At 40.1% G+C, this 288,358-nt stretch overlaps 3 protein-coding genes and 1 pseudogene across 7 annotated transcripts in view; 2 read left to right on the top strand and 2 right to left on the bottom strand.

Moving 5' to 3' along the window:
• Nucleotides 1-6,446: 6,446 nt before the first annotated feature.
• LOC110585100 lies at nucleotides 6,447-62,919 on the bottom strand (annotated as a pseudogene).
• An 8,625-nt stretch (nucleotides 62,920-71,544) lies between these two features.
• On the top strand, nucleotides 71,545-81,393 carry LOC110584894 (histone-lysine N-methyltransferase SETMAR). The gene is given in 3 exon segments (XM_021695079.2): nucleotides 71,545-71,579; nucleotides 71,581-71,707; nucleotides 80,470-81,393. Coding segments are annotated over 3 exon segments (951 nt in total). The 3' UTR covers nucleotides 81,259-81,393.
• A 24,715-nt stretch (nucleotides 81,394-106,108) lies between these two features.
• SUMF1 (sulfatase modifying factor 1) lies at nucleotides 106,109-217,180 on the bottom strand. Of its 4 annotated transcripts, XM_021694911.1 has the most exons (9): nucleotides 216,894-217,180; nucleotides 190,982-191,155; nucleotides 187,052-187,126; nucleotides 166,013-166,095; nucleotides 164,060-164,182; nucleotides 163,197-163,311; nucleotides 157,706-157,819; nucleotides 115,975-116,034; nucleotides 106,109-107,227 (listed from the first exon to the last, which is right to left on the bottom strand). In XM_021694911.1, the coding sequence occupies exons 1-9, from the start codon at nucleotides 217,167-217,169 to the stop codon at nucleotides 107,117-107,119; spliced, it is 1,131 nt and encodes a 376-aa protein (XP_021550586.1). In that variant the 5' UTR covers nucleotides 217,170-217,180; the 3' UTR covers nucleotides 106,109-107,116. The 4 variants fall into 4 exon arrangements, with proteins under 4 accessions (XP_021550586.1, XP_044772526.1, XP_021550587.1 ...); XM_044916591.1 differs by lacking the exon at nucleotides 115,975-116,034; XM_021694912.1 differs by lacking the exon at nucleotides 157,706-157,819.
• Nucleotides 217,181-265,182: 48,002 nt separating this feature from the next.
• Nucleotides 265,183-288,358, top strand: part of ITPR1 (inositol 1,4,5-trisphosphate receptor type 1) — a 307,485-nt gene continuing 284,309 nt past the window's right edge. For both annotated transcript variants that reach the window (XM_021695119.2, XM_021695118.2), the window contains exons 1-2: nucleotides 265,183-265,274; nucleotides 269,632-269,702. In XM_021695119.2, coding sequence (XP_021550794.1) covers nucleotides 265,183-265,274; nucleotides 269,632-269,702 — 163 coding nt within the window. The remainder of the gene's footprint in view (nucleotides 265,275-269,631; nucleotides 269,703-288,358) is intronic.

Raw genomic sequence — 288,358 nt, 5'->3', positions numbered from 1 at the left:
AAGAATAAATTAGGAAGAAATAGAAGATCTAATCAGACCAATTACTAGTAAGGCAACTGAATCATTAACCAAAAACCTACTAACAAACAAAAGTCCAGAACCAGATGGCTTCAAAGGGGAATTCTACCAACCATTCAAAGAATATTTAATATCCATCCTTCTCAGGGCGCCTGGGTGGCTCAGTCATTAAGTGTCTGCCTTCAGCTCAGGTCATGATCCCAGGGTCCTGGGATCGAGCCCCACATTGGGCTCCCTGCTCAGCGGGAAGCCTGCTTCTCCCTTTCCCACTCCCCCTGCTTGTGTTCCCTCTCTCACTGTCTCTCTCTCTCTCTCTCTGTCAAATAAATAAATAAATAAATAATATCTATCCTTCTCAAAGTCCTTTAAAAAACAGAAGAGGAGGGAATGCTTCTGAATTCATTTTATGATGCCAGCATTACTCTAGTACCAAAACCAGACAAGGACACAACAAAAAAAGAAAATTACAGGCCAATATCCCTGATGAACATGGATGCAAAAATCCTCAACAAATTACTAGCAAACTGAATTCAACAATACATTAAAAGTATCATACATCAAGATTAAGTGAGATATATTTCAGGGATGTAAGATGGTTCAACATCTGCAAATCTGTTAATGTGATACACCACACAAACGAAATGAAGGACGAAAATCATATGATCACCACAACAGATACAGAAAACCAACTGACAAAGTTCAACATTTATTTACAATAAAAACTCTCAACAAGATACGTATAGACAGAATGTACCTCAACATAATAAATGCCATATATGACAACTTTACAGCTAACATCATATCAATGGTAAAAAGCTGGAAGCTTTTCCTTTAAGACAAGGAATAAGACAAGGATGCCCACTCTCACCACTTTAATTCAACACAGTATTGAAAATCCTATCCAGAGCAAGGAAAAAGAAATAAAAGACATCCAAATTGGAAAGGAAGAAGTGAAACCATCACTATTTGTTTTTATTATTTTTTATATAGAAAGCCCTGAAAACTCTAAAAAAAAAAAAAAAAAAAAAAAACTGTTAGAACTAATAAACAAATTTGGCAAAGTTACAGAGTATAAAATCAATATACAAAAATCTGTTGTGTTTTTATATACAAACTCTTAGAGAAATTAAGAAAGCAATCCCACTTAGAATTGCATCCAAAAGAATAAAATACCTAGGAATAAAATTTAACCAAGGAGGTGAAACACATCTACGCTGAAAAGTGTAAGACACTAATGAAAGAAATTGCAGGAGAAACAAATAAATGAAAAGATATTCCATGCTCATGAACTGGAAGAATAAAATGTCCGTATTATCCAAAGCAATGTACAGATTCAATGCAATCTCTATCAAAATTCCAATGGCATTTTTCACGCAAATATAATATACAATTCTAAAATTCATATAGAACCACAAAAGACTGAACAGCCAAAGCAATCTTAAGAAAGAAGAACAAAGCAGGAAGCATCATGCTCCCAGATTCAAATTATATTACAAAACCATAGTAATCAAAACAGGATGATATTGGCATAAAAACAAACATGTAGATCAACAGAACAGAGACCCCAGAAATAAATCCATGAACATATAGCCAACTAATTTATGAGAAAGGAGGCAAGAATATACAATGAAGAAAGGACCATCTTTTCAACAGAAGATGATGGGAAAGCTGGACAGCCACATGAAAAAGGATGAACTGGAATACTACCTTTCACCATACACAAAAGTTAACTCCAAATAGATTAAAGACCTGAATGTAAGACCTGAAATCATAAAACTCCTAAGAAGAACTCCTTGACATTATTCTTGGTGATATTTTTTTGGATCTGATTCCAAAGGAAATGGCCACAAAGACAAAAATAAACAAATGGGACTACATCAAACTAAAAAGCTACTGTACAATGAGGGAAACCATCAACAAAATAAAAAGGCAGCCTGGTTAATGGGAGAAGATATTGGCAAATCACATATCCAATAAGGGGTTAATATCTAACTATATAAAGAACTTACACAACTTAATATCAAAAAACAAATAATCTGATTTTAAAATGGCCAGAAAATCTAAATAGACATTTTCCAAAGAAGACATACAGACAGCCAAACAACATATGAAAAGATGCTCAACATCACTAATCAGCAGGGAAATGAAAAATCATGATCAAAATCACAATAAGATATCTCACAACTGTCAGAATAACTATTATTAAAAAAACAGGAAATAACAAGTGTTGGCAAGGATGTAGAGAAAAGAGAACCCTCGTGCACTATTGGTGGGAATATAAATTGGTGCAGCCACTGTGGAAAACAGTATGAGCTTCCTCAAAAAATTAAAAATACTATCTCATGATTCAGCAATTATACTTCTGGGTATTTATCCCAAGAAAATGAAAATACTAATTTAAAAAGATACATGTATCCCTATGTTCACTGCAGCATTACTTACAATAGCCAAGATATGGAAACTATATATATATATCTCCACACATATACATATATACACACATACATAGACACACACATACATATACACAATGGAATACTACTCAATCATTAAAAAAGAATGAAATTTTGCCATTTGTGACAATATGGATAGACTTTGAGGGTATTATGCTAAATTAATCAGGCAGAGATAAACAAAGACCATATGATTTCACTTACATGTAAAATCTAAAAAACAAAGCAAATGAACACACAAAACAAAACTCATAGAACCAGATAGGTGGTTGCAAAAGGGGAGGGGAGATGGGGCGATGGGCAAAGGAGACCAAGAGGTGCAAAATTCCAGTTATAAATTAAGAAAGTCATGGGAATGTAACATACAGTATAATGGTTACAGTTAATAATATTGCATACTTGGAAGTTGCTAACAAAGAAGATCTTGAAAATTCTCATCACCAGAAAAAAACAATTTTTTGTAACTTCTCTGAGGACAAATGGTAACTAGACTTGTTCAGATGACCACTTCACAATGTATACAAATATTGAATCATTATTTTGTATACCTGAAACTAATATAATGTTATCTGTTAAATTTATTTCAATTTAAAAAAAAGGAAAAGAAAATATTTCAATCCTATTTCCACTAACCATTTTTCTCAAGAGAAAATATTTCAATCCTATTTGCACTACTCATTTTTCTCAACATTTTATGGATCTCTTCACTTCCTCCTGAAAACAGCCCAATTGCTAGGATGGCTCCAGGAATAAGGTAGGCACTAATAATAGTTACTGAATGAATGCAAAAAAAAATCATGGATCAGACTAAAAATGAATAATTTTTATGATTAAATATTTCTATTTTTATGAATTAACATTCATGGAAAGGAACCAATTTATCAAAGATCAAAGGGAATATGAATTATTCCATGTTTTTCTCACTTCAAGTAGAAGCAGTGATTGGAAAGTTTACCTTCTGGTATTAAATGTTTTCTTTCATGTTCTTGCTTTTATTTTTTTCCTTTTACAGACTTCTTTTTAACACCAAAATCTATGTAGATGCTGGATAGAATCTTTCCATTTCTCATGTTCACCCACATATTCATTCAATAAACATGCAAATAAATGCTTGTGTATATTTATATATGTACAGAACTCAGCCTGCTGGGATCAAATACGCAAACAAGGGCGCCTGGGTGGCTCAGTCGGTTAAGCGACTGCCTTCGGCTCAGGTCATGATCCTGGAGTCCCTGGATCAAGTCCCGCATCAGGCTCCCTGCTCGGCAGGGAGTCTGCTTCTCCCTCTGACCCTCACCCCTCTCATGTGCTCTCTCTCTCTCTCATTCTGTCTCAAATAAAAAAAAAAAATATGCAAACAAGAATTACTATACATCATGATAATATATCCTCATGGAAGAAGCAAAAACATTTCCCTGGGAGGACTTATGAATGATACCTATCCCAGATGTCAGCGATTAAGGAAGGATTCAAGGAGAAAAAGATATGTAAGCCAAGTCAAGACACAAAAGATGAGAATGAGTTACCAATTAAAGAGGAGTAGGAATAATAGTCCAGGCAAAAGAAATAAACTGTGTTACATTCCAGAAACACAAGAGAGCATGGCATAATCAAGGAAAAGAAATTCTGGGACACCTGGGTGGCTCAGGTGGTTAAGTGTCTACCTTCGGCTAAGGTCATGATCTCAGGGTCCTGGGATTGAGCCCCGCGTCAGGCTCCCTGCTAGGCAGGGAGTCTGCTTCTTCCTCTCCCTTTGCCTCTCCCCACCGCTCAGGCTCTTTCTCTCTCAAATAAATAAATGAAATCTTTAAAAAAATAAATAAAATTTTAAAAAGAAATAAATTCTTCTAGCAAGAAGAGGCTAATGAGATCTGTAGGCACATGTCTTCAAGGGTATGTTTGTGTGTATGTGTATGTGTGTATATGGATACATAGATGGGCAGACGGATGGTGTATAGATATAGATGATAAAGATTAGATATCTCCATATTGTGATCATTAATTTTACAAGTCAACTTGATTGGGCTAAGGAATGTCCAGTTGGCTGATGAAAATATTATTTCTGGGTGTGTCTCTGAGGGTGTTAATGAAAGAAATCAGCATTTGAATCATTAGACTGAGTAAGGCACATGGCCCTTACCAGTGCAGGGGGGCATAATTCAAATTGTTGAGGGCCTGAATAGAACAAAAACATGCAAACAGGACAAATTCATTCTTTCTCCTTGAGCTGAGACATTGATCTTCTCCTGTACTGATTCATCAGTGCTCCTGGTTCTTGGGCTTTTGGATTCAGAGACTTAGACTATCAGTCCTCTGATTCTCATGCCTTTACACATAGCCTGAATTATACCATTTCCTGGTTCTCCAGCTTACAGACAGCAGTTACTGGGACTTCTGGGCCTCCAAAACCACATCAGCCAATTCCTATAATAAATCTCTTCCTATGTATCTCTCTGCCTCATTCTCATTGGTTTTGCTTCTTTGGAGAACCATGACTAATACACACATTTTTATATTAGAGATTTAAGCAGGAAAGTAATACTGATTGAATTTGTATTTTAGAAAGATCATTCTGGTTGAGCACAATGAATAAATTTAAAGAGAGTAACACTGGAGGCAGAAAAATCAGACAGAAAGCTGCTACAGTAACCCACTTGAAAAACACAGTAACCTGGACCAGGACAATAGTGGTAAAGACAGAAAAAAGTAAATGGAACAGTAAAAAAAAAAAAAGTGTAGCAGGGAGAATCAACAAGACTTGACCAGCCAGATGTGGGAAGATAAAGGAGATGGAGGAGTCAAGGATGACACCCAATTTTTTTGCCTGAGCAACTGTTTGAAAGTGTTACCATTCATTGAAATGTGGAAGATTAAGAAGTTCTGGAGACTTCAAGGACAAGTGTCTGGAGACACAAGGACCAGTGTACTTGTGATTTTCGTAAGTCTGAGGCACCTGTTCAAGGAGAGTAATAATAGACTACACTAGAGATGCAGATTTGGGAGTCATCAGCATACTGCAGGTAAGATCAGTGAGGGAAAATGTACTAAGAAAGAAGAAAATAGGGCCCCCAAAAAAGCTCTCAGGGATAATCAATCAGTAAATGGCTAAATTAACTATTATACAACTCTGTAGAAAATATGCAAGTCCTAAAACTATAATTAGAAAAAATGCTTAATAATATTCTGTTGGATACCTCATGTCCTCAAGTTTCTTACGAAAGTGGAAGGTTGGAACAAGAAGCAAGGGAGGCTATCTGCTGATTTTTTTTTTCCAGTTTACTATATAGCATTTTATTTTCCTCACACAATGACACATTGCTGGGAGCCTAATGTTTGTTTTCAGATGACAGTAGAAAACCAAAATTTGTTGTCATCTCTTAAAGAATTGTGCATAAAAACTTTACATAAATTAAAAGGATGAATAAATTTATAGGTGTAAATGCAAACTGTTTTCCAACTCAAGGCAGTAACAACCCACAGTGTTCTGAAATGGGTCCTAAGGCTCAGACCTTCTTAAAGCTGTCAGATCAACAAGACATAAAAATGTCAACTGATTCAAAAATCTTGCCAGCCTCTAGAGAAATCCTGGAATAGGCAGCTCTTACACATTAATACCCTACGCAGATCAAGAATCTTATGGAGGATGCTCATCAAACCAATGGATTTCTCGTCCATAAACATGTTTTTACCTTAGCCATGAAGTGACTGAGCCTCATGTACAAGGGATTTAAATCAAAGGTATGTACAGGATATTAAACACATACCAAGGGAAAAGTTAGTTTGAATACAAGGTCAAAATCAGCAACAATTCTACCATCCAGTGCTGACACCAAATACAAGCTTCAAGGACAAATTTCTTTTCAGAGGCTTATTCCAGTTTATGAGGCCAGCATGAGGTATATACATTTGCCAGGGCAAATTTATACTTAGGAATTAACTCATGCAGCAAATGCTACATATCTGCTTGCAGGGCATTTAGAAACATCTGAGGTGGGCAATGGAGGGGCCCGACTCATCATACTCCTGTTTGCTGATCCACACCTGCTGAAAGGTAGACAGTGAGGCCAGGATGGAGCCCCTACAGGAGAAGCAATGACCTTGATCTTCATCATGCTGAGCTCCAGCATTGTGATCCCTTTCTGCATTCTATCCGAGATGGCTGAGTGCATGGTAGTCCCACCAGATGGCACTCTGTTAGAGTAGAGGTCCTTTCAGATGTCAATATCATACTTCATGATGGACTTCAAGATGGTCTCCTGGATAACACAGTATTCCATACCCAGAAAGGAGAGCTGGGAGAACACCTCGGGGCAGGATTACCACTCCTTGCCCATGGTGATCACCTGACTGTCAGGCAGCTCACAGCTCTTCTCCAGGGAAGACGACAACTCTGCAGTGGCCATCTCCTACTCTAAGTGCAGGGTGACCTAGCAGAGCTTCTCGGTGATGTCACACATGAGTTCCCACTCAACTGTGGTGGTGAAGCTATAATCACTCTCTGTATCTTCATGAGGTAGTCCATCAGGTCCCGGCCAGCCAGGTCCAGACACAGGATGGCATGGGGCAGGGAGTACCCCATATAGATGGGCACAGTGTGGGTGACCCTGTCCCCAGAGTCCATGACAATACCAGTGGTGCAGCCAGAGGCATATAGGGACAGCACAACCTGGATGGCCAGATACATAGCGGGAATGTTGAAGGTCTTGAACATGATGAGTCATCTTCTCCTGGTTGGCCTTAGGGAGCAGGGGGGCCTCAGTCAGCAGCATAGAGGACTCCTTGGGGCCATGCACAGTTCATTATAGAAGGTGTGATACCAGATCTTCTCCATGTCCTCCTTGTTGTTGATGATGCTGGGCTTGATACAGTACTTGAGGATCAGGATGTCCTGCTTGCTCTGGGCCTTGGTGCCCACATAGGAGTCTTTTGGCCTATGCCCACCATGATGCCCTGGGGTCCAGGGGGCATATGACAATGAATGGGAACATGGCCAGGAGAGGGGAGTCATCATCCCCAGCAAAGCCCACCTTGCACATACCAGAGCCATCATCAATGATGAGTGCAGAAATCTCCTCTTCCAGTGTGACAGGTGGAGGTGGCAGTAGTGGGCATGAAAAATGAGTGGCAGGAAGACACCGAGCATGGGCCAACTGCTGTGACTGAGACCCTTGATTGTTTTTAATGTGTGAGCATCTCAGATCTTTTCCAATTGATACTGCTAGAGATTAAGAGTGCCATTTCCCTCCCTTCTTTTAACTCAATGCCGCCCTGAATTACTGCATCCCTCCCCCACTACCACCATACTTATTAATCTTTGAGGTGGCTTCCATGACAATGGTGACATACTGAAAAGGAAAGCCAAACACACCACTATCCCAAGATGTATAATACATTAAAATTAAGATACCAAAATACAGTTTAAAAGCTACAAAGGAAACTACTAGTAAAACCATATAGCCAACAAAATTACTGGGGGGGGGAGGGGCGGTAATAAACATGAGCTGAATTCCTCATCTTTCTTAGCACAGCATCAACAGAAACTTCCAGAAGCTGAGAAATCAAGTGTTAGAGATGGAGATATAAGCATCTTACAACTACCAGAGTAACTAAAAAGAGAAATGAGAAATGGCCAAAGATGAATTTTTTCTAATGAATGGGCCTGTAGAAAGAGGGGACTGGGGGTGGAGAAGCTTTTGTTTATTATGTAGACTGTATCTTCTAGAGTAGTTTTAGGTTTGCAGCAAAGCTGAGTGAAAAGTAGGAGCAGTTCCATCTACACCCTGTTTCCACTTCATGCACATATAGCATCCGTACACCAGAGTGATACATCTGTAACAACAGATGAACCAACACTGACGTATCATTATCCCCTGAAGTCCATGGTTTACATGAGAGTTCACTCTTGGTGTTTTACATTCTATGGGTTTGAACAAATGTATAAAGACACATATCTACCATTATAATATCATACAGAATAGTTTCTTCACTGCCCTAAAAATTTTCTATGCTCTGCCTATTCACCTGTCCTCCCACTTCTATCTCTGGCAACCACTGATCTTTTTACTATCGCCACAGTTTTACCTTTTCTAGAATGTCATGTTGCTGGAATCATCAAGTATATAGCCTTTTCAGATTGGCTTCTTTCACTCAGTTAAGTGTTCAGGGTTCCTATGTTTCTTTTCATAGCTTGATAACTCATTTACTTTTAGTGTTGAATAACATTCCATTGTTTGTATATACCACAATTTGATTATCAGTCCACCTACTGACGGTGAATTCACCTACTGTTTGCTTCCAAGTTTAAGCTATTATAAATAAAGCTATGATAAATATCCATGTGCAGAGTTTTGTGTACATAAGTTTTCAACTCCTTTGGGTAATACCAAGGAGCACAAGTCCTGGATCAGACAGTAAGAGTCTGTCTAGTTTTGTAAGAATATGACAAACTGTCTTCCAAAGTGGCTGTACCATTCTGTATTTCCAACAGCAAAGAATAAGAGTCCCTGATACTCTACATCCTCACCAGGATTCGGTATTGTCAGTGTTTGGGATTTTTGCCATCCTAATAGTGGTATCACACTGTTTTAATTTACAATTCCCTAATGACATATTATGTCACACATCTTTTCATCTACTTATCTGTCAGCTATATATCTTCTTTGGTAAGGTGTCTATTCAGATTTTTTGCCCATTTTTCAACCAGATTCTTCATTCTCTTATTGCTGAATTTTAAAAGTTCTTTGAATATTTTGAATTTAACACTCCTTTATCATAGATGTCCTTTGCAAATATTTCCTCCTAGTCTGTGGCTTGTCTTCTCATTCTCTTGACAGTATCTTTTAAAAGAAAAAAGTTTTTAATTTAATGCGGTCCAAATTATCAGTTATTTCTTTAATGGACTGTACCTTTGGTGCTGCATTTAAAAAGTCATTGCCAAGCCTGAGGTCATCTAGATTTTCTCTTATGTCATCTCCCAGAAGTTTTATAGTTTTGCATTTATATGTAGGCCCATTTTGAGTTCATTTTTATGAAGGTAAAATAATGCTTTTAATTTTTATTTTGAACCCTTTGGTACTATTTTATTATTGTTCCCAATTTTATATTTTACTTTTAGAAAAATGTGGGGTTTTTTTTTCATTATTACCCATGAACCTGATGATTCAACTTCTAAGCAATTATCCTAAGAAGATAATCATAGGTTTGGAGAGAGCTGTTCACCCAACACAATTTATGGTAGTGAGATACTAGAAACAATGTAGGTATTAAAAAATTGCAAGGATGGTTAGATAATTATACTCAAATAATAGAATGCTTTTATAAAGCTATTTAAAATAGTATTTTTAAATAATTTTTACTTTCCTGAGAGGGATTATGCCAAATGCTATCATTAGAATATGGAATGTGGATTATTTATGTTTATTCTTTATACGGTTTTATATAATATGTATTAGTTTTATATCAAAAGAATTAAGATGTTTATAAAAGCCCTCAAAGTAAGATTTACAGTGACAAATGACATATTTTTCAGAACAATGGACCAAAATAAGGATAAATGTCCTTTCCCATTGTTATCATGCAATAGATTTAAGCATCCAAAACACACATAAAACTCCAAAGCAGAAATGAGTGGAAAATAATTAGTAGAGTTTGGTTTATTACAGAGAGAATTTCAATAATTAGAAGGGAGACTTGGGGGTTAGGAAAGATAAATGACAGAATTATAGTCAGGAACCAGAAAGGGTTCTTCAAGTTGTATAACATGATATCTCAACAGAGAGCAAAAGGTCTTCAACTTCTGAAACCTGTTATATAAACTACATCCAGCCTAAGCTGATACTGTCATTTATCCTTATGGTGGGGCAAGGGGCTACCAAATGAAATTCACTGATCCCTTGCTTCCAAATAATATGTCCACTTAGAGAGGAAAAACCTTGGTGGTAGTAGGCTAGGTCAGGAACTGAAGTCTAAGGCCCAAGTTTAAGTCCCAGCTCAACTGTGTATTTAGGGCATGATTTGGGTAAGTCACATAACCAACAGGAGACAGTTATCTCATTTGTTAATGATACCAGCTCTGTCTCTATAGTAGAGCTGTCATGATGACCAAATGAGGTCATATAAAAGAGAGCTAAGAAGAACTAAACAAACAGAATGTATTTTATAATAAAATAATTCTCACCCTGTCAACAATCGTTTGCCCTCCAATAGCAATTCAGAAGATAAAAAATTAAATCCCTGGTTGAAAGGGCAATTGACAGACTGATGATCTGGCTGCTGCCCCACGTGCAGTGCAACTGAATCTGGATCCAAAAGGCAGATGACCTTCTCAGGCGGACAAAGAACATTCTTTGGCTGAAGCTTATGTGTAGCTGTGCTTCCAAGGTAGACCATCAAACAAGTTTTAAAAGGTACCACCAGTCACTCATTATTTTACTTGATCTGTTCATTCATTTATTCACTGAGAGCAGATTATGTGCTAGGCACTGGAAACAAACAATAAGAACACAAATCAGACAAAGCCTTGCCTACTTAGAGCTCATACCACTCATACTTGGAGCTCATATTGATGGAAAAACAAGTATTAGTCACAGAATCATACATGAATGTATCATGAAAACTCTGATGACAATAAAAAGAAAGGATTAGAGGGGCTGATGTGGATTGAGGAGTTCAGAAACATCATTCCTGAGCTGAGATGCAAGATGACTCGGTGGGGAGAGAAGAGTCAAAGGATCAAGTAGAGGGATCAGCATTAATAAAGCTCCTGTGGCCCAAGACAGTGACATTCAAGAAACTGAAAAGAGGACAGTATGTCCAGAACACAGAGAATGAAAATGAATGAGGTGTAAGATGAGTGTAAACAGGTAGGTATGTTAGGGATTTCTGCCTTTATTCTGAGAGCAATGAGAGCCAATGAAAGCTACTGAGCAGAAAAGTGACAAAATCCATTTTGTATTTTGAAACACTGTTCTGACCATAATGTATCAGGATGCCAGGTCACTGTGTATGAGATTTACATACAGGTGTTTTACACACAGAGTTACACTCAGGGTCCTACAGTTGAAAATTTTCTATTAAAGTTCTAATTTCAGAAGACCTCTGTATTTCTTTGACAATATTAATGACCACACACAAGAGATTCTTGATGATTCCTAACTGGATCAATACTACCTAGGAAGAATTAATAAAATGTAATGACTTTTTAGCTTTACGTTTCTCATCCTTTTCCAGCACGGTATACCAACAGATTTTGGTTAACAAAAAGAAACAGACTTAAAAAGGTAAGGGCCGAAGTCTGAAAAAACTGGAAAATTCTAGGAGGCACTGTGAGTTTAAGATTTTTATTTTATTTATTATTTTAGAGAGAAAGAGAGCGAGAACAAGTGGGGGGAAGGGCAGAGGGAGAGAATCTCCAGCAGACTCCGAAGCAGAGCACAGAGACCCATGCGGGGCCCGATCTCATGCCCCCAAGATCATGACCTAAGCCAAAGCCAAGAGGTGGATGCTCAACCTACTGAGCCACCCAGGTGCTCCCACAAGCACTATGAGTTTAAACATCAACATCTAGAATGGAGTTCTTATCCACAGTATTAAGATGTACTAATGCATCAAACAGTGAGGTATCAAAAGTACCTGGATTCCAATAATAGCACAAGTACTAATACGCTAAAGTTAGTAGATGATCAACCTGTTTGTGGACATCCCTATAATAACTTCACTCTCACTCATGTCCATTCTGAAATGTTTTATCGAACTAAAGAGAAAGGAGCCACCACAGCCTGGGACATTACATACAACCCCTCATTTGTGCTAAAAATTCACTGTCCCCTTATTACTAATATATAACTGGAAATTGAAAGTATTTAAAAAAATTACTGTACAACATGATATCAATAACTTAATTTTTTCTCATAAATATTTAATAATGAAGCAAGCACAGATTAAGAAAGCATAAATGGTACATGCACACTTACCTAGGGCAAATGTGAAGAGGACTCCAAAAACATTGCTGCAATAATGGCACAACAATTACAATGTCTCAGTCAAAAATCACGTGAGAGTACACGTGACACAGATAATATATAGTTAAAATCCTGAAATTATAAGTCTTATAATCATCACAATAAAATAAAACATTTTATGTTTATTCTTTGATGATATATACTTGCTTGTTTCATTAACTAGTAGAGCATAACTCCTCTTCTAAAGTGAAGATAAAAATTAGATTAGTCATGTTAACTGATTTTCCTACATAAATTATAATTTTGAGATTATAAAATTGGTAAACTGTATTACTGACATACCAGAAAAAATACCTTAAGGAATGCAATGTGAAATGAATACAAATTGGTGGTACTATCTGCTTATGTACTTTGGATTTTATCCAACTCTGGGTATACTTGTGGAACAGTGTTATGCATGGGAATAACACTCATCCTGTACATCATATCAGGAAAAGTCTGATGTCTGGGGGCCTTGGCAAGAGAAAGTGAAGCAGGCAGCCCAGATGAGAGAGACAAGAGATCAGCACAGGTGGGAAGGAGAGATAGGCATCAAAGAGTCTCACAGGGTGTGGCTTTTAGCACAGTGTGGGTAGTATAAGCATGGAGTAAGGGTGCAGGGAACTAGGAGCAAGAACTTCAATTAGAATACAGGGAGCATAGGGGCGCCTGGGTGGCTCAGTCGGTTAAGTGTCTGCCTTCAGCTCAGGTCATGATCCCAGAGTCCTGGGATCGAGGCCCACATCAGGCTCCGGGCTCAGCAGAGAGTCTGCTTCTCCTTTTCTCTCTGACCCTCCTCCCCGCTTGTTCCCTCTCTCTCTCTCTCTGTCTCAAATAAAAAAACAAAAACAAAAAAACACAGGGAGCATGGAAGTGGCGACCCAGACACTGAGACTAACAAGAACCAAAATTCAGACTTGAATTTTGAGCAAGAGATCAAACCTTGAGAGTGCAGAGTGCAGGACTTCAACAGGAGCTGGAAGACAGACTGAAAAAACTGACAGGAGGACCAGAGGGGTGATGACCCTAACTGCAACCTTGATTGACTCAGGGCAGGATAAAGGTGTACACTGGTAGCCATGGAGGGGCATACACATCTTCTGACTGGAGAGCTGAACTTTCTAAGGAAATCTGACCTAGAGACTCAAGAAAAGTCAGGGGGAACCTGCAAAGAGCATCAACTGGGAAAGATTCATTGTGTGAGATGCTTCAGGTAGAGGGATGAGGAATCAGCCCTGGATTCAAATCCTGACTTTCTTAACGATAGCTCAAATTTAAGTCAGTTCTTCAATTCCTATGTGCTTCAGTTTTCTTTCATATAAACAAGATATATAGGGCTAATAATTCTCACTTTTCAAAGCTGTTAAGGAGATTAAATGAGAGAACACACATGAAAGAACATGGATCCTAGGAAATATATACTCATTTTTGTACCTTCTCCCTTCCATTTACCAATACCTATACCTTTCACCAACAGGGCAGTATTGCTGATTTCTGTTCCACATGAACATTACAAAGCCACAGTGGCCTTTTCTACATGCATTTGTTACTCCCCGCCCCCTTGATTTTATGTGATGTTTCTTTCCTTTCTATATATGTTGTCATGATTGAACAATAGTCTAGAAATGAGTGACTTTTGCTCGAAAAAATCTGGTCACTAGTTGAACAGTGTGTTATCTAGGGAATAACGAAAAAGATTCGCTGGTCTGCAATTCTTTTTGCCAAGCTGGCTTCAATGCTGAAAGTAGCTAATTGGCTCCAGGCATCTTTTCTACCAAAATCATACCTCTTATTCAAATGACAGGCAAAAGAAGTAGCTGGATTGTAACAATGCAAAATCCTTGCTGCTTCTAAACAAACTTAATTAAACTGCTCCATTTTTGTACAAAGAGCTTCAAATAAAGCATAACTCACTGAAAATGTCAGGTTAATGACAGCACTGTCTAAATTGGTCCTGTTGGGAGCAGAAGGTTTCAGAGAGATACATAGAAGATGAACGATTTAAAAAAAAAAAAAAAAGGAAAGGTTAACTGTAAATTTGTTTAGGTAGCTAACCACCTCTATGTTTTAATAGTAAATACATCCCTTTCTCCTATACTGTCATGCTGAAACATCAAATTCTAAAATCAGCTCTGTAAGCTTCATGATCTCAATTTTTGCCATAACCCTGACAAATCAACCAGAAATCATGGCAAATACAAAACTACAAGGCATAACAATAACATAAATCTTATATTTGCATTGTAATTATTGACTGATTTAGTCATTCATTCAATTTAACACACAGTTACTGAGTGTCTACCACATACAGAGTATTGTGGCATATAACAAATTATAATTTTGTACCTCAAATTAAAAGATAAAACATAAAAACAAAATGTTATTGCAAATTGAAGAAAAATGGAAAGCACAGCATTCCAAAAAATCAAAAAATTTTAAATTCTTTTAACTACTCCAAATGACAGTGTTTCTCTCTCATCATTCAGTCTATTTCACATCCCTAACCCCCAAAAGTTAAATAATTCTGATAACTAATTTACTAAAATCATGATCCTGTTCTTAGCAGAGTTGTTTCTATCTTTCTAAGGTAATTATTAGGACCTCTTCTATTCTGATCAGAGTGAGAACCAGTTCCTGATTTGCATTATTTCTGTTGAATACATCCACCTTTCTGTGATAGAAAACACTGTTAAAATACTTCCTCCAGGGGCACCTGGGTGGCTTAGTCGGTTGAGCATCCAACTCTTGATTTCAGCTCAGGTCATGATCTCAGGGTCATGGGATGGTAGTTAAGTTGTCCAGACCAGGGAGCGGGGGAGGGGGCTCCACGCTCAGTGGGGAGTCTGCTTAAGACTATTTCTCCCTCAGACGAACCATGAGAGACTATGGACAAACTGAGGGTTCTAGAGGGGAGGGGGTCGGGGGGATGGGTTAACCTGGTGATGGGTATTAAAGAGGGCACGTATTGAATGGAGCACTGGGTGTTATATGCAAACAATGAAACATGGAACACTACATCAAAAACTTATGATGTAATGTATGGTGATTAACATAACATAATAAAAAAACTAATGATGTAATATATGGTGACTAACATAACATAATAAAGTAAAATTAATAAAAAAAATTAAAAATTAAAAAATAAAGACTATTTCTCCCTCTCCCTGTGCCCCTCCCCTCAGCTGGCTCTCTCTCTCTCTCTCACTCTCTCTCAAATAAAAAAATAATAATAATACTTCCTTTAGACCCCACAACCTTTTGTTGCTTTGTTCACTGATGTAATTACATTTCCATATCTTTGGCCACAATTTGTATAAAAGCTGCTCTTGGTATACGACCTTCTGATAAGGAATTCATAAGAATCTCCCACAGTCACTCATCACTTCTTTTTAGTCACCACTGTCATCTGAGCTTTTGGTTTTTCTGTTTCCTGATGCCTTTTAATTGAAAATACTTCACAAGCCACCAAGAGAAGTAGTTAACTTGTCAGCTTTAGACAAGTGTCCCCCAAATCTTGACATTCCATGATTCTCTATGACATAAGAATAAGGACGAATATAACCATAATCAGAGGAAGTACAGCACTAATTCTGTAGGTCACAGATCTGCTGTTTTTTTAATTACATATTTTTTTAACACACAGTTCATTTTTGGTTAAGTTCAACCTATTTTTTTCAGGGTTAATGAGTCCCTAGCAGCATAATGAGCTTTAAGCCTACATGTGGTATGGAGGAAAAACAGATATACCCAAACAGATATACCATATATCATGTGCAATTGCTTTGGAGCCATATTTATGAACTGACTTCGTGTCTTAAGTATTAACTTCCATCCTGCTACTTAAATGAATTCTATGCAAATAGTAAAATAATACAAAAACACATGGCAAAAGAGGCATTATTCTGCACTGCCCCATTGCCCAGATGGTAAAAACAGTGAGTCAGTAGCAGAAATGGGACCAGAATCAAGGCCAACTAATTAACTCACTGTGCAACATTCATTGAATGAAAGATACAGTACTTAGGAACATGTGTTTTACAATTTCCACATTTTGCCCAGTCTACTCTGAGCTAATATGTCATTGATATTCCCAAGAATGGCAAAACCATTAATTCAACTCTTCAGTTCTATGTTAGACTAAAATCAACAGTCCCCAAAACACCAATGAAGATTTCTATATAAAGCTATATTAAATTCAATATTAGATTGCAAATCTAGAATTCAGGATTTTGGAAAGGGGGCAACGTTCACTACGTTCTACATTAATCATCTAGGAAATCTGATTATAATCTCCTACATTAAAGAGGCAGAGGAGGATTAGATGAGTGAGAAGCCCAGCTGGAGATCTGGAATGCTAGCTGGGGGCAGGGGCATGGTTTAGATTTATTGTAGCCTAAGCAAGACATGAGTTGGAGAGAGCAGCTGACAATCAGACTAAAATTAGAAGAGCAAGTTTAACATGGAGGGAGTCCATCCAGAACTGGAGAGCAGTGGTCCAATAGGCCTCAAAAAGTATCAAGCTGAATTTATGACCAAGACAAGTTGCCACAAGACCTATTGATCCAGAAACCAAGACTCTGATGAAGTGCAAAGAGTACTTAGAATCAGAATACCTCAGTTCCAGTCTGGAATTGAAAATTCATGAAACAGGTGACCTTGGAATAGCCTCTTGATCCCTCTGAGTCTTAATCCCCTTACACAAAAAAGGGAATTTTAAAAAGCTACCTTGCAAAGTTGTGGAAGGTATTAAGTATTTCATCAGAAAATGGCTTGTAAGATGTAAACTAACACACAAATGTAAAGTTGTGTGCTGGCATTATTATGGCTCTTGATATTAGCAGTATTGACTTGATGGAATAGCATTTCAAATATTGTCTGATACATTTTCATCCTAAATCTTGTTGACCTTATGACCTTCAAGTCACTGAGGATAAAGCATCCACTGCTGGAGGGCAGAAAATAAGGAAGTCATTGCTCAACCTTGATACTTTTAAGTCAAAAAAAAAAAAAAAAAGTGTAATAGTCATGAATGCAATAGGGCTCAACAGTAAGAGCCAAACAATTAGGAGGGGGAAAAGAGGTTTTCTAAGTCACAGAAGCTTCTCTTTATATTAAAAACCAGTGACTGACTAATTCAAGGCATCTGTTTTTTCCTATAAACAACAGAGTAAGAAACATATAGGACATAATGCTAGAGCAATTTCCCATTACAAAGAAAAGCCTTCAAAATCATTCCTAGGCTGGATTAAGAAAGTGAGAGAAACAAAAGAGAATTCAATTTAAGTGAAGGCCTCTTTCACATCCTCCCACACATCCCCACAGACCTGGGGTTTCATTCCTCGAATGGGAGAATGAGTAGTAGAAACATCCTTCTCCTCAACTACACCTTGAGGATGTAAGAACAGAAGGGACTTTTTTCCTGCTTCCATCTGGACTCCTGGGAGGATGCAATCTTTCAGAATATATTCCACCAACAGGAAGGCTGTAGTAGAGGAAGACGGTTATAGACAAAGGGAGAAAAGGTACAGGCAGAGAAAAGGTCTGTGAGAGCAACATGTTCCTGGAGCCTACATGTGGTATGGAGGAAAAACAGATATACCCAACTGCCCCACTGGGGCCTGCAGACTTGGGAAGGGGATATGGGGATTCAAAGAAGCTTGACATAAGATTGAGACACAGACAGCCTTTGCATGAGCTTTTGTCCCCTTCTACTTTTCTTACCGAGTGGAATCTGCTGATGTGCCTGGAACCACGTAGCCCACATGTCAGAGGGGGTCTCCTGCCCCTAACTCAGGAGGTATCGTGGATTGGCAAGCAAAATTAACAAAAAAAAATAAGCTGTGTTCTCTAGCAGAGTTGAATGCCATTTATCTTTGACATTTAGCAAACCAAATATCAAGGGAATTTTAGTTGGCTATGAACTATGCATTCTACTAAGCCCCCAAAACAAATATAATACATACAGAGGTAGTTTCTATCCTAATTTCCTTGTCCTTACAACACTGACCTACTTAAACAGAGAAATGGGTAATTTGGGCTGTTTTACCTGAAAAAATTATTCAGTTTCTGAGAAAGATCCTAATCGCCTACAAAAAAATACAGTTTCTGCAAAATGAAGATAGAATTAAATGTTTGAACTTGTTCTTTTCTTCTCCTGAAGCTACATAAGTGTCATCTCTAGGACAATCAAAACCCCTGAAAAAAAAGTAGAAAATAATAGTTCTGCAGGAGGTTTTGGACTCCCCATCAAATGCGCATGCACATGCCCATGTGTGTGCACACACACAAAAACTTACACACATACACACACACACACACCATGAGCTGTTTAAAAACATTTGTACGACCTGCCCACATTATCTTTATCCTAAAAATAAATAAATAAATAAATAACCCCTAAATAGATTCACCCTTATGGAACTGCTGAACTTTCAAATATTGAAAAATAAAACCTGAATGGCAAGAGTAGGGAATGAACACAGCCAAGCTCATTACAAGCCTACCTTTTTGGCTTTTTTTACAGGTACAATGAACTCAGAGGTCTCAGGGAGAGAATGAAAAGTAGGAAAATTGAAAGTTACAACCTCAAGCAGTTTCCATCAAACCACTTTCTTCCCAATTTGTTATATGCACCCAGCCAACCTCTTCAATGAAGGAGAAAATCTGTTTTTTCATCAGATACAGTGCGAAATCATAGCAAAGCAAGGAAGTCTACTTCCGAGAGGAAAAACTGCAAATTGCCTGACTTGGTGAATATTCAGGCAGTCAATAGACAATCTGAAATTGCACTTCTGTATCTTTATATTTAAATGCAAAAATGCACCCTAAAACAAAAGTGTTCATGGTGTAATCTTATCTAAAATGCCAACTTCTCTACTGGTTCATTGCACTTCTGAAACCAGAATTAGAGAACATTTGATTTAGATCATCTGACTTCCAATGCAATTCATCAACAATTACACTTTATTTGTGCTTTCCCATAAAGGTTTTCAATTTTTTTTAAAATCCAGCTAACTTTTATATGTTCAATGAGTTGTAGTGTAAAAAAAAAAAAAGGCACTGCTAAAAAGCTTTTAAGACATAAGCTCAAATTATGTAACTAATTTTTGGTTTGCTTTCCATCTTTTGCGTTCCCTTCAAAATGGGACCATCAGTTGAGGATGAATCTTGCCTATCTCCAGCAAAGCTTCTTTCTGTTGTTCCCATATTTTCATGGCTACTGCAATCTTAATTTAGGCTAATATCACCCTATTTGACCTATATAGTGCATAAGGCCAAAAGATAGCTTTCCAGGAGTCTGCAATTGTTTAAAATGGTATGATCATTCAACATAAGGTGAAAATCTCAGATGTGAATTATTTACATGTTTCTACCTTTTCAACAAAGTAACATTTGGATTTGATGTGGGATATAGCACTTTTTTGGACTATGGATTGGTTTTTGTTTTTGTTTTTGTCTATCAACAAATCTCAGCACCTTGCCCTTTGGTTATAAATGGCTCTGAATAATCTAGGAAGGGAATTGCAAGTCTCAAAATACCAAGGAGTGAACAATTTTCCGTTCAATTCTTTTGCCCAGAGCTCAGTAGTGGTAGCAAAACCCTAGTGGCAAAAGTATGTTCTTAAAATAAATAATTTCCATTACATTTTTTCAGATTATAAAAGTATCACTTGCACTTAGGATAGCTAGAAAACACATTTTCAAAAAGAAGGTTATCAAAACAATGCATAATTTACTACTTAGAAACAAAGAGCTATCACTTATTTTTTTATTTTTCTTTTTACAAACAGAAGGAAGTCAAAAATATTGAAAACCTCAATTAACTGTCATGCTCAAGGGAAGGGGTGTAGCTCTGGTGAGTTTGAAAGTTTTCTCAAATGCCGTAATATATGTATTATGTTTGAAACCATAAAAAAAATACAGTAATCTATTTGTCTAGCTCAATAATTAATGAATAAAGCATAATTAATGACTCAGGAGCTCTCAGTACTCCTGGGTCATCAGGGTAAATATCAATTTTATAGTAGGGGTGAAGTTATAGAAGGGATACAATAGCACTTGAAAATTCAAATGTCTACATAGGACCAAGCAGATAATATAAATAATCAGGTACAAAAATCCTGTCGATAGAAGACAATCAGTAGATATTCACTACTCAAGTCTGGCTAATCGCTGCCATCCAAAAGAAAAAAAGAAAAAAAAAACCCTAATGTTATCAAATTCTCCTACTTTTTGTTGTTTTTGTTGTTCCTTCACGAGAAGCCAGATATATTCGTGTCTTTACATGACATCTTCCAATTTAAAATTTTTCAATTAAACATTTTTAAAACATGTCAGCCAATCTGCATGACTACAAGCCTAATTTGGCCTATCAATTATCAGATTGCAGCCCTTCTTATCAAAGACTGAGTCAATCTGGGTCAAATCTAGACCATATTCTTGATTTATGGGACATTGCTGGAAAGAAAGCAAGCTTCTAAAACAAAATTTAATATTGAAAGGGACTTTGGGGTTCACTAACAAGTAGGCAGATGAATAACACATCACCCCTCAAAGATATCCATACCCTAATCCCCAGGACCTGTGAATATGTTACCTTACATGACAAAATGGACTGTGCAGTTGTGCTTAAGGATAAGGACGCTGAAATGGGAAGATTTTCTTGGATCATCCTGGTGGGTTCAATCTAATCATACCTGTCCTTAAAAATAGAAGAGGATGGCCCAAGAGTAGGTCAGAGAGATACAATATGAGGACTTGACCTGCCATTGCTGGCTCTGAAGATGGAAGAAAGGAGCCATAAGCCAGGGAACCTAGTGGCCTCTAGAAAGGCAAGGGGACAGATTCTCCCCTGGAGCCTGTAAGAAAAACAAAACAAAACAAACAAACAAAAAACACAGCCCTGCTGACAGCCTGATTTTAGCCCAGTGAGACTCATACTGGGCTTCTGACCTACAAAACTATAAGATAATGCATTTATATTGTTTAAGCCACTAAGTTTATGATCATTTGTTATGGCAGCAGTAGGACACTAATACAGTGATCCTAGTTTGAAGTTTTACAGATTAGGAAACTAAGGTCCAGAGTATAAAGACAAAGCTCATAGAAAAATAACGCTTCAAGATTCCCAGGGCAGTGATCTTCCCACTGTACCAGCCCATGTTGATTGATTTTGTTTGCCTTTATGTGATTTTCTCATAAAAGAAAAGTGATTAACTTGCAAAAGGGGGAAATGGTGGGGGAGAGAGGACAGAGAGAAAAAGAGAGAAGGGGAGGGGGAGAGGAACATGGAGAGAGAAATACTCTGTTTAACTAGGACTTACTATAGTAGTAACATTTGGTTTGGGACTCAGAGCTAGATAAGAGGACATGTAAGTGGAGGGAAGAAGGAAATGTATTAAGATTAAAAATGCAAAGCTGCTTCAATATATAATCAGTCTACCTTTTTATTGTTACTTAAATGCCTGCCTCTAATCCTGAGCTGTCTAACTAGTTTGGAATTTGCAGAAATTTAAACAGCCTGGGCATGGGTTGCACGTCCTGCTGTCTGTGAAGGATTTGTAAGGATCTGTTAGCCCAGGATTATGCACATTTTCTGTTGGCTTGGGTGTCAACCATCTGCAATATAACCGGAGCTGTGATATGCCTGCCGAGATCATGATTGCAATCACAGCTCAACAGCAAGAGCAATGCCAGAGTCAGCAGCGTGAAGGACATCAGAGCTCAAGCCTGCTTGGAAAATCTGTCCACTTTCACTTCTGTTCCCCCTTCCAGGGTGTAGTAGAACAGCCTTGGTGCCACATACAGACTTCTCCCAAAGGTCCCACAATTAGTGTCTGTGCTGCTGGGACCTGAGCACTCATATAGAGAGACAGGTAGGGACAGGAGATGCTTCTGCTCTTTGGTCCTAAAAGTACACAAAAAGTCTACAAATAAGGCTGTCCTTGTTTATTTTAGACAGATTCCACTAGGAAAAATATTCTGGGATAAGAACAAAGGGAAGAAAACCAAGCATGTGACATGGTCTGCCACTCTGTCTCAAAATGGCCAAAACTGACCACATCTCTGATCCTCTCTGCACACTCAGAGCTGCTATAAGCAAAAGTATGTCCATGCCATGTCTCATCCCAGGCATACAGTTGAAAGGCAGAGTAGCTGCCCCTTCTTTCCTAAAAACTGACCTTGAGAGTACCTGGAAGTGCCCTTTCTTTGCCCAGGTAGGGGGAAGCACACTGCTCAGCAGAACCCACAGTGCATGATGGAGCAAGCTGAGCCCAATTCTAGCCAATCCTTCAAAGTTCATTAAAAAATGCCATGTCCAACATTACCACTTCCCAAACCATTTCAGTTCCCTCTTTTTTTTTTTTTCCAGGCTTCTTCCTTTGAATTCAAATCCTAACACCCAGAGTATTTCTCTATGTGCACTCACCAGTAACAGAAACACAGTTAAAAGTAGCCAAAGCAAAAAAATATATATGTGTGTGTGTGTGTGTTTTATATATACATGGTTTATATATATATGTTTTGGGCAGACACAACTAAAAAAATTCATGACTATAATGCCAATTTCTAGCATGGCTGATGCTTAAGCAAGGTATTGGTAATCTCCCTCTCTGGCTCTTGGTTCTGCTTTTCTATTTATTTATTTATTTGAGAGAGAGAATGAGAGAGATGGAGCACAAGATGGGGGAGGGTCAGAGGGAAAAGCAGATTCCCTTTTGAGCAGGGAGCCCGATGCAGGATTTGATCTAGGGACTCCAGGATCATGACCTGAGCTGAAGGCAGTCACTTAACCAACTATGCCACCTAGGCACCCCTTGGTTCTGCTTTTCTGCCAGTTGGCTTCATTCTTACCTAAGTGATAGCAAGATGACTACCAGCAGTTTGGGGCTTATATTCTATTTTCTCAGCAACCCCAGCAGAAAAGCATGCTTTTCTAAAAGTTCCAGCAAAAGTCATAGAATTGAGTCTGTTGTTCTGAATGGCCTGGCTTAAACACATGCCCATCTCTAAACCAATCATCATAGGTAGAACAATGAAACTGTTCATTTGGCTATGACAGGATCTTCTAAATGTAGCAATAGGTCAGTTCAATACTGACTATATGGCCTAAGAGTAGTTTGTTTCTCCAGGGAAAATCAGAATGCTACATAAGGAAGAAAAAACAATGAATGCCAGGGTGGCAAAAACCACAAAAGTCCAAATTTGCCCTAACCCCTAGCCAGAGGGACAGCAGTAGCTCTATGAGAGGAGGAGACTCATGGATATGTTTTCCCCTCTGTTTCCGAACTTTCCGTAATGTTATTCTATTGTCTTTATTTTTTAAATGAAGGTGGAAGGCATGGAATAAAAGAAAAGTAATGAGAGGTTTTAAATAAATGTAGATATAATAATGTAAAGGTCAAGGATTTTCTTCAGAATAGGAGAATCTCCCATTTGTAACAGATATCACCCTTTTCAAACTCTCTCCTTGTATATTATCTCATTTGATCGGGTTTAAAAGTCACTCCTTCAAAGGGCACCTGGGTGGCTCGGTCGGTTAAGCAACCAACTCTTGATTTCATTTCAGGTCATGATCTCAGGGTCATGAGATGGAACCCTGTACTGAGCCTCACATCAAGCCCCACGTCTGGCCATGTGGAACCCAGAACTGGGCCTGCGTCGGGTTCCATGCCCAGCTCCATACTGGACGTGGAGCCTGCTTAAGATTCTCTCTGCTCCTCGCCTACCTGTTCTCTCTCTCTCTCAAATAAATAAATAATAAATAAATAAGTAAATGATTAAATAAGACAAATGGCATTGTGAACTTACCTTTCAAATGATTTCTGCTTCACTAAAATGTATTGCTTTTACACCAAGAGCATGACTCCAAAATAATTCAAGGAAAAGGCGTGACTTTTTTTAAAGCAAAAAAAAAAAAAAAATTCAACTGGTTCCAAACTCTATGGGAAGAGATCTAGAACTGTACAATTCCCTAGCCTACTAGATTCAAGACCCTCCTAGATCCTACTCCAACATGTCTCTATAGTTTAGTCTCCGAGTACACCCAACCATGTACCCGATATTCATCAATAGTTGTCTATTTCCACTCCAGCAATTCATCAAGCATTCTTAAGACTCCTGTCTCAGGAGTCACTGACTGGGAAATGCCCCAGCCTCCTCTTTGCCTATAAAGCCTTCTCATCTTTAAAGCCCTACATAAATACTGCATTTTCTAGGGAGCATTCCCTCATCCCCTTAAAGTTTTCTGAGCTCTCAAAGGACACTATGAATATTCCCCTCTGATCTTTCAGTCTGCCTTATATTATCATTATGTGCTCTAAGTGGGCAAGGTTGTGTCATTTTCTACATATTTGTAACCTTTACCACACTGAAGATTGCAAATGAACTGCTTATTTTATTTCACTTTATTTATTATATCACTGAGTGATAGAAGACCCAAAGAAAAGAAGAGAGAGATGTTCCTTCAAAATCTACAGACGAGAAAATACATAGCAAATCTTTAGTATTACACACATAACATTTTCCAGGGAAGTCTAACATTTTATTCCCTTCGCATAGTGGCAAAATACAAGAAGAAAAGAGTTATGAACTCTACTAAATAGGAAAAAAAAAGACCTAAGAATGAAAGGGAGCTCTCCTCACTATGATCAGACCTCAGCAATCATCTAAAAGAAGGAGGCGAGTTAAAAATAAAGCTCTCACCCAAGAGGCAGCCAAGATCCAACCCAGTTACTTATGCTGAGCCAGCATCTTTCCAGAGCCACTTCCCAGGTGGTTAAATACAGCCATGCAGTCCTCTGGGCCAGAGCCTGAGCTAATTAGGGAGTCTCTGAAAAGGAACACAGAGACTTTTAATAAAAGAGCCACCACAAGCCACTATATTGGTATTATTTCTCTTCAAAATGCCAGTCCCTTTCTCACCAACAAGATCACCACACCAACAAACACAGGAAAGGGGAGTTTGGGGTGACAGTAATTCTGTGAGCCATAAATGTTTCTGTGATCTGCAGCACCAGAATCCTTTTTTGTAAAGGAAAAACAGAAGGGAAAGGCACACATATTATTTTTCCATAGATATGACTTGTAAATGTCTAACTCAGCTGCCCTTTAACTCTTTCAAGTGCCTTTTTTCTTGAGAGAAATAACATCCCATTTAGGTTTTCCATAAAGCTTATTAATTTGAATGATAAAACAGATACTATTACAAAGTACATCACTGGAAAGTAGGCTCCTTGTAAATGGTAGGGAGATGTCAGGGAAAGACAGCCCTGACACTCTCAGACTATAAAAGTGATACTTAACCAATATCAGACATTACAGCAGTAATGTCTAACAAATCTGAATCCAATTCTCATCAGTTAATATTTTTTTTTAAGATTTTATTTATTTATTTGACAGAGAGAGACACAGCTAGAAAGGGAACACAAGCAGGGAGAGTGGAGAAGGGAGAAGCAAGCTTCCTTCTGAGCAGGAAGCCCGATGCGGGGCTCAATCCCAGGACCCTGGGATCATGACCTGAGCCGAAGGCAGACGCTTAACGACTGAACCACCCAGGCGCCCCTCTCATCAGTTAATATTTAGGAGAAAACTGTCCTCTGCATAGGGTAAGAGCAGGGACTGCAATGGTTGTGCTAATATTTTTGTTATTTTTGAATTATTGCTTGTATTTTCAGAGAATCTCAAGGTTGATTACCTACCTTAAAGATAATCTTGTAAAACCTTGAATCCAAAGACCATAAAACTTGTAGAACACATTACAGTTCCTTTAAAATTCCTGTAGTCATTTATAAGTGATTGCAAGTGTGGTTTATCAACTTTTTTTTGGCAATGATTATGATTCCTCATATATAAATAACACTTTATAGTTTACAAAACACTTTTTCACAAATGAAACTATCTAAATTCTCACAATGGTATCTCTGTTAATTGCCCCAAGTTTACCTAAACCCCCAAATTGTAGTATTTCATAAAAAAAATTCCAAATCTTCCCAATTTATTTTTACATAGTAAAATATGATTTTTTAAAGAAGTAAAGAATTATAAGATCACATTTCAGAAATGTGAGTGCTTTAGTTCATTTTTAGCAACACATACTTATCAAAGTACATAACATAATGCATTGGAACACTTAAATGCAGAAGTAAAACTTTACTCATAAATTATAATTAAAGGATTTTTAATAGATACCTGCAAATATAAGGCAATTTTAACAAAAGTGCTATACTTCAAATTATTTGGCATATGCAGAACATAGGGCAGAACTAACAGGAAAAAACGTTAATAAAGGCCAGAAGTAAGGGAAAGGAAGAATGAATGGGTAAAGGAGTCATCCTGATAATCAAAAATTCAAGTTTTCAAAAGCCCAACAGTCATGCCCAAACACAAAATGGGTAAATTCCTTACATGGAATAATTTTGGAAGCCATGAAGAAGCTAACCAGCACTCCATCAGATCCTTCTATTTGGCTAATTAATGCCTGAAATTCCACCAGAAATGCATCCCTTTTCTTTGAGGATTTGGCCCTATTAGATTTCCATTCCTTTTAGGATGTAGTGGGAAATGTAGGATGTATAATACAAGCTGCTCTTGGTTATCTATACTCCATGTAACTGGCGATCTAAAACAGGGAAACTTTTGAAGGTGAGGAGCTGATGAATAGGTAATGATCCCACACTGACTGTTATGTGCTAAGCATTTTATAGCTACCATCTCATTTAATCCTCACATCAATGCTATGAGTTAGGTATTCTTAACCACATTTTATATATAAGGAAACCAAGGCTCAGAAAATTTAGATGATTTACCCAAGGGGGAACAAATAAGAACCTGGGGTCAGAGCTGGACCAGTAGGAAAAATAAACTGACACTAAACTGATACTAAGCCAACGGCTTTGGGTTCCTTAAAAAGAAACCTCAGTACTGAAAGAATTAATCAGTGAAGCATGACTGACTCTTTAAGTGTTTAAGTGGCCCCAGGTCTGAATCTAGAAGAAAACAAGCAGGAAGACCAATAGAGAAAACATCTCTCTTCTCTTCTCTTTTCTCTCCCATTCCCCACCTCACTCCTTTCCTCCCTCCCCAACACCATTCTTTCTCTCACACACACCTCTTAAATTCAAAGCACATTGATAAAGAGATAGAAAACTTAAACTGCCCAATTAGCAATGCATTTATAATTACACTTCCTAATTCTTTAGGATTCTGCCGCAACAAGGGTACATGTTTACAGAGACAAAGGGAATTGATAATTCATGGCAAGAAGGTGATCAAAAAATAAACGGCACTGAACTTTGCCTCAGATTTCAACAAAGGACAACCAGCATGTGGAAAGCTCCCTAAATATAACTGGTATTAAAACTTAATCAGGTCTGATAGCAGGATATTTCCTGGTTTTGCCAAGCAAAGATGTTCAATAATTTGATATTGATAATAACAAAGATGAAGGGAGTGGTTATTTGAATTTCACTTTGTTAAGAATTTCCCTAGAAGGTTTTATATTCTCAAACTATAGCATTTCACCCAGGAGAAGAGTTTTGGACACCACAAAATAAAACCAGATCATGCAAGATAGAAATTGGTCAACTAGATTTGACTTCACTAATAACGCAAATTGTTAAGACAGTAAATAGAAAATAAAGTTAAATTGGAATAGTCACACACATCAAAAATGTAGTATTAAAAATGACTGGAAATGCAGAGGAAGAAAACAAATCCTGGCATATGCCAACTCAGTCCCTGAAAATATCATTGTTAGCCTGATTTGCCAATGCTAACACCTATTAGCAATCACATTCATGAAGATCTATAGTGTTTTTCTTAATGAATAAATGTTTTTAATTCCCTGGAAAACTGGAAATAGTCAAAGTCCTATAACAGAAAAAGGAGAGCAAGGTTTAGTTAAAAAAGATTTTTTTTTTTTACTAACTTTTAGGCCTTATTCTTCTTGGTATTCTTAAACCAAGCACTCCAAGTCTTACACATCATGTATTTCCACCTATAAGGAGGACAAACTAGATAAACTCGTGAGTCTAACATTCTCTGATTTTATGTCATCCTTGACTAAATTTTTAAAAACCCACTTTCTTCAAATGATTCTTTACTATCAACGGAAACACTAATTAAAAATTAAAAGCATTAAAAATGTCTTTTAGGGGCGCCTGGGTGGCTCAGTTGGTTGGGCGTCTGCCTTCGGCTCGGGTCATGATCCTGGGGTCCCTGGATCGAGTCCCGCATCGGGCTGCCTGCTCGGCGGGGAGTCTGCTTCTCCCTCCCCCGCTCCCCCCTCTTGTGCTCTTTCTGTCTCTCACTCTCTCTCTCAAATAAATAAATAAAATCTTTAAAAAAAAAAATTAAAAAAAAATGTCTTTTAAAAAAAGGAGTTCAAAAACTAATGATGTAATGTATGATGATTAACATAATAAAATTAAATTTAAAAAAATGTGGTGTATATATAAAAAAAAGGAGTTCCTTGGAATTCTGCTGTTATTGGAGTATACTAAATGAAGTTTATTCCTACATATTCTACAGATCTCTGGATGATATAGGAAGAGCCAAAAAAAATAATTATTTTAGAAAACAAAGTGCTGGAAATTTCAGAAATAATTAAATTCTCCTTTATTCTTACCACATGGCTGCTAGTTTAACTAGCATCTCACTGCCCTCTCTTGGTAGATTAAAATAACAAAAGCTGATTTTTTGCAGGGATTGGAATTGGCTTCAAGCTTCAAGAAAATAGTCTGATTCTTGCCAGTAGGGGGATCTATTTAATAAGACAAGTGTCAATGTAATCTGTAATATTTAAAAGGTAGCAATTTGTTAATTTCAAGGCTAGTTTCTTCCAGGAGCCAACTTAGTAACATGCAGAAAGTTTATTAGGGAGTGCTCTGGGGATCAACCTTCTTCTGGAGAAAGGGAAGAAAGAAGGCAGCCCCTGGGCTCTACTGCAGTTCCAAAAAGAGCCTTATTTGACCCCAAAGCTCTGAAGCTAGGTAGTTCTTTGGGAGCAGTCCTGAGTTGGGGCAAGAAGACCTAAGGACTTCATAAGCCTTGCTTCAACCAGTTATTGGATACTCACTGCCCTGAGAAGGGGCTCTGACCATGGGCAAGGTGACTCTTTAGTCAGGGGCAATTTCTGGAGAGGGCTAACACCTGAGGACTAGCACTTCTGGAAGCTGGAGCAATAGAAGACCCTTCAGTCTTGAAGGAGGATCGGAGGTGTCACATCACAGTATTTGCTATATACTGTTGTTAATAACCTTCTGTTTCTTAATAAACACCATATAACTAATCTTACAATAATTACAAAAATCAAAGGTAATAAATACAGGAAATGGTACAGCCACTTTGAAAAGCAGTTGGGTACTTCCTTTTAAAAGCAAATATAAATTTACCATGTGATCCAGTAATTCCAATCCTAGGTGGAAGAGAAATGAAAATATATATCCGCACAAAGACTTATACAGAAAAAGTTTGTAACAGCATTATTCCTAATAGACAGAAAATGAAAACAATTTAATGTTAAATGGGTAAACATAATGTGTTATATCCAAAAAGCAGATTAATACTCTGCAATAAGAAGGAACAAAGTGCTGATACATACATGTTACAACATGGATGAACCTCAAAAATACTATGCTAAGTGAAAGAAGACAAAAGCAAAAGACTACATATTTCTGATTCCCTTTACAGAAATGTCTAGAAAAGGCAAATCTATAGACAGAAAGTAGAACGAGGCTTGCCTGAAGCTAGAGGTGGAAACAGGAAGTGACTAAAAATGGACATGAGCAATATCTTGGAAGCGATGAAAATGTTCTAAAATTGGATTGTGGTGATGATAACACTGTAAATTTACTAAAAATCTTTGAACTGTATGCTTAAAGTGAGTAAATTTTATAGTAAGCAGATTATACTCAAGGAAATGGAAGGAAGAAAGGCAGGCAGGCAGGAAGGGAGGTATCATTCATCATGCACTAGGTGGCATGACCTGATAGGTGGGTTTTTTTCTCCAAACATAAGACCATAGGGTTAAAATAACAGCCTAGTCTGAATCTGTCAGACTATATCAGATCAGCAAGTCCTTGAACCTTGATGTTAATAAATGAATTCATTTTGAGTAAGGGTCAACATATACGAGGACTCATAAATATTATGACAGACACTTCCCTAAGGCAGCTGGTAGGAGACCAGCCTATAGATCATACTAAAACAAAGTAACAAACAATTCTAAGATACATATATTCAATGTACCTCTAAAATTTCCAACTTCACTCAGACTGACAAATAGGATGGCTCTTCCACACTTATATATGTGTGTGTGTATATATATAATTAAAAATTATAATTAAGTAAAATTGTTAATAACATTAAAATTATTACTTAATTAAAATTATTATTTTTTAAAGATTTTTTATTTATTCATTTGAGAGAGAGAGCAAGCAAGCGCATGAGTGGGGGGGGAGGGGCAGAGGGAGAAGCAGGCTCCCTGCTGAGCAGGGAGCCCTACGCAGGACTCGATCCCAGGACCCTGGAATCATGACCCAAGCCAAAGGCAGACACCTAACCGACTGAGCCACTCAGGCGCACCAATAGTAATTATTATTACTTAATAATTATTAATCTTAAATATTATTTAATAATATATACCTACACATAAGTATATATACTTAATAATACATATAATGTGTATTTATATATGTATACATATATACTTAATAATACCATGTTTGACTTATTTCTTCCTTCATGATTGCCCTTGATGTTTACTGTAATTTTATTTCAACAAGACACAGAATTCATATGGGGCTAAGACAGAAGTGAGAATGGTGAAAAAGAAGAAAAAGGAATCTAACCTCAACTAAGAACATACTACATTCAGCACTCCCCTAGGCATTCTTCATATACCATTTAGTTTAACTACAATTCTGTGAGGATAATTATTTTTATTTAATGAAAGAGAAAGCTGAGACTCAGAGGATTAAGCAATTCACCTGAGGTCACCCAGCATGGCAATAAAACAACTATGGATCAGACTATATAAACCAGACAACACAAATATCAGACTCCTTTGTGATTGTCTTTTTGGAGTTATAGAGTGAGACTCTGCCCCTATGAATAAGGATGGGGCTCCCTTGGAAAAGAAAAACTGAATACCCTATGGCAAAATATCCTGGGAAAAAGTTTTTCCTGTATTTGGAATTAATCTCTGAAAATTAAAAAAAAAAAAAAAAAAAGCTTCTGCATGGTCAATTTGCCCAGGACACAGAAGTTCACAGAGATCTGGAATGATCATGGGATATGAGCCGCTTCTGGACACAGAGAGACAGGACAAAAGTTAAACAGGAAGCTGGCTGGTGGATTCTCTAGAAGCAGATGCCAAGATGGTGTATGTAGTGCAAGGCGTTTATTAGGGAATGCCACCAGTGAAAGGAAAAATGAAGAGGCAGGACCGGGTAGAGGAAGAAGTTCAAATGTGATGCAGGCCTGCTAGACCCGTGACGAACCTGGAGCAGGTATTGCCCATCACACTTGTCCTGTGCTGCATCTGTGTTGACCACACTTAGGGAGAGACCCCAGGTGGGTTTGGCTTTGTGAGTCAATGAAAATCATTCTCCACACTGCATATCCATCTCATTAGAGTCTAGTCTCAGTCTGTGATGAGAGCAATTAGAAGAACCTGTGACCAGGCTAGAATCATAGACACAGGAGAAATACAAGCAAGAGAATGACTTCAGCTGCAAGTACAGACTGTTTCAGTGTGTTGAAATAATGGTGTGTATTGTCTCCTATACAAGTAAGTTCAGAAGTAGAGCAATTCCAGAGTTTGTATGATCAGGGCCCCAGCTTCACACCCCTGCAATGATCTTGCTTCTCTTCTCCTCTATGCTGGCTTTATCCTTAGGCTGGTGGTAAAAGAAAAGCTCCAAATAAAACGTAAAACAGGATAATGTCAAGAAGCAGAAGAAGGATGGTCTCTTCTGATATAGCCTTCATAAAAACAAAACAAAAACTTTTCCCGGTACCTGTCACTTCCTCCCAGCAGTCCTTCCCTCACGTCTTATTGGCCAGAACAAATCATATGTCATCCCTAAACCAATCACTAACAAGTGATTCATTTAAATCATTACCACTGGCTCACTCTAATCGGGGTCTACCTGCTATACTACAAATGAGGCCCACTTCCCCTAAAGCACATAGCTCTGAGAGGAGGGGTGGATATTTGGACAAAATCAGAATTCTCTTAGGAAGAAAGAAAAAAGCAAAATGTTGGTTGGGCATACACCCAACACTATTCCTTATATAAGAACTCTATTGCTGAAATCAGCAAATGTCACCCAGCCAAGCAACTCTGCTGCAAGGCTCAGAAGTAGCAGAAGCAGCAGCTTCAGAACAAGAACAGAAAAAATCGTATTGGCTTGTTTCTGCTGGTCTCATAGTGTCCTAAGAGAATGTGTATCCTAAAAACATCTCCCAGGAGCCTAATTTCTCAAATTAATTTCATTTTACTGTGGTTCTGGTTACTTTATACATGACAAATAAAATATATGAACTTTGATCTGTCTGGCTCCCAAGTTCATGGGTTCAAGCATGGGGTGAGAATTTTTCTCAGATCCCAACTCCCTTGGGGGAATTTAGTGACCAGACCCAACATCATTCTCTGACAAGAGATTTGAAAGGAACCTATACAAGAGACAACAGGGATGCCTAGACTTAACTGCTACAGGAATGGGCAGAAAATACTTCTTACTGCACTTCCTAAAACTGAAGCTATATGGAAGCACACTGTGAATATTTAAGTTGATTTAAATGAATAAATAGCCTAAAAAGGTATTATGTGACTCACCAAACAATAAATGTTTAACTGATCTCCCTAAATACTATTATTACATGAAAAAAATATAACTATGTCTTTTACTATGAAAAATGAGAACTTTTGAGCATAATTAAAAATCAGGAGCACATTTCATTAATACTTTATTGTAGAAATAGCCCTATTTGTTTTCATTATAAGAAAATAAAAGAAGAAATTCTATTCCTGTGAAAATAGTTTGTAACTCCAGTTCTGCCACTCATGAATGGAGGGCTTAAGCCGTTGAGGGTCTCCTCATTTTTTTCATTTGTAAAAAGCAGATGATATCTAGGTTCCTTCTAAGCCTATCAATCTAGGGCTGTAACATATACTTGATTCCAGGAACCAGTAATACTATGCTATATGATAAATTTTGTATGGTTCTTGGAAGCAACAAGCTATTTCTTTTTGTTTTCTTATTTACTAAATATGGTTTTGTAGGCTATTGGGTGACAATGTGTGTCTTTCATTAGTGGTTTTATATTTCCTAGGATTAACTGCAATACTGTACATTTTATTATTAGCCATTGAGTTAAACCAAATCATTGTATAAAACACAGTAGTGTTCAGAAACCTTAACAAAATAATTATATAAATCTAGATACAACAACAATCTCCCAGTGCCTTAAATAGGTTCACACTTGTAGCCTTCAAGACTTTCTGATAGGAAGTGGGGAAGATGGAAGGCAAAGAAAGATGAGGTAAAATATCAGACACATAATTTCAGAACTGTAAAACACCTTGGAGGTAATCTAATCCAGTGGTTGGCAACCTTACATATGCAATCTAGTGACATGCAGAACTGAACTAAAATAAAATTCTCCCCCACCGGCCATTCCCAGTCCCCCATTTCCAAAAGAGACTCACTAGTTTTGAATTAAAGCAAGTCTAGCCATCTCTATTTTTATCAAGTTCCCTGAATACTGGAGCACAGGCAGGTTTGGAAACCACTGATAGAATCCAGCTGCATTATTTAATAAATAGGACAACTAAAGTTCAAGTAGTTAAAGAACAAAAGCAAAACCAAATTACCCAGGCCTCCTTTACCAAAAGTCTAGGGTTCTTTCTATTACCTCATCAATATACATCTTAATTATATAAAAACAGTATGCTCAACATTAAATTAAGAATTAGTTGTAATTCTTCAGATCCAGGAAGAAAGACTACCCAAGAAAGAGCATGAAAATGAGGATTAATTAGAGGAAAATAACTGTATGGAATGAGGTAAAGCACATAGAGCAATCCAGACCTACTAAGAAAGAAAGAGCGAATTGGAGGGAAAGAAGTAGGAGACAGGAAAGATAGGGATGTGATCCAGGTTAGTAAAGAATAGAGTAGGATTCTGAATCAAACTAAAAATGAAAAACACTTAAATTCTTAATCTCCAGAAAAGCTGGACAGAACTAGTACATACAAGAATGACTTCGTATGTACTATTTTTGTGTTACACTTTCTCATTCAGCATAATAATCTGAGAAAGGATAGTCAGATTGCAAAAAGAGACCTAAAAGCTGTGTTAACATCTCCACAAATATTACATTGTTATGTTAGTATTGCACCCTTAATTATAGCTACACAACTAAAGTCAGTATAAAAGATGTGGGGATGTAGGAAGAGCTTCCCTGAGGTTCCATCATTTCCAGACAACTAACTTTAGGCCAGGCCCATCCAAAGATTTAAAGTACTGATGGGATGATTTAATCATCACTATCATCATCATCATCATCATCACCATCACCATCATCAAGTATGTACTAGATACCCACTATGCTAGGTGCTAGAGATAAAGGGACAAAAACCTTTCTTCCTGTTTGGTAGGCAAGGTTGAAAAGCACAGAATTAGCTGTAGGAAACCTGGAAGCAGTCATATGCTGGTAAATGTTGAAAAACCAGGGGAAAGTCCTGACTGAACAGTGTTTGTCAATTTCCATGGTGTAAATGCATCCATGACAGTTAGTTTCATGCTACCAGGATGACACCAACCAGCTAAAAAACATACCTATAAACTTAACAATTGTTTCTTATAAGCTGGAATGAACTGGCCTTAGCCCCCCACTGCTCAAAGACCACAGAACTATTTTCCCCAAAGCACATTCAGATAAAAAAACAGAGAGATAAAGTGACTTGTCAAAGGTCACATAACTAGGTTATGACAAAACTAAAAATAGAACCACTTCCTTGCTTTTTCCATTATAACTCACCCTGTAAGTTGAAAGATGGTACTTTATGGCATTTGAATTTAGAGACTGAGAGCTCAGGTTCTTTAGTCCACAGACCTGGGCTCAAATCCCAGCTCCATCTGTAAATGAAGATTATGACCTTGGAAATTTACTGAATTTGTCTGAGCCTTATTTTTCTTTTATCTGTAAATTGGGGATGATAACACCACCCATATCTTACTAGATGGTAGTAATTACATAAGATAAAATGTGTAAACTGCTTGCCAAAGAGCCTGGCATACAATACAAATTCAATATACATTGACTATTATTACTATGGCATATTAATACCTGCTAGGCCAGCACTGGTTCACAGAATGTTAAGGTCCTTGACAGGATAACTATAGAATATGACAGTAGTGTTTAGAGACTTCTTTACCAATTTGACATTGACACAACATCCAAACATGGGACCAGTGGATTCATTTTGATAAACAAGGTATAAACAAGTTTGGATGCTGTCAAACTCAAGCAGTGAGCAGCATGGAGCATAAAATGCATGCTAGTTAAGCACAATAAGATTGCTTAAATGTGTATTTCAGGTTAGTTTACATCTGTAACCCACAAATAAATAAAAATCTGATAAAATGTAGGTATTTGTTTTATCTTTAAAATGTATTGTTTTTACAATCATTATGATTTGAGGTCAAGCTTACTTTCTAAATTTAGTAAGCTAAATTAGGAAAATGAAATTATTTTATTTTAACTCTAATTTACATATGCCGAGATAAGCCTCACTGAACTTCTGTCAAAAATAGCCACTCATTTTTTCTGAATGCAGCAGTGGTAATAAATCAAATAATGATGGAAGTAATTCCAAATAAATGAGGACCAAAACAGTTTGTACTAATTCTCTTAGGAATATGCTATCTTTTATACTGACTTTAGTTGTGTAGCTATAATTAAGGGTGCAATACTAACATAACAATGTAATATTTGTGGAGATGTATTGACTAATCAAAACTTAAATGGATCTGGGCGCCTGGATGGCTCAGTTGGTTAAGCGACTGCCTTCAGCTCAGGTCATGATCCTGGGAGTCCCAGGATCGAGTCCCACATCGGGCTCCCCGCTCAGTGGGGAGTCTGCTTCTCCCTCTGACCCTCTCCCCTCTCATGCTCTCTCTCACTCTCTCTCTCTCAAATAAATAAATATATATATTAAAAAAAAAACTTAAATGGATCTTACATATAAATCATAAATAAGCTCAAAACCAAAGAATTCTTTTAAAGAAAGGGCACTGAGTTAAAAAGCTAACAGAAGTATACGCTCAATATCCCACATATATAGTACCAATTCTCAGCCCTTTTTTAGGTACCACTTTGGGCTGCTACCACTAAAAGACCACAGACAAAATTGTTTGGAAATACAGGTAAATCTAAGGCAAAGAAAGTAGCTCAAATACCACTTTTCAAGGTTACAATAGCTCAACATAGCTAGGCACTGGCTAATGATACATAAGACCAACTAATACAGCAAATAAAGCCAGTCAAGTATTTTTCATTGTTAATATAGCTGTTTTTAAACTATATTTATAATTTTCTTCCAGATTCACTGCTGATAAACACAAGTAATTCTGAACTGTATAATATCCTAAGTTGTCAACATATGTGATTTGGAATTTAAATTAAATTTTGTATATGAATGTGTTCAGATGGCATGGCTCCAATGACAGGAAATGTTTTTGGAATAGCAATTCAGATTAAGGAGTTTGAGCCAAAATGTAAATCATCACACCACCTCCTTCAATGACAAGGTCCTGTTATTAAAAAAAAAGTCAACAGAATTAAACAGTGTGCTTAGTGACATAGCAAAAATGGGGTCATAATAAAAACTAATTCACTTAAAACTTATATAATTCTGTTTTTTATAATAATACAAAAGTTGACAATAAAAATACTTGTATGTGTAAGTACAGTGCTAATCAACTGGAGAAAGTCTATAAAGAATGTCTGAACTCAAAAATTAACTTCTTGTGCTGCTATAACATAAAAAAAGCAGATTTCAAGGATATAAATTGAATGAACAGACTTGCTTATTTGTCTGATATTTTTGGCATTTTAAATTTTCCTAATATTTCTATTGAAAGAAGGGGCACAACATCTTTTTTTAAAGGCAGATAAGAGGGGCACCTGGGTGGCTCAGTCAGTTGAGCGTCTACCTTCAGCTCAGGTCATGATCCCAGGGCCCTGGGATTGAGCCCCACATTGGGTTCCTTGCTTGTCAGGGAGCCTGCTTCTCCCTCTTCCTCTGCGTGCCACTCCCCCTGCTTGTGCACTCTCTCTCTGTCAAATAAATAAATAAAATCTTTTAAAAAAATAAATAAAATAAAGGCAGGTAAGAGCAAAAGACAAAATGATTGTAAAAGCTTACAAGTACACATTATGATGTTCTATAATTTATCAATATTATCAAAGAAAAAGGTGGTCTTGATGTACTAAACACTGGTCTAATTTGATAAAATTTCTGAATTTTAGTTTCCATTAAAAGGAGATCTATTCATAAAAAATTCATGTATCTGGGATCTATTAATTTCATTGATTTAGTTATAATTTTAAATGACAAAATTGTTAGAATTTGTGAAACTGATGAAAAATTGAAGATGAATTTTGAAAATATGGAATCATTTGCTTAATTTTGAATAAAATTTTAAAAATTAGTATCTTGAGCTTGATGAGCTTGTTCTAAAATCTCTTCTTATACAGCCATCAAATACTTCTGAGACTGGTTTCTATACTAGAGTGTTATTAAAACAGACCATATCTCTCTCTCTCAAATAAATAAATAAAATCTTTAAAAAAAAAAAAAGGGGGGGGGCGCCTGGGTGGCTCAGTTGGTTAAGCGACTGCCTTCGGCTCAGGTCATGATCCTGGAGTCCCGGGATCGAGTCCCGCATCGGGCTCCCTGCTCGGCGGGGAGTCTGCTTCTCCCTCAGACCCTCCCCCCTCTCATGTACTCTCTTTCTCATTCTCTCTGTCTCAAATAAACAAATAAAATCTTTAAAAAATAAATAAATAAATAAATAAATAAAACAGACCATAGACGGAGGAGGGAAAGATGGCGGAGGAGTAGGGGACCCTATTTCAACTGGTCCCTGGAATTGTGCTGGATATCTACCAGACCACTCTGAGCACCCACGAAACCAGCCTGAGATGTAAGAAGATCTGGATCTCTACAAACAGAATATCGCAGGCGGTTGGTTTTGAGGTACTAAGCAGAGAGCCATGATTCTGCGGGCAGATATCAGAGGATAAACGGCAGCGGGAGGGTGCCTGGACGTGGGGATCCTACACCGCCGGTGAGTGACAGCCTCGCGCGCTGCGGACGGGCACAGACTCGCAGACCATTAGTGTCAGAAAAGGACTTTAGGGCACCCCCCAGGGTGGAGGACCAGACCCGCGGGTCCCGAGCACGTGAACCGCAGCCTCCCTGACAGAAACCCAGAGCGACGGTCGCGCGCACGCGAACTGCAGCCTCCGAGATGGAAACCCGGGGCGCTGGGGTCCCGCCGGTGAACTGCAACCTCCGGGGTGGAAACCCCGAGTGGCAGAGTCGCAAACACACGAACTGCAGTTCCCAGGACAGGACCCCAAGCGGCAGAGTCGCGTGCGCGCATACGCACGCGAACTGAGAGCGCTAGTGGTTTTAGAAGCACAAAGGGCAGAGATGGGCCCCGAACTGGAGGCAGGACTGGGAGCGCTGCGGAGGGGCGCACAACCCAGGACGCTGCAGTTTATAGCAGCACGGACAGAAACGGAGACAGTGTGGCCTGGAGAGCTCACTGAAGAACAGACTGAGGTCTCTCTGCTCTGAGGCAGAGGGTTGGAAACGGTCTCTTCTGCTCTGACTCGCGGAAGAGATGCGGAAAGCCACCAGGGAAAGGCACCAGAGAACAAAAGCCCCAAAGACTGATTCCCACTGAGCCCATGCCCCGCCACAGGGGGACAGGGCAACTCCGCCCAAACAGGGTTGCCTGAGTAACAGCGCCACAGGCCCCTCCCGCAGAAGACAGGCTGGGAAAACAAGAGGCCAGCAACCCTAAGGTCCCAAGAAAACAGGTGCATCTCGCTTGGGTTCTGGTCAATAATTTGGACTCTATACATTCCCTCAAACACCCATCAACAGAATGACTAGGAGGAGGAGCCCCCAAAACAGAAAAGACTCAGAGATTATGACTTATGCTGCAGATTTACAAATGGATGCAGATATAACCAAGATGTCGGAGCTGGAATTCAGACTAGCAATTGTGAAGACAATGGCTAGAATGGAGAAATCAATTAATGGCAACAGAGTCTCTAAGGGCAGAAATAAAAGGGGAATTGGCAGAACTTAAAAATGCTATCAATGAGATCCAATCCAATCTAGATAATCTAACAGCTAGGGTAACTGAGACAGAAGAGAGAATAAGCGATCTGGAAGACAGTATAATAGATAAAAAGGGAAAAGAGCAGGCCAGGGACAAACAACTCAGAATCCATGAAAATAGAATCAGAGAAATAAGTGACACCATGAGGCGTTCCAATGTCAGAATCATTGGAATCCTGGAGGGAGTGGAGAGAGAGAGAGGGCTAGAAGATGTATTTGAGCAAATCGTAGCTGAGAACTTCCCTAATCTGGGGAATGAAATAAAAATTCGAGTCCTAGAGACAGAGAGGACCCCTCCTAAGATCAAGGAAAACAGGCCAACACCCTGGCATGTAATGGTAAAACTTACAAATCTTAGAACCAAGGAAACCATCTTAAGGGCAGTTAGGGGGAAGAGATTCCTTACGTACAGAGGGAGGAACATCAGAATAACGTCAGACCTATCCACAGAGACCTGGCAAGCCAGAAAGGCCTAGCAAGACATATTCAGAGTACTAAATGAGAAGAACATGCAGCCAAGAATACTTTATCCGGCAAGGCTTTCATTTAGAATGGATGGAGAGATGCAGAAGTTGAAAGAATATGTGACCACTAAGCCGGTCCTGCAAGAAATATTAAGGGGGGTTCTATAAAAGGAGAAAGACCCCAAGAGTGATCTACAACAGAAATTTACAGGGACAATCTATAAAAACAATGTCTTCACAGGCAACATGATGACAATTAATTCATATCTCTCAATAATCACTCTCAACGTGAATGGCCTAAACGTTCCCATAAAACGGCACAGGGTTGCAGATTGGATAAAAAGACAAGACCCATCCATATGCTGTCTACAAGAGACTCATTTTGAACCTAAAGATACATCCAGACTGAAAGTGAAGGGATGGAGATCTATCTTCCATGCCAGCGGACCTCAAAAGAAAGCTGGGGTAGCAATTCTAATATCGGACAAATTAGATTTTAAACTAAAGTCTGTAATAAGAGACACAGAAGGACACTATATCATTCTTAAAGGGTCTATCCAACAAGAAGATCTAACAATTGTAAATATCTATGCCCCCAACATGGGAACAGCCATCTACATAAGCCAACTGTTAACCAAAATAAAGAGTCATATTGATAACAATACGTTAATTGTAGGAGACCTCAATACTCCAGTCTCAGCAATGGACAGATCATCTAAGCAGAAAATCAACAAGGAAACAAGAGCTTTGAATGATACATTGGACCAGATGGACCTCATAGATATTTACAGAACATTCCACCCTAAAACAACAGAATACTCATTCTTCTCAAGCGCACATGGAACTTTCTTCAGAATAGACCATATACTGGGTCACAAATCAGGTCTCAACCGATACCAAAAGATTGAGATTATTCCCTGCATATTCTCAGACCACAATGCTTTAAAACTGGAACTCAATCACAAGAAAAACTTTGGCAGAATTTCAAACACTTGGAAGCTAAAGACCACTCTGCTCAAGAATGTTTGGGTCAACCAAGAAATCAAAGAAGAACTTAAACAATTCATGGAAATCAATGAGAATGAAAACACATCGGTCCAAAACCTGTGGGATACTGCAAAGGCGGTCCTAAGGGGGAAATACATAGCCATCCAAGCCTCACTCAAAAAAATAGAAAAATCCCGAATTCACCAACTAACTCTACACCTTAAAGAACTAGAGAAAAAGCAACAAACGACGCCTAAGCCACGCATTAGAAGAGAAATAATTAAAATTAGAGCAGAAATCAATGAATTAGAAACCAGGAACACAGTAGATCAGATCAATGAAACTAGAAGTTGGTTCTTTGAAAGAATTAATAAGATTGATAAACCACTGGCCAGACTTATCCAAAAGAAGAGAGAAAGGACCCAAATTAATAAAATTATGAATGAAAGGGGAGAGATCATGACCAACACCAAGGAAATAGAAACAATTATTAGAAATTATTATCAACAACTATATGCCAATAAACTGAGCAATCTGGGTGAAATGGAGGCCTTCCTGGAAACCTATAAGCTGCCAAGACTGAAACAGGAAGAAATTGACAACCTGAATAGGCCAATAACCAGTAACGAGATTGAAGCAGTGATCAAAAACCTCCCAAAAAACAAGAGTCCAGGGACTGAAGGATTCCCTGGGGAATTTTACCAAACATTAAAAGAAGAAATAATACCTATTCTACTGAAGCTGTTTCAAAAAATAGAAACAGAAGGAAAACTTCCAAACTCATTCTATGAGGCCAGCATTACCTTAATCCCCAAACCAGGCAAAGACCCCATCAAAAAGGAGAATTTCAGACTGATATCCCTGATGAATATGGATTCCAAAATCCTCAACAAAATCCTAGCTAATACGATCCAACAATACATTAAAAGGATCATCCACCACGACCAAGTGGGATTTATCCCCGGGATGCAAGGGTGGTTCAACATTCGCAAATCAATCAATGTGATAGAACACATTAATAAGAGGAGGGAGAAGAACCATATGGTCCTCTCAATTGATGCAGAAAAAGCATTTGACAAAATACAACATCCTTTCCTGATTAAAACTCTCCAGAGTATAGGGATAGAGGGAACATTCCTCAAGCTCATAAAATCCATCTATGAAAACCCACAGCGAATATCATCCCCAATGGGGAAAAGCTGAGAGCCTTTCCCTTAAGATCAGGAACACGTCAAGGGTGCCCACTCTCGCCACTATTGTTCAACATAGCACTAGAAGTGCTAGCAACAGCAATCAGACAACAAAAAGAAATAAAACGTATTCAAATTAGCAAAGAAGAAGTCAAACTCTCTCTTTTCACAGACGACATGATACTTTATGTGGAAAACCCAAAAGACTCCACCCCCAAATTACTAGAACTCATCCAGCAATTCAGTAATGTGGCAGGATACAAAATCAATGCACAGAAATCAGTTGCTTTCTTATACACTAACAACGCAACTGTTGAAAGAGAAATTAAAGAAACGATTCCATTTACAATAGCACCAAAAACCATAAGATACCTCGGAATAAACCTAACCAAAGAGGTAAAGGATCTATACTCTAGGAACTACAGAACACTCATGAAAGAAATTGAAGAAGACACAAAAAGATGGAAAAACATCCCATGCTCATGGATCGGAAGAATAAACATTGTTAAAATGTCTATGCTACCTAGAGCAATCTATACCTTCAATGCCATCCCGATCAAAATTCCAATGACATTTTTCAAAGTGCTGGAACAAACAATCCTAAAATTTGTATGGAATCAGAAAAGACCCCGAATCGCCAAGGAGATGTTGAAAAAGAAAAACAAAGCTGGGGGCATCACATTGCCTGATTTCAAGCTATATTACAAAGCAGTGATCACCAAGACAGCATGGTACTGGCACAAAAACAGACATACAGACCAATGGAACAGAATAGAGAATCCAGATATGGACCCTCAACTCTATGGTCAAATAATCTTTGACAAAGCAGGAAAAAACATGCAATGGAAAAAAGACAGTCTCTTCAATAAATGGTGCTGGGAAAATTGGACAGCCACATGCAGAAGAATGAAACTCGACCATTCTCTAACACCATTCACAAAGATAAACTCAAAGTGGATGAAAGACCTCAATGTGAGACAGGAATCTATCCAAATCCTAGAGGAGAACATAGGCAGTAACCTCTTTGACATCGGTCACAGCAACTTCTTTCAAAATACATCTCCAAAGGCTAGTGAAACAAAAGCAAAAATGAACTTTTGGGACTTCATCAAGATAAAAAGCTTCTGCACAGCAAAGGAAACAGTCAACAAAACAAAGAGGCAACCCACAGAATGGGAGAAGATATTTGCAAATGACACTACAGATAAAGGGCTGGTATCCAAGATCTATAAAGAACTTCTCAAACTCAACACCCAAAAAACAAATAATCAAGTCAAAAAGTGGGCAGAAGACATGAACAGACACCTCTCTGAAGAAGACATACAAATGGCTAACAGACACATGAAAAAATGTTCATCATCATTAGCCATCAGGGAAATCCAAATCAAAACCACACTGAGATACCACCTTACACCAGTTAGAATGGCCAAAATGGACAGGGAAAGAAACAACCAATGTTGGAGAGGTTGTGGAGAAAGGGGAACCCTCTTACACTGTTGGTGGGAATGCAAGTTGGTACAGCCACTTTGGAAAACAGTGTGGAGGTTCCTCAAAAATTTAAAAATAGAGCTACCCTATGACCCAGCAATTGCACTCCTGGGTATTTACCCCAAAGACACAGATGTAATGAAAAGAAGGGTCATATGCACCCCAATGTTCATAGCAGCAATGTCTGCAATAGCCAAACTGTGGAAAGAGCCGAGATGCCCTTCAACAGATGAATGGATAAAGAAGATGTGGTCCATATATACAATGGAATATTACTCAGCCACCAGAAAAGATGAATACCCAACTTTTACATCAACATGGATGGGACTAGAGGAGATTATGCTAAGTGAAATGAGTCAAGCAGAGAAAGTCAATTATCATATGGTTTCACTTATTTGTGGAACATAAGGAATAACATGGAGGACATTAGGAGAAGGAAGGGAAAAATGGGGGGGGGGAATTGGAGGGAGAGATGAACCATGAGAGACTATGGACCTGAGAAACAAACAGGGTTTTAGAGGGGAGGGGGGAGGGGGATTGGTTAGCCCGGTGATGGGTATTAAGGAGGGCACGTACTGCATGGAGCACTGGGTGTTATACGAAAACAATGGATCGTGGATCACTACATCAAAAACTAATGATGTATTGTATGGTGACTAACATAACATAATAAAATTTTTTTAAAAACCCTCTAAAAAAAAAAAATAGACCATAGACACAGTTTAGATATACATGAATGTGGCAGGCCTATGAATAGCATTATCAGCAATCTAACCAAGATTAAATAAATTAACAAGAAAAACGCAAGTCACATTGAGTTTCAATATGATAGATTTTCACACTGAAATTTTTAAATTTTGACATATATAGTATTCTTTTAAAGTGGGATACAGGCATTTAATACAAAGGGACACTGCTTCACTTATAACATTCTATGTAGTTATAATGGGAGAGAAACAAAAACTTGTAATAGAAATTCTGTGTCAGTTGTTCTTAAACTTTTTGGTCTCTTTACCTCTGAAAAATTATTGGACCACACTTTAAGAACCACTGCTCTGTATTAATCATGTGGATGTTTTATTCTGTATGCTTTTTTAAATTTTTATTTTTCTGATTGTTTGTTTTTCCTGCATTTTACAAAGGTATCAGTCTGCAAAGGATTGGAAATTTTTTAAAAATCTGTGTCTTTCACCACAGATAGTTTCAGAAGAATTGCTCTAATTCAACTCTGTATGACTAAGTTAGACACTTCTATTTTAATACTGAATAATTCATCAGCCACTTCATTTGATAGATGAAGTTTATTAGTATTTCACTGAAGTACTACATGAAAGCCATGATGACTGAATAGCTCATTAAAAACCAGGTATGTGAAGAAAATCATTTAAATGCTCTTAACCTTTTATTCTGCTACAGAATGCCAAAGTTAAAAAGTCTAGTCCCTTTAAGAGGCCAAATATGTGTTTTGAATAGCTAAAAGAATGGCAACAACTTTCACATCCATCAACAATTAAGTAAATTATGACACATCCATATGACAGAATACTACAGAGTCATGAAGAATAAAGTACCTCTATGTGTGCTGATACACAACTATCTCCACGATATATTAAAAAATGCAGAAGCAAGTTACAGAAGAGTAAGTGCTATAATCCCATTTCTATAAGTAAAAAACTGGGGGATGTGTATATACAGCTCTACGCTTATAACAGAGATCTTTCTGGAAGGATTCACAAGAACCTGGAAAAAGCGGTTGACTTCTGAAAGATTGGGGGGTTAGAGTTTAGAATGGGAAGAAGACTTAATTCTACTGTATTTTCATTTGTTCTATATGTTTATCATGTGCATTTTAAAAAGCTAACTTTCTAGAGTAAATTGCCTAACCTTAAAAAAAATAGGAGTCAAATTACAAATTGAGAAAATGCTGCTAAATCAAGGGTCCCTTAATGAAAGTACAAACATCTACTCAGGGTCTTCCGTGTGTCAGACACTATTCTCAAGGTTGAATAACTACTAACTAAAGATAATGTATGATCCTTGATTCAATCCCGGATTTAAAAACTTGTCCTTAAGAACAGTGTTAGGACAACTGAAGAAATTTGCATATGAACAGTGTATTTGATAAAAGCACTGCATCAATGTTAAATTTCCTAAGTGTGGTAACTATACAGTGGTTATATGAAAAAGTGTACTTGTTCTTAGGAGATGAAGTATTTAGGTCAAGTGTTCAGTGGTAACGTGATGATATCTAAATTGTCTCAAATGATTCATTTAAAACCAAAAAAAATGATACGTAGGTATTAGACATACATATATGTAAACATGTATTTATATATAAGAGAAAAAGAGAAGTAAAACTAATGTGGCAAAAATGTTAACAACTATTTAATCTGGGTAAAGATATATGATTTTTCATTATAGTATCCTTGCAACTTTACAGTAAGTTTGAAATTTTTCAAAATAAAGACTTGGTAAAACAAGAGACCTTTCCTTCCATCCTTCACAACTCAGTATAAAAACCATTAGATGGAACCCGCTGAGCAATCAGATGTCTGCTTCATGGGGTGAAAAGGTGTTAGAGGGTAGAGAGGTAACATTGGCATTAAGGAGAGCACGTGATGTGATGAGCACTGGGTGTTATGAACTAATGAATCACTGAACACTACATCAAAAACTAATGATATGTTGGCTTTTGAATTTCAAGAAAAAAAAAAATGGTCCTGCAAAAGGTATGGAGCCCAAAAGAGGTAAGGGGAAAATCCACGAGTGGGAGAAGGCAGCATCAGCACTGGGAGATTGGCTACAAACAAGAGGGACTGTTCAAATAAATAAATACATGGAAGATAATGGGAGTCAGTTTTCTCATTGTTGGAGAATGGAGTTATAAATATGGAAAGACAGAAAAACAGTGAACTTCCTCCTATGGACTGGAATCATCAGTATAAACTCATGGTTTTCATTTTTTGTACTTATATGTTTACAGATACTAATTAGACAAATTCTGGTGATCATTTTGCATACATACACAAATATCGAGTCGTTATATGGTACACCTGCAGCTAATATGATGTTATATATCCATTATACCCCAGTAAAAAAATAAATCAAAAAATCCTAAAGCACCCATTCACACACACAAAAACTATTAGAACTAATAAAAGTAGTTCAGCAAGGTTGCAGGATACAAAGATCAACATACAAAAATCAGTTTATTTCTATACCTCGCAATGAACCGTTTGAAAATGAAATTAATAAAACAATTTTATTTGAAATAGCACCAAAAAGGATACAATATTTAGGGATATATTTGACAAAAGAAGCATAAGCCTAATACACTAACATCTCCAAAACAATGTTGAAAGAGATTAAAGACCTAAATAAACAGAAGGACATCCCATATTTACTGAATGAAAGATATACTACTACTTAGATGATAATCTTAGCAATTCCAAATTAGGCAACAATTTCTTAGGTATCTAAGAAACTAAAGCACATGAACACAAACGAAAAATAGATAAAATGTATAGCATTAAATTTATAACTTTATGTATTAAAAGACACTATCAAGAACATAAAATGACAAGCCACAGAAGAAAATATTTACAAATCATATAAATAAGAGTCTACCATCAAGAATAAAGAATTACTGGGCGCCTGGGTGGCTCAGTCATTAAGCGTCTGCCTTTGGCTGGGGTCATGATCCCAGGGTCCTGGGATCGAGCCCTGCATTGGGCTCCCTGCTCAGCGGGAAGCCTGCTTCTCCCTCTCCCACTCCCCCTGCTTGTGTTCCCTCTCTGGCTGTGTCTCTTTCTGTCAAATAAATAAATAAAATCTTTAAAAAAAAAGAATAAAGAATTATTGCAACTCAACAACAATAAAAAGACAAATAACCCAATTTTTAAATGGGCGAAGGATTTGAATAGACACTTTTCCAAAGAAGACATACAAACGGCCAATAAGCACATGAAGATGCTCAGCATCATTGGTTATTAAGAAAATGCAAATCAATGCCACAATGGGATACCACTGCATACTCACTCAGATGGCTATAATAAAAAAGACAGAAAATAACAACTATTGACATGAATATGAAAAAAAATAAATATACATGGCCAGTGGAAATATAAAACCGTGCAGCTGCTTTGGAAAAGAGTTTGACAATTCTTCAAAAAGTTAAACATAGTATTTCCATATGACCAAGCAATTCTACTCCTGGAATTGAAAACCTATGTTTACACAAAAACTTCACACAAATGTCTACAGTAGGATTATTCATAATAGTGCGGAAACAACCTAAATATCCATGAGCTGGTGAACAAAGAAGCAAAATGTGATATCCACACAGTCAACTATTATTTCATAAAAAAGGCATTAAGTACTGATACATGCTAAACATAAGTGAACCTTGAACTTTGTTAACGGAAAGATTTTAGATACAAAGGCCACATGATGTGTGATTCCATATATGAAATGTCCAGGATAAGTAAATCCACAGAGACAGAACACAGCTTAGTAGTTGCCTAGGGCTGGGGAGTGACAACTACTGGTGTGGAGTTTCCTTTTGGGGTATTGAAAATGTTCTGCAGTTAGATAGTGGTAATGGTTGTACAACCTGGAGAATATACCAAACCATTGAACTGTACCCGTAAAGGGGTGAATTTTATAGTACGTGAATTATAATTCAATAAAATACATAGGTATTGGTAAGCAGGTAATTAGGTAGGGAGGTAGGTGAATGATAGATAAGGAATAGGCCTTTGGTTGAGGTAATAATAATAATAGTAATAATAATAATGGCTGGCATTTTGTACCCTAGGTGGACATCAGCCTGGTCAATGAACTTGCTGACTTTACTCAATATTATTAGTTAAGGGGGAAAGAACATTAGACAGATATGGCCCAGAAACGGCCAATTCTGCTCCCAAGTTGAAGTAACCAGCTCCTGACAAGTATGAACAATGGGTCCCATTCATGCCTGCAAGTCCAAGAGTTGGCCAGACAAAGCAGATGAAACTGGGGTTTACATTCTTATGGAGGGTCATCACAGTATAGGACAAAAAAAAAATGTGACACGAAGCTGCCAACTCGGGTCACCCAGAGAATGTAGTCAAGTCCTGAAAGGGGTTATTATTGTCTAGGGGACATTAGACTTGAACATACTTGAGAGTAAGACATTTGTCAGCAGAACCTGTTGTCCACAGTGTTCACTAACCAGAAATGTTAAGGCCAAAGGCAGTAAATTAGATATGAGATTGAAGTTTTTAAATGAAAAGGACTAAGCTTTAAAGAAAGGGAATTAGGCTATTCTAACGACAGAGTACCTGAAAAGTTAGGCGATTGAGCTGACTGTATTCTCTGTGGGAGGTGGAGTTTCATCATAGCAAAGCTGGGGGCAGCAAATGCAAAGAAAACAACAACAAGAAGAAAAAAACATTTTGTTTATACACTGAGAGGATGCTAATAATATGAGCCAAATTACGTATGCCACTTCTACAGGCTGGAAGATAACTTTTTTAATGGGACCACTTTTTCCCAGCTCTCAGCTGTATTCAGGGAGCCTAATTCCTAAGATTCTCAACGTTTGTATGCATACAAACTAGCGTACCAGATGGTACATACCAAAAAACTGTATATACTATACTTAAGGGAATATTTTTTTAAGATTTTAAGGGGAATTTGGACAATATCTTAAAGATAACTTTAAAGAATCCTTAAAGCTATATTCTTTAAAGGATTTGACTCAACTGCAGTAAAAACATATATAATAGGTGACAATATCCATCTGTAGAAAAGAACAATTCCAAGAAGCATTTTATAAAAATGCACTGCTAATGGAACCAAGGTTCTGACAAGAACACCTTAGAGTTTTTAAAAAAGCTTTAACTTAGGTTTACTTAATCCATACTGTGTGTTACGGGCCACAGGGAATTCAAAGATGAAAACACATGATGCCTGTCTTCAAGTAGCTCAGGGTCTAGAAGTACTTAATGTAAACTACCTTAACTTATAATTTTTAATAAAACAAGATAATCTGATAGAGAAAACAAAAAAGAACACAGAGGCAGGAACGCTTTATATGGGAGGAAGGTCAGGAAAGTTTTACAGAGAAGGCGACATTTGAGATGAAAATTTTAAAGATTGTGTATTAGTTTCCTGAGGTTGTTGTACAACATACCACAAGCTGGTTGGCTTAAACGTCAGAAATTTATTCATGGTTCTAGGCTAAAAGGCCAAGATCAAGATGTTGGCAGGACCATAGTCCCACTGAAGGTGCTAAGGAAGAATCTGTTCCAGGCCCCTCTCCCAGCTTCTGGTAGTTTCTTGGTTTATGGCAGCATAATTCCAATCTTAAAATGGTATTCTTCCTGTGTGTATCTGTCTCTGTGTTCAAATTACCCCTTTTATAAAGACATCTTATTGAATTAAGACCCATCCTAATAACCGCATTTTAACTTGACCCTATTTCCAAATAAAATCACAGGTGCTGGAGGTTAGGATTTCAACATTCTTTTTTTTGGCGGGGCGGGGGCTGGCGGGAGTGCAGGCACAGTTCAACCTACAATAGCTTGTCAGGTGGATAAACAGGGACTGAGAACTCTGGGCAGAGAAAAATACATATACAGTAGAGAAGAAGAGGAAATGCATAAAACAAGGGTGAACCAGTAAGAAGAACCTAGATCATGAAGAGTATCACATGCTCTTTGAAGTATATCCTCTGTGCAGAGGATAGAAGACACAGCAAGACCACTCTACTTGCAGCGTGAAGGATGGATGGACAGGAGCTACACTCGAGACAGGGAAACTACTTGTGAGGTTACGGTAGCTTTAATTCAGGGAATAGATGATGGAAAAGGGTGACTGCACTTTGGGAGAAAGAAAAGGCCAGAGTAAAGGGACATATATTGATTGCCCAACAGAGGCTACTACTGGCTGTGTATTACCTCATTTAAATCTCACAGCAACCCTATGTCATAGGTACTGTTTCTTCCATTTTAATAAGTCACTGGAGGGCGCCTGGGTGGCTCAGTTGGTTAAGCGACTGCCTTCGGCTCAGGTCATGATCCTGGAGTCCCTGGATCGAGTCCCGCATCGGGCTCCCTGCCTGGCAGGGAGTCTGCTTCTCCCTCTGACCCTCCTCCATCTCATTCTCTCTCTCTCTCTCAAATAAATAAATAAAATCTTTAAAAAAAAAAAAACAACAACAAAAAAATAAGTCACTGGAAACTCACATTTAACCCAAGGTTGCACACTTAGTAAGTAGTAGAGCCAGGACTCAAATATAGGTTTGTCTAACTAAAAGGCCAAAAAGTCTAGTGAAAATGTTTACAGTTCAGGAGTGAGAGAAATAATTAAAAGAAATAACAGAGAGATTCAGAACAGTCTATATACTAAGTGAACTTTTAGGGGGAAAACTGGGCTGGAGAGAATAAATATACGTATTTACATAAAAAATAACAAAGATTTACAAGAAACTGGTAAAAGTTGTTATGTGGAAGGTAGAGTGTAGGGAACAGAAAAAGAAGAAAAGTAGGAAGAGGAGTAGGAAGAGAACTCTTACCACATACTTTTTATATTGTTTTGATTTTTTTACCCATGTGAACATACTTCCTTTTCAAAAGGCAGCATTAAATATTCCATAGAGAAAACACAATTCAATATTATAGCCAGAATACAGAAAATTAAACGGGTACTTAGAGACTGGCTTTGGCCTTTTGGAAAAATCCCACAATATTAATCTTGTTTATTTAACATGCCTGATTTGTCATTATCACTGTACATTTTATTTAATGTTGTTTAGAGCAAAGAGAAAACATCTTTAAAGACTCTCTTTTAGTTAAAAAGACAACTAAATCCAATAACAATGTAGAAAAAATTAGAATCAATAATCTCTTATTTTGTTAAACTACTAATCTCCGTGAAACATAAAATCGATGAACTTATTTAGCCATAGAAAGAAATCACATGCAAATCACGAGTGGAGTGGTTGGGGGAGAGTCTTATTGCAGTTATACCAGAAGTAATACCTGGCCATTAATAAAATAGAATACTAAGAATTTAAAACCTTGTTGTTTAAAATGAAGAAACATACAGGGGGAAAGGATCTAGAATTAATGCACTTCTATTTCCAATTTCCATAGTCATTAATTAAAATCAAAAATTGATTCACACAAATCTTCCACAATTTCTCTAGTCTATAATTCTTGTTTTATCAGAGCAAAGAAACATAACTAGTTGGTACTAAGAGTGGGAAGAAAATCCTTACAGCACCATGAATGGCTCTTAGACCACAGTTATTACAATTTCAACCCTTTTACACTAAATGGCACTTTTGGTGAAAATGATAGCCACACAAGAGTGGAGGATGACAGAACTGTTGCTTAGTCAATTCTTATTTAAAAAAAAATCTTTAAAGAAAATCTCATTTTAAAACTTAAAAGTCATAAAGCACTTCTCTTAAAATAAGGTGTCTGGTTTTTTGTCCTGCATCAATCATGTATTCTTTCTCCCGTAACTGCTATTGGAGATATAATATCTCCAAACATACTGCGCCAAACAAGAACTCCAAAAATGTCTTTATTGATTCAATACTCTGCCCAATGAAAAATTATTTTTTTATTGGAAATGGCTGTCAGAGCTATTTTTATTGCTCTCCTAAAGGCTCAATCTGTAATCATGCACATACTTCTCCACTCTGAGAAAAAAAAGAATTAGATGACTGCCTCTCTTTCTCAGATTGCGTATTATGCCATTTTAGGAGCTCAAACTGTGGATGTGAAAGTAATTGATACTCTGCATTTGGTGCCTTTTCCTTGAGGATCTTTAGAGTCTTAGAGATATAGAAATCACTACAGAAAGAAGGCTTGCAAATCGGCTACAAGTATGTTCCTTTTACTTCAAATCTCTTCAGGAAAATTGTCCCCACATTTAACTTCCAGAGACAACAATAAAGTCTATAAAACCTTGCAGAAAGGGAATTTCCACATGGCTATTTGCATTAAAAGACACAAATAGCACTTTCCTCTTCTATTCTCTTCAAAACAGAAGTATGTATTCAACTGGAACTGTCTGGTTGTCTATAGGATGAACTGAAGGATCTATAATGTTAGCCCTGTCTCCAAATACTTTCTCCAAGCCATCTGAAAATTTGGCATTAAACATTTTTCCATCTTAGTTTAAAGCTTTGCCTCTCTAGAAACCTTTGTCAAAATTCAAATAGGAGTAAAAGATTAACAAATTTAAATATCCTAAAATACTAACATCTTTGGGGAAATCAGCCCACTGGCTTATTTTCGACATGATAACCAAGAAAATGGCCAACAGTATGGGTTTCACTTTAATAAAGGGAGAAAGCGTAAGTCTAAGTATTGGCCATCATATAAACAGGACAGGAGAAGGTGCCACCCACCAGAAAGGGACCATAGGAAAAATAGCAAGAGGGAGCTAAGAATGGGGAATGCTAAGAGAAGATGGGAAAGGAACCCTTTTTCATTTTGCATACTGGTGGCCCTGCTATCAGCTTTCCATTACCTACATGTGAATACTTGAAATACTATCTTTCACCCATCTTTCACTCCAGTGTGATATTTTCTTGACACCAAAAATTTTTTAAGCTAGCTCCTCCAAGGAATTCACACTAGTATCAAAAATTATTTAAAAGGTAAACAGAGGGGTACCTGGGTGGCTCTGCTGGTTAAGCATCCGACTCTTGATATAAGCTCAGGTCGTGAGCTCAAGCCCCAGTTGGGCACCATGCTGGGCATGGAGCCAAATAAATAAATAAATAAATAAATAAATAAATAGTAAACAGGGAAGGGAGACAGATCTACTGGGGAAAAAAATAGGTTCCAAATATAAAGAAGCACAAATCACTTGATATTTTAGGTTATCTGTGACATGATGCTTTTAAATGAAAAAAAGTTAAGAAAAATGAATTGTTTAATATTTTCCTATGAATGGAAAAAGTATCTCAATAAGCAAACGCCAATTTAAATTACAAAGATTTAACTGATAACTTTTATATGGACCTACTTTTAATAGTAGATGTGCTAAGATTTCACCTCTCATGTATAATACTGTCTCTAAGAATCAGCTGACAGTCCTTCTCTTCTGTGAAGTAAGATAAGGTTTACTTTTGTTTCTGAGTAGAACTTATCACATTCTTAGAACTCCATGAATAAGATTCTCCTACCCCTAAGCCAGCAAGTGAGAGAGCTGCATTCTCTTTCAGATGTCTTGGGCACAACTGTAAAGTTAAAGCCATAATCATGGCCAAATCACTATTGTCCATAAAACTACTTATACTTAAAGTAACTTGACCTAGTAGTGTTTCCTCTTCCAAAACCATCAGTACTAAGGGCTGTATTTAATATCTGCATTATTCCTAGAACTGTAACTGGAATGAGTATCTTTACAAAGCACTTTTCAAAAGAATCTACTTAAAATAATGAAGTGGCTAAAACCAAATACCAAAATATTAATGATAGTAATTGTTAAGTGAAATTTAAAATTATGAGCGATTTTTCTTCTTTGTGACTGCCTAGAGTTTATGAATTTTTCACAATTAGAATATATTGTTGTAATAAGGAAAAATATATATGGTTTCAATCTTTGACAATGAAATTTCCCAGACAAAACTAGTATCTCTCCATGAATGCAAATTTTATATTATTAATACTTCTTTTCTAGTATTTAGCCTTTTCTTCCATATACTCTATTTTCTTGTGTTGATATATCATAGATTACAAACTTTCTGAGGACACATTCTGAGTCATACACATGTTTGTAACTCATATTTCGTAAGTGAAAGTGCCTCATTTTTGGTAAGTGATCAGCAGCTATTTGAGGAATGAATAATAATACTTCCATGAATGCAAAAAGGTTAGAATTGATATATTCATCTGATATTTGCCAGAACTGGTAAAATGTCAAAATACTTCTATACTGATTAATAAATCTTATAATACTAATGCAACAAGCAGAAAGATTTACTAAAAGTATCCATTATAATTTAAATTCATTAATTCAAGACAATTGTCAGGAAGCATCATGAAAATAAGCCCTAGGGGCCCCTGGGTGGCCCAGATGGTTACGCGTCTGCCTTCGGCTCAGGTCATGATCCCAGGGTCCTGGGAATCGAGCCCCACATTGGGCTCCTGGCTCAGCGAGGAGCCTGCTTCTCCCTCTCCCTCTGCCTCTCTCCCTGCTCATGCTCTCTCTCTTTCTGTGTGTCTCAGATGAATAAACAAAATCTTTAAAAAAAAAAAAAAGAAAAGAAACCCTAAGTGAGCCTGCCATACTAGTGAAAGATAAGAAATAAATGCAGTATCCACTGACTTGGCCCACATCACAGTATGCAGCAAGAATATATTGCACAATCTTTAAGAGACACCTTAAGACTATCAACAGTTTATTATATTCCCAAATTACATAGTTACTTCTACTTTTAAAGTGCTTAGCTTTCTCGGGCGCCTGGGTGGCTCAGTTGGTTAAGCGACTGCCTTCGGCTCGGGTCATGATCCTGGAGTCCTGGGATCGAGTCCCACGCCGGGCTCCCTGCTCAGCGGGGAGTCTGCTTCTCTCTCTGACCCTCCCCCCTCTCATGCTCTCTCTCTATCTCATTCTCTCTCTCAAATAAATAAATAAAATCTTAAAAAAAAAAGTGCTTAGCTTTCTCTTTGGTTTTATTGTCAGTACATTACATTTCTTAAATAATAAGTGTATAGTTTCTTGGTATTTTTAATGCAAGACTTTTTAATAAAGTATTAAAAACAAATACTCAGAATTAAAAGACTATAAAATTAGGATAGTTTCTCAGTGTTCCTTTTGAATATTATAAACATGAATTTTCTGAATCTATAGGAAAACAAGCAAAAACCGTATTAGTAAAGAACATCTTCTAATACTGTACAAAGTGGTAACAGCCTAGAATGCCTTTTGATGCTGAACAGAAATCAGTGCAAAGTGAAACAATTTTTATTTCTGGAATGAAAAATGACTTATTTGAAAAAAATATGATTGGCTTATTTTCTTAACAAAATGTTGAATAAAAATGATGCTTAAAAGTGTTATTGTTTATAATTCATTTTCATCAGAACAACAATCAAGTTCCAAAAGAGAAAATGCAATGAGGATATAAATTTTCATATAAATTTCACACAGTAAAACATTTAAAATAATTGTAAGTTCAAAAGATATTTAATCAGTATCAATAAAACAAATAAAAAATCTTAAGATCAATCATCATGTACCATAACACTCAACACACATTCTTTTATCAAACTATGTACAACAGATAAAAATCATCAAGCATTTTTACACATGAAATATTTACATGGAACTTAAAAAAAAAAAGAACATTGCTATTGTATATCACTGCAATCCAGATTTATTTTCACTTATTGTAGAAACATATCCATTGCAAATGTTCTCAAAGTGTGGCCCACAGGCCCCTAGGATCTCTGAGACCATTACCAGGGGTCTGGAAAGTTAAAATTATTTTCATAATAATACTGGATGTCACCTGCCTTTTGTAACTATCACGCTCTTATTTTCATAAAACAGTGACCCCTCCCAGGCTTACATGTTTAAATAAGTTAATATGTATATATATATCTTACAGAAGCATATCCTTGACAAATATAAAAAGATATATACTAGGTTGCTAATGAGCTGCCTGGTAGGGAAATGAGAAGGTAGAGGAGAAGGAAGAGGAAAGCTAAGAGAAACAGAATAAAATACTTTTAAAAATAGATACATGAGGGGCATCTGGGTGATTCAGTCAGTTAAGCATCCAACTCTTTTTTTTTTTTTTTGACAGAGAGAGACAGCTAAAGCAGGAACACAAGCAGGGGTAGTGGGAGAGGGAGAAGCAGGCCTCCCGCCAGCAGGGAGCCCGATGCGGGGCTCAGTCCCAGGACTCTGGGATCATGACCTGAGCCAAAGGCAGATGCTTAACGACTGAGCCACCCAGACGCCCCTAGCGTCCAACTCTTGATCTCAGCTCAGGTCTTCATCTCAGGCTTGTGAGTTTAAGCCCTGCACTGGGCTCCATGCTGGGCATGGAGACTACTTATTAAAAAAAAAAAAAAAAAAGGCAGATGATTACATTTGTACATTTAGATAAAATGATGGAAAAAAAATACAAGAGCTTTTTAGAAGAAAAAAAGGCTACCCAAACCAACTTTTAAAAACAATTTAAACTACTGGTTGCCAAACTTTTTGATTCATGGTAACCTTTACTGTCTGATTTACTCTTTCATGACATTCCTAGGCCAGAAGAAATACATTAAGAGTTCTGCTAGGTACAAACAACTTAATAACTATTTATGTCCCATCTACTTAATCGCCATCTGGAAGGTCAATTCACACAAATTGAAAAAAAAATTATTTTAATCTTGACCACATTTACTTACTAATGTGATAATGTGTGTCTACTGCACAACTTCTCAAGCCTTGGAATCAAGTTGAAAACTGTCACTCTCATTTCCTGTCACACAATTATTGTCAATGGTACCTGCTTGGTAAAACAGTAATCACCAAAAACCCAGCTTCCTGAAGATACTACCTAATCAAAAGGAATGTAGTATGATCTAATGTTGAAACTGTGAACAATCCCAGAGCAGTAACTGGTATATCACCGTGTTTCCCTTGAACATTTAAAATATCCTGCAGTATCCCTATGAGTTGTCTTCAGTGGCCCCAGGTGCCTCAGTGTATTTTGGGAACAATGGATTTCAAGCTTGGTGTCCTTTTTCCTTGTCACCATGGTTAGTTCTGCATCAACCAATTGTTTGTGGTTAGAAAATTCCATTATTATCAACTAAGCAACGCTTAAATTAGCAAATCTAGTACAGGGAAATAGGATGTTTTAGAAGACTTTTGATAGTTCATGGATTTGGATAATTCATGCAGCTATTCTAATATACATGCTTTCTTTTCTCCTCACCTTCTGAGGTCCCTATCCCAAGTCAACAGTGGTATGAAAAATTTAAAGATGATTCCATGTAAAAGCAAAATAATGATCCTTGAGAGTTCAGGCACCTACTACCTTCAATACAGGTCTAAGACCATTTAAAACTACCTCACCAAAAAACACCTAGGAAAGGTGAGGAATATACAATGATATAAACCAAATTCTTAATTGCTTCACTGTTGAGGCATAATGCCAGATCCCCAATCTCAGTGAATCTGTGTGAGCAGTATGCAAATAGTACTGACAAGTGGAAAAACTATGTGTGCATGGACAGAATTTCCCTCATGGCATAGCACAAAAATATCATGAGCTTTAAGCAAAGAATAAAGAAGCAGAAATTATTGTTTTGCACATTTTTCCACTTAAAAAATAAATATCCTAAAGCTTTTGAGTATGTGGAAGGATTCTGAAAGAATTACTATGATTGGCCTCCAACCCAAAACAGTTAGCTGTTCCTGTAGGGTTAACATGTAGTTAGTCCCTCTAACCTAGCTTAGTATTACCATATAATCACCTCAAAAACTACAAGTTATGCAGTCCTCTATTTTTTTTTAAAGATTTATTTATTTATTTGAGAGAGAGAGCGGGGGGCGGGACAGAGGAAGAAGGAGAGAGAATCTTAAGCAGACTCCATGCTGAGCACAGAGCCTGACACAGGGCTTGATCTCACAACCTCGAGATCATGACCTGAGCCAAAACCAAGAGTTGGATACCTTACTGACTGAGCCACCCAGGAGCCCCTTTGCAGCCCTCTATTTCTAAATAAAATTTAATTTCCACCTACCAAAGAAGGCTTTGAACCTACAAACTTCCCTTTATTTTGTTCTTTTCTTATTTATTGTTTATCTGTGAGAATCAAGAAGGATCCCAGGCCCACAGAGATTTATTGTTCTTTCTTCCAACTCTATCTCATTCTTCATTCATCCAGCTTTTTCTGCTACAATACGTAGCCTAATTTTGTCCCAGTGGGATATAATGACATTACAATCAGAATAAGGGCTATTTTCACCTTATCTCAGTCAAACCAGAACTGAACTAGATTAAAAACAACTAGGGGCTTGGGAGTAGAGATGGGGAGGAGGCTAATGACAGAAAGGAAGCCCGGGAAACTCCAAGCAAAGGTCACAGGATAGCTGAAGGCTGAGACAGGCTCACTTGGGGATGGGGGCAGTAATCTACACATCTTCGGCTCTTAGCACTTAAAAAACAGTTTCCAGTTCCCATGTCCCACATTTCGTTCCTAGTTACATCTTCAGGCCTGTCCTATGAGGCTGAGAAAACTTGCTCTGTGAGAGAAAGAACCATTTGCACCACTCTGATGTAGACTGGTCACTCACAGATGGTGTGCTGAGGTTACTCTTCCAACATTTAGAAACCTGAAATAAGACTGAAAAGAACCCAAGACAGGGCTAGGCCTTGCCTTGAAGCAAGTCTATGTTTTAATTACACCACTTCTGTTCTTGAAGATTTCCTCAGAAGAACCACCCGCCACATTAACCTACCTTCCATCACCCATTCCACTACTTTTTCTGGTGCAGTAGAATGGATCTACCATTTTTCTTAATTTAAACCCATTTTCTTTGGAGCTATCATCCATGTGGGGTAAAATACCTGGTTGTAAAGTTTCCAGCAGCAGCACTCTGCGAACTAAATGACCATTTAAAATAGCACATAGCACAATGGACAACACACAGCAGGTGCTCAACAAACGTGTGTTGAATAACTAAATAAACAAATGCTGTAAACGAGTATTCATTATAAATAACTCCGGCATCAAATAAGTTTTATTGATAAAAACAACAACACATTTTAAAACTTGTACTATAATTGGTTAAGTTGCATTTTTGTGACTATTGGCAGATCTAGATATAATGAGATCCAGATACAAAGTGTAACAGGTAAAAATCACATGGCATAGGGACTGGCACACTTTAGCCATTCAGATCTGGTGAATGAATTTACTTTGTATCTTCATCAAACTTATTCACTCTGAATTCCATACCTACCTAGGTTATATCTTGAATATGAAATTCTCTTAGATTGTATATAAATGTGAATCTAACACTACACAGCAAAAGAAAGCATTTCTCTGAAATTCCTCATCATGATTCCCACAATCATTTTTTAACTTTTCCTTATTTTCAACAGAGAAAAATTTCTTGTCCAGTTTATGTAAAATGGGTATTCCGTTATTTGCATTTAAAATGAGAAAAAGATAGAGTTATTCCTCCACCTTGTGGACTACTAGGGTATTGCTACTTCACAGCCAAAAGCACACTTTAAGAATGAGAAAAGCTTAGGAACATTGCACAGTGGTTGATCATGCTTTTTCCAACCCCTACAGCTGTGCTGTCCCTAATTCCACCTCATCAGATCGTACCCATTCCTCAAAATACAGTTGAAATGTCCCCATCATAGAACCTTCTCTAACTGCAAATTTAAATTACAAGAAAAACAGCTGAGTGAAAATGTATCTCTGCTATAAACTTCCATACCACCTTATCTGGTTCCTCTTATTTTCCAGTGGCATTACATAGTCTTATCTTCCCTACTGGATTTTAAGTATTTTGAGGACAGGCAGACAATCACCTTCAGTGGTGTACTGAAGCCAGCTCATACCTGCACTCACAAATAGTTTAATATTCAGAAATTTTGCAAGCCAACTATTAAACTGTTGATAGCTGGAAATCAGCCATGATAGGTATACTTATACAACAAAAATCAGAACACTTTAAAAAATTTTTTTTTATCAGCTCTAACTTCTCCACATCCCATTTTCTCTACATGTAATATACAGTGAGAAGAAGCAGTAACTCCTACCTCACAGGATTGTTGTAAAGATTAAACAAAACCTACAAAAAAGTCTTTGTCTAGCATCTGGCATATGGTATTTGCTCACCAAATATTATGATTCCCCATACCCCATCACATTGCCTTGCAACTAGTAAATCCTCAGTATATACTCAATTGTTGAATGAAAAATAAAATCAAGAATTTTAATGGAAAATTTTAAAGAGACGTTAGTTAACCCTGATAGTAGTCCCAGGTTAACAATGGGACAAACCATTACCAGGGACATAAGTTCATACTTATAAATAATCCATGGGGCGCCTGTGTGGCTTAGTCAGTTAAGCATCTGCCTTCAGCTCAGGTCATGATTTCAGGGTCCTGGGATGAAGCCCGGCATCTGAGTCCCTGCTCAGCGGGAAGCCTGCTTCTCCCTCTCCCTCTGCTCTTCCCCCTGCTCGTTCTCTCTCTCTCTCTCTCTCCTTCTCTCTCTCTTTCAAGTAAATAAATTTTAAAAAATAATCCAGACATTTTCTTTCTTTCCCTCTTCTTCCTCTAAATCAATCTCTCTTGATAAAGATATATATATATATATATGTATCTCCTTATCTCCTGCATCTCTCCCATTCTCATTTACTCTAAAGTGCCTTCCTTTCTCACATAACTTTTAACTTTATTTCATAATGCAAAATAAATAATTTATGCTGTACTTTGCTCCAGAAAAGGTTTGTGGTGAATAATAGATAACTTGGTTTCATATTTAGTGAATAAGCATTTTATATTTCTCCAAGGGAAGAAAATGAAGTAGGTTTTTAACCACCTCTTTCATTGATCGCACGCTCCTGTTTGATTGGCTCTTGGCAGAAAATGCGTTCTTTATATTGACCTTTGGGGAAAGACAAAACTAAGTTTCCAAATACAGAGTTGAAAACCAAATTACCATGAATTCCAGACACTTTCCAAAATGGGAAGCAAGAAATGACCTTGTCTTTTAAGGTTGATGTCAATCTCTTATCTCTACACCTACCTCACCCCAATCCTAATATGGTGTTTCTTTAAATATAAGGCAGCTTTCAATAATTAACTATGTTCAAGGATCTGCCATAGCTTCATTTGCTTACTAAAAAATAAAACCAAAAAATTGAAACAACTTAATTAGTTGTAAAAACCGACATAGAATATGATTTACTCCAGATGATTTGAAATAAAATTCCAGTTGTTCAAATGTAAATTTAATCATCTAAAATAAATTTTCCCAAGATACTCTTAACTATAGGAAACAAACTGAGGGTTGCTGGAGGGAAGGTGGGGGGGGGATGAAGTAAACTGGGTGATGGGCATTAAGGACGGCACTCGATGTAATGAGCACCTGGTGTTATAGGCAACTGATGAATCACTAAACTCTACCTCTGAAACTAATAATATACTATATGTTAATTTAATTTAAATCTTAAAATTAATTAACTAATTAATTAAATTCCCCCTTACTTAGATATTAATTAGTATGGAATTTTTTAATGGAGAAAAAAATTAAAGTATTGAAGTAATATCTCTAAGATAACCATTTGCCCTAAAATATACAAATTCTGTCTGTGATCATTTCTGGTTTAAAAATACACATAGGCTGGGCACCTGGGTGGCTCAGTCGTTAAGCTTCTGCCTTCGGCTCAGGTCATGATCCCAGGGTTCTGGGATCGAGTCCCGCATCAGGCTCCCCGCTCAGTGGGGAGTCTGCTTCTCTCTCTGCCTCTGACTGCCGCTCTGCCTACTTGTGCTCTCTCTGTCAAATAAATAAAATCTTTAAAAAAAATACATACACATAGGGTGAAACAAATAGCACATCCACAAGGCATTGGTTAAATGCAAGGCACTCTGTTTAGTGGAATATCTACTTTGATGTTGGTCTATATAGTTCCCTTGTCCAAGAACATGTGGATATGACAATGTGTGACAAAAAGGGGTTTCCTCCAAGAAGTGGAAATAAGGTGGGTGAGTCAGAAATTAAAGTTCCAACTAACCTGCAGGCATCCATATTTGAGATAATATAATGTATTTGGCTCACCTCCTGGTCTGTTACCAAAGGACACAGTCAAACACAATGATTCTTTTTTCCCACCAGCTGTCACCACCATGTTGGCTATACTTTGTGTTTTCCCTTTGTGTTTGAAAGTCAGACCTACAGCAGATGGCTGGACTCAGTGCCAGAGCAAAAGTAAAATTGGTTGTCTCACCTCAAGAGATGCTGCCAGACTTCATTAAGACAAAAGTCCCAGCAACAAATACCTACAAAATCTAGGGTCTGGAAAGCACAAAGTGAACTTTACCAAGTAAAAACAGCAACAACAAAAAACCCACTTTGGGGGAAAATTGTAAATAATTTGCTAAAAAGCGAGGAGAAAACTCACATATTTCATCTTCAGTGAGATGTGGTTCCTGTGTCATCAACCCTATAATTTCCCAGTTCTGTAAAAAAGCAAATGATATTCAACATTCTAAGCTGAGCTCACAGATAAATTCTAGAACATGAAATATAATCTTCCAGAGCTGAAACTTTACTAAAGCAAATAGATGTGAAACTATTTGACTAAAAAAACAATGCAAATTAAAATTATAAGGGAATTAAATGGAAGGTGAGACCATCCAACGGAGGGTATTAAAGCTAGAATCAGGATTAAAGAGGGGAATTCAGAACTGCAAGAAATGGCCATTCATTAACCACAGTGTAATTACTGAGAGTGGAAGAGTTAGGATTAGAATAACATTGAAAAAAACCCTCTTACTAAGGGGTTTTTAGCTTTCGCTAAGAAAGTTTGATTTCCCATAAAAATAATCTTCTGGCCTTCCATTCTGAAGTTGAACGGTTCTGGAGTTCAAAGAGCCACCTATTTTGCCTCTCCTGAGTGGCACAGGAATAGAGCAATTTGTTGCTTCCATTAACTTATTAAAAATGTCTACTGCCCATTTCTTGATTGGATCATTTGTTCTTTGGGTGTTGAGTTTGATAAGTTCTTTGTAGATTTTGGATACTAGCCCTTTATCTGATATGCCATTTGCAAATATCTTCTCCCATTCTGTCCGTTGTCTTTTGGTTTTGTTGACTGTTTTTTTTTTTTTTAAAGATTTTATTTATTTATTTTTTAGAGAGCGAGCAAGAGAGAAACAGCATGAGAGGGGAGAGGGTCAGAGGGAGAAGCAGGCTCCCCGCCGAGCCGGGAGCCCGACGTGGGACTCGATCCCAGAACCCCGGGATCATGACCCGAGCCGAAGGCAGACGCTCAACCATCTGAGCCACCCAGGCGCCCTTGTTGACTGTTTCTTTTGCTGTGCAAAAGCTTTTTATCTTGATGAAGTCCCAATAGTTCATTTTTGCCCTTGCTTCCCTTGCCTTTGGCGATGTTTCTAGGAAGAAGTTGCTGCAGCTGAGGTCTAAGAGGTTGCTGTGACCCAGCAATTGCACTACTGGGTATTTATCCCAAAGATACAAATGTAGGGATACAAAGGGGTACGTTTACCCTGATGTTTATAGCAGCAATGTCCACAATAGCCAAACTATGGAAAGAGCCAAGATGTCCATCGACAGATGAATGGATAAAGAAGATGTGGTATATATATACAATGGAATATTATGCAGCCATCAAAAGGAATGAAATCTTGCCATTTGCAATGACATGGATGGAACTGGAGGGTTTTATGCTGAGCGAAATAAGTCAATCAGAGAAAGACATGTATCATATGATCTCACTGATATGAGGAATTCTTAATCTCAGGAAACAAACTGAGGGTTGCTGGAGCGGGGGGTGGGGTGGGAGGGATGGGGTGACTGGGTGATAGACATTGGGGAGGGTATGTGCTATGGTGAGCACTGTGAATTGTGAAAGACTTGAATCACAGATCTGTACCTCTGAAACAAATAATACATTATATGTTTAAAAGAAGAAGAAGAAGAAGATAGTAGGAGGGGAAAAATGAAGGGGGGGAATCGGAGGGGGAGACAAACCATGAGAGACTATGGACTCTGAGAAACAAACTGAGGGTTCTAGAGGGGAGGGGGGTGGGAGGATGGGCTAGCCTGGTGATGGGTATTAAAGAGGGCACGTACTGCATGGAGCACTGGATGTTATACACAAACAATGAATCATGGAACACTACATCAAAAACTAATGATGTAATTGTATGGTGATTAACATAACATAATAAAATTTTTTTTTAATGTCTAAAAGATAAGAAAGTAGAACTAGAAATCACTTCTACAGCCATTCATAAGTTGGTGATGTTCTCTGCATTTTTATTACTACCGAGAGAGACGAAATCATATATGCAATAGATTTCTATTAATCAGTCCCCTCTCTCAGGCAACTCAAGGCTAGTAAATTTTCAGTAATAACAGTTGAGGCCTCACTGGCAGAATAGACTATTCTCAGTAGTCAGGCTCCAGGACTAGGATACCCAGCAGTAAGATCAAGATTTCTTTTGAGGCAGACTAGTTAATTTGATTGTTTTATTAAAGCCCAAGAGCAACAGCTCTTAAAATAAAACTTTTTTCAGCCTTTAAAAAAAGAATCTCTCAAGTTACATAGTGCCCTTCACTAGAGAAATTACTATACAATAGACCCTTGAACAATATAGGGGTTAGGGGCAGTGACCCCTCACACAACTGAAAATCCACATGTAACTTTGGACACCCCCAGAACTTAACTACTGTTGACTGGAAGCCTTACTGATAACATAAACATTCGATTAACACATATTTTATATGTTATATGTATTTTATCCTGTATTCTTACAATAAGCTAGAGAAAAGAAAACGTTATTAAGAAAATGTTAAGGAAGAGAAAATACATTTACAGTATTATACTTTAAAATACCCATGTATAAGCCGACCCTTGCAGTTCAGACTCATGTTGTACAAGGGTCAACTTTACTTTCAAATAAGATGAAATAACTGTATATATTTTTTAATTTCATGATCCTTTATTTCCTCCACAGCAGCTGGAAGAAAGGCAGTCTCTGAAGATGGCAGCTAAGACTTGGCAACACAAAGAGTGAGAAACTTTATTTTCAGAGAGGCAGTTTCAGACCTGGGCCCAAATCCCACTCTACCACTCATACATGTAGGATACACAAAAAAAATTACTTCATTTATCTGAACTTCAGTTCCCAGATTTTGTCCAAGAGAGCAAATATTGCCTATTTCATGGAGTTGTTGTGAAGATTAAATAAGAAATGTATAATGTTTAGCACAATGTCTAGAAATGTGATGTCCAATACAGTAGCCATTAACTATATGTGGCTATTTAAATCAATTTAAATTAATTAAAATTAGGGATGCCTGGGTGGCTCAGGCGGTTAAGCGTCTGCCTTCGGCTCAGGTCATGATCCCAGGGTCCTGGGATCGAGTCCCATATCGGGCTCCCTGCTCTGCGGGAAGCCTGCTTCTCCCGCTCCCACTCCCCCTGTTCGTGTTCCCTTTCTCGCTGTGTCTCTCTCTGTCAAATAAATAAATAAAATCTTTTAAAAAAAAATATTTAAATTAATTAAAATTAAATTTAAAATTCAGTTCTTCAGTCACACAAGCCATATTCCAAGTAATCAGTAGTCACATGTGGCTGGCATCTACTGTACTGAATAGCATAGATACACAACATGTTCATCATCATAGAAATTTTTGGACATTGCTAGAGAATGTAGTAAGCACTCAATAAATGTCCATTTAATATGTCTGGCATTTTATCCTTCTCCTCACCAATTCCTCCAAGTTCTCAGGATGCCCAAGATATCTCCATATCAGGAAGGAAATATATATGTGTTTATCACTTTTTTCACTCTCAGGAATACTGGAGTTCTAAAAGAGAACCACAGGGAGAAGGCAGTCCTTACCACAGATGACAGTTCTCATGATTGGGATTTCAGGCCTCGCAATCAGACACTGGGGAAGGTCGTTTTGGAGAAAAAGAGTATCCACAATACTCCTCAATTCATTACTAAAAATCCACCTACTCACAGCAATGACATTGATTTTAATGCATTAACATTTACTGAGATAATGAAAAAGAAAATAGCCTTTTCCACTGTAGAATTCATTTCACAATTTTTTCCTAGTTGGAATATCTAAAAATAAGTATAAATTATCAACATTTTTCCAAAGATACTTTAATCAAGTTAGTTTGGGCATTTGAGTAGAATTCTTTGCATTAGTCTTTTTGTTTCTTTGGTTTCATTTCCCTTCTCTTTCCAAGTAACCAGAATTGGAGCTGGGAAGCTACCAGAGCAAAAATGCTGCAAAGGTCTAGAAAGTTGCAGGAATGTAGAATTATAAGAAGCTGAAATTTAATACAATTCCTAAGAAAAATCCTGGTGTCAGATGATACTTGAGGGTATCTGGCGGAAATTATCTTGTAGACTCTTGCAGATGTGGGCTTAAATTTCTAGGTAGATTTCTCTGCAACAAGACATTCATGGCACTAAACTTCAAAAGATACACATCTTTGCTTTCAAAACTACGACCCCAGGACCCTGGGATTATGACCTGAGCAGAAGGCAGGCAGTTAACAACTGAGCCACCCAGGCGCCCCGATCTAGTACTTTTTAAAAATCATGATGTTTTGCTTATGAGTGCATCCTTCTAAGCAACAAGTAAAGTTAACCTTCCCAAGTCAAAATGAAAATGTATGAACCTAACTCCTTGAAAGGCTGTTGCAAACAAGTTGCAAACACAGCAAGTCTGTTCCCATAGACTTGGTAATAGTATTTGAACACACCTGGTAATAAATTTGATCACATGTCTTTGACAAGTGAAATTAATTCCCTGCTGGCAACTTTCAGGTTAAATAGATACATAATTCTCTTCTTTCACCTCTTTATCTATTATCAAACAATCCCCATTTCACTGCATACCATTATGAGTAATATATTATTCTATAATCATCAATCCTGGATATTTACAACTAAAGCACTTAGATGAACAATATTCTGATTGTAATTATATCTTGATGCTTTTTGTTGTCATGTCAATGAGGTAAATTATGGATTTCATTAAACTGCAATGCAATGATAAAAATATAGAACATGATGCAAGTTTTTTATTCTGCTAAACTATATATTTACTAGCAGTCTAAACATAAAAACATAAGCTACTATCTTTTAAAAAGCACAAATAACACAGGACCATAATTTTGTAAACTACCACTCTCAAGTTATTTTAATCAATAGCCATATTTTTTTCTTGCTGCAGAATGATCCACATGCCATCCATTTTGACATACAATTTCAACTACTAAAAAGACGCATTTGGGGCGCCTGGGTGGCTCAGTTGGTTAAGCGACTGCCTTCGGCTCAGGTCATGATCCTGGAGTCCCAGGATCGAGTCCCGCATCGGGCTCCCTGCTCGGCGGGAAGCCTGCTTCTCCCTCTGACCCTCCCCCCTCTCATGTGCTCTCTGTCTCTCTCATTCTCTCTGTCTCAAATAAATAAATAAAATCTTTAAAAAAAAAATAAAAAGACGCATTTTCTGAACAATTTCCTTTCTATTCTACTATCTTTTTACAATATTGGGCATATATTATGTACACTATAACTCATTATTATCCTTTCTACCAGATATAAATTTTATGGTTTTTTACTATTTTTTGATGTAAATTTCTATTCATATTATCTTGGGGAGGCATTCTTTAGTGTAAAACACATCAGAAAAGCAAAGTGTTAAAAATAAAAAACATAACTTACCAACTTATAAAATAAACAAAAATTCATAACTATCTGCTTACAGAGTAGTTGATTAGTAGTTGATTACCAGCCCATAGTAATAATACCATCATTTTCACTCGTCTAAATTCTTTGACTACAGTAACAGACACCACACTGACTTAACCTAAACCTAAAGGAAGAATTTGTTAGAGGAATACAAATATGTTGTGTGAATTAACAAGGAATCAGAACCAGAAACGGCCAGATGTCAGGAACTAAGAAGTCCTCTCTCCTCACTTACCTGCCTTGTTTTCCTCTTGGAAGACTGAATTTACTCTGCCTCTCCATCAATATACTGAATAAAACTACCCTCTTGCTCCCAAATTATATATATAGTTTTAGCTGGGTTTTGGTCTCAACTACTCATAAAGAGAATCTTAGTGGCCTAGCTTGAATCAAATATGCATCAGGAAGTCAAAAGCATGAGTCAAGGCTTAGGGGTTGTGTAATATAAACATGATTATCAGCAAGCCCACCCCATGGGATGGACTGGGGGGGGGTTGGCAAGAGAAAGAGTCAATGTATTGGGCAGAAACCCCCAGAAGTATCAACTGCTATGCTTTGTTCTCTTCAAAATGATTTCATTTACACAATCTTATTTGATATGAGATCCAGGTGCTACTTAATATATAGTAGTGATAGTTATAACTGGTGTTAAGATTACCAAACTATTCTATTCATGCTGTCATTAACACCAACAAATACATAACTTCTGCTTACTTTAGGCCTTTCATCACTGGCTATAAAGTATACCCCAGATTAAGCTCAGATAACGCTAGTAAGACTGATGAAAGAATGGCTTCTCAATACAAAATCATGCAGAACTTCAAGCACTGGCAAAAAAGAAATGACAAAACCATCTCAATTACAGTCCATTTGTGTTTAAAAATGGGAAGGCCATATAGTCATACCCCATAATTTAGCCAAAGATAAATTAACCCACATAATAGTAGAGTTTTACTATATTGCATTATTTTTTATTACTGATCAGATTCATTTTTCTTCTGCCAATGAAAAAGACACAAGAAATTTGAATAAGCAATGTGATATTCAGGTCCAAATCTTATTTATAGCAGTCAGTGTGTGGGCAACTCATTAATGTCCAGGAATACTTTTTTTTTTTTTTTCACCATCTAGCTAAAAAAGTTTTCAGGACAAATTTTGAAGATCCAGGTTTCTAGTAGTGAAGAGCAAGTGTCTAGAGAAAATAAGATAAGTTTTTAGACCTGGAAAAGATGAAAGGCTGACTGCTTGGCACTATGAAGATTGGATATATATATCAGCCTGCAAACATCCTCTCATTATTTTAATCTCACACTATATAAAATACTTTTGGATCCTTTGCTAGCAGGATAAAAACAAATTAAACTGAAGGGCTGACATGAACTGAATATCTTATTCAGGAAGCACCTTCACTGACAACTTCAGGAAAAAAATAAAATGGATCCTTCAAAATATTCCAAAGGGCAGAAAATACTACCAAGAAAGAGTAAAAAAATAGTAATAATAAAAACAGCATGATAATCTCAAATACAGAAGCGTTCTTTTCATTGACCTATAGTTATTTATTCATAATACTCATAGTTCTTATTAATTTCTGGGTGTATGTAATTATTTGTTTGCTGGAATGGAACTCTCCCGGGGCATCATGTCTTCTTCGTGGGTACATTCCCCCAATCGGTAAACATAGCACTGTGCATATAAACACAGGATTTTAAACAATGTAACAATGGGATGTGCAACCTCAAAGACTACAGAAGCAATATAAAGGTGATTTGGGAGAATGTTAGACTTGAAAAAAATAACTTCAAGAATCCAAGGAAGAAACCAGAGCCTGAGACTAAATAAAAAGAAATGAAAATGCGAAACATTACAAAAGTAGAATCAACAAGATTTGGCCAGGAAGCTCGTAGCTATGGAGGTCTAAGGTGAGGAAGAAATATAGCGAAATGCTTTGGTTTGTTGCTTTAATAACTCGGCGATCGTGGACAAGTTATTTGCCCAGTTTATTTTAAAGGAGAAAAGGAAGGATTAGTCCACTCAGGTCATTGTGAGTTCTTGGTGTCTGTAAGACAGAAAGTAGAGATGTCCAATCATCAGTTGGCTATCCACAACCGGAGCTAAGCGGTTATCCGTATCATCTGAGCTGGAAACAGAAGACCTAATACTTTTTAACAGTATCTGAAGCCACGTCGCGAGATGCTATTACTGAGGAAGCCCAGACAAGGCGAGAAAAGGGCCTGGGGCAGAAACCTGAGTGACACCCACCAACATTTCAGTCAGGAGGGAGAAGGACAGTCTGCCAGAAGGCAGCGCATCCAGGACCGGTGCCGCAGAAGCTGCAAGGACACAGGGTTTCAAGTAGATGTGGCAGGACAATCGGGCAGAGAGCTTTGGAAATATTCCACTGGACCCAGCAATTTCGAGGTTATCAGAATCCTTTGTCGGGGCCGGGTTTTTTCTTTCTAGGAAAGGGGAAGCTGATAGGCAACAGATTAACTCAATCCAGGAGTGGGCGTCCCCACACAGGCCTTCGGGCGCCCTATACCGCTATTCCGCCGACGGAGAACAAACCCTATCACACGCCACCCAACTGCTACGCGAGTTCCAGAACTTTAGAAACCGTGGTGTGCATTTCCCCCTTCAACTTAGAGCGCGCCCTTGCCCTCACTGCAGCAATCTTCCGGGCCCTCAGAAACCTGGACAAATGACCTCACCTCGCAAACCCTTCCTGAGGCTCACGGGAAAAATTAAAGCACTTCATTTTGTATTTCCAAAACTATGTCCGTACCTTCCAAATCTTTGTATATTTGTTGTGCATCTGGCTTAAAAGAGAGCGAGCCAATCCAAAAAGTCAAGGAAAGCTGAGGGTCGAGGGAGGAGACGCCCTCACAGGCCACTTGTGAAAGGAGAGAGAAAAACTACGACTCCCAGGAGGCGGCGGGGCCGCGCGTCCCACGATTCCCAGCTTCCTCTGCGAGGCTCAAAAGCGTCTAGGCGCCATGCGCATCGAGATGGCGCGAAACGTCCGCGAAAGCTGTAGAGAGGTGGCCATGCGGGATGGCAGGGACTGAGGAGGGGCCTAAGGCCCTTACTGAGCAGCTGGATATCGCGCGCGGCTTGGAGAACGTGCCCGTGAGCGCGTGGCCCCCGGGGGCGGAGCCAGAGCCCTTCCAGGTAGGGGGCGGGGCTGGGCCGCCGAGAGCGCGGCGCGCGGCGGGGCTTGGGGGGCGGGCGTCCTTCTCTCTGGGGCGAGCCTTGCCCGGCACGCGCACTGCGCGCGCGCAGCCACTGGGGTGGAGCTGGCGCCCGGCCAGGTAGGGGAGATGGATGGAGGCGAGGACCCAGTGCGCCGTTCCCCGACCTGGCAGTGATTCTGTGGATGACTCTCCTATCCCAAGTTGTCTCCGTATTCTCGACTTTTTTCTTACCCTGTCGCAGAGCTGTTTCGCGCAGGGATAGCTCTTTAAATGCACAGGTTTTAGTCTTGTTCTATTAACCCTCCGTAATGACCTTAGCAATAGCAGGAGTATCTTTTCTCTCCACAGACCGGCAGTTCCCTGAAGGACGAACCAGGTGTTTCGTGAGGTCCCTTGGAAAGAGCCCTGAGAACCTGTCTTTCTTTTCCTGGCTCTCTCCCCAGTACTCACTGAGGGATTGGGGGCAAGTCATTTACCTCTCTGGTCGCAGGTGTCTCCTCTGTAAGATAAGGCATGGGCCCTATCAGTGGATCTCAGCCTAGTGTTAGGGTTAAAAACTCAGTCCCTACAATGAGACTTTGCTGAGTCTCCCTCATGATATGAGGGCTTGGGCAAATATAAACTAGCTTCAGTTAAGCGTTAGAATCAATCCTCCCGTCTACGATTAAAATAATAGTGCCTCTCTCCCGGATTGCTTTGAGAATTACAAGTAAAACACACTTCCTGGTTGGCTGAAAGAACCGAATAAATGTTCCACTGCTCTTACCACATCAAAACCCCTTACGCTCTACATTCCCCACCCCTCTGACCTTGGCCTGCTCATTGTCTATGGAATAGGACCAAAAAAACAATGATGTTGGAGTGGAAGGTGCACTTGGACTTGGAGGTAGGAGAGTGAGGTTCAGGGCTGAGCCATCTTGGCTATTTCTTGGAGTCTGAGCTTCTTCATCTGCAAAATGAAAATAATAAATTTATAACCTTGGTCACATACACCATCAATACTAAGCCCTGTGTGTCTCTCCTTCTTAGGGTTGTTGTGAAGATCAAATAAAACAGTAAATTCACTAGCAGTTTTCAAAGAGTAAAGCAGGATATTAATGTCAGGAAAGGTTCTTTTTCCTCAAACTACCTGAGGGCAGTTTTATGGTTTTGTGGTTTTTGTTTGTTTGTTTTAGATTTTATTCATTTATTTGACAGAGAGAGACACAGAGAGAGGGAACACAAGCAGGGGGAGTGGGAGAGGGAGAAGCAGGCTTCCCACTGAGCAGGGAGCCCTATGTGCCCCAGTTTTATGGTTAATAATACAGTTGACTAGGGGTGCCTGGGTGACTCAGTCGGTTAAGTGTCTGCCTTCAGCTCAAGTCATGATCCCATGGCTCCCTGCTCAGCAGGGATCTGCTTCTCCCTCTACCTCTGCCCCTTACCCCCTGCTCGTGCTCTGTCTCTCGTTCTGCTCTCTCTCTCAAATAAATAAAATCTAAATAATAATACAGTTGGCTCGCACCATATTAAACACTAATCCCTAAAAGCTTATTCAAGACCAATCATTGCTAAATGGTCAAAAACACTGAAAAATGTTTTCTTTATTCAGCAAGTAATTGAGTGTGTATAATCTGCTAGGCATTAAGCTAGACATAGAAGATATAATGGTGACAACCTTGCCTTTGAGCTTACAAGACCATATAGAAAGCACTTAGTTTCTATGGGGGGGGCTGGAGAGGGGAGAGAGGAAGCCTTATGATTGATCCTTATATCTACAATTGATAGGCATAAATGAAAATCTCGAGACTAAGACTCATTCCCTCAGTATTCTAGCTGCCTGGCTATATGCGTAGCTCTGGGTGGAGTTAGAGTTACAGAAAGAAGATAAGCTCCTTCGTCAAGGAACTTATAGTCTTACCAAGAAGATAAAACATGCTTGAAACATATTTATGACAAGCCTAAAAGTGTCTTTAACTAGTTTGCTTTCCTATATTCGTGGAGCACAAAACCTGTCTTATAAAAGATCAAAACAGCTTGCTTACCCCAAGCCCTGCCTTCACAGGCATGTACACACATAAGAATTAAGGCATAAAAAACTCAAGGTAAAAATAACTCTGTGTCTAGTTTGCTTTTGAGTACTGTGTGAAAAGGCAAAAAGAACATTCACATGTTCACACTGGAAACAAACCTATCATAATGCCATCTGTGTTGAAAGCCAAGTAGAAAATAAACTAATTGATTTTCTTGAATGGAGAGTTGAATCTAGGCTTTTTTCAGGTTTCTGAAACCAGCCTTAAACATATTTTTTAAGATTTCAACTTGGCCTTGACAAGAATTATCTGGCTCACAGGCTCTTAATAGCTTGGAGCAAAAACAAACTCATGGGGTAGAGGCCAAGTACAAAGATTCATGTAGCTGGTGTTTCAAAACAACCAAAAAAGGAATGAAGATTTTCACAGCACTTCCTTTAAATTCAGAATCAAGGCCTAGGTTTTAAGCCCAAAATATTATGCGGTGTCATACTTAAGTTTCTGGGGCTTTGATACAGAATGTGACTTAAAAAAGTCAGACTTTCGGTAAGAAGTTATCAAGAGCTACAATCAAGCAGTCAAAAAATATTCCCTAAGTCTGCTGCTTTGTGCCCAGTACTATGAAAAGTAACTCAACTCCCATTACCATGTCATATCCCAAACCACATGACCATTTCCTTGAGACATGTATTTGTTAGAAAGACAAGACTTACACATGTAGTACAACCAGAGAGCCCTATAGCCTATGCCATTTAGATCCCAAAGTTTATGCTATTAATAAGTGCAGGTCTAGTTCAGAAAAGAGAGAAATTGTGTATGAGAATAGCCAAGGAGGTATATTTGCTTTTCAACATGCTGTCTCCTGGTTTCCATTTCGGCTTCTTGAGTGACCATGGTTTATAAAAAAAAAAATGTTTTAAGTTTTCTGTCAAGAAACTTGAAATCTCCGCCCAGTTCTTCAAGGATCTGGTTTCTGTTACATCGTTTTACACTGGTCATTTTGCATTTATTCCCAACTCTTGCATGATCAGTGTTTGCATTTTGATACATACCAGGAAAAAGTAGTTTATGTTATTACGATACAAAGAAATGATAAAAATCCCATTCTCCGTGTCTTCTCTGTATTCTTCTGACTGGTTCTTTCTAAATCCCAGCACATGCATCTAACAAGCAGTAAGGCAGTATTGTAGATGAATGAAAGAAGTCTGTGCTGGATCAGTTCTTAGTTTCCCCCCCTCAAGACAGATAAGTAATAGAAAATAGAAATATAATGACATCATCTCCTAGACAAAATTTTGGTTTAACTGTGTTTGAGCCTAGAAAGTTTAACTTCAGAATCTGCTGTTTTCACCACCCTCCCAGGTAGCCTACATAATTAATATTGAACACCTATGTGCCAGCCACTAGAGTAAGCTTTTTACATGGATTCTCTTTTTTTTTCCTTCACAGCCACTGTGAGACAGATAGAAAGGAAATATTTAGAGAGATTAAGTGATGTGCCAGAAATATATGATGTTTTAAATATAAAATCTAGAAATAATATCTAGAAGCCTTTAAGGAAGCTACTATTTTAAAAATATAAAGTGCCTGGCACAGAGTACAGTGTAATTTAAGTTTAATAATACCTGGGGCTGGGGCGCCTGGGTGGCTCAGATGGTTAAGCATCTGTCTTTGGCTCAGGTCATGATCCCAGAGTCCTGGGATCGAGCCCCGCATCGGGCCCCTTGCTCTGCGGGAAGCCTGCTTCTCCCTCCTTCTACTGCTCCCCCTGCTTGTGCTCTCTCGCTCTCTCTGTCAAATAAATAAATAAAATCTTTAAAAAATAATAATAATAATAATACCTGGGGCTGGGGGGCAGATACAGGTATTATTCCTGTTTTATAGGTGCAAACCCAAAACTTAGAAGGTAACTTGCCCTAAGTCACAATGCTAATAAGAGCCTAGCTCTGTGTGTGTCTCCTTTAGGACATTCCATGTTCTACATTAAGAAGTTCTCCATAGGGGCGCCTTGGTGGCTCAGTTGGTTAAGCGTCTGCCTTCAGCTCAAGTCATGATCCCGCGGTCCCAGAATCGAGCCCTGCATCGGGCTCCTTGCTCAGCGGGAAGCCTGCCTCTCCCTCTGCCTGCCGTTCCCCCTGCTTGTGCTCTCACTATCTCTCTCTGTCAAATAAATAAATAAAATCTTTTTAAGAATAAAATAATAAAAATTAAAGAAGAAGAAGAAGAAGTTGTCTATTGGTTGTCCAGTGTTCAGGCTTGTCATAGGCCTATCTGGCCTCCTGCACACTTTATCTTAGCCTCATCTCCCAGTTGGAGACCTGAATTCTCATTAGCCATTTATATCTTTGATTCAATTTTCCAGCCATTTCCTGGAACCATTGTCAGCCTTCCACTGTGGGCATATCAATCAAGAGTCATTTGTTTGCAAGAAATAGAAATACAATACAAACTAACTCAAGCCAAAAAGGGAAGGAATTGCCTCATAACAGCAAAGTCCAAGAGTGGTAACTATAGGCATGTCTGGATCCAAGAACTCTAATGGTGTCATCAAATATTTCTTTCTACCACCTCCGCCATTCGCACCCCTGCTCCCCTTTCATCTGGTTGGCTACACCCTCAGTAGATCTTATGTGTGCAGTAGAACTGGAGAATGCCAGGTAAACAGGTAGAGTGAGATTGTTTCTTCCTGATCATTTCAGCAGAAGTCTCAGAATTCTTTTTCATTGATCTGGCTTAAGTACTGTGCTGATCCATGAACCAAACACGGTTGAAAGGAGCAGTTGATGACCTGATTAGCTGGGTCCAGGTCCCCGCCCAACCTGGATCCCCATCCAAACCAATGAGACTGGACTGGGAAGGGTTCCCCCAGGAGGAGTCAGGGTGCTTTTATCAGAAGAAAAGGAACAGATGCTGGATGGGTAAAAAATATGTCCTCTCTGGTCTCATTCCCCAAGCTTTGATCTCTCCTGGGTTTAGAGTAAGCACAAAACCCTCAGGGTAACACCCTTTGGATCAGTTTGGCCCTGGGCTTTGTTCCAGGAAGTAGAGGACAAACTTTGGAAAGAGTTACAAATTGGGAGCATTTAAGCTCAAGTCAGTTGACTCCCAATTTGTAACGTACTTAACATTAGCTTTCAGATTCTCAAAAGTTAACAATTTGCATGGCATATAAATATTTGAATAGAATATCAGGTCAGTGACATCAGATTATTTCTGAAAATAATTTTCCAATATGTAGTTAGATACCTAAAAAGATGAATAATTACATAATCATATGTTAATTTAGACCACAGTTTTCAAAAGATAATTCTCTAGTATAGCCATTTTTCTAAATCAGGTGAAATATCTTTCTGGAGTGGTATTTTACTGACTGTTTATGGAGGAGAAAATGGAAAATATGGAGATAAAATGATTTGTGATAAGTATCGGTATCAGGGTTAAGGATTACATCCATCAAGGGAAAACAAATATTCTCTTTAAACAGGAAGTTTATACAGAGGTCTCTGTTATCCTTTGGAAGGTGTCTGCAACTCATTTGGAATTAGATACCCTTTATAATCTATGTCTCTAGAAGATCTTAGATTGTGCATCAAGTTTAAATTCCAGAATTTTTAAAAACGGTATCACTAGATTTTCCAGTGTCTTTTTTTAAATGTATAAATAAAAATAAGCAAATAACAGTATTTTTCCAAACCTATCCATATCCAAATAAGTTCAACAAAGAATAATATGCTCTTCTGGTTAGAAGACTACAGTAAGCCAGACTTGATTTCAAAAGGAGTTATCTGTGTCAAAAAAAAAAAAAATCACTTTATAGTTTAGTGATTTATATAGTACATCAAAAATATGTGCGCTTTTAAGAAGAAATCAATTTAAAATAATTCTTCATGAAAAGTTTAACAAAGAGATAGTAAAATTTTCATTTTACAAGTACTTTTTAAAATGTCTCAGTAACCATTTACATTTCAACCTTGACTCTTAAAAGCTGGAAGTAGATTCTGTCTCAGACCGCAGTCATTGAATTTGACTGATAGGGCATCTTTTTCTAAGCCATTCTTTATCCCTTTAGGACATCTCCACTAAGCTAAAGCTCATTTTGAAAGAAACGACACAAACACGAAGCTATTTCCGCTCTCCACCCCCAAATCACTTCTTAAGCAGAGTGTTGGCCTTCCCCCGCAGGTACTCCCACTCATCATCCTCCTCATCTTTCACAAGAGGATGTCAATCCTTTCCCCAGCTTAACGTTTTTTTAAAATATAGGATTTTGAGCCTAACTGCATAGCTCCACCGAGGCCTCCACAGGGAGTGTAACTACACGTTGTTTAATACTTTCCCCAAAACTTGGCCCAGAGACGCAGTATTAATGGATGATTGAGTGAAAAATAACGTGGTTCAGACATTCCTCTAGATACTCTAAAATCTATCCCTGAATTAAAGCCTGTGTACCTGGTCCCTTGCAGTACGGCTCTTACTGACTGCTGTGGCCCCATGCCAATAGCCTTTATTGAGAGTCAGAATGAAAAACAGCCCATGAAACTGCTTTCTGGAGAAGAATGGTTTAGACAGACACATTGGTGAAATTTCTCTCCAGTCTCCATAGTGGAAAAAGTCAATGCTCGTTCTCAATGGTGAGATTATTCCTTATGGATAGTGCTAGTATCCCTGCATCTGATCGTATTTCCCTCTTGAAAGTGGCTATGCTCAGGCAGAACCAAAAGTCCAGTTTACTTCTGCTACACACTGTGTGTGTCTAAGCTCACTCAACTAGCTCTTATTTTTCCCTTCGCTGTACATTTCTTATGTATTGTTCATTTATCTGAACTCTTTGTATGTCTCATTAAATCCTTTTTGGAACAAAGCAGGTGATGTTGTGATCTATAAAAAGAAATCTATATCTGGTCTTTGTCCCGATTTCTGGCACAGAGCTCCTAAAACCCTTGTTAGTTACTAAATGATAAGAGCAGCAAAAAGGTATCTTTTGTTATGTTAATGAGGCGAGTTTTGGAAACACACCAAAAGCTGAGAGCTGGTTGCCAGCCGAGCCAACCATCTGATTAGTGTTGGAACTTTCGGTACCCTCATCCCCGACCTCCAATTGGGAGAGGGGCCTAGAGGTTGAAACATTTGCAAATAATAGCCAGTGATTTAATCAATCCTGGCTAAGTGATGAAGCCTCCATAAAAACCCAAGAAAACAGAGTTCAAAGAGCTTCTGGGTTGGTGAACGTGGAGCTGCTGGGAGTGTGACATGCCCAGAGAGGGCATGGAAGCTCTTCTCTCTTTCCCCATACTTTGCTCTATGCATCTCTTCCATCTGGCTGTTCCTCAGTTGTATCCTTTTCTAGTATGTAAAATTTTTCTCTGAGTTCCCTGAGCAATTCTCCCAAGTTAATTGAACCCAAGGAGGGGATTTTGAGAACCTCTGACTTACAGCCTGTCGGCCACAAGTTCAGGTAACAACCTGGACTTGTGACCGGTGTCTAAAGTCCAAGGAGGAGGTCATGGGAACCTCCGATATGTAGCCCATCAGTCAGTAGTACAGATGACAACCTGAGCTTGTGCCTGGTGTCCGAAGTGGGGGGGGGGGGGCAGTCTTAGGACTGACCCATTAAACTGTGGGGTGTGATGCTACTGGATAGCATCAGAACTGAGCTGAGTTGTAGGATACCCACCTGGTGCTCGAAGCATTGCTTGTTAGAGGTGTGGGGAAACTCCACACCACGACGACCACTGCGTTGAAACTGGGTCCAAGAACACTAACAGCAGGTATAAATAAATGAGTTAGGTTCCATGTAAGCAAGAATTATTCTATACATAAAGAAATATGCTGGGCTCAAGAGAGATACTTTAATCTTCAAGGTTTGGAAAATATGCTTAATTATGCTAGTGAGGAAACAACCAGAGATCAGGTTTCGCATAGAGATTTTAGACTTGGGACTTTATTCTTTTTCTGTAACGTGAGAAACTTTTCGGTATTATCTCTTTATCATTTAATAAAAACAGGATTTCTTTACATATATAATACATCTACATTTATTAATATCTATATAACAAATATGATTTTTGGAATTCTGTCTGCAGTTTCTTGGCCAATGCCTATTTTTAACATTATGAAGACTCAAATAAAACTCTGAAGCAGTAGTGTCTTTTTTAAACATCAAAGAATATTTAGGAATTTAGGTAATCTTCAAATTAAGAATTCCTTAAAAATCAGTGGAAGACTCTATTCCAAAGGCCATTTTTTATTAATTTATTTATCATTTATGACTTTCTTCTCCCCAAAAAGCATCTGCAGTGACTCACAATAAAATACATGCATTTATATTGTCAGATAAATGTGAAAAGATCAAGAGCCAAAGATAAAATACTTAAATGCATTCAAAAACTAAATTCAGCACTGATTTTTCTGATAACCATAGCTAAGAGGAAAACAAAATTAGTTACAAATCTTTCAATTTCTGATAAGGGAAAAACATTTTTTTGTCCTTTTGTTACCGCATACCTAGAATAAAACCACAGAATTTTAATCCAAAAATTAATCTTATTTTTTAAATTGAAGAGGTATGTTTTCAAATGATATTTTAGTATATTGTGTTTTGTCAATTTTGTTTTAGTCTATTTTTATATATGTTGGAATTAAGAAGCGTCTCATCCAAAAGCTGCTTGAAATATATATGAAATACATAACATACCATGCTGACTGAGAGCATTTCTATTTTTTGCAGTATACTCCTGACCATGTAGCTGGACCTGGAACAGACATTGATCCCACACAAATAACCTTTCCTGGATGCATTTGCCTCAAAACCCCCTGCCTCCCTGGTACTTGCTCTTGTCTCCGTCATGGGGAGAACTATGATGATAATTCACGCCTTAGAGATATAGGATCGGAAGGAAAGTGTGCCAAGCCAGTATTTGAATGCAACGTCCTATGTCAGTGCAGTGACCACTGCAGGAACAGGGTGGTCCAGCAGGGTCTGCAGTTCCAACTCCAGGTGTTCAAGACGGACAAAAAAGGCTGGGGACTTCGTACCTTGGAATTGATACCAAAAGGACGGTTTGTCTGTGAATATGCTGGTGAAGTTTTGGGATATTCTGAAGTACAGAGAAGAATTCAGTTACAAACAATACACGATCCAAATTACATTATAGCCGTCAGAGAACATGTTTACAACGGGAAGGTCATAGAAACATTTGTTGATCCTGCCTATATAGGAAGTATTGGAAGATTTCTCAACCATTCTTGTGAGCCAAACCTGTTGATGATTCCTGTCCGAATTGACTCAATGGTACCAAAGTTGGCACTTTTTGCAGCCAAAGACATTTTGCCCGAAGAAGAACTCTCTTATGACTATTCAGGAAGATTTCTTAATCTAATGGACAGTGAAGACCAAGAAAGGCTAGATCCCGGGAAAATAAGAAAACCTTGTTATTGTGGTGCCAAATCATGTGCTGCTTTCCTGCCTTATGACAGTTCACTGTTCTGCCCCTTAGAAAAGCCAAACATGAGTTAGGAGCAAAAAGCATGGGAGGAACACATTAGGCCTCTCTCAGTGGGTGAGAGTGAGAAGGAACTGAATGTGTTTGGCTCAGCCCCTTCCCAGATCCTCTCTTTCAAGCACTTTAGCCTCCAGGTAAGTCTCTGCTCTGTGCTAAGCACTTGCATTTCACTATAGGGGAGGCTGGTGGTTGTCTGACTCTGCCTCTGTCTGGCTGCAGAAGTTTAACTCAGGAATACGGCAGAGACTATAAATTGTCTAGCAATACCCCTTCTCCCCTTCTATAGTAGAATTCTCATTTTTTAGCTGAGTACTTTTCCTAGTTAGATGTGGCTAAGTGACTGTGTTCTAGCTAATGAGACAGAAGCAAAAAATGGTGTCTTTAAATGGAGACATTTTTCCTTATCCCACTCTTTCTTCCTGTTGGCTAGAGTGTATGCATATAGCTGGAGCTGGGGCATCCATCCCAGACCCCAAAATGACCCTAGAAAAGGAGGCCATACATAGCTAATGAACAAACTTGACAGGAGTCTGGGTGCCAGATACTCTGGAACTCTATCAGTCCTGATCTAATACCTCTGGACTTTTAGGTGAGAGTCTCTCCCTCATTTATGCCACTGTTATTTTCAGTTTTCTAGCACTAGCACCAAACCTCATCATAATGATCCAAGGAAACCCTTGTGGCTACATACCTAAGCCTTGCTTTCCAATCAATTTTATCAGTAATGAAGCTGATATTTTCATTTCTGTCTGACTCGTGCATCTAATTTCTCATTTGCGTAGAAACACAAATCAAGGAAAAGGGCCTGATTGATTATCACCTGCTAAAACTCTAGTATTTACCACCAATAATGAAAAATAGAACTATGACACTGACTTCCATGTACCTAATCAAAAAAGTCATAAGAGGAAACAAATTATAAAATTTTCACTATATGCTGGCTATATTCCAAATCTTGTGAAGTTGTGCTTCAAAACTTTTAACAGTTTTCTTCATGTATTAATAATATGAAAATAACCCTATCAACACCACAAGAGGGGATGGGAGTTTTATAGCTCCATTTAAACTTCTGGAGAGGCAAACATCTTTAACTTCCTTCCTTAAAGCAAGGATGTTGGAAAAACATTTAACATAGAGATTTATCAGATATTTTGAAAGCTAAAATAATTATTTGGATCCTATGGTATTATTTAATAAATTCTCTAATTTCTTCTCTACCACATTTAAACCCTACCACCACGAGGCCCTACACTTTATAATACACTATATGTATTATACATACTTCTGTATGATATTGTAAGTAAGATAGTTGTTATATACTTTAAATGAGTGAAATGTATGGCATATGTATTATATCTCAATAAACTTAAATAATGAGTATGTTAAGTTTTGCATGTTTGAATTCTATAATTAAATTTTCAGAAATGGTTCCATGTGAATAGAGGATAATATAGAGTACTCATGAAATGTCCCACACTACAAATGTGTAATGTCTAAAACAGAACAAATTTTTCCTCCAATTTAATCATTTCTCCCTACCAACCTTCCTCCAAAACTTTGTTTTCTCTGAAGGGGTCCTGTTTTTGGTAAAGCAGCTTTTGTATCACTCATTTCAAGACGGCCTTTCTTCTCACAAGCACTAAGATACTTCAGAAGCAGTAAGGAAGTGGTCAGAAGGAAAGCATTGGGCTCACTGTTTAATTCTACAGATACCCTTTCCTACTTCCTTCAGCCCTTTCTCTATTGAATATCACCATCTGTGAATCACAGACACTCACAGAGGACAATCTTTAGTTCAGACATATGAGCAGCATCTTCCTCTTGGTGCCTCTGCCAGGGACATCTCATTGAACATAGACCCTTGGGATTTTCTGTACTCATGTGCAAGTTTATTCTTAAATAGCACATAGCCCTGGAAATCAGATTCCTCATGTAAGAGTCAAAATAGTTTATTCCAAGTCTTCTCTAAACACTGAGTTAACTGCATTTACTTTATTGCCATGTTTTTACGAATGGTGACACTTCTATTTTTGAGAACAAACATTAAAAGATATATTTCTGTTTAACTATTATCTTAATATAAAAATATATATAAATTTTATAATTATAAATTAGGGCAAATTAGAAGTTTAAAAGGTGGCATGTATCTTCATGGAATTAAAACATAAAAAATTGGCTTTGAAGTCAATTTCCACTGACTTCATTAAGAATGTGGAAATGTGGGGGCGCCTGGGTGGCTCAGTTGGTTAAGCGACTGCCTTCGGCTCAGGTCATGATCCTGGAGTCCTGGGATCGAGTCCCGCATTGGGCTCCCTGCTCGGCAGGGAGTCTGCTTCTCCCTCTGACCCTCCCCACTCTCATGTGCTCTCTCATTCTCTCTCTCTCTCTCTCTCTCAAATAAATAAATAAAATCTTTAAAAAAAAAAAAAAAGAATGTGGAAATGTGTATCTTGGAAACAATTTTGGACCAAGAATAATAAAGATCATACTTGGAAAATAAAGCTTCCAAATTTCTTTTCTTAATGATTTTTTTAATTCCTAATTAATATTTACAAATTATCAGAGGCTAAATGGAAAATTTTGCTTTAATTGAAAAGATTATTTCTTTCTCCCTTTGTTCTCAGTATTAGGTCCCAGTACCAGTTAGCTCTGAAGCATAAGGCAGGAGTGGATTCAGGACATCAACAGGAGACTAACTTGGATAGAACAGAAGGTTTTAAACTCAGTCTTGTTAAAAAGGGGAGGGAGGTGGAATTTGCCCAAATTGTTTTCATTCCCTTGAGTGTTCGAAGACTGTTTTACTTGTGTAGCATATTTCTAATTACAGCTTTGGCACTTTCCAGTTTATTAGTGTTGAGCAAGTTACTGAACCTCGCTAAGCCTAAATTCCCTTTTCTGGATATAGCAATATCGGGAAGATCAAATGAGTTAACACTTGTGAAGGGTTTAGCACAACAACACAGCACAAGGATAGCTATAATAAAAAAAGACAGAATTACAAGTGTTAACAAAGATGTAGAGAAATTGGCACCTTCATATGTTGCTGGTGGAATTGTAAAACTGCACAACTATTTTGTAAAGCCTTTGGGTTAATTCCTTAAAACATTAGATACAAAGTAACCACGTGTTCCAGTAACTCCATTCCTCGGTATAGACACAAGAGAAACGAAAACATGTCTACAGAAAAGCTTGTGCACAAATGTTCATAGTGGCATTATTCGTAATAGCCAAAAAGTTGGCACACCCCAAATGTCCATTGACTGATGAATAAATAAAATGTGGTATCCTTACTGTGGAATATAATTCAGCCATCAAAAGAATGAACTACTGACATTTGCCCCAACATGGATGAACCTTGAAAATATTATGCTAAGTGAAGGAAACCAGACACAAAAGGCTACCTTTATATGATTCTATTTAAATGAAATATCCAGGGGCACCTGGGTGGCTCAGTCGGTTAAGCATCTGCCTTTGGCTCAGGTCATAATCTGAGAGTCCTGGGATCAAGCCCTGGGATCGATCAGGGAGTCTGCTTCTCCCTCTCCGGTGCTGCCCCCCACCCCTCTCTCTCTGTCATATAAATAAATAAAATCTTAATAAATAAAAAATAAAATGAAAGGGCGCCTGGGTGGCTCAGTGGTTAAGCGACTGCCTTCGGCTCAGGTCATGATCCTGGAGTCCCTGGATCTAGTCCCGCATCGGGCTCCCTGCTCGGCAGGGAGTCTGCTTCTCCCTCTGACCCTCCTCCCTCTCATGCTCTCTGTCTCTCATTCTCTCTCTCTCAAATAAATAAAATCTTAAAAAAAAAAAAATGAAATATAAAAATAAAATGAAATATCCAGAATATGCAATTCCATAGCAATATAAAGTAGATTAGTATTTGCAGGTAGGCTGGTAGGGAGGGAGGTGTAGGAGGTGATTGCTAACAGGTACAGGGTTTCTTTTTAGGGTAAATGTACTAAAAACCACTCTCAGGGGTGAGTTTTATGCCATGTGAGTTATACCTCCATTAAGCCATTACAAGAAAAGGAGAGAAGACGTGGGTGCCTTTCCCTTGGAAACTGGTCACCGATAACGCTGAACACTGCTCTCAGGAAGAACTCTTGAGGGAGATTCTTCTCCACTCACCGTATGTCCTCAAAACAAAACACAAGTGTGCTTAATGCTGTGATCGTGGCCATTACCACTATCAGAGATGTGCACTGCTTCAGAGTGCGGTGAGATTTTGAAGAGCAGAAATATTTGGCTTAATAAGAACATGAATGAATCTATTAACTTGTCAGATCCTTTCTTTCAGGTGGCGTAAATGCAATTCTTGAATAACGAAGTGTGGCTCCCTTGTAGTGTTGAATGTCAATTTTCTTGCTTCTCTGTTCGTAGTTCCAGGGGTACTCACACATGAGCACTGTATGCATTACAGATGCACATGGAAACAGAAATATTTGCAACATTAAACAATTCATATTATTTTCAGACTTGCAGATGTGTGGGTCTAGAAGTGTGATATTGGTTCTGCACATTTCACACTAGTTGGTTCTCATTACATTAAGAAATAGTTAAAATGGCAATTTAAGTGATAGTTGTTTATTTATGAAATTAGAACAGGTTCTGCAATAATAGTTCATTAAATGAGATCTCGTTACAGTGTTTGAACAGGATAAGTAAATTTCATGGTTTATTTTCAACTCTGTCTTTGCAGAGTGAAGCTTTTTCAAATTGAAATTAATTAAAAAAAACTACCAAAGAGCTATGCTGACTCAAGAAAGACGGTCTCATTTGGTATCATTTTTTTTTTAAGATTTTATTTATTTATTTTACAGAGAGAGAAAGAGAACAAGCAGGGGGAGCAGCTGAGGGAGAGGGAGAAGCAGGCTCCCCGCGGAGCAGGGAGCCTGAGGCAGGGCTGGATCCCAGGAACCCGGGATCGTGACCTGAGCCAAAGGCAGACATCCAACAGACTGAGCCACCCAGGGCCCCTGGTATCATTGTTAAGAGAACACCAATTATGAAAATCTCGCTTATAACAGCACAATTTATGATTTTACTAAAAAGAAAATTAAAAAATCAGTTTTTTTAAATAAGTATGTAATAGTTTATGACTCAGGTCATCATTTTATTATCCATCTGAACATTGCCAGCTCAGGTGGATGCCCAGGCATGAACAAGGATAATTAAATTTAGTCATATGTGATATTTTGCCAATTTTCAGTCATATAAAAACACAACTTTATACATGTTTTCCATTCTTGTGGTTATGAAGAAATTTTTGTCAAAGTAGGACGATAACTTGGTTTATAACTTTTAACTGTCTCTGCAGGTTGCCTGTGGCTCTCCCGCAAGCTGTCCCGGCCTTCACACTTATAAGGAGGGAAGGAGGGAGCTTCCCCGGCAAGGCTCACATGAAATAATGGATGTAGATAGGCTATAAAGTACCATATAATTTTAGATACCATTTCAGACTTATTTCTGGGTTTACAGGGTGCTATACGGAAAGAAAAGACAGCATATTATTATAGACATCTTTGGTCACATCATCACTATAACAGTAGGTCTATCTTGATGGTATAGGTTATGGAAATATTAGAATAAACTCCCAAAGGAGGTCTGTTAATCATTTAAATGAAAGGATACCTGTCTTTGGTCATTTAAGTATAACTAAAATTATAAGCAAAATCTGAAGTCAGAGTTCCCTTTGGCTTTATAACTATTAGGGATTTCCCTGGGATACTAAAAATCCTCTCTACTCTTGTGTATATTGTTATTTAGCATTAGTTTTTGCCTCATTGCCCAAAGCTACAAGTCATCCTCCTCCTCCTCCGAACCAGTGATCAACCACTAAATCCTATAAATTCCCTGAACTACACATGTCTAAAATCTGTTTTACTCACCCTGTTATTGTTTTACACCGTGCATCCTTCATTTCTTCCCTGCAACAGCCTCTCTGCCTTCAGCCTCACCATCCTCTGTGCTTTCTCCCCAGGTCTAAACCCTTCCATGACTCCTCATCACCCTCAGGATGCAGCCCAACCTTCTCAACATGACGAGAAGGCCCCTGACTGCCTTTCCACCTCATTTCTCACTTTTCTTTATTTCTCTGAGGTCCTCTTTAAAAAGCCATGCCCTCTCATCCCTCACCTTGACAACTGCTATTCCCTTCTGGAAGAATCTTAAGGAAGCAGGTTGATTACCTTTGCCTGCAGAGGGCATTAGAAGGGTGTGTGTGTGTGTGTGTGTGTGATAATTTACATTATTCTTACCCTTGCCTTCTTTGCAGAGAACACTCTGGATTTTCTTCATTCTGAAACCTTTTTCAGACATTGCTAGGATTTCTTACCCTCCATTTCCTACACTGATTGTTTACATGCGTACTAGGTAGCTAAAATAACAAGAGAGCCAGCAATATAATTTTATTTCCCTTTCTCTTTGTCCTTCCTTCCCTCCTTCTCCTGTTTGTGTTTGCTGCTAGCTGGCTATTCACCACTTCCATCAGCCTGCTGTCTCCTTGTCATTCATCTTCCTCCACCACCTGCCCAGCCTGGTGCTCAATGCCACATGCCCATGGTTGAACTGGGAAAATACAAATTACTTGATTTATTGTATAACCATCTCTGCTGTGTATTGCTTTGCTAACTTTGTTAGTCCTCCAGTCCAGACATACTCCATGTTCCCTGCTTATAAGGCAGTCAGTTACACAGTGCTGGTGCTACTCATTACAACCCCGCATGTCCCGTGGCCTCTGCTCACCATGCCCCCCTCTCTGACCAGCCCACGTATCACCCTCCCTCCACCCCTTGTCCACTTCTGTCTTCTTTTCCTGAACGTCCACTACTTCAAAGCATTTGTGCATAGTAGATGGACAAAGAAAAATGCTTCGAAACGAATCTGAGACCTATTTCTCCTAGCCTGTATTTGAACATAATTGAATCTCCCCTATTAGAGCTTCCATTTGCCTTCATGGAGTTTTACAAAGTGCATTTGTTTATGTTGTTTATATTACAGGTGTTTGCTTGGTTTTCCCTCTGTTCCTCCTGTCTTTCCCAACTCATGAAAATAACCTCCTTCCCCTTTCCTCACCTCCTCCCACCCCACCCCCAATCGTAGACTCATTGGTATACATCCTCAGCTCTTTCAAGGGTGGGAATTAAGGACAGCTCAAAGACTAATCCTTGACCTTCAACAGCCACCAGAACCTCCCACTATCCTAACTGGCCCTGTAAAAATTGCTCCCAAAATTCTGACTAGTTTAAGACAATTTTAGCTACTGAATTTTTGACTTTATTGCATAGTAAGAGTATTTCACAATAAACTAATATTTATTATCACTGTCCTTCCAGAAAGAAAAGTCATTGGAACACAGGGAGAAGGCGCACACAATCACTTGAAATCTCCTAGCAGTTCTTCAAATGAAGTCAGTATAGCTTTAGAAACAACATGACAGGGGCGCCTGGGTGGCTCAGTCATTAAGCGCGTCTGCCTTCGGCTCAGGTCATGACCCCGGGGTCCTGGGATCGAACCCCGCGGTCCTGGGATCGAACCCCGCATCGGGCTCCCTGTTCAGCGGGAAGCCTGCTTCTCCCTCTCCCACTCCCCCTGCTTGTGTTCCCTCTCTCGCTGTGTCTCTCTCTGTCAAATAAATAAAGTCTTTAAAAAATAAATAAATAAATGCTTTAAAAAAAAAAAAGAAATAACATGACACCTTGTCCTTATTTTTCTTTGCCAAGACCAGCACTTGGGAAGTAGTTCTGGCTGAACTATCTAGTCCCCTAAACAATTCTATTTTTCATTCACTCATTCAATTCATTCATTCTTTCACTCAAAAACATTTGTCAAATACCTAATTTGTGCGATGTGGTGTGAAGTCAACTTCCTGAACTCATAATTCATTCAGCAAATGTTTCTGAACACTACTATGCTACCCTCTGAAAATTGGGATAAAAAGCAATTTTTATTCTCAAAGCATTCATAATCCAATTAGAAAAAAACAAAAACAAAAAATTAGAGTGAGAAGGTCTCAATTTAGGACCCATGTATTATGTCTACACTTCATAGGTCTTCGAAACACTTTAATTTTTTGTGTGTGCAAATTTGACATCGTGGATTGGTTTATGTCTAGCTCCCCATGAGACTGTGAGGTCCTTAAGGACTGGGACCAGGTCTGTTTTCACTCGCTACTATCTCTGCAGCACTTACTGGGCATTGTTGGGTGAACAAACTAATAAATGTTAGTGTGATGAATCTGACATTATCTTTATTATCAAGTCCAAATTCCTTACCAAGTCACCTTAACTCTTCCACAATCTACTCTTTGAGCAAAGCCCCACAACTCCCTTCTCATTTTATAATCTAGCCCATCTGGGTAGCTCTCTGTTTCCTAAACAGGCCTGAGGATAAATTTGGCTCACACTGTTTTCCTCCTTTGGGACATCTCCCATCTCAGATCCTTCCACCCTCCCTTCATTGTTTATTGACTTCTTTCCCATCCTTCTTTATTTTTTTTAAAAATTTTATTTATTTATTTGAGAGAGAGCGAGAGAGAAAGAGAGAGAGAGCATGAGCAAGGGGAGGGTCAGAGGGAGAAGCAGACTCCCTGCTGGGAGCCTGACATGGGGCTCAATCCCAGGACTTCGGGATCATGACCTGAGCTGAAGGCAGACGTTTAACCAACTGAGCCACCCAGGCACCCCTTCCATCCTTCCTTCTTCCTTTCTTTCTTTTTTTTTTTTGCATTTTATTTTTTTATTTAAATTCAATTAACATATAATGTATTATTGGTTTCAGAGGTAGAATGTAGTGATTCATCAGCTGCATATAACGCCCAGTGCTCATTACATCATGTGCCCTCCTTAATGCCCATCACCCAGCCACCCCATCCACCCACCCACCTCCCCTCCAACAACCCTCAGCTTCAACCCTCAGTTTCCCATCCTTCTTTAAAGTCTCAAATCCTAGATCTGTGAAGCATGTGTTTGAGTTCCTTGGGAAGGAAACTGAGAGGAAGGTGGGAGTGTGGGGAGATTCTGAGGGGTACTGTTGAGATTAGCACTTATGGGTTGGAAGGAAAGGAAGCAGACTAGGCAAAGAAGAAGTTGGGCTGCAATGAAATCCCAACAAAGACCGCAGCCAACCCAAGGAACTCTGAAGCTGAGGTGGCCTTTCAGGGTTGCCTCTCAATGTAGTGCATTGTACTGCAGGCTATTTTTTTTTTTTTAAGATGTATTTATTTATTTGAGAGAGAGAGCACAAGTGTGCACATGTGAGCAGGGGGCAGGGGCAGAGAGAGAAGGAGAATCTCAAGCAGACTCCCTGCTGAGTGTGCAGCCCCATGCAGGGCTCAATCCCAGGATGCTGAGATCATGACCTGAGCCAAAATCAAAAGTCGGTCACTTAACCGACTGAGCCACTGAGGCGCCCCAAAGTGGGGCCTTTAAATTCCTGCATCAGCAGGTCACCCGATGCAGACCGCCTTTGGAAAGGGGTGTGGTCTTGGGTGAGAAGACTAACAGCACTCTCAGCAGCTAGGGAAATAAATCCCGTCCTTCAGCGGGGAGTGGGCACAGCACATAGCATTCACTACCCCAATCGTCTCAAGTTTCAGCACCCATCAAAGTCACCCAAAGGGCCCCAAATCCTAGAGTTCTTGCTTGAGTAGATCTGGAATAGGACCTAAGAATTTACATTTTAGAAGTTTCCAGGTGATGCTGATGCCACTGAACTGCAGACCACACTTCGAGGACCACTATACAACACACTGTAACCACAGAAAGCCTCAGCCCATTCCTGACCATTCACATTGCTCTCACTCCTTGCTATCTTGTGCTGTGTAATTTGTGTGTGTCATCTTTTTCTGAGTCTTATCCTCTTGAGATTGCAAAGCTCTACAGGCCATGTTATGGTTTATGTTTGTTATGGACTGAATATTTGTATCCCCTCGAAATTCATATGTGAAAGCCTTAACCCCCAGTGTAATGGTATCGCCTCCTGTGGGGGGTAATTAGGTTTAGATAAGGTCTTGAGGGTGGGACCCTCATGATGGAATCAGTGCCCTTATAAGAAAAGGAAGAGATACTTATGTCTACCTGTGCTGTCTCTTTTCCTCCACAAGCACACACCCAGGAAAGGCAATGTGCACACAAAGACAGAAGACAGCTGTTTATAAGGCAGGGAGAGAGCCTCACCAGACATGGAACCAGCCAGCTACTTGATCTTGGACTACTCAGACTCCAGAACTTCAAGAAATAAATATCTGTTGCTTAAGCCATCCAGTCTATGGTATTTTGTCAGAGCAGCCCAAGCCCACTGAGATAATATTCTTCCTGTAAGTACATGGAAACCACCAGTGGAGTTGGAGCAGAATGGGGACGTGACCACATTTATATTTCTAAAAGAAATGGCTATAGTGGGAAGAACAGACTTGCTTTGGAGGATAGAGGGTTTGTCAGACAGGATCCAGGGACACCGATTAGGGGATTGTTTATAGTAGTCTGAGGGAGATCCACAGCTTGGACTATCAAAGGTAGAGAAAAACAGACTGAAGGTGTATTTAGGAGGCCATAGTGCCCAGCCCTGCAGATGGACTAGATGCGGGAGAGGAGAGAGAAGAGAGGTCAAGAATGATGCTGCAGGCAATGTCCACTATAGCCAAACTATGGAAAGAGACTAGATGTCCATTGACAGATGAATGGATAAAGAAGATGTGGTATATATATACAATGGAATATTATTCAGCCATCAAAAAAAATGAAATCTTCCCACTTGCAAGAATATGAATAGAACTAAAGGGTATTATGCTAAGCGAAATAAGTCAATCAGAGAAAGACAAGTTCATATGCTCTCACTGATATGAGGAATTTGAGAAACAAGACAGAGGATCATAGGGGAAGGGAGGGAAAAATGAAACAAGACGAAACCAGAGAGGGAGACAAACCATAAGAGACTCTTAATCTCAGGAAACAAACTGGGGGTTGCTGGAGTGGTGGGGGGTGGGAGGGATGGGGTGGCTGGGTGATGGACATTGGGGAGGGTATGTGCTATGGTGAGCACTGTGAATTGTGTAAGACTGATGAATCACAGACCTGTACCCCTGAAACAAATAATACATTATATGTTAAAAAAAAAAAAATGAACGACGTGGTTTCTGGCATATGTACTGGGAGGTGCTGGGGAGCATTTCCTGCACACGGGGAGAGAATCAGCTTGTAGGACACAGGGTCTCAGATACGGGGCTGTGACAAATTTGGGGGTTTGTTGATTCCCCAAAGTATAAAGTTAAACATGCTTTAAAAAAGTTAACTCATTAACTTGCTTCATTTTTCTTCTCCTTCCCCATAAACGGGAATTTTCCACATAATATTCCCAGTGTAAGGAGATGTATGTGATTTGGCTTTTGTCTTCAGGAATGCTTCTTTGAATATTTGACCACCAAAACCAGTTTAAAGCCTCATAAGAGAACATCTTGTTCTGAACTGGCTGTGCCCAAAAAAAGTGACAAAGAACATCACATGGGCTGGCATTATTGCCAGAAAGCATCAGCATCTTACCAAATTTGTTCTCCCATCTCAGATACAAGCTCTGGCCAGTCCAGTGACCAGAGTAAAAGGAGAACAATGGGAAGGAGGACATAAAGCAGAATATGATCAGTGTAGCTATCGGGATTCAGTTCAAGCAAACCTTCCACCATAAAGCAGAGGTGTTTAGAATAATGATACATTTGGGAGACTAAGGGCATTTTGGTTTTTCAAAAGGAATGTTTTTTCCCATTTAAATCACTTTTTATTATTTTTCCCATTTAAATCAGTCTATATTATTATTATATTTTGTAGCATGTATCTTTAAATGGTTTTAATATTCAATACTTTAATATTTAACATTTTGTAGAATATATATATTTTAAAGATTTTATTTATTTGACAGAGAGAGAGAGCAGAAGCAGGGGGAGCAGCAGGCTCCCCACTGAGCAAGGAGCCCGATGTGGGGCTGATCCCAGGACCCTGGGATCATGACCTGAGCCAAAGGCAGACACTTAACTGAGTCACCCAGGTGCCCCTTGTGGAATATATTTTAACATGACAAGTTGGGAGAAAATAAATTTGCCTTCACTATTCATTTCAAAAACATAGGTAACATTCTGTAGTACTTTTACAATCTAAGCTTTTATCCCTCTTTCTGGTTTTTTCCTTCATTGAGACACAATTAATGTATAACATTGTGTAAATTCAATGTGTACATCTGTGTTAATTTGAAATATGTTCATAACATGTTATATATTGCAATATGATCACCACCCTAGTGTTGCCTAACACCTCCATCAAGTCACATGACTACCACTTCTTTTTTGTGGTGAGAACATTTAAGATCTAGTCTCTTAGCAACTTTGAAGTATACAATATAGTATTGTTGACAATAACCACAATGCTGTGCATTAGATCCCCAGAACTTATTCATCTTTTCACCTAAGCTTTAACCTTTACGATTTAGGAGTCTCTTTCTCATCCTGCTATGAACAAATATAAAGCTTTTCTCTCTTTTTTTTTTATTATGATACCAGATAAAATTAGGTTTTAAATTTTCAAAAAATCAGCAGACTTGTAAGGCTACAAGCCAGGGAGATTTTTTTTGGAACCTATTATTTGAAATAGTTTAAGGTACAACAAGCATTCCTTAAGCATTCGTAACTAGGCAGAGCTCAAATGGGTTCACTAACGTTTTTTTTCCCTTTAAAAAGACTCTATTTCTTTACCAGCACACCTTTTTTTGTGTCTGGTTAAGCACGAAGTCCACCTCCCCCACCACTGCCACAAAACATCAAAGGTGACGACAAATGCTATTCACACTTTGTTTTTTCACTAAGAAGAAATTCAGTTGGAATTCTCCAATTGCAGTTCCAGTTTATTCGTTTATAAATAGTGCCTCTCTGAGGACACAAAAGGCAATAAATAATAGTTTATCCTCTATAACAAAGCCAACTTGGTTATGAGTGTTGCAGACATTCTGGGACACAAAAGTTCCAAGGTCCAAGTTTAAATTGCAAAACCCACAGGTCCCAACAAAGCACATGCCATGGGTAATCAAAAGGCCACACCTTTTGATGGAGAAGCTGCTAGCAGGTTAGCTTTAGGTCCTCACTTCCCACACATGTCCAAAGCTCAGGTCATTTAGCCAACTTTTCTGAGGTACCCAAGACATACCAGCTGTTGTTTGGGTGCTTCAATACTACAGTAAGCTTCTGTTGTTGTTTTTGTTTTGTTCTGTTTATTTATTTTTTTAAAGATTTTGTTTATTTATTTGACAGAGAGAGAGAGCGAGAGAGGGAACACAAGCAGGGGGAGTGGGAGAGGGAGAAGCAGGCTTCCCGCCGAGCAGGGAGCCCGATGTGGGACTCGATCCCAGGACCCCGAGATCATGACCTGAGCCGAAGGCAGACGCTTGACGACTGAGCCACCCAGACACCCCTGTTTTGTTCTGTTTAAAGATTTCATTAAGTCATCTCTACACCCAACAGGAGATCCAAACTAACAACCTGGAGATCAAGATCGCATGCTTCACTGACTGAGCCAGCCAGGCACCCCACTGTTTTTTTTTAAAGCTACCATAAAGCAAAAGCTACTCCTTAGTTTTATGCAGCTGGTTTTACCTTTGTTTTTACTTCACCCAGGAATCCCCATCACAGAATTCCCGAGGCAAAGGTTCCTTGAAGATTGTGAAATGAGGGGTGCCTGGGAGGCTGAGTCGGTTGAGTGCCTAGCTCTTGGTTTCAGCTCAGGTCATGATCTCAGGGTCGTGGGATCAAGCCCCAGGTCCCAGCTTCAGATTCTCTCTCTCCTTCTCCTTTTGCCAGCCCACCCCCACCCACACACACACACACACATGTGGGCTCTTTCTCTTTCTCAAATAAATAAATAAACCTTTAAAAAAATTCTAACTTTTAAAAAAATTCTCTTTCTCAAATAAATAAATAAAACTTTAAAAAAAAAAAAGATTGTGAAATGAGGGGTCTACAACAGGTCTATGTGAAGGGAGTCACATATATTTTTTCTGTCTCAACTTCCTCCCAAATGGTTTCATGTCATTCCAGAAGAGGAATGATACTTGGAAAAGTATCAAAACCCAGGCCTCATTTTAACCCTATTCACTCAGTCTTCTTGGGGAGGGCTTCGGAAAGCACATTTTTTACAATTTCCCCCAAGTACTTCTAATGCAACAAGCCAGGTACCCACTCTGAGGCCATCAGATGGAGGAGGGTAATGGGTGAGAGGAGGCTGGAGAGATTAGTTAACGTGTAAGGTTCCTGACCTACAGACTCTGATTTTTAATTTTTCAGGGGCACGTGAGGTCAGAAGCATCCCCAACCTCACCATGCTTAGGAAAAGTCAGAATTATTAACTCAGAGAGGGGCTCCGGATCACCAAACCACTAGGAGAAAAATAACATGGTAATTAGACGCAGTTGAGAGGTCACTGTTGATTATGGGCAGGGGTGGGGAGTGGAAGCAAGTTACTCCCGAAAACTGATTTCATTAACAGTCACTTTTTGCAGACCGGAGTCATTTGCCACCATGACTGGACCAATTAGTACATGCCAGGGTGTATTTCAGCAACGGACAACCAGGAATGCTCTAATGCTGGGGCCAATAAAGACCTTCTTGATTTCATTCATCTCCCCTGACAGCTATTCCTGAATCCTACAGATGAATTTTCCCTATGCTGAGCTAACTTGGTTGTTCTCAGATTCATTTTAGGATAAAAAAAAAAAAAAACACTGAAAAGCTGCAGATTCACTGTGCGTGGGAATATAAATTAGTACAGCTTTTTTTTTTGAAAGCTGTCAATCAATATCCACCAATTTAAAATAACCATGTGCTTTGATACAGGATTTAGACTCCCAGGAATTTATCCTACAGAAATATCTGCACAAATTGGCAAATGCACATAAGTACAAACAGGTTTATTGAAACATTTTTAAACAATGATAACTGAAAATAACCCAAATATTCATCAATAGTGGAATGCTTAAATTAATTTAATTCAGCTATTTTATTTTTTTAAGGATTTTATTTATTTGAGAGAGAGAGAGAGAGAGAGAGAGAGAGAATGCACGAGCAGGGGCGAGGGGCAGAGGTAGAGGGAGAAGCAGACTGAGATCATGACCTGAGCTGAAGGCTGACGCTTGCTTAACTGACTGAGCTACCCAGGCACCCCTAATTCAGCTATTTTAAAAAGAGCTAGACCTATATAGCACTTTCCTGAGGTGTACAAAATAGATGAAATGAATTGTGTTTATAATATGATTCCATTTTGTTTTATAAAAACCAAATACAGGGATGCCTGGGTGGCTCAGTCGGTTAAGCATCTGCCTTCGGCTCAGGTCATGATCCCAGGGTCCTGGGATCGAGCCCCACATCGGGCTCCCTGCTTAGCGGGAGTCCTACCGCTCCCTGTTTGTGCTTGTGCTGTTTCTCTCTGATGGATAAATAAAATCTTTAAAAAAAAAAAAATAGAAATAAAAACCAAATACAAGTTGTATATACTGTGCCCGATTTCTGTGTATATATGTATATATTTATAAATTGTCTATGTTCAATATTTATCAATATATACATGTGTAATATATGTTTGCAAATGCAAAGAAAAAAAAAAAACCTGCGAAGATACAATAACTGTTGATAGTAGTTACCTGTTGGCCCAGGTTCAGGAAACCAGAACTATAAAATGGAGGGCTTCTAAGAATACTTTGTGTATTTTTTAGAGTTTCTAGGTTTCCCCTATGCGTTTTACTGTTCTTATAATTTAAAAATATAGCACAAGTTTTGTAATGAAACTTGATGGATAGTTATTAATAACATAATTGTTAATAAAGGCAGTAGAAATTCAGAAAATAATTAGAGTAAAAAGATGAGAGATGATTCCAAAGCCTCTCCTCCCCTCTGCAGGTCACATTCATCATCTCCATCTCCTCTAAAAAGCTAGAGATTGGGGCACATGGCTGGCTCAATCAGTGGAGTGTGTGATTCTTAATCTCGGAGTCATAAATTTGAGCCCCATGTTGTGTGTAGAGATTACTTAAAAAAAAATTTTAATTAAAAAAATACAAAGAGATTGAGATGGACAAACACTTTCAAACAATTTTTTTCCTATGGAAAAGAGGTTTGCACCCCCCCCTTTTCTGTCCCCTCTCCCTAGCTTTCCCAAATCCAGAGTATCCCTAAATAAAAAGTTCTCCAACTCTAGAGATCATTTGTACAAAAACAGGAAAAACCCAACACAGCCTGGCCACTAGAGGGGGAACATTACACATAAAACCAGTGTAACTTGCCACCTCACATAAAAACATTCCCACAGAGGGAGGTATGAGGTCTGGCTCCAAAAGGGGTTGTCCAAAGCTAACAGGCCACAAGCAATAATCAATGTGATTCAGCCCTTGGCTTGCCTAATATGTCCTGAAGCAAAAGGTTTTGTTAATAAATAAAAAATTACAAATGTGAATGTGGTTCCCATATTAGTGAGGTTTTCTTCCCTACCCACCAGAACTGAATATTTACAAATGTTCTGGAACCGAGGCAAACGTCGAGTTGGAAGCTGCCCCGAAACTGCATCCAGTTTTTAGCTCGGCAGCAGAGTTAGGAGAGAAGGAGGAACTTGAGCCTAGTTTCACAAGGACCAGGGGATTTCATCTTACCAAGGAAGCCCTCTCCTGCTTTTTCACAGGGCTATTTAACAAGCCTGGTGCAGGACACTTTTCCTTTCATTCTTCACACATGATCTCAATGGTCTTTATCAGCTGTATTCTTTTCATGGATTTGAGCCTGGTACAAATGAGCTGATAATGCACCTTTTGATCATTATTTCCAGAGGATCTGTGTTTCCCATACACCCAGCCCCCTCCCACCTCACCCAACCCCCAAATCCACTTCTTTATGGATACATAAGCATTTTATAAAAAGAAGTGGCATATTCTGGGGGCGGGGGGGGGTAAGGATATAATGAAAACATGCCTTTTGAAAATGTGTAGCCTTAACCTTGGATAGCTCATCACCATATGGAGAACGATGACCACATCAACCTTCAAAGTTTGGAATGGGGGCGCCTGGGTGGCTCAGTCGTTAAGCGTCTGCCTTCGGCTCAGGTCGTGATCCCAGGGTCCTGGGATCGAGCCCCGCATCGGGCTCCCTGCTCCTCGGGAAGTCTGCTTCTCCCTCTCCCACTCCCCCTGCTTGTGTTCCCTCTCTCACTGTCTCTCTCTCTCTGTCAAAATAAATAAATAAAATCTTTAAAAAAAAAAAAAAAAAAAAAAAGTTTGGAACGGACGTAAAACAGGTCAAAGGTTTACATGCAGATAACCATATTCTGACTCTTCTAAACCTTCCTGCCTCGAACTCTACCTTTTTTAGAAGTACTTCCACTTAATTTTCAAAATCTGAAAGCAACCAGGTTTAGTAACTTGCCCAAAGTCACAATACTAGCAAGTGGTAGGACAAGAATTTAAACCTAGACAGTCTGGCTCCAGAGTCCATGTTCTTAACCACAAATCCATTCCACCTTCTTGCCCCTGGCCTTTTTTTCTCCCTGAGGCTATCGCCTGCCCCAGTATTCTCCCCTCTTCACTCCACCCCTCCCCACCCCACACTCACAGAAAACCTCAGGTTTAATGGTCCAGTGGTGAGAACGTCAGTCTCAAAACCGGTATGAGGGCTGGTTCTGTCTCATGCAGCTGTGTCTCCTGGGCACCTCACAAATACTGCAAGTCCTAATTACCCCAGGGCACACTGGAAATACCAACCAAAAATAACTGGTTCCTCCCAAGATTGCCTGCAGATTAAATTAGACCTTGTACAGAAAGCACCCAGCACAGTGCCTGACAAAGGGGTGCCTGAAATTGTTGGCTGGAAGGCAAACCGGCCAAGAAAAGAGGCAGAACAATCACAATTTACAGCAAAATGAAAAAATCCACCAGGAGAAAGGGAAGCTGTTTCGTGAAAGTAAAACTTTGATCTTTCTCACTGGCTTTACGATACAACAACCCTCTGAGGGGACGGACATGGTGACATGCAGTCTCCCACCAGCCTGTCACCTTGAGTAGAGGCTGCATTAGTGGGGGGGGTCTTACACTACAGGTACCTAAACTTGCGAGGCTCTTCTGGGGATTCCTAGATCAAAGTGATTCCGGGGACTGTTTGGGGTAGTCAACACATAGGACTGTCTTTCAAAGGACCTGAGTCCATATCACCTCTGCATTTCACAGATCTCCCAAATGAACACAAGTGCTCCAGAACAGTTAATTTTACTTCCTCTTGTGGTCATTTAAACTCAATTGTTCTTGACTGTTTTCAAAAGAGATAGAGAAGGGCTGGTCATTATTCCCAAACAAATTTGGACTCTATCAGACCTTGCTTTTCTCCTAGAGCAGTAGCTCCCACACTTTGGCTCTCAGGACCCTTCGACATGCCCACAAATTATTGAAGACCCCAAAGAGGAGTTTTCGTCATGTGGGTTATAGCTAGAGACATTTAGCATATTACAAATTAAGACTGGGACATTTTTAAAACATAAAAGTATACAAGCATATATTTTATGTAGTCTCTGGAAAATCCCACCATACACTTGTGAAATAAAGAAAATTAAAAAGGCAAATAACTTCTTAATATTATTGTGAGAATAGTTCTGACTCAACCCCCCACAAGGGAGTTGGAGATCTCCAGGGTTCCACAGATGATATTTGGAGAACTGCCTACCACTAATGCCTATGAGTGCTGTCTGCCAAACCCTCAACTAGTCTCCTTCGGACATCACATTGATTTTTAAATCTAATCATTTAAAAGTGAGTGTCTAGATCCTGGATCAATAATCTCAGAGAAGGATTAAATGAGAAAGAAGAATTTCAATGACTAAGCAGAATTTCCTAAACCATTGAAATGTAAATTGTTTTCTATAGCATCGAAAACACCACAAAAAATGTTAACAGGCTGATCAACATATTGTGGGCCAACACACTGCCCTCCCTTTTCTGTTTTCCTTCTTAATTATTTATTTGAGAGAGAGAGAGAGAGGCATGAAGCGCACGGGGGCGGGGGGCAGAGGGCAGGGGTTGCGCAGGGGGAGAGAATCCCAAGCAGACTCTATCCAGCACGGAGCCCAATGCCAGGCTCAATCCCATCACCCTGAGATCATGACTGGAGCTGAAATCAAGAGTCAGATGCTTAACCAACTGAGCCACACAGGCGCCCCTCCTTTTTTAAATATTGTCAAGAATAATTATGGAATTATAGAATACCTAAGAATATTTTCATTAGTATTAAACCTAGCAGAGGTTCTTTGTGAGGTGGATTCAAGAGAAAAAGCTTAGGGCGCCTGGGTGGCTCAGTCGTTAAGCGTCTGCCTTCGGCTCAGGTCACGATCCCAGGGTCCTGGGATCGAGCCCCACATCGGGCTCCCTGCTCGGCGGGAAGCCTGCTTCTCCCTCTCCCACTCCCCCTGCTTGTGTTCCCTCTCTCGCTGTGTCTCTCTGTCAAATAAATAAATAAAATCTTTATAAAAAAAAAAGAGAGAGAAAAAGCTTAAGAATTATACAATTTATATAGCAATAACCAGATCTCCTTTAATGAGAACTTTATGGAACAGATGAACCATGTAATTTCAGGGTCTTTTCAAATTCAAGTATTAACAGAGATTTGGGGATCAATCATGTCAGTTTTTTTTTTTCCCCAATGTTTGAGGTACAGGTCAATTTCATGCTTTTATATTCAGCCTCCTCGTTCTTTCTTACTACTGGCCCATTATGCTCTCTGTCCTATAGCAGTAACCCCTGGCTGACCAGAACCCTCTGGTAGTACCTCCTTGCTCCTCCACCTTTAATAATCATATTGATAATAGGAACAAGTACCTAGTAAACACCCAAGTACTTTGTGCTAAACGTTATTTTTGCATAATTCCATATCTTTCCACAACTCCAAGAGGTAGGTACTCTTACTATCTCCATTTTACCTGAGAGGACATTACTTGCCTTTAGGTCGCACAGTTAAGTATGTGGTGGGGTATGGATATGATCCCAGACAATCTTATTCCAATGTTCTCCTCACATGATGCTAAACTGCCTTTTAAAGACACTCATTGAGGGGCGACTGGGTGGCTCAGTCGTTAAAGCGTCTGCCTTCGGCTCAGGTCATGATCCCGGGGTCCTGGGATCGAGCCCCACATCGGGCTCCCTACTCCGCGGGAAGCCTGCTTCTCCCTCTCTCATTCCCCCTGCTTGTGTTCCCTCTCTCGCTGTGTCTCTCTCTGTCGAATGGATAAATAAAAAAAATCTTTAAAAAAAAAAAAATAAAGACACTCATTGAAGAGATTAAAGGGACATCCTTCCATGTCACTTAAAAGTAAATAAATACAATTTTATCTGGAGTGTCTGAAGCAGAGAAAAATTGTGGCCTTCAAAAAAGCAACCACAAAGGGCCCTTCCTCGTTAGCACCAAACTAAATGCAGGTGAACCTTTTATCAGTGCCACCTGACAAGGCACGGCTTCTCTCCTTTCCCGATAGTCTGCTAGCTGGCTTCACTTTGCCCTAAGCGTTGATTCAGAGCTTTTAACATTACCCAGTTGAGGTGCCAAACTGACATGTTGGAAAAGAGTTGCTTTCATCAGTCTTCCATTTCCTCAGCAAAGAAAACAGGAGTTTGTCACACACGGCCCAGACCGGGGAGCAGGAGAGCAATCCTATCTGACCTTCAGTTATTCTGAAATGGGATCGCCTTCTTGCCTGACAACTGTGACTAATTCCAAAGGCCCAACCAGGCTTCTCATCATGATTACTTGGGGGCCAACTACCATTTGGGGGCAGATTAGAATCTGAGCTGAAAAATTCCACCCCTTAATGCTAATCCCCTGAGCTTTCCAATCCTAAATAGGGCAAGTTTTGGAAAAGAGCATTTCTCACTTTATAGCCTACCTGAATATGACCTGTAATGATTTTGCTTAATCAAAACAATTAAACTCCTGCTCTCATGGTCTAACTAAACACAAGTGTCAGAGGAAGGAAGAAGTTCTGGCCAGCTGCCAAGGCTCCATCTGAGGCTCTTGGAGTTAATTTCCATGGTGTTTTAAACATTTGAAACAACAAAGGCCAGCTTTCACTAATAGCACAACTGATTCCAGCAAATCTATAAATATAAGGCCTGCTCTAGGGTAGTTTGTATTATAGAGAATTAAGTGTCAATAAATGAAACGAAAACCAAAGGCAAGAAAGAGACATTTCTGCTATTCTCAGATAGGAATCTGCAAACTCGGTAATAAGTGCTAAAGCTAATGGGAACGGACTGTCAGGGGCACATGATTTCAGGTGGGATGGGGTGGGGATGGAGGAGAGGAGCCTCATAAGGCATTCCTATGTAACATGTCCTTGGGCCCAAGCCACTGCCCTTTCTCACACTTGGACATTTGATCTGTATTTTTCAGATAGAAATACATGAGATTTTGTGTTCCACGAAATGAATCAAATTTTCATAATTTAGGTTGAAAAGTGGCACCCCCACAGGCCAAATCTGGCTACAGAAACAATTTATTAGGTCTTCGCTGTTTTTTTTTTTTTCCATCTGAACTGGTTGGCTACATAACTCAAAAAAAAAGACTTCACATGAAAACACAGGTATCCAGCTACACTCAGAAACTGCACAACTGAGCCACCCTCAGTATATTTCTGATACGGCAGCCCCTTTAGAAAGGGCATCACTCACAGTCAGCCTGCATCTTGCCTGTGGCCCTATTCCCATGACAGCCCTGCTCTGTACCTCCTGTTTTTCTCCAAATAGCCAGTCCCCTTATGAGAAATATTGCCAATGGTGCGGTTAGTATTTGTTGGAAGGAAGGGGAGACAAATAAATGCATGCAAAATACCATGTAAAAAAAAATAAATAAATCCCATACCAGTCTCTTTAATTAACTTCCTGAAGTCTCAGAAAACACCGTATTTCCATGTGTTTTTCAAAATACTCCTTTCACTGTCACCTACGGATTTTACCACACGCAACAATTCTATGTGTAGCTTGAAAACATGATCTTTTCTGAAAAGGTGATTAGCAAGAGGACTAGAACTCTGAGATTCTTATGGATCCCAGGCCCACTGCCTTATTTTATGTCAACAACAGATTTCTCAGTAAAGAAAATCTAGGGGAAATAGAATTTACCAACACACTAGTTTGGAGCCACTACTCCACCACACCCCAAATCAATACTAAAATAAATGGCACCTTCCATTTCTTCAGTGTCATAGTGACAACAGAGAGGCTTTGCCCCCCCCCAAAAAAAAGCGGGAGGGAGGAAAAAAATGTCTAAACTAATGGAGATCTGTATTCTATTTTAAGCTGCAGGCTGGACCACACAAAGTCTGAGGCATACACATAATTTGATATTTTCCACGAAGGAAATGTCACACTTGGTCACCACTACCATCACTATCCATACCCCTACCCCCTTCTAATCATGTTTACAAGGCTTAAAATTTTATTTATTCATTTATTTAGACAGAGTTTGAAGGGTGGGGGGAGGAGGGAGGTAAGAGGGATAAAGGGAGAGGGACAGAGAGGATCTCAAGCCGACTCCACGCTGAGCGCAGTGCCTGATGCAGGGCTCGATCTCATGACCTTGAGATCATGACCTGAGCTGAAATCAAGAGTCAGATACTTAACCAACTGAGCCACCCAGGCGCCCCCAATCATGTTTACAAGCCTTTAAAAAAGAAGATATGACTTGCTTCCCACTCAGCTCATCAGGTACAGTCCTGAAAACCAATTAAGATTGTCCAGGAAGGAGAACCAAAGCCAATTTAAGAGCAAACCTCAAATTCCCTTCATCCTTCAATGGGGCAAGAAATAAGAGAAGCCCACGTCTACTATAAGAGCTCCTTAAAAGCAGACAAACCAATCCCAAATTTTCAGTACTGCTACTAGCACATCATCCACGTCATCTGAACTGCTGCCGGAAGTATTTCTGTAGTGCAGAGTAAGTGGCCAGTAAGCAGACAATGGAATACAGTAGAATGTTGCAGTCATGTTGGGGCATATGTAATTCCAAGTGTGCTTTGTGATAACCAGGGATAAACTTCCTTGGAGTTTAAGAGAAAACTAAGAAACATATGATACCTTCAGAAAAAAGCAGTTAAAAATCTCATGAGGTGCAAGCAGGGGTTTATTTGGTGGCTTCAAGAATTGCCGCACCTTCCACCACATGAAGCTCTGTGAAAAGCTGAGGGTGCAGATAAAGCTGTTATGAAGACACTGCCCATACCCCTTAAAAAATAAGTGATGAGGAAGTGCACACCCCGGTCAGATTTTGACTTTAAGATTTACTTATTTAAGGAGGAGGATGAGAGTGAGTAAGGGGAAGGGCAGAGGGAGAGGGAGACAAGCAGACTCCCTGCTGAGCGGGGAGCCCGACCCCAGGACCCGAGATCATGACCTGAGCCAAAATCAAGAGTCAGATGCTCAACCGACTGAGCCACCCAGGCGCCCCCAGATTTTGACTTTTGAAGGGGTCTCTATTAAAAGCAAGTGTCTTCCAGGACTTGTGTCTTGGAGAATGAAGAAGGAACCCCAAGGGTGCAAGGCTGCAAAGGGCTGACTGGCTATGAGGCTGGCTACAGTGTCAATGGAGATTCAATGGAGCTACTGGTGTCATAGGATAGTTATTATTTTTGTTGATGCTCCAGTTACAAAGTTCCGTAAGTTTCGAGTGCTCTGCCGTTCGCCCTATTTTTCCCTTATGTCCCCTATGTTTTGCGTGCAGTTCTGCAGAAGGGGAGGTCTTTCCAGACTTCGTGGATGGCATTAAAGCTAAGGTTATTCCATTGCCATCTGGTTGGTCTGCTCACGTGTCAGGAGGCAACAGTATCAAGTGTAGAGGTCACGGCTGTCTGGAGTTCCGCGCACTTGTTGGTTGGTAACCTAGAAATGTGCTTCTTAAATGAATGGCTTGTTAGGATTTCATCTTAAATGCTTTCCAATATTATGCTGCTGCTAAAAATGCAATTCTGAAGACTAAACCAAAACACACCCCAAAATATTTATGCTATATCACAGTCATTAACAAGAGAAGAATCCAACCATCCACATTAAAAATATAACTATGTTAAAAAAAAAAATACAAGCAGGTGGGAGGTAACAAGTAAAAACAAAAACTGCACTTGAGCAGTGGTGACTTTAAGAATAAAATACCTTATTTTTCACATTAGCTTTTTCAATTAAGCAAATGAATTTTTTGTTTGTTTTGCCTGGAATTTATTATCAGTTGGTGAAAGTTTGTAGGGAAACATTTTGTATCCACAAAATGACAGATTAACAAACATAGCTGAACATCCCAGCAACACCACTGTTTCTCAAGATGAATGTTTTAATGTTAGCAGGCTATGCATCAAAGTAGCAATCAAGTGTTGGCTGAACACTTATGACTATTATCTGACTTAATTTTTGAAAACCAACATAAAGATGAGACATTTCTTTCAAATGACATGCTAGAAATGTCTGAGGGGTCTTCAAGGATCGGGGAATCATGCTGGGCTCCTGATGGCAGGGGCGTCTGGGTGAAAGCCTTCGCTCTAAAACAAGGTGCTTTGCTACACGTGAAGAGCTGTCGGGATTTATAGGACCCCGACCAAGATCACGCCCTTGCCTCTGCCTCATCTACCGAGGCACGAAGAAGCAAGGTTATACTAAGGTTCCTGGCCAAATAGCCTTGCTTTCTGGAATAAAAATTCCCACAAACTGCTCACACATCAAAGTTATCAAGTAGCTAACGGACATGAAAGCTTTATAGCAAATAAAACACATACATACCACAAAGACATTTCTAAAAGAAAACACAGTGGAGGGAAACAAAAGGATACCAGCTTTAGCAGATACCAGTTTATTCAACACAGTGCATGATTCAGAGCATCTGATATTCCACAACCAACAAGATTTCCTACTTCCCTATTATAAAATACTGGACATCCTGAATAGAGTTAATTCAAGGTTCTTGTTCCTCTTCTCTATCTAGAATTAAACAGGTTTCTTCGTGTAGTACACATTTCACATTCACCGAAGGCTTTGGGAAGAGGGGGGAAATAGGGCATATAACCACCCCCCCCGGACCAAAGGCACTTAATGTTAAAAGATAAAGCACAGTAGAGTCACCCCACAGACATTCCTGCGTGTTCAGAGTGCTGAACTTGAACGCACCACCAGGGGCCCACGTGGGATTCATCATAACAATGTAAAAGACACTGATTTCCTTGAAAACACAAAGTGCAGTATGAATATAAAGACTCATCACCGCCACCTTTTCCGCCACCCCATCCTTTTCTCAAAATAATACATAAGAGACCTCTTATTTTACATGATTAGTATCACCCAAGGTTCACACATGGAAAAAAATAGCTAAAAAATCATCTGTCATAAACTCTTACTATGAAATCACAATAGAATCTGATATACGCATAGAATTTGTGAGCTGGAGAAGGCCTCAGAGATCATGCTGTGCATCCCCTCACCAGACAGAGGTCACTGAGGCCCCGGAAGGTCAAGTGTGGGACCCTGAGGACTAGCCCTGGTGGGAGATCCTGGGAAGAACACATGTCTTCTGAAGTTTCACTCAGGGTCTCCTCCACCCCCTTCCTCTGTCAAAGACTCTCCGAAGTAAAGCACAGCAATATTCTCCAGAAATGCACCACACAATAAAGCACATATGCTGACGCAAGTCAGCGATTTGGTCTCGCAAGGCTGTTCCTTTGGCCACTGGGCAGGTATGCAACCCACCTCAGAGTGGGAATTCTTCACTCGAAGTCGTTCAACATTCTGAGGAAAGCCGAGGGCAGGTCAGACACGACTTCTGGGATTTGGGAAGGCTCATCTCGGCTCTTAGCCCGTGGTGGGCTGACGGTCAGCGGCACAGCGGAATCCCAGATTGGAAGCTGAGCTGTCGGGCGTGTTCTGGCTTCGAGCAGCACAGCGATACCTGTAGCAGTAGGACTGGCCCGAGACAGAGAGAAAGGTGAGTATTCTCAGACTCGGTAATAGGCTCTCATCTGTCAGATTCGTGCTGCACCCAAGTACCAGCCATAGGGAAGGCATGCCTACCGGGAGACAGGGCTTCCCCCACAAACACCCCCTCGGCATACTGAGCGTGTAGTTTTGGAAAGGGCCGCACATTCAGAGTTCACCATATAGAATCCAATGTTTACCTTATAAACAGACATAGATATGGTGCAAAGATGTTAGTGCCAGTATTACTTAGAACAGTAAAAAAAACCCAGGTAACAAGCAATGACTACAGATGTTATGCGCATCCACATATGAGATTACTAAGCAACCATTAAAAGTCATGTTTTTATGTAATACTTAATGACATAGGAAATTCTCATGGTACACTGTTAAATGAAAAGTCAGAATACAAAACTGTGTGTGGTATGATCTCAAGCTATATAATTACATATGTCAAAGAAAAAAAAGACTGCAGATTGAAAATGCACCACAATAAAAACAGTAGTTATATTTGAGCAATGGAGTTTCAAATTTCCTCTGATAAGTATGCATTACTTTCATAACTTGAAAAGTTATTTTTACATTTAGAGTATTTGACATTAAACCAAATAATAAAGCTAAATGGCAAATGAGAAAATATTAATTATGAACAACATTAAGATATTATTTAATATTCAACAGAGTGGCAAAAATTAGACAGCAAGCCTAGGAACATAAAGAGTGGGAAAGGCTGTGAAAAACATTTTTTGAAATACATTGCTTTTGGGGGTGCCTGGGTGGCTCAATCGGTTAAGCATCTGACTTTGGCTCAGGTCATGATCTCAGGGTCCTGGGATCGAACCCCACGTCGGGCTCCTGGCTCAGCGTGGAGTCTGCTTCTCCCTCTCTCTCTGCCCCTCCCCTTCTTCATGTGCTCTCTCTTTCTCTCTCAAATAAATAAAATCTTTAAAAAAAAAAAAGAAATACATTGCTTTTGGATTAGCTATAAAGCTATACATTACTGTGTAGGGGATATTTTCTATCTGTTTTATTTTCTAGGCGCAGAGAACACATACATACATGTGCACAAACACACAGACATTGAGCACCTAGCACACTCCAGGGGTGCGAGGAACTGCAAGTACTATTTCACTGGGTCAGAACAGCCCAGAGAAATTAAATGGGTTATCCAAGATGACACACTTATTGAGGGAAGTAGAATTCGAACCCAGCTCTGACAGTGCGCTTGCCTCTGTAGCAAAATTCTATACTCCTAGATGGAAAGACAGGACGTCTCATGCTTCTTTCCCACCCCCAATACACCTGTCCTGCAGGGACATACCTACTTGCATGCGTAAGAAGGCCTAACACTCATCACCGGCCACCTAGTAGGTATTCCTGAATAACCACAGATTACTGCATTTACATCAAAACTTTCCATATTCCAAAAACAACCATGCATGGAACTCTTATATACTAGGATTGTACATGGATCCAAAATAACAGAGAATGAAAATAAAGTAGTTATCCTGTGCGGCATGAGCATTAATGCTGAGATGACCCAGTGAAACTAAAGTCCCTGCCAGGTGGTTAAAGAAACTGCACAAAGAATCATGTAGAGTAACTTTGGGACTCATGAAGGAGAGATCATTTGTGGAGGGAAAAATAGGTCTGCATGGAAGAGCTCGTTTTTATTTTTTCTTAATTCTTATTCTCCTTTTTCTCATAGAAGTTGAGTGTTTCTAATCTTCATAAAAATTATCTCTAAAGCTGCCACAGAAATTGTCTGGAGTACATCCACCATAAAAAGAAAGACATAGTGGTTTGTCTTCTACAGATAGTGAAACAATAGCAACCAATTTTCTCATTTTCCCTGTGGCCATTGAGGAATAGAACATACTACCAATATTCAGGCAGGCAGAGGAAGATGAATAAAAAATAGGCCTGAAATAATAAAAAATAATAAAAAAATTGATGGCATCTGCTATACTACCTGTGCCTGCCCTGCAATGGAAGCTCTGAAGTGACTAGAGGTCACCATGCAGGAGGACGCAGCTGCAGCCTCATCCCAGGGGCCCCTGGGTGGCACAGTCAGTTAAGCGTCCGACTCTTGCTTTCAGGGCAGGTCACGATCTCGTGGGTCATGAGATCGAGCCCCACGTCAGCCTCCACGCTCGGCAGGGAGTCTGCTTGAGATTCTCTCCCTCTGCCCCTCACCCAACTCGTGCACTCGCGCAAGCGTGCTCTCTTTCTGTCTCTCAAATAAATAAATAAATCTTAAGAAAAAAAAAAAGAAGCCTCATCCCACATAGGCCCTACTCACCCAGCTGCTATGAAGCAATAGTGCTCTGGTATTTCTAGACTCAAACTCCAGTGGATAATCCAGGGTCCCATGCTACAAATGGAAATCGTGACAACCACTGTGCTAATTTACTCACCAGAAAGAGCAAAATCCAAGACTCCTTAGCTATTTAACCATAGGCAAAGCCTTTCTGAATCTGTTCCCTTGTCGATGATATAGGGCTATTAATGAAATAATGTCAAAATGCTTCATCTTGTCTTTACATAAAAAAAAGTAAAGCACTGGACACGTGGAAGTTATTATAACTGTCACTTTATTAATGAACACAACAGGGGCGACTGGGTGGCTCAGTTCGTTAAGCATCTGCCTTCAGCTCAGGTCATGATCTTAAGGTCCTGAGATAGAGCCCCATGTCCAGCCAGCTCAGCAGCGAGTCTGCTTCTCCCTCTCCCTCTGCCCTTCTCCTTGCCTGTGTGCGTGCTCTCTCTCAAATAAATAAATAAAATCTTTAAATGAACACAACACTCTTAATTATAGAAACTAACGTTGACTGTCTTACCTGACTTTTGGGGGGTTAATCTGCTTCCTCACTAAAACAAAAGCATTAGCCAGCTTCTCCACCAGTCTTAAATAGCTTCTGCTGGAAAGATAATACTGCCAGTATCTGAATGCGGATTTACAGTTGACCCTTGCACAACATGGGTCTGAACTGCACTAGGTCCGTTTACCTGCATTTTTTAAAAAAACATAGTATAGTACTGTAAACGTATTTCCTCTTCTCCTTATAATTTTCTTAACATCTTCTTTTCTATAGCTTACTTTATTACAAGAATACAGTATATAATACATGTAACATACAAAATAGTGTAATCAGCTGTTTATGTTATCGATAAGGCTTACAGTCATCAGGAGGTTATCAGAAAAGTTTTGGGGGAGTTAAAAGTTTTATGTGGATATCTGATTGCGTGGGGGATTGGCGCCCCTACCCGCTGCGCTGTTCAAGGGCCAACCGTACATTTGCTACCTACATGCAGAAGTTACTTGCTATATAAATGGGAAAGATGAAGAATATCTCTGGTAACTAAGGCATAGGACTAAGGTCTTTGTTGGATGGCATATTTCTATATGCAACTTGTCTCTCAAATTACATAAAAAACTATTTTAAAATAAGATACTGCTCATATGCCACAAAATTCAGACTGTAACAATTCTGACAAACGATGCCCAACTGAAAGACTGTATTCAGAAGGACTGTGAGGAGGCTGTGACGTAAGACAGTAGGAAAGAGATCCGAAATGTAGAAGAGATTTTTGCCATAGCCATATCTGAAGACCTTGGCACACAGAAAATAATTCCATTATGGGGGGGGAAAGAAATAAAAGTGCACTAATAAATGTGGGTAAAATACTACTGACAGCTTACTTAGGAAGCAGGATAAGTGCTTTTTATTGTCATTTTTATGTTTATTATTTATTTTCTAATTTTTATGCAATGAATTTTTTTTGGCAAAAGAATAAAAGCTTAAAATCAGTGACAACAAAAACAGCTAGTCCTTTATGACATCACAGCAGTCCCTATAACCTTCCATTAACCTAAATGACTGTGTAGAACTAAACCCTAAAAAAGCAAGTCTCATCATAAGTTAAAGGGTAGGAGGTCAGGACCACCATAAGAGAGTGAATTCACATCATCATTCCATTTCAAATGAACTCATTCACTCAGCAAACATTTATTAATAAGTAGTTCATTTTCAATTCCGATAATGGGCAACTAATAGAACACATAATTAAAGAGGAAAATGGCCTGATTTTAAATGTCCTCATTGCTTTTTCTTTTTTTCCAGCTCTACTTTTAGCACCAAAAATGGTTATTAATTATGTTAGGTCTTTGAGTGGCTGAAATATGGGTCATTTTACTAATTAAGGACAGAGGTAGTGGTAAGGACCCACTTTAGCCCTTTTTCATCAAAATGGATAATTACCGTGTGAAACTAATCTCAATACCTACACTAAGAAAGTGATCCTGGACTCAGGAACAATCCATTTAAGATAATGACTTACCAGCCTTGGGGCTCTGAAGTCAAGTGGAACAGCAATATGGTTTTTATGAGAAGAAGACTTTCAGGGATAAAGGGAAGGTTTAAAGAAAGTGTAGCTCATTATAAAAAAAATCATTATATGTAATCACACAGCAGAACCCTGGTCTCTCGATTTCACACCCATTGCTCTTGCCATCGACACGAGATCAACTCCTTTCTTAGTAATCTTGGTGTAAAATGGAAGGAGGGTGAGGATTTCCTCCATTTCATGGGTTGGGTTAAAGACCCCACAGAGATTAGTCTAACAACATTCAAGAACAACAGCTAGTATTTCTTGAGTACTTACTGTATGAAATGTTCTAAGAAATTCACATGTATTAAATGTATTAATTCACTTAATCCTCCCAATAATCATCCGAGGTAGGTATTAGCATCTGCATTGTATACACAGAAAAAAACTGAGGCACAGAGATGCTAATAGTGTGCCAAGGGTCACCTTCTATAAGCAGTGGATCCACGACTACAGCCTTTTCAATCCCATTTAAGAGTCTGGGCCTTTAACCCAACACCATGTTTTCTCACAGTTTTTCTTTCTGTGCTCTCATTATTGAAGCTGTACTTTGGATGGACTTTCAATAAGGTACGAATAATCATCAGAGCTTATGTTAGTCATGCAAGCTAGCCCTGGTACATGATCAAAAGTTAAGTCACCTTCTAAGCAAGGTGATTTTTTTCAAAATGAATTACATTTTTTTCTTTATATTGATTTCCTTTCTTTTGCTGATTTTCACCTATGCCATAAGAATCATTTCAAGGATTCTGCCTCTCTAGTTAGTTCATTAGTTGACTCTTTATTGAAAAGGGAAGGGGGAAAACAATCTAATTATAATAAATGCAATGGTTAATGATGATGGTACTAGTAGTATATACTTTATGCTTATATACTTTGGTCCATTCATTCCTCCTAAGAACCTTACAGGAGGTGCAATTATGGTGTGCATTTTACAAATGTAAAAACTGAGGCTTAGAAAGGTTAAGTAAGAAAGGTAACAGACTAGCAAGGAGAAGTTATAGAACTCCAACCCAGATCTAATTTCAGAGTCCACAACTCAGTAATTTAATTATAGCTGCCACTCTTAATCTAGTGAAAAGGGTAAGTGCTCTGAAAGTAATTCACAGCCAACACTGTATTGTTTTCTTGATATCACTGAAATACCAGCCTGATGTTAAATACCTACATCATCTACAATTAACTTAATGAAGATCCTGGAGCTAATTTTTTTTCTGGGAAATCCTATGGATCCCACTCTGTTTTATTACTCTGCTATTCTCTCTTCTGGAATACTCTCTTCATCATTCTGAACATGACTAAATTAAAACTTACCTTTCAAGTATATAGAAAAGCTCTATATGAATATAAGCTTAATATAAGCTCTAAATGAACCCCTAAAATTTTAAAACAAAGAGTTTTAGCTAATAAGCCAAAGGACAGAAAATGGAGTGATAAAATATGCTTAACTAAAGAAGTCAGAGAAAAGGACAAAGAACAGATGAGACAAAAAAAGACTACAAATATCAAGATGGCAAATTTAAACTCAGCAAGATCAATAACCACATTAAATGTAAATGGTACAAACAGCCAATGAAAAGGCAGAGATTATGCCAATAAATTCAACAACTCAGTTAAAATGGACAAATTACTTAAAAGGCACAAACTCCCAGAGCTTAATCAAGAAGAAAGAGATAATCTGCATAACCCTGCCACTGTTAACCAAATTAAATTTATGGTTACTACTCTACTCCTAAATGGTTTCCTTGGGGGAATTCTATCAAGCATTTAAGGAAGAAATACTGCATTCTACATGAACTGTTCCAGAAAATTCAAGATGAGGGAATATTTCCCAACTTCAATATCTAAACCCAGCAATACAATGATACCAAAACCAGACAAGAAAACAACAGACCAATAAGCACCAGGAGGGTACATGCAAAAATGCTCAATATTTTTTTTTTTTTTTTTAAAGATTTTATTTATTTATTTGACAGAGAAAGACACAGCGAGAGAGGGAACACAAACGGGGAGTGGGAGAGGGAGAAGCAGACTCCCCGCCGAGCAGGGAGCCCGACGCGGGACTCGATCCCGGGACTCCAGGATCATGACCCGAGCCGAAGGCAGTCGCTCAACCAACTGAGCCACCCAGGCGCCCCAAAAATGCTCAATATTTTAACAAACTGAATCCAAAACATATAAAAAGGATAATACATCATAATTAAGTAAGCACAGTCTAGGAATTTGACAATGGGTGGCAAACATGGTTTAACATTTGAAAACTAAAAATTTATGAGCATAATTTACCATATTGACAGACTGAAAAAGAAAAACCATACAAACATCTCAATAGCTGCAGAAAAGGCATCCAGAAAAATTTACATCCATTTCTGATAAAAACTCTCAAAAAGCTAGGAAGGAAACTTCCTTGAACTTATAAAGAACATCTCCAAAAACACTACAGCTAATACACCTAACTTTGAAAAGTTGAATGTTTAACCCCTTATGATCAAAAATGAGGTAAGAATGTCTGTTCATACCATGCATATTCAATACTATATTAGAGGTTCTAGCCAATGCAATAGAACAAGAAAAAGTAATGAAAAAGATTTTAAAAGAATTGTCTATATTCATAGATGATATACCCACCAATGTAGAAAAACTAAAAGAATCTACAAAAACATTATTAGTATAGCTGAGTTTAAGAAAGTTGCAGAACACAAAATAAACCAATTATACCATGTAAGTGTATTTATTAAAAACATATATTAGATTAAAAGATATTTTAAAAGAATAAGCTGGGAAGCTTATAAAAATACAGATTTAAAATAAGCAAAAAATATGAAATGTTAAAGTAAACACATTCATATGCACAGCAATGGAATACTTTTAGTGTTCATGCTTAAAAATGTTTTTTTACAAGCATCATTTTCTCTATTTTATTGAGGGAAAATCTTCTGGTCCTCAAATCTTGCAGAGTAAATGGATTCTCAATTTTTAAAAGTGTCATATGTCACAAACACAACTGGTGGTAATTAAGGTTGTGAGATACTATTCTGCAAAGAGAAATTTTGTTTTTCATGGAAGTCTATTTCCCTAGCAAAAGAATTCAGATACACTTGTAGTCACAGCTTGAATGAAAGAAAAAATCGGGAACTAAAGACTGATATGTATGTGAACATTTAAAAGTACCAGGATGACCTAGGGCAGTGCTTTTAATTTCAAATTAAAATTAGAATTGTAAAGATAAATTTGCCTACATCTTGTCATAAATGTAGGTTTAAAGCATAAAGTAAACTCAAATATGAACTTCCACTTAAATAACTGGATTAAAATTTTAAAGAAATACAGAAGATACACATACACACAATCTACAGAGATTCTCTTTAGACTAGTGGTTTCCAAGCTTTGCAGTATGTTTTCATCCCCCTGAGACCTTTAAAATCCTGATGCCCAGGCCACACTCCAGAGAAATCAAAATGAGCTGAGTGGGGGAATATGCATCAGTCTTTTTTACAGATCCCAGATGATTCTAATGTGCAATAAAGTTTGAGAACCACTGTGTTAAGGTAAAATTTGATAATACACCCATTGTCAAATTAGTCATTTAATTTGGAGCCCTTATAGGTTGTTTTAAGTCTCTAACTGCCTGGACTAACTGAATTACCATGGAAAACTTCTTGTAATAACCATCTGCAAAATGCCATCTTTGCATAGGGACAGAAAGAAGCTGAAGTGTTGGAGATACTAAAAATACATGATTTAAAGAAAAAAGGGAGAGGTGGTATTCAATTTCCAAACTCCTCAAAAATTTTACTCATGAAACACCAACTCACACTGATTACCCAAGAACAAACAGTTCTGACGCTGAAATCATAGCCCAAAGAGCAGAAACTCTCTCTGAGATTGATGCTTATTTCACAAAGCACATACATTATACCTAGAACATTTGTGATGTTTCCATTCCAGTACACTACAATCCACCCTCCATTTCCAACTCTCACCTTAATCTCAACAGAGGATCCCAAAATTTATAGAAGTTTCAAATAAATGAAGGGTATACTTCCAGGCAGACATGCTGGAAATAGTATATTGCCCACCCTCGTTCATGGGACAATAAAGTTCTCTCAATGGGTCAAGATTCAACAGATGGAAATTAGTTAACAATAGATTATTCACAACCTCTGCTTCTTTTCCCCATGCCTGTATCCAAATCTGAAATGAGTATTATTATTATTATTTTTTTACTTTGATGAGAATAGGTATGTATTAGCAGAAGTGGATGGGACATTTTAGGGCTAAGGTTTACAGTGGATCTATTAACCTATTGTTAGTACACCAATGCAGAGTTTAATGACTTGGCTTACCTTATGGCACATGTAGGATCCACCTTTCTTCACCCGGTCTTTTCCAGAAGGGGGGCCTTTCTGTGGATGAAGAGAACACATCAGTCCAGAAAGCACAGATGTTCCTCATCGACTGGCAGAGTTTGTTTTAGTCCAACCAGCTCTTCACAGCTGCCTCAACTCTTCACATGCTTTTCTGCCCCGGGCCCTGAATCTGCACCCACGCACCCTTCCAAATGCCCACCTCTCCAAATCCTACCCACCCTCTAAGGTCCGGCTTAGGTTCCCACTTTGGTGAAATCTTTGTGACTATAGCAAACAATTCCCCCTTCTAAGCCCCCGTAATAGCATTTCTCACCTAGGTGACTAATAAGCTGCTTGGCAGCATCTCCTAGAGCACCTTCTCATGCTGATATGCAAATTTATCCTGCCTAACAACTGGCTTGTTTAAGTGGACTAGCTAGCCTTCTGAATTATGTTTTTATAATCTTACTGTGCAACACCTAATAAACCCTTTGCTGACTGAAGGACTTTGCTTTTCATCTTTTAAAAAAAATTTTAGGTCAGGTTTATTGAGGTATAATTTACATACAGTAAACTTTAACCTTTTTAATCCTTTTTAAATGCACATATCTGGTGAGTTTTGACAAACGTATAGGTATGTAACCACTACCACAATCAAGATACAGAACACAGTTTATCTTTTTCAAAATGATTTATATAGTGCTACCATGAGCCAAGCATGGATGCAAATATTAACCCATGTAATCTCTATAACTTTTTTTTTTTTTTTAAGATTTTATTTTTAAGTAATCCCTACATCCAGCATGGGGCCGGAACTCACAACCCCGAGATCAAGAGTTCCATGCTCCACCCACTGAGCCAGCCAGGCGCCCCTCTCCATACCAACTTCTGAAGTAAGATAAGCAAGTGGCAGAATAAGGATGGATGCACACCCAGGCAGCCTGGCTCCAGTCCATTTGATGCTCTCCGTTTAGAGACCAGGAATGTAGGAAATTGGGCAATGCCTACAAGGGGGGCAAGAAGCAAGAGTTGCTACCACTGTAGGGAAAACTGAAGCCTGAATCAGCCAGCCACGAGGTAAGACTATTTTTTCTAGGAAGGGCTTTGGATAAAAGTGCACTGGAAATGAACATCCTAAAACTTTAGTTGCCAGCATAAGGGCCTCAACATCAGATGAGTCATGCAAAGAACATGTGAGAAGTACCAATAACCTCCTACAAACCAGAACCACATATGGGAAGTTTAGGGGCTTACATTTTTTTTGCTTTTCCTTTGTTAGGCAAAAAGTCAATTAATCATGTAGCTGCCTGCTTTTTGTCTACTGAAAACGAGACAAGGTCGAACAATGCCGCTTATCTTAGTTTTCCTTTTCTTGTCAACTACCTAGAGTCAAGGGCTCAGACATAAGTGGCAGAAGTTAAAAGAACCATGTTTTCTCCAAGCTTGGCTAACATACTGACCTGCAAATGTCAACTATGTGGGCAGAAGTTCACGTTCTCTAAGCACTTCCAGGTACTTAGAAAGGGTCACAGCCCACGCCCCTGGCTATTCTTCATTTCACAGCAGGGCCCCAGTATTTCCATGGCCTTAAATGCTTAATGCCATGCTAATAAACTTTTAGCAGTTAGAAATGGGCAAACTATAAATGAGAAAACTACCTGTGAAAATAAGGACTGCCAGCGCAGCCTTCTTCCCAGGAGTGTCTGGAACCTGACAGACATTGCATCAGAATCTGCTGGGTGTGTTTATTATCCTAGAGAAGTATGAAGCTGAAAGGAACACATTGCTATCTGTGGAGTTATCCCACATAATGGCCAATGTCTCCTACATGGAATTTCTTGCTGAGGAGTTTTTGCCGTACCACTGCTTCCCTCAGGTGGCTCTCCGCGTGCTGCGTCACGATGCACCAAATGACAGCTTACATTCTGACCGAAGTATCTGATATCATGCAAGATTAAATTCTTTTGTCAGGTTACATCAAAGGACAAGAAGGAGCTGATTTGCCAATAAGAACGAGCGAGAACAAAATCATTCCCTTTCATCACCGTCTCCGATGAACTAAGCCTGCAGTCAATAAATACGACACTTATCAAAGGGACACAAACACTACTGAAAGTCACCCTGTACTGACACAACCACAGCAATTAATACTGTCCTCGATTTAGGTGACTGCTCAGATGATTCTTTTTTTTTTTTTAAAGATTTTATTTATTTGACAGAGAGAGAGACACAGTGAGAGAGAGAACACAAATGGGGAGTGGGAGAGGGAGAAGCAGGCTTCCCGCTGAGCAGGGAGCCCGATGTGGGGCTCGATCCCAGGACCCTGGGACCATGACCTGAGCCGAAGGCAGACACTTAACGACTGAGCCACCCAGGCGCCCCTGCTCAGACGATTCTTACAAATAAAACTATTTTTGCCAGAAAACAACATGAGGTAGGATTAGCTGTAACTGTTTGAAATGCTCACCACTTTGCAAAACCAACCAACCAAAACAAACAAAAAAAACCCACAGAAAAATTACTAGGAGGGTTGTAGCAGTTTGAATAGTGTCCCCCCAAAACTCACATTCACTTAGAGCCTCAGAATGTGAACTTATTTAGAAATAGGGACTTTGCAGATTTGTAATTTTTGTAATTTGTTAAGATGATGTCATACAGTATAATGATGAACCCTAAAAGTGCAATGACTGGTGTCCTTGTCACAGGAGGACAGGACACAGAGAGACACGCAGAGGAGGCCATGTGAAGATGGAGGCGGAGACTGGCATGATACAGCTACAAGCTGAGGATTCCTAGGACCTGCTAGAAGCTAAGAAAAGGCAAGGAAGGGATCTCCCCTAGAGATGCCAGAGGGAGGACAGCCCTGCCAGAACCTTGATATCAGCCTTCTAGACCCCAGATTGTGAGAATAAATGTCTGTTGTTTCAACCACCAAGTTTGTGGTGACTTGTTACGGCAGCCCTAGGACACCAATACAAAGGGGAAATGTCCTCATTTCTATTTGTCAAAGAAAGGATCGATACATCAAGATTCAAATTGTCTCTCAAGTTTGTGAGTGCAGGTTAAAACCACTTAGGAAGCTACGAACACTAGTGTCTGAATGCGTCATCTTTCTGCCTATTACCCCTCACGAGAACAGAGGCTGCGGGGCTCCAGCACCTCTACCACCTATATTAAAAATCTAAGTAAAAAACCACACTGAACACAGGGACTCCACCCAGAAACAGACAAGGACCCATGTGAATGTTATCTCCAAAGGGACTACTACCCATAGCCACTCTACTCCCAGATACCAAAATACGAACGTCTCTAATGCTTGGATGACTGCAAAAAATAGAAAAAAAACAAACAAAAAAATGCGATTTTCTAAATGTCTGCCCCAGTGATCTCAAAAGGCCAAGATGCAGCTAAAGTTGTCAGGAAAAGAGATAAATAAGCAACGCTGAGTGTTAGTGCAGGGAAATATACCCTCATTTAAAACACCTGGGAAGACATAAAAGTCGTCAACAATGAAAAACCCACAGGACCCTCATCAGTAAGACAGGCTTGTTGAATGAAAAATAAGCCGGCAGGAAGGAGGGTGGCCAGCCTGCTCAAAGCTGCCAGGATGTATTTCAAAGGAGCAATAACAATGACATTTTGTGCAGTAAAGAGGGACACTACCCTTCCCCTCCTTTGCATACCCAACACGATGACAAGGAAAGCAACAAAAGGGACTGAGAATCTGACAAAATGTCATCAGTCAGCAAAGAGTCAAAAAGCACTACTGTTAAACATGCTGTCTGATACACTCACTCTGCAGTGTGGAATACTATGCAGCTGTTAAAAAGAATGAGGCACATTAAAGAAAACACAAGGCACTTCTGTCAGAGTATATTACACTATCATTTTTGCTTAGAAGATAACAAGGAATCAAGGATTTAGTCTGCTTTTCTTTTTTTCTTTATTTTTTATTTTTTTATTTATTTATATTTTTTTTATTTATTTGAGACAGAGAGAATGAGAGACAGAGAGCACGAGAGGGAGGAGGGTCAGAGGGAGAAGCAGACCCCCTGCTGAGCAGGGAGCCCGATGCGGGACTCGGTCCCGGGAATCCAGGATCATGACCTGAGCTGAAGACAGTCGCTTAACCAACTGAGCCACCCAGGCGCCCCTTACTCTGCTTTTCTTATACAGTGTGTCCCAGTGGGGAGTTGGTTACCTGGAGCGAGCGTCTGGCCCTGGGGCACAGGAGGGCGCCTTGTGGGCCACTCCTCATGTAACGCACTCAACCACGTTTTCATTCTCATTCAGTTTGATGCACTGTTTGATTTACCTCGGAGCTTGCCCTGTGACCCAGGGATTATTTAGAAATGTGTTGTTACTTTCCAAGTGTTCGGAGATTTTCCTAATTTATTTCTGTTATTGATTTCCAGTATGACTCCACTGTGATTGGAGAGCATACTCTATATGACTACAACATTTAAAAATGTACTGAGGGGCGCCTGGGTGGCTCAGTTGGTTAAGCGACTGCCTTCGGCTCAGGTCATGATCCTGGAGTCCCAGGATCGAGTCCCGCATCGGGCTCCTTGCTCAGCAGGGAGTCTGCTTCTCCCTCTGACCCTCCCCCCCTCATGCTCTCTCTCTCGCTATCTCATTCTCTCTCAAATAAATAAATAAAATCTAAAAAAATAAAAATAAAAAATAAAAATGTACTGAGGTTTATTTGATGATATAGGATTTGGTCTTTGGTATATGTTCCATGAGTTCTTGAAGGGATATTCTGCTCTTGTCGGTTAGATCCTCTTCATTGATGGTATCACTGAGTTCTCTTCTATCCTTGCTGATCGTCTATGTAATTATACTGTCAATTGTTGACAAAGGGGTGTGAAAGTTTCCAACTACAATTGTGGATTGGTCTATTTCTCCTTTGAATTCTTTGTTAAATTAGTTTTTGCATCATATGTCTCAGCTGTATTCATTGGTGCATGTATATTTAGTATTACTATGTCATTTTGTTGGATTAACCATTTTATCATTACAGAATGTCCTTCCCTGACTCTGTCAAATTGCTTTGCTTCAAAGTCTGCCTTATATGATATTAATATAGCCATGCCTACTTTCTTTTGAGTAATGTTTGTATAATATCTCTTTTCCCATCATTGTTTTCAATCCACTTACATCATTATATTTGAAAAGAGTTTTGGTAGACAGGATATAGTTAGGTTTTATTTTTAATCCACATGGCCAATCTATCTTTTAATTGATATACTTAGAGCATGTGCTTTTAAAGAAATTATTGATATGTTGGGGCTTAAGTCTGCCATTTTTTAAAAATTTTATTTTACTATGTTAGTCACCATACATTACATCATTAGTTTTTGATGTAGTGTTTCATGATTCATTGTTTGCATATAACACCCAGTGATCCATGCAATACGTGCCCTCCTTAATACCGATCAGCCGGCTAACCCATCCCCCCCACCCCTCTCCCCTCTAAAACCCTCAGTTTGTTTCTTAGAGTACATTGTCTCTCATGGTTCATCTCCCCCTCCGACTTCCCCCCTTCATTTTTCCCTTCCACCTTCCTCTTCCTCTTCTTCTTCTTCTTCTTTTTTTAACATATAATGTATTATTTGTTTCAGGGGAACAGGTCTGTGATTCATCAGTCTTACACAATTTACAGCGCTCACCATAGCACATACCTCTCCAATGTCCATCACCCAGCCACCCCATCCCTCCCACCCCCCAACACTCCAGCAACCATCACTTTGTTTCCTGAGATTAAGAGTCTCATAGTTTGTCTCTGTCTCTGGTTTCATCTTGTTTCATTTTTAACTCCCTTCCCCTGTGATCCTGTCTTGTTTCTCAAATTCCTCATATCAGTGAGATCAAATGATACTTATCTTTCTCTGATTGACTTATTTTGCTTAGCATAATAGCCTCTAGTTCCATCCAAGTCATTGCAAATGGCAAGATTTCATATTTTTTGATGGCTGCATAATATTCCCTTGTGTACATATATACCACATCTTCTTTATCCATTCATCTGTTGATGACATCTAGGTTCTTTCGATAGTTTGGCTATTGTGGACAATGCTGCTATAAACATTGGGGTGCACATACCCCTTCGGATCCTTACATTTGTATCCTGGGGGTAAATACCCAGTACTGCAATTGCTGGGTTGTAGGGTAGCTCTATTTCCAACTTTTTCAGGAAACTCCATACTATTTTTCGGACTGGCTGCACCAGCTTGCATTTCCACCAACAGTGTAGGAGAGTTCCCCTTTCTCCGCAACCTCGCCAACATCTGTCGTTTCCTGACTTGTTAATTTTAGCCATTCTGACTGATGTGAGGTGGTATCTCACTGAGGTTTTGATTTGTATTTCCCTGATGCCGAGTGATGTTGAACAGTTTTTCATTTCTCTGTTGGCCATTTGGATGTCTTCTTTGCAGAAATGTCTCTTCATGTCTTCTGCCCATTTCTTGATTGGATTCTTTGTTATTTGGGTGTTGAGTATGATGAGTTCTTTATAGATGTGGATACACCCCTTTATCTGATATGTCATTTGCAAATACCTTCTCCCATTCTGTCGGTTGTCTTTTGGTTTTGTTGACTGTTTCCTTTGCTGTGCAAAAGCTTTTTATCTTGATGAAGTCCCAATAGTTCATTTTTGCCCTTGCTTCCCTTGACTTTGGCAATGTGTCTAGGAAGAAGTTACTGCGGCTGAGGTCGAAGAGGTTGCTGCCTGTGTTCTCCTCTAGGATTTTGATGGATTCCTGTCTCACATTGAGGTCTTTCATCCATTTTGAGTCTATTTTTGTGCGTGGTGTAAGAAAATGATCCAGTTTCATTCTTCTGCATGTGGCTCTCCAGTTTTCCCAACACCATTTGTTGAAGAGACTGTCTTTTTTCCATTGGACATTCTTTCCTGCTTTGTTGAAGACTAGTTGACCACAGAGTTGAGGGTCCATTTCTGGGCTCTCTATTCTGTTCCATTGATCTATGTGTCTGTTTTTGTGCCAGTACCATACTGTCTTGATGATAACAGCTTTGTAATAGAGCTAGAAGTCTGGCATTGTGATGCCCCCAGCTTTGGTTTTCTTTTTCAACATTCCTCTGGCTATTCGGGGTCTTTTCTGGTTCCATACAAATTTTAGGATTACTTGTTCCATTTCTTTGAAAAAAGTGGATGGTATTTTGATAGGGATTGCCTTAAATGTGTAGATTGCTCTAGGTAGCATTGACATTTTCACAATATTTGTTCTTCCAATCCATGAGCATGGAATGTTTTTCCATTTCTTTGTGTCTTCCTCAATTTCTTTCATGAGTATTCTATAGTTTTCTGAGTACAGATTCTTTGCCACTTTGGTTAGATTTATTCCTAAGTAGCTTATGGTTTTGGGTGCAAGTGTAAACGGGATCGACTCCTTAATGTCTCTTTCTTCTGTCTTGTTGGTGGTGTATAGAAATGCCACTGATTTCCATGCATTCATTTTATATCATGCCATTTTACTGAATTCCTGTTGAGTTCTAGCAGTTTTGGGGTGGAGTTTTTTGGGTTTTCCACATGAAGTATCATATCTGCAAAGAGTGAGAATTTAACTTCTTCTTTGCTGACTTGGATGACTTTTATTTCTTTTTGTTGTTTGATTGCTATGGCTAGGACTTCTAGTAATATGTTGAATAGCAGTGGTGATAGTGGACATCCCTGCCACATTCCTGACCTTAGGGGAAAAGCTCTCAGTTTTTCCCCATTGACAATGATATTCGCTGTGGGTTTTTCATAGATGGCTTTTATGATATTGAGGTATGTACACTCTATCCCTACACCCTAAAGTGTTTTAATCAAGAAAGATGCTGTACTTTGTCAAATGCTTTTTCTGCATCTATTGAGAGGATCATATGGTTCTTATTCCTTCTTTTATTAATGTATCACGTTGATTGATTTGTAGATGTTGAACCAAACTTGCAGCCCAGGAATAAATCCCACTTGGTTGTGGTGAATAATCCTTGTAATGTACTGTTGGATCCTACTGGCTAGTATTTTGGTGAGAATTTTTGCATCCATGTTCATCAGGGATATTGGTCTGTAATTCTCCTTTTTGATGGGGTCTTTGTCTGGTTTTGGTATCAAGGTAATGATGGCCTCATAAAATGAGTTTTGAAGTTTTCCTTCCATTTCTATTTTTTGGAACAGATTCAGAAGAATAGGTATTAATTCTTCTTCAAATGTTTGGTAGAATTCCCCTGGGAAGCCATCTGGCCCTGGGCTCTAATTTGTTGGGAGATTTTTGATGACTGCTTCAATTTCCTTACTGGTTATGGGTCTGTTCAGGTTTTCTATTTCTTCCTGGTTCAGTTTTGATAGTTTAAAGGTCTATAGGAATGCATTCATTTCTTCCAGATTGTCTAATTTGCTGGCATATAGTTGCTTCTAATATGTTCTTATAACTGTGTGTATTTCTTTGGTGTTGGTTGTGATCTCTCCTCTTTCATTCATTTTATTTATTTGGGTCCTTTCTCTTTTCTTTTTGATAAGTCTGGCCAGGGGCTTATCAATCTTATTAATTCTTTCAGAGAACCAGCTCCTACTTTTGTTGATCTGTTCTACGGTTCTTTTGGTTTCTATTTCATTGATTTCTGCTCTGATCTTTATTATTTCTCTTCTCCTGCTGGGTTTAGGCTTTATTTGCTGTTCTTTCTCCAGCTCCTTTAGGTGTAGGGTTAGGTTGTGTATTTGAGACCTTTCTTGCTTCTTGAGAAAGGCTTGTATTGCTATATACTTTCCTCTTAGGACTGCCTTTGTGCATCCCAAAGATTTTGAACAGTTGTGTTTTCATTTTCATTTGTTCCCACGAATTTTTTTAATTCTTTAATTTCCTGGTTGACCCATTCATTCTTTAGTAAGATGCTCTTTAGCCTCCATGTATTTGAGTTCTTTCCGACTTTCCTCTTGTGATTGAGTTCTAGTTTCAAAGCACTGTGGTCCGAAAATATGCAGGGAATGATCCCAATCTTTTGGTACCAGTTGAAACCTGATTTGTGACCTAGGATGTGGTCTATTCTGGCGAATGTTCCATGGGCACTAGAGAAGAATGTGTATGCCGTTGCTTTGGGATAGAATGTTCTGAATATATCTGTGAAGTCCATTTGGTCCAATGTGTCATTTAAAGCCTTTTTTTCTTTGTTGATCTTTTGTTTAGATGATCTGTCCATTTCAATGAGGGGGGTGTTAAAGTCCCCTATTATTATTATATTTTTGTAGATGTGTTTCTTTCATTTTGTTATTAATTGGCTTATATAATTTGCTGCTCCCATGTTAGGGGCATAGATATTGACAATTGTTAAATCTTCTTGTTGGATAGACACTTTAAGTATAATATAGTGTCCTTCCTCATCTCTTATCATAGTCTTTCGTTTAAAATCTAATTTGTCTGATATAAGGATTGGCACACCAGCTTTCTTTTGGTGTCCATTAGCATGGTAAATGGTTTTCCACCCCCTCACTTTCAATCTGGGGCTGTCTTTGGGTCTAAAATGAGTCTCTTGCAGACAGCATATCGATGGGTCTTGTTATTTTATCCAGTCTGATACCATGTGTCTTTTGATTGGGGCATTTAGCCCATTTACATTCAGGGTAACTATTGAAAGATAGGAATTTAGTGCCATTGTATTGCCTGTAAGGTGACTGTTACTGTATATTGTCTCTATTCCTTTCTGGTCTATGTTACTTTTAGGCTCTCTCTCTGCTTAGAGGACCCCTTTCAATATTTCTTGTAGGGCTGGTTTTGTGTTTGCAAATTCCTTTAGTTTTTGTTTGTCCTGGAAGCTTTTTATCTCTCCTTCTATTTTCAATGACAGCCTAGCTGGATAGAGTATTCTTGGCTGCATATTTTTCTCATTTAGTGCTCTGAATATATCCTGCCAGTCCTTTCTGGCCTGTCAGGTCTCTGTGGATAGGTCTGCTGCCAATCTAATGTTTCTGCCGTTGTAGGTTACAGACCTCTTGTCCCGAGCTGCTTTCAGGATTTTCTCTTTGTCTCTGAGACTTGTAAGTTTTACTATTAGATGTTGGGGTGTTGACTTATTTTTATTGATTTTGAGGGGGGTTCTCTGTGCCTCCTGGATTTTGATGCCTGTTTCCATCCCCAAATTAGGGAAGTTCTCCATTACAATTTGCTCCAATATACCTTCTGCCCCTCTCTTTCTTCTTCTTCTGGGATCCCAATTATTCTAATATTATTTCGTCTTATGGTATCACTTAGCTCCCGAATTCTGCCCTCGTGATCCAGTAGTTGTTTATCTCTCTTTTTCTCAGCTTCTTTATTCTCCATCATTTGGTCTTCTATATCACTAATTCTCTCTTCTGCCTCATTTATCATAGCAGTTAGAGCCTCCATTTTTGATTGCATCTCATTAATAGCCTTTTTGATTTTGACTTGGTTAGATTTTAGTTCTTTTATTTCTCCAGAAAGGGTTTCTCTAGTACCTCCATGCTTTTTTCAAGCCCAGCTAGTATCATTATAATCATCATTCTGAACTCTAGTTCCGACATCTTACTAAGGTCCGTATTGATTAGGTCCCTGGCAGTCAGTACTGCCTCTTGTTCTTTTTTTGAGGTGAGTTTTTCCATCTTGTCATTTTGTCCAGAAGAGAATGTTGAATGACAGAACATAATACTAAAAGGGTAACAATGACCCCAGAAAAAAATACACTAAACAAATCAGAAGAGACCCAAAACCAGGGGGGAAAGAAAGGGAAAGGGAAAAAAAAAGAATATGATCAGGCTGGTGAATAGATCAGAGCCACACTCTAGATTTTGGTCGTATTTTGGTCTGGTAGAAGAAAGTGCCTCCCAAAATTTTAAAGAAAGAAAAACTTATATATGTACAAAAATAAGGGTAAATACAATGAAGGGATGGAATATGACTGTAAAGATGAAAATTATAAAAGATTTTATAAAAGGAATTGATAAGAAGTTGGTTGAAAAAAGAAAGAAGAGTAATTTAAAAAAAACAAAAAAAAAGTGGCGAGAGAATGTGATCAGGCAGGAGACTAGAACAAAGCCATACACTAGAGATTTGGGGTATATTTTGGTTTGTTAGAAGAAACTGTATCCCAAAATTTTAAAGAGAGAAAACGTTATATATATATATACAAAAAAATAAGGTTAACTATAATGAAGGGATAGAATATGACTCTCAAAATGAAAATTAAAAAAGATTTTAAAAAAAGGAATTGATAAGATGCTGGTTGAAAAAGGGAAAAAGAAAAATTCGAAAAAAATAGAAAAAGAAAAAATAAAGAAAATTTAAAAAAATAACTTTGAAGGACTAAAGAATCATGGGAAAAAAGCCATGAAGTCTATGTGCTGTATTCCCCTAGTGCTGGAGTTCTGCAGTTCTCATTGATCGGTAAACTTGGTCTTGGCTGGCTGTTCTTGCTGATCTTCTGGTGGAGGAGCCTGTTGCAGTGGTTCTCAAATTCTTTGCCCGAGGCAGAATTGCACTGCCCTTGTCAGGGGCCTACATTTTATATAGATATATAATATAGAAACATATATATAAAACTGTGATGATATAAAACATCAGAGTCTACTGGTGTTATTTTACCAGTTCCAGTGAAGTACAGAAAACTTATCTCCTTTTATATCCCTTTAGGCTCCCCTGTTTATAATGTAATTGTAGAAAATACTTCCTCTAAATACATTTAGAAATACATCAAACAATGTTATAATTTTACAAAATTGAGATATAACACTTAAAAAATATCATGCCATTTCCTCTGGCCTTTATTGGGGTCTCTGATGAGAAAGCTGCTGTCATTCATATTGGTTTTTTCGCTATAGCTAAGGTGTTCTTTTCTCTGCCTTCTTTTAAGGTTTTTGTCTTTTATTTTCAGAAGTTTAATTATGATGTCTTGGTATGGATTTCAATGGGACAGTCCTGTATGGGGTTCACTTACCCTCTCGAAGCTATAGGTTTAAGTCTTTTTCCAAATCTGGGAGGTGGTCAGCCATTACTCCTTTGAGTATCCCGTCAGCCCCACCCTATTTCTCTCCTCCTCCAGGGCTCCCAGAACACAAATGTTAGATCTTTTGTTATGGTCACATGGGTCCCTGAGGTTCTATTCATTCATTCATTTTCTATTTTTTCCTCTGTTGTTCAGATGGGATTGCTTCCTTTGTTCTAGTTTCCAGTTCACTGACTTGGTGTTGTTGTTCAGTCCCTTCCATTCTACTTTTGAGCCCATTCCCCAAGCTTTCATTTTGGTTATGCTATTTTTCAGTTCTAAAAGTTTCATTTGGTTCTCATTTATATCTCCTATTTCTTTTCTGAAACTTTCCATCTTTTTTTTTCATTTGTTTCAAACATGTTCATAATTGCTCACTGGAGAATCTTTATCATGGCTGCATTAAAAGTCAAGGGTGGATAATTCTAACATCTCTGTCATCTCAGTGTTAGTTAGCATCCATTGTTCCTTTCATTTTCTTTGGTAACTTCCTGGTTCTTGGTAGAATAAGTGATTATTCAATTGAAACCTGAATACATTTTTAGTACGTTACAAAAGACTCAGATCTCATTTAACCATCCTGTTTTAGCTGGCTTTCTGTGACCCTCGCTGGCAGGGGAAGGGAGGGAGCCATCTTCTTATTGCCAGGTGGAAGTAGAAATCCAGGTTCCCTGCTTGGCTTTCATGGACAACTCAGGAGGGACTCTTGTTACCTGCCACTGCATGGAGGTGAGGGCTCTGGCTCCCCAGATGGTCTCCACTACACCCCAGTGAAAGGCCAGGCTCAGTATTTTACATTCTCTGATACCACCCTGGCAGGGGTGTTATGGCATCTCAAACACAGCCTCATGAGGGTGCAAATCTAGGCTCCCCGCTTGGCCTTTGCTGGCTTGGATGAGGACACAGTTTTTTCTGTGGTGTTTGGATGAAGCACAGTGGTTATTGACTAAAAGTTTTCTGTATGACGAGACTATCCCTTTCCGATTTGCTCCATTAGCTGAAGAAAGCAGGCTTTTCTTGGGACTTTGTCTATATTGGTTGGCACTTGTAGGTTGGTAGCTTCTTCAGCTCCAAGTCTGGGATATATGGGTCAAAAAGAAAATCCATGTAACTCACCATCATTTCATTCCTAAGGTCCCATGGTCTGCAGCTACTCTTCCTTGTTTTCACCTCTCTTATATTCCTTTTATATGTAGTATCCAGAGTTTTAGTTGTATTCAGCAGGAGGAACAGGGAAATGTACGTCTACTCCACTTTCCCAGAACCAGAAGAAAAATCTTCATCTTCATTTTTAAAGGATAGTTTTGTTGGACACAGAATTCTTAGTTGATGGCTTTTTTCAGCACTTTGGATATATCAGTCCACCATCTTCTGGCTTCCATTGTTTCTGATGAGAAATCAGCCATTAATTGTATTATTGTTGCCCACGTGTGATAAGATGTTTTTCTCTGTCTCTCAATAGTGTGACTATGAATTGTCTAGGTGTATTCTTTTTGTTTATCCTATTTGAAGTTATTTGAACTTTTTGGATCTCTATAGATAATTTTCATCAAATTTGGTATTTAAATAATTTCTTCAAAAATGTTTTGTTCCTTGGGGCGCCTGGGTGACTCAACTGGTTAAGCGTCCGATTCTTGATCTCAGCTCAGGTTTTAATCTCAGGGTAGTGAGTTCAAGCCCCGCATTGGGCCCCACTCTGGGCTTGGACCCTACTTAAAAAAAAAAAAAAAAAGTTTTGTCCCTTTTTCTCCCTCCTCTCCATCTGAGACTCCTATTATACATGCGTTAGAACTATGTTGGAATAGAAAGCTCTATTGATTTGTCTCCAGTCTTTCTCCCTCCTCTGTTATTTGGCTTGGAAAACTTCTCTTGATTTACCTTCAAGTTCACTGATTCCTTCTTCTATTTCTAACCTATTGAGTTAATGTAGGGAAATCTTATTTCAGTTATTATAGTTTTCACTTCTAGAAATTTCACTTGACTCTTTATCATTTCCATTTGTCTACTGTGATTCTCTGTTGACACATATCATATTTCCTACTATTTCTTTGAATACGTTTTCCTTTAATTAAATATAATAGCTGCTTTGAAGTCTTTGTTAAATCCAACATGTGGACCTACTCAGAGTCAGTTTCTATTTAACTAATCTTTTTCCTTAATATGGGTCACACTTTATTGTTAATTTGCAATGTTTATTACTTTTTAGGTGTAAAGTAGACATTTAGATTATTTGCTCATGCATGCACACACGCTAGTTGCTCTACATCTGATTGAACCATGACAGGCAAGTGTTAATAGACGCTGAAGCTAAGTTATGGGCACATTCTCTCTGCTCTTACTTATTATCATTTCCTTAATAAAATCCTAAAAAAATAATGTATATTCATATATGCTAACAGATGCATAGACTCCGTTTATAAAGGGAGTCATTAAAGAACTATTAATGTTGCCTGAGGAGGAAGAAAGGGCTTGGGACACAAGGATGGAAGTTGTGTACTTTTTGAAATCCACATTCACAAACTACCTATTCATTTTTTTAATGAAAAAAAAAAAACATTTAGTACAATAAAAATTAAAATGATCTGGCATGTATTGGTTCTGTTTCACTGACACTCAGAGATAACACTGATTATTAAAGCCAAAAAGCACCTTTTATTTTGCATTCACCATCTCCTCATTATAATCAATTCTTACTACTAAATAGCACAATACATTTTTCAAAGCAGGAAATAAGAGTTAGCCTCTGAAAAAGGCTTAACCACCTTATCACAGACTCTCCTTTTTATAACCATCATCCTTTTAGGAATCAAATAAGTTAGGTAGCACTGCAATGGTATTCAGATGCTAGCCGACTGTTAGCCTTTCAACCATTGTCAGAGTGAGGACAGGTCTGGAAAGACTATTCAGTTTAAAACTAACAAGCCTATTTTTTTTTTTAAGATTTTATTTATTTATTTGACAGAGAGAGACACAGCGAGAGAGGGAACACAAGCAGGGGGAGTGGGAGAGGGAGAAGCAGGCTTCCCGCCGAGCAGGAGCCCGATGTGGGACTCGATCCCAGGACCCGGAGATCATGACCTGAGCCGAAGGCAGACGCTTAAAGACTGAGCCACCCAGGCGCCCACAAGCCTATTCTTTTAACAATAAAGGGAATCAGAGCTGAGCAGAAAAGTTGGGAGCAGTGGATTTACTCCTGGCTGGCAAAATCTAGGTTGTTTGAAATCAGAAAATGCTTCTGAGATCAGCTAGCTCAGAAGCTCCCCACCTGAGCTCTTTGGAACTGAGAAAATAGAAATGGGATCTCTTGCACTTAGTCAAGATTTTGAAAAGACTTTTTAAAGACCTCATTAAATTATCAATGAAAAAACTGGTCTTGGGCGCCTGGGTGGCTCAGTTGGTTAAGCGACTGCCTTTGGCTCAGGTCATGATCCCGGAGCCCCTGGATCGAGTCCCGCATCGGGCTCCCTGCTTGGCAGGGAGTCTGCTTCTCCCTCTGACCCTCCCCCCTCTCATGTGCTCTCTCTCTCTCATTCTCTCTCTCTCAAATAAATAAATAAATAATCTTTAAAAAAAAAAAAAAAACTGGTCTGGATAACCCAAACAGGTATTTTTTAAGGCCCTATCTCCTTCTGGTCTTACCAGCACTATCAACATTATTTCCCATCATCACCCCCCAGGACAATGAGGTTCCTATGTCCACTGAAATGACACAAGATTCTTTTTGCATAATATGCCAGTCCCCGCTATCCATTTAACTTCTATTTATCTTGTAAGATCCACCTCAAGTATTATCTGTTAATGAAGAGCATGAGCTCTGCAGTCAGACAATCTGCCTGGGTCCAAGTCACAGCTCTGACCTTGACTCTGAGAATAGCCTAGGTCTAGTAAAGTAACCCTTCTACATCCCAGGTTCTTCCCCAGCAAAATGGAGATGATAGAGATGATAACAGTATCTATTTCATTGGATTGATGTGGGGATTAAATAAGATAATGCATAAAAGGGACTTCGTAATAAATAATAAATGTGCAGTTTCTGTTGTTACTATTATATAGTATTAGTTCATGAAGTCTAACTCAGGTTTCCCAAAAGTACCCATAAACTTATTAATCCAGGTGGCATGTAATTTCTAAAATTCCAAAATCAAAGAGATCACTTGACCCAATTTTTCAAAGGCCAAACCCCCAAAGGGAGTCCAAGTTCTAATAAAATAGCTGACATGTTAATAACCCTGTAGAAGGAAGACAGATTATCCTATTTTACAATGAAATTCACATAGCTAGTCAGTGCGTGCAGAAGTTGTCACCACAGCATTAGACTTAGCAGAACATGAATATTTTCAATGGTAAAACCAACACAAAAACATTCTGGGAGCCACAGAAAGAGTGGAGTGAACCTCATCTTTAAAACTAGCTTTTGAAAACGTGATTTGCCTCTGTACTACTTTCTCTCCCCCTGCCTGGTCCAAATGATACAACAAACCCCTGAGGAGAAAACTGAAATTCATTATTTTCGATTTGACAATGGCAGCTAGCCTGTATTTAATAGCATTCCTGAGAAGACCCAGCAACCCTGTAAATATCTTAAAGTGCTTTAAATACTGTTTTTGTCTGAGGATTAAATCCTGACTTAAACCAACCAATGATAATGATAGCTATGAAAAAGCAGTGGACATTCAGTGAAGGAATGAATCAGAAAAGGCCATACATATCTGCTCCTCACTGAATCTCCTCCATTTCACCACACTCGTGCTCATGCTAGACTCCTCAGGAGTAATTCTGGATTCCGAGCTCTCCCTAACCCCCACCCCCAGTTGATCTGATTAGCTCTATCTCCAAAGCAGATCTCTAATTGATGGCAGCTATCATCTGAATGGTAACTACCCTGGTGCCAACCTCCATTTCTCACCTGGACCACTACAATGGCCTCCTAATGGGTCTTGCAGTTTCCTACATGGTATCTAATTAAAGCACAATAATATCGGTAGAGTAGGTAAAAGACTATGCCATGGTGCAAGAAACTAGACCAAAAAAAAAAAAAAGGAGTACATACTTTATGATCCCAATCATGTAAAACTCTAAAAAACACAAACTAATATACAGTGACAGAAAGCAGATAATCGCTTGGGTATGGGAGGCAGAAAGGGGCAGGCCGAAGGGATTACCAAGGCACCCAAGGAAACTTTTGGGTGATGGATATGTTTACTATCTAGACTGGTGATTTCATGGATATGTGTGTATATATACTTTTTGATCTGTGTGTGTGTACATACACAAATACACACTAATGTATAAACTTATCAACTAGTACACTTTAGTTTTGTGCAATTTATGGCAATTATACTACAGTAAAGCTGTTCTTTAAAAATAAAAACAGGAGCAAGATGGCAGAGGAGTAGGAGACCTGGATTTCGTCTGGTCTCAGGAATTCAGCTGGATAGGGATCAAACCATTCTGAACACCTACAAACTCAACAGGAGATCGAAGAAAAGAAGAGCAACAGCTCTCTCATCAGAAAAGCGACCACTTTCTGGAAGGTAGGACGTGCGGAGAAGTGAATCCGAGGCGATATTCGGGAGGATAGACGGCGGGGGAGGGGCCTCCGTCGGCCGCTTCTGGCAAGTGATAGAACCGCGGAGCACAAAACCGGAACTTTTAGAAGTCTGCTCCGCTGAGGGATGTCACTCTAGTGGCTAAGCGGGGGGTGGAACCCTCTGGGACAGTGTGGTCTCAGGACCCTCGGGGTCACAGAAAGACTGGGGGTGCCTGAGTGTGGCAGAGCTCCCAGGTAACGGAGCAGGGAAGCCGGCTGCAGAGGCAGAGCCCGGGCGCGGGCTCTCAGCTCGGGGTTGCCATAAACCGTGATCCGCGGGACAGTCGGGCCCCTGCTCCTCCAGCAGGGACCCAAGAAGCGGCAGATCCGGGGAGACTCACCTTCCTCCCCCGGGGGGGGGCCGAGCGGGAGTGCACCGCAGGGATCTGCTGGGTTTGGAGACTCCACACGGGGTCGTGTGCCAGAGATAGAAACACGCGGTCACAGGCCGGGTGAGCACAGAGTGCGGCCGGAGACCAGGGAGACGGGAGTGACTGACGGCTTTTCTCTGGGGGCTCACTGAGAAGCGGGGCCCCGAGTTCTCGGCTCCTCCGCCGCGGAGATTGGGAGGCCGCCATTTTCACTCTCGGCCTCCAAAGCTGTACGGAAAGCTCGCAGGGAACAAAAGCCCCGGAGAGCAAACCCGAGCAGATTACTTAGCCGGGAGGGGGCAAGGGCGGGGCAACTCTGCCTCCGGCAAAGACATTTGGAAACCACGGCAACAGGCCCCTCCCCAGAAGATCAGCGAGAACAGCCAGCCAAGACCAAGTTTACCGATCAATGAGAACGGCAGAACTCCAGCGCTAGGGGAATACTGCACTTAGAATTCATGGCTTTTTTTACCATGATTCTTTAGTCTTTCAAAGTTAATTTTTTTTTAACGGTCTTTTTTTTTTTTTGATTTTTTCTTTTTCCCTTTTTCAACCAACATCTTATCAATCCCTTTTTTTAAAAAAACATTTTTATTTTTCATTTTTAGAGTCATATTCTATCCCTTCATACTAGTTACCCATATTTTTGGCATATATATATATAAGTTGTTCTCTCTTTAAAATTTTGAGATAGTTTCTTCTAATAGATTAAAATATACCCTAAATCTCTAGTATATTTTTTTTTCTACTGCCCTGCCTGATCACATTCTCTCCTTTTTTTTTTCTTTTTTCTTTTTTTAAATCCTCTTCTTTTTTCAAACAACTTATCAATTCCTTTTATAAAATTTTTTATAATTTCCATCTTTACAGTCATATTCCATCCCTTCATCATATCAACCCTTATTTTTGTACATATATAAGTTTTTCTTTCTTTAAAATTTTGGGAGACACTTTCTTCTAAAAGACCAAAATACACCCCAAATCTAGTGTGTGGCACTGATCTATATACCAGCCTGATCATATTTGATCACATTCTGGTTTTTTTGTTGTTGTTGTTTTGTTTTGTTTGTTTTTGTTTTTATCTTTATCTTTTTCTTTTTTTTCTTTTTCTTTTTTCTCTCTTTCCCTTTCTTTTCCCACAGCTTCAGGTCTTTTCTGATTTGTTTAGAGTATATTTTCTGGGGACGTTGTTACTCTGCTAGCATTTTGTTCTCTCATTAATCTATTCTCCTCTGCACAAAATGACAAGATGGAAAAAATCACCTCAACAAAAAGAACAAGAGGTAGTACCGACTGCCAGGGACCTACTCAATACGGACATTAGTACGATGTCAGATCTAGAGTTCAGAATCATCACTTTAAAGATACTACCTGGGCTTGAAAAAAATATGGAAGTTATTAGAGAAACCCTTTCTGGAGAAGTAAAAGAACTAAAATCCAACCAAGTAGAAATCAAAAAGGCTATTAATGAGGTGCAATCAAAAATGGGGGTGCTAACTGCTAGAATAAATGAGGCAGAAGAGAGAATCAGTAATATAGAAGATGAAATGATGGAAAATAAAGAAGCTGAGAAAAAGAGAGATAAACAACTACTGGATCACGAGGGCAGAATTCGAGAGATAAGCGATACCATAAGACGAAACAACATTAGAATAATTGGGGTCCCAAAAGAAGAAGAAAGAGAGAGAGGGGCAGAAGGTATAATGGAACAAATTATAACAGAGAACTTCCCTAATTTGGGGAAGGAAACAGGCAGGAAAATCCAGGAAGCACAGAGAACCCCTCTCAAAATCAATAAAAATAGGTCAACACCCCGACATCTAATAGTAAAACTTACGAGTCTCATAGATAAAGAGAAAATCCTGAAAGTAGCTCGGGAGAAGAGATATGTAACCTACAAGGGTAGAAACATTAGATTGGCAACAGACCTATCCACAGAGACCTGGCAGGCCAGAAAGGACTGGCAGGATATATTCAGAGCACTAAATGAGAAAAATATGCAGCCAAGAATACTCTATCCAGCTAGGCTGTCATTGAAAATTGAAGGAGAGATAAAAAGCTTCCAGGACAAACAAAAACTAAAGGAATTTGCAAACACAAAACCAGCCCTACAGGAAATCTTGAAAGGGGTCCTCTAAGCAAAGAGAGAGCTTAAAGCAACATAGACCAGAAAGGACAACAGACAATATACGGTAACAGTCACCTGACAGGCAATACAATGGCACTAAATTCCTATCTTTCAATAGTTACCCTGAATGTAAATGGGCTAAATGCTCCAATCAAAAGACACAGGCTATCAGACTGGATTAAAAAACAAGACCCATCGATATGCTGTCTGCAAGAGACTCATTTTAGAACCAAAGACACCCCCAGATTGAAAGTGAGGGGGTGGAAAACCATTTACCATGCTAATGGACACCAAAAGAAAGCTGGGGTGGCAATCCTTATTTCAGACAAATTAGATTTTAAACCAAAGACTGTAATAAGAGATGAGGAAGGACACTATATCATACTTAAAGGATCTATCCAACAAGAAGATCTAACAATTGTAAATATCTATGCCCCTAACATGGGAGCAGCCAATTATATAAGCCAATTAATAACAAAAGCAAAGAAACACATCGACAACAATACAATAATAGTGGGGGACTTTAACACCCCCCTCACTGAAATGGACAGATCGTCTAAGCAAAAGATCAACAAGGAAATAAAGACTTTAAATGACACACTGGACCAAATGGACTTTACAGACATATTCAGAACATTCCACCCCAAAGCAACGGAATACACATTCTTCTCTAGTGCCCATGGAACATTCTCCAGAATAGATCACATCCTAGGTCATAAATCAGGTCTCAACCGGTACCAAAAGATTGGGATCATTCCCTGCCTATTTTCAGACCACAATGCTTTGAAACTAGAGCTCAATCACAAGACAAAAGTCAGAAAGAACTCAAATACATGGAGGCTAAAGAGCATCCTACTGAAGAACGAATGGGTCAACCAGGAAATTAAAGAAGAATTAAAAAAATACATGGAAACCAATGAAAATGAAAACACAACTATTCAAAATCTTTGGGATGCAGCAAAGGCAGTCCTAAGAGGCAAGTATATAGCAATACAAGCCTTTCTCAAGAAGCAAGAAAGGTCTCAAGTACACAACCTAACCGTACACCTAAAGGAACTGTAGAAAGAACAGCAAATAAAGCCTAAACCCAGCAGGAGAAGAGAAATAATAAAGATCAGAGCAGAAATCAATGAAATAGAAACTAAAAGAACAGTAGAACAGATCAACAAAACTAGGAGCTGGTTCTTTGAAAGAATTAACAAGATTGATAAACCCCTGGCCAGACTTATCAAAAAGAGAAGAGAAATGACCCAAATCAACAAAATCATGAATGAAAGAGGAGAGATCACAACCACCACCAAAGAAATACAAACAATTATAAGAACATATTATGAGCAACTCTATGCCAGCAAATTAGATAACCTGGAAGAAATGGATGCATTCCTAGAGATGTACCAACTACCAAAACTGAACCAGAATGAAATAGAAAACCTGAACAGACCTATAACCACTAAGGAAATTGAAGCAGTCATCAAAAATCTCCCAAAAAACAAAAGCCCAGGAACAGATGGCTTCCCAGGGGAATTCTACCAAACATTTCAAGAAGAATTAATACCTATTCTCCTGAAACTGTTCCAAAAAATAGAAATGGAAGGAAAACTTCCAAACTCATTTTATGAGGCCAGCATTACCTTGATCCCAAAACCAGACAAAGACCCCATCAAAAAGGAGAATTACAGACCAATATCCCTGATGAACATGGATGCAAAAATTCTCACCAAAATACTAGCCAATAGGATCCAACAGTACATTAAAAGGATTATTCACCATGACCAAGTGGGATTTATCCCTGGGCTGCAAGGTTGGTTCAACATCCGCAAATCAATCAATGTGATACAATACATTAACAAAAGAAAGAACAAGAATCATATGATCCTCTCAATAGATGCAGAAAAAGCATTTGACAAAGTACAGCATCCTTTCTTGATCAAAACTCTTCAGAGTATAGGGACAGAGGGTACATACCTCAATATCATAAAAGCCATCTATGAAAAACCTACAGCGAATATCATTCTCAATGGGGAAAAACTGAGAGCTTTCCCCCTAAGGTCAGGAACGCGGCAGGGATGTCCACTGTCACCACTGTTATTCAACATAGTATTGGAAGTCCTAGCCACAGCAATCAGACAACAAAAAGAAATCAAAGGCATCCAAATTGGCAAGGAAGAAGTTAAACTCTCACTCTTTGCAGATGAGATGATACTTTATGTGGAAAACCCAAAAGACTCCACCCCAAAACTGCTAGAACTCATACAGGAATTCAGTCAAGTGGCAGGATATAAAATCAATGCACAGAAGTCAGTGGCATTCCTATACACCAACAACAAGACAGACAAAGAGAAATTAAGGAGTCGATCCCATTTACAATTGCACCCAAAACCATAAGATACCTAGGAATAAATCTAACCAAAGAGACAAAGGATCTGTACTCAGAAAACTATAAAATACTCATGAAAGAAATTGAGGAAGACACAAAGAAATGGAAAAACGTTCCATGCTCATGGATTGGAAGAACAAATATTGTGAAGATGTCAATGCTACCTAGAGCAATCTACACATTCAATGCAATCCCCATCAAAATACCATCCACTTTTTTCAAAGAAATGGAACAAATAATCCTAAAATTTGTATGGAACCAGAAAAGACCCTGCATAACCAGAGGAATGTTGAAAAAGAAAAGCAAAGCTGGCGGCATCACAATTCTGGACTTCCAGCTTTATTACAAAGCTGTCATCATCAAGACAGCATGGTACTGGCACAAAAACAGACACATAGATCAATGGAACAGAATAGAGAGCCCAGAAATGGACCCTCAACTCTATGGTCAACTCATCTTTGACAAAGCAGGAAAGAATGTCCAATGGAACAAAGACAGTCTCTTCAACAAATGGTGTTGGGAAAATTGGATAGCCACATGCAGAAGAATGAAACTGGATCATTTCCTTACACCACACACAAAAATAGACTCCAAATGGTTGAAAGACCTCAATGTGAGACAGGAGTCCATCAAAATCCTAAAGGAGAACACAGGCAGCAACCTCTTTGACCTCAGCCGAAGCAACTTCTTCCTAGAAACATCGCCAAAGGCAAGGGAGGCAAGGGCAAAAATGAACTCTTGGGACTTCATCAAGATAAAAAGCTTTTGCAAAGCAAAGGAAACAGTCAACAAAACCAAAAGACAACCAACAGAATGGGAGAAGATATTTGCAAATGACATATCAGATAAAGGGCTAGTATCCAAAATCTATAAAGAACTCATCAAACTCAACACCCAAAGAACAAAGAATCCAATCAAGAAATGGGCAGAAGACATGAACAGACATTTTTCCAAAGAAGACATCCAAATGGCCAACAGACACATGAAAAAGTGCTCAATATCGCTCGGCATCAGGGAAATCCAAATCAAAACCTCAATGAGATACCACCTCACACCAGTCAGAATGGCTAAAATTAACAAGTCAGGAAAGGACAGATGTTGGCGGGGATGCGGAGAAAGGGGAACCCTCCTACACTGTTGGTGGGAATGCAAGCTGGTGCAGCCACTCTGGAAAACTGTATGGAGGTTCCTCAAAAAGTTGAAAATAGAGCTACGATATGATCCAGCAATTGCACTACTGGGTATTTACCCCAAAGATACAAAAGCAGGGATCCGAAGGGGTACGTGCACCCCGATGTTTATAGCAGCAATGTCCACAATAGCCAAACTGTGGAAAGAGCCAAGATGTCCATCAACAGATGAATGGATAAAGAAGATGTGGTATATATATACAATGGAATGTTATGCAGCCATCAAAAGAATGAGATCCTGCCATTTGCAACGACGTGGATGGAACTGGAGGGTATTATGTTGAGTGAAATAAGTCAAACAGAGAAAGACATGTATCATATGACCTCACTGGATATGAGGAATTCTTAATCGCAGGAAACAAACTGAGGGTTGCTGGAGTGGGGGGTGGGGTGGGAGGGATGGGGTGATTGGGTGATAGACATTGGGGAGGGTATGTGCTCTGGTAAGCGCTGTGAATTGTGCAAGACTGTTGAATCTCAGATCTGTACCTCTGAAACAAATAATGCAATATATGGTAAGAAAAAAAAAGAAGAAGAAGAAGAAGGTAGTGGGAGGGGAAGAATGAAGCGGGGGAAATCGGAGGGGTAGACGAACCATGAGAGACGATGGACTCTGAAAAGCAAACTGAGGGTTCTAGAGGGGAGGGGGGTGGGAGGATGGGTTAGCCTGGTGGTGGGTATTGAGGAGGGCACATTCTGCATGGAGCACTGGGTGTTATGCACAAACAATGAATCATGGAACACTTCATCTAAAACTAATGATGTAATGTATGGGGATTACCATAAGAATAAATAAATAAATAAATAAATAAATAAAAATAAAAACAAACAAAATTATATTCTTAATAAAATATAAGGTGTGGGATTTCTTCAAATAATCCAGAGGAGGAGGGGAGCAAGGATTAGTGGGTGGAAATACAGATGAAACAATATTAGACATGAATTGATAATTATTAAAACCAGGTACTAAGGACATGGGGGTATTATATACTATTCTCTTGACTTTTGCATATTTGAAATTTTCTATAATAGAAACAATTTTTAAGTTAAAGGAGAGAAAATCATAAACCAGGATCAACTAAAAGAAGAAAAATACTACGCCTTCCAGAGCCCTAAACTGCTAGGAGTCCAAGACTTCCTTAGAAGCTTAAGTGCAGGGGAATGTGGAGTTTAAAAGAACAGATTTTATTCTCCACTATATAAGCCTGAGAAGTGGGCACGTTCCTTTGAGAGCTAAATCCTCCTCTCCCTGGTTGTCTAAAAGCTAGGCTCTCTTGCACACTTGACTTCTAGTTGAGCCTTCAAGCTGTCAGTTCGCACAGGCTCCCACAGATATGGTTCCAGCAGCCTGAAGTTGAAGATAAAAGACAATCATCCAGCCACCCATCTGAAGGACTTCACGCATGCTGAAGCAGCACCCTGATAAATAAGCAAGTACCTGCCGCAACAGGCAGCTCAGAAACAAACACGAGCAGCATGTTTATCTTTTTTTTCCTGAAGCCTTCGCTCATGTATCTTCTAAAAGGAGTCTCAATCACCTCAACCAATTTTTAAAGAAAGGAACTCTCAGCCGACATTAGGTTAGAGCATGCTAACTCACCATCTCATTTGAGCCTCACAGGAGGCTTGGGAAGCAGCAAGTATCTTTATCCCCATTTTAAACATGAGAAATACTGAAACTCAGAAAGATGAAATACATGGAGCGCCCAAGGCCCCACAGCCAGCAAGTGACAGGGCCAGGAGTCGAGGTCCGACCCACCTCTGTGTCTGCCCAGCTTGACTGTCCTCCAAGCTCAGTAGCAACTCTGCCCAAAATGCATGTATGAAGAAAAGTCAAATCCCACTAACTCACTCTTTTTACCCAATGTCAAACATGTCAAAGGATTTTAAGCGTAGGTAGATGAAACCATTACTTCAAATAAAGCTTTTCCAGTTAGGTATAATTTCTTTATCCCCTAGCGCAACGACCTATGAAGAAGGGACTGCAATTAGCTTTATTTAGACATTGCATGAGGAGAGGAAAGTCATGATGTCCAAAGAAAGGTCAAAGAAAGAAAACTAGGGATCAGACTGGAAAGAACAGCACATTAAACACAAAAACCAAATTAACAACCCCCACAGCGTTTTGTCTGTCAAACCAGCATGCCCTGGGTGGTGATTGGCCTGTTAGTAAAATGAATGAAAACAGCCATTTCTTCCATGCTACTCATTTCACCCATGCTAGGTTAAAATGGAAGAGAATTTTCAAAACTGTACTAAATTTGCTCACTTTGTGGTGATTTCTCCATTTTCCAGTAAAAAAAAAAGTCACTTCATAGCCCAAGGTCTACAGTAACAATTCTTGCTTCTGGGGTAATGCATAAAATCAGATATTTAAAACACTGATTCTAGGTATAGCAGCTTATAATAGCAACTAGTACTTAACTGAGCACATATTATAAGCAGGTATTGCTTTTAATGTTTGTAATATTTAAAATGATCTTCTGATATAGGTTTGATTATTGATAAGGCAACCACATAATTTATTGTCCAAGTAAAGATAATTTGGGGAACAAAAGGAAAAAGCTATTAACAATTGTGCCAGGCACAGCCACAAACCACAAATGTTTAGACACGCAATCATTAGCCTCATTTTACAGATGGAGACGTAAGGAGCAGAAAGGTTAAACCAAGGTCACATATCTAGTAAGCCAGGGTTCAAGCCCAAGTCGTCTGGCTCTAGGCTCATACTCAACTGCTCTGCCGTGTGCCCCTGGTGAGCTGACACAGTATCAGATTTTTTAAAAATATATCATTCCATTGTTCAGTTTGAAGCACACAAACGTCTCGGTATTTCACAAGTTCACTGCACGAAAATGACTAAAACCCAAGGAGAACAATGAGTGTGGAGTTCATTTTTTTAAAAAATAAAGACGTTCATTTGTTGTTAGATATGCAGCTGAAACATGCCCCTTATTAGATGTGCTTCTCTTAATCACTTCTTTCAGCATGGAATATCTGCTTATTTCACCGAGGAATAAATCCATATTAACAATCTACAGCAACACCTACCACTTGGACATGCATACTCAGATTGATACCACAGATGCCTTTAGTGGTTTCACTGGCTCAAACCGCACTGGGTTTGGGGGTCTTAACCTTATACCATAGAAGCAACTGTTCCATTTCATAGACCTGCTGTGTAAAAATCTCACCTTCCCTTGTGTATTGTTGGAATGGTTTTCAAAAACTTCCAAGGACAAATCATGTCCCAGAAATATGGTGATAAGTAGGGAGTTCAATAGTTTCATTACTATAGGCACCATAAAACCTCAATGAGCCACAACATCAGGCAGATACGTAGAAAGTGTTTGTGTGAATATACAAGACCGCTTGCGGACATGTTTTTTAAGGGAACATGATACTGGTGTGTTTCACATCATCCCTTTTCTCAAATTCCTCAGTGACACCAATGTCTTCTTACACTTACAGTTCTTCCTGCATCTTCCCTCAGACAACTGCAAGGTTTGCTTCAATGCTCCAGTGAGTGTCTCTGTCAGATGGCACTTCACCAGATGGGCTGAAAGATCATGCCCTCCCTCCACCCACCATCACTATCTCTCCTCTTACCTTGTATATCCCTTTCTTCCTAGCTGTGGTATAATAAAAAATAAACATTTGGTCCTTGTCCCTGGTTCCTGGTAGAAGGCTCCTAAAGTCCTTGGGATGTCCCGAGTGATGACTGTCTTTCTTTTGTAAGATAATGAGATGTTTCATTAGGGACAGGGGTTAGGTGTGTAGCTACCTTGAGGATGGGGCCTGGCTGCCAGAAAGACCAAGCCATTACAGGGCTTGGAACTTTCAGGACCACCCTTGACCTCCAGGGAGGGGAGGGGGGCTGGACTTTGGTCACCAATGGCCAATGATTTGCTCAATCATGCTTACTTAATTAAACATCTGTAAAAACCCTCTAAACAACAGGGTTCAGAGAGCTACCAAGTTGAACAATCGGAGGTGCTGGGAAGTTGGAATTGTTGTAGTAAATTACCCAGCCTGAAGGGGAGATCAGGAGAACCCCCAAGTCTGTAATCTGCTGGGCAGAAGTGTGCCTAGTGTGGTGATCTCATTTGGAGCAGGCATCTGAAATGAGAACAGCCTTGTGGGACTGAGCCCTTGATCTGTAGTGTCTGACACTGACTCTGGAAAGAAAAAGTGCTGGGCTTACGACACATTACAAGCAGGAAGTATCAGTGAGAAAACTGCGGAGATCCCACAGGATGAGCCATGGCAGGAGGCATCACCAGGGAGCCAACACACAGGCGAGGAAGGCAGGGCAACCAGCGTCTAGTCCTGGTTCTGTCACTTTACTCTTGGCTTGAGTGTCCTCCCTTGTGAAATTCAGGTGCTGCACTAGAAACCCTACGAAGTCCTTTCTTTACCTCCATTCAGCACGAGCTGGTGGATACATCCCCAGATCCTTGCACCTTAAGGTTTCCCCATCCCAAATCACTTTGCTGGATTTGGACGGTGGTGATGGTTGCACAACAGTTTGATTGTACTCCAGGGATTCTTTCCAATTCTTGCCAAGATGAGAGGTAAGCAACACAACTGTCTTTCAGGTGCCTTATTCAAGGACCTGAACTTTTTTTTTTTTAATTGTTGTGAAATACACATAACATAAAAGTTACCATTTCATCCATTTTTTTTAACATTTTATTTATTTATTTTGATGGAGAGAGAGAGACAGAGACAGCAAGAGAGGGAACACAAGCAGGAGTAGGAGAGGGAGAAGCAGGCTTCCCGCTGAGCAAGGACCCCGATGTGGGGCTCGATCCCAGGACCCTGGGGCCATGACCTGAGCCGAAGGCAGACACTTAACAACTGAGCCACCCAGGAGCCCCCCATTTCATCCATTTTTAAGTACAAGTTGATCCTTCAACAACAAGTTTTGAACTGCACAAATCCACTCATAGACGGATTTTTTTTTTCAATAAATACACTGTAGTCCTGTAAATGTATTTTCTCTTACTTATTAACATTGTCTTTTCTCTAGCTTACTTTATTGTAAAAATACAGTATACAATATATATAATATACAAAATGTGTGTTAATCGACTGTTTATGTTATTGGTGAGGCTTTCAGTCAGTAGCAGGCTATCAATAGTTACCTTATGGAAGAGCCAAAAGTTGTACGTGGATATTTGATTATGCAGGGTGTCAGTGCCCCTAACCCTCTGTTGTTCAAGCGTCAACTACATACAGTTTGGTGGCATTAAGTACAATCAAACTGTTGTGCAACCATCACCACCGTCCAAATCTAGCACTCTTTTCAGCCTGCAAAACTGAAACTCAACCCATTAAACACTAAGTCCCCGCTCTCCCTTGGCAACCACAAGTGCTAAATGCACAACTGCCATTCTTTCTGTCTCTATGAATCTGACTGTTCTACGTACCTCATTTAAGCAGACTCGTACAATACTTATCTTTTTGTGACTGGCTTATTTCACTTAGCATAATGTCTTCAAGGTTCATCCATGTGATAGCCTGTGTCAGAATTTTCTTCCCTTTTATGGCCAAATAATATTTCATTGCATGTTTGTACCATATTTCCATTAACCATTCATCAGAGGGCACTTAGGTTGGTTCCACCTTTGGCTATGGTAAATAATGCTGCTGTGAAAATGGGTGTACAAATCTCTCTTCAAGACCCTGCTCTCAATTCTCTGGGGGAATATATCCCAAAGTGGGACTGCTGGATCATATAGTTCTATTTTCAATATTTTGAGGAAACCTATGTTGTTTTCCACAGCAAGTCCCAACAATAGTTGGAGCTGAGTTCCAATTTCTCCACATCCTTACCACCACTTATCATTTTCTGTTTTTTAAACAGTAGCCATCCTAGTGGGTATGAGGTGGCCAAGGGCCTCAATTCTTTGAGCCACTCTATCCAACTTCCTGGCAGGAAGCACAGAGAGAGAGAAAGAGAAAAGAGCAGCAAGGTGCTAAGAAAATGGTTACTACTCTCACCTATTAATGGTAGGTATTTATGAGCTGTTGAAAAGGCATGGACCATAGTAATTATGGAAATAAATGGTAATTTTTAACACCATTGTTAAAGACCATGAAATATCTAGGATGAAAACCAGTCAACATAAATATAGAAGAAGCAACTATTAAGAGAAAGTAAGTAGCCTACTGAAACTCTGCAACAAAGAATTAACTTTCTCATCATCTGCTCTATGGAATATGCAGATGGTTTTGTAATTTCAGAAGGCTTAATATGCTAATAGAACATTCATGGTCTATCCAATGGATTAGTTCTAAAGTACACGTCATCCTAAACAATGCAGGGTATATAGTGCTATCATCCTCAAGGAAAGTAACTTCTGGGCCAACTAGCCAAACCACCAACATCACAGGGTACAGACTACATTTGCTGAAAGGTTTGCTCCATACTCAACTACTTCCATCTCTCATAATAATGGTATAAAACTGTTCAGTCCTACTTACAAAGTCAGATACGGCCCTAAGCACTGCTTGAAGTGAGAAAAATAAAGTGTAGCCTTCTTAAGGATTTCATTTATCACATTCTCTTACTTTCACAATCTTCTGTGTTCTTCAGTGACAACTCATTAGCAAGTTACAAAGACAGTATAAGCAATTAGCTTGAGCCAAGTGGTATTTATAGATAAACATTATTTTCAAAGAATACTTAAAGACTTCCATGATTTTATTTTCAACATCTAGAAAGTAGACAAATGGTAAGGGCCCAATTCCATAAGTTCTGTTGCCTCATTAGAAGCAGTGTGTACTTCCTTTAGTGGCTATAAACTAGAGACTGTCCACAGAAAGCAGCATTATTTATAACTGCACGCTATCAGATGGCTTATCTCCTTATCACATTCCTAAAAAGGTCCAGAACAGGGTGCCTGGGTGGCTCACTTGGTTAAGCGACTGCCTTCGGCTCAGGTCATGATCCTGGAGTCCCGGGATCGAGTCCCGCATCGGGCTCCCTGCTCGGCAGGGAGCCTGCTTCTCCCTCTGACCCTCCCCCCTCTCATGTGCTCTCTGTCTCTCTCATTCTCTCTGTCTCAAATAAATAAATAAAATCTTTAAAAAGGTCCAGAACAAATGTCTTCCATGGATCTGATTTCAGAGTTAGGTATCAGTTCATAGCTTGCTAACTTACTGAAATTAAATTGTCATTACACATGAAACATAGTGGTCATAATTAGATTTGTCAAGGGCTTACTATATACCAGCCACTACATTAAAATTTTTCTTTGCGTTATCTTACTAAAACCTCTCAGTAACTCCACAGGGGTGCTACTATTTCCTTAACCAATGAGGAAGCTGAGTGAGAGTTTAAGTGACTTAATGTAGCCGGCTAAGCTAGGAAAACAGGTCCAACTCCAAAAATGCATGCTTTCAACCATCATGTTATACTTCTTCCATACATACACATGTGTGTGTAATTAGGTGAGTTTGCTTGATTCTTTAACATCTGCAAGTTCCATGAGGGCAAGGGAATTGTGTCTGCTGGATTCCCCAGAACCCAACATTTGAATCTGGCATTGAGTGGGCTGCCAATAAATTTTCCTGAATGAATAAAAGTATATACTTTTATAGAAATCACACATGTGGATATGTATATGCCTATATTATAAATATGTCTACATATCCACATGAAAAAAATTCCCAGAATAACCTGGCAGAAAAGATGACTTAACTGTTCTATTTTTCTCCTCTCAATAACATGGTTTTATTTCCAGATCCTTAGGGAAAGAACAAATGAGTCACACGATGGCATAGGGAGTCATGAAAGGTAAGGCTATAGAAATGGGAAACGACACTATATTACTTTTACAATTAATTAACAAGTCAAATTTAGGTACAAAAGCTGATTTGCCAAATCAGTAATTTTTAAAAATAATTTAGTGGAAATAACAGATTAGGAAGGTTAAGGACAGAAAGTTGATTTAAAATCTCAAGATGGAAGGAACGAGAGGCATAATTCCCTGCCTCTCCCTTGCTTTTGGATGAAGCCACTGCATGACACAGCAATTCACATCTCCTAAATTATCTTCCATATTTATAACACTTCCTGAAATTCCTGACTTAATGTAGGCAGTTTGTGATAAAATACTACAAGGAAGTAAGTAGCCTTTCGTGTTTTGTTTTTCAAATAACATCTGGAGTCCGGTAACACTGTACAAGTCTCAAGATCACAAGACCTGGGATTTAATCCTGACTCTGAAAATCAAATTCAAAATCAGGACAAAGTCAACACCTCTCTCCACTCTATGAATTATCATAAGAAATGAGTCTAAGACCACATGCCTCCTTTTGCACAAGCAGGAATATTTTGAGGATATGAGCAATAAAGGGAGAGAGACTAAGAGAGAGAAAGCACTTTGAGGTGGGGGGGACCTCTACACATGTAAAGAATAAGCACTTTAACTTGACTCTTCACAAAAGCACTAGGCAGCCTGGGGTAAAATCAGGGTGATCACACCTGGATGCCACGTCTGAGGTTTATCTCTTCTTTTGGAACCCAAACCACACTTTAATAATCTAGAAAGCTGGGCGCCTGGGTGGCTCAGTTGGTTGAGCGACTGCCTTCGGCTCAGGTCATGATCCTGGAGTCCCGGGATCGAGTCCCACATCGGGCTCCCTGCTCAGCAGGGAGTCTGCGTCTCCCTCTGACCCTCCCCCCTCTCATGTGCTCTCTCTCTCTCTCATTCTCTCTCTCAAATAAATAAATAAAATCTTTAAAAAAAAATAATAATCTAGAAAGCTAATGTGGGGAAGGGCTTGGGCAACTATCTTCAAGTTGACAGAGACCCCACTTTTTCTTTCCAAACAAGTGGTAATGATTCCACCTATGACTGAGAAGTACCGTGGGAAAATGGTTTATGAATATGGACTGCTGTGTGTCAAAAACTATAAAGACAAGAATTATTCTCTGTGTTGGGAAATACACATGTTAAATTAGCTTTTGGTGACTGCCAAGCATGATAAGATAGAGACCTTGACTGAAAATGTTAAGCGTAAATAAGGGGCTAAGATACTGGGGAGAGTATTGGGAGAGTCATTGTAAAACCAAGAATAAAACTGCCCAGGGGAGCCTGAGTATGCAGAAGATGGGACGAGAAGCCCACAGAGTGGCAGACAGAACACCATGTATGGTTGAGAAGGGCTGGTCCTGAGGAGGCAGCGTCTAAGCTTCTGGCTGTCAATTCATACCGCAGAGCACACTGAGACAGGAGATTAAAACCTCTGCAAATGACCCATTATGTAGGCCTACTTCCACCTAGAATTTTGCAAGTACCCCTCCTCTGGCCAGAAAAGCTGCTCAGACCTGGTCTTTCGGCTTTGGACCCAAATAAATAAGGGAGCATCTGCAAGCCCTACCACGCTCCTTTCTTCTTGGCCCTTTCCAGGTAAGTAGCCTTACACTAATAAGGACACAGAAGTACACAGAGGCACATGGAAAGAATAAACAACCTTTGAGAGGAAGCCGAAACCTGGGCTTTGGTTCTGACTTCCCAAAGGTCAATGGGGCAAAAACTTGCTATTACCATAGAAGTAAGGGACAATAATTAGGGATTTTGAAATTCAAACTCTCCGTAGGCAAGAACTATGATGTTTATGCCTGCCCCTAGCACACAGCACGTGTTCATTAAATGGGTACTAAATAAATGAAAGAAAAAGAACTCAATCTGGTCCAGTGAAAAACAGAAGGAAGTGCTGAAGGGGAAAGGATTTTCAAAAAGGAAATGTTCCAACTGAGAGGTACCTGGAAAATAATAAGTGGTTCTAGAGTAATCACTATGTGGCAGGCGCGGTGCTAACTGCTCTAATCTCTTTTTAATCCTCAGAACAACCCAGGTCCTTAAATGTGATTGTTACTCCCATTTTATATATGAGGAAACAGAATCGAAGGATGTCATCCTCTTCCCACAAGTGCCCCATGCCATCAAGTGGCAGAACTATGATGTGGACTTAGGTCTGGATCATTTTTATTTTATTTATTTATTTTTAAAGATTTTATTTATTTATTTGACAGAGAGAGACACAGCGAGAGAGAGAGAACACAAGCAGAGGGAGTGGGAGAGGGAGAAGCAGACCTCCGGCTGAGCAGGGAGCCCGACGCAGGGCTTGATCCCAGGACCCTGGGATCATGACCTGAGCCAAAGGCAGATGCTTAACAACTGAGCTACCCAGGCGCCCCAGGTCTGGATTATTTTTAAACCAGTCCTCTTAACCATGTTACTGCCCGCTGCTTCATCAGCCATTATCTACTCTCCAAGCCAGCACCGGACACCAGGGCAGTGGCCCAAATTTATTATGCCCTAGGAATCGCCTGCTACATCCTCAGCAAAATGTATAGATGAAGCAATAAGCCAGAAAGGGTGAGATGACTCACCTAAGGCCCCACGACATTTTCAAGTTCAATATCAGATGGAAACCCAGGCTACTGACCTCTGCTTTCATCATGTAACAATGGTTCTGCTACTCTGTGCTGCAGGAAGACCCTGACTGAGGATGGCAAATAATCACAGTAGCAAACTCTTCACTCTTTTCATTTAACACTTCTGTTATAACCCTAATCCATTATGCTGACCTTCTGCCATCCCAATCTTAGAACACATGGCTTTTCCTTCCCGGGAGTGCTACACACTGTGAAAAAGATGGCTCATCAAAGCCCTTTTACTGAGCATACCAAGCTAAGAAAGACAATTTACAAGTCATTCTCCAAAGCTCCTAGCTGGTTAGGTAAGAGAAATTCTTTAACCAGCTCTAATACTCCCATAAGGATGGGAAAAAATACACCTAGCAAAACTAAAAAAACAAGCACACACGGACACAGGCACACACACACACACGCACACACACACCTCACTATATTTACTTTCACTCTGAGCACGGAAAGGGCATGATGCTTCAGGACTGAAGGGTGAGCGTGGGGCAGCTGCGGCTCAGGGTCCCAGTAGTGGGGCACTTACTTCAAGAAAATGGAAGCAGCAGAGAAAGAAGAGACAAAACTCCTTCTCTGCTTACCATGAATTCCTCAAAGAGCTGCACCCTGTCTTTCCTGTGTTCGGATGTCGAGGTCCTAGCATAGTGACCTCACCGACTGCTGCCGTCTCTTCCAAGGGCACCTCCTCAGAAAAGCCCTCCCAGCTCCAACCAGCAGAGAACAGAGGCTCCCACTTCTACCACATCAGCAACAATTCTTACCACAGTGCCCCCTGATGAATCTGGTCACTACCCAACCTCTAGGCTTCTTAACAACCAGGCCTGTCTCATGCATCTTTGCATCCCCAAGACAGCCCTGGGACACAGTAAGTGCTCAGTAAATGCGGGCTGAGCGCCCCGTTCACAGTGTATCAACGACAAAAACAAAGCCACATCTGTCAATTCTAAGAAGCCGGAAGGGAAAGCTACTATCATAAATGACAGTGCTGGCAGTCACAGTGATTGCCATAGGCTGTCTCTCAAGGCCGAAACCCATAAAAAACTGAACTTGATGGAGAGAAGAGATAGGCTTTGCATGAAGTTTCAAAACACAGCTATAAACATAGAGAAAATTCAAAATGGTTTCCCTTCAAACTAAAGAAAGTTACGTAAAAAACAGCTGTATGGCAACAATATCTGGGGAGACAAAGCCTAACATCAGTATATATGGGGGAAAGGGGGAAGTTTTATTTGGCTACAAGCTTTCTAGGGCCCGTTGCTGCTGCACTGCTCACAGTAAGAGTAGGAGGGCCCTCGCCTCGATAATAGTGCGAGAGTAGTAATAATGATTAAAACTAAAGCTGCCATGTATCATAGGCTTACTATGAGCAAATATTGTGCTGGGCGATACAAACATTCTCTCCGTCCCTCACAATTCTCTGAAGTAAGACTCATCATCCTCACTTAAGAAAGAAGCAAACCGAGTCCCAGAGAAGTTAAGTGGCTTGCCCAGTGACATACATGGCTAAGCCAGAATTGTAGCAACAAAATTCAAACCCAGTTCTATTGGATTCCACCGACTCACCTCTTAACTGCTGACATAGTCTGAGATCTGATGAGAGAGAATGATGAAAAAGGACTGCCCCAGGATGATTAGCATGTATCGGGGAACATCTAGAATGCTGAGTATGGTTCTGGGTGCCCATTTAGAAAAAGGGACCTTCCCCCCCACCCCGACTCATATTATTCAGAGGAATGTAACCCAGGTTGCCTTGGATTGGAAACCAAGTTATTCAAGGTGCACCTGAAGGTTGGGGATGCTTATCTAGAAAGAGAAAGATGGAGAGGCACGGGCTGTGACTATCTTCAGGTATCTGGAAAGCTTTCATGTACAAGACAGAAAATGTGTTCTGTGTTCTCACCAAGTGCAGATGAACTGAAGCTGCAGGAGAGAATACCTCGGTTAGCCTGCAGAACCTCCCAACGACGAGAACATCTGAGAACACGACAAGCTGCCACAGGGGCTAGGGCGGCTGTCCACAGCCTGTGAGGGGTATCAAAGAAGGGATTCCTGCAGAGGTAGAGGCTAGAGGTGTTCACTTCCCACCTTTAAGAGCCACTGATGCTCCAAACAGAGAGAGGAGGCCGTAATACATTTGAGTGTCCTGCTCTATTTGCTCAGGAAGAGTCAATAGTAACATGAGGCTGTAAAGGTAATTTTACTGTAAAGTAGAAACAGTGTTTTTACGATCTTCCAAATAGCAACTAGATAAGCATTCACTCTTTTCAAGCAAAAAGCAAGTGTTTAGATAATGTGCTTGAAAATGTAGTTACAGGATCTAAATATCTCCGCCATATACATTCAAGCTTATGTCTATTTCTCAGCAGTTTTGTTGTTGTCGTTGGATGATCAACCTTGCTCCAGAACCACAAAGAAAAGTGACAGTGGATAAACATGAGCTTTTCCTCCAGAATGATTTCCATCTTCCACTTGGGAGAAAAAGATAAAATTCTTTTCCTAAACATAGTCCCAAGATGGTGATACTTTGATCACCTTGCTTTCCTCTTGGCACATATTAAATACAACGTAAACCATATTAATTTATCATCAAGTTTAACTCGACTTCATTAACACTTTAAGGCTTTTTTCATTTTTAACACTAGGTTACTTCTCCTTCAAATTGATTTCTGGAAGATACCCCTGAAACATCCTCATTAAGAATAAGTGAATGAAGTCCTTAGAGCAGGTAAAAATCCTCAGTCAGGTCCTCCTAGCAGGACCTGGGTCCCCGGTGACTGCTTGCTGCACTGATTCGGCTGTTATGGGGGCAGTCGCTGGGGGTGGCAGGCTCAACTAAGAACAATGATGTGCTACTGACCGGGTTTTTGCCAGGCTGAAACAAGGAGAGACACACACCATTGGCAGAGCAGGACTAGGAGGAGACAGGCTAAGCAGGAGTCTAACATTTTTGCTACGCAAAATTCATTCATTCATGCAGTGGCAGGAGGCCAGAGGAGGGGTTACAGGGAAAAGGAGCAATCAAGTGTGGAGTTTAAAGGATAGATAAAAGTAATGTAAGTCCAAGTCTCAAGGGCCATCATCCAATGGAAAAGGAGTATCTGAGCAGGACTGACCAGTTTGGCACCTGCCAGTACACTGTACGTGTGCATCTCAGGTCAGAGGGAAGGCATGTGCCATGTGTGATGGGCAAGGGCTCAGAGTGTCATTCAAAACCAGCCGAGTACAAACTCTGCAGACAAGGAGGGCTTACGGCCTCCCTGGGCAATTGTATACGGTGACAAAGCAGCCTTGCAAAACAGAACACAGTTCCAAAACTGTCTAGAGCTATACAATCTAATTGAACAATCAAATTCCACACTGACAAAAACAAAACAAAACTCAATCTCTGGCTAATAGAATTTGGTAAGCAGCCAGGATTCATTCAAAGAAGGAATACTTTTTGGAAAACTTTATTCCCACTGGACTTGAATGAACCACGAAGCAAGAGCAAGTTTTTCATTGTAAGGATGACTATGTGATATGCCAACCAAAGGTAATAATAGGAGGAATATCAAGCACTCATTATTTATAAATATCACTTTCTTCCCTTCTGCTTCCCAAAGCCAACATTCCTCATCAATTCTGCTTCACAGAACCATATAATAGCCCAATTAGGTAGCTAAAACATAGGTTACACAAAAATAGTAAACAACCATATTTTGAAGGTATAAAATATTTTCACATGCAACATCATCAAATTTAATTTCACAAATACAATTATTACCAATTTGTAGATAAGGAAAGTTAAGATATTCTAAGTTTAGAGAGATTCCTTTAATATCAAGTGGCAGAGCTATAATCCAAGTTACTCTGACTAATTCCAAGCCCAGAGTTCTTTCCCTTAGAAAAAAAGCTGCCCCAGTGAAACCATATACCTCAGAGTTAGAGTGGGAAAGATCACACCAACCTTTCCCATTATCAGTAAGCAAGTCAGCATGGTACGTGGGTAGTGAGAGTGAGTATGCAGGTGTTGGAAGTTAGGGTGCTACAGAAGCTCTACACATTCTTTTACTGAAAGCACTATATACTGCCACAGATTAATAGGGGATTTGGGGTAAGGTAACTGAAGAGGAAAAAAATACTGACCTTTTTTTTAAAAATTTGGTTAAAAGAAATGGTAGCAGCAATGGTCACACTCTGGATTGTGTCTGTGTGGAAAAGGGTGATGCCATCTTAAACAGCTACAGAAGACACACACACACACACACACACACACACACACACACACACATGTATCCTCCCCATAACCTCCTACCAGCTAAGACTAAACCAACCCCCACTTCATATGGTCAAATACCTCAGCTTCTCTCGGGACTGTGTGTACAAAGCACACAAGATGTTTCTACCACCTGCTTTTGCCATGAATGACTGCCCAATAAAATAAGCACTAATGATTAACTTTTGCTCCCTGGAAGTCACTGAAGAAGAAAAAGATATTCCCTGACTAGCCTTTGCATACAGAGCCCTGACTTTCCTTAATCTCCCCCAAAGAAGCTTTAAAATGATTTGCCATTATGAGTTAGTCTTGGAGCTAACATATATGCATGACATTGAAGAGGTCAGTTCCTGAGTCGAAATGTTTACTAATCACATGGATATTTTGGTTCAAAACTCTCCCTGAAAATCTCTGTTTCCAACTAGCCTTTGCTTTTGAAACACCTGAAATATGAATAGTGGTCAAACTCCCTCAAATCTAGGTATCTGGAACTGGCTTTGTTATAGGACCAACTATTATGCACCACATTCTTTGCCCAGCACTGGAGATACACAGACCATTAGGGAAAGAGGGCAAGTAAGTTAAGAACTCAGCAAGAAACAGGAGTTTTAACCAAACCAGGTGAGAACTACTGTAGCTGTGAGGAAGTGCAGGGCTCAAATTCCAGAGCAAAGGGAAGCCCAGGGGTGTGAGCCTTTCCCATCCTAACTTAGTTTCACCTAGGGGTCTGTTGATTCACAACGGCAGCAGCTGAGAAGCTGAGCAGAACTTTCAATAGACTCATGGCCTAAGGAAACCAAAAAACTGGACTTCAGGGCCCCTCAAGGAAGAAGAGCCAGAGTAAAACCCCTGACTTTTGGTTGGCATCCTGAAGAACTATAGCCCTCACAGGGACTGAAGCTCAGCTTCAAAACATCCCAATTCCTGACTGGAGTAAGCTCATCTGAAATAGAAGCTTCCAGAGGCAAAGATGAATCCTCTCTAGAGAAAGATCACACTATCCAGACCCCCGATAATATCTACAATCTTTCACATACACTGTGTGGTACTCATTCAAACATAGCCAGGCATGTGAGGAAACAAGATGTGACCCAAAACCAAGAACAACAGAAGCAGGTCAACGGGGTAGCCAGATACCAGAGTTATCAGATGCAGACTTCAACATACAATGACTAAAACGCGCAGTGAGATAGCGTTATCCATTGACTAGAATAGCTTAAATTAAAAATTTTAACAATACTCAGTGTGAACTTGAAGAATAGTTTCTGTCCTTTTTCTCTGGTTAAGAGAAATGGAGTAAATACAATAAACTGTTAATATATGTTAAATCTAAATGGTAGGTATCTATTATACTATTTTCTGTACTTTTCTGAATTTTTGTTAAATTTTATAATTCAACATTTAAAGAAGAAGTAGAAGGTATGGCTAGAAAGACATCAGCAAGGATTACATTATGTTAGCCTTCAGAAGTTGTGTTCAAGAGTCTGTACTTTCTTCTTGAGACACCAAGAAGCCACTGAAGGGTTTTAAATGGAGGAGTGACAGCATCAGACTTGTTCTCTGTAGAGGTCATTGTGGCTGCCCAGGGCAGAAAGAGGGAAGAAGGGCCCAGCTGGGAGGCTGGTGCCGTCCCATGGATGGGAGATGCCAGTGGCAATGGATATGTAGGTAGTTGTAAAGATTTGAATGATGGAGTCTGAGTTTTCTAGGAAGTTGGGATTTAGTTCTCCAAACAGACGAATTTTATCCCAGTCAAATCAGGAAGCCAACAAGGCCAGTGTGACACAGAGAGATCTAAAATGAGAACAATTCATAAAGCAAGGACAACATCTAAGATAGAGCCTGGGACTGGGGGAAAGAAGAAAAATGTGAATTTTTCTGTAAATCCTTAGAAGAAACACAAGCAGTTCTAAGAGGGAAAGCTAATAAGCACTCAGCTCGACAACAGATGGTCAGATAGATACATTCACAACTTGCCAGAATTCTGAAGCCTTGTGCACCCCCTTCCAAACATGCAGATGCTTTTATCTGACGGGGGGGAGAAGAAAATTCTATTTCTGATTCTGACAGTAAATGCCAAGTCACATTTAGCCAGTAGAGAATGGCGTCTCCCAACCACAAACCTACCGAGAACGTCACAACCTTATTCTCATTTTGGAAAGAAGAGTTGTCTCTGACCGCTACTTCTACCAGCCCTGCCAGAAAGTAGGAGGGAAATGAGGGGGGGATGACAGTTTCTGAAGAACTCAGCTTTTTCATCTGCACCCAAGAAAGTAGGTTTATGTCTCCAGATTATTCATGAACAGCCCACGTGTTACTCTGTGAAGAAAAATCAAGCATATCAAACAAATTTATCCTCATATTCTGAAAAATGGCCTGAGGCACAGAGTCTGACTTCTTCAATTACTCGAGCTGCTTAACCCTCCATTGAGAAGAGATCAAAGAATTAATTTTCTTTACCATGACTCTTTGTGCCTTTTCCAAAGGTTAAAAATTAAAATTGAGCATATTAAGTTCCCAGTCTAGCTAGTTTGGGTATAAATATATATTCTTGGGTCTGACTTATGAATGTCTAGCTTGTTACAGATAGGATTTTTAAATGGTTCTTTCCCCCCAGTCTGTTCACTCGACAAAAAATATTCAGACACGTTCTTTTTAAAGGAAGTACTTCCCACCTACATGCCCATGTAGTGTCTCAATTTTTGTATATTCTGATGGCACGGCTTGGTTTTAGGGGCAGAGTAGAATACTAGTTGTATTCAACATTCTTCCTATACCAGAGTAAGTAAAACTTAGATAAACATGGTTGTCTTAATTCCCAAGGTATAGGATGCATTGAACTGACATACTGCAGAGTTCGGAAAATAATCACTAAATGACTCAACTTCCTGACTCAACATTCACCAGAAAATACCCTTTCTCATTTTCTCTAAATGATGCCCCTGAATCAAAATTTCAGCCAATCAAAACTCAGGCAATTTGCTGCATGATAAATACCATCTAGCAGATCTCACTAGTTATTACTAAAAACATTAATGAATTTCGCATATTTAGGTATCTCACTCTGATCAAATTTGTGATACTGAATATAATTTCTAAAGTTATAGACAGATTCCCTCAAATAATTATCACCGTTGCAATCCAGCAGCACATAAAACGCTCATAGACATTTCTGCACAATGCTTTAAGCTTGAAATAAGAGACATGTGCTTAATATTAATATCCCTTTGGGGGAAATTCCAAGATGAATTTCAAGAGCATACAAATACTCCCCAGAAACACATGAAATTCTGGCCACAGGCTGCCACAGGGATGGATGTAACCTTCTCACGATACATAGTCTGAGAATGATACTTACTGGGTTAAGCGTTTTTTCAACAGAATGGTGAACGGTCCACCAGTCTGAAGTCCATTCCCACGCGTTCCCTACTATATTGTATAAGCCATAACCATTGGGAGGAAAGGCGTCAACCTAAAAATTAAGAAAAGGGAAAATGCTGTCAAACTACTCAAAGTTTAGAAAAGATCTTTGCTGCAGAAATGCACTAAAAGAGCTATAACTTCAAAGTATGAATATTGATTTTCATCCCGACAGTCAAAATGCAATTTGGCCAATGTGAAAACCAAGAAAGAGACCGTTTTCGGCTTTGAGTCCTCAAGGGGAGTTTAGAAACCTAAGGAGAGTTTGTATTACATGGTAGGAGAGCCAACAAAACTATTCCTAATAGAGAGACTAATAATGACCATAAGCTGAATCTGTATCTGATGGGGGGAGGGGGTTAGATGATATTTCAACCCTCAAAAGCATTACAGAAACATCATATTAGACCCAGTGTAAGTCTTGTCATCAGAACTAAGGTATGTGGCCACATAGTGTCTTTTAGCACTGAAAGCCGCTAAGCCACTTCTGTCCTCTCCACCAGCCCACTCCAACTCACTATCTTATCTTTAAGCCTCAGACTTTATCATCAAAACACTGAGGGGACTTGTTTTTCTGAAGAAAATGTGAATTCATTATCAAGCATATTTGTAAGAGAAGGTTTGCAGTCAGTCTCCAGAATCTGGAAGTATGAGCCCAACTGTACTGATTTGCCAGCAAGCAGTTATATCACATTTCAAAGGCAGGTCAGACAATCTGCCACATAATATTGTCACAGACACAGAGCCAAAGTATAAAGCTTTTTTAAGAAGGAGGGAGGGGAGAGGGACAAGAAAAAAAACTTTAATTGAGCAACAGTAAGTACAGACAATTATGCTACTGTGTGTATTCAACTTAAAATTTTTTCCCAACGTTTTTCCAATGGCAATTCTCAAACATAAACAAAAATTTCATTAAAAAAAATCAAGTTACCTAAAAATCTTTTTTTTAAGATTTTATTTATTTGAAAGAGAACACAAGCAGGGGGAGGGGCAAAGGGAGGGGGAGGAGCAGACACCCTGCTGAGCAAGGAGTCCGAAGGGGCTCAATCCCAGGACCAGAGGGAGATCAAGACCTGAGTCGAAGGCAGACGCTTAACCCGCTAAGCCATCGTGGCGCCTCTTAAAAATCTTTTTGTAAAAAATAAGATATAAAAATAAAAATATTTTTGTAAATTCATGTTTTTCCCATACTAATGAAGTAGGACTAAAGAAATGAATAAACTAAAATTCACTTTTATTTGGCTTCAGAAGGTTTCAGGTCGACATATGAATATGGAAGCATACTTAGACAATTCAAAGCACTTCCAAGTTATGAAGCTACTCCTTAAAAGAACTTCATCTGGATGAGTTGGAATGCTAAAAAATTTTACCACTCTGCTTCCATACTCAGCACTCATTATGGAAACAGCAGTACTTATTCACTGCTTCATTCAGTAATTCCATGCATGTCAACTGAAGGCAGGATGGGTTCAATGATGTAAGACATCAAAGAGCTTACTGAGGGAGAAAAAAGAATATACCCCAAACAGAAAATCCAATTCTGTAAGACTCTAGGTTGAGTAGGGAAGTGACTGGAAAAAAATGCCTCAGAAATTCTCAAGAAGGACAGGATTTCTGGCTGCAAAGATTTCTGGCTTCACCCCTCTCTACAAAGGTAGACGTGTCTCGTTGGAATCAAGGTCAGAGTTCAAAATTCAGAGAGACAGTAAAGGCGGAGAGGCCGAAGGCATGAACTGTTCTTTCAAGAATTTGGAGATGATCAGAAAGAGCAAGGTGGAATAATAGCTGGCAGGAACAGGAAGAAAAAGAAATTAATTTGTTCCAGGAAGAGAAGCGAAGGAGCCAGGGGCCCAAGAGCAATTAAAAGAGGAAACAAATATTCTGGAGGAAGGAATCATTTCTCGGGCTCAGAGAACACACAAGTTGAGGGGGCTCTCCAGTCCATCTGGTTGAGATCCTTTTTATGTGCCCACACTTAGCAGCTATTGAACAAGGAACTTAACCTAGCTGGTGGTTTTAAACCATGAAGATGAGGAAATAATAATATCTACTCAAAGGTTTGGGGTTTTCTTCCCCCTTTAAATAATCTGATGTTTAAGTGAAGTAAAATCTGGAGGTCACCAACCCCAAAATCATCATCTGTGAGTATGCTATTAAGGAGAGTAAACCTTGTTTAAATTAATTGCTCATTGTTAAATTAATTGCACCAACCGAAGTTTCCTTCCAGGAAATTCAAAAGAAAACAAATGTGTATGAGAAATATTTCAAACCCACTTATTTTCAAGTGAATGAACTGATATGCATTAAAACCAAAACACACTAATAGTTGTATAATAGCAGCTTAGCAAAATGAAAATCCAATTCTTTAGATTCACTGTGGTCAGAATAGTGTGCTCAGTCCAGACCGGAAGTAATAACATACATAAAATACAGGTGAGGATGCCGTTTCACTGCAATCCACCCCATCACTGAAAAGAAATTCCTTCCCTCAAATGACCAGAGCTTGTAGACACAAGAGCAGCTAAGGTGGACATGAGATAATTCTCTGGGAATTTTAGTCCCATTTTGTTGAGTCCCATTTCGAAGATACAGATCTTGTTATGTCTCAGTCAAACACAGGTGGAAGTTGCCTCTGTGGTCTGCTGTTTCTTTTGCTCCAGGTCATGTTTCTCAAATTAGTTCTGGGAGGGCCTCTGGTACCTGTTCTAATTTTGTCTTAGGAACTTCCATGGCAGCTTCTTCAGGTAAGTTCTGTTGAATATATTCCAATATACAGACATCTGCTGCACTCCCAGTTAAATGTTCCAACACTAAACATCTATAAAATGTCCTTATTTCACAGGAACTCTGTGTTTTCTGAAAAGGGGCCCTGACTTAAGGATAAACGACTATTTTCCTTGGAGGCTCAAGTGCTTAAATAGAATATTAAATTCTATAGGAGTAAGCACTGTAAAATATTCATACTGTCCAATCCAGCCTTCTCATGGCCCTTTACTAAAACTTACAGGTGCTTATATAATTTGGTATATCAGAAGCCCACACCTTAGGATTCAAGGCTTGCTGTAGTGGCCCTCCTTCCAACAGCCTAGCATCCAGGAAGGAAATCGAGGCTGCTGAGGCCCCTATCGTGCCAGTCTCTCTTGTGTGTTCACTGCAAAAGAAGGCCGGGTATGGGCCTGACACTCTGTGCCATCCACGTTCAGGTGAGTTGCTGCACACTCCTTACCAGTGTGGAACACTTCAATGGCCACAGTCCTGCTGCATCTACCAACAGCTTTACGGGGGTCTCATGAGCATCCTCACCGAGCACCATAACTGATATTCTGTTTCATCCTGCAGGGCCAGTTCTGCTGACCAAAAGTGGCTCATGAGGCACTGACTGGGCTTCTCACCCATGTAAAGTCTGAGAAAGGGTGAAGCTCCTTTAGTCCCTGAGACCTCGAATCACTCATTTTGCGGAATACAACTATGTGCTTGCAAAAGTACCAGCTATTGGGAAGGAAACTCTGGAGGAACCAACTTTGAGATCAAATGATTAGTCTTTGACTCCATTGGGTAGTGCATCATTTCCCATTGGTTTGTATTGGTTATTTTATCACATGCTTAACACATACATATAGAGTTTCATATGCACACATATGCACCCCTCTACCCATTGGAAGGATACCTATTCTCGTGCAATATATTATTTACATTAATTGCCAAAAAATGAAACTATAATGCTTTAACTACTATAGCTCAAAACATTTTTAGATTTCTGCTAGGTCAAGTGTCTCCTCATTCTTCATCTTTTCAAAAATGTCTTGGTCTTTCTCTCTCACTACTTTATTATTTCAGCCAAAGTTTTAGAGTCATTTGGCCATCTTCCAAATAATGTATCTGGGTTACTTTTTTTTTTTTTTTTTAAGATTTTATTTATTTATTCGACAGAGAGAGATACAGCGAGAGAGGGAACACAAGCAGGGGGAGTGGGAGAGGGAGAAGCAGGCTTCCCGCTGAGCAGGGAGCCCGATGCAGTGTTCAATCCCAGACCCTAGGATCATGACCTGAGCTGAAGGCAGATGCTCAACGACTGAGCCACCCAGACGCCCTTGTGTTACATTTATAAGTAAATTTTGGAAAAATTATTTTTGTGTGAAACAAAAATACAAATATGAAAAAATAATGACAGCTGTTTGAAAGAGTGTTGAAAAAAAAATTATTCTCTGCAAAAACAAACCCAGTAAGGTGCTATTTACCCACTGCAAGATTTCTTTTCTCACTATTAAGAGAAAACAACATGTTTTTAACACTGCTTCATTAGTGTATGATTTTGCCAGCAGAAGAGCAATGAAAGGAACTCTCATACACTTGTGGAAGGAAACAAGCCACATATGCACTCTGGAAAACAGTATATCTCTAAAACCTTTACCAAGAAAGTTTTCTAGTTTTTGACTCATTAATTTCATTGCTGGGAATCCATCTTAAGCAAATCATCAGAGATACAATTTAATATTAATGTACAAGATGCAATATTGTTTAGCAAAAAAACAAAAAAATAAAACAAACAAAAAAAACTGTAAAAACACCCCAACAGATAAAACCTAAATGCGTGACTTTTTAATAAGAGGCAAATAAATTAGGACTCATTCAAATGACAGGTTATCTATCTATTAAAAAACAATATATTTGTGAAAAACTGTTAATGACAGATATAATATTCCTGATATTAAGCAGGGAAAAACAGGATTTTAAGTATTGCATTCAGCGTGACTCTGAAGCAACATGTAAAAAATATGTAGCTGCAAAAAAAATGTACGTATATACATGTATATGTGTGTATATATACATATATATTTATACATTCCATATATATGTGTGTGTGTATATGCATATACATGTATATGTATTTATACATTTCACATATGGGAGTTAAGAGCATGGGCTCTGGAAACAAACTGACCCAGTTCAAATCCCAACTGTGCTGCTTTTCAGCCGTGTAACCTTGGGCAGGTTAGTGCTCACCTGGAAAACGAGGGTAAAGTAAATGGCACCTACCTTACAGAGCTAAATTCACATTAAGTGAGATGAGTCACACAAGCGGCTTACCACCAGGCCTGGCACACGCAAGCACCCACTAACGACTAGTTGTTATTAGCATTGTGAACACAGAAAAGAGTGGGAGGAAAGGTACCAAAATGCTAACAGGGGTCATCTCTGGGGGGGGGTGGCAAAATTCCAGGTCCTTTTAATTTTCCCTTTTGTACTCTTCCTGTTTTCCAAAGTTTCTATAAGTATGACGGAATCAGAAAGAAAACTGGGTTATAAAAAGAACATGTGACTAATCAGTAGGAGCTGCCACGTGCACGAGGGGATGAACGCACGAAGAGGGCAGCAGACTGGTCAGGGCGGGAGCCATGCCTTCCCCCTTCCCAAGTCTCGCTACTCACAGGGGCAGTTCCTCGGAAGCCGTCCTCCCCGGTGTTGGTCACAGGAAACTCGCCCTGCCAAATGTTGGCATAATGCTGGCCTTTCGGCTGCAGTTTGTTGCCCCAGGGGAAAAGTCTGTCAGAAGAGACACAGGCATCAACCTGTCAAACAGGCACAGGCTTCTGGATTAAAGTCAAGAGAAGGAATGCACAGAAAGAGAGAGCATTGCTCACTTGTTCTCAGTGAGCTGTGTTCACATTTCAAATATATAAACAAACAAAGCTTTTAACCAGGACTTCTTTTTTTTTAACTTCCGCACAACTAGCTCGTATCAAATTCACAACAAGCTTCGTGTTTCCCGAGTACTCAAGAGGCCTGAAATAAATCACGTAACTAAGAGAAGGACTTATTGAAGGCTGGGAAAGTAGGCATCATTCTGGACTTATATGGTAGCACAATCAGCCAGCATCACACCACACTTTTTTATAAAGCCTCTGCTATTTTAAGGAGCCTTTCCTAGAAGATGTGACCCAAACATGAATTTTCTGTCTCATGGCTCTAGAAGCAGAGAAATACCACTGCTTCAGGAGATGTCTAAAATAAGAAAATCCTAAAAGCAAGGCAGCCTGCCAAAAGGCTCTGAGGAGGACTATGTAAGAACAGAGGGGCTGAATGCGGGGAGCACTTTGGGGCTGCAGGGAGCCCGCTTCACCAGACACTGGGTGACCCACGCATCAGTGTCTCCTAAGTAAGTCCACAGGGATGAAGAAAGCCTAGGAAGAAAAAGCTGTTATTTTTGTTTAAAATCAACTTTCTAGCCAAAATAAGTTCCCCAGATTTAGAAAAAGGTCCACACACAGGCAAGATAAGACCCTCCGAGTACCTATTTTGCAGGCCTCCTCGACAGCTGTATTCCCACTCAGCTTCTGTGGGCAGACGCTTTCCTGCCCACGTGCAGTAGGCAACAGCATCATTCCAGGAGACGTGGAGGACCGGATGATCAGGCCTGGGAAAGAGCAAAGGCAGAGTGAGGAGGGGCATGGACTGTAACAGGAAAACAGGAACCGGCTCCAGCAAAGCACCCAGAATCCCCCTCAGTTCAGTCTGGGACGCTGAGGTGGTCCTGGTTCCCAACTCAAGCCCCAGCTGTGCCACATCTGTCACCTTCCACCGCAGGTTTCTGACATCCCAGGCTCAAGTGGGCCTTGGAACTAGACTCAACACATTTCTTCACTTGCGGGCAGGCCCGGACCCCCCACAGAATCTCACTTGGTCCGGTGGATGTGGAGATGCACCACGCACATCGCCCTTTCAGGAAGGAGTGCTGCTCCAGCTGCTGGGAGTGCTCCCTCAGAGTTTTCCACAGCTGTGGAGAGCCACCTCAGAACCACCAATGACCACCACAGCCGGCACACAAAGGCCCAGCCGTTTTGGCCCACCACAGCTCCAGCCTATTTACCCCAAAGCCCCCCAAGGGATCAGTGGGCACTTCTTGGACCTGCACTGTAGTCTTGGCTTCTCCCTCTGGCCAGTCCTGCTTCCTCCCCCTCCTCTGCACAGGTTGCTTGGCTTTAAACTTTGTGCCTTTCTACTGCAGATAAGCCAGCTATATTTGCCTCATGCTAGCAGATTCCAAATTACTATTTTCTCTAAGCACATAGAAAGACAAGGAGCGTTGGGGAAAAGTTTGAGAATAAGGGGAAACACACATTCGCATAGCACTAGAGAGCTTTAATTCGCTGTTCATGCTTTTTCAAGCGGACTACACGTTCCTAGTCCATTCCTGAAACATCTTCGAATTCCCTAGAGCAATTCCACCATGACTTTCATTTATTCTTTCAACAAATGTTTATTGAGTACCTGTTATGTGTCAGTAACTGTTTTCAGCAATGATCAGAGATGCACTTTTCTAAGAAAATGGACTCAGTCAGTGGATAAAATACATTCCCCTCTAGGTTTTCCTTCTGCCTCAGCTTTTTCTTCTATTAAATTCATGAAAGAAAATGTCACTTGGGAGCTAAGAGGCCTGGTCGACATGAGGTACCCAAGAATCCTAGGACTGCCTGTCTCACAGTCTGTTGCCACCACAAAGGCTGCCAGCTTGGGCTTTGCAAGGTTTCTGTCCTTTGTCAAGGGACCACAGCCCCAAAGCTGAACCTCACGTTCACTCGGCTCCCTGGCAGCGAGCGCAGTAACCAGCAATGTTGTCAAAAATAGAGGCTCAAAACTCCCATCTGAAAAAGTGGGTTAGGAGAACAGTTTTCTTGGGCTGTCGAGATGCTGAGTCCTGACCCAACCTTTCTCCATCTCTGGGGCTTAAAGTGCTTGCTACTCTATTTTTGTTTGAGATCATTATTTCCTTGCCACCCTGGAGACTTGCTGACCGACTTGCAGCTCTGTGGTTTTTCAGTCAGATGGTGGCTTCAAATTATGTCAGTCCAGGACTGGAGATAACAAGAATCCTATACCCAAGGCTGGAGCTTCCACAGTGACCACCTGGCCAGACACAACTACTTATCCATAAGACAGATCGTCTTCTTCCTCATAGTGACCCGCTCACGAGAGAGAGCAAATAGGTTGCAAAGATTAAATATGTCAAGAGATTTGTAATAGGCCTGTCAAAGGGAGAAAAAAATCTGCAACGGCAACTCTTTGACAGGCCAAATGAGGAAGGAAGAAGCCACTTAGTAAGAGCCTTCTGTGAGTTAGGGTCTTCACATACGTTATTTCCTGCTATTTTATTTTCCTACCAACCAATTAGAATTTGTCATTCTCACTCTTTGGAATCTATTTGGCAATTAAACATGTCCACTGGGAAAAGAACCACCAGCCTCACCTGCGTAGAACAGTAGAGTCAGGCCCTTCTGGGTGTCTCCAGTTAGCGCCTTTAACAGGTAACCACCAGGGAGCAGCTGCAACCTCAAAGCAACCCAAAAAAGCTGAGGTTAGCTATGATGACCCTAGAAAAACACTGACTCAGTATGTACAGGAAAAAAAAAAAATCTCATGATCTTCAACTTCCATTTCAGTTACCAAACACTTTTACCAGAATATCAAAAATAAAGATTTATATGTAAGTAAATCTTCAATGAAAGAGTATTCTTTCATATCATAAAGCACCACAATGACTAAATAGATATATGTTTAAATGTTATCTCCAAGAAGTTTTATTTTTTAAGGATTTATTTATTTATCTTAGAGCAGAGGAGGGGAGAGGGAAAGGGAGAGAAAGGATCTCCAGCAGACTCCCCTATGAGTGCAGAGCCCTACATGGGGCTCAATCTCGTGACCCTCACATCACGACCTGGGCCGAAATCAGGACTTGAGACAATCAACCCCAGCTGAGCCACCCAGGCACCCCTCCAAGAATTTTTAAAACATGCAGTGCTAGCTAATCCACTATAATCTCTAAGAAGTGAGAGACAGGTTGTACTGCTCCTATTTAAAAGATGGGGAAACAGAGTTAACCTTACAATTAAGTGCTGGGCTGAAGATCAACTAAGGTGGTCAGATACCAAGCTGAAGCACAGGGTAAAAAGCTGGAGTGTGTTTTCAAAAGACCCTCGTTCAATTTCTAGCCCAACATCAGCTGTGTAGCCCTGACCAAGTACACTGCTTGTCTGGCTCCTGAGAGTCCTCATCTGTGAAATGGGAGCAGGACTCCTGCCTCACCTACCTCAGACTACAGAAGAGGTTGAATTCAACAGGACTGGGAAGTGCTCAGCCAAATGTTCCCAGGACCTTAACTCCTACTTACAGTTCTAGTAACCCAAATAACACGAGCAAGTGGCCCTCATTTAGTGACTGGTTAAGAACTTGGCTTTGGAGCCAGTCAAAACAAGATTTACATCACTCACGGTGTGAACCTTGGCAACCTACTGAACCTCCCCAGGTCTGTTTTCTCATGTTTAGATGGAGATCATAACAATAGCCACCTCATGGGTTATGACAAGGAAGAAATATACATAAAGGGCTGACAAGTATACCTAGCACTAGCAAGCACACAGTAAAGAGAACTACTCTCAACCATGGCTTCATGACAGGAGAGCCATAAAAAAATCATCATCGCTGTAGCTAATACTAACTAAAGAAGAGAAATTTGCAAATGACTCTTCTAATATCTACTACAGTAGACTCAAGGTTATCCCCATGACAATGCTACTGTCAATCATTTGCATCCTGATGAGCTGGGTTGAATGGAAGAAAAGGGGGATGGTGTTCCTGCTAACAATTACAGCAATCACTGAAAACACCAAACTCTATTCTTGTTCTTCTCTTTACATCAGTACAATCAAAACATTCATGGTATTCCAATCACAATTTGATGGGAAAAAACAAATTCTCTTATAGTTCAACGAAAAGAGGCATAATGTCCTTAAGGACGCCACTGCAAGGTGTTCTATTTTTCAGAGTCCAAGAGAGGAAAAAGGCACAGCTTATTTCTATTTCATCCGGGGATTTTCTCACTGACTAGACTGCTGGATGTTTAGGGCCCAGTGACAGGTAATTCATTCCATGCCAAGGGAAAATGTGCATAGAAAGCCCAGGTTATCTCACTCTTGTGTTTCAGTATCTTCAGATCACTCACCCAACCCCAACCCTCCCCAACACTTATCAGATGGGCCACCAGAAGGTTCTAATGTCTTAAAATAATAAAAGAACTAAAGACAAATATGGCAAAATGTTAACCTTTGTTAAATCCGGGTGGTAGAAAGTAGAAAGCCTGTTTTTCTTATACACTTTGTGTTTTGAAACATTTCATCAGTAGCAATTTAAAAAAAAAAAAAACTGATTTATCAATCTCTTCTACTACTGATGGGCATTTGGGTGTGTTCCAGTTTGGGGCTATGACAAATAGTGCTTACTTCTATGAACATCCTTAGGAGCTCATGACTTTTAGCAAGTATAAACATGCATTTCTGTTGACTGTACGCCATGGAGTGGAAATGCTGAATCACAGGGTCTGCATGGAACAGTTGTAGTGAAGATGGCCAAACACGAGCTTTAATGGCCCATGTGTTCCAAGGTTTCCTACCCCTTCTTCAGGGGGGACCTTACATGGAGCTGGATGATGTAAAGCAGACCCCGGTGGGGCTGCTCCAGCGGCCTCCCTTTTCCTCTCCTCTTCCCCTCAATTCACTCTGGTTACAAATATTTGCTGAGTACTCACTATCTGCCAGCCACTGAGTCTGATTCCTAAAAGAGATCTTCAACTCCCGGGAATCCATAGAGTATGATTTAAAACAGTATATTGATAGTGTTTAAATTATTTATTTTACATATTTATCTTACATGGTTAATTGCACAAAGTTGGGAACAAAATACGGAGCTAGTCACTTCATTTTCCTTCAAAAATGTCTACAAAACTCCAATTGGTGGGTGTAGGTACCACCTTACACATGCTAGTGCTATAGTTCTGGCTCAGTTTCCTCCCCACTACACATACACACTTTCTCTCATTTTAGATATCTGCTTTCATTTCTCCCAGGATTCCTCTTTTCTGAAATCTTTCACATGATCTTAACAACCCATCCCAAACAGACCACCAGCTTACATGACTTGAAGTTATGGGGCTACACAATGATCAACAATCTCAGTGATGTGTGCAGTGAGACAGGACAAACAGACTGGCTCGAGATCGGGGGCGGGGGGGGGGACACACCGCAGTAACACTGTCCTTGTCCAAAGGCCACAACCTAGTTTCTCTCCAAGATATTAAGACCTGAAGTAAGTATGCAAAAGATATATCTACAGTATTATATTATTTCTAATTAAAAATTACAAAATAACCCATCCTTGGCATCCCTCCTTCCAAAGGAATACTATACAGTTATCAAAAGACACTCCAAAGTGGAAATAATGTATATAATATGTAATGAAGATAACCTATAGAATAGAATACGTATTTGATTCTGGTTCTGTAAAATATATGCACATGAATGTATGGTAGTATACTCAGAAGGAAAAAGCTTGGAAGAATATACTTGCACTTACAGGAGTCAAGACTAGGGGAGTAATATACTTTTTAAGATTGACCGTATATTAGTATAATAAGAGTTCTCATCTTCATAACTACTGACATATTAGGCCAAATAATTCCCTGTCTCAAGGGGCTGTCTTGTGCACTGTACAATGTTTAGTAGCATCCCTGACGTCTTCCCAGTAGACACCAGTAGCACCATCCCCCACCTAACTGCAGCAGCCAAAAGTGTCTCCAGACATTGCCAAATGCAGAATAACCACTGCACTATGATAATCAGGAAAAAAAAAAGACCGTCTTTCTTAAATGTTAATATATAGTTCATAGAGGCATAGTGGTAAGCACATCCAAGCCTAGAACCAGGCTACCTGAGCCTGAAAAACAGTACCACCTTTTACAAGCTGCATGATCTTGGGCTTCTTAGTTAACCTTTCTAGATCTGTTTCCTCATCTGTAAAAAATGGGACACTAACACTTCTCTCTACCTCCCTGAGTTGTTGTGAGGATTAAATAAGGAAATACACATAAAGAGCTTAGAACAGTACCTGACACAAAATAAGAATATTACTATTATTTATGTTATTGCATGTTGCAATATTCTCTTAGAACTTTCAAAGAACATACATTCTAATCAGTGAAAATCTGTCCCCTAATACTTCTTCAGCATGGGCCCCAGTCAACCCTTGGCTCACCCTTTTCAGAAGAAAGATAGGCTGAGAAAAGTATTAGAACGTCTGTCATTTCCAAAGAATTGTCAAGAAGAGTGTATAGTTGTCATCTTCCATCACAATCATGACGTGAGCACCATCTACACATAAACTAACCCACCACATAACTACACATAACTAACTACACATAAACTAAGCAGCACCACAGAGTGGGACAGGGGAAGGGTGTGAGGGGTGTAGCAGATGCCAGAGGAATCCACATTCACCAAACACTAAACCAGACAAAGCTTTGGGACCTGTATACCACATGCCTGTCTGTGAAGAAGACCATAAGTCCCCACTGTAATGATCAGACAACCAGTCAGGAACTATTTCCCCATCTGACACATGATGAAAAAAAAAAAAATAGGTAATCAAAGTCACCCCACAAGAGGACTGCTGCGATCAGAGGTAGGACATCATTCATCCTGGGAATCAGCCCTTAGGAAAGCCAGGATGTTTCCCAGCCCAATTTATGGCACATCCCATCCAATGTCACCAGGTGCCTGCCTTTTCCAAATGTCACTGTTAACGCTATGTTTTTAAAAACTTGTTCTTAAACTCCTGGTTAGTGTCTTGAAAATAAATGCTATCCTACTATGTTTAGGAACTTATGAAATAAAATAACTTTTGAGAGTCACATATGAGCCAGCGAATCAGGGTCATACTGCAAATCAGGATAGCTCTAGTTCCTTGGCTTTAACAGGACGAGTCTTCCAGTGTGCTGCCTGAGAGTGGACTGGCGTCTATGATAAGCCTCATCCTACAAAGAGAACATTTTTTTTTTTAATGTGGCTGCCCACCTACACATTTTCTATTCAACTGAGACAATTCCAGAGTTACAGCACTCTCATATTCAGGGGGAAAAGGACTTTAACTTGACCTATTTCTAGTCAACCATCTCCATAGCAACTGTCTTGGGTTTTAAGCTGAAACAGCTGTACCAGACAGCCAGTGGCCAATTACAATGTAAATAGGATCCATGTGAGTATTGATGTCCCCTTGAGAAATGGACTTCTCAGAGCAAAGACGGCTTTTCTCACCTCTCCCTTGGGGACATAACCAGACTTGTAGTAACAGTTTAACGAAGAGAAATGGAGAATATATCAAAGGTATCTTTATTCTTGCCAGAGGTGGTAAATTATGCTTCTTATACACACGCAGCCTAGAATAAAGTCGGCACAGGAGAAAGATAGAGCACTGTGTAATTATGCATATTCAAGCGTAAAGATGTCAAGTTCACAACTTCACAACTGTTCTCTTAAAAATTAAACGCATTTAGATAAGCAAATGAAAAAGATGGACGTTTCTTGAAACATAGTATAAACATGACAGTTACCCCTATAAAAACAGCCTGGGAGAATTTTCAATTGGCACCGGTGAACAATGAGAAAGTACAGATCTGTTCAAATTCATGAGGTGTAAATAAAACTGGAGGAGAATTCAGCAGCTGAAGGAATCAAATGGAGTAGAAAGCGCAAAGTGAGTAAAAACTCTCTTCCTTCAGCACCCAATACAAATGTGTAAAGTAAAGAACCAGGCTTGAATAAAGAGTGCAAAGAAATTCATCATTAAAATAGATAGGTAGTCAAGTCTGACAGCTTATTTTAAATTAAATCCTAAATTAGGTACCTTCACTACTTAATAGAATTTGTGTGAGAGAAAAATGCATGCTTTTTCAAATAGAGTACAAATATTTATGAAACTTAAAACATAACTGAAAATTTTCAGTAACTTTTTGCTTCAGTTCTTAGTGAAATTCCTCATGCTAGGATACACTGAATTCCCATATGGCATCAATCAGTATACTCCAAACATTCATTACACGTCCTTAAGAGAGGAGTGGATACTCTACGCATAGTCATTCATTATACATAATGAGCAAAAAATGGTCCAAGGAATCTTTGGGCTCAAAGAACCCTTAACAGTGATCTAGTTTACTCGTTGTCAATTGTATACGGAAAGTTGATTTGGGAGTTTCTTCAGTGAAATAAAGAATAGAAAAGGACTTTTTGTAAAAATACTTTTTTACTTCTTTAGGCAAAGAGGTGACCATGTAAATCGATATAACCTATCTTCAAAGCAATCTGACAATACTCATCAAGAGGCCACATCACATGCATACACAGCGAGGAGACTGACTGAGTCCCTTGTTTGTACATCCATATGAAGGACTAGAACAGTCATTAAAAATTATATGCGGGGGGGTGGGCACCTGGGTGGCTCAGTTGTTAAGTGTCTGCCTTTGGCTTAGGTCATGATCCCAGCCCCACATCGGGCTCCCCACTGAGCAGGGAGCCTGCTTCTCCCTCTCCCTCTGTCTGCTGCTCCCCCTGCTTGTGCTCTCTCTCTCTGTGTCAAATAAATAAATAAATAAAATCTTTAAAAAAAATTATATGCAGGAAAAATGTAATTGCGTGGATAAATGTTTGCCCGTCACAAAAAGTGAGAAAAGCCACTTACAGGCATGTGTGTACAAGTCTACTTAAAAATAAGTTTTCATGTAGACACACAAACACTCACACCCCAAGAAAAGATTAGTTAGTACACATACTGAAATGTCTGCAATGGTTATTTCTGGGCGGTGAGATTATGGGTGATATTTAATGTTCTTCTGTGGGTACCATTTTTAATATCTAAATTATCTACACTGAACATACTTTTTCAGATTTTCTAAGTTTTTTCTTTTAGTAGAGCTAAGAGACTTAAATTTACATTGAAAAAACAAAAATAAGCAATATTGAAAGTATTTGTTAATTAAAAATTACTTATATTCACTGTCCTACTGCAAACTTAATTTTTAAATTCATCTTCTAGTTTCATCAATAAGCATACACATTTTAACATATTTTTTCCAGGGGCGTGTGGGTGGCTCAGAGGTTTAAGCATCTGCCTTCAGCTCAGGTCATGATCCCAGGGTCCTGAGATTGAGCCCCACATCGGGCTCCCTGCTTAGTGAGGAGCCTGCTTCTCCCTCTGCCCCTACCCTCACTTGTGCTTTCTCTCTCACAAAAATAAATAAAATTTAAAAAAAAAAAAACATATTTTTTCCAAATATATATTGATCATTTTCATTATTTTTACTAAAGACTTCCCTATGTTTTATCTGACTTCAGAACAAACATTTTTAGTGGCTACACACAATATTTCATCATGTTGATATATCATATTTACCAAATAATCTCCTAACATTGAACCACTCAGGTTATATTAAACTTTGTTGTTTTGTGTGTGTGTGGCTATTATAGATAAAAATACAGTGAACATCTTCAAACACCTTCACTTACATTTTTTATTTTTTGCTTCTGCTAAATTTCCAGAAGTGGTACCTAAGAGTATGTCTCTATAAGCTCTTGCTAAAACTCATTTTCAAAAATCCACAGTATATTTTTAAAAATCTATAACATTAATAGATTTTGTGGCTAATTTCCCTCAGGAAAGAGGGCTAGGCATATGTAAAAGCTCATGGCACTCCAGAGCATGGTATTTATTATAATTCTTTACAAGGAGACTCCATTTAGGCCCCTTAAATTGCTAGTGGCTTACTTAGATCTTTTTCAATGTATAAAACAGGGAAATTTCATAAAGTCTGAATGCCATTTGATTGATTTTGTACTTTTTCCTTCATGCCTTACAAGCTGTGAAGCTTCTGAGAATAAAGGGCAAAAAGAAGACAGAATATAGTAAAAGCATCCTAAGAATGGGAAATTCTCTCACACAGGTTATTTCGGAGGGAAATCAGAATACGAATAATCCCACCTATTTTTGGTAAAAGAGAAGAAAAAGAGGAGAGTCATCACCCCAGAGAGCAGCATGACAAAGGGGACAAGGACTCTTGCTGCAAAGGCAGCCCAGGTGCACAGTCAGAGATGATCTACTTCCCAACTAGTCCAGCAACAGGCATCTGCAGAGGGTCACGTAGCATGATGGTTCAACTGCTGCCCCTTGAAACTAGAGGCTGACACTGAACTAGCCCATCTCAGCCTAGGGCTGCAGGAGACAGAACAAATTCTGAAGACTCCACAGGGCTGACTTCTTCAGGTCACCAGCCTGACATGAGCATTTCACCCGGCAGGTGGACACTGTGCCAGTGGCAGGATGGTGACTGATGATTCTCCATGCGGTGACAGCTCACAGAGTAGGAAACATTTGCATTTTTTTTTTTTTAACAATACTGTGTATCTTGCAAAGCTCTGCAGGAGCTGGTAAAACAAACATAGGCTTGGCAGGGAGTGGAAACCTGGCTCTAACACTCAAGTATGCCAGGCTTCCCCAGTATGGCTGCATGCTTAACGCAGGTCTGCTTACAATGTTGCATAGTTTTAAAGGTGGGATGGATCTGGGAGGCTATCTATTTAAACTTCCTCACTTTACAGATGAAAAAATGAGCCCCTGGGGCACCTGGATGGCTCAGTTGGTTAAGTGTCTGCCTTCAGGTCAGGTCATGATTCCAGGGTCCCAGGATCAAGCCCCGCATCAGGCTCCCTGCTCGGCAGGGAGTCCGCTTCTCCCTCCCCCTCTGCCCTTCCCCCTGCTCGTTCATGTTCTCTCTCTCTCTCTCTAATAAATAAAATAAAATCTTTAAAAAAAGAAAAGAAAAAATTAGCCCTGAAAAGTGGCAGGCAGAGCCAGAAAAAGAACCTACAACTGCAGATTTTCAATTCAAAACTCTTTTCCACTATCCAAGCATTTCCCAACAGCTGTTTCCTAACAGTTTACGACAAGATGTTGGTAGGTAAAGGGGGAGTCATTGGTGGAGAGTTTCCACAGTCACAGCAGTCTAAGTGGTCAGGAAGCCACTGGGTTAATCAAGTTAAACTAGTTTTTCTTTTTTTTTAATTGCAGAACTTTTCAAAATCTTTAAACTATAACATGTGGTTAAGTTTTGAATAGGATGTACAGTATGCACTGAGCCAAGCAGTTCGCCAAGTGCTTAGTGGGTTCCAGTCCTGCCTCTCTAATTACTAGCTCTGTGACATTGGGCAAGTTACTGAACCTCTCTGAGCCTTGGTTTCCTCAATCAGTAAAATGAACACACTAAGAAAACTCATCAAATAGGCTTGCTGTGTGGATTAAGCGTAATAAACGGTAAAGAGATACATATTCTTATGTGTATGTGGGTGTCAGTACATTACTAGAAATCTAAAAAAACCAATTCACAATGCCATTCATTCATTCATTCATTCATTCAACAAACATTTCATGAACATCTGCCCTATGCCAGCCCTGTGCTAGGCCCTGGGGGTGCAGGAGCAAAACATAAAATCTGGGGATGAAGACAAACAAATGAGTAGATGATTTTAAGACCGCATTAAGTACCGTGACCAGAAGGAGCTCAGTGAGCTATGGGAGCCCAAGGAGGGGCACCCAACGACAGTCAGGGGGTGCTAACTCTACAAATGCTTCCCATAGGAGGTGAGAAGGAAGAGCAAGTGAAGCAGGGCAGGAATGGGGAGGACATCCCACACAGGAGGCTGCCTGTATTATAAGTGCACTCCACTTAATCAGAAAAGTTGGGCATCAATACTTTTTGTTAAATGAAACACACCAAAGATCTTCCAAACCTTAGATCTGAAGGGATGCCAAGAGGTCCCTTGGTTTCAACTTACACCCAAACGCATCTTTTCTACAGTATCCCTAGGATGAACAGGTAAGGCAGGACTGCCCTCACGTGACCAGGGCAGTCCAGATTTACACCTGTTATCTAGCATAATTAACAGCATCCCATTTCACTCTCAAAAGATTTGGACAATAAATTACATGGTCACTCTACCAATAGATGGTCTCCCTGTCTCAGCTTGAACAATTTGGGTGACCCATATCACTTCCTTGCAGGCAGTCCCTCATGTCCAGATCATTCTAATAAATAGAAGGTTCCCAATCAAAGGCTAAAATGAAATGTTTCCCAGAGACCTTCTAACTGCTGGCACTCATTAGGCTCCCAAGGATCACATGGAATAAATCAAATTCCTTTCAGATCACCTTTCAGACGTTTGTAGAAAAATTATAATTCACTCAACTCTGTCTTCCCTAGGTTCATTTATTCAACCTTTTCCGGGCTCTACCATCTCAAAGGGAATCACCACCTCCCCAGCTGCTCAGGCCAAAACCTAGTAGTCATACTTGAGTCCTTCCTCTCCTTTTCCCCTTATGGGATCAGATGTACTTCCAAATATCAAACCACTTTTAGCATCTCTACTCCTACCATCCTACTCCATTGCCCAAACAAGTCTCACCAACTATGACAAAACCTATGCAGAAGCCAGAGCGAGCTCTTTAAAATGTTCCCTAGGTCCAACAGCTTCTCACTGAACTTAAGAAGTTCTCTGAAGCTACAAAGCCCTACGTAATCCAACTGCTGCCTACTTTTCCGACCTAACCGTCACCCCCGCCCTGCCCCCGTTACAATCCAGCTTTTCTTTCTTTTTTTTTTTTAATTTATTTGACAGAGAGAGACACAGGTAGAGAGGGAATACAAGCAGGGGGAGTGGGAGAGGGAGAAGCAGGCTTCCTGCCGAACAGGGAGCCCGATGTGGGGCTCGATCCCAGGACCCTGGGACCATGACCCGAGCTGAAGGCAGACACTTATAACTGAGCCCCCCAGGTACCCCCACAGTCCCGCTTTTCATCACTCCCTCATTACTGGTCATGCTGGCTCCTACTCCTCATCTAGGTTTCACCTCAAGTGTCATTGGAGCCACCCAGACCCCACATAAAAGAGCCAAAAGAACCCAACCACACTACACTGCAGTCACTTTCTATCCTGTTACTCTGCTTTATTTTATTCACAAGCCATTAGCATAGTCAGTTGAAAGTTCACTTGTTCAGAGTCTTATAGAGTTATAATCTCCAAGAGACTGAGGACTTATACCTGGTTCCCTGTTGTATCCATAGCACTTAGAACACTGCCTGGCCCATAGCACATGCAAGATAAGTATTTGTTTAATGAATAAATTCACCTGTTCCTGAGGTTTCCATGTCTTCCAAACCCTCCCCGCTTTGGGTGACCATCTTCTGGATAAATACTGATTTTAGATACAGTCTTTCAGTGGGATATCTATCTGTAAAGAGAGAGAGACTCAGCTCCTGGCTTATGAGTTTTACACAGTGGGAAAGGTCCTAGGCTGGTCCTCAGGTACTAAAAGGTCAGTGCCACCCTCAACATTATCTAGAACTGAGGCAAGCCATTTCCCCTCCTGGGCCATGTGCCTCATCTATAAGAGGAAGGTTTTTTTTTTTGCCAGATGTCTTTGAAAGTTCCATTGATTCTAAATTCTCATTTTTGCATAAGTTTTTCTTAAAGCTGGATATCTCCTGGGCATGACTCCCCTACTCAATAGTCAATCTTTGTCTCACTTCACAGGTTTACAATGCAAACACCAATATTTGGGAGGTATGGGACATCAAAATCATTATTACTTCTTCATCCATGTCAGATCTCAAAAGACCTATGACTTGACAAGAAACTTAAGGACCCCTTAAAGAGACATATCAAATCTGAGCCTCTGGAACGCCAGCATGCCTCAAATTCATGCTCATTCTGATCAGGTGCCTTACTTTGGAAGAAGTTGGGAAAAAACTGGGCCCTGTTATCCTGTTATGTTGGGTTCTCACCTTCCAGGATTATCAAGCTTTGCTTCCTGAGCCTACACCACACTGACTCCTAAATCAGACAGACAACTATTCTTTTCAAAAACAGACACAAAATACAGTTGTGTGACTATGTTTTCTTCTTATCTTATCCAATCAGCCAGGCCTGGGCTGCCCTTCCCAAATAACTCAGTTACAGTGAACCTACCTCAACCCTGATTGACTAAACCAGTGTTCTCTTGCCAAGGAAAAGCGACTTTCCAACATGAGACAGTTCATACCAGGTCTGAGCCCTGTAGCTTTCAAAAACTAAATGATCCAACAGATGATACCCAAATGGCATCTTTCTTTTTTTTTTTTTTTGACAGATACTTATCGCTTATTAAGTGACAGTTACTATGCTGGGAATATAGTGGTAGAGTGCATTCTCTCCCACCATCACAAAACATACCTGGGAAAGGGAAAGGCCTTCAACAAATACCTACACAAGTAATTATAAGTAAAATAAATGACATAAAGAGAAAGCACAAGAAGCCACAAGAGCAAATAAATAGAACAACCTAAATCTGGAATGTGTGACAAAAGACCACTCAGCATTTCAAATGGATTTCTCAGAGTAAACATAGCTAAAACCAGACCATACAAAGCAAAAAGTTGAGTGGCCAGTGCATAAGAATATAGTAGGTCCTTCACCCAATGCTTTGTTCTAGTTGATCCCAAAACAAGTTCTTCCACATCTGCAAGGTTTCCCTTAAATGTCTCTTCCACACACAGGCCTTCTCCCGTGATCAACCTAACAAACGCAGCTCTCCAGGCACCTCCCCTAACTCCTCCCCAGCACCCCTCACCAGAGCACCTGCCAATGCCCTTCCTAATTCATTTCTCAATGTTATTTCATGCTACCTCCAGGGCACTCCAGGATGGTATAGATCTCATATACTCTTATTTTTTTTGATAATTTTAAAAGATGATGTGTGTGTTTCCATTTTTATTTCTCTAAAACATTTGATATAAAAAACTCATAAATCAGAGAAAACATCAAATTTTGGTTTATCACATCCCTTAAACTCTGAGCACCTAAAGGGCAGGGGGAGGGCTATCTTTCATCTCTGTATTCTCAGGAATAACACAATATCTAGAAGACAGTAGGACATTTTTGATTGTTTGCTAAACAAACATTTTACACCAGAAAGTAAACTTTCAAACAGGGGGAGGGAGACTCATTTCCATCACTGGAAGAAGTCAAAGAACACACCCCAGGGCTAATGGCAGATAATCAAGGAGGCATGAATCCAAACAACTCAAACAATATGTGCCTGTATATACTCAGAAGAATTAAAAGCAGGGACTCAGACACTTGCACGCCAATGTGCATGGCAGCATTATTCACAAAAGCCAAAACAGCAATTAGATGTTAAATAGCTGGAAACGATACAAATGTCCATTAACAGATGAATGGATAAAGAAAATGTGGTCTATAGAAACAAAGGAATATTATTCAGCCTTAAAAAGAAACGAAATCTGATACATGCTGTAACATAAATGAACCTTGAAGACATTTTGCGAAGTAATGTTAGCCAGACACAAAAGGACACTTCCATGAGGCACCTAGAAGAAATTTATAGAGACACAAAGTACGATCAAGGTTACCAAGGGATGGAGGGAAGGGAGAATGGGAAGTTATTGTTTCCTGGGTAGAGAGTTTCTGTTTGGGATGGTGAACAAACTCTGGAAATGTATAGTGATGATGACTGCACAACATTGGGAATGGACTCAATGCCAATAAACTGTATGTGTTAAAATGTTAAATTTTATGTTTTTGTATATTTTACCCTCGCACAAAAAAAAGGGGGGGGGAATGTCACTGATATTCCTCCAGCCAAGGACTCTGAGATAATCCAAGAGGATTGTTTATTCCACAATAGCAAATCCTTTCAAAATATCATTGCAACTTGGCAGAATGCTATAAACAGTATTATCAAATCTTAAAAATGGGCAACAGTAAAGCAAAGGAAAGAAAATTTAACTCAATTTTCAATTAGAGATAGTGCACTGGAAGAAGCCAGCATAATGACATTTACTAAAAGACTTTTTTATGTGCTAAGTGCTGTATTAGATGGTTCTTCATACATTACTTAATTTGGTCTTTACAATACTCTACTAGGTAGGCATTATTACCCCCACAAGAAATTGATTAAAACAAGCAAAATGCTAGTTACAGTGAAGGAAAAAAAAAAAAAATAACCACAGCATTGTGCTGGCATAAAAGGAATGAACAAACAAAACTACAAAATCAACACTAGCAGTAGGCAAGACAAAACTTGTGATCTATACCTACCACATTACCAGATTGATTGCCTTAAAAAAAAAAAAAGTCAACATTCTCCTGAGAATTATAACAAGACCTGAAACTCAATAATGAAGGGAAAAGAAACTGAACCAGTACCAAAGCCAAGATAACCCAGATGTTGGAATTATCAACGATTTTAAAGCAGCTATTATAACCATCAGCTATGAAGTAAAGGTGATATTCTTAAAATGAATAGAAAGATAGGATTCTCAGCAGAGAAACGCAAACTATATTTTAAAAAGAAACTTTAGAATTGCAAAATACAGTATCTAAAATTAAAAAGCTCAGTGGATAGGCTCAAGAGCAGAATGAAAACAGAAAAAAGAGGGAACTTGAAGACACAGCAATAGAAAGTACAGAGCCTGAAGAACAGAGAGAAAAAACCATTTTAAAACAATGAACAAAGCCTCAGGAACCCGTAGGATAATATCTGACACTCATGCAATGGAGTCCTAAAAAGACAGGAGACGTGAATGCTGAAAAAAATATTTGGCATAATGGCTGAAAACTCCCCAAATGTGGTTAAAGACATAAATTCACAGACACAAGAACCTCAACAAATAGGATAATCTCTAATCTCTAAGAAAACAATGTCCTAATGTCCAAATCATAATCAAACTACAAAAGACAAGATTTTTTAAAGTCTTGAAAGAAGCCAGAAATAGTAACACCAATATGTAGAAGAGAACAGTGATTCAAAAGGCTGAAACCATGTGACCAGAAAAGAATGAAACTACATTTTCAAAGTGATGAAAGAAAAGAAGTGCCAGGGCGCCTGGGTGGCTCAGTCGGTTGAGCGACTGCCTTCGGCTCAGGTCATGATCCTGGAGTCCCGGGATCGAGTCCCGCATCGGGCTCCCTGCTCGGCAGGGAGTCTGCTTCTCCCTCTGACCCTCCCCCCTCTCATGTGCTCTCTCTCATCCTCTCTCTCTCAAATAAATAAATAAAATCTTTAAAAAAAAAAAAGAAAGGAATTGAGAGGACATCAGCACAGAGATAAATATTCAAAGGGATGTTACAGCTGAGATTACCTAGGAGTGACTGTAGACTGCAGAGACAGAAGAGGCGCTAGGGGGCGCCTGGGTGGCTCAGTCAGTTAAGCGACTGCCTTCCGCTCAGGTCATGATCCTGGAGTCCCGGGATCGAGTCCCAGGATCAAGTCCCACATCGGGCTCCCTGCTCGGCAGGGAGTCTGCTTCTCCCTCTCCCGCTACCCCCTCTTGTGCTCTTTCTCTCTCTCACTCTCTCTCTCAAGTAAATAAAATCTTAAAAAAAAAAAGAAAAGAAAAGAAGTGCCAGTGCACAGCTCTGTATTCAGGGAAAATAGCCTTCAGGAATGAAGGGGAAGTAAAAACATTCTCAGATGAGGAAAACTAAGAGAATTCATGGATATAAGACTTGTTCTCAAACAAATGCTAAAGGAAGTTATTTAGGCTGAAAGGAAATGATACCTGACGAAAACAGGAAACTTCTGGAATGAAGTGCAACAGAAATGGTTTGGGTACGTATAATATATTTCTTCTTTAAATTAAAAATATATGTCTGTGTGTGTGTGTGTGTGTGAATGTCACAAGCAAAAATTGTAACATCATCTCAAGTCTTTTCCAAGCATGTAGATGTACGACATATGACAACTATAGCATAGGGATAAAGGAACCTATATGGTTATAAGGCACTTATATTTACTTGAAGTATTAAAATATTAACTCTCGTGATAGACTACGAGAAGTTAGGTACACATATGGTAATCTTTATGGCAACTACTAATAATACCAAAGGTAGAGCCAAAAGCAACAAATTAAAATGAAATATATAAATGGAATACACATCTATATGTTCAAAAGTGGGTTTAAGAGACATGGATTAATAATATCTAAGCACTGGAGGAAGAGAAAAAATTAGAATGAAATAGTGGATATCAGTAATACATAAGTTGGATGGGGATGATTAGAGCAAGGTCCTAGTATTATACAGCAGAAACATTAAGGGACTAAAATTTAGACTTTAAATATGAGCATTAAAATAGATAGTTTAACTAGTAAATGAAGAGACATACAATATCTAACTTCTAAGGAGACAAGTGAAGTTGGGATAAGGAAGAAATAGAAAAATATGCAAGAAATTGAAGAAAAAACAGGATAGAGACAAAGCAAATAAAATGGTAGAAATAAAGCCAAATATATCAGTAATCATAATAAATTACATATAAACATAAATAAACTAAACTCTTGACTGAAAGACAAAAACTGTCGGAATGGACTTTCTAAAAACAGTTATATACTCTTTACAAGAGACATATTAAAAACATAAAGATACAGAAAGACTGAAAATGAAAAGATGAAAAAGTATATATTAGACAAAAGAAAGCTTGTGCACCCATGTAGGTAACAAAAACAGACTGAAGATAAAACTTATTGAGAAAAAGAGAATCCCTATATGTCAAAATTGAACAAGAAAGATACACTTCTACACTTATGCAGTTACACTTCCAAGCTTAACAGCAAAGCTTTGAAAGATATAAAGCAAAAACGGACAGAATCACTAAGAGAAATGATGTTGGACATTAGAAAATACTTAGACATAAACAATTACAAATAAATTACAAAACTTGTGGAACTAAAAGGATCATTTAGAAAGAAATCCGTAGATCATAATGCTTAAAAAAGATGGCCCAAAACTTTGAAAACGAAGCGTCAACTTGAGAGGTCCAAAAAAAAAAGAGTAGCAAAGAAGTTCAGTGACTTTTCTCAAAACCAGCTGGTTAGCGGCATAGCTGAGGTTTAAAACCAGGTCTCCTTCACTCAAAGGATGTGGCTGTGATCTTTTCCTTATGGCTTTTCTGAATAAACAAGCCCCAAAATCAGTTTGAGAGAGAAAAGTCTTGGTGGCCGTGTGAAAGAAGAAAATTCTTAAAGCTGAACTGAGATTGTCCAAGGAAATGGTGGTTAAGCTACCAGAAAAGTAAAACTTCTAACATCAAAAAAGAGGTTGAGCAATTCATCCACCAGGCACATGTTTTGAGTTATTTTAATTTACTTTTCCTACGTACTGGAACTTGCCTTTCTGAACAGTTTCTGGCTTGGCTTACACTATTTAACTTACTAAAGCTTTTCTAAAAATTATTTTTGGGGTATGACCTCAGAATCTTGCTGGGCCCCAAGGCATTTCTCATTACAACCCATGCACATTTAGGTAACTGAATCACATCCTTACTAATGGCTCTCTTTCTAGCTTAGAGTCTTTGCCCAGTTGTGATTATATAAGAGACAGGCTGCAACATTCCCTGCCTTTTGTCCTGGTTGAGCATCATTCGAATAACACAGCACCCAGCATTTACTTGGGCAAGATATGCTGTCCCAAAATTGTTTTTTACTTAAAAAAAAAAAGAAGAAGAAGAAGAAGAAGAAGATGTCTTGGTAATTCTGATTCCTCACTGAAACTTGTTTTCAGTTAAAAAGAACTTCTCAAAATAACCTACCCTCCTCCTTTATCAAGGACACCTATTCAAAAATTTGTTTCCTTAAAGTGTTAGCAAATTCAGAAAGTGCCAAACCACAAACCAAGAGATAATCATTGTTTCTCAGGCTCCCACTGAGAGCAACTGTTTTCTCCCCACCCCACGGCCATCCCTCATGTCAAAGATTTATGAGCTATTTTAATAACACAATTATTAAAATGAAGCATACTTTTTAAATATTAAGTATTTTAACCACTACCTTTATTTCAACAATAGAAGGTTATCTTGAATAAAATACCCCAAAACAAAAACAACACAGCAACCAAAACTAGCCTTAATCCTTTCAAGGATTTAGTAGCTATACCTTTTAAGACATTTGTTTCAAATTGAGCATTCAAATAATAATCACAACTAAGCAGATTTCGGCATGCACATATGCTCTGTTTTAAACTGTTAAATTCACACAGTTTCAGATATTTTTATGAGCAAACCCTAAAAGCCAGTTCAATGTCTTGCCTCAAACCTCTATATTTAAAAAAAAAAAAATCTACCTAAGATGAGAGCAGCAGCAGCATAGTTTTTGGATCGCCCCAAATCTACGCATAAAACCACACAGAACAACTGAATAACAACATCAAGAACCCAAGAACAATGTACACAGCCAATGCCATTATCTGAGGTCTTGCCATTGGGTTCAAACATGAGTCTGATCAGGCCTGTGGATCTAGCTACCAGTTTGCAGGAAATGAAGAGGCCAGGGAAAACAGGTGAGCAGCACCATGAGAGGGCAAACAACAAGATTCAGACCATGGGAAAGTCCACAGGTTAATCGCCCTGTATTCTTCCAGAGATAAATTGTTAGGGATAAAAAACGGGGCAGGGGGATGGAGCAACAGAAAGGAAACCTGTGATTAAAAGAGTCTTTTTTTTTTTTTTTAATATTTTATTTATTTATTTCACAGCGAGATAGAGCCAGAGAGCACAAGCAGGGGAAATGGCAGAGGGAGAGGGAGAAGCAGGCTTCCCGCTGAGCAGGAAGCCCAAAGTGGGGCTCGATCCCAGGGCCCTGGGATCACGACCTGAGCGGTAGGCAGACACTTAACTGACCAAGCCACCCAGGTGCCCCAAGAGAGTCTTGAAAAAGATACAAATTTACCCTTAAATGGATAGGATTAAACCCTAGTAGCCTTGGGATGTACACCTGGTGATAATACTATAAGGAAATACAGGGAAGCATTTACTTTAAAAAGCAGGATAATGGCAACTTTAGGAAAAGAAAAGGGGAATAAGGCTGTGGCTCATGGAGGGGTTTACTGAGGCAGGCAGAGAAATTCTATTTCCTGACTTAGGTGATGGTTATAAGCATGTTCACCTTAGGATAACTCAGTAAGCTAAACATTTGCTTTGTGTGGTTTTACGTATTTGTGTTGTTTTTTTTTTTTTTTAGGAAAATTTGTATCACTGGTATAACCTGTCACAAAAAGAACATTCATGACAACATTTAAAATAATTTACATTTATTTAAAAGTTATATGAAACATTTAAAATAATTCTATGAAAATAAACAATATTATAAAATAATTACATGGAAGTAAACAATATTACTAAATTCTAGTTAGCTACTGTAGCCTGGGAAGTTTCCAAGGCTGATTTTGTGTGTTTAAAAGGAAACTAACAAGAGTTGCTGAGTGTTAATGACATGCTACCCCCGAAATGAAATTTCTGTCTTGACTTACACAGGTCTTGAAAGAGATCTGAAAAGGGAATAACTTTCTCACTCCATGATTCAGGATTACCTTATGCTTTGCCACGTATTACCTTAACTCATCTCCTGTTTCACTTCAAGTCTTCTCCTGGGCCATCCCATGTCCTATGTTTCTGGAAACACTGGGTTAATAAAAGTTCTGGCAGGGGACCCTGAGTGGCTCAGTCGGTTAAGGGGTTAAGTAAGCATCTGCCTCAGGCTCAGGTTGTGATCCCAGGGTCCTGGGATCCCCTGGGATGGAGTCCCACATCAGGCTCCCTGCTCAGCGGGGAGCCTGTTTCTCCTTCTCCCTCTGCCCCTCCCCCTGCTCATGCTCTCTCTCTCTCTCTCTCCCTCAAATAAAGAAATAAAATCTTAAAAAAAAACAAAGGTCTGGTGCAAGAGGGTATGTCAGACCTAAGAGGGGGCTGAAAAAACAAAAACTTAGCACTCTCAAATCATCAACAGATTCATTTTATTCATTCCAGCCCTTTCTGAACACGCTTAAAAGGTTTACTTTTCCATTATGAGCATTTAAGCAACAGACCAACATGAGGCTCCTGTGAGAGCTGCTTGTTATCGTCCTAGTTATAAGCACACACACTTTGCTAGGTACTTAGAGGGCACCCTCAGAGCCTAGCAATAATCTGCCTTTGCCTTTATGCCTAATGTGTTCGGAGGTTCTCAAGTGACAAGAGGCCCTGTATCTGAAAGAGCAAATTTCAAAAATAAGTACAAAGGCCCTCCCTCATCTGAACTCCGTATCTTAAAACAAGGCACCACATCCTGAGCTGCTGGCTCATCAACACTAGGCCAATATGACCTCAAAGCCCTTTAAAAAAAGAAGAAAAAAAAAAGGTGTATCAGATTACATAATAGACTTATAATAAAAACTTGTAATGAGGGAAAAAAACCCTGAAATTCAAACAGAGCTCGGTCATGTTTTAAAAACATTTATGTAAAATACATACAAAAAGTGGCCCGATTCTCCTATAAATGAATCAAGAGCAAGTCTGCTTTTACCTCCTCTCCCCCACCACCTTTGCTACATTCATTTGAAGAGAAAGAAAACAAGAGCCAGGATGGTTTAATTTTTTTGGCACTGCTGCTCGCAAAAGAGAAGAACAGTGACGCCAACACATAAAGACCAAGTTCAGGCAATTGAAAGGGAACTTGTGTAACAAAGGAAGATTAGGGTTGAATTCCTGTCTTCAATCTCTGTATCTTAATCAGTCCCCCTTGCAACCCCATTTCCTCTCTTCTCTCACTACCTCCTGCCTATCCTGCATTCCCTTCCTTCTTTGTTTTATAAACCCTCAACCTCCTAGCTTACGTACAATCCTTCCCTTGTTTTTCTATTTTCTGGCTCCTTATGAGACATGTGTAAACAAATACTCGAACATACAGAAATCCCAAGTTCTGCTCACTACACAGGCGCTTATGGAAGCCCAGTCCACTGTTTCCATGATTTCTGAGAAAAACACACCTAATTTACATTCCCTGGATCCTCTCTGTGAAAGCAGGTACACCCTTGGGTGATAAGGCCAGTTCCCTGGCTCAATTTCCTATGAATACCCAGAGCCAAAGGTCCTTTCATGAATACTTCGCTGATCGTAGGAATTCATGAATGTTTAAATAGGAAGCTCTCTCTCCACACTAGCACCTGATGAGATCAAGACTTTACGTACAGAAGTTAAAATAATATTCACATTTAACCCTCCGTTCTAGAAATGACCATAAGCAAAGAAACCCAGAAATGTCCAGAGCCCAGCTAAGCCCTCCTCAGCAACACAATGTGTCACTCGGGTACACAAGACAGAAACTCAAGTCAGACCTGACACTTTTTCGGCTACCATCCTGAACTTGTGCCATTTTCCTCAAGACATGGGGCCCTGGCCCATGGACCTGCTCTCAAAGGCAAATCTAGAGCAGGAATGGTGAGGTGGTAGGGGGCTGAGGAGGGTGGCACTTGTAGTTTGGAGTTTTCACCCAAGTCCTTTCCAAAGAGCAGTAGAGAAATATGAGAGCCTGTTTAGACATTACTTACTGCCTGTTGGATATCAGTCTTCACTTGCTCACTCAACATGCCTTCAAAGACAAAGGAGTCACCAAACTTCTCAGCCTAAAAGGAAAGAAGGAAATAAAAATCCAGAAAGGTTGTAGCAACATATTTCACATGTACCGTTTTCTTTGTGCACCGTAAAACTGATTGTTCTTGTCCAAATGACCTTTAGTTTTTCTTATGACTTCCCAGAGGATTCAGAAATGACTTAAAAGCATCTGGCTTCCTATTAAAACAGGTTAATATCAATCACTTACAGAGATCACTGTCTTTTCAGGCTCATTTAGCTGATAAGAATGCAGACTGGAAGAGATTAGCTTTTGAGAATGTGATTGCTCCTGTTGATGGAAACACATCTCCCCAAGTGTTTCAAATGACTTGGAAAATAATATTCTTTACATGTCGGATTACATAATCAACGTTCGTTCTTTGTTCTGCTCCAGCAATCTAGTTAAAAGAATTAAATGACATTGTTTGCTGATATTCTGATAGACTCTAGCTCCCCTAAGGGGTCAACTGTGTTTATAAATCTCAAGTGGCCAATTGAAGCATCAGACTTGAACTCTGTATTTTGATTATTTCACTTAACATTACTGTCTTGAGTCCTCATCTATCTTGTTTTATTTGTTGCATGTGACCTTATACTGCAAACGCCCACTTAATTAACCCCTTGGTTTCCGTGATTCTACTCTTCTAGCTTCCTTCCTCTTTCTGACTCTTCTTACTCATCTCCTGAAATACATGGGCTCTTCCTCTAGCTGCTAGAACACTGTTGTTCCCTAGTGCCCTGCCCTGGCTCTTCTTTCTCTTCACCAGTGGCTCTCGAGCTTTGTGCAGTGGAGATCACCTGGCCAGCTTATCAACACTACACGTTACTGCTCCTCAACCGCAGAGATTCTGATTCTGGAGGTCCAGGGGGAGGCCAAGGAACCTTCAAGTGTGAACAGCTCGGCTGGTGACTGTAATACAGGCGGGCCAAGAAATCACATTTTGAGATACACGGACCTACAGCTAGACAACCTCCTTCAATCTCATTGCTTTAGTGACCAGCAGCATGCACTTCAAACGACCCTCACATCTGCACCTCCAGGCCAGTTCTGTCCTCACTAGATGGTGTTAACTCCCTACTGGATCCCTGTAGTTCAGGCCTTACAAATACCTCAAACTCCTTTCCCTGATCGGAGCTTGTCATCTTTTCTTCACTCCTGTTCTTCTTCATCTTTCCCTTGTGGGAAAGTGCCTAAGCACCTAAACCATCCCTTCATCCAATGAACAAGTTTCAAACATGCCCTGTTTGGGTACCCACCCTTGTTCTGTGCCTGAGTATGAACTAAATGACAGAGATATGAGGTCAATATTAAATAAGCACAGTCCCTGTCTTAATAGCACTTACATGTGGGGGCACAGACAAAACTCAAGTCAAAGAAAGGATGGAAGAAAATAATTACAACTTTACTTGACCTTGTAAGGTAAAGAGTACCAAGAAAAGCCTCTTTTTAATAGAGTAGGGGAAAGGAAGTCTCCTTGAGAAGGGGCCATTAAGCTGAGATGACTCAGAATGAGAAGGAACCAGCCATAGTAAAAGGGAGATGGGCAAGGGGAGAAGGAAATTCCAAGTGGGGAAAAAAATATGAGCCGAGACCTCAAGCTGGAAAAGAATGCTGAGTTTTCAAGGAATAGAAACAAGACCAGCTGGGCTCGAACATGGTAAGTGGAGTGTGATATAAAATGAAGTTGGAGGGACAGAAAAAAATGGTAAAGTATCATAAAAATATGAACATTTATCCAAAGTAGGGGTTCTTAACACTTTTTGTGTCCTGGACCCTCCTGGCAGTATGATGAAGCTCAGGGGACTCCTTCTCAGAATGAAATGTTTAAATACACAAAACAAAATCAATATGATTACGAAGAAAAATTGTTATCTCAAAATACTAATAAAGTAAATTTGTGGTATAATAATATATACATGCTCTTTATTAATATATTAAATAAGATCTAATGGAAGTTCTCATAATTCTCATCATTTCTTTTTTTTTAAAGATTTTATTTATTTATTTGAGACAGAGAGAATGAGATACAGAGAGCATGAGAGGGAGGAGGGTCAGAGGGAGAAGCAGACCCCCCGCCGAGCAGGGAGCCCGATGCGGGACTCGATCCCGGGACTCCAGGATCATGACCTGAGCCGAAGGCAGTCGCTTAACCAACTGAGCCACCCAGGCGCCCTCTTTTTTTTTTTTAAGATTTTATTTATTTATTTGACAGAGAGAGAGAGCAAGAGCAGGAACACAAGCAGGGGGAGTGGGAGAGGGAGAAGCAGGCTCCCACCCCACTGAGCAGGGAGCCCAATGCAGCTCGATTCCAGGACCCTGGGATCATGACCTGAGCCTTCCTGGGATCATGACCTAAAAGGAGCTGAAGACAGCCGCCTAACGACTGAGCCACCCAGGCACCCCCAATTATCATCATTTCTAAAGGAAGGATGAATGCAAACAATATTTCAAGATATTTACAACAACAATAACGTGACAAAAAAATGTTTGTGATTTCTACTGGTGACAAAGTTATAGGTACTGCTACTATTACTAGGGCTTGTCATCTGCCTCATAATTGAAGGAAATGCTAAACTTGAATGAAAGGGTAGTAAAAAGCCAGATGTCACTTTTCCTCATCCATGTTCCTGAATGCCCTAAATTCTGTTTATTCTATCTTCTTTATGGAGAACCCTAGTCTGAGGGGAGCTTGTTCCCTTACAAGTGTTCTAACTTACATGGACTATTAAGGAAACTGATCTGAGAGGATCCTTATGAAACAAAAAGAAGAGGGACTTCTGCTTATAATAAACAGGTACAAAAGAGAAAACACTTTGTATGTTTTAGGAAATTCCAAAGAAATGCGATGCTGCAAAACCAAATTTGAACACTTTTTTGCTTTCAGCATTTACTCTCAAATTACTTTTTTATTTAAAAGAAAAAAATGTTTTGAGCCTGGGTGGGAGGAAATAAAACAAGGATTCCACAAACTGAAGGCAAGGGTAAAGTCCTTTGGTGAAAGAAAATGGGAAGCCTAAAAAACAAGTATATTTTAGACACTTAGAGAAAATTTCATAAACTAAAAAGCCTCCTTATTCTTACTCACTTTTAGAAGAAACATCTACTTGCAGAACCTTGCTTTGGGATTCAGTGACCAGAGAATAACTTGGAATTGCTACAGGAGAGCTTATGAGTCATCGGGCATTGAAATAAAACCACAGGGGCGCCTGGATAGCTCAGTCAGTTGGGTATCTGACTCTTGATTTCAGCTCAGGTCATAATCTCAGGGTCGTGAGATTGAGTCCCACGTCGGGCTCTGCACTGGGCATGGAGCCTGCTTAAGATTCTCTCTCTCCCTCTCCCTCCAAGAACCCCCCCCCAACCACATGTTCTCTCTCTCTCTAACAAAAGAGAAAAGAAAAAAGAAAAAAAATCACAAAATTGAAAAGCTGTACTTCTCCATCTATTGCTTAATGAAATACGTAATGCTTCTTGAACAAACAAACTGCAATTTTTTGAGAGGGAAAAGTGGCCTGGTTTTAGATTCTATCTGCTATCTCAAAAAGCCTGAGAAGGCAGTGGCACTCTCTGGTATAGTAAAGCGTTGATACAATATAGCATAATGGTTAGAAAAGAGGCCCTGGCATCTCACTGGCCAGGCTTGAAACCCAGCTCCACCACTAACTAGCTGTGCAACCCAGGGCAAACCACTTTTCTAATCCTCACTTCACTACCTGAAAAATAACCGGCCTCATGGGGTTGCTATGAGAACTGGATTAGATGAAAAATATATAAGCTCCTGAGCATAGTAGGGGGCACATAATAAAAAATGGTTAATCAACATTAGAAAAGAACAAGTTCTTCCTTCCCATCCCAACCCTATTACCTCTGTCAAATAGCCAGTTGAGTTCACAAATTTTTCAAATTCAGCATTACTGACTTCATAGGCATCCATGTAAAATGCATCAATAGCAACTCTCCGGGCAGGCGCCTCCCCATCTTGCTTTATCTGAGGATCATCTGTGCCCATTGTAAACACTCCGGCGGGGATGAGGACCATCTGCAGTGAAAGGGGAGACAGAGAGTCATGCCATCACAGCCAAAGTGGACCTGTATAGAGGGCAGAGTGCCTAGCACACAGTAAGCACCCAACAGTTACTACATACCCACCACAGAAATCACTGCACAATCAGTAAAATCACTCCATGCCCCTATGAAAGTGAAGGACTGGTCTCAAAAAGAAGTGAAAATTCTTGGTATGCCTGGCTGGATCAGTTGGAAGAGCATGTGACTCTTGATCTACAGGTCACAAGTTCGAGCCCCACATTGTGCGGAGAGATAAATAAAAATGAAAAAAAAAAAAAAAGAAGAAGAAATGAGGGCACCTGGGTGGCTCAGTCTGTTAAGCGTCTGCCTTTGGCTCAGATCATGATCCCAGGGTCCTGGGATCGAGCCCATATTGGGCTCCCTGCTCAGTGGGGATCCTGCTTCTCCTTCTCCCTCTGCTGCTCCCCCTGCCTGTGCTCTCTCTCGCTCTCGCTCCTGCTCTCTGTCAAATAAATAAAATCTTAAAAAAAAAAAAAGAAAGAAAGAAATGAAAATTCTCTAGGCAAGTAGTTCTTTAGTCAAAAGTCTACTTGATACATGCCATGGAAACAGGTCAGGAGCAATAGTCACCACGCTGCTAACGGATGGAGTGCAAAGGCAGGGAGATACTCCACCTCTTTATACATTTGAGTTTTCCTTTAATATGATCTCATTTCTTTTGAATTATTTTTAAAATCAAATGCAAAAATGCCATATATAATATTCTTAAAAACCACTGAGTGAATGTAGGTCTCCAGTAAAATAGGAAAGACTTAAATCACTGAAATGGAATATCTAAGAAGTTTAATAAGGGACCATGTCTTGTCCTTATTATGTCCTTGTTCTTAATTGATTCCTTATTAAAACTCTAATTGCAATTACTTTGCTCCTATATATGTCTCACATAAACTCTAAACTCCAAGAGGCCATTGGACTGCCTTGTTCACATCTGTATTTCCAGCACTAAACATAGTGCCTAAGGACTGCACCAAAAATATTCAGTTAAGAAATGCAGGCCTATGCTCAACATCATGAATCATTAGGGAAATGTAACTAAAAACTAAAAAGAGAGTCTACTTCATGCCCACTAGCATGGCTATAACCCAAAAGATTGACAATAACAAGTACTGACAAGGATGTAGAAATTGGAACCTTCATACATTGCTGGTAGGAATGTAAAATGATGCAGCTGCTTTAGAAAACAGTCTCTTGGTTCTTCAAAAATCTAAATAAAGAGTCACCATATGACACAATTTCACTTCTATATGCCCAAGATAAATGAAAACAAATATCCATGTTCATAGCAACACAAATGTTCATAGCAACATTATTCAGAATAGTCAAAAAAGTGGAAACTCAAAAGTCCATCAAATGACAGATATACAAAATGTGGTATATCCATTAAATGGAATATTATTCAGCCATAAAAAGGAATGAAGTACCAATACATATTACAATATGGATGAACCTTGAAAACATTATGCTAAGTGAAATAATCTACTCACAAAAGGCAACATATTATATGATTCCATTCATATGAAATGCCCAGAACAGACAAATCCAAGGAGACATAAAGTAGATTAGCTGTTGCCATGGGTGGGAGGGAAAAAGAAATGGGGAATGACTGCTAATGGATATGGGGTTTCTTTTTGGGGGTGATGGAATGTTCTGGAATTACTGATGATGATTGTGAAACCTTGTGAATGAACTGGGAAACACTCAATTGTTCAATTTATAAGGGTGAATATTATGGTATGTCATTCTATCTTAATTAAAAAAAAAACAACACACAATCATATCATCTGTCAGAAATATATTCTGCAGACACAGTATCTTACTTTCTAATCAGACAAGTGAAAAATCAATTCATTGACCTCCCAGCAGCATAAGAATTGTGAAGACTCTAATTCATAAAATAAGGGTTCAAATTGAGGAAGGAAAAAAAGGAAGCCAAAGAGAGATAACTAGTTGGAATAAAAAGAAAGAATGTGATTTAGCAATAACAGCAGAAGACCTAGTAAAACAAGATTAAAAGAAACGGAAAGTAGCAATCAACAATCATTGATTCCTACGTTCTATTTCCATTGACTCTCTTTGCTGGTGGTTGTCTTTAATTCTGTGCATATATTTCCCAATGAAAATGGAGCTCTTTTCATCTATGACATATGGGTAATAAATGTCTTATTTGTCCAATGTATTACCATTACTCCAAGAAATCATGCTTGACTACTCCTGTCCCCTAATCCCAGCATTACAGAGGTCACTCCATCTTACTGGATCTCTCCCTTCTTTCTATTCCCAGGCAACTGCAGGAGTCTCACAACCAGTCATCCTGTCTCCAGTCTCATCCTGTCACATCCCTCCTTGCTCCTCTCTAAGCCATTTATCTTCTGTTCAGTCATTCATTCTGAAAATGTGTAAGCACCTACTGAACTTTCTGAAATGTCAGCCTGTGGTATCCAATGCAACTTATTACAGCTCTGTCTTTAACAGAAAAAGACTGGCAATAAACTAAATGTCTATCAGTAGTGGATGGGTTAAGTAAATTGTGGGCCATCCACACAACATAAAATTAAACAGCCACAAGAAAAGGAAATACATGATATTTATAAATATATAGTAAATATAGTAGATTAATCACTTATAAAGCTAACATGAAGGTTAAGAGACAAAAGTAGTGAAAATAACTCATTAAAAGAATTAGCTAAGGGATAAGTAAGATGAAAAGATATAAAACTAGATATCAAAAACATGAAACATGGCAGCAGGGAGTAAAAATGTTAAGCCTTAGAATGCAATCAAACTTAAATTGCCTACTTAAAAAAAGGCTGTTATAGATATAAGTTGTTACGTGTAAACCTCATGGTAATCACAAAGGGAAAACCTATAGTAAACACACAAAAGATAAAGGAAAAGGAATAGAAGCATACCATAAAGAAAGACATCAAACCACAAAGAAGGGGAGTAAGAGAATAAAAGAGGAACAGAGAGGAATAACCAAAAAAGCCAGAAAACAATGAACAAAATGGCAATAAGTACTTACCTATCAATAATTACTTTCAATGTGAATGGACTAAGTTCTCCAATCAAAAGACACAGAGTGGCTGAATAAATTAAAAAACAAGACCCATCTATATGCAATCTACAAGACACTCACTTGAAATGCACACAGAGACTGAAAGTGAGGGGAAGGAAAAAGATACTCCACGAAAATGGAAACCAACAGGAAGCTGGAGTAGCTATACTTATATCAGCAAAATCAACTTTAAAATAGAGACTACAATAAAACACAAGGAGCACTACATAATGATAAAGGGGCCAATCCAACAAGAGGATATAACATTTGTAAAAAATTTATGTAGTCAACATAGGAGCACCTAAATAAATAAACCAAATATTAACAGACCTAGAAGGAGAAACAGACAGCAACACAATAATAACTGGGGACTTCATATCCCACTTACATCAATGGATAGATCACCCAGACAGAAAATCAATATGGAAACAGCAACCTTAAACAAAGTATTAGACCAGATGAATTTAACAGACATATACAGAACATCCCATCCAAAAGCAAAAGAAATACACATTCTTTCCAAGTGCACATGGAACACACTCCCGGATAGATCACAGGTTAGGCCACAAAACAAGCTTAATAAATTTAAGAGGACTGAAATCGTATCAATCATCTTTTCCAAGCACAAATGATAGGAAACTAGAAATCAATTCCATAAAGAAAATGGGAAAATTCACAGATACCTGAAAATTAAAAAACATGTTACTAACCAATCAAGAGGCCAAAGAAGAAATCAAAAGTTACATAAAAAAATACCATGAGACAAATAAAAATGGAAATAAATCAAAATTTATGGGATGCAGCAAAAGAAATTCTAAGTTCAGAGCAATAAACACCTACCTTAAGAAACTGGTTCTTTGAAAAGATAAAAATGATAAATCTTTAGCTAGACTCACCAAGAAAAAGAGAGGATACTCAAAATCAGAAATGAAAGAGGAGATATTAGAAATGATGCCACTGAAATATAAAATATCATTAAGAAACCATGATGAATAATTATATGCCAAAAAATTGGACAACCTAAAAGAAATGGAAAAATCTCTAGCAACATACAACCTACCAGACTGAATCATTAAGAAATAGAAAATCTGAACAGACTGATTACTACTAAGGAAATTGAATCAGTAATCAAAACTTCCCAAAAAACAAAAATCCAGAACGAGATGGCTTCCCTGGTGAATTCTACCAAACACTCAAAGAAGAATTATAACCAATTCTTCTCAAACACTTCCAAAAAATTGAAGAGGAGGGAGTGCTTCCAAACTCATTTTATAAGGCCAGCATTATCCTAACGCAGAAAGCAGACAGGATGCTGCAGGAATAAGAAATTATAGGCCAATATCTCTGATGAACATAGGTGCAAAATTCCTCAACAAAATATTAGCAAACTGAATTCAAAAATACATTAAAGGAGGGCGGAGCAAGATGGCGGAGGAGTAGGAGACCTGGATTTCGTCTCCTCTCAGGAATTCAGCTGGATAGGGATCAAACCATTCTGAACACCTACAAACTCAACAGGAGATCGAAGAAAAAAAGAGCAAGAACTCTCTCATCAGAAAAGCGACCACTTTCTGGAAGGTAGGACGTGCGGAGAAGTGAATCCGAGGCGATATTCGGGAGGATAGGTGGCGGGGGAGGGGCCTCCGTCGGCCGCTTCTGGCAAGTGATACAGCCGCAGAGCACAAAATTGGAACTTTTAAAAGTCTGAGGGACATCACTCTGGTGGCTAAGCGGGGGGTGGAACCCTCCGGGACAGGGTGGTCTCAGGACCCTCGGGGTCACAGAAAGACCGGGGGTGCCTGAGTGTGGCAGAGCTCCCAGGCAACAGAGCAGGGAAGCCGGCTGCAGAGGCGGAGCCCAGGCGCGGGCTCTCAGCTTGGGGTTGCCATAAACCGTGATCCATGGCACAGTCGGGCCACTGCTCCTCCAGCAGGGACCCAACAAGCGGCAGATCCGGGGAGACTCACCTTCCTCCCCTGGGAGAAGCCGCGCAGGAGTGCACCGCAGGGATCTGCTGGGTTTGGAGACTCCACCCGGGGTCGGGGGCCAGAGATAGAAACGCGCGGTCACAGGCCGGGTGAGCACAGAGTGCGGCCGGAGACCGGGGAGACGGGAGTGACTGACGGCTTTTCTCTGGGGGCTCACTGAGAGGCGGGGCCCCGAGTTCTCGGCTCCTCCGGGGTGGAGATTGGGAGGCCGCCATTTTCACTCTCCGCCTCCAAAGCCGTACGGAAAGCTCGCAGGGAACAAAAGCCCCGGAGAGCAAACCCGAGCAGATTACTTAGCCGGGAGGGGGCAAGGGCGGGGCAATTCTGCCTCCGACAGAGACATTTGGGAACCACGGCAAGAGGCCCCTCCCCAGAAGATCAGCGAGAACAGCCAGCCAAGACCAAGTTTACCGATCAATGAGAACGGCAGAACTCCAGCGCTAGGGGACTACTGCACATAGAATTCATGGCTTTTTTACCATGATTCTTTAGTCTTTCAAAGTTAATTTTCTTTTTTAACTGTCTTTTTTTCTTTTTCTTTGAATTTTTCTTTTTCCCTTTTTCAACCAACATCTTATCAATCCCGTTTTTAAAAAAAATTTTTTATTTTTCATTTTTAGAGTCATATTCTATCCCTTCATAGTAGTTACCCGTATTTTTGGCGTATATATATAAGTTGTTCTCTCTTTAAAATTTTGACATAGTTTCTAACAGATTAAAATATACCCTAAATCTCTAGTATATGGTGTTTTCTATTCCCCTGCCTGATCACATCCTCTCCCTTTTTTTTTTCTTTTACTTTTTTCTTTTTTTAAATCCTCTTCTTTCTTTTTTCAAACAACTTCTTATCAATTCCTTTTATAAAATTTTTTATAATTTCCATCTTTACAGTCATATTCCATCCCTTCATCATATCAACCCTTATTTTTGTACATATATAAGTTTTTCTTTCTTCAAAATTTTGGGAGGGACTTTCTTCTAAAAGACAAAAATACACCCCAAATCTAGTGTATGGCACTAATCTATATACCAGCCTGATCATATTTGATCACATTCTGGTTTTTTTTGTTGTTGTTGTTGTTGTAGTTTTGTTTTGTTTGTTTTTGTTTTTATCTTTATCTTTTTCTTTTTTTTCTTTTTCTTTTTTCTCTCTTTCCCTTTCTTTTCCCACTGCTTCAGGTCTTTTCTGATTTGTTTAGAGTATATTTTCTGGGGACGTTGTTACTCTGCTAGCATTTTGTTCTCTCATTAATCTATTCTCCTCTGCACAAAATGACAAGACGGAAAAAATCACCTCAACAAAAAGAACAAGAGGTAGTACCGATGGCCAGGGACCTACTCAATACGGACATTAGTACGATGTCAGATCTAGAGTTCAGAATCATCACTTTAAAGATACTAGCTGGGCTTGAAAAAAATATGGATGTTATTAGAGAAACCCTTTCTGGAGAAGTAAAAGAACTAAAATCCAACCAAGTAGAAATCAAAAAGGCTATTAATGAGGTGCAATCAAAAATGGGGGCACTAACTGCTAGAATAAATGAGGCAGAAGAGAGAATCAGTAATATAGAAGATGAAATGAAGGAAAATAAAGAAGCTGAGAAAAAGAGAGATAAACAACTACTGGATCACGAGGGCAGAATTCGAGAGATAAGCGATACCATAAGACGAAACAACATTAGAATAATTGGGATCCCAGAAGAAGAAGAAAGAGAGAGGGGGCAGAAGGTATAATGGAGCAAATTATAGCAGAGAACTTCCCTAATTTGGGAAAGGAAACAGGCATCAAAATCCAGGAAGCACAGAGAACCCCTCTCAAAATCAATAAAAATAGGTCAACACCCCGACATCTAATAGTAAAACTTACGAGTCTCATAGACAAAGAGAAAATCCTGAGAGCAGCTCGGGAGAAGAGATATGTAACCTACAAGGGTAGAAACATTAGACTGGCAACAGACCTATCCACAGACACCTGGCAGGCCAGAAAGGACTGACAGGATATATTCAGAGCACTAAATGAGAAAAATATGCAGCCAAGAATACTATATCCAGCTAGGCTGAAAATTGTAGGAGAGATAAAAAGCTTCCAGGACAAACAAAAACTAAAGGAATTTGCAAACACAAAACCAGCCCTACAAGAAATCTTGAAAGGGGTCCTCTAAGCAAAGAGAGAGCTTAAAGCAACATAGACCAGAAAGGAACACAGACAATATACGGTAACAGTCACTTTACAGGCAATACAATGGCACTAAATTCCTATCTTTCAATAGTTATCCTGAATGTAAATGGGCTCAATGCCCCAATCAAAAGACACAGGCTATCAGACTGGATTAAAAAACAAGACCCATCGATATGCTGTCTGCAAGAGACTCATTTTAGAACCAAAGACACCCCCAGATTGAAAGTGAGGGGGTGGAAAACCATTTACCATGCTAATGGACACCAAAAGAAAGCTGGGGTGGCAATCCTTATATCAGACAAATTAGACTTTAAACCAAAGACTGTAATAAGAGATGAGGAAGGACACTATATCATACTTAAAGGATCTATCCAACAAGAAGATCTAACAATTGTAAATGTCTATGCCCCTAACATGGGAGCAGCCAATTATATAAGGCAATTAATAACAAAAGCAAAGAAACACATTGACAACAATACAATAATAGTGGGGGACTTTAACACCCCCCCTCACTGAAATGGACAGATCGTCTAAGCAAAAGATCAACAAGGAAATAAAGACTTTAAATGACACACTGGACCAAATGGACTTCACAGACCTATTCAGAACATTCCACCCCAAAGCAACGGAATACACATTCTTCTCTAGTGCCCATGGAACATTCTCCAGAATAGATCACATCCTAGGTCATAAATCAGGTCTCAACCGGTACCAAAAGATTGGGATCATTCCCTGCCTATTTTCAGACCACAATGCTTTGAAACTAGAACTCAATCACAAGAGGAAAGTCGGAAAGAACTCAAATACATGGAGGCTAAAGAGCATCCTACTGAAGAACGAATGGGTCAACCAGGAAATTAAAGAAGAATTAAAAAAATACATGGAAACCAATGAAAATGAAAACACAACTATTCAAAATCTTTGGGATGCAGCAAAGGCAGTCCTAAGAGGAAAGTATATAGCAATACAAGCCTTTCTCAAGAAACAAGAAAGGTCTCAAGTACACAACCTAACCGTACACCTAAAGGAGCTGTAGAAAGAACAGCAAATAAAGCCTAAACCCAGCAGGAGAAGAGAAATAATAAAGATCAGAGCAGAAATCAATGAAATAGAAACTAAAAGAACAGTAGAACAGATCAACAAAACTAGGAGCTGGTTCTTTGAAAGAATTAACAAGATTGATAAACCCCTGGCCAGACTTATCAAAAAGAGAAGAGAAATGACCCAAATCAACAAAATCATGAATGAAAGAGGAGAGATCACAACCAACACCAAAGAAATACAAACAATTATAAGAACATATTATGAGCAACTCTATGCCAGCAAATTAGATAACCTGGAAGACATGGATGCATTCCTAGAGATGTATCAACTACCAAAACTGAACCAGGATGACATAGAAAACCTGAACAGACCTATAACCACTAAGGAAATTGAAGCAGTCATCAAAAATCTCCCAAAAAACAAAAGCCCAGGGCCAGATGGCTTCCCAGGGGAATTCTACCAAACATTTCAAGAAGAATTAATACCTATTCTTCTGAAACTGTTCCAAAAAATAGAAATGGAAGGAAAACTTCCAAACTCATTTTATGAGGCCAGCATTACCTTGATCCCAAAACCAGACAAAGACCCCATCAAAAAGGAGAATTACAGACCAATATCCCTGATGAACATGGATGCAAAAATTCTCACCAAAATACTAGCCAATAGGATCCAACAGTACATTAAAAGGATTATTCACCATGACCAAGTGGGATTTATCCCTGCGCTGCAAGGTTGGTTCAACATCCGCAAATCAATCAATGTGATACAATACATTAACAAAAGAAAGAACAAGAATCATATGATCCTCTCAATAGATGCAGAAAAAGCATTTGACAAAGTACAGCATCCTTTCTTGATCAAAACTCTTCAGAGTATAGGGATAGAGGGGACATACCTCAATATCATAAAAGCCATCTATGAAAAACCTACAGCGAATATCATTCTCAATGGGGAAAAACTGAGAGCTTTCCCCCTAAGGTCAGGAACGCGGCAGGGATGTCCACTGTCACCACTGCTATTCAACATAGTATTGGAAGTCCTAGCCACAGCAATCAGACAACAAAAAGAAATAAACGGCATCCAAATTGGCAAAGAAGAAGTCAAACTCTCTTTGCAGATGATATGATACTTTATGTGGAAAACCCAAAAGACTCCACCCCAAAACTGCTAGAACTCATACAGGAATTCAGTCAAGTGGCAGGATATAAAATCAATGCACAGAAGTCAGTGGCATTCCTATACACCAACAACAAGACAGAAGACAGAGAAATTAAGGGAGTCGATCCCATTTACAATTGTGCCCAAAACCATAAGATACCTAGGAATAAATCTAACCAAAGAGACAAAGGATCTGTACTCAGAAAACTATAAAATACTCATGAAAGAAATTGAGGAAGACACAAAGAAATGGAAAAACATTCTATACTCATGGTTTGGAAGAACAAATATTGTGAAGATGTCAATGCTACCTAGAGCAATCTACACATTCAATGCAATCCCCATCAAAATACCTTCCACTTTTTTCAAAGAAATGGAACAAATCATCCTAAAATTTGTATGGAACCAGAAAAGACCCTGCATAGCCAGAGGAATGTTGAAAAAGAAAAGCAAAGCCGGCGGCATCACAATTCCGGACTTCCAGCTCTATTACAAAGCTGTCATCATCAAGACAGCATGGTACTGGCACAAAAACAGACACATAGATCAATGGAACAGAACAGAGAGCCCAGAAATGGACCCTCAACTCTATGGTCAACTCATCTTTGACAAAGCAGGAAAGAATGTCCAATGGAACAAAGACAGTCTCTTCAACAAATGGTGTTGGGAAAATTGGATAGCCACATGCAGAAGAATGAAAATGGACCATTTCCTTACACCACACACAAAAATAGACTCCAAATGGTTGAAAGACCTCAATGTGAGACAGGAGTCCATCAAAATCCTAAAGGAGAACACAGGCAGCAACCTCTTTGACCTCAGCCGAAGCAACTTCTTCCTAGAAACATCGCCAAAGGCAAGGGAGGCAAGGGCAAAAATGAACTCTTGGGACTTCATCAAGATAAAAAGCTTTTGCAAAGCAAAGGAAACAGTCAACAAAACCAAAAGACAACCGACAGAATGGGAGAAGATATTTGCAAATGACCTATCAGATAAAGGGCTAGTATCCAAAATCTATAAAGAATGTATCAAACTCAACACACAAAGAACAAAGAATCCAATCAAGAAATGGGCAGAAGACATGAACCGACATTTTTCCAAAGACATCCAAATGGCCAACAGACACATGAAAAAGTGCTCAATATCGATCGGCATCAGGGAAATCCAAATCAAAACATCAATGAGATACCACCTCACACCAGTCAGAATGGCTAAAATTAACAAGTCAGGAAACGACAGATGTTGGCGGGGATGTGGAGAAAGGGGAACCCTCCTACACTGTTGGTGGGAATGCAAGCTGGTGCAGCCACTCTGGAAAACTGTATGGAGGTTCCTCAAAAAGTTGAAAATAGAGCTACCATATGATCCAGCAATTGCACTACTGGGTATTTACCCCAAAGATACAAAAGTAGGGATCTGAAGGGGTACGTGCACCCCGATGTTTATAGCAGCAATGTCCACAATAGCCAAACTGTGGAAAGAGCCAAGATGTCCATCGACAGATGAATGGATAAAGAAGAAGTGGTATATATATACAATGGAATATTATGCAGCCATCAAAAGGAATGAGATCTTGCCATTTGCAACGACGTGGATGGAACTGGAGGGTATTATGTTGAGTGAAATAAGTCAAACAGAGAAAGACATGTATCATATGATCTCACTGATATGAGGAATTCTTAATTGCAGGAAACAAACTGAGGGTTGCTTGTGTGGGGGATGGGCTGGAAGGGATGGGGTGACTGGGTGATAGACACTGGGGAGGGTATGTGCTCTGGTAAGCGCTGTGAATTGTGCAAGACTGTTGAATCTCAGATCTGTACCTCTGAAACAAATAATGCAATATATGGTAAGAAAAAAAAAGAAGAAGAAGAAGGTAGTGGGAGGGGAAGAATGAAGCGGGGGAAATCAGAGGGGTAGACGAACCATGAGAGACGATGGACTCTGAAAAACAAACAGGGTTCTAGAGGGGAGGGGGGTGGGAGGATGGGTTAGCCTGGTGGTGGGTATTGAGGAGGGCACATTCTGCATGGAGCACTGGGTGTTATGCACAAACAATGAATCATGGAACACTTCATCTAAAACTAATGATGTAATGTATGGGGATTAACATAAGAATAAAAAAAAATACATTAAAGGATTATATACCATGATCAAGTGGGATTTATTCCTGGGATGAAAGGCTGGTTCAATATCCACAAATCAGTCAATGTGATACACCATATTAACAAAATGTATGATAAAAATCATATGATCACCTCAATACATGCAAAAAAGCATTTGACAAAATTCAACATCCATTTATGATAAAAATTCTCAATAAAGTGGGTATAGACAGAATGTACCTCAATATAATAAAGGCCATATATGACAAGCCTACAGCTAACATCATACTCAACAGTAAAAAGCTAAAAGCTTTTCCTTTAAGATCAGGAATAAGACAAGGATGCCCACTCTTGCCACTTTTATTTAATTTAATATTGGATGTTTTAGCCAGAGTAATTAGATGAGAAAAAGAAATTAAAGACATCCAAATTATAAAGGAAGAAGTAAAAATGACACCAGATGATATATATAGAAAACTCCAAAGACTCCACCAGAAAACTGTTAAACTAATAAGCAAATTCCAGTAACACTGCAGGATACAAAAATCAATGCCAAAGAAACCTGTGACATTTCTATACATTAATAACCAACTATCAGAAAGACAAATTAAGGGGCGCCTGGGTGGCTCAGTCGTTAAGCGTCTGCCTTCGGCTCAGGTCATGATCCCAGGGTCCTGGGATCGAGCCCCGCATCGGGCTCCCTGCTGAGCAGGGAGCCTGCTCTCCTTCTCCCTCTGTCTACCACTCTGCCTACTTGTGCTCTCTCTCTGTCAAATAAATAAATAAAATCTTAAAAAAAAAAAAGAAAGACAAATTAAAACAATCTCATTTATAATTGCATCAAAAATAATAAAATATCGGGGCCTGGGTGGCTCAGTTGGTTAAGCGACTGCCTTCGGCTCAGGTCATGATCCCAGAGTCCCTGGATCGAGTCCCGCATCGGGCTCCCTGCTCGGCAGGGAGTCTGCTTCTCCCTCTGACCCTCCCCCCTCTCATGTGCTATCTCTCTCATTCTCTCTCTCAAATAAATAAATAAATAATCTTTTAATTAATAAATAAAAAATAAATAAAATAAAATATCTAGCAATAAATTTAACCAAGGGAATGAAAGACCTGTACACTTAAAACAACATATTAAGGAAAGAAACTGAAGACAACACAAATCACTGGGAAGATATTTCATGCTCACGGATTGGAAGAATTAGTATTTTTAAAGCATCCTTATGATTCAGTGCAATTCCTATCAAAATTCCACTGGCATTTCTCACAGAAATAGAAGAAACAATCCTAAAATTTGTATGGAACCATAAGAGACCCTGAATAGCCAAAGCAATCTTGACAAAGAACAACAAGCCTATAAGGCATTATGCTCCCTAATTTCAAACAATATTACAAAGCCAGAGCAATTAAAACAGTATGGCACTGGCATAAAAACAAACAATAACATGGAACAGAGAGCCCAGAAATAAACCCATGCATACATGGTCAATAAGTTTACAACAGAAAGGCCAAGAATATCAAATGGAGAGAACAGTCTCTTCAATAAATAGTGTTGGAAAACTGGATAGCCACATTCAAAAGAATAAAACTAAACCACTATCTTACGCCATACACAAAAATTAACTCAAAATGGAATAAAAACCTGAACCTAAGACATGAAACCATAAAATCCCATTAGCAGTAAGTTCCTTAACACAGGTGCTGGTGATGATTTTTTGAACCCAACACCAAAAGTAACAAAAGCATAAATGAGCAAGTGGGGCTATACCAAACTAAAAAGCTTCTGTACAGCAAAGGAAACTGTCAACAAAATAACAAGGCAATCTAATGAATGGTAGAAATTTTTTGCAAATCATATATCTGATGAGGAGTTAATATTCACAATATATAAAGAACTCATAAACTCAACAGCAAAAAAGAAAAACTCTCATTAAAAATGGGCAGAAGATCTGAATAGACATTTTTCCAAAGAAAACATACAGTTAAAAGGTACATGAAAGGATGTACAACATCATTATCATCACAGAAATACAAATCAAAACCACAATGAGATAGCACCTCACACCTGTTAGAATGGCTATTATCAATATGCCCCACATCTGTTACAATGGCTACTATCAATAAGACAAGAAATAACAGGAGTTGGCAAGAATGTGGTTAAAAGAAACCCATGTGCACTGTTAGTGGAAATGTAAATTGGTGCAAGCACAGTGGAATACAGTATGGAGCCTCCTCAAAAAGTTAAAAAATATTACTTAAAGAACTACCACATAATTTAGCAATTTCACTACTGGGTACTTACTAAAACACTAATTCAAAAAGATGTATGCACCTCAATGTTCAATGTAGCACTATTTACAATAGCCTAGACATGGGAACAACCTAAGTGTCCATGACTGGATGAACACATGAAGCAATTGTGGTATGGGGGGCCTGGGTGGCTCAGTTGGTTAAGCGTCTGCCTTCAGCTCAGGTCATGATCCTGGGGTCCTGGGATCAAGGCCATCAGGCCCCTGCACAGTGGGGAGTCTGCTTCTCCCTCTCCCTCTGCCCCTGCCCCCTTGTGCTCTCTCCCTCTCTCTCTCAAATAATAAATAAAATCTTTAAAAAAAAAATTGTGGAACCTCCATACTGTTTTCCAGAGTGGCTGCACCAGCTTGCATTCCCACCAACAGTATAGGAGGGTTCCCCTTTCTCCACATCCCCGCCAACATCTGTCGTTTCCTGACTTGTTAATTTTAGCCATTCTGACTGGTGTGACGTGGTATCTCATTGATGTTTTGATTTGGATTTCCCTGATGCCGATCGATATTGAGCACTTTTTCATGTGTCTGTTGGCCATTTGGATGTCTTCTTTGGAAAAATGTCGGTTCATGTCTTCTGCCCATTTCTTGATTGGATTCTTTGGGTGTTGAGTTTGATGAGTTCTTTATAGATTTTGGATACTAGCCCTTTATCTGATATGTCATTTGCAAATATCTTCTCCCATTCTGTCGGTTGTCTTTTGGTTTTGTTGTATATAAGTATGTATGCATTTGTGTATATATGTTCTTTATTATCATATGCATCATACATATATCATTCAGTCATAAAAAAGAGTGAAATCTTGCCATTTGCAACATGGATGGATCTTGAGGGCACTATGCTAAGCAAAGTGAGTCAGAGAAAGACAAACAACATATGATCTCTGTTCTATGTGGAATCTAAACAAGCAAAAACCAAGCTCATAGATACAAAGAACAGATTGGTGGTTGCCACAGGCAGGGGTGGGGGGGGTAAAAAAAAAAGTGATCAATTACACCTCAATAAAAAGAAATATTTTTAATAAAAAAATTTTTTAAAAAGATTGGTCAGTTCCACAAAGGCATGGCTTTTTATTTCTCTAAAAAATATTGTGTACTTTTTGCCAGTTCTACAAGGAATCAGGTGGAGACCAAAGTTAACCAGTACAGTATTTCAAATCTATTCTAGTGATGCTTTTAGTGCATCTTACAGATAACTGCTTAGAAAATTCAGAGCATGTGGCTGTTTCTGTTACTGTTCTTGTTTCAGGAGGAGAATGGAAACACCTTTACTACACCACCTAAAACCTAAAATCTTTTTCAGTTACAACAAATATTTTAAAAAGCGTTAAATATATTGCTCAATAAATTGTAAGTCAAAGATCCTTATAAGCCACCCTCCATGAAATACCTTGCCAATCACTCCAAAAGCCCTTCCTATGCCCATCTTGAACACAAATCCTCCCCCTCACCACAGAGAAAAACCACTGTCCCAACTTTTAACTTATTTTTAAGATATAATTGATATATGACATTATTTAGTTCCAGGTATACAACATAATGATTCAATATTTGTATATATTATGAAACGATCAACACAAGTCAACATTCACTACCACAGTTAAATTGTTTTCTTGTGATAACTTTTTTAAATTATTTTTTTATTATTAACTTATAATGTATTATTTGTTTGAGGGGTACAGGTCTGTGATTCATCAGTCTTGCACAATTCACAGCACTCACCATAGCACATACCCTCCCCAATGTTGTGATAAGAACTTCTAAGATCTCTTTTAGCAACTTTCAAATGCATAATATAGTATTAACTATAGTCACCATACTGTACTATCCTGACTTTTATATACATTGTTACCTTATTTTATTTGCACTTTAATTATTTAACTATGCATCCCTAAACATTACAGTTTTTATGGCTTTTCTTTTTTTTGTAAAATATGGCATTTAGGAATCTAAATCTATAGGTTCCCCCTTTACCTCTTTTTCCCCCTTGCAACTTATTTGTTGAAGAAACTGGGTCATTTGTCTAAGAGAGATTCCCGGAGTCAAGATTTTTGTTGACTGCAACCTTATAATGTAGTTTATTTATCATTATCCCCTGTTCTCTGTACCTCCTGAAAATTGATAGCTGAATCTAGAGGCTTTATCAGATTCAGGTTTGATTTGGGGGGAGTAAGACTCCTCTGTAGGTGGTGTTGTCTTCCTCATTAAGAAGCACAGAGTGGGGACACCTGGGTGGCTCAGTCGGTTGGGTGTCTGCCTTCAGCTCAGGTCATGATCCCAGGGTCCTGGGATCGAGTCCCGCATCGCTTCTCCCTCTGCCTCTGCCTCTCTCTCTCTGTCTCTCATGAATAAATAAAATCTTTAAAAAAAAAAAAAAAAAGCACAGAGTGTATGGGTTACTCTCTTTTCTGTTGCTACCAGCCATCAAGGTTCAGTTCATCAGGGGTTGCAAAATGATATTCCAATTCTATCATATCTTTTTCATTTATTGTTGAAATGTTTCTATAAAGAGAAACTTCCCCTACTCAGTTATTTAGCTACTCTGTGTTATATTCATGGGAAAGGCAAGATAAATTCTTGACTTTTTCCCCTTATTTACCAGCTTTCAAAATAAAGAGCTGGTTCCCAAGAATAATCCCAAGATGACGAAAACAAAACAAAACAAAAAATAAAACTGGGAAAGGGGTCAGGCTGTGTGCTATCTCCATATCTGGCAAAACACTGGATCTGCAAAAAGTGTTACCAAAACCAAAGGAAAGGTATTAATACAGGGCGGGGTCTGATGAGACTTCTTACTAGAACAATGCTGTCCTTCATTACCCCAAATCACTGTGGTTGCTAACCACTATCAGGACTCCCAGAATTCCATAAGCCTTCAAGATCTTTCCAATAAGTCATAATATGCTTGAGTTAGCAAGAAGGAATTCATGGTCGTTGCCTTCAGTACACTTCATTTGATGCAGCATCCAAAATACACAGTAGGGAGAACTCTCACCAGAAGCAGATAAATTAGGGGAGGGAGGCTGTGTACATTTCCAGAAATGCCAGTGACTAGAAAATCTCTGCTTTTATGATATAACCAATTCCATGTCCTGATTTATCTAAATTTTAAAAATTTCTTTCCAGTATTATGCTAAATCTTCTTCCCCATCACACATTAATCAGTAAGAGATTATAAAACTAAAATAGGTCACTTGTGACTAGTGAAATAGATTTCACTGAACTTCTGAGACAGGAACCAAACTGCAAAGAGTTGGAGTGAGAAGGCAGAAGTATAAGTAGTTGGTGAAATAGGAGAGAAATGACCTGCTAATTTGAGAGAGTGACCAATCTCAGAGAATGATTTATTTTATTTTATTTTATTTATTTATTTATTATTTTTGTTTTAGAGAGAGATCGTGAGTGGGGATGGGCAGAGGGAGAGAGAGAATCTTAAGCAGGCTCCACCCCCAGCACGGAAAAAAGACACTTTTAATAAATTAATATGGAGAGATCTTGCTAAGACAAAGAACTAAAGTGAACAAAGCAAAGTGTACCACAGTAAGCATGGCGTGCTACCATTTGTGTGAAAAGGAGGTGGGAGAAGAATAGAGATTCACATATTTTTGTATTTGCTTATATTTGCAGAACAGAGCTCTGGGAAGACATGTCAGAAACTCGTGTGGTGGTTATTTGAGAGGAAGGATATCAGGTAAGTATAAAATTTTTCACTACACACCCTTCTATAATTTTTTCTAAACCATGTAAATATACTGTCTGTTCAAAAGATAAACAATAAAATAAAGTGTCAATCTGATCATACCACTTTCCTACTTAAATTCCTTAGGCATCCCCATCACCTTTCAGGGTAAAATATCTAACCATCAAAGCCTAATCTCTCACCGTCTCCCTCGTGATGTGTCCCACCTACACTTTGTCTGTAAATAGTCAATATTCAAGATCACCTCCTCTAGGCCTTTACTGCCTGCATTTCCCTCCTCTGGCTGGGTCATATGCCCCTCATTTGGGTTCCTCTGATAAATACCTCTACCTATCCTAACAACTGACAAACACGTATTTTAATGACAGGTTTTCACCTCCCCTAGATCCTAGGCTCTTTGGGATTCACAAATATTTTTCATTTCTATATCCCCAGCGCCTAGCATGGTGCATAGTTCAGGATAGACACTCAAAAAAAAAAATTTTTATTGACTGAATGAGTGAGATCATGAATATGATGAGGAATTTGCCGCTTGAGTTATTCGTAATTGTAGAAATTCTTGTTCTAACACAGTCCCAGACACGGAGAGCATGTTTGCATTGTAGTGAAACCTGTTTTAAGACTGTGCAAGGACTGAACCAGGTACACATTATTCTGATTATCCTCCAAATGTCTGAGACACAAGGTTCCTCAGTCCTTAGAAGTCAGAATTTTAAGCAGCTCTGCAGAGAAGCAGAAACATAGAAGACTTCAGACAAAAGCTCCAAGTGTAGTTTTAAAATGATTATTAAAATGATCTAATATGAGGTTTCATAAAGGATTTAAAGTTAAAAGCTTTCCAGCAGCAGACAAGTAGGTCCTACTCTGAGAACAGGTGTTCAGCCCTCGGCGTAAAGAGAAGACACACAGGAAGCTGTGCCCATTATGCCTAATAAAGTTTTACAATCACCTCATTTTGTTTATCCTCTTCTCCCTCGAGGTGAGTACCAACAATGCTAACACAATCACAACTTCCACTGTGGACTCCTGGCCTGGTTTTTTTCCTTCTTCTTTCACTACCCATCAGAGATAACCAACACTGAATAAGCCAAGTTTCCGTTCTGGAGGCTATAGATAAAAATACCCTGCATTGTTCCAAGTGGATCATAATTTCCAATTTACACGAATGAAATGAAGTTTTCTGTCCTACAAATGTAAAATGTTGTTCTAGTGAAATCCAGAGCATTAAGTGTTTCACTCTACAGGACCCTAAACCACATAAAAAGAACCATTTTAATCAAGTCTTCACTGAAGTTCCAGATTCAAACAATGCATTCCTCGTTGAAAGTAAGTTAAAACCCCCTTTGCTACACCACGGTTTGTGCCATTGCCACGCCAGTCAAAAGTACGTAAGTCAAGGTGACTCTATTGCCATTAGAACCATATTTGGGGGGCGCCTGGGTGGCTCCATGGGTTAAGTGTCCAACTTGTGACTTCAGCTCAGGCCGTGATCTTACGGGTTGTGGGATCAGCAGAGTCTGCTTGGGATTTTCTCTCCCTCTGCACCTCCCCCATGCAGTGCACTCCCTCTCTCTTTCAAATAAATAAATCTTTAAAAAAGAGAGAGAGAGAGAACCATATTTGGGCTACACACTCCAGGCAGGTGTAGTGGGCATGTATTACTTGTGCCCACCCAGCCCTCATCCCTTCCTGTTCTTGTCAGAACTGACATCCCTTTGAAAACCATTTGTTCAACCCTCTATATGGCTCAGGTAGAGCTGATGACTCTACTCCACCTACTGTGACTCAGGCATGGCCAACTGTGGCATTCTTTTGACCACAGAGATGTTTAAATTAGAGCTAGGCCCATGATCCAGTCAAAGTTAATCTTAAAACCGGCTGGAGCTATGAGAAAAGGGATACTCTCTCTTCCAGCTACTTCCTCAGTAGAAACAGAGACACTGCCTGAAAATGGAGCAAATACAGAAAAAAGAAGAGCCAGGAGATAGTCAAAAAGGAAGATCTGCCTGAGGCCTTGGAACCAGTTGTGTCTGGGGCCATATCTACTCTTGAACTTACCCACTATGAGAGCCCATGAATGTCCCCTCTCCCACTTTTTTTCTGCTTAAGTCAGTTTTGTGTTTTCTTTCACTTGCTACTATGATATTTTTGTCTTATATACAAAAATGAGATAAGCTTATATGAATACTTTTGTGCAGCTCTTCTCCCTTTTCCTTCTTTTCTCTCCTTAAATCTAATGTAATACATTAAAGGCTCAGGACAAAGTGGGGTGAACAAGAGAATCATGATCTCTGGATCTACCCACAAACTGCTGCTTTAGCCGTCTGTACAAGGCTTATCTATCTATACCATTCTCTTACTCTACTGCCCTCAAAGACAGACACTAATTGTAGATGGAATAGCATTAAAGTTCCTTCAAGCCCTGGGATTTATGATTCTATTAAGCCTCGGTTGCCTTACTGTAAATGGGGAATAATACCTGTTACTGGATTCTTAGGAGGATGAGATAGAGCAAAAGAATATTTTACAAAGGTTTCTTTAGAAAGTATGGGATACCCTTTATTCCCACAGCAGTTTCTCAAGATTGTATCCACCAAAAAAAAGTAACAGATCATTCAAGAAACTCTTACAGAATGGCTAAAATGTGTAAGACACTGGGCGAGTGGGGGTGGGGGGGGGGGGTGGATACAGAGATTTAAAAAGGTCTAAAACTGCTTCCCCTGTAGAATATCAGACAACTATACATACAACACCAAAGAGAATATACAAGTTGCCTTCAGACAACAGTAAAATGTTGTGGAAATTTAGAGGAAATAAAAACCACTTCTTCTTGGACGAAAGGTTTCATGGAAGAAATGGCATTCAATTCAATCGTGCCTTGACACTTGGGTAAGCATTACCTGATCAGAAACATTCTCAGATAGGAAATCAGGACTGAAATTACCCATACATACAGAAACAGTGCATACAATTTAATCACCCCATGATTCTAAAAGCCCTTCAAGCAACTGTTTTCAAAGACACATGGAGATTAAAACATTTTGCTACCTTGTACAAAATAACCTGTGCAGAAATTGTTAGGATAATTTTCTCATTGAGAATTATACATATTTTTAACTAGAAGGAACTTGAGTAAAATTTTAAAATATCTAAATTGTTTCCCATATAATTTTTACTGCTGTAACTTTCCAGTGAAACTGTAAATTCCCTGAGGGTAAAGCCCAGTGCTATTTATTTTTGTGTGTGTGTGTCTCTCATCTTGCCAAGTGCTCATTAAATGAATTAAAATACAAAAAAAGACTCACAGTCATAAAGTGTTACATTAAAAAGTGTGAAAAATGTCACCCCCAGAAACCTTAAATTACTAACATTACCCAGAACACATCACGCACTTGTACAATGCTTTGTGCCCATGCTATTCCCCTTTTTGGAATCTCCTTCAATCTCTCCTTCTATCCCTAGCTTCTGAAAATGTCCCCTTCAAGCCCCAGCTCTAATGTGACCTTTTCTTTGAAGCACTTCCTAATTTGTACAGGAAGAATGAATCATTTTTTTCCTCTCCAAGTGCTTTGTACATACTCCTCCTATAGTATTGTCACTATGGAAAAATGATGCTTACAGGTCATTGTGCTTGGAGGGGAAAGGAGACGGGGGAGAGAGAGACAGAGAGAGAGGAAGGCAGGAGGGAGAGAGAGAGAGGGAGGGAGGAGGAGGAAGGAAGGGAGGGAGGGACACATACCCAGAGAGAGTATACCCCTACCAGAGGGAAATGGTAAATGCCTTGAGGATAGGGCATACGTCTTTTTCTTTTCCTTATGCCCAAGACATAGGAAACTGTTATAAAATTTGTATACCAAATAAACATCTGTTGAACTAAATAAACAGAAAACAAACTAAAAATTAGATTTAATACAACCCCAATCCAAATCTCAGAAAGTTATTTTATGGATATCAACAAACTGATTCTAAACATATATGAACAGGCAAAAGACCCAGAATGGCCAAAGACAATACTCAAGGGGAAAAACAAAGTTAGAGAACTGATGCTACCCAACTTGAAGAGTTAATGTAAACTTAACAGTAATTAAGACAGTGGGTACTGGTGAAAGTACAAAGAGATCAATGAAACAGCACAGAAAGCCCAGAAAAAGACCTCTCTATATATAATCAACTGATCTTTGACAAAGGTGCTAAGGCAATACAGTAGAGCAAAGACCCTCTTCAACAAATGGTGCCGGAACAAGTGGATATCCACATACATACATACATACATACATACATGCATAATAGACACAGACCTTCCACCCTTCACAAAAATTAACTCAAAATGGATCACAGACCCAAATGTAAAATGCAAAACTGTAAAACTCTTAGAAGACAACATAGGAGAAGCCCTAGATGACAATGGGTATGGTGATGACTTTTTACATACAATATCAAAGGCACCATCCACAAAAGAAATTGTCAAACGAGGCTTCATTAAAATTAAAAATTTCTGCTCTTCAAAAGATAATGAGGAGGTAAGTCACAGACTGAGAGAAATTTGCAGATGACACATCTGTTATCCAAAACAGGGGAAATCAGAGGGGGAGACGAACCATGAGACTATGGACTCTGAGAAACAAACTGAGGGTTCTAGAGGGGAGGGGGGGGGGGGGGTGGGTTAGCCTGGTGATGGGTATTAAAGAGGGCACGTATTGAATGGAACACTGGGTGTTATATGCAAACAATGAATCATGGCACACTACATCAAAAACTAATGATGCAATGTATGGTGATTAACATAACATAAAAAAATAAAAGAACTCTTAAAACTCAACAGTAAGAAACCAAAACAATCGGATTTAAAAATGGGCCAAAGACCTTAACAGATACCTCACCAAAGATACACAGATGGCAAAAATGCTCCTCGTATGTCAAGCAAAAAATGCAAACTAAAACAACAGTGAGAAGCCACTACACACCTTAGAAGGGCCAAAATCTGGAACAGTGACAACACCAAATGCTGGTAAGGGTGTGGAGCAACAGGAACTCTCATACATTGCTAGTAGGAATGCAAAATGGTACAACTACTTTGGAAGAGTTTTGCAGTTTCTTAGAAAACTAAGCATACCCTTGCCATGTTACAGCAATTGTGCTCCTTGGTATTTATGAAAATATTTGGCACTTATCCAAATATCCATACACAAATCTGCACACAGGTGATTATAGCAGCTTTATTCCTAACTGCCAAAACTTAGAAGCAAGCAAGATGCCCTTCAGTAGGTGAACAGATAAATAAACTGTGGCATATCCAGACAATGGATATTATTCAGAGCTAAAAAGAAATTAGCTATTAAGCTATGAAAAGACATGGAAGAATCTTAAATGCACATTACCAAGGAAAGAAGCCAATTTGAAAAGGCTACATAGTGTATGATTCCAACTCTGACATTCCAGAAAAGGCAAAACTATGGACACAATAAAAAGCTCAGACAGGGGTGCCTGGGTGGTTCAGTCAGTTAAGGGTCTGACTTTTGATTTCGGCTCAGGTCACGATCTCAGGGTTGTGAGAGCAGCCGTGCTTCAGGCTCCACGCTCAATGGGGAGTCTGCCCCTCCTCCAGCAATCCAGCATGCTCATGCTCTCTCTCTCCAAAATATATTAAAAAAAAAAAAAAAAAAAGATCAGACATTGCCAGTGGGGACGAGGAGGAGGAATGAATTGAGGGACACAAAGGATTTTTAGGGGAATGAAAATACTACACTATACAATACTATATGATAATGATGGATATACATCATTATACATTTGTCCAAATTACAGAATGTATAACACCGAGAGTGAACCCTAAGGAAAACTATGGACTTTGGTAATTATGATGCATTAACGTAGACTCAGCAATTGTAACAAATGTACCATTCAGGTGGAAGATATTGATAATGGTGGAGGCTGTGCATTGTGTAGGGGCTGGGGTATTATGGGAAATCTCTGTACCTTCCTCTCAATTTTGTTGTGAACCTAAAAATCCTCTAAAAAATTAAGTCTTAAGAAAAAAGAAAAAAATTTTTTAAAGATTAAGGGAAAAAAGCACTATCACTACAACCATGCACCTCTCCTGTAAACTGAACTTCTTGAATTCAGAATAAATGGCTAAGTGTCAGAATTAGACCAAAGTCATCTACACATGAACCAAAATACTTGAAACCAAGGAAATCAGAGAGATAAAGAACTGCCTCCTCTGAAGTCTTTTGTCTCAACAACAAGACTACTTCAGGTTCAGTCATTAAGTTGAGTCCTTGAAGGCTTGTGAACTGTGTTCTCAGCAACTGCTAGTTTCCTAATAGCATAGGATGCCTCCAAACATTATAGAAAGTGAATTCAAGTGAAAATGAGCATAAAATAAAAATATGTATGGAAGGAAGGAAGGGAGGGAGGGAGGAAATGCAAGAACTGGTCAAAAATGACCTATACAATACCTAGTCCTGACACAAAACCACTCTGAAGAAATGGAAAAAATGTATATCTTATAAATGTAATTTATTTTTTTTAAAGATTTTATTTATTTATTTGTGAGAGAGAGAGAGAGAGAGCACATGAGAGGGGGGAGGGTCAGAGGGAGAAGCAGACTCCCTGCCCAGCAGGGAGCCCGATGCGGGACTCGATCCAGGGACTCCGGGATCATGACCTGAGCCGAAGGCAGTCGCTTAACCAACTGAGCCACCCAGGCGCCCTATAAATGTAATTTAAAAGATACTGGCAAAATAAATAAATAAGTAGATAAAAATTAAAAAAGATACTGGCACCCATATCTCATTCTGAAATCAAAAGGAAGTTACAGCATTTAAAATGCAGAATGTTCTGTACTAGCCAGAAGGTTCTAGGGAAAAATTTGATACAGATCAATGTGTAAATGCAGTAAGACAGCTACCCTGTTAGTTACAAAGCAGATAAAAAAGACACAGAGCTTTCTCTTTTGAAGGAAGGAGGAACTGATTATCAAATACCAGGAAAGGCAGAAAGGAATTAAAATCATGTATGGCCAATACACACTACAACAATAACCAGGGCTCCCACCACACAAAAGATAAACACTAATATGCAGCGCATCCTCTAAGGAACAGGAAAATTTAAAAGGCCAAAAATTACACAAAATGGAGAATCAAGGAGAAGCCCAGCCACCAGCTCCCTAACAGTATACCAGAGACAAAAAGTTATGGTCTTAACCCCTACCACCCTGACTCCCTACTTAGGGAAAGACACCTGAGACAAGCATCTTTGGTAATTGTAATGTCAGAGTAAAGAGCTACTCTGGTGGCAGCATATGGAAATACTTCAGGGGAAGAAAACAAAAGAAGTTAGGTAAGGCCTGCTGGAGGACATTACCTCTCACCTAAGTCCTGAATATTGAGAATTAAACCATGGGAAAGAAAACTGGGATTAAAAAAATAAGGAAAGAATGTACTCGGTACACAAGAAGGAGCACTAGTTTAGGAGTCAAACATCTGAGTTCTAGTCCCCCTAAGTTATTTCCACAACCATACCAATATGCAAAGTACCTGGAAAGAATGAAGTAATCGTTAGTACTGATGTTATTATTTATGTATGCTAACAGCACTTCCATGCACTATGTGAGGCACAGATAAATAGCACTAAAAAAGCAACTACAGTTGACTTAGTCCTTCCTGTGTGCTATAGTACTAAGGAGAGCAAGATAAATGGGACAAGTTCTTGCCCTCAAGAAACAGAGTCTACTAGAAGAGCCCATCGATAAAATACAACAATCTTGACACAGAGATCCACTGTCCTGATTTCTTCACAGTTAAAACAGGAACCCAAGACTAACGAATCTGTCGGCCTTAAAATTAAAAGCCCGAGAACCTCATGAGGAAGACAGTGTGGAGTGAGGAGGAAATAGGAGTACGAGGTAAGAAAAGGAGGGTCAACTGTCCTCAAACCAAACTCCCTAATTCGCAGGATTAAGTTGAGCCACAAGATCCCGCCGACTTGGGGGGCAAAGAGGGGAGAGGAACTCTTCGTCAAGTCGGATCAGCACGTGCCCAATCTGGGGTGTGGTTATAATCTTTACTTGCCTTCCTGCAAACCCCTTGCCTTGCCCATCCCAACCCTGTCCAAAAACCCCGCGGACCCCACCCGCCTTCACGGAATCAGGAGAGCACCTTGGTGGGCGCGAGCGGCCGCTCTCCCGGAACCTGGCCGGGGGCGTTCGCTTCCCGCGAGTATCGGTGCGCGGCCGCCGAGCTGCCATGGTCCCCGCGTCGCTGGGGAGTGCCACAACCGCAGGAGCCCGCGAGGGAAGCCGCGCCTCCGCCCACGCCCGTACTGGCCTCTTCGTCCCCAGCCGCTTCGCCGGGCAGCAAGAGCAGCGGCAGCAAAAGGACGAGACCGAGCCGGGCGCAGCACCCACCAACCGGCCCTACTGAGGGCGCAGCCATGTTGTTCTGCGAGCCATGTGACCCCCTAGGTCACGTGGCCCCGCCCTCCTTAAAGGGGCCAACCTTGGGTTGATTTTTGAGGTGTCCTCAGAGTAGCTCTCTTCAATTTTTTCTGGGTACCTCTCCTTTGGAGCACCCCTCCTTGGCTCCGCTGACTTTAAAACACAAAACCCTACAAAATTCAAGGATTTCCAGCCGACTATGAGTCCCATTTTTATTTCTTGGTTGAAAAATGATAATCAAATTTGTTAAACATTTGCTAACTGCTAGGCAGTGTGCTAACTAAGCACTTAACTTTTTGAAATCTCATTAAACCTCACAAGAACCCTGTAATATTGGGTTCACCAAGCAATTCAATGACTTGCCCAAGGTTACCTAGCAAATAAGTGTCAAAAACGAGATTTAAAGCCAGGGAATCTAACTGAAAACCTGAGTTTGGCCATTATGCTGTACTGTAGGCAATTAAATAAGTTTGCCTTAACAAGAAATAAGGCGCAGATGAACGTGTTGAAAGACTTCACCAAAGGATACAATTAGGGAAATCCTAGGTACAACTGGGATAGGTACAACAGTGGCTCTCAAAGAGTCCCAGACGAGCCAGCATCAGCATCACCTTGGAACATGTTAGAAATGCAGTACTCGGGGCGCCTGGGTGGCTCAGCTGGTTAAGCAGCTGCCTTTGGCTCAGGTCATGATCCCAGATTCTTGGGATGGAGCCCCACCTTGGGCTCCCTGCTCAGTGGGGAGTCTGCTTCTCCCTCTCCCCTCCCCCTGCTAATTCCCTCTCTCTCTCTCAGATAAATAAATAATCTTTAAAAAAAAAAGAAATGCAGTACTCAATCAGAATCTGTGAGGACAGGATACAGCAATCTATGTTGTTTTTGTTTTTGTTTTTAAGATTTTATTTATTTGACAGAGACACAGCGAGAGAGGGAACACAGCAGGGGGAGCTGGAGAGGGAGAAGCAGGCTTCCCGCTGAGCAGGGAGCCCGACATGGGGCTCGATCCCAGGACTCTGGGATCGTGACCTGAGCCGAAGGCAGACGCTTAACGACTGAGCCACCCAGGCGCCCCGCAATCTATGTTTTTAACAAGTTTTCCAGATGACACTAATGCTTATTGATGCACACTAATACACACTAAAGTTCGAGAACCACTGTTCTACAGGAACAAGTTTCTTCAGGAAAAAAAAATCAAAAGAAAAAGAGGATAGAAGGAGGGACTTGAAGTTTTAAAATGACATCTCAGCCAACTGTAATATGTGCACCTTATTAAATACTGATTCAAACCTACTGATCTCAACATTTTTGAGAAAATCAGAGAAATAATGACCCCTAATCAAATTATGATATTTGATAAAATTAAGCAATTAATATCAATTTTGTTTTTAGGTTTTTAGGATTGGTAATAGTATTTGTGGTTATGTTTTTTTAAAAGAATCCCTTCCTGGGGTGCCTGGGTGGCTCCATCGGTTAAGTGGCTGTTTTCAGCTCAAGTCATCCTCTCAGGGTCCTGGGATCAAGCTCCACATGGGGCTCCCTGCTCAGCAGGGAGTCTGCTTCTCTCTTTCCCTCAACCCCTCTGCCTGCTCATGCTCTCTCTCTCTCAAATAAATACAATCTTTTTAAAAAAATAAAAGAATCCCTTCCTTTGAAATATATGTGTTGGAATATATATATACAGATAAAAAGATATCAAGGCTTTGCTTCCAAAAAATGGGTGATGGGAGGGAGAGGGTGGCTAGAGATGAAACAGGATTGGCCTTCAGTTGACAATGGTTGAAACTTTTTTATGGGTATCTGGGTGTTTGTTATAATACTCTCTCTAGTTTATGTTTGGATTTTTTTTTAAGATTTTTTATTTATTTATTTGATAGAGGGACAGCAAGAGCAGGAACACAAGCAGGGGGAGTGGGAGAGGGAGAAGCAGGCTTCCCGCCAAGCAGGGAGCCCGATGCGGGGCTCAATCCCAGGACCCTGAGATCATGACCTGAGCCAAAGGCAGACACTTAACGACTGAGCCACCCAGGCGCCCCTATGTTTGGATTTTTAAATAAAGAATATAGCAAAGTCCTTTCCTCCTTGTTGACTATTTCACAGTTTTCCAAAGTTTTCACACATTTTCTTGTTTGAGATTGCAATCACTTGGCAAGCTACCTTCTATTATCGTACCCATTTCACAGTTGGTGAAGCTAAAAAGTCATTGTTTTAACTATGGTTATATATTTACTATGGACAATTTAGACTCCAAGGTCTAGGTCAAAGATAGTTGTTGTCAGTCTCTCTGCAAAAGTTCAGCCTTGGCACATGCTGTGTCAGCTGCCCTTCTGAGAACTGACACACCTTAGATTCATGATCCTGCTAAACCATTAGGGTATGACCTCTGTGAAGGCAAGGATCCTGCCATTTTTCACCACTGAATCAGCAAAATTAGGCCAACGCCTAACACATAATAAACACTCAGTGAACATTTATTGAATTAATGGACAAATGGACGAATGGGAGTAATCATGATCTCTTTCTCTTTAAGGGAAGCAAATTGTTGAGAAAATAACATAGATTTAGACTTAAAAATGCTGTGTTTAACGCTGTCCACTTGCAAGAGGTATGATGGAGGCCAATCACTTCCCCTTTCTGAGCCTCTCTTTCTTTATATATGAAATAAGGATAACAATATCTCCTTCCTAGAGATTTTATAAAGATTAAATGAGTTTAAGTACATAAAAGTCTTAGCCCAGGGCTTGGAATTTCCTAATGCCCCCCCAAAAAAGTTTGCTATTATTAACAATCATTATCCAAGATGGAAACTTTGTAGGTTCTCCAGGAAGTATCAGTGTTCTCTCTCAAGCTGTTGAATAATTTCTTACAGGTCACCAATCAAAGAGTAAGTGGAAAATATTGATGAGAAATCCCTAGTTGAGGGTACTTGTGCTAGAAATTAGAGGTAAACATACAATTCACCAATCAACTCTGTACAAAAAAGGGCATTTATTTAGAATCTCTCCCACCCTCCAGCTCCCACTTGAGTTACTTCTGCTGGTCTTCTTGCCCCTTCTATCTAATGAAGCTGGATGAAAGAACCCTAGTCCGGAAAGTGTATGTTTACTAAGCAGCAAGGAGATTACTGTGGCTACAACAGAGTGAGCAAAGGGAAGATAAAAAGGAAAGGAGATCAGAAAGGTAGCAGAGGGCCAGAGTGATAATAAGTGGGACCACTTTTACTACCACCCTTTGATTCCTAAAACCAGGTATTCCTACTACATGGGGACACAGTGCCATATAGACATCGATTGAGTATATATGTGTCCTTATAGATGACCTCATCCTGCAGAGGATGGCCTCCAAGCTGGTGTTTCAGCTGTGCCTTCAGTAACTCATTCCCACTCTCCACGAGGACAGCTTGCTTCAGGTTGGTGTGGTATGGGATAACACCATTGGATCCCAGGACCAGGAGCTACCCCTGTATCTCCTTCCTTATGAAATGGGTTCCCTGCTCAAATGCTATGTTGGTGGGAATACATACCTGTGGATAAGGCATTCTACAAGCCCCCAGACAGTGGTGCTGGCAGAGGCTCTTGGAGCCGGAAAGCATAGCTCAGACTTTGTTTATTGCATAGATTTCCCATTGTCACCATTTTTCAAGGCCACTCCTGAGTATAGCTATGATAGTCACCATCCATTTTCAAGTTGCATCCTTATCCTGAGCCCACTCATCCAAAAACCCAGGTTGGGCTTTTTTTCCTCCTACTTCTGTAGGAGGAAAAAATGTAGGGTCATAAGAGACCCCTACATGACCCTAGATATGAGTGGAGGGAGGGGCACTGGTGCAATGGTGGTTATGTGCAGCCTTACTCATGTCATCAGGTCTTGCTTGGACTTGATCTTGGATGTACCATTTCCACCTCATAAGGGATTGCTGTTGAGCTTGTTCGACGTTAGAACTTGATAGGTCTGGCAGAACCAGTTAATGCAGTTCCAGATCCATGATTACTTGGTAGCCAAACATTTTATCTCTACCAGGGCTTAGGAGCATGTCAAGAGCTGCTTTTTTAAAGATGCAAAGTTGTATGAGACAGGATTCCTCCAGAGAAACATAACTCACAGGATGTATATATATTTATACATAGAAAGAGATTTATTATGAGGAATTGACTCACATGACTATGGAGGCAGGCAAGTCCCAAGATCTGCAGGGTGAGTGGGAAAGCTGGAGACCCAAGAGAACTGACAGTATACATCCTCGTCCAAGTCCAGAGGCCTGAGAACCAGGAGAGATAATGGTGTAGTTTTAGTTCAAAGGCTGGCAGGCTCGAGACCCAGTAAAAACCAATGTCTCCATTTAAGCCTGAAGGCAGGAAAAAAGCTGATGTCCCAGTTCAAAGGCAATCAGGGAGGACAAACTGTCTCTTACTCAGGGGAGGATCAGCTTTTTCATGCTAGCCAGGCCGTCAACTGATTAGACAGGGCCAGTCTGTTTTAACCTTTCGAGGGAACTGCCAAACTGTTTTCCAAAGTGGCTGTACCTACATGCAAAAGAATGAAACTGGACCACTTTCTTACACCATATACAAAAATAAGCTCAAAATGGATTAAGGACCTAAATGTGAGACCTGAAACCATAAAATCCTAGAAGAGACCACAGGTAGTAATTTCTCTACCTCAGCTGTGGCAACATTTTTCTAGATATGTCTCCTGAGGCAAGGAAACAAAAACAAAAATAAACTATTGGGACTACATCAAAATTAAAAGCCTCTTCACAGTGAAGGAAACAATCAACAAAACTCAATCTATGGATTGGGATAAGATATTTGCAAATGGCATACCTGATAAAGGGTCAGTATCCAAAATATATATAAAGAATTTACACAACTCAAAACCCAAAAAGCAAATAATCTGATTTAACTGGGCAGAAGACACGAACAAATATTTCTCCAAAGAAGGCAACCAGATGGCCAACAGACACGTGAAAAGATGCTCAACATCATTCATTAGGGAAACACAAATCAAAACTATAATGAGAGATCACCTCATATCTGGTAGAATGGCTAAAATCAAAGTGGTTGTACCATTTTACATTCCTGCCAACAATGGATAAGGTGTTCCAATGTCTCTGCCATGATAGTTAACCCTTGCATCTCTTCTTTTTTTTTTTTAAGATTTTTTTTATTATTTATTTGACAGAGAGAGACAGAGAGAGCAGGAACACAAGCAGGGGGAGTGGGAGAGGGAGAAGCAGGCTTCCTGCTGAGCAGGGAGCCCGATGTGGGACTCGATCCCAGGACCCTGGGATCATGACCTGAGCCGAAGGCAGACGCTTAACGACTGAGCCACCCAGGCGCCCCCCTTGCATCTCTTCTAACATAAAATCTTTTTTCTCCTTTATCAGGCCCAGCATTTCCTCAGTTTGGCTATACCGGGATTTAACCCTGTTTCTAGCCTGGTAGCCACAGAGGAGGTGGGGCAGCACCTGGTGTCAGGGGAACCTGTTACATTGTAAGGAAGAAGGCTTTGCAGTGTCTTCCCACGTGGAGGAACTTCTAGTTCTCAATGGGAAGAGATAGGCCACCTCCATAGGCTATGAGCGTTCAGGGAAGTCCACAGAGCCACATTTCCCAAGGGCACTCACCTCGATGTCCATGCACCATGTTTCAGGTCCAAGGTTTTCCAACCTGACCCCTGACTTTAGCCTAGGAGACCTGCCTTAGCTGAGCGTCCAGACATCTCTGGAGGGTTCTAACAAAATCATCCTGCCACTCAGCTAGGTCTCGCCTTGCTCAATAAATAACCTTTACAAGCTATCCAGGAGGTCCTCACACTCAGTTTTTGTTTTGGTTTTGGTTTTTTTTTCTCACACTCAATTTTCTAACTGTTAACTGTCCTCAGTTTTTCATTATCCTTTGCAGGGGGTCAATGCAACTTGGTAATAACCAGACAATCCCATATCCTTGGATATATTGTACCTGTTGACCTTTCAAATTCCTGACTCAGCACTCTGGCATAGACATTCCTTTCCACGTGGACATTTTCCCAGGTCACGACCAGTAAAATTTTTGGCAGCTGGGCTGCCACCTTGTGCCGGGAACATATCCCACCCACCACTCAAAATGGGAGTCCTCACTGCCACCCAGGCAGTGGGTGACCCCGTCCCCAAACCCATCTTATCACCTGTCAGATGGTTCCTCTCAAAAACAGGTGCCAGGATTTCATTAGAAATGCAGGAGAGGGGCGACTTGGTGGCTCAGTCGTTAAGCGTCTGCCTTCGGCTCAGGTCATAGTCCCAGGGTCCTGGGATCGAGCCCCACATCAGGCTCCCTGCTCGGTGGGGAGTCTGCCTCTTCCCCTGCTGCTCTCCCTGCTTGTGCTCTTTCTCTCTCTCTGTCAAATAAATAAATAAAATATTTTTAAAGATCTCATTATCTCTGTCTGTATCTATTCTATGTCTATATTTCTATCTATCTTCTGTTGGTTCTGTTTCTCTGGAGAACCAATACAGTGCTGCACTGAGAAGGTCTAAGCGAGCACAGCGGGAACCCCGAGAGCAAAGATTGCTCATTAGAGGAGTCTCGCACAAAGCCAACATGGCCAGGCCCTGGTCTTCCCCCTGCGGCCAGTCATTGGCCAGAGCTGCCCAGGAAAATGGTGTCCTCAGTTTACTGGCTGGTCCCACAGGGGCTGCTGCTAGAGGCTGTCAGTTGACTGTACTCCTCTCGGCAGGTCCGTTTTTGAAGGGTGATCAGAGCACACACCTGCTGGCCACCAGCATGGCGGAGAAGGTCCTCGGTAATCAGGCTGCTCCTCTCAGTTCATCTTCCACCAGGTGTCCTTCGCTCACCATGTTCCAGCCACGGCATCCTTCTTACTGCTCCTGGGACACAGCAAGCACAATCCACCCGGAGATCTTTGCACCTGCTGTTCCTTCCACCTCCTATGCTCTACCCTTTTCATGACTGGCTCTTTCTTGTCATTCAGGTCTCAACACAGTATTACCTCTTCAGTGAAGCCTTTCCTGATCTCCACATATAAAGCGATCCTTCCCTGTTATGCCATATCACATCACCTCTTTTATTGTCTTCATGTACTGGTCACTACCTGAAATTAATTTTTTTTTTTTTTACCTCTCTCCCCATGGGGGCAAGTATAGCATCTTTAGTGTTCAACGCTATAGCCTCCATGCCTATAACAACACATGGTACGTATATGTGCTAAGTAAATATCTGTTGAATAAATGAATGAATCTTTAAAAGAATAAAAACCGGGGCGCCTGGGTGGCTCAGTCATTGAGCGTCTGCCTTCGGCTCAGGTCACGATCCCAGGGTCCTGGGATCGAGCCCCGCATCGGGCTCCCTGCTCCGCGAGAAGTCTGCTTCTCTCTCTCCCACTTCCCCTGCTTGCGTTCCCTCTCTCGCTGTGTCTCTCTCTGTCAAATAAATAAATTTTAAAAAAAAGAAGAATAAAAACCTTCAGACTCTGAAAGGTTTTTATTGTGGAATATCAACATTCCTCAAATAACAATGCTTCAAAACATTTGTGAGATGAACCCTGGAGGTGAGTTTCTTTGTCTCAGAAGCTTGCTGCGTGATGGTGTTATGCTCACAAAGATTTTCAGGATGTGACTTTCCATTCTGACAGCCAGGAGGGTCTGTGAGATGGAGATAATAGCATCTCCATCTTGGGTTTTGTGATGATCCACTTTCATTCATTCAGTAAGTATTTGTTGCATATTGATCAGGTACCAAGCATGATTCCAGGCTTGAGAACAAAACAGATAAAAATTATTTCCTTTGTGGAACTGGCATTAAATAACTCAAAACATGTGATATACTTAGAACATTTCTTACTACATAGCAATAGCTCAAAAATTATTAATTATGATTATTACAATTATCAACCTATTTATTATCTAAAATGAGCATTCCAAAGGTTTTTCTTTTTCTTTTTTATTGTCTTTAAGATTTATTTATTTATTTGAGAGAGAGCTTACGCATGAGCATGCGTGAGCGGGGGGCAGGGCGTGGGGGGGGGCAGAGGCAGAGGGAGAGAATCTCCAGCAGACTCTCTCCAAGGGCAGAGCCTGACACGGGGCTCGACCTCATGATTCTGAGATCATGACCTGAGCCGAAATCAAGAGTCAGATGCTTATCTGCCTGAGCCACCAAGCACTCCAAGGTTTTTGTTTTTTTAATTACTTAATTAATTTATTTATTTATTTTAAAGATTTTATTTATTTATTTGACAGAGAGAGGCACAGCGAGAGAGGGAACACAAGCAGGGGGAGTGGGAGAGGGAGAAGCAGGGGGAGCCTGATGCGGGTCTCGATCCCAGGACCCTGGGATCATGACCTGAGCCGAAGGCAAACGCTTAACAACTGAGCTACCCAGGTGTCCCTGGTTTTTATTTTTAATATAACATTTTCCTCTGTATATTTAGAGAGTAAAAATGTGAAGTCCAGATAATCAGCGGCAGGAAAATGTTGCTATGCAGTTCTTCATTAGGCATTCTTCAGAGCCATTGTGTGGTGAAATCACCTGATTGAAAAGACTATTAACTTAGGCTTTCTAGTTTTGCTAATTTATGCTGGAATCAATGAGGAAAACGTACATATAGAGAACTTCTCATTTTTTGCCTGTTGTTTGTTTTTTTCTTTTCTTGTAATAGTTTGGTCTTACTTCTCTCCCTCTTTGAAAGCACCAAAAAAAAACAAAAACAAAAAAAAAGGCTTCCTTTAAGAAAATGCAAAGAAGAGATACATTTTAAGGATTCACAAACAGAAGAGGAGCTGCAGAAAAGTTAACTCTTCCATTTCAGAAGGGACTGGAACACTGTTGAGAACAGAACCAGAACCTGAAGATTCTGTAGCAGGTGTTCTTGATCTTCATTTGGGTGCCCTCCTGGTTCACTGCCCACCTCTCCAAGAGGTCTACTGTTCCCTGCACACTTATTTCTTCTGCAATTGGCTTGCCTTGCTCAGTGTTTCTCTTTGTCTTTTTTTTTCTTCCACAGCTTCTGCTTCGTCACGGTTCAGTTCCTGTTTCCAGTAGGCCCAGGACCCTTCATGTCCTCAACGCTGCCGCACAGCCTCACTCAGCGTTGACTGTGCTGCTAACACTCGGTGTCACTGTTTCCCCGCTCAGCTGTCACAAAGAGGAAGCTGGCTTGTCCAGCTCCTCGGTCTCACACCACAGCCTAGTAGAGGCCACGGGAGCCTGTGGCTTAGCTGTGCTTGGTTCACACAGTTACCTTGGTCCAACCAGCTACCATTAGAAGTTGAGGCAAAACTATAGTGCGCATCAGAATTACTTAAGATAGTGATCGGGTGGTCTATTCCCAAATTCAGTAAGTCTTGGGGTGGGGATGGAGAATTTATATTTCTAACAAGTTCCCAGATGCTGCTGATGCTGCTGATCTGGACAGTTTGTAAACCACTACTTTCATAAAATACAGGCATAGTTTTTTAATTGCATTTTGCTTTATTGCACTTCACAGATATTGCAGATTTTGTTTTTGTTTTTTGTTCGTGTGTCTTGTTTTGTTTTTACAAATTAAAGGTCCGTACAACTCTGCAGGGAGCAAGTCTTTCAGTGCCATTTTTCCACAGCATTTGCTCAGTTCATGTCTCCGTGTCCATTTTGGTAATTCTCACAATATTTCAATTGTTTTCACTATTATTACACTTGTTACGGTGATCTGTGATCAGTGATCTTTGATGTTACTATTATAATTGTCTTGGCATGCCATGAACCATGCCCATATGATAGTGAACTTCATCAATAAATGTGTGTCTGATTGCTCCACTGTTCCCCCATCTCCCTCTTCCTCAGGTCTCCCCGTTCCCTCAGACACGAAAATATTGAAATTAGGCCAATTAATAACCCTGCAATGGGTTCTAAGTATTCAAGTAAAAGGATGAGTTGCGGGCACCTGGGTGGCTCAGTTGGTTGGGCGACTGCCTTCGGCTCAGGTCATGATCCTGGAGTCCCGGGATCGAGTCCCGCATCGGGCTCCCTGCTCAGCAGGGAGTCTGCTTCTCCCTCTGACCCTCCTCCCTCTCATGCTCTCTGTCTCTCATTCTCTCTCTCTAAAATAAATAAATAAAATCTTTAAAAAAAAAAAAAAAAAAAGGATGAGTTGCACATATGTCACTTTAAATCCAAAGCTAGAAACGATTCAGCTCAGTGAAGAAGGCATGTTGAAAGCCAATAGGCCAAACACTAGGTCTCTTGTGCCAACAGTTAGCCAGGTTGTAGATGTAAAGGAAAAGTTTTTTGGGTTTTTTTTTTTTTTTTGAGATTTATTTTTAAGTAATCTCTACACCCAACATGGGCTCAAACTCACAACCCTGACATCAAGGATCACATACTTTACTGACTGAGCCCGCCAGGCACCCCAAGTCTTGAAGAAGGTTAAGGGCACTACTCCAGTGAACTAATGAAGGATAAGAAAGCCCTATTGCTGATTTGGAGAACGTTTTAATGGTCTGGATAGAAAATCAAACCAGCTACAACATTCCCTTAAACCAAAGCCTCATCCGAAGAAAGGCTCTAACTCTCTTCAGTTCGTGAAGGCTGAGAGAGGTGAGGGAGCTGCAGAAGAAAAGTCTGAAGCTAGCAGAGGTTGACTCCATCTCCATATCATAAAAATGTAAAATGAAGTAGCAAGTGCTTATGTAGAAGCTGCAGCAAGTTACCCAGAAGATCTAGCTGATGAATGAATGATAACTAATGAAAGTGGCTACACTAAACAACAGATTTCCAATGTAGACAAAATAACTTTCCATTGGAAGAAGATGCCAGCTAAGACTTTCATAGCTGGAGAGGAGAAGTCCATGCCTGGCTTCAAAACTTCAAAGGACAGGCTGACTCTCTTGTTAGGGGCTAATGCAGCTGGTGACTTGAAGTTGAAGCCAGTGCTCATTTACCATTCCCAAAATCCTAAGGCCTTGAAGAATTATGCTAAATCTACTCTACCTGTGCTCTATACATGGAGCAACAAAGCCTGGATGACAGTATGTCTGTTTACCACATGGTTTACTAAATATTTTAAGCCCACTGTTGAGATATTTTAAGCCCACTATTGCTCAGAAAAAGAAATCATCTCAAAATATTATCATTCACTGGCAATGCACCTGGTCACCCAAGAGCTCTGATGGAGATGTACAATGGAATTAATGCTATTTTCATGCCTGCTAACACAATACCCATTCTGCAGTCCATGGATCAAGGGATCTCTTTGACTTTTGAGTCTTATGGCATGAAAAATACATATCACAAGGTTGTAGCTGTCATAGATGGTGACTCCTCTGATAGATCTGAGCAACATCAGTTGAAAACCTTCTGGAAAGGATTCACCATGCTAGATGCCATTAAAAACATTCATGATTCATGGAAAGAGGTAAAAATGTCAACATGAACAGGAATTTGTTAGAAGTTGATCACAAGCTTCATGGATGAGTTTGAAGGGTTCAAAACTTGAGTGGAGGAAGTAACTACCCATGTGGTGGAAATAGCAAGAGAACCAGAATCACAAGTGGAGCCTGAAGACATCACTGAATTGCAGCAATCTCATGATCAAACTGGAATGGATGAGGAGTTCTTTCTTATGTATGAGCAAAGAAAGTGGTTTCTTGAGATGGAATTTACTCCTGGTGAAGATGCTGTGAAGATTGTTGAAATGACAACAAAGTAAATTTAGGATACTACATAAACTTAGTTGATAAAATAGCATCAGGGGTTGAGAGGATTGACCCCAATTTTGAAAGAAGTTCTACTGTGGGTAAAATGCTATCAAACAGTATCACAAGCTACTGAAAGGAAGGGTCAATCGATATGGCCAACTTCACTGTTGTCTTTTTTTTTTTTTTAAGATTTTATTTATTTATTTGACAGCAACACAGTGAGAGCAGGAACATAAGCAGGGGGAGTGGGAGAGGGAGAAGCAGGCTTCCCGCCGAGCAGGGAGCCCGATGCGGGGCTCGATCCCAAGACCCTGGGATCATGACCTGAGCCGAAGGCAAACGCTTAATGACTGAGCCACCCAGGCGCCCCTCAGTGTTATCTTCTTTTAAGAAATTGCCACGGTCACCGAATCTTTGTCAACCATCACCCTGATCAATTAGCACCATCAACATTGAGGCAAGAACGTCCACCAGCAAAAAGATTATGACTCACTGAAAGCTCACATGATGGTTAGCATTTTTTTTTGCAATAAAGTATTTTTAAATTAAGGTATGTATTTTTTAAGACAAAATGCTATTGTACACTTAATAGACTACAGTATAATATGGACAGAACTTTTATACTGCACTGGGAAACCAAATAATTCATTTGGCTTGCTTTATTGTGCATAGTTGCTTTATTGGGGTGGTCTGGAACCAAACCTGCAATGTCTCTGTGGTCTGCCAGTAAGCCAATAGTGCTACCCCTTTAGTACCTCTGCTGGGTGGGGCATTTTCCCCTTAGCAATGCTAAGGGCACAGCAAGCACTGTGATTGACAGCTCCGTACAACCTATAATTTTCCTTCTCCAAACTTACCATCCATTTAATCTTCCTGATGTTCCCGAACAGCAGTGATTGAAGAGAAAGATGAGAAGATAGAATCATACCAGAAGAAGTTTAAATCAAGCAAAAGATGTTTTATGTGCTTTTGGAAAGAAGGAGGAAGGAATAAGATAAGAAATCACAGTCATGGTTCTCTTGTAGATCTCTTGTAGATCCTGACTTTCTCAATGTCTGAAATCAAAGAAAATGAGGGAGAAGAATGATTCCCATCTTTTTTAAGAATGATATCTCATTTGTGAAGAGGGCTTATCCAATAGCAGTTTTACTTTCCACCTCCATTTATTTAGAAAATGAAATGCCAAGATACCACTGTGAAGGCAGTACATTAAGAAAGGAAACTGCATATGAAATTACAATAGCACCTGTATGTATGTGTATATTGTGTATACATGTGTATATATATACACACACATATATATACACGTATTTAGCACCTGTATATATTTGAAAGGTACAAATATACATTACTCTTTTACTCTTTCAGGCTTCAGCCAATGCTTAGCATATGAATTAAGTCCCCATTCTTGTAATTACTGTTTCCCCAGAGGTCTGTGACCTAAAGCCTGGCTACCACTGAGAAGTAACTTCTTTCTGGGAAAACTTACCTAACATAATAGAAGCTATGGATATGAGCTATGGACACCTGTAATGTGGCCGTACTTCCTTTTACCTCAAAAAAATGTTTTTGAAGCAGGGGTATATATCCAGTAAATGGTCTTGGAATCAAGGAAATATGGTTTTACATATTTCTTTAATTGACAAATAATATATGAATTCACTTTCTCTTCTTGTTTTTATTTCTTGAAATTTGCAACGGTCTCCAAAAGAAAATGTTGCCCAATTCCGCAGAAGAACACTCTGGTAGGCAGAATAATGACCCTCCAACAATGCCCATGTCCTAATCTCAGAACCTGTAAAAATGTTAACTTACATGGCAAAGGGACTTTGCAGATGTGATTACATTAAGGTTCTTGAGATGGGGAGATTTTTGTGGACTTCAGGATGGGCCCAGTCTATTCACAGAGGTTCTTAAAAGCAGAAGACCCTCCCCCTCTCAGCTGTTGTCCAAGGGAGAAGTGACTATGGAAGAATGCTCAGAGAGATACAACACTGTTGATTTGGAAGATGGAGAAAGGGGTCACAGGCCAAAGAATGCAGGATGCCTTTAGAAGATGCAAGAGGCAAGGACATGGCTTCTCCCCTTGAGCCCCTGCAAAGGAATGCAGCCTTTGATAGCACCTTGATTTCAGTCCAGTGAAGCCCATATTGGACTTCGGACCCGTGGAACTATAAGATAATAAATTTTCATTGTTTAAGCCACAAGTTCTGTGATCATTTGTTATGGCAGCAATAGGAAACTAACACAAGTGTGTATTAGGTTTGAACTTTTTCATGAGGTGCAGGCTGCAACTCTCAGGCAGAAGGTCAGCAGGTGCAAGGGGCACCCTTCGGAGAGTCAGACAATGTGCTTTGGTTGGGCCACAGCTGCACCAGGGTGTGTGTGTACACCAAAGGGAAGCTACCCTTCACCTTCTCCCTCTCACTGCTCTCCCTTGTCACTAGGAAAGTGTGAGTGATTTGCTGGGGGTAGGCGCATGAGGGGGATGATAACTATTTGGGGCTTAGGTGCAGACCATCTGTACTGAGATGCCGGCTGTTTGGGGGATTCAGAGAAATGCCAGCTGCAGCCCCTGGTGATCTTGGGGTCCTCTAGAACCCTGAGCAATCTCGGCCCTCCCTCTGAGAACCAGGAAGTCACAGTCAGTTCCTGGCCAGGCAGCCCAAAGTTCCTGGAATCATTTCCCAAACAGACTTCCCAGCTCCCTAATTACAGGTGTGATGCCTTTGTGCCTATAAAGTATAGCATGATGCTGCTCATTCTATAAGTTCAGCATTCATCAGAATCACCCAGAGGGCTTGTTAAAACAAAGATTGATGACCCTCACTCCAAGAATTTCTGATTCAGTAGATCTGGGATGCAGCCCAAGAATTCACCTTTCTAACAATTTCCCAGGTAATGCTTGTGCTGCGGGTCTGAGGACCACAGTATGAGAACAATGGACATAACAAATAAGAGCTTAGGACTCAGGCAGTGCTTGCTGCTTACAAGCTGAATGATCTTGGGCAACTTAACTTTTGGAATTCTTAACCTTCTTCCACCTATCAAACAGAGTTAATAAAACCTACCTCTTAGCATTAAATAGAACGATCTATATAAAGACTTAACACATAGTAAGTCCACAATAAATGGTTTCTATTATAATGTGTTTACCATTATTATGATGATTAATGCCAAGTTAATAAGTATACCACACAAGGCGCCAGAAACACATCCACAGACAAGCTAATGGCAGACAATAAATGTCACCTCACAAACTGCCCTCTGACAACTGTCAGAACTTTCTCAAAGTCTCCCACCCACGGACCATTTAACTTTGTAACTCAAGAGGACTCTGGAGGAAAAGAGTCTAAAAATGCTTCACCTACAAAACAGAATGAACAAGAAGCAGAAAGTCTTAAAACATTTTGAGAAAATTTGTCTAACAATAGAAAACGGAAAGGCCTCTGGGTGTGATGCAATGGCTATAGAAATGAATAAAAGTAAACCGGGCCAGGAGCAAATTAATTTGATAATAATTGCAGAAAAGAAAAAGGAACTGTGCCACACTAACACCTCTGGGAAATCTGACAAAAAAAGTAAGGGTTTTATTTTTTTTTCCCCTCCCTGTTCTAGGATAGTTGGTATTAACATCATGTAAAAAAAAAAAAAAAAAAAAGCACCACCCCCAGAATGACCTCATTGTCCTTCCACTATGAGGAATTCTTTCTCCAGGACACAGCGACAGAATAACAGGTTAGGCCACCGGGAACCCACGACATTCTTGTGATTTCCGCATGGAAAGTGTCTCTTTCCTGGTTGAACTTGGCCATATAGATGGACAAGCCAATAGTTTGGTGAAATAAAATCCAACTATAATAAATAGTGGATTGAGTTTATTATAATTTATATAATATAATTGGTATAATAAAAAAGTAAGTAGCGTTAAGATTTTAATTGTACCTTCTGTTTAAAAAACTAATAAAAAAGAGCTGGTCAAGACAATAGGAAAGTTCACTAAGTTAATTTAATAGTTTCAGTCTCAGGGCACCTGGGTGGCTTGGTCAGTTAAGCATCTGCCTTGGCACAGGTTATGATCTCTGGGTCCTGGGATCGAGCCCGCACTGGGCTCCCTGCTCAGCAGGGAGTCTGCTTCTCCCTCTCCCTCTGCCTCTCCACTTGTTCTCTCTCTCTCTCTGAAATGAATAAATAAAAATCTTTAAAAAAAAATAGTTTCAAGGTCAGTGGACAGAGAGCAAGGCTTCTCATCTGTACATAACTTCTGTTTAGCTGTGTGAGCTGGAAGGACTATTGAATCTTTAGATGTCCCTTCTTCCTTCGCCAGCCAGAGGGCTTGAGTAGATCACTCTTTCTAAAATTTTCACTGTCAAGTGGTCTTTCATGCAATTTACATTTCAACTAAAGGACTTCACATTGTAAATGACTTTGTATAACTAGCTACATAATTTTAAATGCGTTTGCTTGTAAGGAGGAAATTTACATTAATTAAAAAAAAGAGACTGTAGTATTAACTAATAATCTCTCATTTACTGAATATTTACTACATGCTGAGCATTTCGGTGCATTATCTCATTTCATTCCTTCCACAATGCAGTTCTAACCTGATACCAATTGGACAGGTAAGGTGACTGAGCCTTAGAAAGCTGAGGTAAATTTCTTATTTGGAAAGGAGCCAAGACAGTGTCCTTTTTTTTTTTTTTTTTTAAGATTTTATTTATTCATTTGAGACACAGAGATACAGAGAGAGAGAGAGAGAGAGAGAGAGAGAGAGAAAGCGTGAGTAGGGAGAGAGGCAGAGGGAGAGGGAGAAACAGGCTCCCCGCGGAGCACGGAGCCCGATGCGGGACTCGATTCCAGGACCCCGGGATCACAACCTGAGCCGAAGGCAGACGCTTAACCATCTGAGCCACCCAGGAGCCCCTTCCAAGACAGTGTCTTGCCCAAAGTCACAGAACTAGCAAGTGTTAAGCCGGGATTTGAAAGGGGGGTCTCGGACCTCTGCAATTGATCGCAGCACCCCTACTATACAGCACTTGGTTACACTGACTCCCACAGAGGTGCCGGCATACGGCGTGGTTACGAACGGTTTGAGATCAGACAAAGAAATTATCAGGAATTCAGGGAGCTCTAGATAACGGTCACCCTCAACCCCACTGGCGGCATCTCGCCTTCTCCTGAGCATGTCTTCTGTGCTCCCCTCTGCCCCCTCAGAGTTATTTCCGCTCCCTCATCACTTCGATTTGCACAGGGCTCACCCAAACCCTGTGACCTGGAAAACTGAAACAGTCATTTACCCTAAACTCTCTGTTTCTTCATTTAAATCTAAAAAGCAGCAATTTGACTGGTGCTGCTCACCTTTTCACATGCTGCTATGGGGCCTGAGATGCACCCTAAATGAAACATGGCAGCAGGAGCTGGGGATGGGCCAATGTCCTTTAATAATTAGTTAATAACTACCGCTTACGTGCTTGTTATAGTTGAGGCTTTTTACCAGGAATATCTTATTTAAACATTATAGCAACAACCCGGTGAGGTAGACCCTATATTGGCCCCTTCTCAGAAAAGTAACTTATCTAATTAGTGAGTGACAGGTCATAGGATCTAAGCCCATATATTCTATTTATTTTAGGGGGGGGGAGAGAAAGGGAGAGGGAGAGAGAGAATCCTCAAGTAGACAGCAGACTCCCTGTTGAGTGTGGACAGAGCCTGACACAAGGCTTGATCGCAAGACCTTGAGATCATGACCTGAACCAAAATCAAGAGTCAGCTGCTTAACCGACTGAGCCACCCAGGTGCCCCCAAATCCATTTCTGAATTTTCTCTTATGACAGCTTTATTGAGAACTAGTTCATTTAACATACAATTCACCCATTTAAAAGTGTACAATTCCTTGGGGTTGGTTTTTTTTTTTTTTTTCATAATCACAATCGTCATCACAGTTGATTTTGGAACATTTCACCATCTCAACAAGAAATCTCATACCCCTTAGCAGTCACCCCCATCTCTCCCAAGCACCCTTATTTCCTGCCAGCCCTAGGCCAACACTGATTTACTTTCTGTCCCTGTAGCTTTGTCTATTCTGGACATTTCACATGAATGGAATCATATATATAGCCTTTTGTGACTTAGGGTGATTGTTTTCAAGGGTCATCCATGTTATAGCATATGTCAGTGGTTCATTTGTTTTTCTGGCTGAATAATATTCTATTGTATAAATATTCTACATTGGGTATAGATATACCTACAATAGATATTAGTTATCAATATAGATATATATTGTAAGATATAACTACATATAGATATTCTTTTTTATTTTTAGAGAGAGAGAGAAGAGAGAGCATGAGTAGGGAGGGAGGGAGAGAGAGAGAAAGGGAGAGAAAGAGTGAGAGAGAACACAAGACTGGGGAGGGGGGAAGGGCAGAGGAAGAAGCAGACTGCCCGCTGAGCAGGGAGCCCCACACAGGACTCCATCCCAGGATCCTGGGATCATGACCTGAGCAGAAGGCAGACACTTAACCAACTGAGCCACCAAGGCACCCCTAACTTGATTTAATAAAAATTTGTATATGGATGTACTTTTCTTAGAATATATAGATGAATATTAAATAACCAGGGCAACCTAGTTTGTGTATAATACTTTAGGGATCTCCATTATCACTTTAAATGACTCTTGGAGACCCAACATCCTATTCATATCTAGGATATATGTCTAAGAAATACATTGACTACACTTGGCTTATATAATAAATACCTATTAAGTATCCACCATGTGCCAGGCACTGTGGGAGGAACTGGGGAAATCAAAGAACAGAGCACTGGAAATTATCCTGAAAGCCATGCATACATTCTACATTCTACCCAAATCTGCCAACTCTCTTTACTATTGTGTGCTTTACAGATGCTAAATTTGCCAAATACCTGTCTCTAGCATGGTGTCCCATCCTATGAGCAAAACGTTTCCTATACTTCCTGAATAGCCTTCTTCTCTATGGGGCAAGGATATAAATCCATTATTTCTTTTCCCCTAAAATAGACTTTAAAGGCATACTCTACTGTTTCTTCATTTCCTCAAGACTTTTCGCTTCTACTGCATTTCAAATGAGATGGTGACACAAAATAGGATTCATAATGGCTGTGATTAATCAAAATTTAATTACTTGCTGATTAAAAATTATGCCGTATAATTCATGAAAGTGTTTTTTTTCTTCCTTTGCTTTCAGTATGGATTGACTTGCCACCAAGTGCCACTCAATTGCTTCAAAACATTGTTCCAAAATAGGTTGACATTATAAGATGTCTTTTTTTCCCCTTTTCTTTTTTATATTGATGCCTCTTCCCTTGTGATAATGTTCTGAAAATAAGTTAAGTGCAAGAGATATAAAGGCTAATTTAATCTCAGAACTTAATTTCCAATACTGATTTGGGGTCAGAATGTACACGATCTTTTTTTTTTTTAAAGCAAGGGCAACAGACATAATAGAAAGGCTTTTTTAATAGCAGCATTTCACCCACTTCCTAAACCAAGTGAACTTTTCCAAAACCAGACAAACTTAAAGACTTTGCTTTTTATGAAGGTCAAATGATCATTCAACATGCACAAGTTAAAAATAATTAGTAAATTCTTACCTGAATCATTTCTTAAAAGACTAGATCTATACACTTGTTACTATGTAGAAACATTTTACTTGAACTTTATTACAGTGTTGTTTTTTTTTTTTTCATTCAGGTACAAAAGAGTATATTCAGAAACTTAGAAATAAAGGCCTTGTTTTTCCAAAGAGTGGGATTCTTTTGGAAATAATAATCTCTTTTAAATATCCTTATTTATTTTTGATGATAAGAATGCTGTATGTTTGATTTTTGTTCTGATGGATACTAATCTTTACAGAATGGTTCATTTGCTTCAAAAGATTGCTGATTTCATCTGTTTCTCCAGGTATTTCAGATGCTGAGTGATGTACTTTCTGCTTCCTCCTCCTTCTCCTCCTAAGAGGTAGCACAGTTAATAAATGTAAATAAAATGACTTGTTTGAGAGAGAGCTGAATAGAGGAACTACTCAGGAGACCTTATTTCCTTCCACTTGCTACACTATGTTCAATTTTTAAGTGTTTCAGTGACCAAGGATCATCTTGACCATGTGTACCTCTAATGCAGAAATACTGCAGTGTGAGCGAACAGGTGCCCTGGGTGGTGGGGAAGTAGTTAAGGAAGGCCAGAGGCCCTGGACAGCATCTAGGTGATTTCCTAGTTACAGCTGCTAGGTCTGCAAAATATTACTGGAAAGAAGAAATGACAAGGGAAATGGAATTAACAACCAGCTGAGGACAAAAACTCACGATTAAAAAGCAGACAATTTTCCTGTTTGTGACCCTCTAAACATCACGTTTGAAATTCCTTTGGAAGGAAGGTCATGATTAAGGAACAGGCAGACAGCAAAAGCATGCTGTATTCTACTCTGTCTTTTCCACTCTCCCCATGCCTAGCATAGCACCTAGGGGACCCCACAGGTACCCATCAAATACCAGCTGAGTACTGACAGCTAGGCACTCCAGCAACTGATAACATGTTTCTGTATGGATCCCTCCACTCTGGATACCTCCAGTCCCACCTTCCTGGGCTGACCCTGCCTAACTGATCTGTTTCATGAAGGATTGACCTCATATACACCATCTGGGTTGAACTCATGAGACAGGTTATCCATATCCTAAAACTATAATTAAAGGGAAATACAACGTCAAATCTGGGAACAAAATTAAGGGGGAACAGTTAACTTGCTTGGGTCTGGATACACTGAGATAGCACAGGAAGTGAAAAAGCTATGACTTCTACCTGATGAGCAACTGGATGCAGTGTGCCTGATTCAGTGACTGGGTCTACCGATCATCAAATAATTTTATAGGCAAAATTGAAGCCTGTAAAAATTCAAGTTTTCCACTTCCCCTTTTTTCATGCTTAATTCCCTTTGCTTTTTCTGGTTGACCTAGAAAGACCCTAAGAGGGATATATTGCCACGAATGGAATTACTCATAACTTGGAGTTAGTACTCATAACTACTAGCTTGTTTTGCATTTTATCTAAAAAATTATATGTAGATTTTAAAATAATTTATATTAACTACCACCTTTAAAGATACAAAATAATTTTCCAGTGTAACTATTAAATGGTCACAAAAATGGTAATATAAATATCTATAAATGTGGCAAGATTTTAGTTTTTTGAATAATGTAGACAAGTATAAATACATAAACATAAATTGTTTTCAGAGTAAAGAGATACATATTTTTTGAGAATGAGTTTCAGACACCATGAGATTCCACTTCTAAATACTTTAAGGTACATCTCCTAGGGACAAGAACATTGTCCTATATAACCACAATACCATTATCACACCCCCAAAATTAAGAATTCCATAATTTTTCTTTAATATATAGTCTAATATTTAGTTGCTGAGAATGTCTTCTATAGATTTTTTTTAAAGATTTATTTATGTATTTGAGAGAGAGAGAAAGAGAACAAGTGGGACGGGCAGGGAGAGGGAAAGAGAATTTTAAGCAGACTTCCATGCTGAGCACTGAGCCCAACTCAGGGCTCGATCTCACGACCCCAAGATCATGACCTGAGCTGGAAACTAAGAGTTGGATGCTTAACCGATTGCACCATTCAGGTGCCCCTATTTTTTATTTCTTTCAATCCAGGATCCAATCATGGGTCATGTTGCATTAAGTTATAATGTTTATTTTTGTCTTTTAAATCTAGATAGCCTCCTGCCTTTTTTTTTTTTTCCCATGACATTGATTTATTTGAAGAGTTCAGGTCTCTGGTCTTCTGGACCTGATTTTATCCTCAGGCATTGTTGGCAAAAATATTGCTATGTGATGTTGTATAGTTCATATCCAATCATATCAGGATCTAAATGGTGTCTGGTTGTCCCAGCGTTGTTAATGGTAAATTTGATCACTTGGTTAATGTGGGTGATGGCCATATTTCTTCATTGTAAAGTTCCATTTTCCACCTCATTATTAGTCCGTAGGATGTAAAGTAATTTTTTAGGGCTGTATAAATATCTTTTTCCCCATTACCTTTTGCTCAAGAGTTTGGCATCTACTGATATCTAAGTAAATTATTACACTGGAATTGCAAAGTGGTGATTTTTCTAATTTTATATTTTCTTTCTACATGCATTAGCTGAATTCCTCTGTGGAGAAGAGCTTTCTGTTTTTCTTTTGATAAACAGATTTCCTTTCAGTTCAAACACTAGGATAAGATAATAAGGCCTTTCTCCAGATTTTTTCAAGTCCCCAGATCTAGCCTGGCTACCAGAGTAATTCAGGATGATAGTCTTGCAGATGCGAAGCAGGAGATGTGGGAAAATATCCGAGTTGATAATAAACTCCTGGTTCTGCATATGTCACAGGGAGATAACGTATAAGACAGTAATAGTCCTTTTTGTTTGCTTACATGGTTGTAGACAGTGTTGGCAGTGATGCTCAGAGATGGTATAGCTGTCACTTCCATGTGGTATAAAGTGGTAATAACTGTAACTTTTGCATTCTTCTGTAGCTATTCTCCTGCTGCCTCCCAGGACTTCAATCATCCACATTTTGCCAATGCTCCCCCCCCCCCCCGCCATGTGCAAGTTTACTGACTGGCCGTCTCTTCTAAACTCCAGACATAGGACAACAAATACAGGACTTGTCCCCTCTCATGCCCTCTTTTAGCTTCACAGGATGTCCAGAACCAAGGCTCAGGAAAAATATCTCATTTTTCTAGTTCCACGCCAAATTGGTCTCGCTCCTGTTCATGTCCAAACACCAGCTGCACTTTTCCATCTCATCTAGGGTTTCTATTTGTCTGTGGGTGATTTCTTCTGGCTACTCTTGTGGTTCCAATAATGAATTAAGCCAGTAAATGCTGTGCACCTATTCTGTATCCAGAGCTGAACTGGATGCTACAAAGGGTACACAAATATAGGACTTGATCCCTATCTTCAAAAAGTTTATCTGGTTGGAGAGACAATATCACACAAAGATGGGGCTGAATAATAGTCTAGTTTGCCAGGGGATCTGTGAATGAGTTTGTGGGGGTCGGTATAAGAAATTCCAAGAACTGGCGCTAAAATTGTAAGAATCTGTGTTGTCCTGGGGAAAATGTCCCTGAGTTTTATACAATTCTCAAAGAACCTGTGACTCCATGCCTTCATGACAAAAAGTTAACAGTGACCAAGATAGACTAGTTGGAGGACTGACTCTATAGTAGTAGCTTTTTCTCTTTACTGATAGTTCTCAGGTTCGATGGCAAATGGAGGTAATGCATCAATGCCAATAGATCAAGCCCAGAGTCGGCCCCCATGCTAGGTGTGGAGTCTGTTTCTCCTTCTACCTCTCCCCCTCCCCCTGCTCATGCTCTCTCTCTCTCTCATATAAATAAATAAAATCTTAAAAAAAAGTAGATTGAATTCTCTGACTTCAGTGTCAATCATTCTGTCTTGCCATTTAAGAGTGATTTGGAGAAGCTATTAAGTATCCAAGCCTCATTGGGGCACTTATAGGCAAATAAAATCTTTTGCCTGGGAGAAAATTGGGTCTAGCACTGCCCTAATAATCTGACGTTTGGTGTGGAGCTGAGTACTATATTGTGACACGTTAACATTTTCTCCAAGCTTGTCGATAACATTCTCTCACTTTGGTATAGCTTTACTTGCAAAGCCTTCTCATGTCCAACAACACCTTTGATCCAGTGAGGCTGGCAGGCAAAGATTACAGCCTTCAGTCTACCAAAAAAAACACCTGATTCTCTGCAAGGTTAGGTGACCGGCCACAGTTACATGGAATTTAAGGGAGCAGCTGAATGTCAAACTCATTTTTTCTGATCCTTGCTTTCTCCGGTATATTTTGCTGTGTTAATCAGGGTGGCATTTGATGGTGGGCTTCTGGGAAGATTCATTCAGTTGCAGTGTTTAGCTGTACACTGCTGATGAAAACCTGTTTCTATTTGTAGGGTTTCCCTGGGGGTAGGCTGGTGTGCTAGTTTTGGACGTTCTTCAGACTTCCACTCAGTCTGTGATACTATCCTGACTCTGCAAAGCCCTCCTACTTCCCTGCATGGGCATTTCAAGGGCAAAGTCATAAATGGCAATTTTCAGGGCCGGTCGTCATCTTGAATTGGATCTTGAGAATTAGATTCTTGGTTTTCTGGACCAGCACTGCCCAATAGCATATAATATAAAAATTTTAATATCATAGTAGTACATTAAAAAAGTAAAAAGCAGGCAAAATTAACTTTAATTATCTATTTTATTTAACACAATACAACCAAAATGTTAACATTTCAGTATGTGATCAATATAAAAATTGAGATATTCTGATTTTTTTTTGGTACTAAGTCCTTGAAATTTGACCTGTATTTTCTACCTACTTCACATTTCTGTTAGAACTAGCCACATCTTAAGTGCCTAAATGGCTAGTGGCTATTGTATTTGGCAGCACAGTTCTGGAAAAATCTTCCAGGAAAAAAATACAGTTAAGACAAAGAAGTGCCCTTCTTTCTATTCATAATAGAGAATGAATTGAGCCTTTATTATGACATACTTCATCATCAATCATCAATCATATAGCATTGTAGAGAGCCTCTTAGCATCATAGCAAATTTAGCAAAACTACTTTCTAGTGACCCAGTGGCTCCCAGAACCTAATGACAGTTGCAAACTGTTGGATAGTCTGCCATAGGCCTGACATACATTCTATTACAATGCTTTTGTTTACAAATTTTGGGGGGGGGGTACATATCCATTAAAATGTGCGGAGAGCTAAGGCCTGCTGGGTAGGGGAGGAGGCAATACAAGCATGAAAAAAATATGACTCCTGCCCTCAGTGAAACTTGTGGTCTGGGAGGGAAGACTGGATAAAGCAGTTAAGGGTCAAGTGTCCATTGTATGGTAAGCATGAAAATCATTGAATTCTAGCTCTCAAACAAGATCAAGTTTTCCCAGAAAACCTATATTAAAATTCCATTGTTTCTGCACATAAAATAATTACCCTTTAGTATTTTACCAATTATAATAGTAATGACTGATTTGTTGAATTTGTTTGAGAAAATAGAGCCAAAAACCCTTTAGAAACAGAACAAATTTTTTTCATAGGGGAAAAGAAGAAAGGGGACAAACAGATGGGAAAAGTGTGGACCCTTTTTTTTTAATTAAAAAAAGTCTTAAAAAGATTTTTATTTATTTATTTGTCAGAGAGAGGGAGAGGGAGAGAACATAAGCAGGGGAGCGGCAGGCAGAGCAGGCAGAGGGAGAAGCAGGCTCCCCGCTGAGCAGGGAGCCCTGATGTGGGATGATCCCAGGACCCTGGGAACATGATCTGAGCCAAAGGCAGACACTTAACCCACTGAGCCACCCAGGCATCCCAGTGCGGGCCTTTTTGTTGTGACAAGATGGGGTTATTTCTTTTTTTTTTTTAAATTTTATTTTATAAGATGGGGGTATTTCTTGATGATGGGGAGTGCTAGCTTGAAGCATTAATCATGAAGCTTTAGCGCCCAGGAACAAGGGGCTACTGCTGACAGAGAGGAGGGGTAAGAGTGAATATAATGAACACACTTTGTCTACTTCAGAGCGCTGCCCATTCCTGGACTAGTATTAAATACTTATATGAGCAGATAAATACAATGCATATGTTTTCATTGGGGAGGCTGTGGGAGATATTAGTTAATGTCCAGGGTTCAGGAGTCAGTCAGCCCATCACCTGTGTGAATTTGGGGATGTTACTTAAATTCTCTGTGCCTCAGTTTTCTCATAAATAAAAAAAATGTTAATAGGATTTGATGAGAAAATGTAAATAAAGAGCTTAGAATAATGCCTGGCACATGCCATGTACTCAGTAATTATTATTAATTTTGGCATTATTATATCAATAATAATTATCTGTGGGGCTCCCTTAATTTGTTCCTGAAGTTTCACAAGATGGTTGACCCTATCAGCAATCCTGATACAAAGTAGGCAAATTCTCATGACTTCTTCCCTCTAAGATGGCAAAACTGGGGCAAAGAGATGAACATGACTTGCCCAAAGGCTCAGAGGATGCTCCTAAAATGGGGAAGGAGGTCAGTTAAGGCAGAGGTGATGGATTTCCCCAAAGACAAGGACTTAGTACATTTATAGGCTGGAATTGGAATCCAGGCTGCACTATTTAATTCATAGTGTCATCTTGGGAAATTACCTGATTTCTCTGAGCCCTTAGGCCTTCATCTATCAAATAGAGATAATAAATATGCCCAGGTTGTTAAAACTCAATAGCATGATGCATAAAAAGTGCATGTGGTCTGGGTTCAATAAAATCAGTCTCTCAAATTATTACGATTCCTATTGTTGTACTACTATGTGGCGCAGCAGGCAGTGCCTGTCTGGGATGCTGCGATGTGTTTTGGCTCACCACTATGCCCCAGCGCCTGGCACAGTGCCTGGCACCCAGTAGACACTCAGGAAACATTTGTGGAACGAATGCCTATCATCTGAGGAAGGGAGAGCAGCCTACCGACTTTGCTTCCTAGCTTAGCCCTTGCCCTTCTTCCAAAAACCAAACAGCTTGTAGCCCAAGAGCCCAGGCACTTTTTGGCCGTGGGCAGCAAGCCATCTCGTCCCTGACGCCGCTGTCCGGGCTGCTGGAGGGCGCCCCGCCTGGACGTGTATCATTGTGTGAGCGGCTCTCTCCGAAGCCCTAATTTTTCTGGCTTGCGGTTTATTTACTTAAGCATTTACAGCTCCGGGGAGCAGAGGGGCTGCTTGAAGCGGGGTCAGGACCTAGGTCGCGGTTTGTATTTACTTTGTGCCTCCCAATCTCCGCGCCCGCAAGTCACAACACGGCTCCTTTATTTGTGCATCGGAGAGGCTTGCGTTTCTCTACCTCCTGCGGGGCGAGGAAAGACACACGCAGCTCGGGGTCTCTCAAGCCACTTGCCTGTGTTCCCGCCGGCGTGGACCGTCGCTCCGAGTTAGTTTTCTGTGCAAACCCGAGCAGGGCGGAGCAGATTAAATAAAGACAACCTCGCGCTTTTAATCCATGACCGCAAACACTGGCGTTTTTGTGCCCTGGATTTCTGAAATTCTTGGCTCAGGGACTCAAGGCGTGGGGGGAGGGTGGGTAACAGCTTGTAAAAACTTCCCAAAGCAGAAATCCGAGCTGCTCCCCGCCCCCCTCTCCCAGAGACACCTGGATTCACGGGAAGGGGGGCAGCCGGAGGAGGAGCGTCCCCAAGGGTTGGGGGCGCCCCCCAGGGGTGGCTTTGGGTCGCCGGCTCCAAGCCCTGCCAGCTCTCTGCAAGAAGCCGGATTCGAAGCCCGGACGCCCCGCAGGACGCCCCTCCCCGTCCCGGCGCGCTTCTATTTAGAGCCCAGCCCGGAGCCCAGGGGATTCTGGGACTCGTAGTCCTTCCCCGCAGCCCCAGGCGCTGCCGCGACCTCGGACTCGGACTACATTGCCCAGGGAGCTTCCCGGCCTATATAAGCCGCCAGGAGCCGCTTCAAAGTGCAGTAACCATGTGGATGTGCTGCTGAAGCGTTTCCTCAAGCTCGCTGGGGTGGGAGGAGAGGAGGAGGTGGTGGTGGAGGAGGAGGAGGAGGCAGAGGGTGGAGAGAGAGAAAGCGCACGCAGAGAGGAGGTGTGGGTGTTCCGTTTCCATCCTAACGGAACGAGCTCCCTCTTCGCGGACATGGGATTACCCAGCGGCTGCTAACCCCTCTCCTCGCCCTGCTCCCCCAAACCGGCGTGGCTCCCGGGCACCAAGGTAGCGGCTGGGGCCGGGCAGAGGGCGCGGGGAGTTGGTACTGTCCTCCCCGGGCGCCGAAGTTTTTGCCCCGCTCTCTGGGAGTTCTTGGTGGATTTGCATGCACTTGCATACGTTTGGGGGTTCTTTTAACTGAGGGCATTTTGGGGTGTTCATTTGAGGCTAAAAAAAATTACCGATTCCAGTGACTGGCCTTGAGGGCTACCCATTCTGGACTGGAATGGCATTCCCCCAACTTGGAAACTGTTGCAGCAGCTGCAGGAAATGGGTTTTTTTTTGGGGGGGGGATGTGGGGGTGTCATATGTGAGTCCGCTCAAGGAAACAATCTTTTAAAAGTAGCCCTCCCTCGAGCTGCCTGGTTGAGAGAAAAATGCATGTGGGGAGGCCCCAGTGGGGAGGGTTTTGAAAAACGGAAGAAGACCCGGGGAGCGGTGAGGGATGAGGTATGGACGAAGCTCACGCCCAATGAGGATGCGGGCTTCGGACACTTGGCCTAGGCTCCGGGAAACAAGTGCTTTGGGAACTGCCAAACACTTCCCTTAGTTCCAGCTCCCCCGGCACGTTCCAAGTTTTTGCGTGCCTAGTCTCACTTGTCAGTTACATACTGGAAATAAGTAAGCAAAGTTACCTGTAGTCGTTGTCCAACTGATCCCTCCAGCCTTCCTGTCTTGTTTGGGGAGGGTGGAGGAGGGGGTCTGTCCAGGAAGGAGGCTAAAGAAGGTGGAAGTTTGCAATTTGAAGCATTTCTGTTAGGGGCCCGCCTTTGTAGTCTTATACTCAGTTTTCTTTCTTTCTGAATACTTAGGAGCGGACTACAGAGGAGCAGGATTCGCACAGCTGGCGGGTTTTGGCAACAGAGTGCCTGACCTCGGTCAGGTGAGTGTGAAGCCTGAGAGCTGTAGTCAATAATGAGTTTTTGTTTTAAGTGTATTTTATGTCCTCTCTAAAGAGCCATGGAGATTAGGAGTAGAAAAGAAAAGCAAACTCCGGGGCTTAGTGTCCAAAATTTGTCACTGCCTTCTGTGAGAGCTTTAGGGAGCATTTGAGATCCAGGGGGCAGTCCTGCCTATCACTTTTGGCGAAGGCTCAGACTTAAAGCAGCCTGAAGGTTTATGAGAGGAGGGGAAAAAGCCATTACATGGAGCAATAAAAGGAATGCCCATTGGTGCCTGGCAGCGTGCTGATGATTTAAATTCTGAAGGATGCAGTACATTTCATCTGCCAAGATATGTAAGCAAAAATTAACTGCCTCTGTCTTTCAAAAATAGTCACTTTTCTTCTTGCTGTAACATGTGTTTAATCAGAGTAGGTTGGATTGCAAGAAATGAAAGTGGTTGCTGGCAATTTGAAAGAATTAGTACTATAAAAAGGGAAGTTCTTGAAGCATGAGAGAGTAGCATCCAGTCCTTGACTTGAAGCCGCCTGAATGTCAAGGAATCTGAGTCCCTCTTGTTTAGGTGCTTATTGTGGGGGCAGCATTTATCTGTAAAGACAAGCAGCTCCTGTCCACCCGCACCAAATGGTCAGACTTCACTTTAAGAAAGAGAGGTTTTAACAGCTGTATATACATCCTCATTGCTGAGGATTTGGCCATCACAAGTTTTTTCTTCCGAAATGGCCAGGAACAGGGTAGACAACAGGGTAACGGGTGGAGGACCGAGTCTTAGTAACTTCTTTAACATTCTAAATATTTAGCTGTTCCCTGGGCTACAATCTTTGGGCTTTTCAAATTAGAAAATAAAAGGCAGACACTTCATTATAGTAGTATAGTGCTTTTGTTTCCTGTTGATAAGATCCTTAGGAGTGCTGGTGGAGTGGGAAGCCTTTGGATGTGTGGGATGTAGTTCGTTCTTGGAGTTCTCTTGACTTTCATGGCTACTTGGGCACTCAAAAGGCCAAGGAAAGGGTTAAGTTCCCCTCTTTTGAGTAAGCTGCAGACCAGGAGAAACTGATCCATAGACTCTTCTCCAACTTGTTACTAAAAATAATACTGACACATGAAGTACTTGTAAGCCAGGTCCAGAGCCATATATCACAGAAAGTGAGTCAGGTACAGGTGAAGAAGCTGAGGTGTAGAGAGTAAGAACACTTGCCCAGTAGCTGGTGCACAGTGGAAGCAAGGTGTAACTCCAGGTTGTGGGACTGTATTGTGTTCCACAAATGCATTTAAGCTAGGGGGAAGAGGTGAAGGGAGAAGCTAGGAAAAATGGTAAACTTATTTCTGTTAATGAAATAACTCTTGCTTATGTCCCACCAGTGATGAATGAATAATAATATTTACCTTGATTTAAGAAGGAAATGATGTAGCTGTAGATGTAGGGATAAGACTGTGGCTCTTTGAGAAGGTATTAGAGGTTATACTGACTTTTAGAAAGCTGTATGCTGAAAGCCTGAATGAGGAGAGTAAGCGAAACCAAACCATACCACGAGGAACATTGTCTAAGTCCAGCATTAGGTTCATCTCATAACTGAAATCCATCTTGATGATCTACATCAAGGCATCTGAGGAGGTTAAAAGAATCAGATATTTCTCAGTCTGAATAATTTGATAGTTTAAATTGCAGTGAGTCTAAACTGTGAAGTATCGGTATATTTTCATATACTCTTCAGTTTGGTTTATGGCCGGTTGTGCAGAACACTTTTTCATTTCTTTTTTTTTCTTGTGTGTGCATGCATGCATGCATGTGTGTGTGTGTTGAAAGTACAGTCTGTTCTTTAAATAATTCAAATCAGAACAGAATATACTATCAAGATTTCCTTCTTACCAGGCAGGGAAACTTCTTCATGCTCTAAATGAAAGACTCCTGGCCTCTACTTTGAGACCCATGAAATTGTTGGGGGTTGACAATAGTATTACCCATTTTTAAACAAAGTGGTTACCTTTTGGAGGGAATTGGCATCTTTTCTTTAGGAATGAGAGATGGAAAGGTTGCTTAGAAGAAAGGGAAGATGTACCCAACAAGATAAATCTCTTGCCTTTGTCCTCAAAATATTTTCAAGTAGGGAAGACCAGGGTATTAGAGATAGAAATGAAACTTCTAATCCAATGGTATACAACTAGCTGACTTCTAGACAAAAAAGTTGCATGGCTCTTTAGCTCATTTATAATGAACTCATGGAAGTTCTGAGTTCTTGACAAGCAGCTGTTAAATAACAAACCAAAATGAAACAACAAACGCCAAATATGAATAACAGAAAACAACAACAACAACAAAAATAGGGCTGAAGTTAGGTTTCTAGGTCAAGCTGTCCTTGGATACATCTAATTAAGGAGTTTACACAAGGCCAATGTCGCATCTTGTTTACTGTTGGGTTTGATCTTTTGAAATAAAACACATTGCATTTGCAGGCTCTTTATTAACTGGAAATGCATGCAATTTTTTAGTTTACTTTTGCTGTTTTAAGCTTTTGCACGCTCTTTGGATGAAATCAGTTAAAGCTTGAAGTCAGTGACATGAATGACATAATTTTTATGATTCCAACCAATTTTTATAGTGTCTCTGGTTCTGAGTTTATTGCTAACGAGCATAAGCTGAAAACACCACTAAAACCATCACTTGTGGAGCTGTTCCTCCTATTGAACTATGGCTAGGGTCTTCCCTCAGCTGCACACAGTTTAAGGCATTTAGTGTGATAAATCTCTTTATGAATGTCTAATACCTGCTAAAGTTGTTATTATCCAAGTGTTTATTCCTTCAACAATTACTTGAGCACCTACTATGTGCTGGGATATGTTCTAAGTGCTGGGCATACAACAGTGAAATTCCTGTTCCCAAGAGGCTTAAATCCTAGTTGGGGGGAAGTAGGCATTACAAATAAGCAAATATTATTGTATAACAGGTAGCAAGTGCTACAGATAAAAAAAAAATCCAAGTAAAGGGGAACAGGCAATAACAAATGTTGGTGAGGATCTGGAGAAAGTGGAACTCTTGTGTCCTGTTGGTGGGAATGTAAAATGGTGCAGTCACTGCAGAAGACAATATGGCAGTTCCTCAAAAAACTAAACAGAATTACCAAATGATCCAGCAATTCCACTTCTGGGTATATAACCAAAAGAATTGAAAGCAGGGACTTAACTGATATTTTTACATTCATGTTCATAAGCAGCATTATTTACAGTAGCCAAAAGGTGGAAACAACCCAAGTGTCCACTGACAGATGAATGGATAAACAAAAAGTGGTATGTCCATATAAAAGAATATTATTCAGCCTTAAAAAGGAATGGAATTGTTATCCACGTTACAAGACGGGTGAAGGTTGGAAACATTATGCTAAGTGAAATAAGCCATACATAAAGAGGACAAGTAGAATGGTGCTTGCCAGGGGCTGGGGAAATGCGGAGTTTGTTTAATGGGTACAGAGTTTCATCTGGGGAAGATGAAAGAATTCTGGAAAGGGATGGTAGTGTTGGTAGCTCAACTCTGTGAATGAAGTTAATGCCAATGAATTTTACACTTAAAAATGATTAAAATGGCACATTTTATCTTGTGTTTGTATATTTTACCACAGTAAAGAAATGACAACAAAACAATGTAAAGGGGATAGAGGAGTACTCGGGAGGGGATCTGGAATCAGGGAAGGGCTCTCTAATAGGGTGCGTCTGAGCAGAGAGCTGAAGGAAGTGAGAGGTTAGCCTGTGTAATTATCTGGCGGAGGAGGACATTCCAAAGGGCTAGAGCAGAAAGTGCTAAGGCCCTGAGATGGGAGCAGGTACAACAGGTTAGGGAAAGGTCAGGAGGCCAAGTTGGTTGCAGCTGAGGGAGAGTGCTAGGCGTTCAGGTGGCAGAGGGAGTCAGGATCAGATCCTGCAGGAGCCCGGTGTTTTCAGGTAAGCCATAATTTATTTCCCTGAGGATTTCTTAACTGTCTCAGAACTCTTAGTGTGGTTCTCCGCATCCTTGAGCTACATTGTCCTTTCTAAAGAGACTCGCGAGGCTGGCAAGATCACCTACCAGATTGGAACTTGTTTGGGGGTCAAACCCAGATTTCTAGACTGTCTCATTAATCACATGGCTTATCTGGGATTGTAACCCACTTTAGTAGGAAGGGAATATTCTTTTGGTTTGGATAACGAATTTTAAGAACCTAATGATATTCCCGGTGGTTTTTCAACACAGACTTTGTGTACTTTGCTACCACCCTTGTCTGTCAGGTCTCATTTTACAGAATTACACAAGGAGAACTCATGCTCAGCTCTCTAGCATTGTCCTTGGGGGATACAAAGTTCCACATAAGCGATTCTCTCTGATGAGTGAAGTGGACCCCTTCGTGTGTACAAATTTATAATGTACGTTGTTACTTAATTGCATAAGATAAGCGTATTCAATTAAAGTAAAACAATAGGAAATAAAGATAAGCAGCAAAACCGAACCAGTCACCCCCAATCCCACCATCCGAGGTGAGGGTTCCAGACTCCTCCACGTATATTTAAATTTCATAAAAAAGGACTCATACAGTACTTCAAGTTTGGTACCTTGCTGTTTGCACTCGATCCTGAACCTCTATTCTTGTTAATAGACATCTGTGTCTTCATTTTTCTGAAGGTGTCTGTACGTTTGATGGGATTGCATTTGAGTGGTGACATGTATGGAATCACTAGGGTAAAAAAAAACTTATTCAGATTTCATCACCATCATAGAATTCAGGTTTTCTCATTCAGTTTATACTGTTTTTTAAAGAAAAGTGAATGGAAGGTAAAGCACTCTTCAAAAGTTAGCTGTCTTATTACAGGGATGAAGCCTAGTAATCATTCATTTCAATACAGGATTTCTTATTTCTTCTTCAGGGTAACCTAATTCTGTGAGGTAGTTAGGGCCAGGTACTCTTTTCTGTTTGTTTGACCTTAAAAGGAAAACTTCACTATAGAAAATTTGAAGTACGTCTAATAGTGAGATCTTAGTATAACGAACCCCTCTTTGCTCATTCACCCACCCTGCACAGTTATCAATCCATGACTATTCTGCGTTCACCTGTATTCTGATACACTCTCTCCTCTTGGGTGATGAGTTGGAAACAAATACCAGGCATACCAGTTCATCTGTCTTTTAGTATGTATCTCTAGTATTGGGATTAAAAAAAAAAATAGTATTCTTACCCATCTCAAGGGAAAAAAGACAAATTTTTTAATTGAGCCTGTGTTCTCAGTTCCTTCCAACATATGTAAGTGCATGTATACACACACATGCATATGATATATATATCTAGGTACATGCAATAATAATATATATGGATATTTAACAGTTTGTTTGAATTAGGATCCAAATAAGGTCAATACATTACAAATGGTTGATGTGTCTTTTAATCTGTATGTTTCCTCTACACCTCTTTTCCCCCCATGCATTTTATGGTCGTTACTGAAGAAACTGGGTGATCTATTTTCACATAGTTAAGATTTTGCTCACTGTGTCAGTGTGGTATAGTTGAACATGTTCCTCTGTTCCCTGTATATATCATATCTGGTTGTTAAATGTAGAGGCTTGATCAGAATCAGGGTTTTTTTGGGAGGGGCACTTCTATTTTTTTGAACTTTATTCAGGGGAGTGTGTGATATGTGTGGGTATGTCTTCTTGTGATATTAGCAAACATTGATGCTCATTTCCTTAATCCATTAGTTCATTTGGACTTATGAAACTCCTATTTTTCTTTCTTCATTCATTAGCTGAACTGTTTTGTAAAAAGAAATTTCCCTCCACTAAGTTTTTTGTTTCCTGGGGTATGTAGTTCATGTAAAGAAAGACAAGATCTGTACTTAAATTTCTTTTTGTATTTTACCAGTTTTCAAAAATAACAAGTTGATACCCTACCATGATACATGGCAGTGGTTGTCAGTGTGGTGACACTGGGCATATCTGGGGACATTTTTGGTGGTCGCAACTAGGAAGAGGGTGCTCCTGGCATCCAATGGCTAGAGGCTGGAGATGCTGATAAATAGCCTACAATACATCGATTAGCCCTTCCACAACACAGAATTATCCATTTCACAGTACTAGCTGTGCTACTGGTTAGAAACCCTTGTACTAAGATGACCAATTGGTATGTTTTTTTTTGGTTAGTATCTTTATGAAGTGGTGCATTTAAACATATTTTATATGTTTCTCTTTGTGTTGCTTACCTTCTTGATGATCAAAGTGCCCATTTTTGCTCAGCAAGAGAAAGGCTATTCAAATTGGCTCCAAAAACACAACCCTAGTAGTCTTTAATAGCTTTCTTGATTTTGATATGAGTGTTCCAGGCTCATCTTCTATATTTCTTGTCCCAGACCTGGAATCAGCCTTTTCTCCAAGGAGCCATAGTTCTTTTGAGTGGGAAATGGTGTTTAGAGACCTCTTCTCAGGGTCAGATAGGTATTCTTGTTCTCCTCATACAGGTCAGAAAACCAATCAAAATGAAGGAAACTTAAAACCTGAATGCTTTCAATGAAAGTATTTCCAAAACGTAGTCAACACATCTTTTCCTTTTAAAAAAGGATTCTGAATGTACTCAAAACTTTTCACTTTGGTATCAGTTATAACCTTAGTATACTGGTGTCTTAATACAGTAGTACTCCCCAGATGAGCAGGCATGTTATTCTTGTTATTCTTGTTCTGCATCCATGTTTTTCATACTGTATGACAACCCATTATGAGGTCCTGAAATCAGTGTAGTGGGCCTCCATCAGCGGTTTTTTAATGAAGTAGAGGGGACTAGAGAATGTCAAAGCATATTGTATGGATACTTGGAAGGAACTGTGTACATTGCCACAAACTCTCCCATCCCCCAATTCTTTGTCTCTCTCACACACACAGTGAACACTGGGTTGTAAGTGTAGTGTATTTCTTACTGTGGGTTGCAGTCCAAAGTTTGAGAAACATTGTTTTACATCTTTATTCCTCCATTTGTGGTCATCAGACTAGCATCACGGGCTTCAACAGTGAGCTTGTTAGAAATGTAGACTCTGAGCCACCCCAGACCCGCTGAATCAGAACCTGCCTTTTAGCACAATCCCCATGGGATTCATGTACACTCGAAAGTATGAGAACCTCTACAGTGAACCCCCTGTGCCTTTTCAGTACTTGCCTTGTTTTTATGGTTATTTTTTCCTGGCTGGCTCTCACCTGTCAAAACTGACCTTTGTACTTGCCCCTAGCAGGCTTTTCATTTTCAGTGAAGTGGAAAGATAGGCGAAGTCACCCACTGGAGGTGAGCATGTAGGCCTGGCAGGACTCTTTCTGACAAGAATGGGAACTTTCATGCTTTCATTTGGGGACTCTCTTATTGGCAGTTTCAGATAGAGGTAGAAACCAAACGGTACATGTAGAACCTACTTAAGGTTGGGAAGTCCCAGATATGGACAAGGCTGCATTTTAACATGATGTTGTCAGACACTTTCAGCAACGTAGGTTTTATAATGTTTCATGACCCTTCCAATTAGCAGAACTTGTGGACTGCTTGATAGAATGTTGCTCATCAGAAAAAGATGGACATAAGAAAAAACATCACTAACCTCCAAGCTCCTTGTTTGTTTGCATTTCAGGAGGAGCTTTGTCTGGGAAGTGATTTTTGTTTTGCAGAAAAAGTTTCAAAACGTTACCGTGTGCATATTTCTGAATAGAAAAAGCTGACACAACACCTAGACTTAGGGACGTTCATGGATTTGCCCTGGTGCATTTGTGTGTGTGACCATGTCTGCTTCTGTGTCTTTGCCCACATGCTTTCTGCCCTGCCGTCCCCATACTCATTCCATCTGTACCCACCTTGCCAAATACTTCTTTTCCCAACCTGAATGCCTCCTTCCTCTTCTGGAAAGCCTTTCCTGATCATTTGAAAATATTTGTGATTTGAAACTCCCCAGCACTTTATATGTCTTTTCCTCCCGGGCCTTTTTGATTTTTAACCTACAAATGCACCTGACAAATAGTTAAGTGTCCACCAAACATTTGTCGAATGAAGTTACTTATCTCCATGTTTTGTTTCCCTTTGAAGTATGTAGGCTGCTTGTCAGAAGAATCTAATATTTAATTAAATATTTCTTGAATTGGTGGTTTGCTTTGAAAAGCCCCTTTTGCTGTGGAAAGCGGAGTGAGGGTCGTGCGGACATGTGTCATGCAGCTCCTTTTGATAGCTTGGGAGATGTTGCTCAGAACAGTTCTTTGGAGGGCCTGAGGTGTGGGAAATTGTTGAGTGTTAATAAAAGGGAGTGGAGGTAATGAACAGGTAGTGAAACGAAGCTGCTCTCAGGTTGTAATGGTACTGCCCTGCCGAACCGCAGGATGGGGACTCCAGACGTCAGTGTTGACTGCCTCTTGGGTGTGGGCAAAACATGTCACATCTGTGCTTCTGTTTCCTCCTCTGTAGAATAGGTATAAAAATACCTGCATTGGGTCGTTGTTGCCAAGTTGTAGAATAATACATGCTTGCAAGAAGTCTTAGAAGTTAAAACAAAACAAAGCCTCTGTCCTAGAGGAGTGGTTCTCAAGTGGTGGGGTGATTTTGCCCTGCAGGGACTTTTGGCAATGTCTGGAGACTTTTTTGTCACAACCGAGGGAGAGTGGGTACTCCTGGCATCTAGTCGGTAGAGGTCAGGGATGCTGCTAAACATCCTGCGATACATAGGATGTGTCCTCCACAACAGGAAATTATCTGCCTCCAAATGTCAAACAGCCCTGAGGTTGAGAAACCCCGTCCTACAGTGATTTTCCCAGACTGAGTGAGACTTTTCTTGCTCTCTGAGGATGTTAACCTAATTTGATTTGCTGGGGTTTTTTTTTGTTTTTTGGTTTTTTTTGTGGTTCAGGTTGTGAACAGAGAGGTGTCTCTTCAGACTGGGTCTGACTTTAATGTTTTAATAAAATAAATACCACTCCCCCTCCCCCTCATGCCCCAAGTACTGGCTTTGGTTTCTAGAGCCCTGTATGTAGTCTGTTAGCTTTGGCCAGTACATGGCTGTGTGGCCTACAAGAAGTCATTCAGGTTTTTTTGTTGTTGTTTGCTCTTTCCACCTATAAAATGAGGAATTTTAGCTAGATGATCTCTACCCACCAAATATAAAATTTTCTGACTGGCAACTTTGAGCTTTTGATTGGCTTCTCTTATGTTGGCCTTGGAGAATAGGAAACACGAGAGCACACGTCAGAATTGACATCTTTTTTCTAAAATAACCATGTAGATGATGTACCTGTTTGGAGAATAGGTTATTTAGTGGACATGTTTGTGAAAAGGCAAGTAGGTTTATCTTTGTGTGTGTATGTGTGTGTATCTCTTGTGTGTCTAATGAGCAACATTTAAACTAGAGAATTGCCTTGAACTACAGGTTTACAACTGCTGTTTCTGAGATGGTCATAGAGGGCCCTGCTTAAAGTTGAAACTTCTGAGTTGGTGACTTCCTTTGGGACTGTCTGAAAACGAAAGCAGAATGCAATATTTCTATCCTCCGCGAGAAGCGCTTTTTGCAGTAGAATAAATTATCCCTTGATGGGGACACACTGCATTTCTGAGGACAATCTGATCAACTGCTAACTGAACAAGAAGACAAGGAGGGGGCTGCACATAAATGTGTATGAGGGTGGGGAGAGGGAAGCTGCCGGCCCCGGGTGGCCAACTCAAAAATACTGTGTTGCTCATCTTCGTTTCACAATAAAGATGATATTGTCAAGAGTCTTTGCTCAAAGGAAGTTCCAAAATTAACCGTGAGAGTACCTAGTCACAGAAGCAGAGATGGTTGTAAAGAGAGAACCTCTTTCATTGTCTTGGAAGAGTCATCTGCAAATGTAGTAGGCTTTCTCTTCCCTGTATTTACAGCCATATTACCATATATGTACCTGGGCGAGGGCATCTTAAGGAGGCTTGTGCTCCTCTAGAAGGAGTGTCCTTGGCCTCCAGCCAGGAGATCCATCAAATGCGGGCAACTCTTCCTTTTTCCATGCATATTCTTGTTTTCCCTCTGAAAGGCCTTGTGGTTTGCCTGGCTTTGCCCTTGGGGGGCTGCTTGCCCTGAAAGTGAAGTGCGGCTTTTTTTGTGTTTGGTGGCAGCTGTGGCCTCCAGGTCTCATCCATGTTTTGGGGGGACCAGCTGCCGATGGCCTCCTGAATCTCCAGGTGCTTTTAAGTCTTCGTGCACGAGCCCTCCCCTCTCTTCGCTGCCTAGCTTTAAAGGAAGCCTTTTGGTTTTATTCTTTTTCAACAATCATTTTTAAAGCAAGCAGCAATAAAACCAGCACTAAGTCTTTGGCAAAGGCCCTCTGTTTTTTAGGAGGTGGAGGTGATGTGGCTACGCCAAGAAAGAACAGAGAAGACTGATGGATTTCCACTGGCTACATTTTTTAGCGGAAGAATAACTTTCCAAGTGCACTGTACTTTGAGGCCAAGTGGCAAAACTTACTGACTGAAGGGTAGACCCAGAGGGGGCTATGAAGGTGGGATTCAGTCATTCATTCTTCACCTGGCTGTACTTTGGGGGCCTGGGTCTTATTGGGAATAGTGGGGAGAACAGTCTGCTGGAGTTGGCACTGATAAATTCAGATAAATACATCTCACAATGTGTCCCTTGTCTATATCCATTCATCGTGTGAACTTACTGGTTGATAGGGTTAATCCTCAACTAATGGTAAGCCCTCAAAAGTTTAGTAAGTTTAGTATTCACGAGAGTTGAAAATAAAACAAATTAGCCAATAAGAATAATCACAGCAAACAAAAGTGTTTGCAGTGTTTTATTCCTATGTGCTAAGTAAGCCCATTATTTTCTTTTACACATTTAATCCTCAACACAACTTTATGAGGCAAGCTCTCATGATCCCCATTCTGCAGATGAGGAAACTGAGTTCCAGAAAGAGTAAGAAACTTGGTCAAGGTTATAAACTTCCTGTCACACTTAGAATAAAAGGCAGACTCTTTACCCTCACTTGGGAAGTCCCACTGGCCCTGGTTTCTCTCTTCTCTGACCTTACCCTGCACTTTCTTCGTTTCCCATTAATGCTCCAGACGTTGTGGCTGGCTGTCTGTTTCTCGAACTTGCCAAGTTCTTTTCTGCCGTAGGGTCTTTGTACTAGCTGTTGGCTCTGCCTAAAATGCTCTTCCACCTGATTTTTTTTTGCATGACTGCCTCTGTCTTGACTTTCAGGTCTTAGCTTAAATATCTCAACTTGCACTCTCTGACTAGACAAAAGTAAGTTGTCACATGGTCATATCATCCAGTTTCAATTCTCTGCCTAGTACTTAACACTACCCGATTTGTCTTGCCTGTAAACAAACTCTCTCTCTGCCTCATGAGAATATAGGCATCATGGGAACAGGGACCTTGACTGTCTTCTTTTTATTTATATCCTGCACACCTGGTCCAGGGATAGCACGTAGTAGGTATTCAATGAATGTGTTGAATAAAAAGGCGGTTTCAAATCAGGGGGTCCTCTCTAAAGTCCTGCATGTTGTATGTTTTGTATTTTAATCTCGTCCAATTTTTCATATTAATGCAGTATGAGTCCTAAGTACACAGCCAGTGCTGACCCAAAACTTAAAATTTATAGTAGCATTTTTCAAACTTTTGGGTCTCAGGAACTCTTGACATGCTTAGAAACTACTGAGGACCCCAAAACTTCAGTTGATATGAGTTATAACAATCTGTATTTATCTCGTTAGAATTTAACACTGAGAAAATGAACACTGAGACAACACAAAAAAATAAGCCAATCACACATTAATGCGGTAACATTTTTTTTTTAAGGGCGGGGGGGAAGCGTGGAGGGAGAGGGAGAATCTTAAGCAGTCTCCACACCCAGCGCAGAGCCCGATGTGGGGTTTGAACTCAAGACCTGGAGACTGTGACCTGAGCTGAAACCAAGGGTTTACCTACTGAGCCACTCAGGCGCCCCAGTAACATTTTTTAAAAATGAACAACAGCTGTATTTTCCAAAACAAAACAAAAAATTAGAGAGTGGCACTGTTTTACATTATTGCAAATTGTTGGCCATCTGGCTTAATGGAAGATAGCTGGAGTCACATATCACATACCTGTTTCTGCCTTCAGTCTTTGAGACCTCACATGTCCTGCAGCCTCTGGAAAACTCCATTGTCGTGTTGAGAGATGGAGTGAAAAGGTAAATAGAGTGTTGGTGTTATTATGAAAATAGTTAGGACTTTGAAGAACCTCTGAAAGGGTGTTGGGGTGTCACTGAGAGCCACTAGCTTATAGGATAGCTAGGTTATTTAAAAGGTGGGTGGTGGTATGGAACAGGTGAGAGATGGAGAAGTTGAAGGCTTAGGTAGCAGGATGTAATTGATTATCCCTAAGTCTGGATTTTGTTTAGAAATATATGCATGGGGATGCACTTAAGCTGTTTCTGGGGATAAAAAGAAAAAAGAAAAAGAAAAATTGCTTCCCAGCTAAAGCACCTCCTGAATTGCAAAGGACACCGAAAACTTGGAAGCTAGTGGTACTTGTCTTACGTTCATCTTTTTCAGATGGGCAAGATTATAGCAAGCATTCTAGAAGTTCTGCAATGGGATGGGTCATTAAAAAATAATAAAGCGTGGGTTCTTCTCCATGTCTGAGAATAGTAGCTTCAAATATAACTCCCTTTATAGCTGTTACTCTACAACCCTTACTTAGTTTTCCTTGTAGCTTTTGGACTTAGATGGAGTTATGTCCTATAATAGAAATTAGATTGTTTCAGTGCTTTATTGGTCTCAGGTTCTATCACATCTGGTGTTAAAGACATCAAAGTGGAAGCTGTTAAAAATAGATGAGCTATTCCCTGCTAGCCAACTGTTTAAGAAAGGCAAATGATTACAATCCAGGCCTCTGGGGAGTATTTTGAATGTCTTGAGTGATGTATATAAGATTGTCAAAGCTCAGATAATTGGGTGGTCAAATGCTGGAGAGCTTGGAGATCAGGGAAAGAACGGTGCACTGGGGAGGGGGGCAGGTATGGGGGGGGGGCTTAGTTCCTGACACCAGTGCTTAGAAGGACCAAATTTAAGGGCAGCGTCAGTGGGGCTCCCCCCGCATTATAGCCCCAAGGGCCAGGTGGCTTCATCTTAAATAAAGGAGACTTGCTTCTGTGTGTCAATAAAAATCTTCCAATCAGAATATTTGGGTCCTTGGCTTTAGGGTCCATTACTTGGTGTAAATAAAGCTTCTGATTTCCTCCCTTGCCTGTCTAGGATTACGTGATACCTTAGGTAACTTCGTGGTTAATGAAAGTGTTCTAATTTTGTCTCTTTTCAGGAGTTGCTAACTTTTAAAGTCTGAATTGTGTGTAGGCGAGAATTGAGATTTTTTTTTTTTTTTTAGAAAAACGAATATAATGCAATTAGTTCAATGTGTACAGGAGAAATAGATGGGAAAAATTACAATAAGTGAGTTTTCTGCCACAGTCAAAGCTTTTAGCAAAAAGAAAAAATTCAAAACCTATCCTGATGCTTAATATGAATATACTTATTTTTCAGTGAGGCTGTGATTTAGCCTTTCTTAACACCAAAGTGGAAGAGGTTCTAAATATTGAATTATTTCTTTGAACAGGTTTCCACCTCACCCCCTCCCTTCCTCCCACAGGGGCCTGGTTTGATGTTAGAAATGAGAGTGGAGTTCAGGTCTGGTGGTCTTGGTGAGTTTGGGGGCCAAAAAGCAGCAATACCTTGGATGACCTGTCCAAGTATTACTTACCTCCTAGGCTTACAGAGGATTGAAACCTTTCTGGGACTTGTGTTGATTTGTTTCCAACAGTGTCGACAAAGTAAGAAGCATATATCAAGTAGAAGAAGGACAAGTTATGGGCAGAAGTGAGTGAAAGCTTTGGAGGAAGAAAAGTGAACATTTTCATTTCAGTCTCATATGAAAATGAGTATTTAGTAAGGGCCATGTATTGGGCTGAGTACTTTGTGGGGATTATTTCTTTTACCCCTCATGATGACGCTGAGAGATAAGAAAAGTTCCCTCCTCCCCTTTTCTTTTAATCGGTTGATGGAGCTGAAGTTCAGAAAAGTTATGTCAGTTGCTTAAGCACATAAAGCTGGAATTCAGACTCAGGTGTTCTGTTACTAGCCTTTTTAGACACACAGAGGCTGGTCAGTGGGGTAGGGGTACTTTCTGCCAGGGACAGAAGTTAGATATTTTTTTTTCTGGCTCCCAAATTTCTCATAGAAATCTATTAAAAGTTCTAACAAAGCTCTATTCTCTATTTGCTCCAACAGTATAAACTTGATTTTTGTTAGTTTTAGGAAAATAATCACCTAAAAATACTTTACGTTCTTTTAGGTAACAGATAAGATGACACAATTACTTTGGTTCCAAATCTGCTTGTCATGTCCTAGGCACAGTACGAGGCACTAGGATTCAGTAGGAAAGAAGAATTCGGCTGTCCTGTCCTCATGGGCTGACAGTCTAGTGGTGAAGACAAGTTAATAAGCAAACCAGTGAGTTAGCAATTTTCGGACAGTGGTAGCGCCCTAGGGTAATGAGGGTACCATGTGGGGAAGAATGTCAAGCAGCAGTTACAGCTTGTCCAAAGGCACCTAGCACATTGGGGGATCTGGAGAAAGTTCAACATGGCCAGAGTGTAGAAGGCAGATAGAGAGTACATAGAGATGAGGAGGGGGAGGTAGGCAAGGACCAGATCATGAGGACTCCCAAAGAGATTTTGGAATGTTTTAAGCAGGGGCATGACATGGTCTGATGTATGTGTCTAAAAGATCATGCTGGGGGGAAAAAAAAGATCATGCTGGTTGTATGTGTAGAATAGATTGAGGGGGCAAAGAAGGATTCAGAGAGAGTCTTTATGCAGCCCAGTTGAGAAATGATCCTGGCTGAGATTTGGGTGGGGGCAGAAGAGTTAAAAAGAATTGGAGGATTCGAGAGCTAGACTAAAACTTAAGATCAGTAAGATTTGATGCTCAGACTTCATTATTTGCTAAATTATTTACCAGCACCTACCATGTGCTAGGCATTGTGATTGGAATAAAATGGTTTGCAAAACATCCCCAGACCAACTGATCTTGCTTTAACTAGGACAGGGGGTGGGATAGGGAAGAACATGGGCAAAGGCCCTGTGGCAGGGATAAGGAGAGGGAAGACTGGAGGTGCTTCAGGCTTTGCAGTGGTAGATGACATGGGTAGGGAGAAAGAGCAACAGATTGGGCAGATGGGTAAATTCTTTTTGGTACATTGAGATGCTGTTGGTATCCAGGAGCTGAATCCCAGTAGTTGTTGGCCATGAGGTACAGATTTAGGAGGTACAGATTTAGGAATTATAGAAGTCACAGGAGTCAGTAGAGGGGACAAGATGACCAGAGAGAGTGTAGAAAAGGCAAAGAGCAACACAGATTCTGAGACCAGAGATTTGGAGGACCAGTACCTCTGGTTTCTGTTCTCCAAGGATCTCTCTGAATTTGTGTTTTTATTCTTTTGAGTAGAATCAAATGTCCCTTTTCATTACACATTGCTCAGGGAGCAGTTTCAGTGGACAGAGACCTGGAGCTGAGCCAGCGGGCGGTGTGAGGCTCCCCGCTGAATGAGGAGCCTGACTCAGGGCTCAGTCTCAGGATCCTGAGATCGTGACCTGAGCCAAAGTCAGATGCTCAACCAACTGAGCCACCCAGGTGTACCCCCTCCACCCAACTTTAAACAGAGGATCCTTTCCTTTGCTGAGTTTAAATTTTGAAGCCCTAGAATCTTCCTGAATTCCACTTCATCTCATTAAAAAATAATAAAGAGCCAGCGTTGAGGAGTGAAAGTCTACCAGTCTCTGTACCAAGCACTTTTCATGCACTGTTTCATCTGTTCCTTACAACAACCCCCATAGTTAAGTGTTATCCTCATTTTCCAGATGAAACAAAAGCAGAGAGGTTTAAGTGGGCCGGATGGCAGTGTTGGGCTAATAATCATAGCTTGTATCCAGAGAGAAGGTTGGAGCTCTGCAACTGACCACCTGACCCTTCTCATAGATGTTGTGGGACCAACTCAGAGTTTATTAACAAAGAGCCCTGGGTGTCGATACAGTGTTTGATGTCCCAGGGTCAGGCAGATGGCAGGTTGGCACTGGCTGTTTTTGTACTAAGGGGTCCTCAGCCACTGTGTGGGCAACATGGGAGCACTGGGTCCAGCTGTGAGAAGTTGGCCAGCACAAGTGGTCCAGGATCAGATAAAGAGACAGGTTCTCCCACCCTGTTCTGAACAACAGGAAGTCTTCCAAAAGATTGCTGCCAGGTCCATCACACACTGGTTGACTTTCCACCTCCTCCCCTCCAGGCTCCAGAGGCCTGTTCTGTTCACTTTCTTGGCCTTTGTTTTTCCTTCCAGGATGGCTGGTGATTGCCTCAGGACCTCTCCTCCCTCTCTCCCTTATCCTCCTCTTCTTCTTCCACTTAACTAATGGTAGGTGAGGGGAGACCTCTAGAGCTGCCAGGCAGACCAGGAAGGCTTTTGCCCAGTCTCTTTTGAGGAGACTTATGGCTTGAGACCCTTGGGAAAGAACTGCACTCCCCTACCCCCCATTTTTGTTTTTTTTCTTTAAAATTGGGACCTCTGGCAGATTGCCCATTTGAGGATCATTAACTGTGGGGGATGTCCTGATTGTTTTCTAGGAAAAACGTAAAATATGGCTAAAGTTTATTATTTAGTTTTCTACTTAATAAACATGGTCAGGAAGAAGATTAATTTCTTTTTTCTGACTTATCCAAGTGTTATGTGGCCATGGTGGAAAAATGAGGAAACACCAAAATAGAAAAAGGAAGAAATAGAATTGGGCATAACACAGAAAATCAGGTCTTTGTAATCTTACCACCCAGGAAATAAGGGTGGTTGACGTTTTACTCCCCTGTTCCAAGAGTCGTTGTTGATGAGAAGCTCTGCTTAAGAGTCAGGTAGACCTGAGTTACAACCCTGGCCTTGGGCATCTTCACCTTTGTGTACCTTGGTTTCCCCAATAATAAAATGAGAATAATAGTAGTACCCGCCTCACGTGGTGGTCGTGAGGCTTCAGTAAGAGAACATTTGTAAAGGCCATAGCACAATGGGGGGGGCATGATGATGCTCGATAAAGGTTAGTCATCATTATTAGAAATGGTAACACTGCAGGGCTGTGCTAGAGAAACACTGTGTCTAGACATCTGTTTCAGCGATCACCTGCAGGCAATATTGAGTGCATCACTCCAGAACACTGAGTTGTGTCTGCTTCTTTCCATGAAGAGCCTGGAATCTTTTAGTCAGGTAACCAGGTGGTGAGGAAAGCTAAGAAAACCAGGGTCACACTGCTACTTCCTGGCCTGGTCTCCACTGGGGCCAAATGGTCCAAAGGACAGAGTTAGTCACACTAGACGAGGCCCTCCTGACTGAGCTGAGGTCCTGTACCAGCACTCCCCTGCGTCCTTTGGGGAGGCCAGAGTGTGAACGCACCAATTTGGTGTGTCTCAAAATCAAACAGAACTTGTTTTCCAAGAATCAGTCCCAGAACTGTGTTGACTTCCTGACCCTTTATGATAAGTCTTTTAAGTATAAGCACATAAGGGAAATATTAATGCCCTTAGTGTTTTTCATTTGTGCCACTTTTTTGGATGTTGTTTAAAACATTGGTTTGCCTTTGGGCATTAGGAAGAAATGACAAAATGATAGATTCGATTCTGGAGAGTGGAACTTGGCTGGCAGATTGTCCGTGTGCACATGATTTGTCACGGTCTACAGATGCTGACTGTTTTGTTTGAGAATGTGTTCTCCTGTGCTCCCTTTCTCTAGGTATAAGTTCAGGTTCAGTGAAATGGTCTTTCTCTTGCCAGGTCTGGGTTGTTTGGAGGAATTGGTTTTTCCTTATAGATTCTCACAAACAATGAACTGAGGTTCATTTTCAGTTCCTTTTCAGCACCTGGCACTCCTTCTAAATAGGAGAAATGCTTCCCTAGCTTTCCTGATGATCATTGCTGCACAGTTTTAATGGAAAACAAACTTGGAGCCCAGAAAGCAATTTCAGGAGAGAATACTTTTCCACGCCGTTACAACTCTTGTGGCTTTGCAGGTGAATGATTTCTAGCCAGGGAACTTGAGCAAAGACATTGGAAAAGACGTTTAAGGGGCTCTGGGTTTGGAGGAGAGATCCTGGGAAGACCTGGGTTACCCTGTGCATCTACACCAGATGCCTGATGAAGCCATGGGGAGTTAGCTGGGGTCCACCCCAGCACACTGTCTTCCCACATCACTGAGCTTGGTGTTTGTTTTTTATTTTTATGTATATATATATGTATGTATGTATGTCTTTCTTTGAGAGGGGGAGGTGTAGAGGGGGAGAATCTTAAGAGGGCTCTAGGCCCAACACGGAGCCTGATGCAGGACTCAATCTCAAGACCCTGAGATCGTGACCTGAGCCAAAATTAAGTCAGACATTTAACTGACTGAGCCACCCAGGTGCTCCTAAGCTTGTTTTTTATTTTATTGTATTTATTTTTAATTAGGTTAGTCACCATACAGTACATCATTAGTTTTTGATTAAGCTTGTTTTTTAAATGTTAAATTAGTTTTTTATAATTGGCTCCCACTCCTCAATATTTATGGCCCTCAGGAAGACTATTCCTTTGTCATGTCAGTATTTTTGTTGATACTTGTGTGTGTGTGTGTGTGTAATCATTTCTGGGCTGTGGAGAGATTTTCTGGAACTTAGAGCCCTTTCTAGGACTGCCCCTAACTAGCCATGTGTATCCCTGACCGGGGTTCTCACTGGGCCTAAGCTGCATTATTCTTGCCTGCATTGACATGGGTTTGGACCAGGTGCTAAGAACCTTTCTCCTCCTGCAAGTGTTTGGGTGAAGGAGAAGGAAAGAGATTGAAACAGCATTTGGATGAAGTGGGTACAATTGTTGAATTTTTTTTTTTTTTTAGATTTTATTTATTTATTTGAGAGAGAGAGAACACATGAGAGGGGATAGGGTCAGAGGACGAAGCAGACTCCCCGCTGAGCAGGGAGCCCGATGCGGGACTCGATCCAGGGACTCCAGGATCATGACCTGAGCCGAAGGCAGCCGCCCAACCAACTGAGCCACCCAGGCGCCCCAATTGTTGAATTTTTAAAAGGCCACTAGAGCTTTGTGGTATTTATTGCTAGGTTTCCTTTTATTAATTTTGTTGCTTTCGTACCTCAGCACAGGCACTGCCAGACCCAAGTTATACACCAGGTGTTTCCTTCTGCCTTCACATTGCCTGAGGCAGATTGAGTATGTTAATGTTTTATAAGTCAGACTTTCCAACTCCTAATCACTGCAAGTTGTTGGCTGACTTCCCTGCAGTCTTTAGATTCACTATTCATTATCGAGGGTCCTCAATTTGTAGAATCGGATTTGGGTGTGGTTGTGTTAGAAACCAGCGTTATTGTAGTTGGAATATCCTGAAATAAATGATATATGGAAAAAAATGTTGTTGCATATGTCCTTGCTTGGCTCATTTAAGTGCCTGCCTGTCACACACTCATTTAAATTTGACTTTTAAGTAGGGCGCTTTGGAAAATTGAGCTAAGCCAACTCTCAGTGACTTTTTTTCCCCCTCTGAGCATTTCTTTCCCTCTAATAATGTTGCATATTTTACTTTGTCTAGGCTTTTCAAGAAAGACATGTCTGACAAGATGTCTAGTTTCCTGCATATTGGAGACATTTGTTCTCTGTACGCGGAAGGATCGACAAATGGATTTATTAGCACCTTGGGGTAAGAGCACCTGATATCTTGTGTGGCAGGATTTCTTTAAGACCTCTTAATGCCAGCTTAAAAACGGATTTTCCTAAGATAAGAATGTTAGCATTTGACTTTGGTTTTTCCAGGGGCAATTGGAATCATGATACCAAATCTCATGTTAGCCAGGTTTACCTCTGGCACAAAAATACTCTTTTCCTGTAAGTCCTGGAAGTGCAATATCTCATTAATTAGGACTCTTGTAATTCAGAATTTATTATAATTTCCTATTCCTTATATAAGGGGGAAAGTGCAGAGTATACGGGATAAAATTTTAGTAGTATTTTTTACAGACCCCAAAGAAGTGCTTTTTAGCTTTCATAAAAGCTCTTATTTTCATATGCTGACTTGTTTGTCATTTAAGCAAAACCAGAACTTCTCCGATGCTTATCTCTCTTCTTTGAAGCAGAACCTTGCCTATTTTAAATTGCAGTGTGCATTTGAAAGTTACATATTGCACAAAGTTCTGTAAATCAGATTTTTGTTCTTTTGTGCTGTCTTCAATTTTTACCCAACTTTTAAGAGAGTAAGTACATTCCACAATGTCTTTATTTGATTATCTTCTCCCTTCTCCTCCTCCCGTTGTTGAGAAGAGGAAAGGAGAAGTGAAATAGCCCCAAAGGCAGAAAGAAGCATAATGGAGAATCAAGATGGTTAACTCCAGAAGACATATGAATGGTCTAGATTGTCTTTGTGTAGAAAGGAGGAGTTAGGCCCTGGGGTGGAATTGTTGAATTTGGCAGGAGCTGATCTCAAATGTGGGAAAGGAAAGCCAACACTTTCTCTAAGAACCTCATTCTTAGAGTAGCCAGAGCCTTTCTTTTAATCATAGCTATTATTTAAAGCATGCTTGGTCTCTGGTATTTGTGCAGAATGAGTACTCTCAGGCTCTCATTCAGGTCACTCCGGGCTCAAGGAGCAAATTATTTCAGATATAGAAGTATACCTCGGGTGCCTGGGTGGCTCAGTCAGTTAAGTGACTGCCTTCGGCTCAGGTCATGATCCTGGAGTCCCGGGATCAAGTCCCGCATCGGGCTCCCTGCTCGGCAGGAAGTCTGCTTCTCCCTCTGACCCTCCCCCCTCTCCTGCTCTCTCTCTCCCATTCTCTCTCTCAAATAAATAAATAAAATCTTTAAAAAAAAAAAAAAAAGAAGTATACCTCAATTGGACCTCATTGTATAAAAATTTTGTTTTCAAAAGTCATCCGATGAAAAGCAGTCATCCCTGACTCTGTGATCCCCAAATCCAGTGACTGTTTCTTGGTCCTTACCTTTTTTTTTTACCTCTCAACACTGAAGACCCATCCTTCATGATTTATCTTCTGTGGGTTTTGGCAAAGAGGCCCTTTGCCGCTTGTGCCTCTCTCATTGTCCCTTTTTACTTCTTGGCTGATTCCTTCCTTTTTCTTTCCCTCATGTTGGAATCTTCCATCCTCTTGTTTTTCAGCAGGTAAAGCAATGGTAATAAGTAGCAGGGGTCACCACTTCCACGAATCCTGTGGATGTTTATAGCACTGTGCTAAGGACTGTCCATACATAATGCCTTTAATTCCTAAACACATCTTTATAGTGAGCGCTATTACTGCTCTTTATGGAGGCAAAAAACCTTGGAGCTTCAGAGAGGTGAGGTCACCTGCCCAGGGTTTCACAGCTATGAGCATTCCAGACTCCAGGACCAGTGCTTCTAACAGCTGACCTTGGCAGGGTAGACTTTCCATTCTCTACCTTTCCTGACTATCTGTCTCTGGCAAATTGGCTCACCACCCTCCTCACTGTCTGCCCACAGCTCTTACCTGGCTGCCTTGTGAAACCTCAGTCCCACCTTATGCCTCATCTTTTCTCTGTGGCCCCGATTTCTTGTAATAGTGCCATTGCCCCTCCAGTCACCCAGGCTCACTTCCAGTCGGTAGCTGAGCCCACTTGTGGCAGCCCCTGAAATCTTAATGCCACCTTTCCCTTCATCCTCTTCTTCCAGAGCATCTGTTCTTAGAATTCCTATCAGGTACAAATTATTTGCTTTATAGGAGTTTTCCTCAAGCATTATAAACAAATTATTGATAAGATTCCCTCTCCCCCACCCTCCACTTTTTCTTTAACGTGCAGATGGTACATTTTGAATTTGGGGCTCTAATACTTACCTCAGATGAATATTCCTTTGGTTCAAAATGGACTTGGAAAATAAAGTTTGACCTTTTTCCTTTTAATATCTTTAACATTTATGGAGCACTAGTGTGACTGACAGTTTTTGTGGAACTTGGCATCTAGCTCCCCAGCCACATTCCATTTGTATAGATGGTGATTACCTCCCCAATGGCTTTATTGACTCCTTGAGCTTCAGAACTTGAGTTGGACCTTGGAGGGCCTGTGTGCGTGCACATGCAGTATCAGAGGTGTGCTTCTGAATCACGTGAGGAACGTGTTAAAAATAAAAGTTCTCAGGTGCCATCCTGGAACACAGCTTTGATAGGCCTGGGGATGATGGGGACCTGGTATCTATATTTTATAAACAAAGTGTGAGGAACATCACCCTCCTTGAGACTCCTTGAGACCAGCTCTTTAATTTTACAGATGAAGGAACTGAGACCAGGAGGAATGAAATAACGTATTGTCAAGCTGCTAGTAGGTGGCAAAGGGCCATCTACAATTCATTTGTCTTCTGGCCTAGACTGGGGCCCTTTCTCTTACCCCTTAACCCAGCCCTATATTGGATTCCAAGGCACTCCCACCACTTCATATACTATGTTAGATCTGGTAGCTTTACTGTATTTACATCACAGGGGCTCCAGGTGGAAGTTTTCTATGTGCACATTCTGTTCTTGATTTTTGCATAAAAACTCAAGCCATTGACCACACTCTTCCTCTTCTTGATGGAGAGAGGTCTTGTGTCTTAGACCCAAAGGCAGAAAGCTGCTGGTGGGCTACTCTGGCCGCTTTGATTCACCTACCACATAGATAACTGAGCACCTTTCCTGGGCAGGAAAAAGTACTAGCCGTGGGCATCTTTTGGGCCCCAAAAGCAGGCACTTCTCTGCCCCTAGGAAGCTCTTAGCCTACTGCACCATTTGTGCTTCATTCAATGAGGTGAGGAGAGGCAGGGAATGCCGGCTCCAGGAAAGGCTCAGGAGGAGGGCCTTCGTGGTGAAGATGGGGGCCCTGAGTCAGTCTTGAAAGACAGGCCAGACTTTAGGAGGTGAAATGGAATTTTGGAGGAAGGGGCAGTAAGAGTAAAGGCAAACTATTTAATGGTGCCTTGCCTTTGGGATAAGGAGCAGCACAGACTAATGGAAGAAACCCCAGAAAACCATAGTATATTGGTTGTCAGCAAGTTCTGTGGTCACTTGGCAAATGACCAATACCTGTTTTAGGAACTTGGATAAGTCATTTAAACTTCTTAGCCTCGGGACACCTGGGTGGCTCAGTCAGTTAAGCGTCTGCCTTCGGCTCAGGTCATGATCCTGGGGTCCTGGGATTGAGTCCCACATCGGGCTCCTTGCTCGGCCGAGAGCCTGCTTCTCTCTCTGCTTGCTGCTCCCCCTGCTTGTGCTCTCTCTCTCTCTCTCTGACAAATGAATAAATAAAATCTTAAAAAAATAAAAATAAACTTCTCAGCCTCAATTTCCTCATCTGTTCAAAAAGCACATTATTTTAAATCTGTTCTTCTAAAATTGTACATGTTAGTTTGGTCAGTCTGCACTTCTAAATACTGGGTCTGTATATAAGTTGGGCCTGGTTGTTTATTTATAACTTTTTGCACTTTCCCCACCTCCATTTCGATTTCCAGTAATACCATATGATTCTCTCTGCGGGCAGCTTCTCAGATGGCCTCAGGCACAGTTAGTTCCTGGCTGTATTTTGTTCTTCTTTCTCTATAGCCCTTAGGGTATATTCTCTTTATTAATTTGCTTTTGTGGCTCTTGCACTAGCCTTGAGCTCCCTCAGGGCAGGGCCTGGTTCATATTCATCCTCACATTGCAGGGCCCAGTACTGTGCCTGGCACCAAATGGACCCCTCAGCTACCATGAGCTGAATGTGTTCACTCCTTGGTACGCCTCCCGACTTCAACATTTTGCTCAAATCCATCATGGATATGGTTAAGGGAAAAGAGCCACAGAAAACAGTAGGTTAATATGTGCATTGCAGAAGCAGAACCTGGGCTTTTGGATTAGGTTTAGCTCCCTGCATGGGAAACCTGTAGCGTAAACAGGCCCCTGGCAGGAGAACATGGTCATCTAAGTTTTGTACAGGAACAGCACTGGATGTTCAATTTTTGCATAGTGCTTAGGTTTTGTTTCCTTAGACTTGGCTTGATATAGCATTTATCCTTGTCTTCACAGCCTGGTTGATGATCGTTGCGTTGTACAGCCAGAAGCCGGGGACCTTAATAATCCACCCAAGAAATTCAGAGGTAAGTTGATGACCTTGGAGTGGGCACCTCCCTCATTTGAAAATTCATCAGATGTGTTGCTGTGTGTGTGTGTGTTTAATAAGCAATTGTAGGTTTATTTACTTATAGTTTTTAAAGTATGATTTTAATTCCAAGCTTTGTGACCTTTTGAAAATGTGTAAGTTCAGTGTCAAGATTGGAATTAGAGCCTTCATTTGTATATTGCATACATGTTGATCAGTGCAAATTCAGCTTAAAGCCTTACATTTGTGCAACTATGTCCTTAAACAAATAGGATTTATGGATCTCGTCACAAGGAACATGTGTTATTGCAGCAGATCTCACTCTGCCTTTGGGGGCTCTGGTATTCTTAGATGCTTCAACCTGGAGGGAGAAGGTGTCGGTTATTGCCCTTAGTTTTTGTTAAAAGACCTACTCAGGATAGCCTTCCTACCAGTAGCTTCTCACTACTGGCTTTCTTTTTAGGCCTCTTATATTTGGTATCTTCCTCTGAAGGTAGCTTTAGTTTATTCCAGAAGGTGCTTAAAATATAGTTGGGATGTTAAGATGTTAAACAATTTGTTTTTCTTCTTTGCTTTTGTGGTTCATAGTTCTCAACTCCAGCTGCATAGTAGAATTACCTGAGAGAGATTTAAAATTAAACAGATACTCAGGGCCCCACTCCAGACCAATCAAATGAATCTCTCGAGGTATGGGCCTGGGCACTGGCATTTGTTTTTTAAGCTTGCCAAGTGATTTTTTTTCTAATATTGAGTTGGGGTTGAGAACCCATTGGGTTAGTATTTGACTCATGGCCTCAGTCCCAAAGGGCTCAAATCTTGCCATTTTTAGGTTACATCATTTGAGTGAAAAGTTCTTACTGTTAGTTGATGTAGAAACTGTTTGACTTTTTTGGGTAAAAGCTAAAGGAATTAGAATAAAATAGAAGGCAGACGTTCAGATGGAGAGAAGCCATTTAGAAGATGTTTGGTGTTGAACTGCATCCAGTTGGCATGAGACTATCAAGAGAATATTTTCACCTGGGAGGTGGTGAGGGGGACTGTTGAAAAAGAAAATTGTTGCCATAAGCCCTGTGCCACAGGATCCTGAGCAGCTGTGGCCCTTGTGGCCTTTTCTTTCCAATCCTTCCTCCGTGGCTTTTTCCAGAACAGAATCCTGAATGCAGCAGAAATCAAAGATTTGATCTAATAATAATAATCCAGGCAGTTACTTACGGAATTAATTCTCTACACTGAATAATAAAATATGCCTCAGTTTATCTTTTTTTTTTTTTTAAGATTTTATTTATTTATTTGACAGAGAGAGACACAGCGAGAGAGGGAACACAAGCAGGGAGAGTGGGAGAGGGAGAAGCAGGCTTCCCGCCGAGCAGGGAGCCTGATGCGGGGCTCGATCCCAGGACCCTGGGATCATGACCTGAGCCGAAGGCAGACGCTTAACGACTGAGCCACCCAGGCGCCCCTCAGTTTATCTTTTTAACAGGGCCAGGATCAGTAGACTCTGTGCCAGGTGCTGTGCTAAGGGTTCTGTGTACATTTTTAGCTCATGGGTTCATCTGTCCACCCTGTGAGGGGATTGAAGTCCTCAAAGGTTGAGGTTAAGTGTCTTGTCTGAGGTCACACAGCTGGTGATGGATGGAGTAGGAGCTGTAGGTCTCAACTTTGGCTAAAATCACCTGGGGGACTTGGAAAACTGATGTTGAAGTTCCAACCTCAAGGATGGTCATTTAATTTGGCATTGATGGTTTCCTTTCTTCTTTTTTTTTTTAAAGCTTCCCAGGTGATTCTTCTGTATGGCCAAGGTTAAGCACCACTGCTAATAGAGCCTGGGCTATAAACTCCTGGCTTTATTACTTAGGGGTGAGCTGGTTGGAGTGTGGCTTATGCAGCTGGAGCCAAGTGGAAGGCGCTCATTGCTTGGATTCAGTGTGAGCTCTTATCCCATTCTGCTCACAGGCCTGCTAGCTGTGAAAGGAACCTGGGAAAGATGTTCATTCCCTGTACAAAGTGAGCTAGTGGCTATTTGAATATGGGGTTTAGAATGTTAAAATAAACAGGACCATAGCCAGGGCAAGTCAGAAGACATATTTTCCTGGCACTAGGGTCAAAGTGCCTGGTGCTTCGATAGATATCTGGTGGCCGATTGAAGGGACTGTTCTGAGGTAAAAGTGACAGTCTGATAGAGTCCATTTGGAAAGAACCAAACTTTGTTTATGGCCCAGCCTGGTTCTACAGGTGGTCACATGACAGTGACCTGATATATGTTGACTGCTTTTCCTCATAAATTAAAAATAAAGGTTTCTAGGTTGTGAGGTGCTTTGCACTTGTGGGAAAATCTGGTTCCAAACAAGCCCTGCTGCAGGCTTTGCAAATGTAGGTCAGGACTGCCTAGATTCCTCGTGCTGCACCTGAGGCCCTCGGCATGCAGGTGAGGGGCCCAGGCAGAGGGCCTTGGAGATCTCCCCCTTGGAATCTGGGCAGTGAGGATTTAAACACTTTCCAAAGCAGCCCTTCAGTTCTAGTATAGCATTCTTTGAAAAAAAAAAAAATTTTTTTTTTCCCCTAAAATGAAGAAACCGATTTCTCTTTTGGAAGCGATTATTGCCTTTCCAAATACAAGTGTATTTTGAAGTTGAAGTAATTTTGATATTTAGAAATTGTGCATAGGGCAGTTGGACAATTTAGAGGCATTTCTAGTCCATTTCCTTGCCGTGCCATTACACCCTGGAGTTTAACAAACATATGGAAAAGTGAGATGCTGGCAAGCAGCCGGCTAGGATGATGGAGTCTTTATCTGAGCAATCAGCAGAGCTACATTTAGTCATTTGGATTTGTTGTTGCTTCCATTGTTTCCTTGCCAACTTATTTCCTATATTGAGAACCATCATAACCTGTTCTTAAGTAAATGGAAACCAAAGGCCTATTTATGTAATGCTCCCTATGGCTTCTGACTTGGGGTTTTTTAATTTTGTGAGCTCCTCTTGAAACCTGCCACCCTCGTGGTGAATAGCATAGGCCCTAGGATCAGGCTTTCTGGGTTCAAACCAAGTTCTTAGCTGTGTGACCCTGGACAATTGCTTAACCTCTGTGAGGCTTGGTTTTCTTTTCATTCCCAGTACTTAGTACAGAGGCTCGCACTCCTAAATGGTGGCAGAAGGGAATCCTATGCACGAATCCTTTAATGATATGAGAATATTGTTTCTCATTTTTGTGTCTAAATGCTTTTGTGGGTAGGGGTGTGCATGGGGACCCAATGGCCTAGATTTGAGTCCTGGCGTTCCCATATATAAGCTAAGTGGCCTTGATAGATTACTTTTTCTGAGCTTGTTTCCTTACCTATAAAATGGGTGGGAGGGAAGAATTCTTTCCCTGTAAAGGTAATAGGATTGAAGATAATATGGCCAAAGAACCAAATAGAGTATGTGGTTGGTACACAAGATCTGGTCAGTAACTGGTAGCTGTTATTTTCCCCAGTAGATGCAAAAGAGTTAAAATCTTGAACACACTTCTTTCTGATGGGTAAAAGTACATTACCAAGTGAATTGCCTTTTTTTTTGGTGATTCCCTTGAATGTATCTTCCACCCCAGACTTCATCTATAGGAAGGAAAGACTGGGTGCATATCTGGTTCACTTAAGCTGAGACCTCCTTCATTGTCCACATGAATTTTGGTCAATGGCCCCTGTCCTCTAGGTGATGAGAAGAGCAGCGATGTAGATGAATTCAGTCACTTTAGTCCTTTAGCTAATGCGGTACCATTTGGAAGCACCAGTGTCCATGGCAGGTAAGACAGAATCTCTCTTCTCCCTGATTTGTGCTGGCTTTGCTCATAATTTTGAAAGAAAAAAGGAAGAGAGACATCAGATTGAAACCAGCAATAGAAACTTTGTGGTTATGGAATTCTTTCTCTAGATGACATTTTCCTTTTCCACCCCCAGCTGTCCCTTTCCCCTACTAAATATAATGGCGTCTTCTATAAAGAAAAGAAGGAAATTAACTACCAGTCTTGCTTTGATCCCAGAACCTTTACTGTTTTAAATGTGACTTCCAGGGGTGTTGGAGGAGAAACAAGGCCTGGGGCTCTTGGGAAATAAGATAGGCATTAGTGTTGAACATGCCATTTATTGTGTAATCTGCTTTTTCAGATTGGGGCAATGGCCAAGTTCTTACCCTCAAAACTTCATCTTCTCCATTGACCTCCAGTTCAAGAGGTCAATCTTGGCCCCCAGTTTTTTGTGTTTTGTTGTTGTTGTTGTTGTTGTTATTATCTTGGACAGATGCTACCATATCAATGTGAGCAAAGAGTGAGAAGTTTTTAACCTTGCAGGAACCCCTTAGTTTCAGAAGAAAAGTTGTTTGCAAGGAAACTCAGCTTAATGTAGGGAGAAGTTTGGGCAGGGAAAGGTGAGGAGAAAGGAAGCATTCTGAGATCATTCCATGGTTTATATGAATTGGGGCAGAGGTAAGAGATCAGGCTGAGAGTGTGGATGTTCAAGGTAAGTATTTTTCTTGTCCCGTGTTTCTCTCTTCCTCCAATCAGGTTGCTTTCAAGCAAAATAACCCGCTCAGCTAATGTGTCGTGAAAATGGGTGTTCAGCTCAGGGGACATTGAAGCCCTGCTGTGTCCCAGCTGTTGGCCTTGCTGATGAGGGGACAAGATGAGTTACATAGTCCCCCTTGCTTTCAGGAGTCTTAGGGTTTTATGGAGAAACAGACCCACATTATAAATAATAGTAGCCAACATGAATAGAGCATTTACTTTGTGCTGAACGCTTCCCATGGATTATCTCTTTTAATCCATGTAACCTACTCATGAGGTATAGCTACTGATGTTCCCATTATGCAGACGAGGAAATGGGTATTCTAAGAAATTGAGTAACTTGCCCATAGTTAGTTGCATGTCACTTAGAATGATTATCATTCATTCCCCAAACATTATCAGACACCTCCCGTGTACCAGCTCTTTATAGTCGAGGAAGGAAAGATACCTTCTCACGGAAGTCAATGCCCGTGCACACTTAACATCTCTGAGGAACTTGTTTAGAGTAAATTGTTGTTTACACTGCAGCTCTTTATATGCAAGTAGAGGCAAAGCACATGAAGTATCTTTGAACAAAGTGTAAAAATTGCCCCTCCAGTCTGTAGTTTGCTGGGGCAAAGTGGATGATGATACTCCTCATGTTCATTCTCTGGTTTAGCTCTGCAGCACCTCCTCAGCCCAGGGTGCCTGATGCCATTTTGGCTGATGAGTGTTGAGCATCTGGCCCAGTGTCTTATGACATGTGAGAGAGTGAGGCCAGAACCCTCTTCCAAAGGCCCGGGCGCAGTGCTTTTACTCTTCTGTGCCCTGTGGGCCCTTTTCCACACAAAGCACTAGGGTTTCTTCAAGCTGTGAACCCTGTCACCTCCAGTCTCTAAATGAAAATGGGCCAAGTTATTACTTTTCTTCTGCTATCTGCTGAAGCTCTTAACTTGGATTTAGGACCATTTAAATGAGGAAGAAAGCCAAATGAGAAGGTGAAAGCACTGGATCCTTTCGACTTAATGCGTTTTTAACTACCACCAGGACAGTCTGTGGGATACGCAGCATGTTACCTACAACTTGAGTCCTGTTTGTAGTGGGAATGGAGGTCTGGGCCGGTATAACACCGTCTCTGGGTATCTCCAAGTTGACTGACAACTCCTGATTGCTCAGCAAGTGTCCCGCTTAAAACAGTGACAGCCTGGAATCACAGTCTTGGGACGATCCTGGGAAGAAGAGTATGTTGCTTGGGACGATCCTGGGAAGAAGAGTAGGTCCACTCTTGAACCTAAAGCCCTTGTGCCCTTGTCACTTTCACTGTGATTTTCCTCAGTCCCAGAGTGCTTACTCTACATCAGCCCACCTATTAGGGGGCTTGTGGACTGAGTTAGGATGTTTTGGTTGAAAGAGGTTTCGCATCTCAGGCAAGCTCTTGCAGCCCCCCAGCAGCTTTGAAAGGGGCCTCAAATAAGAATGGCATTATTCATGGTTGGGGGGATAAGAAGTATTTGAGTACCTGCGGCCTACTTACCTGATCATTGTCTTGCTTGTGTTTCGGTTGAGGTAGGCAGTGGTTCTTAGCCCATGTGGGAAAACTGCTAAGGCTGGGGTGAAGAGCACCATCTGACCTGAGAGCCACTGTCCAGCCCAGGGTCTGCGGCCAGCTGCTGTGATACCGTGGGGGAGTCATTCCATCTCTCCAGGCCTCAGTTTCCCTATCTGTTAAGTGGGATATAGGTGAAGTAACTTCCAAGATCTCTTCCAGCTTGAAGCTTTGTGACCGGTGCCAGAAACAGGCCAGTTAACATTTCACAAGAGGGCATTGATGTTCAGGAGTCTCATGCTGTCCAGAAGTAGGTTCTTATTTCTTTGGGGTTGCAGATCTTCTCAGTTCTCGGTCAAGATAAGACAAATGGATGGAAACAGCCAGGCCTTACTCTGGGGCCAGATGGGGACACAGCTAGGTCTTGGGTTGCAAAGGCCTCTGGACTACAGTGACCATAACAAACTCACTGGTTTAGCTTTCTTTCAAACCACCCTCCTTTGCTGCACATTGTCTTAATTGTTGCTAGGCAACATTCTTTCTTTCTTTTGGCAACGCATTGAAGGAACGAACCCATATCTTAGTTTTAAGTACCCACATGCAAAGGGGAGGGCCTAACTTAAAATTTGTTTGTTCTTTTGATTCTAATCCATGACGGGCCTCTCACAGTGGGGGTAAAGGAGTTAGTTTCTGCTTATCTTGTTAAATAAAACAGAAAAATCCGTCTGTTTTAGGTGCTTGTTAAGGATACGCTTTGAGGCATATTGAAGGTTTTATGTGTACATGCGCATGCGTGCAGTTGCTTTGTAGAAAGTCTCTTTTGACTTTGTGTTGACAAAATCAATTCAAATTTAATAAAAAGATTAGTAGGTTTTTTTATAATCGTCATTTCAGATTTACCAGTTTATCTCAAGCTCGTACCAACAGACTCCATTTAAAGGGAACAACACTGTAATTTAAATCCATTCCCCAGGCAACATAGAATGCTCACAGTGTGTCACACATTCACTGGGCTGATGCCTGCTGCTTGATTATGCTGGAGTCCCACACACTGCCGCATGTGTCCCTCACTGGATTTCTGCCTGCTTGCTCGAAGCTTTGAGTTGTATCTCTGAAGGCTCTGGGCGTCCTACACACATGGGCACAAGAGAGCTTCTGCTTACTTGGATGCCTTGGATAGCTTCCTTTGTGAATATCAGAGTCACCCATGGAAGTTAGACCCCAGACCCCTGTTCTATAATTCATTTACCGGTGATAATTCATTTGCTAATGGAGAACAGTTTTCAGCTTCAATGCCTAAAATACTTCCAGTGCAATGGGTACTTTTACTTTGTCATCTAACTGAGTCTTAGTACTGCTGTCGTGGCTTCCTCCATTGGGATGGTAAGTGAGTGTAATGGGGTCATATTATCAGACTGTTCATGGTTCTCCCGAAAGGAGAACACTGGTTGATTAAAGACTTTTTCTTTAGGCAAAGGCTTTTATAATCCTGTCTTCAGAACATTGATGAAGATATGTGGTTAATCACTTGAGCTTAAGATAACTTTCTTTTTTTTTTTTTTTTTGACGGATATGGAAATTAGATTTAATCTCCTGGGGTCCAAGAACAATTTTGTGTCAAAATTGGGATTGGGACATGGCCTGGGTTTCCACACGCACTTTTAGGCTAGGCAGCTGTGTTTGGGCCATAGATTAAAAAAGTAGTATTATTTATTATTTGCCTGTTACCTTGTGTTTTCTGTTTTCTATAAATAATAGTGAATATCTTATATAGCGCATAGGTACATCAAGTAATCTAATTTGTATACATTAATCTGTTTAACCCCATAAGACAGCCATAGTTAACTTCCTTCTATAGATAAGGATCTGAAGCACAAAATATTGAATATCTGATGCAGGATTACATAGGTAGAAATGGTAGAGCCAGGCTTTGAACCCAGATAGTCTGATATCAGAAAACCTCCTAATACCTACTAAATCTGCTTTTATTTATTTATTTATTTATTTTAAAGATTTTTATTTATTTATTTGACACAGAGAGAGAGAGAGAGCACAAGCAGGGGGAACAGCAGAGGGAGAGGGAGAAGGAGGCTCTCCACTGAGCAGGGAGCCCAATGTGGGGCTTGATCCCAGGACCCTGGGATAATGACCTGAGCCGAAGGCAGATGCTTAACGACTGAGCCACCCAGGTGCCCCTAAAACTGCTTTTAGAAGGGGACTGGTCGGGGCGCCTGGGTGGCTCAGTTGGTTAAGCAACTGCCTTCGGCTCAGGTCATGATCCTGGAGTCCCGGGATCGAGTCCCACAACGGGCTCCCTGCTCAGCAGGGGGTCTGCTTCTCCTTCTGCCCTCTTCCCTCTCGTGCTCTCTGTCTCTCATTCTCTCTCAAATAAAAATAAATAAAATCTTTAAAAAAAAAAAAAAAAAGAAGGGGACTGGTCTTCAACTATTCCTTCACTAAATTGCTGATTTCTTACTCCATTTCCTCTTCTACTACCCCAAAATAAGTCCTTCTGAGATGCACTGACACGGGAGTGAATATCTATATACTAGAGGCATGAACTGCCTGCCTGCTTACCAACCTGGAGTATGGTGTTTACACAGCTGTTTGCTATTTTTGTCTCCATAGCTAGATTTTGGGGCACCTGGAGGGACCAGATCTTACCCTGTACTCTTGGCCCAGGGCCTGTTGTAATGTTGGTCCTTAGTTAAAAGCTGATTGGGAAGGAATTCATGTTTTTTTCTGAAAAAGTTTTCAGTTTGCCCATTGCTACTAGTGTTTCTGCTGGTGACCTTTTAGGTCAACAACTGACTTTTTAACATGGATGCTGTTTTATTGTCTCTTTCCACATTACCCAAGTCTGGCACTTCTGAAAAGATTTTTTTATAGTTGATTTGTCTTCTCCCTGGAACAGTGGACTGGACTTACCCTCTGAGGGTGCCTTCTCTTTGACCCCCCATTGTTGGATCTCTCTTCTCTCTCTGATGCCTATAGTTTTGAGATTCCTTGTCTTCACTAAATTCACGATCATGAAAAACAAATCTATGTTAAAGACCTTCTCTTTGGTGCCTAGCCTCCTGGTAGGCCCATGGCATGCTTTTGCTTTTGACTGTCAGAGCATCCCTATGGTGTGGGTGGTGGTATTATCCCCATTTTACAGTTGGGGACCCCGAACCCAGAAAGGGTCAGTCACCAAGCTAGACTCAGAATTTGAACCCATATCTGGAGGGCTGCAGAGTCTCCAGTGAACCACTCTAGTAGATGAATAGAGCTGCGCTGCTTAGGAAACATTTGGGATCTCTTACCAAGTCCTGGGTTCCACATTTAAGGGGCATATTGCTCAGTGGGAATAAAACTCAGGGAGGCGTAACCAGGAGGATGGATCACAAAATGATTGCATTGAAGTTGCACGAAGAGTGATGGAAAGAACTTAAAAGACATTTTAGGCCAGCTGGAACATTTCTCACTTAAGTTCCTGCACTGACCTCCTTGCTGGTTTCTGCATTTCCCTCTTTGCCTCCTTTGTGTGCCCAAGTGTGGGCCCCGCCTCTGACCCACCATTCACTGCAGCCACAGGAATCAATGCAGATCTGATGATGTCACTGGCTGGGTGGAGCCCCGGGCTGTTCTCTAGTTGTGCTTAGGATACACAACATACTTCCAGGGTTCACAGGGCCCTGCATGAGTCACTCTGCTTACCTCTCGGCCTCATCTGCAGTCCCACGCCATGTCCTGTGCTCCTACCAGACTGATTGATTTCTTCCTGGCAGTCACTGTGCTTGCTCTACACTCTGGGCCTTTGCATGCCCTTTTTCTTCTCGCTGAAGTGATCTCCCCATCTCTGTCGTTCTTTCTGGGACCCCCGGTCTCCCTGATGCCCACCCATCCTTCAAATCTCAAACGTCCCCTCTGGACTATCTTCGCCAACCCCTTGTGTGCAGATAAGCTGTTCCTCCTTTTCAAAGACTGAAACCAGACTGCTTGGGTTTGACTCTTTTGGCTCTGCATTTTGCTGGTCATGTCACCGTGGACTCATTACTTAGTCTCTCAGTACCTCTATTTCTTCATCTTGAAAATGGGGATATGACTGTATGTGCCTCACAGTGTTTTTGTGAGGACCAAAGGAGCTAATCTGTGTGAAGTACTTAAAGGAGCTCCTGGCCCCTATTACATGCTGTAAAACTGTTTGCTCTTATGGCTGGTTTATGACCTCACTCCTACCCAACTCCAGCTAACTGTGAGGTCAGAAACCAGGCCTGTCTCCCCTGAGGCTTTGCACAGGTCCTGGATTATAGTAGGCTCTTAGGTATTGTAGAATGAATGAACAGAGCCCTCTAAGGCATTGCTTCTGAAACAAATGTGTATAGAACCCACCTGGGCATCTTGTTAAAAATGCAGATTCCCATTCTGTAGGTCTGGGGTGAGGCCTGAGATTCTGGCGTTTCTGACAAGCTGCCATACTCTTGTAAGGCTCTAAGGACCAGCTGTCAGTCTTCCCTTACTTTAGGGCTATCATATGGAAGATGGAGGTCCTGAGCCCAGAACAATAGAGAATTAGGGCCAGCAGATAAAAGTGACCAGAGGCAGAGTTTCAGATTTAAGGAACTTGATTCTAAGTGCCAAGCTATTGCTCAGGGAAGAGGCCTGCTTCAAATAATTGAGTTTCCTCTCATTCAAAGGAGACTAACCATTTGTCAGGGATTTTGAAGAGGGAATTTCAGCTTGGGGACAGAGGTTAGGTAGACGATCCCATTTGACCATAAGGGTCTGTTTTCCCACCAAAGGACCCAGCTGTTTCTTCTGTTTTTGCTCCCTGTGGAAGCCTTGTGGTTGGGGGCATTGGGTCAGCAAACAGCTGGGGAGAGAACAGATACACGCTCCAAATGAGAACCTCTCAGGGATCCAATGTCTAACCAACAGAGAACACTGCAAAGTAGTGGAAAGATGGAATATTGAATATTGGAAAAGGTGAATGAATATAAAAAACAAAACCCTGAGTCAAGCTCCTGCTGAGTCTAGTTTTGATGAGTATGTTAGGTATATTGGGGAGGCCATGGAGCATGGGGGTTAGGAGGGTTGGCTTTGGAATCAGATGTGGAGTCAGGTACCTACCCTACTCCTTAATTAGCTGTGTGACCATGGGCAAATTACTTAATCTCTCTAACCCTTATTTCTCTGATTGGTAACTATGGTTAATAATAGTATGGAACTGATTGGATTGTTTTAGGCTGAGGTGGTGCACATTTAGCCACATGCTGAGCACAAGCTGAGCACTCAGTAAGTAGTAACTGAGGAGCTGTCATGAGTACATCTGCAATTAGCAGCTCTCAGCAGCAGCTTCTCTCAGGAAGATCAAACACAGCCCTTGCCGTCTTGTAGAACACTGATGTCTGTTGTAATATTTCGGTATGGGGATTACACAAAGGTATCCATAGCCACACTTTATAACCTTTCTGAATGTCTTAGATTTTATGGAGTGCACCTCATAATTAAGAGGGAGCTCTAGAGCTTGTGGCTTTTTGAAGAGAAGCCATCAGGCCTTTTTTCTGTGTGCACAGCCTTGATCAGAGCCTCTGTTACTGATGGAGCATTTGCTCCAGATGGTAATCCTGCCTTATGTATAAAATTACAAGCCTAGCTGGGACAGGAAGTTGTGTTTATCTTAACCCAAGCAGCAGGCATTCCAGCCACTCTTGACAGACAGGAGGAAGATATTGCCAATCTGCTGTTTTCCTGAAACCCCCCCCACCCCCACCCCCTGTGTGTTTGTTGTAAGTTTGGAGGGAGGGGTTCTTGCCAGTCAGTCTACAGAGGGACCTTCTCCCTGGCTTTGAGGACAGTTGAATTCCAAGGAGAAGGGATGTCCACTGGCTGCTTCCTTGGTCATATCAGCCAGTGCAGAGGCACCTCTCTCCAAGGCGAGAGGCCAGCATGGCTCCACTTGAAGGCAAAAATTGTGCTTGTGTCCATGGGCACTGGTTTGGGGAGATAAGTGGAGAGTGGCTGCAGGTATGGGGAGAAGAATTTGTCCCTTCAAAGAGTCCATCGTTTTTCCTTTATACAGCAATAGCTGGAGGTCCGTGCAGGAAAAACTCCAATTTGAGCAGTTGTAATAATTGAGAAAATAAATTGGGCAATTATTCCTCTTTTTGAAATTTTAAAAGTTCCTTTTTTTTCATCTGGTATTTTTCCGGGTACATTTGAGTTCCAATTTGGGTGCTTCTGAAATGTCTTGATGTTTTGTGCTGCTAAAATTATGTGTGTCTAAAAATGTTATCAGTGATGACACTTCTATATAAGCTCACTTGGACTTATGCTAGAAAATTTCTTTGACTAAGGTCCTCCCCCCCCACCCGCCAGTCATTCCCAGAAACATAGCATGTCAGGTAGAACTAGGAAATAGAATAATCCAGCCCAGGTCTAGCCATCTAGTGGAGGCCTATCTCTTGAGAACTTTGCTTCAGTTTTGTCGACAAAGAATACTGGGGTTTTGTTGCCATAGTTTCAGTGAAAAATTTGACCTTAGCTACAATAACATACAGTTAGAAAGAACTAGCTAATCGGTTTTCTAAAATTAGTGTTCTCTAGTACATAAACCAGTAGGAACAGAGTATTTAATTAAATATTATACAAGGATATAAAAGCCCAAGGGAATGCAGTCCCTTGATCTGGGCAGGGGGAGGGAGGAAACCCCTAATCGTCCTTTACTGCTCTCTTGTAAGCTAGAAGAACTTTTCCTTTTTTCTTCTTCTTTTTTTTTTTATGTTAGCTTTGACTTCATTTTCAGATCTGTCAGGGACGAATATATAAAGCTTGTTTAAAGTGCAAAACAGAACATTCAACATTATTTCCAGTTGTCCCCTACAGGGTACAGACTAACAAGGCAAGATGGGAAAATGATGTTGGCCGGGACCCTGACAAGAATACTTGTTGGTGATCTCGTAGCGAGCTTGGTGAGAAGGAGAGGCATTTGAAAGTTATTTCCTGTCTGAAATCTGGGTCTTTTTGAACATATAGGTTCTAGATTCTTGTTCCTTTCAACGCTTAATGTGTGAATAAGGAAACAACGCCTCCTTTTTGGCCCCTTATCCCAAGTTCTGAGTACAACTATGTTCTCCTTCCTTCAACCCCATGGGTCCATTAAGTCACTGAGCAGATTTAGCTCCAAGCAATGATCTGCATGTAGATTATATAAAATTTGGCTTCTCTTGTCACCTGCCTGTTAAGAACCCCTGCAGTGGCTCATCTTTTTGATTACAGCTGAAAATGTTACCAATATTGGGCCATCCCAGAAAGTTGTGGTACCATTTCTTGAATGAAGTAGGTTTCAGGGCATATATTGATATCTCTAGTTGACCTTCTTGTCTAATTTATCATGACCTGCTGTGGATGCTGCAGAGGTGCAATTGAGTTAATCTGTTTGCCAGGTGTCTTATTGATTGAAAACATTGCTCAGGCTCTTCTGGAACTTCCACGGCTACATCTCCTTGTCAATTGCATCTTGGTAAATGTTCTTTCTCAGTTTCATTGTTATGATTTTGGTTTTTTTCTTTTACCTTAAAGGAATTAATTATTTAATAGAATTTGAAGTGTGGGGCATTATGCAAGGGAATATAAACTTTCTTCACCATTTTGCATATTTCTGTATTGGCATCTTAACTCTCGCAATGGAAAATATGTCCTTGGCAAGACTCTTAGAAACATAGTCCTAAAGGTCATTGGATTGTGCAAACTTCTTGACTATTTATAAGGTCATCTACCTGAACGAATATAAATGGTTCCTGCCCTGAAGGAATTGGCAATCTTATGAGGAGAGATGAGTGAGAACTAGTTTGAGGATTATTCTTGGAGAATGTTGAATCCCACACATATTTTTTTCCCCTGATGTTCATTGTTTTCATCTAGTCCATCAGTTCACTGTGCCCAAATGATTTGAACTCATCTTAATAAAAGCTTAAGAAAAAAATGCAGTTAGAGAGCTTGCTGGAAAAGTGACAGCATGCATTTTAAAGTACTTCTGGTTGACCTGGCTTTCACTACCCATTTGTCCTCAGGCCCTTGCATTACTATGGATAATTGAGTTGATGATACTTAGCAAATATCATTAAAGAGGTTGGATGTGGCAGGCTGGTTGGTGGCAGGGTGAACTAGTCAGGACTCTTTATTCTGGGTGATAGCCAGCTTGAACTAGGGGACTTTTATTGTCTCAAGCAGTCCTGGCTGGACAACTGAATTGCATGAAGGCCGGGGATGCAGTAAGGGCCCAGGAATAGACCCATTTCAGGCACTGAGTACCTTCAGCAACCTATGTCCATCTCTCATCCTTTCCTCTCTCCACATTTGCTACTTTGTGTTCTTGTCCTGTTCTCATCTAGTTCAGGGTTATACTACACTCTTTTTTTTTTTTTGGGTTATACTACACTCTTAAAATGACTTGTGAAGTGTTCGCTATTTTTCTGCTCTCTGGGAGAGTTTCTGTAGCGTTGGAAATACCTGTTCCTATATCGTTTGGTGAGTAAAGCAGTCTCAGCCGTGTTTTCTCTTTATGGCAAGATTAACTACCGATTTAGTTTTTTCAAAGAGCTATTTCTTCTTGGCTCAGTTTTGTAAAATGTATGTTTCTAGAAATTTACCCAGTGTCATCTAAGTTTTCTAATCTGTAATATCCTCCTGTTATGTTGTTAATTCTTCAAGGGTCTGGTTTGGTCCCTGTGGTGGGCTGAAGAATGCCCTCTCGACACCATGATGTCCACTTTGTAATCCATAGAATCTGTGAATATATTACTTTTTTTGGTAAAAAGGACTTAACAAATGTGATTAAGTTAAGGATCTTGAGATGGGAAGATTTTCCTGGATTTCCAGGTGTGCCTGATGTAATCACAGCGGTCCTTGTAGGAGGGAAGCAGGAGGATTAGAATTTAGTCATGGGACATACAGGCATGGAATCAGCAGTTTGGAGTGACATGGCCCTGTGCAGTGGAGTGCAGGAAGCTGGAAAAGGCAAGGAAGTGGATTCTCCCCTGAAGCCTCCAGAGGGAATGCAGCCCCACTGACCCTTTGCTTTTAGACGTCACAACGTTAAGGTAACAGATTTGTGTTGCTTTAAGCCACTAGATTTTTGGTAATTTGTTACAGCATCATCGGCAAGATTACTGTGCTAATATTCCTAGTCTTGTTCATTTGTGTGTTCTTTTTTCTGGATAAGTATTGACACATGTATTTCAGTCTTTATGAGTCCCAGATAAACAAATTTTGGATTTACTGATTTCATTGTAGATTGGTTTTGAAGTTCCTTAATTTCTGCCCATTATTAACTCTCTTTTTTCTATCTTCGTTGGATTTATTCTCCTCTTCCTTTAGTACTCTCTCTCTCTCTTTTAAAAGGTTTTATTTATTTGAGTGCCTGGGTGGCTCAGTCGTTAAGCATCTGCCTTCGGCTCAGGTCATGATCCCAGGACCCTGGGATCATGCCCTGAGCTGAAGGCAGATGCTTAACCGACTGAGCCACCCAGGTGCCCTTCCTTTACTACTCTTTTAAGTTGGATAATCAACTTGGAGTTTTGAGCCCTTCTCAAATTGTAAGCATCTAAAGCTTTAAGTTGCTTTTAAACATTGCTTTGGTTGCATCCGACATATTTTGATATGTATGTTTTACTCTTACTGAGTTCTAAATATTTTTTTAAAAGATTTTATTTATTTGAGAAAGAGAGAGAGAGCATGAGCAGGGCAAAGGGATAAGCAGACTCCCTGCTGAGCAGGGAGCCCGATGTGGGACTCGATCCCAGGACCCTGGGATCATAACCAGGGCCAAAGGCAGATGCTTAACTGACTGAGCCACCCAGGCACCCCTAAATATTTTCTTATATTTGCTATCATTTCTTGTATGTATGAGTTATTTAGAAGTGTTTTATATTACTGCTACATGGAGGACTTCCAGTTTCAATTAAAAAAAAAAAAAGTTTTACAACTTAGTTGTATGTTGATCAGATAATAACTGTGTCCGATCAGTCCTTGATAACTGGAGAGGCTTGCTTTATGGCTTAGCATGTGACAATTTTTATACACATTTCACTGTGTTTAAAAGAATGTGCATTTTCCATTTCTGGGGTGCAATATCTTATATATGAATTCATTAGGTTCTTTGACCTATCAATTGTTGAAAGACATTTGTTAAAATTTCCCACTATTAATTTTTTGGAGTTTTGAAACTCTTTTATACTCTGAGTATGGTGATGGTTACATAATATACATATGTGTTAAAACTCATAGAACTGTATACCAAAGAAAAAAGTGAATTTTACCGTATGTAAAAATTTTTAAAAGGCTTAAAAACTTCCTACTATGACAGTGGATTTGTAATCTTGCCTTGTAGTTTGTAAGGTGTTTTTTTGTTTGTTTTTTTTTTTTTTTTTTAGTTTTTAGTTTTTAGTTTCCTGAAGTTATGTCACAGAAGGGTAACACTTGTAAAACTATTAACTTCCTGGTGAAGTAAACATTCTGTCATTATGTAGGGAACATTTTTATCTGTTATATGTCTTGAAGTCTCTTTTGTCTACTACTAATATATGCAGACCAGAATTGGTTTGTTAGTATTTATTTGGTGTAATTTTTTCTTTACCGTTTGAATCATCATTATGTTTTAGAGATCTCTCACAAACAAACATAACCGGATTTTTAAAAGTATTCTCACCATCTTTGTCTATTAATTAGAATCTGTAGTCCATATACATTTGTTGTAATTACTGATGGCTTTGGACTTATGATCTTAGTTTGTGGTTTTCTTTTTTACCTCAAATTTTTTTTCCATTTTTCCCTTTCTTGCCACCTTTAAGTTTCATTGAAAGTTTTTGTTATTGTTGTCCATTCCACTTTATTCCCTCTCCTAGTTTGAGGGTTATACTTTATATGTTTATTATAGCACTTACCCCAGATATTTTATTTTATTTTATTTTATTTTAAAGATTTTATTTATTTGACAGAGACACAGCGAGAGAGGGAACGCAAGCAGGGGGGAGTGGGAGAGGGAGAAGCAGGCCTCCCGCGGAGCGGAGAGCCTGATGCGGGGCTCGATCCCAGGACCCTGGGACCATGACCTGAGCTGAAGGCAGACGCTTAACGACTGAGCCACCCAGGTGCCCCATCCCAGATATTTTAATGTGTATGTTTAATTAAGCCTAATGTTAATAACTATCATTCTTTTTTCTGCTACAAGGACCTTAGAACATCTTAAGTCCTGTCACCCTCTTAGTATATGTTCTTGTCATTCATAATGTTAGCACTTTTTAAATTTAAACTTGTATATTAGATATGATTTTGTTTTACATTGTAATTTTTGAAGTTGACTTACATATTAGTTAGTATTTACCAGACCTTCCATCTGGGATAATTATCTTTCTGCCTCAGGAAGTTCCTATATAACTTAGAACATCTGGTAGCAGTAAATTCTCTTACTTTGTTTGAAAATACTCATTTTGTTTGTCTGAAAATGTTACTTTTATTCTCAAGGAATAGTTTCGCTTGGTATAGAATTTAGGTTGATAGGTACTTTCTCTCAACTTCTCTATTTTTTTGGAGTTCCGTTTTGCTCTTAAAAGTAATTGGCAGAGACTTGACTATCTCTCTGGTTGACTTTAGGATCTTCTCTTCGCCTTTGATTTTCTCTGGTTTTATTGGTATGAGTCCAGGTAGTGGTTTGTTTTCATGTATCCTGCATGGTATTTGTTAGATTCTTAGACTTGAGGTTGCTTTTTATGCTAACAGTGGGAAATTCTGAGCCTTTATCTATTAGAATACTCCCTTTCCCGGTTGGTTCCCTGAGGAGCTTTGGGTAGGCTGTGTTCCTTAATGTCTTCATCTTTTTCATCTTTGCTCTTTATGCTGCACTCTGGGTGATTTCTTCTGATCTATCATTCTTTATTAATTCTGTTCTAATCTCTTTATTCTTTGAGAGTTTAATTTCAGTTATATTTTTTGTTTTTAAAAGTTCTCTTTGTGTCTTCTAAAAATATTTGGTCATTCTCATTCTTCCATATTTTCAAGCCTCTATTTTATTTCATGTTACATAAAACCATAGTTTAAAAATACCCTATCTCTAAAAATGCCACTAGGTAAAATCTCTGCAGATGTTACTCTATTTTCTGTAGTGGTTCATTCTAAAAATGGCGTCTTGTTTCCCCATGTGTCTTGTAATTTTTCTATAGTGACTCATTCTAAAAATGGTGTCTTATTTCCCTATGTGTTTTGTAATTTTGACTATTAGCTTGTGTTTCTTGGAATGTCATCTGTGGGAATTCTTTGAGGCCTGTATTAAAGCTGTGTTCCTTCAGAGAAAATTATTTGCTTTTGCTAATTGTCTGAAGTGCCACAACTCAGGAACTTTAAATCAAATTCTCTGCCTGAAATTTTCTGAATTTTGTTTGTTTGTTTTCTGCTTTAAGTTTAAAGATTTCCAACATAGCATGAATCTGGGTGACTAACCAGTATGGAGGCCCACTTGTGGTTATGAATTATTAGAGTTTTTTTTTTTTTTTTCCTGTAAAGTTAAGATAGGTTACCTTACCCTCCCATTTTTCAGGGTGAGCTGGTTTTTCATT

This window comes from Neomonachus schauinslandi, chromosome 1 (genome assembly GCF_002201575.2).
Source record: "Neomonachus schauinslandi chromosome 1, ASM220157v2, whole genome shotgun sequence".
Lineage (NCBI taxonomy): Eukaryota > Metazoa > Chordata > Mammalia > Carnivora > Phocidae > Neomonachus > Neomonachus schauinslandi.
This window is presented reverse-complemented; position numbering and strand designations above follow the sequence as displayed.

Coding starts and splice junctions, on each gene's coding strand:
- SUMF1 (XM_021694911.1), bottom strand. CDS start 217,169: ATGGCTGCGCCCTCAGTAGGGCCGGTTGGTGGGTGCTGCGCCCGGCTC. Junction 187,127..190,981: donor CAACTGGCTATTTGACAGAG/GTAATAGGGTTG, acceptor CTTTCCTTTTAG/GCTGAGAAGTTTGGTGACTC. Junction 116,035..157,705: donor TTGAAAAAACGCTTAACCCA/GTAAGTATCATT, acceptor CTTCATCCACAG/AAAGGCCCCCCTTCTGGAAA.